Source organism: Heptranchias perlo, chromosome 5 (assembly GCF_035084215.1).
Source record: "Heptranchias perlo isolate sHepPer1 chromosome 5, sHepPer1.hap1, whole genome shotgun sequence".
NCBI classification, from domain to species: Eukaryota; Metazoa; Chordata; class Chondrichthyes; order Hexanchiformes; family Hexanchidae; genus Heptranchias; species Heptranchias perlo.
The window spans coordinates 35152837-35441194 of record NC_090329.1 but is presented as its reverse complement, the minus strand read 5'-3'; positions in this window follow the sequence as shown (position 1 = coordinate 35441194).

Here is a 288358-nt window from a genome sequence, read left to right as displayed (position 1 = left end):
ATGGGATTAGGCAGGTGCTTTGCTACTTTTAAAGAAATACTCCTCCTTTTCTCAGCTTAGAAAGTCTCATTTTAAAACCATCAAAGGCAGTCCCTGCACAAATATGTTTGTTTTTTTGGAGGTTTTTCTCCAAAGTGCCTTTCACGACCTCAGGATGTCCCAAAGCGTCTTACAGCCAATGAAGTACTTTTGAAGTGTAATCACTGTTGTAATGTAGGAAACAGGGCAGCCAATTGCGCACGGCAAGGTCCCACAAACAGCAATGTGATAAAGAGCAGATCATCTGTTTTAGTGATGTTAGTTGAGAGATAAATATTGGCCAGGACACCAGGGAGAACTCCCCTGTTCTTCTTTAAAATAGTGACACGGGATCTTTTATGTCCACCTGAAAGGGCAGTCCGGGCCTCAGTTTAACCTCTTATCTGATAGACAGCACCTCCGACAGTGCAGCACTCCCTCAGCACTGCACTGGAGTGTCAGCCTAGATTTTGTGCTTAAGTTTCTGGAGAGGAACTTGAACCCACAGCCTTCTGACTCAGAGGGGAGAGTGTTGCCAGTGAGCCGCATCTGACATCTGGATAGTTGCCTCGGATCCAGCGTCTCAGACCACCTCTGAAAGTCAGCCCCTCCCTCCCTATGGCCTGGAGTGCAGCCGCTGAGAGCCGAGAAGCAGCGAGTGCGGGAGGCTGTAAGGACCCCCCATCCCGTAAACTGGACATGAACTATTTCTGGAATCTGCTTGAGCCATGGTCCTGCCGCGCTCCAACACAACATCCAAAGGGGCTCCGCGCCCCGGCTAGTTCGGGGCCCCTGGTTACGCACGGTATCTCGTTACATTGCATGGAGCGTGGACGTCCTTTCACCGGATCTGTTCGGGGGGCCCTTGACTGGCTCGGGGCCCCATTCAATTGCACAGGTTGCATGGCCCTAATGCTGCCCATGCCAGGTAGGTCCCACTTTCACCACTCTAACAACCTGCACCCTGGCCGTCCAGATTTCTGGATGGTAGAGATCCTGAAACAGAGGAAATTCCGGGCGTGGCAACTTGCGTCCTCTCATCTTCACCCCCTCTGATGTCAGGGGCCATGTTTAGAGGGAATGGAAGTTCCACCCACCTCAGGACCCAGCATATATTAGAAGGCTGCAGTGTCCAAAGTGGGTGACCTCACACGCCCCCACATTTAACTCCATCTGCCACATCGTTGTCCAACTCTCCTAGTCTGTCTAAGTTCCTTTGTAATTTCCTGCTCCCATCCACACAACTTATTGTGCCTCCTAACCTAGTGTCATCTGCAAACTTGGATATATAGCTCTCTATTCCTTCATCCAAGTCATTAATATATATGTTGAAAAGTTAAGGCCCCAGTAAAAAGCCTAATTTTGGGCTTCACCGGGCCAGCTGCATCCCCATGAGATCTGCCAGTGGGGCTGAGGATTTTCGGCCCCATAGACCATGAATATTAACCTTCATGTGTCAGTTTGCTACCCATCATCCATGGAGTTTCTCTGGCCTCTCTCCGATGGCTTCGGACAGATCACCTAATTTTTACAAGACAAGCTAAGAAATTCTTTTCAAAAAATGATCGGGGTAAAGACAATTTAAATATGTGTCTCTTAAACTCACAAAAGAGCTGCAAAGATGAAAGTAAAGTCAGCTGCTAGAAAATAAAGCATTTGAGAAATGGTTAATTATCTGCAACATTGGCGAGGCAAAACTTAGCTTCAAATAATTCTTACATTATATACATATATAAAATAATGCCTAGTTGGAAGAGAATTGCAAAGTTGTAATTAAATCAAGGCATGCTGATGACATTATCAACCTGGAGAGTAAAGCTTTAGTGATTTATCAGCTGACCTTGAAATTTAATTACACCTTTTACCTCCCTGCCCATCATTGGTTATTTAATATAATATATACTGATATAATTTTTTAAAATAGAAATGTTAAATCATTACACTAACTGTTACTCTATAGAGCTCTTAAGAAGCTTCCAGATTTGCTGACAGTTCAAAATTACTTACTATGAAGTAGTCAGTGTTTGAGCACAGAGGTTGGGAAAGACAGAGGGTGAACCTCGAACGGAGTGAACCTCTAACAGAGTGAGAACATTCAACTGGGAATTTGGAGGGTGTGGGAATTAGGTGCAGAGGGGGAAGGAGATGCTAAGTGATTTAAACTAAAGCACTATAGACTAAGACTGAGCAGAGCATAAAGGGAGCTGCACGAGGAATCAGAATAAGGCAAGGAGGAGCGCCGAGGATAAGTCAGTAAGTATGTAGTTCGTTGATTAGTGGTTAATGTTTTAGTGTCAGATAAACAGTAAAGTGCCTTAAAGCTAAACAAAGTTTAAATAACTGTCAGCTAACATGACAGGACAGCTGGGGCCCATCACACGCACATCCTGTGCCATGTGGGAACTTCAGAACGTGTCAAGTGTCTTGGAAAGTCACATGTTCATTAAGTGCCGCCAACTGCTCGAGCTTGAGCTCAGAGTTTCATGGATAGCACGTTTAAGGAGGTGGTCACCCATCAGCTACGGAGAGTTCAGCCGGAGAGGGAGTGAGTGACCACCAGACAGACTAGAAGGAACAGGCAGGCAGTGCAGGAGTCCCCTGGGAGTGTGGCACTCACAAACTGGTATTCAGTGTTAAATGTCAGTGAGGGTGTTGACACGTTGGAGGAGTGCAATCAGGAGCAAATCCATGATGTGGAGATGCCGGTGATGGACTGGGGTTGACAATTGTAAACAATTTTGCAACACCAAGTTATAGTCCAGCAATTTTATTTTAAATTCACAAGCTTTCGGAGGCTTCCTCCTTCCTCAGGTGAACGTTGTTGGAAATGAAATCCTCGAAATGAAATCGCATTTATAATTCACAGAACAATGCTTGGTGAGTACAGACAGTTTTTTCAACTGCCCGTTGCCAAGGCAATCAGTGTGCAGACAGACAGGTGTTACCTGCAAGGTCTCCGAATATACAAATCACCAAAAAAAAACAAAAACAAAAAAAAACAGAGGTAGAGAGGTAGAAACATAGAAAAGACAGCAACTGACCCGTTATATTAAAAACAGATAACATTTGTTCGCTGGTGGGGTAACGTGTAGCGTAACATGAACCCAAGATCCCGGTTGAGGCCGTCCTCATGGGTGCGGATCCATGGAAATCCATGCAAATCCACGGCACCGTGGGAGACTCGGCTGCACAGGGAGGCAAAAGAAATGCAGTTGTTATAGGGGATTCGATAGTCAGGGGGATAGACAGGCGTTTCTGCAACCGGCGACATGAGTCCCGCATGGTGTGTTGCCTCCCTGGTGCCAGGGTAAAGGACATCACCGAGAGGATGCAGAACGTTTTGAGGGGGGAAGGGAACAGCCAGAAGTCGTGGTCCATGTGGGAACCAATTACATAGGAAAGAAAAGGGTCGAGGTCGTGCAGTCAGAGTTTCAGGAGCTAGGGAGGAAGTTAAAAAGCAGGACCTCAAGGGTGGTAATCTCTGGATTACTCCAAGTGCCACGCACTATTGAATATAGGAATAGTGGGATAAGACAGGTTAATGCGTTGCTGGAGAAATGGTGCAGGAGGGAGAGCTTCAGATTTCGAGGGCATTGGGAACAGTTCTGGGGCAGGAGGGATTTGTTCAAGATGGATGGGTTGATATCCGTAAGCAGCTGTGCTGTTGAGTGGCTTCTCACCAGAAGGGGGGCCCCGATATTGCGCGAGTGGCTGGCACCATGAAAAGGCAGCCTGTACCTCTTAAAGGCAACCTGTACCTCTTAAAGGCAGCCTGTACCTCTTATTTGCAAAATATAAGGTATGGGTCCTCACTGAGTCTGAACGGAGATCAGGCATCCCTAAAACACAGATGCAGCTCCCGTCCCTATGTTTACAAACTGATGATTTATGTTAAAACATTGACTAAAGGTTGCACATTACTAAACCCCACATCTTCCAATCTGGAAGATGATGCACTAGAGGCCTTAGTGCAAGAGATGGACAGAAGGAGGGGCATCCTATATCCGCAGGGGGGCAAGAGACCCTCCTGACATATGCTCAAGAGGCAGTGGGAGGCAGTTGGGGGTGAAGTCAATGCAGGAAGAAGTTCAATGCTTTGACACGAGTGGTCAAGGTGAGTGAGGTCAACTATCAAGTGGCGTCTCCTACCAATTGCACCACTAGCTGCATCCACTGCTCCACGCACGACACCCCACATCACCCACCTACCAACAGTCTCTTTCAATCAGTACTCAACTCTTCCAATCAGATGCTTCCTCTCACCCTCACACATTATCACTATTGCAAGCAGCACAACCGCAACTCACAGATCACACAAACTGGCAGCTATTCAACCATGACAGGCACATCACCCAAACATCTTGCGGGACACTCACAGACACACGCCCCACTTTTTTCCAGGAGAAGGTGACATATAATAGGAGGCAGCAAGTGGCAGTGACTCCATGGAACATGAACCTGCTGCCCTCTCTCAGGATGACAGCATTCCTGCCCCACCCCTGCCACTCTGCCAGTGCCCTTGCTGTTGCCTTTCAGCTAGCCAGCCCACTCCCTGTAGGGTATTGAAATTTTATTATAGGAACAGAGGAAGATAGGAACAGGAGTAGGCCATTTAGCCCCTTGAGCCTGTTCCACCATTCAATGAGATCATGGTTGATCTTTGACCTAACTCCATATACCAGCCGTAGCCCCATATCCCTTAATACCTTTGGTTAACAAAAATCTATCAATCTTAGATTTAAAATTAACAATTGAGCTAACATCAACTGCCATTTGCAGAAGAGCGTTCCAAACTTCTACCACCCTTTGCGTGTGGAAGCGTTTTCTAACTTCACTCCTGCAAGTCTGGCTCTACTTTTTAGTCTATGTCCCCTAGTCCCAGTATTCAAGTATAGGAGACCTCCAAAAACAGGTACAAATGCATCAGCAGCCAGAAGCAATAATCCAACAACTAACCTGTAAATCCTGTATGATCCCTTTAAATAGGGCTGGTGGGGGGTCTTCCATGCTGTTTACGACCTGTTCAGCTGTGCGAGGTTTAAACAGTGTGTTGGCTGGTGCGTGGAGTTCCAAAATCGCATCTGTCCCTTTAAATCAGCGTGGCACACTGATCTACCGCGTAGTCTCCCTACTTTACATGCTGTCAACATTCGTTATCTGCATGTGTACAAACACCTGTTCCAAGATGGCGTCTGGCACACATTACGCTAGAAGCATGTGCGCGCATTCCAGACACCATTTTGGATCCTTAGGAGGCCACTTAGTGCCTACAAAACAGGCACTACGCGGCTCAATTTATAGCCCAATAATCCGGGACAAAATAAATTGCCACTTTGGAAAATATGTGCTAATAAATGAAAGTCAGCACGGATTTGTAAAAGTAAAATCATATTTGACTAACTTGATTGAGTTCTTTGACAAAGTAACAGAGAGGGTTGATGAGGGTAGTGCAGTTGATGTGTGTATAGACTTTCAAAAGGCATTTAATAAAGTACCACATATTAGACTTGTCAGCAAAATTAAAGCCCATGGGATTAAAGGGACAGTGGTATTTATTGGACTTGGGTATAGAGGGTATAATTTCAACATTTGCAGATGAAACAAAACTCGTAAATGTAATGAGAGGATAGCAACAGAGTGGGACGGATTATAGTCGTGTGTCGTGCCCCGCACAACATGGCACAACAGAGAGGGGTGCCGCTTGAGGAGGCCCCATCCACATCTGCCACCCACATTGAGGAGGAGGAGAAGGAGGAGGCGGAGGAGGAGGAGGAGGAGGAACCCATGGACAGAACAGAGGCTCACCTGGCTGCTCGTGAGGCCAGGGAGCCACTGATATGTGAACGGTTCACCTAACATCAGGCATTGTGAAGACTCCAGTCCTCACCACCTGGATCGAGCAGCGGCCACACCAGCCTCCTCCCAGCACAAAACAGTCCTGCAACTACACGTACGGCCACTGTAGAGTGACCCAATGGATGGCATCAAGTGTGGGCGTTCATGGTGAACCTCATGAAAGGGCCTTATTACAGAAGCCAGTCAAGAATGGCCAAGACGTGGCAGTAGTGGTGACAATAATAATATTTAATGTGCATTTAACAAAAAGCAAATATAAATTAAAAAAAACATGACCAACCGTCAAACACCCTTGTGCATCCCCTTCGTGCTCATAAAACCTTCGCCTTTCACTTCCGACTACTTCGATGTGGTGCATCCCCTGTGGCTGCAGCAGAGGCAGTGGCAGATTGCTCTTGTTCATGTCCTGACCGATTAGATGCTTTGGGCCTACACCCTCCGGGTTTTAGTGCCTGTGAGGGCCCCTCCAAAGACTGCTCCACCTGCACCTGTGCAGGGGCAGACTCTGGAGAGGAGGCAGCTTTGTGGGTACTGGTTGAGAGGGGGGCAATGGGTGAGAAGTGGGGGCACTTTGAGTGGCGTCCCCACTTCCATGTCCCCTTTCGCCATCATCCCTCCCCTAGGCCAGGCCCACACCACTCCTACCACTCTGCTGGACGACAGTTTGGAGCAAATGTGTGAAGCCTTGTAAGGCGAGTGGTGGAGTATCTGCCTGCCTGTTTAAGGCGGCAGAATGTTATTCACCCTGACTCCGAAGGGCCGTTGTCAGGGCCTGAATGCACTCATTCATAGGGTACGGTAGCATAGTGGTTATGTTACTGGACTAGGAATCCAGTAGGCCTGGACTAAAATCTGGAGTCATGCGTTCAAATCCCGCCACAGCAGCTGGCGAATTTAAATTCAATTAATTAAATAAAAATCTGGAATTAAAATACTAGTATCAGTAATGGTGGCCATGAAAACTACCGGATTGTTGTAAAAACCCATCTGGTTCACTGATGTCCTTTAGGGAAGGAAACCTGCCGTCCTTACCCGGTCTGGCCGATATGTGACTCCAGACCCACAGCAATGTGGTTGATTCTTAATTGCCCTCTGAAATGGCCTAGCAAGCCACTCAGTTGTAAAATCTCGCTCACTGTGGGAGAACCTTCACCACGCGGACTGCAGCGGTTCAAGAAGGTGCTCACCACCACCTTCTCAAGGGCAATTAGGGATGGGCAATAAATGCCGACCTCGCCAGCGACGCCCACATCCCATGAACGAATAAATAAAAAAAAAATTCATGAGCCGTGCCTGAAGCTCGATGGAGGCTAGCCTTCCCTCCATCGCAGGCATTCCCGCACTTACCGGCGACACTATCTCAGAGATGCCCTCACGTCCCTGTGACAGTATCTCAGAGATTCCCTCCTGTACCTGTGCCACCATTCCACTCATGCATGAGTTGGACTCCTTTGCGTGACTGTGGAGAGTGCGCGTGGCACCTGTTCCAGCACCTCACAAATGTGCTGCTGTCCCTCGATCATTCTCCTTCTAAAGGATGACCCCCAGGGTTCAGCATCTGTGTCCAGCTGAGCAGAGCCTGGAGAAGAGTGCTCCCACCGACGCAGACTCTCCACAGCTGCCCCTGCCACCAGTGTTTGCTCGTGCTCACACGTGTGGTAACTCACCATGTGCAACCCCAACTAACTGAAGACGGGGACCCACCGAGGTGTGGGTATCTGCGCTGGTGGATGGCTCCGCTCAGATGTAATGGTGCCCCCTCAGAGACCGGCAGGTCCTCTGATGAATCGTTCTCCACCATCGCTGAAGGCCCTGTAAGAGAACAGAAGGCAATATTAAGCATGATCACAGATGGTGGGGCATGTTAACATCAATTCATATTGTGTGTGCTGAATGTTAAAGTTCTGTCACCAGCCGTTTGTCGGGTGCTAGTCTCGGCGTCCCCGACGGACAGGCACTCGAGGGTGCGGCTCAGCTCCAGCGCCTCCTGCTCTGTGTCTGTGAGTGCGACTACCTGTTGCAGGCCCCCCTCCGGTCCTCGTCCTCTCTCGTGCATTCTGGGCTCTCTTCTCCAATAAGGGGAGAAAGTACAGATGTGCGAGTGAGTGATGGTGACATGACCAAACGATGAATGCATTGGTTTGGGTGAGGCTGACTGTGAAAGAGATACATCAGTGGGTGAGTATGAGACAGAGCCATGACATTGTATGAGGATTGGGTCGAGTGGTAATGGTGGGGTGACTCATGGGGAGGTGAGGAAGTGGTGAGGAAGTGCAGGTAAGTTGAGGATGAGGTTTGAGTGGGTGTGAGGAGTGATGTGATAGAGTAGTGTTGGCAGTGCAGAATGAGTTGGGGGTGGGGGCGGTGATGTGGAAGACGGAATGTAGGAGAATGAGTAAGTGTACTCACTTTGGCTGACTTAGTTAGGTCATTGAAGTGCTTCCTGCACTGGATCCAGGTGCGGGAGATGTTGCTACTGCTGGTGACCTCCTCTGCCACCTCGAGCCAGGCCTTCTTGGTGGCAGAGGCAAGCCACTTCCTCCCGTCCGCCGGGTAGAAGACATCCCTCCTCCTCCTCACCCCATCCAGTAGCACTTGGAGTGGGGTATCACTGAATCTAGGAATAGCCTTGCCTCTGTGGTGCTCCAGTGTGCTGTGTGGTTGTTTCCTCCAGGAGCAGTCATTGGAGGACTGCCTCTTTAAATAGAGCTCCTCCAGCTGACAGCCTGTGATGCGGGTGCGCAGTCTGCCCGCTGCTCAGGTTTCGGATGCTAAATCCGGAAGCCACATTTAGTGGTTCCAATTTACCCACGATCGAGTGGGGAACGGATGGATTTCATTGGGCGGGTTACCCACGTGCCCAATCGCCCCCCCTGCTGCGATCCCGCCTCCCTGCTATTATCGGGGCCATCGAGTACAAAAGCAAGGAAGTTATGCTTAACCTTGACAAAACACTGGTTCGGCCTCAGCTGGTGTATTGTGTTCAATTCTGGGTGCCACACTTTAGGAAGGATGTCAAGGCCTGAGAGACAGTGCAGAAGAGATTTACTAGAATGGTGTCAGGGATGAGGAGAAGCTGGAGGTTGTTCTCCTTGGAACAGAGAAGGTTAAGGGGAGATTTGATAAGAGGTGTTCAAAATCATGAATGGTTTTGACAGAGTAAATAAGGAGAAACTGTTTCTAGTGGCAGAATGGTCAGTAGCCAGGGGACACAGATTTAAGGTGATTGGCAAAAGAGCCAGAGGCGACATGAGGAAGCATTTTTTTACACAGTTAGTTGTTATGACCTGGAATGCGCTGCCTGAAAGGGAGGTGGAAGCAGATTCAGTAATAACTTTCAAAAGGGAATAGGATAAATACTTGAAGGGAAAAAATTTATGGGGCTATGGGGAAAGAGCAGGGGAATGGGACTAATTGGATCGCCCTTTCAAAGACTCAGCACAGGCATGATGGGCCGAATGGCATCCTCCTGTGCTGTACCTACTACGACACTATGAAAATAATATAACTGCATGATTCATGAATGAGCAGAACCATATTACTTTCTCCAATAGATGATTGAAAGATTCACTGTCCAGTTCTGCAGGTGCTACCTGTCCTCTGGCCTAAGTGGCTATTCCTCATGTGTGCACCTATTTAGTGAGTTATAGTCCACACTTCCACTTCCACACTTCCACACCGCCTGAGGAAGGGGAAAGCCCCCGAAAGCTTGTGGGATTAAAAATAAAATCGTTGGACTATAATTTGGTGTTGTAAAATTGTTTACAATTGTTAACCCCAGTCCATCACCGGCATCTCCACATCATGGCTATTTCGTGAGTGCAGGCAGACTATTTGCCTGTGGTAGACCTCATAGCTGACATCGCCTGAGGTATCCAGCAAGAGACACTGGCTAACAATCAGAAGTAGGAACACTGGCTGTTATTTTTCTCCTACCTAGCCCAGGGCAAACTCACTTTGGAATAAAATATAGCCCATTATGTCTGCTCAGGTGCTTGAGGAAAAGGTCAGGCCATTCAATTCGAACACAATCAAATCGTGGAGCTGCATATATTAGCAGCTCTTTTACGAGTTTAAGAGACACATATTCTAATTTTTAAAAAAAACACTTTTATTTAACAGTAAGAATTGGCAACAGTCCCAAGACAGACCCAAGAAGATCTTTATCAAGAAGGAAAACAAACAGCTCATCCAACATCATTCACATACAATACATTGGTGTTGCTACACTTCAAGCAGAAATGTCAACCTAGTTCATTGGTCAATTTTGCAACAAATGGAGTCGGAGCAAGTGTTGAAAATGCCACATTATGTTGTGTAAGAATATAAGAGGGTCCATGGAGCCTCACAACCGGATACCTATGGGCAGATCTCGAGACACTCCTTTCTCATTACCAAGTTTTCATTCGCAAATCTTGACGTAGCTGGATAAAACAAACACAGTCTATCGGCCACAGAAAGCAGCTTATCAATCAGTACAGCCAAGCCACATAACATTCTGGAATCAGACTCAACAATACATGTTACAGCAGACTCCACACTACATACAGTTGACCAAGGTACTTTAAATCAAGTAAGTCATTCTGATTTGTGCAATATCCTAAGGTAGTGTCAGGAAAGCTGCTTTTCACACAACACTGATCCTGGAAACAGCACACATGAAGCTTGCTCTCTGACAATAGTTTGAGACATAGAAAAAGTGTGTGAGCAGCTCATGTGTGGAGTGGAAGACAGACAGAATTCCCAGGCCCAGTCAATTATATTAGATGGGTTGTCCTGCAATCAAACTCTATCAGGATGGTCCCTCATAACTAAAGCCACTGGTTTGTGGATGTCATGGGAAAATGGATGGAATCATGGAAAATGATCCTCAAAACAATGGTAAAAACCACAAATCCCATCTAATAAGAATTGTATTTGACTTTTGGTGACCATTCACCTAATTATAAACCGATGGAATCGCAGCATGCAATCCCTAGAACACCAATAAAAATCCTGGCATCCGCTGCGATAAAGTTGGAATTTGACATATTAGATTAGAAATTCCATTCGGCATACTTCACGTGATGTGCTTGCACTGCATTCCTGGCTGTGATATTTTTTGCAGGCATTAATCACAGGTGTAAAAATAGCACACATACAAATGTAGTGAGAGGGATTCGTACTTGAAGTTCACCGATCAGTACATGATTAAGTCACCATAAAACCAGTAGCCATACTCATAGCCCATTTCCCCAGTTCATCCCCATGGTATTGGGAGTGGGGAGATAATTTTTTAGTTTCATTGTAATTCTGCATACGGCAAATAGACTATTATTTTTTGGCATTTCTCCATTGGTAAATGGGCTATTAGTACCCTAGTACTTTTCTGGGGTTAATCGTTTATTCCCTTCCTCAGAGATTAATTTAAACACTTCTTTTTAAGTGCTCTATTTTAACATGGTATATTGTCTGTCCTTGCTGTACATACTTCTGGCTTTTACTCTTGGAGTACTGTGCACTGTTCTGGTCTCCATATTACAAAAAGGACAAAGAGGCATTGGAGAAGGTGCAAAAAAAGGTTTACAAGAATGATACCAGAACTGAGATGTTGGGGTAAATTTTAATTGTGAGCCGGGAAGGGAGCAGTGGGGGGGGGGGGGGGGGGGGGAAGATCTCCAGGTGCGAAACCTGGAAGGCAAGTGGGTGGGTCACGATCTGCAATCGCTACCTTAATGAGGTCCATCAATTGAACTTCCAGGTTTCGTGCTCGGCAGCCGGCCTGACTGACAGGCTGGCTGGCTGGTGGGCAGGAAGGCCTGGTGTAGCAGGCCGCAACCGGGGATCAGAGGGAGGGAGGGATCACGGACCGGGGAGAACATCGGGAGGGCTGGAAAGGAGTTCAGGGACCAACAAAGAGATTGGGGGGGGGGCGGTGCGAGGAAGGGATGGGGGGGCCAGGAAGAAGATCAGAGGTCGCTGGAGGTCGGTGAAGAGTCAGAGGGAGGTTGGAGCCCACCACGGTGGGGGGGTTTGGGGGGGAGGGCACCATCGGGGAGGGGGGCGCGGCCGAACACGGGGATCCTGATGGCCAGGTGAGCTTGTTGGGCCTGGATGAAGCACGCCTGCTCCTCCGGGCCCACAAGCAGTGCAATAAAGGGATTCACCTCATGGATCCGGCCCTTCCCGCCTGCTTTTACCTGAGGCGAATGGGAAGCAATGGGAAACCTAAACACGTAAGGTAAAATTTATTTCATTATTCCAATACACAAAATATTAAGTACCTCAAGTGTTTGAATGAGGCCCTTTTAAGTATTGGCCCGCCAGCTTTAAGTGGGGGCGGGACTTCTTGGTGTCTGCTCTCCACATGCAGACAAACCTGCCTGGGTTAAACCGTGTTGGAGCAGATATGTCGTCCTGCTCTGAAAACGAAGGATTTTTACTCCCCACCTGCCCCCACCCCACCCATTTGTGAGGGTTAAAATTTGCCCCATTATAACTATCTGGAAAGACTGAACAGGCAGGGGCTCTTTTCTCTAGAAAAGAGAAGGCTGAGGGGTGACCTAATAGAATCTTTAAAATGATTAAAGGGTTTGATAGGGTGGACATAGAGATTTTAACCCTCAGGATTGGCGGGGGGTGGGGGGGGTGGGGTCAGGCAGGGTGGAGGGGGGGGTTAAAAATAAAAAAATGTCAAACCCGACCCCAACTTCCAGTTTTAACAGAGGCGGGTTGGGGACAGTAGACTAACCTGCTCTCCAGAGGCGGAACCGTCCTTAAAATATTTTGAAGAGGCTGCATGCCTCAAATTTAACATCTGTTTTGTATTTAACACCTGGGGGCCGGGTGTTCCTCACTATAAGGGTACTTTTCCGACTTCATTTTCCTGACAGGAAGGTTCACTTGTCGAGAGAGTGTACCAGAATTTTGTGAAATTGTGTGCAGCATGGGCTCAATTTTGAAATGGTGGTGGGTTGGCAGTGGGGTGGGGGGAGATGAAGGTGCGCGTGACAAACCCAAATAAACAAAACTTGCCGTTTCTGACACGATCGCATCGTAATTGATGGTGATTAATGTCCTCCCTGGGTTTCGCACCCAGCAGCCAGCCTGATTGAAAGGTTGGCTGCCGTCAGGAGCTGCAATGCGAGGCTGGGGGGGGGGGGGGGGGAAGCCAGACGTCATCCCGGTGCTCGAACGGAAGACCGGATTGGGGGAGGGCGGGGGGGGGGGGGGGGGGGGGGGGAGAATGGAAGAGCCGGGAGGGGAGAGTGGAAGATCGTGGGGGGGGGTGGGGGGGGGGGAAGAGTGGAAGATCGTGGGGGGGGGGTGGGGGGGGAGAGTAGAAGATTGGGGAGGGTGGAAGACCGGGGCGGGGGGGGGAGGATGGAAGACCGGGGGGGGGGTGGAGGGTGGAAGACCGGGGGGGGGGAGGGAAGATCAGGGTGACATCAGGGGTTGAAGAGGGGAAGATCTGGGGGGGGTGAAGGGGGGAGGTCGGGGGGACATCGGGAGGGGTGAAGAGGGGGAGAACGGGGGGACATCGGGAGGGGTGAAGACGGGGAGAACGGGGGGGACATCGGGAGGGGTGAAGACGGGGAAGAACGGGGGGACATCGGGAGGGGTGAAGACGGGGAGAACGGGGGGACATCAGGTGTTAAAGAAGGGGAGATGGGGGGACATCGGGCGGGTGAAGAGGAGGAGATCGGGGGGGTGAAGAGGGGGAGATCGGGGGGGGGGGTGAAGAGGGGATGATTACGGGACATCGGGGGGGGGGGGGGGTGAAAAAGGAGAGATTGGAGAGGGAGACATCGAACATCAGAGCAGGATGGAAAGGTAGGTTGATTTTGTGTTTTAACTTCGTGCAATGGTTTTTTAATTTATTTATTTTGTTTCTTTTTGCCTGATCCGACCCTTCACATCTGGTTTCACCAGGCGTGAATCAGAAGCGGTGGGCAAGCCGCCCAGGAAAGTTAAAAATCATTCCAACTACCTAATATGTCACAAGAAAAGTGCCTTAAGTATCTCAATGAGGTACATTTGGCTCTTTAACCATCATCCTGCCGGCTTTAACTGCCGGCGGGACTTCCAGATTCGGGATGCCCGAGCGCACACAGGTGCGTCCGTGGGGAACTCGGAAGTCGGCAGGTTGAAGCCGGCTTTCAAACCCAAACGGGATTTCCCTGATTTTCAGAGCCCCCTGCCCCCAACTTACCCGCAATTTCCCGGGAAAATCGAGCCCCGTATGTCTGAATTTCTGGTGTGCACTGTCTGCAGCTGAGGCTCCCCAATGGGAGCACTAAGCTGAAAATTGCCCCTTGCAATTTGACATTATTTATTACTGTCATGTCTCTCTATTTTGGACTACAGGCGGATCTTGGTGCGATTTATGTTGAAGATGCTACTATTACATTAAATGTAGCTGTCAAGGGGTTAAATTTACAAATCACCAGAGCTGGGAAATGTAGATTAGGTTTCAGTTGAAGCATCTAAGCCTTTTAGACGTTGCAAGATTCCAGTAAACATTTATACCTGAGGTGGGAATGTTTTTATTCACATGAGCCCAACATGAGGGCCTCGAGGGACCAACCCCATGATGGGCGGGAGAGGGTTGGAGGCGGTGGGAATTACAAACTTAAATATGGGGAACGCATCCCCGTATGTTTCAGCTCCCCTTATGGGCCAGGAGGAGCAGGAGTACTCTCCCCGGCCCCTTAATGAAGCCTTTGGCCTCCACCCTGCCAATCAGGACCTCTCTTTCCCCCCTCCTGATTCTCAACAACCGCACCCCCACCCCCCACCAGCCCCGCTTGCTGACCAACCCCCACCCACCGGCCCCAATCGTGGGCCTCTCCGACCTCCCGATTGCCGGGGACCGTCCCCAAGGGTCCCGGACTGTGGCCTCCTGCCGCTGGTGTTTCTTCCTGACCGCCAGCCGTGCTGTCAATCTGGCCGGCTGCCGGGCGGGAAATGGAACAAAAAAATGATCATGAGGTTCTGCCGTTAGATTCAGCAGGACCTTGGGGTCTCTGGCCTAGCTGGGTTCTTCGGCCATTTTCTACCTTCCTTGCATCCTCCCCGTCTCCCTGTAAATATCACGGCCGAGGTGTCTGCTGAGACTATGGTGCTTGGGAGGAGTTAAAATCATCCGAGGCTGCATCGTTCCTGCCCGGCGACATTTTCTCTTCGCCCACTTTGACGTCGGCCGAGGCTCCCACTGCAGGCAGGCGGGGGCCTAATTCTAAATCTTAAAAGTCACAGCCCGATGACGTAATCGGTGCTGCATTAGCATTTTAACTTCCACAATTGGAAGACCCGCATGGGGCAAATCCCGCCATCTCATCATGGCGGAAATCCATGGGGTGGCCAGAAGAGGCCACGGGAAGTTTGGAAAAATAATTTTTATATGGAATCCTCGTGCTCCTGCGGGCCTTGCAAGGATACCATGGGCCTTGCATTCCCAATCCTCCTCCTTTCTCACTTACCTTGCTAGGGACCGTTTCCGTGGGCCTCCATGACTTTCCATTCATGCCCGCTGTCGCTGATGTCATTCCCGACAGCTTCAGGCTGAGTCACAAGAGTTAAACTCCGGGCGTCCAGATGGATCACCACCTGCTTTGGCCATCGCACCCCACCCGAAGTTAAAATTGACCCCTCTATTCTTGGGATGAATGTAGTCAATTTGGTTGACAGGTCTGCTGGCAAATCCCTGAACAGGGAAGGAGTTGGAGGCCCCAGCTTTCCATTTGCAGAGTTTAGGAGAAAAGAGACAGAGTCCGGTTTTAAAACAGGAGACAGTGGTGAGGTGTAGACCTGGAGCTCAAAACTGGTATCTAAAATGGAGCTCAGTCTTTGCAATAAGAAGTTGCCGAGAAAATAAAGTAATGCTAAAAACAAATAAGTCAGCCCACAAAATGGACAGGACATGTAGTTTATTATTTTTTTCTCATTTTTCAAGGAGGGAAGTGAGATTAAGTGAAGGAAGTGGGATTAGCTTTGATTGTCTGCCTGTTCACTTGCTGTCTGCGAAGAAAGCATTTTAATAACTCCCATCAAGCGTTCATCCCACTAAAGAGTTTCTTAGTCCACCTACTAAAAAATTGGAGAAACGCATACGAGAGCACGTGCAAATGACACAATATCCAGTTTAAATCACAAGGGAGTCCTGTTAACCCGTGCCCACTAAAAGTTGAGTTTAGACTAGTCAAACTCATTTACAGGGGAACTTCACCACCATCAGCGAGAGATGTTGATCCCTCACTCTGCTCCGAGCTGGAACTGCTCATCCCAGAGGTGAAAATACAATGTGATAGCCCATTATAACCGCCATTTTCTAGGTAAAAAATTTCAAATCCTACATAGAGTCCCGGCTATTTTAGAGCTCCAATATTGCTTCATAGTACTCATTTGTTCAGGTTTGAGGAGGAACACTCAATTCCATTCATAAATCACCTTGCATAAATATCTCCTGAGCCAAAATTTCATACTTGTCATCGTCGATGGACAAGTATTTGATTTGGAATGAGAAAGTCATGAAGTGATTTTCATATCTTTTTAAATTTATTTATTTTTATTGAATTTTTTTTTTTACGAGGGACATTACTGCTAGTGAATGGAACACTTTTTCACTTTTGCACTCACTGTCGACATCAAGTAGTCCTGGATAGTAGAGTTTAGATAGAAATTAAAGCTTTCTGAACTCTCCCAGTGATGTAGGTAAAGAAAGGTCTGCAAAATGAATTTAGGAAATTACAAAATAACCTTAGGAGCTGGAATAATGTGCACAGTTCTGGTCTCCATATTATAGAAAGGATATAGAGGCATTGGAGAAGGTACAAAAAAGATTCACAAGGATGATACCATAACTGAGCAGATATACTTATCAGACTGAACAGGTTGGGGCTCTTTTCACTAGAAAAGAGAAGACTGAAGGGTGACCTGATAGAGGTCTTTAAGATAATGGTAGACGTAGAGAAAATGTTTCCACTTGTGGGGTGTCCAAAACTAGAGGTCATAAATATAAGATAGTCACTAATAAATCCAATAGGGAATTCTGGAGAAACTTCTTTACCCAAAGAGTGGTAAGAATGTGGAACACGCTGCCACAAGGAGTAGTTGAGGCAAATAGTTTTGATGCATTTAAGGGGAAACTAGATAAACACATGAGGGAGAAAGGAGTAGAAGGATATGCTGATAGGGTTAGATGAATAGGGGTGGGAGGAGGCTTGTGTGGAGCATAAACACTGGCACAGACAAGTTGGGCCGAATGGCCTATTTCTGTGCTGTAGACTCGATGTAACTCAATGTGACTTCACAGATAAGTAATCTAAGGATTATTTCCCCCAACCATGCACTAGAATAGGGAAGGACAGGAATATTGTGGAAATCAATGCATGGCTAAAGGTGTCACAAAATTAGTCTGGCCCACTGCTGGCCCTTGCACACCCACGCCCCTCAGGGCTCACCTCCCCTTCCCTCCACATCCCCCACCCCCTGGATGAACTATTAGATGGATCTGTGTGTAAGGCAGGAAATCTCCCGCCCACCCCAGCCTGTGGGCTTCATTCAAGTACCTATTTGGTGTGTACAGATCGCCAGATTCATAAATTTGTTGATTAAAAATTGGTTGGGAGAAAACAGAGGGTAGAAGTTAAGGGCAATTTTCAGAGTGGTTGGAAGTGGATAGTGGTGTCCCACAGGATCCAGTTTTGGGGCCACTTCTGTTCACTGTGGATATCAATGAATTAGATTTAGGCCTCGAGGGAGCGGTGCCAAAACTTGCAGGTGATACCAAAATAGGAGATCTAGTTCATTCTTTAGAAGACGCAGGAAGCTGCAAAAAGAATGGGCTAAAAGGTAGCAGATGGAATTCAATGTCAGTACATGTGAGGTGATACATTTTGACAAAAAAATAAAAGCAGTAGTTATACTTTGAATGGAAGTAGGCTCGGTGCTATGGAAAAGCAGAGGGACTTGAGGGAACAGATTCACAGTCAATGGCCATGATTTTAGCATGGCGGAGGGAACTCACAGGGTGGGTAAACAGTCACGTGGGAAACCTGGAAATAATTTGAGCATGTTGGATTCAGTGATCGCCAACTCAATTGAAGGCATTTAATTTTACTTCCGGGTTTCGCGTCCACAAGCTGTGCAGCGGGCGTACCGCGCACTCGTATGGCGTGATGTGAACTGCACTATTTAAAGGGCCAATCCAGAAATGGATTTTGAAGGAGGAAGGAGGAAACATGGAGATTAAAGGGTGTAGAGGAACGGCAGCACCAGATTTTTCCATTGCATCCCTTAAGGTTCTACTGGCTGGTGTGTGAAGCAGCGGGGAGGTGCTGTACCCAGCTGATAGGAGGAAGAAACCTGCTTCTGCCACCAAGAAAGCGTGGCTTGAGCTGGCAGTGAAGGTGAGCAGCAGGAACACGGTGCCCAGGTCTTGGGTTCAGTGTAGGAAGTGTTTTAATGACCTAACCAGGTCAGGAAAAGTGAGTACATTTGCTGATTCACCCACATCCTGTGTTGTTCAACACCCCACCCTGTCAGTATGGTTTGGCATGTCTACTCTATCACATAACTCCTCACACCCACTTAGGTTTCAGCAGCAACCATACTTCTCTTTCTATGCACTTCTTCAATTGCCCATTCATTCACCCACCCCTGCCACCCACCCCAATCCTGATGCAATGTGATGTATCTGTCTGATAGTCACCCTCTGATGCATCACTTTCACGGTCATCCTCACCCAAAGCAATTCATTCATAGGGTGAATCTGTCACCTTCAGTCAGTCATGGATCTGTTGTTTGCCCTCTTCTAGGAGAAGAAAGCACAACACGCAAGGGAGAAGAGCAGAACTGGAGGTGGCCCACCACATAATGGAGTTGACAGATGCAGAGGAGGAGGCCAGGGAAATAAGTTGCACCATTGCATGTCTGTCCGTCGGAGATGGAGAGACTGGCAACCCGCAGATGGCTGGTGACAGAACTTTAACATCTTTCACACACGTGATGAATTGATTTTATCAATGATTGAACTGTTCCAGTCCTCAGTATGGTCAGTGGAAAGATTGTCACTTTTCCAGTGAATAATTAATATCGGTTCTCTTGTCTTCCAGAGCCTTCACTTCAAGAAGAATCTGCCGAAATGGAAGAAAGCGATTCCTCAGAGGATCTCATTTCTTCTGAGGGTGCAATGTCACATGACATGCAACCATGCACCAGCACTGATGCTTTGGTAGGTCACGTTAGACAGTTAGTTGGGTTGCCACCTGGTGATTCATAATTCACAAGTGAGCACGAGCAGATACTGGTGGCAGGGGCAGTTGTGGAGAGTCCGTGTCAGGGGACACACTCTTCCCCAATCTCTGCTCAGTTGGATGCAAATGCTGAACCCCGGGGCCATCGTTGAGAATGAGAATGATAGAGGTACAGCTGCACCTTTGCGAGGTAATGGAAAACGTGCCACGCACACTCTGCACAATAGCGGAGAGGATGGAGGAGTCCAACTCCATCGCTAGTGGACTGTTGACGAGAATGTCTGCGATGGAGAGAGTGACAGCCTCCATTGAGCTTCAAGCACGGATCTCAAATGAATCCATGCAGGCCTTGACAACGGCCGTGCAGACTCTGGATGTCAACATGTCTGCCGCCTAAAAGAGGCTGACAGAAACTTGATCCGTGGCCTTACAAGTCACATCTATTCACCAACGTGCTGTCCATCAGAGTGGTGGGAGTGATGTGGCCCTGGCCCGGGAGAGGGATGATGGCGAAAGGGGACATGGAAGTGGGGTCTCCACTCAAAGCGCTCCCACGTCTCACCCATTGCCGCCCCTCTCCCCCCCCCAACCAGTACCCACAATGCTGCCTCCTTTCCTGATGGCTGAGTCTGCCCCTGCACAGGTGCAGGTGGAGCAGTCTTTGGCGGGGCCTTCACAGGCTCCAAAACCCAGAAGTCGTAGGCCAAGAGCATCTCAGCAGTCAGGACAGGTATCTGAGCAGCCTGCCATTACCTTTGCTGAAGCCACAGGTGTTGTACCACGTAGAAGCGTTAGAAAGAGAAAGGCTAAGCAACTGTACTTCACCAAGGGTATGCACAAGGGTGCGTGATGAGATATCATGTTGTTCATTTGCATATTTCGTTTGTTGTGGCACATTAAATTTAATCCTTAACACCACTGCCATGTCTTGGCCATTATAGCGTCCCATGTGTAAATTTGCCTTTTCATTTGCTTCATCATGAATGCCAAGTCATGACAACACCCATTGGGCATGTGTGCAATGGGTTTACGTGTGGTTGAAGGACTGTTTTGTGCAAAGGGAGGTGAGGGGTTGGTGGTGGTGGTTGTTCAAGGTGGTCTGAGGAGTTCAAAGTCTTCAATTTACTCATCTCATTATGAGAATCTATAAGAAATGAGGGAATCTCTGGCTTCACAGGCAGTAATATGCGCAGCTGCTTTGTTGATGTGTTCCCCATCTTCATTTTCCTCCTTCTCCTCCTCATCCTCATCCTCTTCTTCAATGTGGCCGGCAAATGAGGGTGCTTAATGAGCGCATTCGAGCTCCTCCACCTGTAACCCTCTCTGCTGATCTATGTTGTGCAGGACGCAGCACACGACGATTATTCTGGACACTTCACTGGCGAGTACTGAAGGTCTCCCCCAGATGTATCCAGGCACCTGAAGCGCATCTTGAATATTTCTATGGCTTGTTCAATGATCGACCTGGTGGCGATGTGGCTCTGGTTATACCACTGCTGTGCCTTGTTGGTGGGGTTTCGACCATAAGACCATAAGAGATAGAAGCAGGAGTATGCCATTCGGTCCCTCGAGCCTGCTCCGCCATTTAATGAGATCATGACTGATCTGATTTTTACCTCAACTCCACTTTCCCGCCCTTTCCCCATATCCTTTGACTCCCTTGCTGATCAAAAATTTGTCTAACTCAGCCTTGAATGTATTCAATGACTCAGCCTCCACAGCTTTTTGGGGTAAAGAATTCCAAAGATTCATGACCCTCTGGGAGAAGAAATTCCTCCTCATTTCCATCTTAAACGGGCGACCTCTTATTCTGAGACTATGCCTAGTTTTAGATTCCCCCATGAGGGGTAACATCCTCTCAGCATCTACCTTATCGAGTCCCCTCAGAATCTTGTATGTTTCAATAAGATATCCTCTCATTCTTCAAAACTCCAATGAGTATAGACTCAACCTGTTCAATCTTTCCTCATAAGACAACACTTCCATACCTGGAATCAACCTAGTGAACCTTCCCTGAACTGCCTCCAATGCAAATATGTCCTTCCTTAAATAAGGGCACCAGAACTGTACGCAGTACTCCAGGTATGGTCTCACCAGCACCCAGTACAGTTGTAGCATGACTTCCCTGCTTTTATACTCCATCTCCCTAGAAATAAAGGCCAATATTCTGTTTGCCTTCCGGATTACCTGCTGCACCTGTATGTTGACTTTTTGCGTTTCATGTACAAGGACATCCAGATCCCTCTGTACCGCAGCATTTTGTAGTAATTCTCCATTCAAATAATATTTTGCGTTTTTATTTTTCCTCCCAAAGTGGATGACTTCACATTTTCCTACATTATATTCCATCTGCCAAATTTTTGCCCATTCGCTTAACCTGTTTCTCACAAGTGTCATGAGCCACGTCTGCAGGGGTTATCCCTTGTCTCCAAGCAGCCAGCCCTTAAGTCTGTCTTGTGTGTGGGAGAGGGCCGGGATGTTGGACTCGCGCAAAATGAATGAATCATGACAGCTGCCAGGAAATTTGGCACACACCCGCAAAAACCTCCTCCGGTGGTCGCACACCAGCTGTGCATTGATAGAGTGATATCCTTTTCAGTTTATGAACAGTCCTGGTTCATGTGGGTCCTTAAATTGCTACGTTTGTGCGATTGATTGTGCCTTGCAACCGTGGGAAGCCAGCCAGAGAGTTGAAACCCACTGCCCTTTCAGTCCGGCTGATGTCGTCACGGGGGAAGTTGACATAGTTGGATGACCTGGCAAACAAGCCATCCATGACCAGTCGTATACACTTATGTGGAGGCGACTGTCACACCCTGGAGATGTCACCAGTGGTGCCCTGGAAGGATCCTGAAGTGAAACAATTGAGGGCAGTGGTGACTTTAACTGCGATGGGCAATGTGTGGCCACCAGGACCAGCCGGGTGGAGCTCTTTATGAAGGAGTGGGCAGATGTCTGCAACCACCTGCTGACTCAATCTGACCCTGTGTAGGCGCAGCTCCTCAGAGAGGTCCAGGAAGCTCAGCCTCTGCCTGTACACCCTCTCACGCGGGTAGTGCCTCCTACGACCTCGGCCCCTTCGTTGGTCCCCTCTCTGCTCTTCTTCAGGTCCTTGTTGCGCACCTCTGTCTTGCGCACCTGCAGATCCCAGAACTGCACGCTGTCCTGCCATGGATGGTGATATGCCTCCTCCTCAGATGTACTGTGGAATAGATCCATTGCATCCCCATCCTGATGATGTCAGTTTGAGGGGCTCCAAAATGTTGGTAAATTTGTGTAAATACAAGAATTCTCAGTCTCAACGAAGAAATCTCAGTCTAAAAACAAAGAACTCCTAGCCAAATGTTTGCCTGAGAGAACGGAGCACCCAGCTGCAATACTTCACCTTTTATTGAGATGTGTCAATCACTGGTTCAAAGGTCCAAACGAGGGTTGGCTACAACTCACCTCTGTTTCAATGGCAAGTTTCAGAAGACATTGGAGATATGTTCAGGGGAAGTTAAATCTGCTTCTGTTTCAGAATACACAAAAAGTTAAGTATGTCAAGTGTTTAAAGTACCTAAATTGCCCCTTTAATATCAGGCCGTTGGTTTTAAGTGGGGACGGGACATCCAGGTTCCTGTTGCGCGCTCACATCCTAACCCACCTGGGCTAAACCCAGAAGTGGGCGTGTTGGAGCCGGGATGTAGTCCCGCTCCAAAAAGCAGCTATTTTCACTGTCCAACCGCCCCCTGCCCACCCATTCTTGGGGGTTAAAATTGCCCCCAATATCTCAGGTTGATAAGACCATAAAAAAATATAGAATTCTAGATTTTGCCACAAAAGGTATAGAATATAAATGTCAAGAGACAATGATGAGTCAATGTAGAACCTTAATAAGACCTCAGTTAAAGTACTGTGTGCACGTTGGGTTCCAAACTACAGAAGGGATGTTGAGGTGATGGAAAGGGTACAAAGCAGATTCATTAGAATGCTGCCTAGTGTGAGGAAAAATAATTATGAAGAAAGGCTTGAAAAATTGCGACTTTTTTCATTAGAACAACACAGATTACAGGGCAATATGACAGACGTGTTTAAAATTAAATGTAAAAGATTTAGAACAGAGAAAAGGAGAAACTTCTTTACACAAAGAGCTGTGTGAGTGTAGAACTCACTTTCAGGATTAGTGGTTAGGGCAGAAACTATGTCAACATTCAAGATTAGATTGGATAGGTGGATGAAGGAAAAGGGGATGAAGGGATATGGGAACAGGGCAGGTAAATGTGATTAGGGTTATTTGCTCGTATGGAGGGTAAAACGACAAGGTGGACAGATTGGGCCAAATGGCCTGTTTTAGTGTCGTAATACCAGATGGATTCCTGGGGTGGCAGGACTGACGTATGAGGAGAGATTGAGTCAACTAGGCCGATATTCACTCGAGTTTAGAAGAATGAGAGGTGATCTCATCGAAACATATAAAATTCTAACAGGACTAGACAGACTAGATGCAGGGAGGATGTTCCCGATGGCTGGGGAGTCCAGAACCAGGGGTCACAGTCTCAGGATACGGGGTATGCGCCATTTAGAAGCGAGATGAGGAGAAATTTCTTCACTCAGATGGTGGTGAACCTGTGGAATTCTCTACCACAGAGGGCAATGGAGGTCAAGTCATTAGATGTATTCGAGAAGGAGGTAGATATATTTCTTAATGCTAAAGGGATCAAGGGATATGGGGAAAAAGCGGGAACAGGTTACTGAGTTAGACGATCAGCCATGATCATTTTGAATGGCGGAGCAGGCCCGAAGGGCTGAATGGCCTACTCTTGCTCCTATTTTCTATGTAACTTCTATGTACCAGTCCTGGTGCTGCGTTCCAGTGTGCGGTGATTCCACCTTGAGTGCTTCTGAGAACTTATTTCTGCCAACAGATCATTTTTAAAGTGAAAATGCTAAGGAGGAAGATTTTGTGGCTGCATTAAAAATTCAGTGTGCAATCCATCACTGTGTCAATTAGGACATGGGTGATGGATTGCATGCTGTATTTTTCATGGCTCTCAATCTAGAACCTCCTGTAACTGGGCCGTGCAATGTCAAGTCTTGGAATGTTGATGGGGTGCCAGGTGAGCTGATTCCTGCCAGTTCTGTGGAGTGTATGGCATCTGCTTGCTGTGCCGTTCCTGTGAAGACATAAAGGAGGACAATCATAAGAGCAAATGCAGAATGAAGTTCAGGTACACTCATCCTCCTCTATCGTCACTTTAGTTTCCCAGCAGATTCGGCACAGCCTGCAACAATTACTCGGACTGGGAGAAGAGAGAGGTAAGAGAATGTCAAAGCTTCCTGTCACCTCTCTCTCTCTCTCTCGAGTTGCACTGTTGCAGCTCTATGACCGTTTCTGAAAATTGAGTCACTTCCTCGATTGTAGCAGGTCCTCCTCTGGTAGCAGTGGCCTGCCTTCTGTTAGAAGCTGTTGTCTCCTGCAGCGACTTTCATTATTAACGGCAGTATCAGGATATCCTCCAACATTAGCTGTGGCATCTCCCTCCATCTGACGAAGGAGATAATCTCCGAAAGCTTGTGATTTTAAAATAAATTTGTTGGACTATAACCTGGTGTTGTAAGATTCCTTACATTTGTCCACAAAATAAGAAATGGGTTACAGTGAATGTGAAGTTGCTGCTTTCATGTATTTGATAGTTCCAGGTACTTGTGTGGAGGGTGTGTATATTGTGACCAGGGATATGCCAAAGTCATCTTGAGACTCTGCAGGCTTATATTATGGAGTTTGAATCCGCACGTAAAGTGGATTGATAGGAAACAGTCGGTTGCTGGCAAGGAGCTTGAAGAGTTTTATCCATGTGTGAAGGGTCACACTTACAGTCCCCCTCCTGATGAGTCCATTAAATTACTTTCAGCATTACCATCCATGTCCTTTGGGCAGTGCTGCTGCTGTTGATTGCCTCACCCGCCTCTTGCCATGCTCTGTGAGCTGCAACCTTCAAAACAGTTCTTTCCATGGTGGGGAAGCAGGGTATCCCTCCTTCACTCGACTTCCTGTAAAAGCAGCTCAATGACTTCATCAAGGCAGCATGGGTTCATGCAGCCAGCTCCTCTGACTGACGTTCTGGTGGTGGATTACCCCCTGTACTTTTAATGCAGCCACAAAATCTTCCATCTTAGCAATTAATTATCTGACAGAAATAACTTCTCAGAAGGATCCAAAATGTTTGGCTATAAGTTGCAGGCTTTCAAAATGTTAAACTTTGTTGAGGTTCCAATGTTTCCTTCACAGTCAGTCCCAAGGTGCAGCAGCCCCTTTAAGCAGCTACGAGTCTGTAAGGCCTCGGCAGCACACCAATTTCCTGCGTCCGATCACATGTCTCAGCACCCACCCACAGAATACTTAGCACAGTGAAACGAACCCAGGCAGGAAATTGAGGCATCGCACTGTGACCTCAGTGGGCTGCCCACGTGTAACACTCACCGCCATCGGGCCCAGGAAAATCGGCCCCAAAGTATCAAGAGCAGGGGTGTCAAACGTGCGGTCCGTGTGCTGGATCCAGCCCCCGGAGCACTTGCCTCCGGCCCGCGGTCGCGGATCCTGACCGGAGTAACCGGAGCAGAGTGAGCGAGCGAGAGAGTGCGCCTGGGATTGCAGAGACCCCCTGAGGTCAAGCTGTCCAGCAAGTGGAGCACTGACCGTGTTCAGATCAATGACATTTCCCCTTGCAGGATTACGTCGCTGTCAAGGAGAAATATACCAAGCCCGTTATACATCTCTCCCAATTTTCATTTCCATTGACTTTTCTTGCTTTATTTTTGTTCAATTAGTCATGAATGCAAGGTCCCGATATTTACTCGGAGGGAGCGGCGGGGTGGGAGGTGCAGCAGCCGGGAAACCCGGAAATACAGATTTCCCGGAGGTCAGGCCAAATTTAACAGCAGGACCTGATTTAATGCTTTTGACTCCGTTTCCTGGCTGGCAGCCAGCCAGATGGAGAGGTTGGCTGGCTGTCAGGTGGGAAGGCCTGTGACACCAGGCCGTCGTCAGGGAGCGGAGAGAAAGGAGGGAGGGAGGGAGATATCGTGGTCCAGAGGGGACATTGACGGGGGCGGGCGGCGGGGGGGAGGTCCATAGATAGATCGGGTGGTGGGGGGGGAGCTGGCAAGATCGGGAGGGCTGTGGATAGATCTTGGGGGTGGGGGGTGGGGGCTGAAGAGATCGGGGTGGGGGGGGGCAGTGGATAGATGGGGGAGTGGCAGAGATATCAGGGGGCCTGGGATAGATTGGGAGCCCGTGGATCGAGTGGGGAGTTTGGAGAGATCGGGTAGTGCTGCGGAGAGATCAGAGAGTGCCAGAGAAGTCGGGAAGGCCGTGGATAGATGATGGGGCGGTGGGGGGGCACGGTCACGTGGAGTGGGAAACAGGTTTGCTTGAGGGGTCGGGGGGAAGCATTCCTGCTCCTCCTGACCCACAAGCAGTGCTGGAAAGGCACCTACCTGATAGATCCAGCCTTACTCGCCTCCCTTCAGCTGCCGGGTTTCCCGAGTCCTGGGAAACTGGGCCCACGGCAGTTAAACCTGAAAGTCTGTAAAAATCTGAGGCAAGCAGCCTGATTAAAATATTTAAATTACAGACCCGCCTCTGGACAGCAGGTTCGTTGCCCGGTCCCCCAATCCTCCTCCGTTAAAACCGACGCGTTGGAGGCGGGTTGGGGTTGGGTTTCTGGTTTATAAAATTTTAACCCTCCGCACCTCTCTCCCGCCCGTCCTGGGGGGGGGAGAGAGGTGTTAAAACTCCTCCCCATGTCTTTGTCTTTGGGACTGGAACAGCAGAAAAAAAACCCCATCATGATCACAGGTGGAAGTGGAGGAGGTCTGTTCCCCAACATAAGAAATCAGGTTTTATCAAAGAAGACTACAAAACAGAAGATGTGTAAAGAAGTCTTTGTGGGGAAGGTGCAGTTAGAATCATAGAATCACACAAAGGTTACAGCACGGAAGGAGGCCATTTGGCCCATCGAGTCCATGCCAGCTCTATGCAAGAGCAATCCAGCTCGTCCCACTCCCCCGCCCTATCCCCGTAGCCCTGCAATTTTTTTCCTTTCAAATACTTATCCAGTTCCCTTTTGAAAGCCACGATTGAATCTGCCTCCACCACCCCCCCCCACCCACTCCCACTGCCCCCAGCAGTGCATTCCAGATCCTAGCCACTCGCTATGTAAAAAAGTATTTCCTCATGTCACCTTTGGTTCTTTTGCCAATCACCTTAAATCTTTGTCCTCTGGTTCTTGACCTGCCTAAAGGATCAGTTTCTCTCTATCTCTTCTGATTGGACCCTTCATGATTTTGAATACCTCTATCAAATCTCCTCTCAACCATCTATGTTCCAAGGAGAACAATCCCAGCTTCTCCAGTCTATCTACGTAACTAAAGTCCCTCATCCCTGGAATCATTCCAATAAATCTTTTCTGCACCCTCTCTAAGGCCTTTACATCTTTCCTAAAGTGCGGTGCCCAAAACTGGACATAATACTCCAGTTGTGGTCGAACTAATGTTTTATGAAGGTTCATCATGACTTCCTTGCTTTTGTACTCTATGCCTCCATTTATAAAGCTTAGGATCCCGTATACTTTAACAGCTTTCAACGATTTTTGCACATATACCTCCAGATCTCGATGTTCCTGTACCTCTTTTAGAATTGTGCCCTCTTGTTTATATTGCCACTCCTTGTTCTTCCTACCAAAATGTATCACTTCACATTTTTCTGCGTTAAATTTCATCTGCCACATGCCCGCCCATTCCACCAGCCTGTCTATATCCTCTTGAAGTCTATGACTATCATCTTCATTGTTCACTACACTTCTAAGTTTTGTGTCATCTGCAAATTTGGAAATTGTGTCCTGTACGCCCAAGTCCAAGTCATTAATATATATCAAGAAAAGCAGTGGTACTAGTACCAACCCCTGGGGAGCACTATTGTATACCTCCCTCCAATACGAAAAACAACTGTTCACCACTACTCTCTGCTTCCTGTTACTTAGCCAATTCTGTATCCATGCTGCTACTGCCCCCTTTATTCCATGGGCTTCAATCTTGATGACAAGCCCATTTTGCGGCACTTTATCAAACGCCTTTTGAAAGTCTATATATGTACCACATCGACCGCATTGCCCTCATTGACCCTCTCTGTTACCTCATCAAAAAACTCTATCAGGTTAGTTAAACATGATTTGCCTTTAACAAATCCGTGCTGGCTTTCCTTAATCAATCCACACTTGTCCAGGTGACTGTTAATTCTGTTCCAGATTATCTTTTCTAAAAGTTTCCCCACCACTGAGGTTAAACTGACTGGCCTGTAGTTGCTGGGTTTATTGAATGAGCAATTAGATAGCAGGTGGCAATTCCTTAGATTCATGTAACATGTACAGGCTTATAGCAAATGAACTGTGACCAGCCTCATGTCTGGAGAGGTTTAGAACACCTCCCTGCTGACCACGATATATTCTACTCGTACTGTATAGTAACGGTTTCATTTTGACAATTTGGGGTAGAATAGTCCCTTTATCAACTAATCCTCCATAAGGTTGAAATCGGGTCCAGATACATGCTGTGAGAGACAGGAAGGCCCCCATTTTTAGAACATATGTTCTAAAAATGTTCTAAAAATGAGGGCCTTCCTGTCTCTCACAGCATGTATCTGGAGCTTTCCACCAAAATTTAGCTTCAGGTGGAGTAACGGTCTTTGCCGAAATTTAACTAAAAACCTAATTTTGACTCAAAACTCAATTTCCTGCCCGATTTCAACCTTATGGAGGATTAGTTGACAAAGGGACTATTCTACCCCAAATTGTCAAAATGAAACCGTTACTATACAGTACGAGTAGAATATATCGTGGTCAGCAGGGAGGTGGTCTAAACCTCTCCAGACATGAGGCTGGTCACAGTTCATTTGTGACCTTTGCATTCATCAATTTTCTAGTCATATCTTACCACAAGATATCCTCCAATCAACCTTGGACACTGGCCTTTTATTTAATTACTTGAAAAATAGAATTATAACAATACAAAATCGTGAATTATGAAATCCTTTCTGAGAATACTGCTTCAACGACATCACTAACCTGCCCAACACTGCAACAGTGGAAGCGTTGACCGTGTAATTTGTATAGTTGTCAGTGTAGCATTAGTTTATTTTTTCATCTGCTGGATGTCTTATAATCTTTTCTATCAAGCCAGGTTTTTTTTTGGCTCGGAAGAAAGACAAGTACGGTCAACTCTGTAAAAGATATATCCTTCGCTTTTTGGCAAAAGTTGACTCTTTGCAAATCCTCCTAGTTGCTTCATGTTGTTTCTCTGTTGTTCTTTTACTCTTCTCCACACTACAGAATGCCTTTGATGGACTCACTACTACGATTGATAGGAAGTTAGTGCAATGGCAGTCAGACGCCACCAAAGATCTGATACTGCTAAACAACATCATCAAGAACTAAAGAGACAATTCCCCCTCTGCTGGAATTTCAATATAGGCAGAATAAATGGATGGATCTTCTCATACTCAGCTACCAGGTAAAATGGTCAGATTTTCCACTATTAGACCACCAGATATGTGATACCCACAATCACTCCCACATCTAAACAGTCAAACAAACAGTCACACTAGACCACCAAGTTAGGAAAACAACATTCTTTGCTGCTCTGGCTCTAACCACAGATAACAGCCACTCACTATAGCAGGAAACAAAGACACCACATTTTCTCCATCAGAAGTTTTTCAGAAACACCCCTGAAGTTGTCTAGTTCAGGCATCACATCTGGAATTCAGGTCATAGCGATAGTCCTTAGTGGATACAAGATTTGGGGTAATTGTAGAGCGGTTCGCTAAACACAAACGTGGAGTCCTCCCCAAGCAGCAAGTCCTTAATCTGGATTGTTGTGTCAGGCACAGTGTGGGACCCAGGAAGGGGAAGGGACATACCAAAGCATCTCGACATCCAAATAGGAGTAAGTGCCCATGGATATAAGGTGAACCATCCAGCCCTCCTGGTTTGGTTAAAATGAGTGAATTCGAGTTCATTTGAATTAAAAATTTGAATGCTGAAGTGAATTTTTAAGAAAAGGGAAAAATTGCAAAAACTAATAAACACCATAACAGGAGATTGAGCACGGCAATGCTTGCAGTAAACATTGATTTAGGCATCTGCATGGAAACACATTTATGTGAAGGCTCTGGCATTGAGCCTGCATAAGACAACATTTGGTGGAAAGTGCATAAACGGGTCGAACTGCTGCGGCCATGTTTGAATTTAGTACAAACACTGCTCTGTGAGCAGTCAGGGCCTCACATCCTTAATATTTACATTTGGAAGCAAATGAGTCCTGATGGCATGTGGGCTTAAAATATACTGTTACTGGATACGTAAAGCTCTAGCAAATGCCAATAGCCTCTCACTCTCTTGAGCCATACCTTACTGACTGTATAGTGATGGACTGTGGTTAAGTAGAAACACATAGGACTTTTCTGAAGCTGACTTTGATAAGGATAGATATTTGGAAATACTTGAATTTTTCTTGAGAAAGTGGCGTACTGTACATCGAAGGACACTGACTCATCATTTTGATTCACAGAGTCTTTAACATTAAAATACATCTCTATGGTAATGTAAAACTTATTCAATAATTCCCTTGTTACCCCCCCCAAAAAATCACTCATCTTTCATATTCTTAAATTAAATTCATAAAATAGCATGAATGTTTATGCAGAAGCTGAACTGTTCCTGCTGAGAGAAGATTTTTGACAGTTATTAAGTGAATTTGTTTCATGCTCGCAGCCCTGTTTAAAATTTTCATGCAGAATTGACAGTCTGCTACTGGTGCAGTGTCAACAAAGTCAAGGCAATTTTATACACTGCTCTATTTAAAATAAAATTCAGCATAGTTATTTAAAGATAATCGCATGTAACTCAACATCTAGAAAATATTGTGGCAGGCAGATTAAAACAGGAGCTGCTTTTGTTCTATGCTGTTGATGTGTGTATATAAATAATTATGCATAATATTTTTTTGAGGAGTGGAGGGTTTTTTTTCTTGCAAAATGAAATATGGAGACTTGGTATTTTTACTCTCAATGTTTTTCTTTGAGAATGCAGCATATAAATTAATCTACTCTGAAAATACCAGTTGAAGCCAAAGCACATATTTGTAACCAATATTTGGTGGAATGCAGTGAAATTAATGAAAAATTCCAACATCTGATTTTAAAAAGATGTATTCATAATCTGAATGGCTTTGATAATTAAAGTGTTTATATATGGATCTAATCTTCCAATCATAAGGAATAAGACCACAAAACTGGGACGAATTTGATTGTGAAAAGACCTTTAAAATTCAAGTCGTCTAACGTTTTGTATAATAAATTAAATAGGGGAAAATATGTCTTATCTGCTGCCATAATCAAAATGATCTTAGTCATTAAAGTATTAGAAATCATTTTATTCCATATAAAATGAGGATTAAGATCACATACAACACTTTAATAATCACAGGCAATTAAATGCTTTTTAAAGTCTCTGAGTCAGAACCCCTATTCCAGGACTTGAGCACAAAATCTAAATTAACACTTCAGTGCAGTACCGAGGGAGTGCTGTATTTTCAGAGTTACTGCCTTTCAGAAGAGACATCTGAGGTCCCATCGGTCTGTTCAGGTGGACGTAAAACATCCCATAGCCTCATTCTAAGAAGAGTAGGGAATTCTCCCGGTGTCCTGGCCAATATTCATCCATCAACCAACACCACCAAAGAACAAATTAACTGGTGATTTATCTTATTTGCTGTTGCAAATTGACTGCTGTGTTTCCCTGCATAAGAACTTAAGAAATAGGAGCAGGAGTAGGCCATACGGCCTCTCGAGCCTGCCTCCCTATTCAATAAAATCATGGCTGATCTTCTACCTCAACTCCACTTTCCCGCCCGATCCCTGTATCCCTTGATTCCCCTAGAGTCCAAAAATCTATCTATCTCAGCCTTGAACATATTCAACGACTCAGCATTCCAAAGATTCACAATCCTGTGAGTGAAGAAATTCCTCCTCATCTCAGTAACATGAAAACAGTGACTGCATTTCAAAAAAGAACCCATTGGCTTTGGGCCATCCTGAGTACATGAAAGGTGCTACAGAAATGCAATTTTTCCTGCATTTTGGTATTTTTTCAATAGTTGGTTTAAGTTCCTTGGCAATTAACCCATTGTTACCTATTAATTCAGATTAACAGACTTTACTGTATGAATAAATATGGAACTGAGCTTCTGGACCTCCATCTTCCCATCAGTCTTTATATATATTTAATATACACACATGGTTTCCATCGCACTTCTGACGAAGTTACGATGGCAGTGCTGGACCAGCTCCAAGGGGATTTGCGGCCTTAATTTTATACTTTTCTTCATTTATATTTCCTGACCTTTTGTTGTTTCTCTTATTGGTTTACTTTTTATTTTCTCTCATTTCCCTTCCCTCCTTCAGTTTCTACCTTAAACATTAAAAATTCTGCAGTTTGGAAGATTTTATTTTTAATAATATATCCAGTATATAATATACTGGAGTCCCTGTGGATTGCGCCTGCATGACTGAGCGGTAGCACCTGGTCCATACCTCACTGTTCACACAGGCTACCCATTAGACATATCATGACAGAGAAACAGAGCAGAGGCCAACCACTTCCTCATGGGAAAGGAGGGAAGCAAAATCGGAGGGAGCCATCCAGAGATACACTTTTCATCTTAGTGCCCATTTATACAGCGACATTGGCAAAGACCTGGGAACAGATTGCCTGCCCTGGTATGTGGCATTGGGAGATCAAACAATGGGACGGAGAGAAAATAATTTTAAAAATAATAACAACTAGCATTTATATAGCACTTTAACATAGTAAAATGTCCCCAGGTGCTTCACAGGAGCCCAATCAGACAAAAATTACCATGCAGTGGCTGTCATCCCTATCATATCCCAGAACACCAGGTGAACTCCCCGCTCTTTGAACAGTTCTGGTTCTTCACTTACCAGAAAGATCTCAATACCTTCTGCTGCTGTACTGAAAGCAATGAGCAGCAGAAAATGCCAGAAGCTGAGCCCAAGGCTGCTGTAAACTCAGATTGCTATTTACAGTATTGATTTATAGCTGGTAACACCTTGCTTTTACTGTCTGGATGTGAATCAGACTCTCTAGCTGGGACAGAGCTTTGCCCATGTGTTATACACACTGGATGTCTTAAACTAGGCTTGACACCTAGTGACTGGAGTTGTACTCCTTGCTCCCCTCCGAAGACTCTGGAGTTGTGCTGTTACTTTTGCATCATGGTAAAGTGAAAATCACTTGGTGAAGACCAGGTATGTCACAGGTTTGATCCCAGTCTGTACTGAGAATGTGAATAGTCTGATTTTGTCTTCACCTATGGACATCCACACATATGGAAATCAACTAATCTTTAACTAACTCACTAACACGATCAAGGCTGACACTGAAGAATGGCCACCTTGTGAGGTATCAGAAGACTACAGCTGTCCATGAAATATACAACAGGAAGAGTCAATTAGCTCTTGATTTCCTTCTCCCAGCAAGAACTCGGCGAGAGGTGGACAAAGCAAAAGCAATGGGCCGCCTGGAAGAGTCGATGTTGGACCCGTCCCAGGTTTCCGGGTCATCCCTCATTCGCAAGTTTGAGGTCTGCTGCCTCGGTGAAACATGCTCTCCATAAACAGCTTGCCGATTAGGAGATGGGTAATCGGACGCTGCTGCAGGTTCTTAAGGACATGCAGCAGTTAAAGGGGAGGTGCTTTACTCATGGCCAAAACAAGGTAGTGACATAGTGGAGCTGCAGGAAGAGTTCCAGCAGGGCCCCGAGGTTCTCAGATACAGCCGTGGAGATGCTGATGAAACAAATTCACAGTAGAAAGGAGTTCCTCTTCCCCACAGATGGTCAACGGGTCCCAAGACAAATTGATGAATGGGCATGGCGAGAGGTGGCACACCATGTGAATTCCATCAGCATTTTCTCTAGGACCTGGCTACCAAGGTAAGTCTCCTCTTCACATCTCTCATACTTCCTACACAGCCCTGCAGGGCCCTCAGCACTTTCAATCCTTCCCTCCCCACTCGCCATGGCTGTCATAAGTCAGCAGGGAAGATTTCACTGCACTACTTTCCCGCTTGCACTCATATCCTTAAGAGTTGCTACTAGTCTCACAACTTCTCTCTTTCGGCCTCACTTGCTCCTTCTTTCTGTCATCATCCGCACTGTGGTAAACAGGCTCATACATTAGGAAGGTTGAAAGCCCTTGCCCGTGGCACGTATTAACCCACTCCCGCTCTCTTCTTGAGGGGAAGCTGGCACACAACAGGAGGGAGACAAACAGCGCCGGAGGAGGTCCCGCTATACTGCAAACACTCACCCCTAGGGATGAAGCCATCATGGACATCATAAGAAGACACACGGCAGTCAGCATTTAAGATGGAAAAGTTGGAGGCTTGGCACAGCAGTGTGTGTTGACATCCTTCTCCTTCTCTTTCTATTTAACTCTTTCAGCCACACGTTGATTATGATAACTTGATGCTGCACTGAGTTGCCACTGATTTTCGACCAACTTGTGTGGGGTTCTCACGCATGGCATCGATAGTAGGCAGTCACCTCAATGGCTGTTGCAGTTCACCCCCTCTGCAGGAATCTCTGACACCAGTTATAATATCTCTCAGGGATTCTCATACTGGGGCCATGCAGGCTTTTGGCTCAACCATCTTCTCTGGGCAGTCTGGGAGAGAAAATGGCCATGGGCTTCAGTTGGATCAAGGTTCTCCTAGATTCTGCTCTCCCACAGATCAGCATATGTGCTGAGCTGCAGGCCGGTAGCAGGAGCAGTCATGCAATGGAATGGAACGGAACATGATGCCGTCTCTCATGATGACTGACTCCCCCCCCACCCAACCCCGAACCAACTGTTGCCAAAAAGCCAGCTGGGCCAGACTGACCTGGCAGATGCCACATCACTACAGTCTGCAGCTGGGCCCTCTTAGGCTCAAACTCTTAGAGGTTGAACTGGAGCATCTCATGAGTGCTTAGGTAGGCCACAGCCTCCCGTGTTGCAGCCACTGGGGGAACACATCAGAGAGACACTAGAGTAGGTAAAAGAGCATTTCATACAGACACTAGAGGTGAGAAATAGTCTGTAAGCCTTTCCGTAGGCCAGTAAAACCAGAATGCTGTTTTGAAATTTTTGAACGCAGAGAGTGTTCCTGTAGTAGCGGGTGATCTTGCAATGTTAGTTAACATGAATATCAATTTTAGAATTTGGGCAGATGCTGTTTATTTGAGAGTGGAAAGATTGGAGGAGATGTTGGCCGTGCCTGTTAATGTAGGGGGAGCAGGGATTATTCAGCTGAAGTGCTCTTCAATGAGCTTCTGCCGAACAGCTCTGGCTGCAGGCACCCGTTGCAGCCCTCCTGCTTCCTCTGTCATCAGTGGCCTCTCCTTCATCATGCTGAAGGTTCATGTCCAATGGCGGCTCCATGTGTTGTGAAGAGCAGTAATACAGCATAAACCACAATCATACTGGATATTCTTTCTGAGCTGTATTGCAGGATGCCACCAGACCTGTCCAGGCATCTGAATCATTGAGGACTCCGATGGTCTGCTCAATGAGAGCTCTAGTTGACCCATGAATCTGATTTTAGCAGAGGTCCGCAGCCAAGCGTGGGTCCTTAAAAGGAGCCATAAGCCAGGTGTGCAGGGGTATCCCTTGTCTCCAAGCAGCCAGCATTTAACTTGCTTTGCAGGGCGAAACAGCGGTTGGATGGACGACTGACACAATATAAAGACATCATGGCAGTGCCCGGAAAGTGAGCGCATACCAGTCGCACATTAATACAGTGGAACCCCTTGCAATTCATGAAGGTAGGCGCATTATGTGAAGGAGCCCGCAGGGTGACATGAGCAAAGTCAAAGACACCATAGACTTGGGGAATCCTGCGAACTGCAGAGCCCTAACCTGGTGCTTCTGAATATCCATGGAGAAAATGATGAACGTGTTTGCTGTAGCAAACAGGGCATCAGACACCTGTTGAATACAAGTATGGATTGCAGACTAACTGAAATTGTTGATATCCCTGTGGCAGCTTGGAAGGAACCAGAGACAAATAAGTTCAGGGCTTCAGTCACCTTGACTACTACGAGTAATGCTGTGTTAGTGCAGCAATCTTCTTGCAGCATATGACACGACTCTGTCACTATCTTCCTTGAGAATCAAAGCATTCTTATACACCGTTTTTCTGAGCATTGCAGATATGTTGTCCTGTGCCTATAAACTGTTCAAAGGGTAAGGATTCCTCCCAGCACGTCTCCTTCTATTCGCTCACCTGCCAGCTGCAGTTCTGCTGGTTTCTTCCTCTTGGTCCTCCTCTTTCTCCTCCTCCTCCCAAAGCCTTAGAAGGGCCCCCATGAAGAAACAACAGCAATGCTAGAAGCCCCTTAACAGTCAGAATCTACAATAATAACTACAAGCACTTCCAAAACACCCACAAACTATTGTCGAAAAATGTCTCCAAAATCTCTGTATAGCTTTACCTGAGAACACCTGAAGATCTGTTAAATAGCATTAAAACTTGTACTGGCCATGGCTGGTGGGCAAGAGCGAAAGGTAAGGTCAGGAAATTGTGTCAGAGTTCAAATTTAACCCTGATTTGAATATATTCGAGGCTCCCACCTGTTTTTAACAAGAGCTCTGGCCACCAGGATTAATGTCCCCCAGAAAATTAAGCCAGCTATAAAAGCAATGGTAATCGGGCCGGGGGGAGAAGTTTTATTTTCCACCTGCTACTGTCCTAAAGTGCAAGAGATTAGAAACTGTGGAGGGGCAATGGGATTTGGGTGTCCAGGTACACAAATCACTAAAAGCTACTGCACAGGTACAAAAAGTAATCAAAAAGACGAGTGGAATGTTGGTCTTTATCTCAAGGTGGTTGGAATACAAAGGGGAGGAAGTGATGCTTCAGTTGTGCAGACCCTTGGTCAGTCCCTATCTGGAGTATTGCATTCAATTCTGGGCACTGCTCCTCAGGAAGGATATATTGGCCTTGGAGGAGGTACAATGCAGATGATACAGCGGCTTAAAGGGCTAAATTGTGAGGACAAGTTGCATACACCTGGGTTGTATTCCCTTGAGTTTAGAACATTGAGAGGTGATCTAATTGAGGTGTATAAAATGATAAAAGAATTCGATCGGTTAGTTATATAGAAACTATTTCCTCTACTGAGAGAATCCAGAACATTTGGGCACAATCTTAAAATTAGAGCTTGGCCATTCAGGAATGAAATCAGGAAGTTTTTTTTCACTCTAAAGGGTGGGGGAAATGTGGAATTCTCTTCCCCAAAAGGCTGTGAATGCTGGGTCAATTGAAACGTTCAAGACTGAGATTGATAGATATTTGTTAGGTAAGGGTATCGAGGGATATGGATCAAAGGTGGGTAAATGGAGTTGAGGTACAGATCAGCCATGATCTAATTAAATGGTGGAACAGGTTCAAGGGGCTGAATGGCCTACTTTTTTTCCTATGTTCCTATAAACGAGGCGGTAAGGAGATAAAAAAAATCACTCCAAATGTCTTAAGGAGAAGATAGGAGAAAATCTGGAAAAAATTGTATTTTAAAATTATAGGTGCAGAAGAAAAAGTATTTTAAAATTATTATAAAAAGAACATTCATCCTCATGCTTAATAGCAAATTATGTTTACACCTGAACCTTACAAGATTGATATATGAAGTCTAATAAGGGCAGCAAAACACTTTCTCTCCTTGGGAGCAGAAAATGAAACTAATCTTCTCAACAAAATCAGACCCAAATCTGGTTTAATAACAGGAATAAGCCTCTGAATGAAGAACGGTAGCTTATTTCCAATATTAAAGAGATCAGCTTTTATCTGCTGACAGGAACCACAGAGTAGTGTAAGACCAAAAGGGAGTTATCATTCCTCTCATTTCCTGTCTCAGACAAAAGAGCAGTGCCTGTTGGAGCTGATAGGTGTTTGATCAAAGAGTCAGTCGTTGTCAAGAGTCCAGGCAGACAGAGGAGCCTGATTGCTGCTGGACAAGTTAACTGCTTTGATCAGAGTGGAGTCTGACTGCAGGCTCTGTTTATGCACATGGCGAGGAGGGGAGGTGGAACAGTCAAAGAAGTGATTTTTTAAAAAGTACTATCATCCTCAGATAGGAGATAATTGATGTTTTATGGATCTAATAAATGGTAGAGAAATGGGACAAGGATGCTCAGGATTTCTTTTACATTTAAACAACACTCCAACTGCCTGCAATATTATTGAGCTGCTCAAACGTTTCTAATGTTGTGGTTTATTATGATTTTATCTATTATATAACCTTTAATCAATGCATTCCTTCTCCAGACAGAACTCAGTTCAATATTACTTGTTATATATTGTGTTTTAATTAAATACAATTTGGCAAAGAAATGTCATCATTTGAAATGTAATTGCTCTGATGTTGTTTATCATGAGAGAAAATTGCAGTTAAAATACGTGCAGTTTTGGAGAGATTAAAACTATTCATTTGTGACACACAGCATGTGGACACCATCATGCCGCACATAGGGGTCAGAGGTTGTTTGAGGATTGAAAAAGCTGCGGATGAACTGATGATATATTGTAAATCGGAACAGTGCTAAAAATATAGCGAAAACTCTTCAATCTTTTTCCGTTGCAATTTGAGAAAGAACACATTTTTTATATATATATATATATATATATATATATATATATAAGCCTTTTCTTTTTCTTCACTCCCCCGTGTCAAATTTCTCGATTGAGAGTGTAGACAAGAGACTTGTTCCCAAACCTCATCCGGATCCTCTCTGTAACTGACTGCTGGAGCAATCCTCCAGTTTTCGCTCGCTCCCTGTGGAGAGTCAGCTAACGCCTCAAAGTCTGGAGAATTTGGGACCTCTCTGTGGGCAAGTATGATCATATGGGACAAAAGAATAATGAATTTACAGCAGAATAATGGTTGAAAATCTGAGGACTTAACTTTGGATCCTCGTGAGAATGGCATCACTTTGAGGGGTAACAGCCGCTAGTTTGCTGGAATGAAAGCACATGTAAAAACTGGAATCGTGTTTTATTACATTTTGGAAAGTAATTTGTTTCATGCTTATCAACGTAAAGGTCGTTGGTGCTGGAGAATAGAATATTTTTTCCACTTTGGCCATCCAGTATCAGACATAGCATGGCCAGATGAAGTGTAAAGCTTTCTCGACACTGGTCAGATTGGCTCAGTTAGTAGCACTCTCAGCTCTGAGTAAGATGGTTGTGGGTTTAAGCTCCAGTCCAGGTCTTGAGCCCTGCCAGGGCAGCATTGCAGAGTGCTGCATTGTCGCAGGTGTCGAAATGAAATGTTAAAACACGGCCCCATCTATCTGCTCAGATCAAGACGATTGAGAGAACAACTAAGAGTTCTCCCGGTGTCTCTGCCAATATCCCTCTCTCAACCAATATCAACAAAAACAGATGAACTGGTCATTCATCAGTGGGATCTTGTTATGCACAAAATGACTGCTGCATTGGCAATCATTGCACTTTGAAGCACTTTGAAAGTTCCTTAGAGCTGAGATAAGGTTCTACACAAATTCACATCTTTCTTTCAGTGCCTCATCAAAGTCCATTAACAACCAAAATATGTGCTTTATAGTACCTTTAACGTAGCGAAATATCCCAATGCACTTGACAAAAGGGGACAGGAAATTGGCATTTAATAGGAATTAGAAGTGCTAGGAGAGGTGACTGAAGGTGTGGTCAAAGAGGTTGTTTTGAAGGCGGGAAGTGAAGTAACAAGGTAAAGGAGGTGAGGTTAGAATATGTTTTAGTTGTTGATGCACTTTGATGAGGCACTGAAAGAAACACCCTAATCCTTCCATCAAACATTCATACCATCAATTTGGGTTGGAATTTGAATCCAGGTTCCAGAGGTGAAAGGGCAATGTTCTCATTCACTGTGCTACTGGAGTGTGGGGGGATGATTTGTATTTTTTTCAATTAAAATTGTAGGGGCCACAAATATTTTTTTTAATTTATTCATTCATGGGATGTGGGCATCGCTGGCAAGGCCAGCATTTATTGCCCATCCCTAATTGCCCTCGAGAAGGTGATGGTGAGCCGCCTTCTTGAACTACTGCAGTCCATTTGATGAAGGTTCTCCCACAGTGCTGTTAGATAGGGAGTTCCAGGATTTTGACCCAGCGACGATGAGGGAACGGTGATATATTTCCAAGTCGGGATGGTGTGTGACTTGGAGGGGAACGTGCAGGTGATGTTGTTCCCATGTGCATGCTGCTCTTGTCCTTCTAGGTGGTAAAGGTCGTGGGTTTGGGAAGTGCTGTCGAAGAAGCCTTGGCGAGTTGCTGCTGTGCATCCTGAAGATGGTACACACTGCAGCCACGGTGCGCCGGTGGTGAAGGGAGTGCATGTTTAGGGTGGTGGATGGGGTGCCAATGAAGCGGGCTGCTTTGTCCTGGATGGTGTCGAGCTTCTTCAGTGTTGTTGGAGCTGCCAGGCAAGTGGAGAGTATTCCATCACACTCCTGACTTGTGCCTTGTAGATGGTAGAAAGGCTTTGGGGAGTCAGGAGGTGAGTCACTCGCCGCAGAATACCCAGCCTCTGACCTGCTCTTGCAGCCACAGTATTTATGTGGCTGGTCCAGTTAAGTTTCTAGTCAGTGGTGACCCCAGGATGTTGATGGTGGGGGATTTGGCGATGGTAATGTTGTTTAATGTCAAGGGGAGGTCTTTCAGCATACTCCTGCCATAACTCTGCTAGGAGTCCAGCAGAAGAGCCATAAATTCAGGCCGGGACCTGGATATACCAGGTCTTGGTTTTACACACCAGTTTCCAAGAGAGCTGCCCACTCCAAACAAGGTCAGCATGCAGGAAGGGGCATTCCTGGAATGATGCGGACTGGCCTGGCCCAGCCCGGCCCTCCAAGTGGTATAAGCGGGGCTCACCTGAGGGTTCAGGCCGGATTGAAAGAAAGAAGACATTTTCCAGATACATTTTGTCCCATTTGAAAACGCACCACTCCAGACATTTTGCAGCCCCCTGGAGCAGAATCTCCTGCCCGCTTTATTTTAATTAATTGATGACTACCAAATCCTGTGATCTTTGTCGGAGGTCGCAGGCGAGCTTACACCGGAATGTTGGGCCCGCATGATTTCAGGCCTGCAATATATTGTACTGAGCAGCATTGTACAGAGGAGGCGCATCAGGAACCGGGAAGAAAGTACTGATGGTGGAAAATCACATATAAAATGCAGTGGGAGTAGTGTCTGAATGGTTTCAAAGTGATTGCATTGCTCTCTGCCTCTTATCACCCAAACTGACAGTTCAACCTGTTCCCATGAGAGCCGTTATGTTTGATGCAGAAGGTACAGAACTGACTCCCCGCTATCTGCGGATACATACAAGGCAAAAAAAAAACATACAACCCTCAAGCAAATATGTCAATACTAATTAGAAATATGTAACAAATTGTATTGTCTAAGATATAATACAATTCAATTTGAAACAACAGTGAGACAGATTCAGGTTACATTTTGACATTTTCTTAAAGGTTAACATCCTTAGAGAGGAATATATGTCTTGTTTCTGTTCCTTTACATCACTCACTTCCATTAAATAAGTTCCATTCTTGCAAATGTAAATGGAATAATTTCAGTATCTAGTTGATTATCAATCCAAATTTTATACATTTTCCAGTAGCAGAATCTCAGGGGATGAAAATTGGTCTCGGGCGGTAATGCAAAATGTGCGTTAGCGAATCGACAGCCCATTTAACACACTGCCCAATTTTCTTTTCCGTTGAAGTCAATAAAAAATAAATTCTGGCTGACGATTCGCTATCGCTCGTTTTGCATTACCACCGACACCAATTTCACCCCTTCAGTCTTCAATCGGCTTTTAAGGCAGAAAACCCTTTGCAGCATAATTATAGGTAAACTAACAGATTTCCCTTGGCATTGTTTAAAGGGATTCTCCTATGTGAGTACAGTGGTGATGTTGAGCTGCTAACCTGCTCTGTGCCATTAAGGTCACTGTGGGAATCCAAGTAATCTGGCTGTTTCATTGGGTGAATCAGAGGTCATTAAATTACTTGTAGGTTTTAGGCTCTAGGTCAGAACCCAGGATGCAATGCCCGGCTTTTTGTAACAAACTGTGATGTACACAACGAGGGCCAATTTACCTGTCAGGTTAGGTCAGGAAACTCGTGTAACCCAGGCGGGCTCGTTCCCTGTCTCTGACAGCATATGCGCCCATCCAAACATAGGTGGCATTAACAACTCGCATTTATAAAGAACCTTTCATGTCATCAGAATGTCCCAAAGCATTTCACAGCCAATGAATTACTTTTGAGTGTAGTTGCTGTTGTTATCTAGGCAAATGCAGCAGCCAATTTGCACACAGCAAGGTCCCACAAACAGCAATGAGATAAATCACCACTTAATCTGTTTTCAGTGTTGGTGTTTGAGGAACTCCTGCTCTCCCCTTCTTCAAGTACTGCCACAGGATTGTTTTTACATCCACCTGAACAGGCAGACAGAGCTTTTGTTTTACATCTCATCTGAAAGACTGAGCCTCCAACAGCGCAGCAGTCCTTCAGCACTGCACTGAAGTGTCAGCCTAGATTATGTCTCGAAACCTGGAGCGTGACTTGAACTCTCAATCTTCTAACTCAGATGCAAAATCGCTAGCATATTATAATCACAGGCATTATAGGAGGATTCACAGAAAGCTTATTTCTCAGCTGATTTTTTTTTACATCATTGCCGACAACTGTTTCACTGGCCACCTTTGTGCCTTCTGCTGCTGGGCTCTTTAAATCTTCCCTCTTGCCTAACTCAAAATAGGCCACATGCATTTCCCATTGGAATATCCCTCTATCTTTGCTTTTTGGAGGAAAATGAGGAGCAACAATGTGAGCAAGGTGGTGTGCAGAAAAGTGCCAGTCAGTAGCAGAAATGAGAATGAACTGGAGACCGTACCGTGCAATACAGAGATTGGATTGAGGTGGCCTTGTACTTCCTTGCGATGCATCATGAAATGGCCCTGTAACTGGTTCTATATTCTAATTGCGATCTAATTGAGGTATTTAAGGTGATTAAAGGAATTGATAGTTTTTCTCTATCTACCCTATCTCCTCTGATGGGGGAGTCCAGAACAAGGGGTCACAACCTTAAAACTAGAGCTAAGCTGCTCAGAGGTGATGTCAGGAAGCACTTCTTCACAAAAAGGCTAGTGGAAATCTGGAACTTTCTCCCCCATAAAGCTGTTGAAAATTTCAAAATTGTGATTGATAGATTTTCCTTACGCAAGGGTAATAAGGGTTACAGAACCAAGGTGGATAGATGGAGTTAACATACATATCAGAGATGATCTAATTGAATGGCGGATCAGGCTCGAGGGACTGAATGGCCTACTCCTGTTCCTGTGTTCTGTATCCAACGCTGGATGGCTGGTCCTGCCCATCTTCTGTGTGCATCTGCTGTCATTTGATAAGTGAATGGTGGGGGGCGAGCTTGCTGGATGCCCTTGATGTGGTATCGTCCTGAGAAACAACAACCTCATTTGTGTCTACCCCAGCCACGCCCCTGCTGCTAGGCACTCCCTCACCATGTCTAGTGATCTGCACTGAAGCAGATATCTGGGCAGCAGTGAGGATTGCGAAGCTTTGCGTAATGGCTCTTTCGATCTGATCTCACAGCACGTTGAAGCCAGACAAGAAATCCTGATGTACATTTGAGCCTGAAGTCTCCACATTAACAGTAAGAACATTCATGAGAAATACTCCGACTGTGTGAGGACCTCATACAGTTTCCATCTTCTACCTGGGAGACTGCAGTTCCGATAAGCTGTCATACACAACTGCACAGATGTACTTAGTAGACTCCTCCACAGCCACTGCCAGATCTTGCAGGACATTTTCCAAATTTGGAGTGACTTCAGAAAATATTTGTGCTCCGATAGCAACGTTCTTATACATGGAGTGACTGTGAGGTCTGGGCTGCGCTGTTGAAGAAGGACATGAGTTCGCCTTCCAGCCAGCAGGTTCCTGTTCCTCCATTACCGCTACCACATGCTTCTTCTCACTCATGTTGGAGTGTGTCATAGGCACGGACTGTCTAATGTGCCTATAGCGCGTACGCAACAGGTCGAGTGGGTGATGCTGGGCACTGTGAGGTGTTAGTATCTTCCATTTCATTAAACAAACTGAAGAGGAATATTTGTTCTACTACTAGCTGCAAGGCATTCCTTCAAACAGCACCTACATGGCAATGTAGTGTGTGTTGTGGTCTAGTGCTTAATCGAGGTCTTTAAAATGATAAAGGAACTCCTCAATAGGGTAGAGAGAGAGAAACTATTTCCTCACCATCCAGAACAAGGGAGCATAATCTTAAAATTAGAGCCAGGCCATTTCGGAGTGAAATCAGGAAGCACTTTTTCACACAAAAGGTAGTAGAAATCTGGATCTCTTTCCCCCAAATAGCTGTGGATTTTGGATCAATTGAAATTTTTAAGACTGAGATCGATAGATTTTTGTTAGGTAAGGGTATCAAGGGATATGGAGCAAAGGCAGGTAAATGGAGTCAAGCTTTAGATCAGCCATGATCTAATAGAATGGCAGAACAGACCCGAGAGGCTTCATGACCTACTCCTGTTCCTATGTTCCATAGTCCTCACAAATCGTTTCAAAATGAACTGAGTCTAGAAAATGCTTCAGTTTTAAGTGCAGTTGTGATGTGCAAACATTTTAACTTAACTAATATAATTCAGTTGGCAAAACCGTAGAGGTACAGTTCTATAGATTACATTTGCCTACACAATGGCCCCATTCTCGTAGCAGCTCTTAGAAAACCCTATAATATAAATTGCACAAGGCACTGAATGCTCCAATTCTTGTTTAAATCAGTGATTGGGTATGTCAGTGAATCAGATTACAAACATGAACCTTATGGTGCAACAACCAATAACAAACTTCTATTTAGATCATGCTTTTCTCATCCTCAGGATGACCCAAAGTCTTCATAGCCAATGAATTGTATATAAATTTAGTAAATAAAATATATAAAATTAGTAAATGTATCAGTATAAATATAGTAAGCTGTTACTTTATAAGTATTAATCAAAATAACAAACATAGTGTACAACTGTACCATGTGACTTTGATTTTAATATCACTTCATTGAGACCCAACTGGCCTGAACAGGTTGGGTGATCATTCTCTTCCACTGAAGGACATTCGTGAACCAGATAGATTTTTACAACAATCCAAACAGCTTTCATAGTCGTGCAAGATCACAAATTACCCGATTTATTTCATTCAATTTCACAGTTGTAAGGGTGGGATTTGATCTCATTGGCCCCGATATTAGAATGGAGGCGGGATGGCAGCGGGGAGTGAACGGGCGCGCGGGTAACCCAACCAATAAAAAATGTCCATTTCCCATACGATCGCAATTCAATTGGTGCCACTTAACGCGACTTCTGGGTTTGCCATCTGAAAGCTGCACAGTGGGCGGACTGCACATCCGCATCACAGGCTGTCACCTGGAGGAGCTCTATTTAAAGGGCCATTGCTCCAATGGCTTTTCCTGGAGCAAAGTCCCACAGACCACAATGGAGCAGAACAGGGGCAAGGCTGCTCCAAGGTTGAATGATGCCTCGCTCCAGGTGCTACCCAGAGGGGGTGAGGAGGAGGAGGGATGTGTTTTACCCAACGGATGGGAGGAAGTGGCCTGCCTCTGCCACCAAGAAGGCCTGGCTCGAGGTGGCAGAGGAGGTCACCAGCAACAGCAACATCTCCCGTACCTGGACACAGTGCAGGAAGCGCTTCAATGAGCTAACCAGGTCAGCCAAAGTGAGTACACTTACTGATTCTCCTACATTCCGTGTTGCACATCACCGTTCCCCCCCCCCCCCCCAACTCATTCTGTACTGCCAACACTACTCTATCACATCACTCCTCACACCCACTGAAAGCTCATCCTCAATTTACCTGCACTTCCTGACCTCCCCATTAGTCACCCACCACCACCACTCAACCCAATCCTCCTACAATGTCATGGCTCTGTCTCATACTCACCCTCTGATGCATCTCTTTCACGGTCAGCCTCACCCAAATCAATGCATTCATTGGTTGGCCACTTCACCATCACTCACTCACCGTCTGCTCTTTCTCCCCTTCTGGGAGAAGAGAGCGCAAAATGCACGGGAGAGGGCGAGGACTGGAGGGGGGGCCACAACAAATAGTGGTCCTCACAGACACGGAGCAGGAGATGCTGGAGCTCAGCCGGACCCTCGATGCCTGTCTGTCGGGGATGGTGAGACTGACACCCGACAAACGTCTGGTGACACAAAGTTAACATTCATCACACACTATCAATTGATCTCAACATGCCTTGCCATCTTCAACACCTCAGTATGCTCATCGCATGATGACACATCTGTGGTGATCCTTAATATTGCCTTCTGTTCTCTTACAGGGCCTTCAGCGACTGCAGTGAAGTCAGAGGACCTGCCAGCTTCTGATGGTGCACCGTCACATCTTAGCGAGCCATCCACCGGCGCAGAAACTGACACCTCATTGGGTCCTCGTACTGGAGGTACTGGAACATTTGCGAGGTACTGGAACAGGTGCCACGCACACTCTCCACAATCGCGCAGAGGATGGAGGAGTCCAACTGCATGAGTGGAATGGTGGCAGAGGTACGGGAGGGAATCTCAGATAGTCTCACAGAGACATGAGCAACTTTCTGAGATAGGGTCGCAGGTAAGTGCGGGAATGTCTGCGATGGAGAGAAGGCTAGCCTCCGTTGAGCTTCAAGCATGGCTCACTAGTTAACCCATTTAGGCCCTGACAACGGCCGTTCAGATTCAGGGTGAACAACATTCTGCCGCCTTAAACAGGCTGACAGATACTTTAGAAATGGCCTTCCAACGCATCAACTGTCATCCAGCAGGGTGGTAGGAGTGATGTGGGCCTGGCCCAGGGGAGGGATGATGCCGAAAGGGGACATGGAAGTAGGGACTCCACTTAAAGTGCTCTCACATCTCACCCGTTGCCCCCCTCTCAACCAGTACCTGCAATGCTGCCTCCTCTCCAGATGGCCGAGTCAGTCCCTGCACAGGTGCAGATGGGGCAGTCTTTGGAGGGACCCTCACAGGCACCGAAACCCAGAGGGCGTAGGCCCAAAGCATCTAAGTAGTCAGGGCATGAACATGAGCAACCTCCATTACCTCTGCTGCAGCCACTGGGGATGCACCACGTAGAAGTCGTCAAAAGAGAAAGGCGAAGGTTTTGTGAGCACGAAGGGTATGCTCACGGGTGTTTGGCAGACTGTCATGTTTTTCATTTATATTTGCGTTTTGTTAAAGTCACATTAAATGTTATGATTGTCACCACTACTGCCACGTCTTGTCCATTCTCGACTGGCTTTTGTGATAGGGCCCTTTCATGAGGTTCACCATGAACGACGACACTTGAGGCCACCCATTGGGTCACTTTACAGGGGGTGTTTGTGTAGCTGCAGGGCTGTTTTGTGCAGGGAGGGGTTGGGGGGAGAGGGGCTGATGTTGGCGCTGCTTTTTCCAGGTGGTGTGACAACTGGACTCTTCACACTGTCTGATGTTAGGAGAACCGTTCACATATCAGTGAGTCCCTGGCCTCACGAGCAGCCAGGTGAGCCGTTGCTTTGTTCATGGGTTGCTCCTCCTCCTCCTCCTCAAAGTGGGTGGCAGATGTGGACGGGGCCTCCTTACGCGCCACCCCTCTCTGTTGTGCCATGTTGTGCAGGGCACAACACACTACTGTAATGCGTCTCAGTCTGTCTGGTGCGTTTTGAAGCGTTCCCCCAGAACAATCAAGGCACCTAAATCGCATCTTGAGCAGCCCTATACCATGCTCAATTGTAGACCTGGTGGCGATGTGGCTGTCATTACATCGACGCTGTTGCTCGGTGATGGGGTTCCTCAGAGACGTCATGAGCCACCTGTTCAGGCGGTGTCCCTTGTCCCCTGTCCCCGAGGAGCCAGCCCTTATGGGTGTTCAGTGCATGGAAGAGGCCTGGGGTGTTGGATTCCCTCAGGATGAAGGAATCGTGACAGCTGCCAGGGAATCTGGCGCACACGTGAAGGAATCTCTTGCGGTGGTCACAAACGAGCTGAGTGTTGATGGAGCGATAGCCCTTTCTGTTGATGAACAGCCCTGGCTCATGTGGAGGTGCTTGTGTTGCAATACGGGTGCAATCGATTACACCCTGCACCTGTGGGAAGCCAGCCACAGAGTGGAATTCCACTGCCCTCTCCGTCTGGCTGAGGTCGTCCACGGGGAAGTTGACGTACTGCGAGGCCCTGCGAAACAAGCCGTCGGTGACCTGCCTTATGCACTTGTGTGCAGACGACTGAGAGACCCCGGCGATGTCCTCGGTGGCACTGTGGAATGATCTGGAGGCAAAGAAGTTGAGGGCAGTGGTGACTTTGACAGTGACAGTTAAGGAGATGCTGCTCGGCCCAGCCGGGAGCAGCTCGGCATTAAGGAGGCTGCAGATGTCTGTGACTACCTGGCGACTCAGTCTGACTGAGAGGCTCGCTGGCTGTCGGGTGGGAAGATGAGGGAGGGAAGAAAAGATTGTGCGTCGGTGGGGGGGACATCGGTGGGGTGGGGGGGTTGGCACAGGGAGATGATCGCGGGCTATGGATGAAATCAGAGAGGGCGCAGAGAGGGCATCGCAGGCTGGGGGAAGATGGGGGGGGTGGGGGGGGTCCGATCGCGGGGGGTAGGTCAGCGAATCGAGGGGATGGAAGCAGGTTAGCTTGGGGGGCCGGGGGGGAAGCACCCCTGCTCCTCCCGGCCTACAAGCAGTGCTAGAAAAGTACTTAGCTGCTGGATCTGGCCGTTCTCACCTCTCTTCAGCTGCCACCTTTCCCGGGCCCTGGGAAACCCGGCCCACAGCCGGTAAATTTAAAACTGTCCTAAAATTTGAGGCATGCAGCCTCATTAAAATATTTAAATGACGGACCCGCCTCTGGAGAGCAGGTTAGTCGACTGCCCCCCAACCCACCACCGTTAGAACTGTTGGAGGCGGGTTTCCCATATTTTAATTTTTAAACTGCCCCTCTCCCGCCCATCCTGGGTGGTTGAAAGTCCCCCCATAATTCAGTTAAGGTATGGGCACTAAGACGTAAGTGACCTGTAACTTCTGAAATTACCTTAAACCAACTTTAAAAAGTTTCTAAAGTTTAAAAAAGAACTTTTAAAAATCTTTTTACATTGCAGTAGAGGGTAATTATCAGTGATTTACAAATATATGTTTCCATAGAAAATGTTTCAAGAAGGGAAGATGCCACAGAACTTTGTGGAGGAGACCTGCGCCCCCACCCGCTCCCCCCGGATGAAGTGGCGAGGAGACGCGAGCGGCTGTTGGGGACTGCGGGGGCTCCAAGATTGATCAGTATGGTGGCATGGAAGGAGGTGATGGAGACCCTCGCCGCACACTCAACAATACCACGCACAGCGGACCAGTGCATAAGAAATACAACGACCTGACCAGGCCAGACAAGGTAAACATTCGGAGCCTCAATTTTAAATCTCCAGTGTGTCTGCTTTTATACGGTGGGGAAGGTTATTTGGTTCACTAATTATTTGTTCAAGGCTGAAGCCAAAAGCAAGTAAGTCATAAAAGTCAGTTGCCTTGGGAGACAGCCTTTCCAAAGTGATGAAATTCACAGCTTTATTCCTGCTGAAGGGAGAGAAGATGTGAATGCATGAAAACAAGCCCCTCACACCAAGCAACCCATATGATGGTCTCTGTTTTCTCCAAACAGGGCAAGATGGCGCACAATGCAGGAACAGACGGGTCGGGATAGCCCCCTTCCTGAAAGATATTACTTCTCCTGAAGTATGAGTATCACATGCTCTTGATTTGTCTCCTGGCCAGGAGCCATCCAAAGATGAGGCAGAGAGAAGGGACATCTGAGATTTCTGAAATGCATGTGTTCCATGGGCTGCATGTTTAGAACCTCTTTCATGGCTGCAGGGTGGGAAAAGGAAGTTAGAGTGGGAGGATGTTCATGCAGCATGTGAGCACTGGCATAGACCGCTTGGGACAAATTGCCTTTTTTCTGAGTTGTGCATTGAATGTGAAGATAACAATGTGATTTGGCAAATGAACATGGTGTGCCAATGTAACATTTTATTCTTCCTTCCCACAGGTCCACAGCAACCTGAATAGGCGGGGCTGCAGAGGGCACTGAGGCGGTGACTGAGCAGAATGAGGAGGAATGGGTTGGGGGGGGGAACCAGGAGGAGGAAGAGGAGGCTGCACGTCCCTGGGGACGGGCAGGCAACGTGATGTCAGCACTCCTGTCCCCACGTTGCACCACGAGGGCGACGATGTGGCAGGAACACTTGACCGTGGCCAACTTCCCCGCAACTCCCCGGGAGCCCACCCCCCCCTCTCCTTTCTGGCTCTGTGAGAGACACACGCGCATCCCCTCTCACAGGCAGCCGCCAAGCTTCTGCCATTGGGACCGTGAAAGGGGACTGGCAGTCTGTGCCCGGCCTGTCGGGGGGATGAGGAACTGCTGGGAGATGGGGGAGATGCATCCCGGTCCCCTGTAAGATGGAGTAGACATTGAGCCCGGTGTGAGGATGACTGGGAGGAGGATGATAGGGGTGCAAAAGTGCGAAGGAAGTTCATTGAGGAGCATTGCAGATATCTGTGACCTCTTGGGTCCATTGACTGCAATATGACGCTCCTCAATCAGACGGTGGGGCAGAATCTGAACAACCTTTTCCAGCTTGTTGCATGGGCAGTTGACTTGTTTGCAGCAAGTACAACTGTACTGCAGCTGACGCCCGTCTCCCCCCTTGCAGAGCCAGCCGCTGCGGAGACAGTCCAGGGCCAGGAGGGATGCTTCAGACGGCCAGGAAGGCAGCAGTTCCCAGTGCTACTCCCTTCCACGCACCCCCTCCCCCCCCCCCCAGGCTTAGTGCCAAACGCACAGGCCTTGCAGGACCCGGCTGCTGAGGATGATGTTCTAGCGAGGCAGCCAGCGGCTCTCCCACCACAGGAGGCAGCTGACAGGATTCGCAGTCCCTGTCCCCTTGGAGCAACATCAGGAACCTAGCTACCAACTCCCAGACCCCGACTGACATGTTGGACTCAGAGGCTGTGCCTTTGGCACACGGGTTTGTGTAGGAGGGAATAGGGCGTCTATCTCGTAAATAGTCTACCTCCTCCTGCTCAGTCTCACTCATTGATCCTCAGGCATGCCTGTAAGGGCACAACTGTACAACTCTTGTAAATAGTTGCACCTTTCTATTATTGTTCTTTTTCGTACCTTTGTTGCTATTGTTGTTCTATTATTGGGGTTGTTTTATTTATTGTTATTTATTACTCTTGATATTACTTTTGTTGCTACAGTTAAATACTTCTGAGAAGTCGTTTGCAACTTTTTGAAATTTTGAACAAATTTACTTGAAAAAGTTTACACCTTTTGAACAAATCTACATTTACAACTGCTGTCAAAGGAGAAATCTAGCACTATTTTTAAAAGGACTCGCTACTTTTAAATTGACCACCTCAAACCAGCGATACGACTGCTGCTTAGTTCACAGGCAGTGATGTATACACATTCATTGTACAATGTGCGCTTGGCACTGTTAATAAAGTCCTAAAGATATGCACTACTTTATTGTCAATTCTTCCTATTGAGAATGCAGTTTTTCATTCTCATCTGCGATAACTTGTTGAATGTTGAATGTTGTTGTTAAAACCGTTGCATTAAAGTTCCACTGTTTCATTTTGGATGTTGCCTGTCCTTCTTTCTGTTCACGCCACGATGGGGAATCGTTCAACAAACACTTTCAGGAGTTCCTAATCCAAATCAATTCTGCTGGTCGAGTCTTGGGGGAGAGTGGGGAGGTATCTGGCAGCCACCATTGTTCGAATGACTGAACCACCAGCTGCTGTCGAGCCACCCTGCCAGCTGCAGCCATGCCTTGCTCAGTTGGGGGCAGGGGGGCCATGACCCATGGCCCAGCGATGTCCGGGTTTGGATCTCCCAGATCCACTGGCATCACGGCTGCCAGGTTAAGGGTCAGCCCTTCAGGCAGGGCAAAATTGTGCAGTGCGCAGTAGAACCAACACAATCTTCGCCAAATTTCTCCCAGCAGTAAGAGGTAGATGAGGACCAGTGCCTGTGTTGAACAAGAGGATGTGGATGAGGACCAGTGCCTGTCTAGAACAAGAGGAGGTGGATGACGACCAGTGCCTGTGTTGGACATGAGAAGGTGGAAGATCGCCAAATCTGGCTGGACCACATAAAACGCTATCGGGTCCTACTCTCCTCTGCCAAAACTGTTCAATATTCCAGGATCATCCTGGGTTGCAGAGATAGTCCCCGGCTTCTCTTCTCCGCTACACCCCGTCTTATTAAACTCCACTCCCCTGCCTCCTCCACCCTCACCTCCATCAATAAGTATGAGGAGCTCATGGACTTCTTGGTCACTAAGATAGAGACCATCCATTCAGCTGCCTCTGCTGCTTCCCTCACTTCCCCAAGCCCACCAAGCCAAACTTCCCCTGAGGTTCCCCCTGCCCTCGCCCTCAACTCTAGTTTCTCTCTTACCTCCCCTCATGCCCTCTCCGAGCTCACCTTGACCACAAGACCCTCTCCTGCTCCCTCGACCCGATTCCCATCAAACTGCTGACCACCCAAGATCCCTTCCTGGCTCCGCCTGTTAGCTGATATTGTCAACGGTTCTCTCTCCTCAGGTATTGTCCATGTTCCCTTCAAATCTGCCATCATCACCCTCCCCCTCAAAAAACCCACCTTTGACCCCTGTGCCCTTGCAACCTCCCCCCCAACCCCGCCATCTCCAACCCCCCTTTCCTCACCAAAGTCCTTGAACGTATTGTTACCTCTCAAATCCTTCTTTCCTGCAACTCCATTTTTGAATCCCTCCAACCAGGTTTCCGCCCCGGCCACAGTACTGAAATGGCCCTTATCAAAGTCACAAATCACATCCTATGTGACTGTGACTGTGGTAAACTAGCCCTCCTCATCCTTCTCGACCTGTCTGCATCCTTTGACACAGTTGACCACACCATCTTCCTCCAAAGCCTCGCCTCCCTCGTCCAGCTGGGTAGGACTGCGCTCACCTGGTTCCACTCTTATCTATCCACTCGCAGCCAGTGAGTTGCCTGGAATGGCTTCTCTTCCCACTCCCGCACCGTTACCTCTGGAGTCCCCCAAGGATCTGTCCTTGACCACCTCCTATTTCTCACCCACATGCTGCCCCTCGGTGACATCATCTAATAACACACCATCAAGTTCCACATGTACGCTGACGACATCCAGCTCAACCCCATCCAGCTCTACCCCACCTCGCTCGGCCCCTCCACTCTCTCATTTGTCACACTCTTGTCCAAAATCCAGTACTGGATGAGGAAAAATTTCCTCCAGTTAAATAATGGGACGATCAAAACCATTGTCTTTGGTCTCCGCCACAAACTCTGTTCCCTAGCCACCGACTTCATCACTCTCCCTGGCCACTGTCTGGAGACTGAACGAGACTATTCGCAATCTTGGTGTCCGATTTGATCCTGAGATGAACTTCCGATCACATATCCGCTCCATCACCAAGACCGCCTAATTCCATTTCTGTAACATCGTCCATCTCCGCCACTGCCTCAGCTCATCTGCTGCTGAAACCCTCAACCATGCCTTTGTTACCTCCAGACTGGACTATTCCAAAGGTCTCCTGGCTGACCTCCCATCTTCCACCCTCCATAAACTTGAGCCCATCCAAAATTCTGCTGCCCATATCCTAACTCGCACCAAGTCCTATTCACCCATCACCCCTGTGCTCATTGACCTACATTGGCTCCTAGTCCAGGAATGCGTCAGTTTTAAAATTCTCATCCTTAAATCCCTCCCTGGTCTTACCCCACCCTATCTCGGTAACCTCTTCCAGCCCTACAATCCACCAAGATCTCTGCTTTCCTCCAATTCTTGCCTCCTGCGCATCCTCGATTTTAATTGCTCCAATTTTGGCAGCCGTGCATTCAGCTGCCTAGGCCCTAAGCTCTGGAATTCCCTCCCTAAATCTCTCTGCCTCCCTACCTCTCTGTCCTCCTTTACGACACTCCTGAAACCTACTTCTTTTGGTCACCTATCCTAATATCTCCTCATGAGGTGGAGAAGGACCAGTGCCTGTGTAGAACAAGAGGAGGTGGATGAGGAACAGCGCCTGTGGTGAACTAGAGGAGGTGGATGACGACCAGTTCCTGTGTTGAACAAGAGGTGGAGCAGGACCAGTGCCTGTATTGAACAGGAGGAGCTAGATGATGACGATTGTCCTGGTGATGAACAAGAGGAGCTGGATGATGACCAATGCCTGTGATGAACAAGAGGAGCTGGATGATGACCAATGCCTGTGTTGAACAGGAGGAAGTTGATGAGGACCATTGCCTGTGATGAACAGGAGGAGGATGATGAGGACCATTGCCTGTGTTGAACAGGAGGAGGTTGATGACGACCAGTTCCTGTGTTGAACAGGAGGAGGTTGATGACGACCAGTTCCTGTGTTGAACAAGAGGTGGAGCAGGACCAGTGCCTGTATTGAACAGGAGGAGCTGGATGATGACAAATGCCTGTGTTGAACAGGAGGAAGTTGATGATGACCAATGCCTGTGTTGAACAGGAGGAAGTGGATGAGGACCATTGCCTGTGATGAACAGGAGGAGGATGATGAGGACCATTGCCTGTGTGGAAGAGGAGGAGGAGGTTGGTGAGGAACAGTGCCTGTTTTGAACAGGAAGAGGTGGAGGGGGACATTTCCTTTTGATGAACAACAGGAGGTTGAAGATGATCAGTGCCTGTATTGAACAATGGTGATGCAGGAAGAAAGGTGCCTGTGTTAAACAAGAGGAGGTTGATGAGGACCATTGCCTGTGTTGAACAGGAGGAGGTGGATGAGAAACAGTGCCTGTGTTGAACAGGAGGAGGTTGATGAGGACCATTGCCTGTGTTGAACAGGAGGAGGTTGATGAGGAACAGTTCCTGTGTTGAACAGGTGGAGGAGGATCAGGACCATTGCCTGTGTTGAACAGGAGGAGCTGGATGAGGACCATTGCCTGTGTTGAACAGGAGGAGCTGGATGATGACCAATGGCTGTGTTGAAGAGGAGGAAGTGGATGAGGAGTGCCTGTGTTGAACAGGAGAAAGTGGATGACGACCAGTTCCTGTGTTGAACAAGAGGTGGAGCAGGACCAGTGCCTGTATTGAACAGGAGGAGCTGGATGATGACAATTGTCCTGGTGTTGAACAAGAGGAGCTGGATGATGACCAATGCCTGTGTTGAACAGGAGGAAGTTGATGATGACCAATGCCTGTGTTGAACAGGAGGAAGTTGATGAGGACCATTGCCTGTGATGAACAGGAGGAGGATGATGAGGACCATTGACTGTGTGGAAGAGGAGGAGGTTGATGAGGAACAGTGCCTGTGTTGAACAGGAGGAGGTGGATGAGGAACAGTGCCTGTGTTGAACAGGAGGAGGTTGATGAGGAACAGTTCCTGTGTTGAATAGGAGGTGGAGGATCAGGACCATTGCCTGTGTTGAACAGGAGGAGCTGGATGATGACCAATGGCTGTGTTGAAGAGGAGGAAGTGGATGAGGACCATTGCCTGTGATGAACAGGAGGAGGATGATGAGGACCATTGCCTGTGTGGAAGAGGAGGAGGTTGATGAGGAACAGTGCCTGTTTTGAACAGGAGGAGGTGGAGGGGGACATTTCCTTTTGATGAACAACAGGAGGTTGAAGATGATCAGTGCCTGTATTGAACAATGGTGATGCAGGAAGAAAGGTGCCTGTGTTAAACAAGAGGAGGTTGATGAGGACCATTGCCTGTGTTGAACGGAGGAGGTTAATGAGGACCATTGCCTGTGTTGAACAGGAGGAAGTGGATGAGGGACAGAGCCTGTGTTGAACAGGAGGAGGTGGATGAGGACCATTGCCTGTGTTGAACAGGAGGAGGTGGATGAGGAACAGTGCCTGTGTTGAACAGGAAGTTGATGAGGACCATTGCCTGTGTTGAACAGGAGGGGGTTGATGAGGACCATTGCCTGTGTTGAAGAGGAGGAGGTCGCTGAGGACCATTGCCTGTGTTGAACAGGAGGGGGTTGATGAGGACCATTGCCTGTGTTGAACAGGAGGGGGTTGATGAGGAACAGTGCCTGTTTTGAACAGGAGGAGGTTGATGAGGACCATTGCCTGTGTTGAACAGGAGGAGGTGGATGAGGAACTGCGCCTGTGTTGAAGAGGAGGAGGTTGATGAGGACCATTGCCTGTGTTGAACAGGAGGGGGTTGATGAGGAACAGTTCCTGTGTTGAACAGGAGGTGGAGGATCAGGACCATTGCCTGTGTTAAACAAGAGGAGGTTGATGAGGACCATTGCCTGTGTTGAACAGGAGGAGGTGGATGAGGAACAGTGCCTGTGTTGAACAGGAGGAGGTTGATGAGGACCATTGCCTGTGTTGAACAGGAGGAGGTTGATGAGGAACAGTTCCTGTGTTGAACAGGAGGTGGAGGATCAGGACCATTGCCTGTGTTGAACAGGACGAGCTGGATGAGGACCATTGCCTGTGTTGAACAGGAGGAGCTGGATGATGACCAATGGCTGTGTTGAAGAGGAGGAAGTGGATGAGGAGTGCCTGTGTTGAACAGGAGAAAGTGGATAAGGAACAGTGCCTGTGTTGAACAGGAGGAGGTTGATGAGGAACAGTGCCTGTATTGAACAGGAGGAGGTGGATGAGGACCATTGCCTGAATGAAGAGGAGGAGGTTGATGAGGAACAGTGGCTGTGTTGAACAGGAGTTGAACAGTAGAAGGTTGATGAGCACTATTGTCTGTGTTGAACAGGAAGTGGTTAATGAGGGCCAGTGCCTGTGTTGAACAGGAGGAGCTGGATCAGGAACATTGCTTGTGTTGAACAAGAGGATCTGGATGATGACCAATGCCTGTGTTGAAGAGGAGGAGGTCGCTGAGGACCATTGCCTGTGTTGAAGAGGAGGAGGTTGATGAGGACCATTGCCTGTGTTGAACAGGAGGTGGATGAGGAACAGTGCCTGTGTTGAACAGGAAGTTGATGAGGACCATTGCCTGTGTTGAACAGGAGGGGGTTGATGAGGACCATTGCCTGTGTTGAACAGGAGGGGGTTGATGAGGAACAGTGCCTGTTTTGAACAGGAGGAGGTTGATGAGGACCATTGCCTGTGTTGAACAGGAGGAGGTGGATGAGGAACTGCGCCTGTGTTGAAGAGGAGGAGGTTGATGAGGACCATTGCCTGTGTTGAACAGGAGGAGGTGGATGAGGAACAGTGCCTGTGTTGAACAGGGGGAGGTTGATGAGGACCATTGCCTGTGTTGAACAGGAGGAGGTTGATGAGGAACAGTTCCTGTGTTGAACAGGAGGTGGAGGATCAGGACCATTGCCTGTGTTGAACAGGAGGAGCTGGATGAGGACCATTGCCTGTGTTGAACAGGAAGAGCTGGATGATGACCAATGGCTGTGTTGAAGAGGAGGAAGTGGATGAGGAGTGCCTGTGTTGAACAGGAGAAAGTGGATGACGACCAGTTCCTGTGTTGAACAAGAGGTGGAGCAGGACCAGTGCCTGTATTGAACAGGAGGAGCTGGATGATGACAATTGTCCTGGTGTTGAACAAGAGGAGCTGGATGATGACCAATGCCTGTGTTGAACAGGAGGAAGTTGATGATGACCAATGCCTGTGTTGAACAGGAGGAAGTTGATGAGGACCATTGCCTGTGTTGAACAGGAGGAGGTTGATGAGGAACAGTTCCTGTGTTGAACAGGAGGTGGAGGATCAGGACCATTGCCTGTGTTGAACAGGAGGAGCTGGATGAGGACCATTGCCTGTGTTGAACAGGAGGAGCTGGATGATGACCAATGGCTGTGTTGAAGAGGAGGAAGTGGATGAGGACCATTGCCTGTGATGAACAGGAGGAGGATGATGAGGACCACTGCCTGTGTGGAAGAGGAGGAGGTTGATGAGGAACAGTGCCTGTTTTGAACAGGAGGAGGTGGAGGGGGACATTTCCTTTTGATGAACAACAGGAGGTTGAAGATGATCAGTGCCTGTATTGAACAATGGTGATGCAGGAAGAAAGGTGCCTGTGTTAAACAAGAGGAGGTTGATGAGGACCATTGCCTGTGTTGAACGGAGAAGGTTAATGAGGACCATTGCATGTGTTGAACAGGAGGAAGTGGATGAGGGACAGAGCCTGTGTTGAACAGGAGGAGGTGGATGATGACCAATGCCTGTGTTGAAGAGGAGGAGGTCGCTGAGGACCATTGCCTGTGTTGAACAGGAGGGGGTTGATGAGGACCATTGCCTGTGTTGAACAGGAGGGGGTTGATGACGAACAGTGCCTGTTTTGAACAGGAGGAGGTTGATGAGGACCATTGCCTGTGTTGAACAGGAGGAGGTGGATGAGGAACTGCGCCTGTGTTGAAGAGGAGGAGGTTGATGAGGACCATTGCCTGTGTTGAACAGGAGGGGGTTGATGAGGAACAGTTCCTGTGTTGAGCAGGAGGTGGAGGATCAGGACCATTGCCTGTGTTAAACAAGAGGAGGTTGATGAGGACCATTGCCTGTGTTGAACAGGAGGAGGTGGATGAGGAACAGTGCCTGTGTTGAACAGGAGGAGGTTGATGAGGACCATTGCCTGTGTTGAACAGGAGGAGGTTGATGAGGAACAGTTCCTGTGTTGAACAGGAGGTGGAGGATCAGGACCATTGCCTGTGTTGAACAGGAGGAGCTGGATGAGGACCATTGCCTGTGTTGAACAGGAGGAGCTGGATGATGACCAATGGCTGTGTTGAAGAGGAGGAAGTGGATGAGGACTGCCTGTGTTGAACAGGAGAAAGTGGATGAGGAACAGTGCCTGTATTGAACAGGAGGAGGTGGATGAGGACCATTGCCTGAATGAAGAGGAGGAGGTTGATGAGGAACAGTGGCTGTGTTGAACAGGAGTTGAACAGTAGAAGGTTGATGAGCACTATTGTCTGTGTTGAACAGGAAGTGGTTAATGAGGGCCATTGCCTGTGTTGAACAGGAGGAGCTGGATCAGGAACATTGCTTGTGTTGAACAAGAGGATCTGGATGATGACCAATGCCTGTGTTGAAGAGGAGGAGGTCGCTGAGGACCATTGCCTGTGTTGAACAGGAGGAGGTGGATGAGGAACAGTGCCTGTGTTGAACAGGAGGAGGTGGATGAGGAACAGTGCCTGTGTTGAACAGGAGGAGGTTGATGAGGACCATTGCCTGTATTGAACAGGAGGAGGTGGATGAGGACCATTGCCTGAATGAAGAGGAGGAGGTTGATGATGAACAGTGGCTGTGTTGAACAGGAGTTGAACAGTAGAAGGTTGATGAGCACTATTGTCTGTGTTGAACAGGAGGAGGTTAATGAGGAACAGAGCCTGTGTTGAACAGGAGTTGAACAGTAGAAGGTTGATGAGCACTATTGTCTGTGTTGAACAGGAAGTGGTTAATGAGGGCCATTGCCTGTGTTGAACAGGAGGAGCTGGATCAGGAACATTGCTTGTGTTGAACAAGAGGATCTGGATGATGACCAATGCCTGTGTTGAAGAGGAGGAGGTCGCTGAGGACCATTGCCTGTGTTGAACAGGAGGAGGTGGATGAGGAACAGTGCCTGTGTTGAACAGGAAGTTGATGAGGACCATTGCCTGTGTTGAACAGGAGGGGGTTGATGAGGACCATTGCCTGTGTTGAACAGGAGGGGGTTGATGAGGAACAGTGCCTGTGTTGAACAGGAGGAGGTGGATGAGGAACAGTGCCTGTGTTGAACAGGAGGAGGATGATGAGGACCATTGCCTGTGTGGAAGAGGAGGAGGTTGATGAGGAACAGTGCCTGTGTTGAACAGGAGGAGATGGATGAGGAACAGTGCCTGTGTTGAACAGGAGGAGGTTGATGAGGACCATTGCCTGTGTTGAACAGGAGGAGGTTGATGAGGAACAGTTCCTGTGTTGAACAGGAGGTGGAGGATCAGGACCATTGCCTGTGTTGAACAGGAGGAGCTGGATGATGACCAATGGCTGTGTTGAAGAGGAGGAAGTGGATGAGGAGTGCCTGTGTTGAACAGGAGAAAGTGGATGACGACCAGTTCCTGTGTTGAACAAGAGGTGGAGCAGGACCAGTGCCTGTATTGAACAGGAGGAGCTGGATGATGACAATTGTCCTGGTGTTGAACAAGAGGAGCTGGATGACCACCAATGCCTGTGTTGAACAGGAGGAAGTTGATGATGACCAATGCCTGTGTTGAACAGGAGGAGCTGGATGATGACCAATGGCTGTGTTGAAGAGGAGGAAGTTGATGAGGACCATTGCCTGTGATGAACAGGAGGAGGATGATGAGGACCATTGCCTGTATGGAAGAGGAGGAGGTTGATGAGGAACAGTGCCTGTTTTTAACAGGAGGAGGTGGAGGGGGACATTTCCTTTTGATGAACAACAGGAGGTTGAAGATGATCAGTGCCTGTATTGAACAATGGTGATGCAGGAAGAAAGGTGCCTGTGTTAAACAAGCGGAGGTTGATGAGGACCATTGCATGTGTTGAACAGGAGGAGGTGGATGAGGAACAGTGCCTGTTTTGAACAGGAGGAGGTTGATGAGGACCATTGCCTGTGTTGAACAGGAGGAGGTTGATGAGGAACAGTTCCTGTGTTGAACAGGAGGTGGAGGATCAGGACCATTGCCTGTGTTGAACAGGAGGAGCTGGATGAGGACCATTGCCTGTGTTGAACAGGAGGAGCTGGATGGTGACCAATGGCTGTGTTGAAGAGGAGGAAGTGGATGAGGAGTGCCTGTGTTGAACAGGAGAAAGTGGATGAGGAACAGTGCCTGTGTTGAACAGGAGGAGGATGATGAGGAACAGTGCCTGTATTGAACAGGAGGAGGTGGATGAGGACCATTGCCTGAATGAAGAGGAGGAGGTTGATGAGGAACAGTGGCTGTGTTGAACAGGAGTTGAACAGTAGAAGGTTGATGAGCACTATTGTCTGTGTTGAACAGGAAGTGGTTAATGAGGGCCATTGCCTGTGTTGAACAGGAGGAGCTGGATCAGGAACATTGCTTGTGTTGAACAAGAGGATCTGGATGATGACCAATGCCTGTGTTGAAGAGGAGGAGGTCGCTGAGGACCATTGCCTGTGTTGAACAGGAGGAGGTGGATGAGGAACAGTGCCTGTGTTGAACAGGAAGTTGATGAGGACCATTGCCTGCGTGAAGAGGAGGAAGTTGATGAGGAACATTTCCTTTGTTGAACAGGAGGAGGTTGATGAGGAACTTTGCCTTTGTTGAACAGGAGGAGGTGGATGAGGAACAGAGCCTGTGTGAACAGGAGGAGGTTGAGGAGGAACAGTGCCTGTGTTGATCAGGAGGAGGTGGACGAGGACCATTTCCTGTGTTGAACAAGAGTAGCGATTGACGACCATTGCCTGTGTTGAACAAGAGGAGGTTGATGAGGAACAGTGCCTGTGTTGAAGAGGAGGAGTTGGATGAGGAACAGTGCCTGTGTTGAACAGGCGGAGGTGGATGAGGAACATTGCCTGTGTTGAACAGGAGGAGAGGGCTGAGGAACAGTGTCTGCGTTGAACAGGAGGAGGTGGATGAGGAACAGTGCCTGTGTTGAACAGGAAGAGGTGGATGAGGAACATTGCCTGTGTTGAAGAGGAGGAGTTGGATGAGGAACAGTGCCTCTGTTGAACAGGCGGAGGTGGATGAGGAACATTGCCTGTGTTGAACAGGAGGAGAGGGCATGAGGAACAGTGCCTGCGTTGAACAGGAGGAGGTGGATGAGGAACAGTGCCTGTGTTGAACAGGAGGAGGTTGATGAGGACCATTGCCTGTGTTGAACAGGAGGAGCTGGATCAGGGCCATTGCCTGTGTTGAAGAGAAGGAGCTGGATGACGACCATTGCCTGTGTTGAACAAGAGAATTTGGAGGAGGAAAGGTGCCTGAGTTGAACAGGAGGAGGAGAATGATGACACAGTGCCTCTATTGAACAAGAGGAGGTGGAGGAAGAAAGTTGCCTGTGTTGATCAGGAGGAGGTGTATGATGATCAGTGCCAGCTTTGAACAAGAGGAGATGGAAGACAACGACTAACTGTTCTCAACAACAGAAGGTGAATGAGGACAATTTCATTTGTTGAACAAGAGGAGGTGGAGGAGCACCCCCAGTGCCTTTGTTGAATAAAAGGAGCTGCATGATGACCACTGCCTGTTTTGAACAGGAGGTGGTGGAGGGGGACAATTCCTTTTGATGAATAACAAGAGGTTGAAGATGATCAGTGCCTGTATTGAACAATGGTGATGCAGGAAGACAGGTGCCTGTGTTGAACAAGAGGATGATGATGAGGAACAGTGCCTGTGTTGAACAGGAGCAGGTTGATGAGGATCAGAGCCTGTGTTAATATAAATACTGTGGCAACACGAGCAGGCCAGAGGCTGGGTATTCTGCGACGACTGACTCACCTCCTTACTCCCCAAAGCCTTTCCACCATCTCCAAGGCACAAATCAGGAGTGTGATGGAATACTCTCCACTTGCCTGGATGAGTGCAGCTCTAACAACACTCAAGAAGCTCAACACCAGCCAGGACAAAGCAGCCCGCTTGATTGGCACCCCATCCTCCACCCTAAACATTCACTCCACAGGATGCACTGCAGAAACTCGCCAAGGCTTCTTCGACAGCAACTCCCAAACCCGCGACCTCTACCACCTAGAAGGATATGAGCAGCAGGTACATGGGAACAACACCGCCCGCACGTTCCCCTCCAAGTCACACACCATCCCGACTTGGAAATATATCGCCATTCCTTCATCGTCGCTGGGTCAAAATCCTGGAACTCCCTGCCTAACAGCACTGTGGGAGAACCTTCACCACACGGACCACAGCGGTTCAAGAAGGCGGCTCACCACCAGCTTCTCATGGGCAATTAGGGATGGGCAATAAATGCCGGCCTCGCCATCGACGCCCACATCCCATAAATGAATTTTTAAAAAGTATAGGAGGAGGTGGATGAGGAACGTTGCAAGTGTTGAACAGGAGGAGGATGGTGAGGAACAGTGCCTTTGTTGAACAGGAGGAAGTTGATGAGGACCATTGCCTGTGTTGAACTGAAAGAGGTTGATGAGGAACATTGCCTGTGTTGAAAAAGGAGGTTGATGAGGAACAGCGCCTGTTTTGAACATGAGGAGGTTCATGAGGACCATTGCCTGTGTTGAACAGGAGGAGCTGGATCAGGGCCATTGCCTGTGTGGAACAGAAGGAGCTGGATCAGGACCATTGCCAGTGATGAACAGGAGGAGATGGATGAGGAACAGTGCCTGTGTGGAACAGAATGAGCTGGATCAGGACCATTGCCTGTGATGAACAGGAGGAGATGGATCAGGACCATTGCCTGTGTTGAACAAGAGGAGCTGGAGGATAACCAATGCCTGTGTTGAACAAGAGGAGCTGGAGGATAACCAATGCCTGTGTTGAACCAGAGGAGTTGGAGGAGTAAAGGTGCCTGTGTTGAACAAAAGGAGGTAGATGATGAACAGAGCCAGTTTTGAACAAGAGGAGATGGAAGACAACGACTGACTGTTTTCAACAAGAGATGGTGAATGAGGACAATTCCATATGTTGAACAAGAGGAGGTGGGAGAGGACCCCCAGTGCCTTTGTTGAATAAAAGGAGCTGCTGATGACAACTGCCTGTTTTTAACAGGAGGAGGTGGAGGGGGACAATTCCTTTTGATGAACAACAGGAGGTTGAAGAGAATCAGTGCCTGTATTGAACAATGGTGATGCAGGAAGACAGGTGCCTGTGTTAAACAAGAGGAGGTTGATGAGGACCATTGCCTGTGTTGAACAGGAGGAGGTGGATGAGGAACTGCGTCTGTGTTGAAGAGGAGGAGGTTGATGAGGACCATTGCCTGTGTTGAACAGGAGGGGGTTGATGAGGAACAGTGCCTGTTTTGAACAGGAGGAGGTTGATGAGGACCATTGCCTGTGTTGAACAGGAGGAGGTGGATGAGGAACTGCGCCTGTGTTGAAGAGGAGGAGGTTGATGAGGACCATTGCCTGTGTTGAACAGGAGGAGGTGGATGAGGAACAGCGCCTGTGTTGAACAGGAGGAGGTTGATGAGGAACAGTTCCTGTGTTGAACAGGAGGAGGTGGATGAGGAACAGTTCCTGTGTTGAACAGGAGGTGGAGGATCAGGACCATTGCCTGTGTTGAACAGGAGGAGCTGGATGATGACCAATGGCTGTGCTGAAGAGGAGGAAGTGGATGAGGAGTGCCTGTGTTGAACAGGAGAAAGTGGATGAGGAACAGTGCCTGTGTTGAACAGGAGGAAGTGGATGAGGAACAGTGCCTGTGTTGAACAGGAGGAGGTTGATGAGGAACAGTGCCTGAATGAAGAGGAGGAGGTTGATGAGGAACAGTGCCTGAATGAAGAGGAGGAGGTTGATGAGGAACAGTGGCTGTGTTGAACAGGAGTTGAACAGTAGAAGGTTGATGAGCACTATTGTCTGTGTTGAACAGGAGGAGGTTAATGAGGAACAGAGCCTGTGTTGAACCGGAGTTGAACAGTAGAAGGTTGATGAGCACTATTGTCTGTGTTGAACAGGAAGTGGTTAATGAGGGCCAGTGCCTGTGTTGAACAGGAGGAGCTGGATCAGGAACATTGCTTGTGTTGGACAAGAGGATCTGGATGATGACCAATGCCTGTTTTGAAGAGGAGGAGGTCGCTGAGGACCATTGCCTGTGTTGAACAGGAGGAGGTGGATGAGGAACAGTGCCTGTGTTGAACAGGAGAAGGTTGATGAGGACCATTGCCTGCATGAAGAGGAGGAGGTTGATGAGGAACATTTCCTTTGTTGAAGAGGAGGAGGTTGATGAGGAACATTTCCTTTGTTGAACAGGAGGAGGTTGATGAGGAACTTTGCCTTTGTTGAACAGGAGGAGGTGGATGAGGAACAGAGCCTGTGTTAACAGGAGGAGGTTGAGGAGGAACAGTGCCTGTGTTGATCAGGAGGAGGTGGACGAGGACCATTTCCTGTGTTGAACAAGAGTAGCGATTGACGACCATTGCCTGTGTTGAACAAGAGGAGCTGGATGATTACCAATGCCAGTGGTGAAGAGGAGGAGGTTGATGAGGACCATTGCCTCTGTTGAACAAGAGGAGGTTGATGAGGAACAGTGCCTGTGTTGAAGGAGGAGGAGTTGGATGAGGAACAGTGCCTGTGTTGAAGAGGAGGAGTTGGATGAGGAACAGTGCCTGTGTTGAACAGGTGGAGGTGGATGAGGAACATTGCCTGTGTTGAACAGGAGGAGAGGGCTGAGGAACAGTGTCTGCGTTGAACAGGATGAGGTGGATGAGGAACAGTGCCTGTGTTGAACAGGAGGAGAGGGCTGAGGAACAGTGTCTGCGTTGAACAGGAGGAGGTGGATGAGGAACAGTGCCTGTGTTGAACAGGAAGAGGTGGATGAGGAACATTGCCTGTGTTGAAGAGGAGGAGTTGGATGAGGAACAGTGCCTCTGTTGAACAGGCGGAGGTGGATGAGGAACATTGCCTGTGTTGAACAGGAGGAGAGGGCTGAGGAACAGTGCCTGCGTTGAACAGGAGGAGGTGGATGAGGACCATTGCCTGTGTTTGAACAGGAGGAGGTGGATGAGGAACAGCGCTGGTGTTGAAGAAGAGTACGTTGATGAGGAACAGTGCCTGTGTTGAAGAGGAGGAGGTCGATGAGGAACAGTGCTTGTGTTGAACAGGAGGAGGTTGATGGGGTCCATTGCCTGTGTTGAACAGGAGGAGGTTGATGAGGAACTGTCCCTGTGTTGAACAGGAGTAGCTATTGACAAGCATTGCCTGTGTTGAACAAGAGGAGCTGGATGATGACCAATGCCTGTGTTGAAGAGGAGGAGGTTGATGAGGACCATTGCCTGTGTTAAACTGGAGGAGGTGGATGAGGAACAGTGCCTGTGTTAAACTGGAGGAGAATGAAGACAACGACTGACTGTTTTCAAGAGGATGTGGTGAATGAGGACCGCCAGTGCCTTTGCTGAATAAAAGGAGCTGCATGATGACCACTGCCCATTTTGAACAGGAGGTGGTGGAGGGGGACAATTCCTTTTGTTGAACAACAGGAGGTTGAAGAGGATCAGTGCCTGTATGGAACAATGCAGATGCAGGAGGACAGGTGCCTGTGTTGAACAAGAGGAGTTTGATGAGGACCTTTGTCTGTGTTGAACAGGAGGAGGAGTTTGCTGAGGACCATTGCCTGTGTTGAACAGGAGGAGTTTGATGAGGAACAGTGCCTGTGTTGAACAGGAGGAGATTGATGAGGAACAGTGCCTGTGTTGAACAAGAGCAGCTGGATGAGGAGCATTGGCTGTGCTGAGCAGGAGGAGCTGGATAATGCCAAATGCCAGTGTTGAACAAGAGCAGCTGGATGAGGACCATTGGCTGTGTTGAGCAGGCGGAGCTGGATGATGACCAATGCCAGTGTTGAATAAGAGCAGGTGGAGGAAGAAAGGTGCCTGTGTTGAACAAAATGAGGTGGATGATGATCAGTGCCAGTTTTGAAAAAGTGAAGATGGAAGTCAATGACTGACTGTTTTCAAGAAAAGGAGGTGAATGAGGACAGTTCACTTTGTTGAACAAGAGGAGGTGGAGGAGCACCCCCAGTGCATTTGTTGAATAAAAGGAGCTGCATGATGACCACTGCCTGTTTTGAACAGGAGGAGGTGGAGGGGGACAATTCCTTTTGTTGATCAACAGAAGGTTGAAGAGGATCAGTGCCCGTATTGAACAATGCAGATGCAGGAGGACAAGTGCCTGTGTTGAACAGGAGGAGTTTGATGAGGAACAGTGCCTATGTTGAACAGGAGAAAGTGGATGAGGAACAGCGCCTGTGTTGAAGAGGAGGAGGTTGATGAGGACCATTGCCTGTGTTGAACAGGAGGAGATTGACGAGGAACAGTGCCTGTGTTGAACAGGAGGAGGTTGATGAGGACCATTGCCTGCATGAAGAGGAGGTGGTTGATGAGGAACAGTGCCTGTGTTGAACAGGAGGAGGTTTATGAGGAACTTTGCCTTTGTTGAACAGGAGGTGGTGGAACACAGGAACATAGGAACATGGGAACAGGAGTCGGCCATTCAGCCCCTCGTGCCTGCTCCGCCATTTGATAAGATCATGGCTGATCTGTGATCTAACTCCATATACCTGCCTTTGGCCCATATCCCTTCATACCTTTGGTTGCCAAAAAGCTATCTATCTCAGATTTAAATTTAGCAATTGAGCTGGTATCAATTGCCGTTTGTGGAAGAGAGTTCCAAACTTCTACCACCCTTTGTGTGTCGAAATGTTTTCTAATCTCACTCCTGAAAGGTCTGGCTCTAATTTTTAGACTGTGCCCCCTACTCCTGGAATCCCCAACCAGTGGATGTAGTTTCTCTCTATCCACCCTATCTGTTCTCCTGAATATCTTATAAACTTCGATCAGATCACCCCTTAACCTTCAAAACTCTAGAGAACACAACCCCAATTTGTGTAATCTCTCCTCGTAACTTAACCCTTGAAGTCCGGGTTTCATTCTAGTAAACCTACGCTGCACTCCCGCCAAGGTCAATTTGTCCTTTGGAAGGTGCGGTGCCCAGAACTACTCACAGTACTCCAGGTGCGGTCTAACCAGGGTTTTGTATAGCTGCAGCATAACGTCTGCCCCCTTATACTCCAGTCCTCCAGATATGAAGGCCAGCATTCCATTAGCCTTATTGATTATTTTCTGCACCTGTTCATGACACTTCAATGATCTATGTATGGAGCAATGGTGATGCAGAAGGACAGGTGCTGTGTTAAACAAAAGGAGGTTGATGAGGACCATTGCCTGTGTTGAACAGGAGGAGGTGGATGAGGAACAGTGCCTGTGTTGAACAGGAGGAGATTGATGAGGAAAAGAGCCTGTGTTGATCAGGAGGAGGTGGATGATGATCAGTGCCAGTTTTGAACAAGAGGAGATGGAAGACAACGACTAACTGTTCTCAACAAGAGGAGGTGAATGAGGACAAATCCCTTTGTTGAACAGGAGGAGGTGGAGGAGGATCCCAGTACCTTTGTTGAATAGAAGGAGCTGCATGGTGACCACTGCCTGTTTTGAACAGGAGGAGGTGGAGGGGGACAATTCCATTTGTTGAACAACAGGAGGTTGAAGATGATCAGTGCCTGTATGGAACAATGGTGATGCAGAAGGACAGGTGCTGTGTTAAACAAGAGGAGATTGATGAGGACCATTGCCTGTGTTGAACAGGAGGAGGTTGATGAGGAACAGAGCCTGTCTTGAACAAGAGGAGCTGGATGATGACTAAGGCCTGTGTTGAAGAGGAGGAGGTTGCTCAGGACAATTGCCTGTGTTGAACTGGAGGAGTTTGATGTGGACCATTGCCTGTGTTGAACAGGAGGAACTGGATCAGGACCATTGGCTGCGTTGAAGAGGAAGAGGTTGCTGAGGAGAATTGCCTGTGTTGAACAGGAGGAAATTGATGTGGACAATTGCCTGTGTTGAACAGGAGGAACTGGATCAGGACCATTGCCTGTGTTGAACAGGAGGAGCTAAAGATGACCATTGCCTGTGTTGAACAAGAGGAGATGGATGATGACTAAGGCCTGTGTTGAAGAGGAGGAGGTTGATGAGGAACAGAGCCTGTGTTGAACAGGAGGAGGTGGATGAGGACCAGAGCCTGTGTTGAACAGAAAGTGGTTCTTGAGGACCATTGCCTGTGTTGAACAAGAGGAGCTGGATGATGACTAAGGCCTGTGTTGAAGAGGAGGAGGTTGCTCAGGACAATTGCCTGTGTTGAACAGGAGGAGGTTGATGAGGACCATTGCCTGTGTTAAACAGGAGGTAGTGGATGAGGAACACTGCCAGTGTTGAACAGGAGAAAGTGGATGAGGAAGAGTGCCTGTTTTGAAGAGGAGGAGGTTGATTAGGATCATTGCCTTCATGAAGAGGAGGAGGTTGATGAGGACCATTGCCTGTGTTGAACAGGAGGAGGTTGATAAGGAACAGTGCCTGTGTTGATCAAGAGGAGCTGAAGATGACCATTGCCTGTGTTGAACAAGAGGAGCTGGATGATGACTAAGGCCTGTGGTGAAGAGGAGGAGGTTGCTGAGGAGAATTGCCTGTGTTGAACTGGAGGAGTTTGATGTGGACAATTGCCTGTGTTGAACAGGAGGAACTGGATCAGGACCATTGGCTGCGTTGAAGAGGCGGAGGTTGATGAGGACCATTGCCTGTGTTGAACTGGAGGAGTTTGATGAGGAACAGTGCCTGTGTTGAAGAGGAGGAGGTTGCTGAGGACAATTGCCTCTGTTGAACAGGAGGAGGTTGATTAGGACCATTGCCTGTGTTGAACAGGAGGAAGTGGATGAGGAACAGTGCCTGTGTTGAACAGGAGGAGGTTGATGAGGACCATTGCCTGTGTTGAACAGAAAGTGGTTAATGAGGACCATTGCCTGTATTGAACAGGAGGAGCTGGATCAGGAACATTGCCTGTGTTGAACAAGAGAATCTGGATGATGACCAATGCCTGTGTTGAAGAGGAGGAGATTGCAGAGGACCATTGCCTGTGTTTAATCGGAGGAGGTTTACGAGGAACAGTGCCTGTGTTGAACAGGAGGAAGTGGATGATGACCATTGCCTGTGTTGAACAGGAGGAGCTGGATCAGGACCATTGGCTGTGTTGAACAGGAGGAGTTTGATTAGGACCATTGCCTGTGTTGAACAGGAGGCAGTTGATGAGGAACAGTGCCTGTGTTGAACAGGAGGAGCTGGATCAGGACCATTGCCTGTGTTGAACAGGAGGAGTTTGATTAGGACCATTGCCTGTGTTGAACAGGAGGAAGCGGATGAGGACCAGTGCCTGTGTTGAATGGGAGGAGGTGGATGAGGAACAGTGCCTGTGTTGAAGAGGAGGAGGTGGATGAGGACCATTGCCTGCATGAAGAGGAGGAGGTTGATGAAGAACATTTCCTTTGTTGAACAGGAGGAGGTTGATGAGGAACTTTGCCTTTGTTGAATAGGAGGAGGTGGATGAGGAACAGTGCCTGTGTTAACAGGAGGAGATTGATGAGGAACAGTGCCTGTGTTGATCAGGAGGAGGTGGATGATGATCAGTGCCAGTTTTGAACAAGAGGAGATGGAAGACAACGACTAACTGTTCTCAACAAGAGGAGGTGAATGAGGACAAATCCCTTTCTTGAACAGGAAGAGGTGGAGGAGGATCCCAGTACCTTTTTTGAATAAATGGAGCTGCATGATGACCACTGCCTGTTTTGAACAGGAGGTGGTGGAGGGGGACACTTCCTTTTGTTGAACAGGAGGTTGAAGAGGATCAGTGCCTGTATGGATCAATGGTGATACAGGAAGACAGGTGCCTGTGTTAAACAGGAGGAGCTGGATCAGGACCATTGCCTGTGTTGAACAGGAGGAGGTTGATGAGGAACAGTGGCTGTGTTGAACAGGAGGAGGTGGATCTGGAACAGTGCCTATGTTGAACAGGAGGAGGTTGTTGAGGACCATTGCCTGTGTTGAACAGGAGGCGTTTAATGAGGAACAGTGCCTGTGTTGAACAGGAGGTGGATTAGACTGATCTGGATAGAGAGAAACTTTTCCCATTGGCAGAAGGGTCAAGAACAAGACGACACAGATTGAAGGTGATTGGCAAAAGAACCAAAGGCATCATGTGGAAAAACTTTTTTACGCAGCAAGTGGTTAAGATCTGGAATTCACTGCCTGTGGTTGTGGTGGAGGCAGATTCAATCATGGCTTTCAAAAGGGAATTGGACAAATACTTGAAGGGAAATAATTTGCAGGGCTATGGGGAAAGGGCGGGGAATGGGACTGGCTTGATTGCTCTTGCAGAAAGCAGACATGGGATCAACGGGCTGAATGGCCTCCTTCTGTGCTGTAACCACGCTATGATTCTATGATACTGGAAGGTTCAATGCCTGTATTGAACAAGAGGACGTGGATGAGGACCAATGCCTGTATTGAACAAGAGGAGGTGGATGAGGACCAATGCCTGTTTTTGACAAGAGGAGGTGGATGAGGACCAGTGCCTGTCTTGAACAAGAGGATAAGGTTGACGACCATTGCCTGCGTTGAACAACAGGGGCTCCATGACAATCAGACAAGAGGATGTGGATGAGGACCAGTGCCTGTGTTGAACAAGAGAACATGCATTCGGACCAGTGCCTGTTGTGCAAGAGAAGGTGGAGGAGGACCAGTGCCTGTGTTGAACAAAAGGAGGTGGATGGGGACCATTGCTTGTGTTGAACAAGAGGCGACATCTTTTTCAAGATCTTCGCCATTTACAATGTGGAAGGCGGCCTTGCTTGAAATCCTCCATCGTCAATAGGATAACTTCATTCATAAACCTGAAGCTCAACGCAACCAGGAGTTTGCACGCAGCTTCCTGGCTTTCAGCATGTGCCCCTGTTAACTTAGTCATCCACAGTGCTTGATATGTTCTGTTGTGAATATACATTTTTATCAGCAGCCATCTTTAAGAGGGCAATGCAGAATGATTTCACATTGCCATACAATTTAGGAATCTTTTAACAGCCTGAGACACAAAGGCAAAAACTCCTCACTTCAGTATTGCAGAGATCACTCTCATTAAGGATGGGTCCTCTTTGAATTCAAACCCTGAGCTGTCTGATATGCTCTGATATACCCGGTTCTTTTTTTGTTGGAATTTCTAACTACTCTTCAATCTGAAGAAACTTTTACTTGTTAATGATACACATGGCTAATTATAAATTTAGTAAGACAGGACATATAAATGGCTAATTATAAATTAAAGACTGTCTTTGTTCACTCACTCACAGTTTGAACTCTCCTTGGAAAACCTTGCCTCTTTACTCTCTGACGTAGTCCCTTTACACAGTATTTCTAACCCACTCTTCAGTGATCTTCTCAGATTGAGATGCGTTTGATGAGCTCAATTCTTTTTAAACTCTCTCCGTGTTTCTCTCATATGTAAAGATACACATTTTGTGCCACTTTGCTGTTTTATGCCCAACCTGTGGGTTGTCATGGTTTTCATTGTGAAGTCAGGTGAACTCATCCCTCATTTGTGATATGGGCCCTGGGGCATGTGCCCATATAAGTCCTGCCAGCTGTTTGTGGTAGTTTCAGGTGGCTGCGGGTTAATGTACAGCCCTGAGGTACAGAACATACTGACAAAGCAACAATTGCAACCTTTGGCAGCCAGATTGGATTGTGCAGCTGTCTGTCCCTATTTTCGACCCTCACAGTACCAAAGGTTTTCAAAGTACTTGTGCCAAAATATGTTGAAATAGGATTGTCGGATAGACCTTTCTAGTAAAATGCCTCAAAGTTGATATGTTCATTGAACAAATTTAGATTTAAATAACTTAAAAATAAAATATCTGACCTTTTGTACAGTTTAGAATCTTAAAAACATAATTTCCAGGCCCTGGCAAAGTAGGGTAACCATAAGTGCCCCTCATTCCAGTCGGATCGTCTCAAATAATATGTAATTCCATTTGTACGTTAGTAGAAAATGAGCAACACAATCACGTGGCTAAATTTCCGTCCTCACTGTCTATGTGTTATTTGGGTGGAGCGGATAGAACCTGCCCGATTTTATTCCATTGAAATCAATAGTATGGCAATCGGGGGGCAGGCTCTGGTGTGTGCGGGCAATCTAATGTGCCACATTACCACCCAGGCAGTGAAGACAAAAATCTAGCCCATGGTTTGTACCTACATCAGTCTTAACAAATGATTCCCACTGTTATTAATTTGTGAGCTGACTGGACATAAAGAACCATAGAATCATAAAAAGTTATGGCACAGAAGGAGGCCATTTGGCCCATTGTGTTCGTCCCAGCCAAAAAAGAGCAATCCAGCTTAACCCCACTTTCCAGCACTTGGTCCATAGCCCTGTAGGTTACGGCACTTCAAGTGCACATCCAAGCACTTTTTTAATTAGTTGAGGGTTTCTGCCTCTACCACCCTTTCAGGCAGTGAGTTCCAGACCCCCACCATCCTCAGGGTGAAAACATTTCTCCTCAACTCCCCTATAATCCTATGCCCCAGGTCAATGACCCCTCTGCTAAGGGAAATAGGTCCTTCCTATCCACTCTATCTCGGCCCCCCATTATTTTATATACCTCAATTAAATCACCCCTCAGCCTCCTCTGTTCCAATGAAAACAACCCCAGCCTATCCAATCTTTCCTCATAGCTAAAATTCTCCAGTCCAGGCAACATCCTCGTAAATCTCCTGTGCCCTTTCTAGGGTAATCACATCTTTCCTGTAATGTGGTGACCAGAACTGTACGCAGTACTCAAGCTGTGGCCTAATTAGTGTTTTATACAGTTCGAGCATAACCTCCCTGCTTTTATATTCTATGCCTCGGTTAATAAAGGAAAGTCTTCCTCATGCCTTTTTAACCACCTTATCTACCTGTCCTGCTACCTTCAGGGATCTGTGGACATGCACTCCAAGGTCCCTCACTTCTTCTATCTACCCCTCTCAGTTTCCTCCCATTTATTGTGTACTCCTTTGCCTTATTTGCCCTCCTCAAATGCTTTACCTCACACTTCTCCGGATTGAATTCCATTTGCTACTTTTCTGCCCATCTGACCAGTCCATTGATATCTTCCTGCAGTCTGCAGCTTTCCTTCTCACTATCAACCACACGGCCAATTTTTGTTTGGATTGGATTTTGAAAAGGATTGAAACCACTTCATGATGTCATGAGAAAGTTTCTGTGACATCAGACGAATGTTCTATTGTGTAAAATGGAATCTGGAGTTTTGTAACATAGAGGGTAATCCCCCGAGTAACTCCCCCTCCCCCCATCTGCAGTGTTTAGTGAGACAGGAATCAAAGGTTTCACTGAAAATCCTATTTAGTGACTCAGACTGAAGACATGTTCGTGACTTGGACTGTATTATTGTGGGTAACTAATAAAGCTCCTGTGGTATTATTCCGTGTTAGTTTGGGATCTGGAGTGACTTTCTGATGGTACTGCAGTCCTATCACGGTAAAACAGCAAATTTACTGAAGAATATGTCACAACTGATGCAAGGTACAAATATTTCACACCTGACTGATAGTAAAATACTAAGGGCCTCACAAATCGGTATTTAGAATACCGCTGACCTACCATTTCACAAAACTTGCTTATGGTGGAAGTAACATTATTCATTCCTCTCCAAAAGATCTCATCCCAGTTCTTTACATAATGAAATATATTTTGTTGCTCTGTCTCCAAGGAGGATTTACGGTAATTACTTAAAATACGCGGCCTCCAGAATATCCGGAGCCGTTCCAATGTACTCCCACCGTAACTTCTGCAGGGCCCCACTGAAAGCGCCCTAAACTAGGGTGGAACCTGGTTCTGCTGGGTTCCACAAGGTTCCAACCTTCACCCAGAGTTTTCCCTGTGACTGTTGGGGATGGAAATCCGCCCACCCCAAAGATGGTCATCATCATAAGGGGGCAGGGTCAGGGGTGAGGAAACCCTGGCTCGGGAGCTCACCCATCACGGGCTTTTTTTGGGACCCAGCATATGGTCCGTGAAGGTTTGTCAGTTCAGAGCAGGTGTACATCTCTGAAAAATGGCATTTGTGGAGAACCACAGGAGGTCCAGGCCACGATTGAGGCCAGGACCCCCAAAGAGGAGCACAAATGTTCGAAAAAGAAATAGGCCCCGAATTTCTTTGATGTTAGTTATGCTACTTTTAAACTTCTAGAGGAAGTTTCACGCAGGATTCCTGGGTATGCTTATTTGCATTTCACCAGGTGCAAGCTCTGGCTTAAGTCACATGTAGAAGCAGACTGAGCAACTCAGCCCTCAGGAAATCTGCATGCCCAAAGTGATGCAGCCTTTAAAACCTCGCTACAGACTCCAGTCTTCAGCTGAACACTTGTGAACAACAAAGGAATTCTGTATCAATTGCTCACGGCCTCTTCGGATCAAATCGCTTCAGGTCATCTCTCACCCTCATCTTCGGTCCATTTTGACTGCACCATGAATACATACAATATGTTGCAGAGCACACTGTCAGCTTGATGAAGAATTCCCAAACTGCACTTTACAGGTTGATAGATGGATTTCGAAGAGATCTAATGTGGCATATTTTGAGAGGAAAGTATTGTATTACTAGCACTGTTGCTCACCACTCCAGGATCACCCCGGAATGCAAAGATAACCCCCGGCTTCTCTTTTCCATTACCAACCACCTTCTTAAACCCTCTCCCATGCCCCTCCACCCTCACCTCCAACAACAGGTGCAAGGAGCTCGTTGACTTCTTTGTCACTAAGATTGAGACCATTCATTCTGCTGCCTCTGCCATTTGCTTCCCTTCCCCTAGCCCACCAAGCCAAACATCTCCCAAGGTTCCCCCCGACCTAGCCCTGAACTCGCAACTTTCTATAGTTTCCTATCTCCCTTCATGCCCTATCCAAGCTCATCTTGTCCACGAGTCCCACCTCCTGCTCCCGAGCTGCCGGCGTCATCCCTCTGCCTGGCCACTGTCTGAGGCTGAACTAGATTGTTTGCAATCTCGGCTTCCTATTTGACCCTGAGCAGAGCGTCTGACCACATATCCTCTCGACCACCAAGACCAAACTGTTGACCACCCAACTTCCCTTCCTGGCCCCCATGTTAGCTAATATTGTTAACGGTTCCCTCTCCTCAGGTATTGTCCCCATCCCTTTCAAATTTGTCATCATCACCCCCTCCTCAAAAAATTCATCCTTGACCCCTCTGACCTTGCAAACTACTGCCCCATCTCCAAACTCCCTTTCCTCACCAAAAGTTCTTGAACGTGTTGTCGCCTCTAGAATCCGTCCCCATCTTTCCTGCAACTCCATGTTTGAACCCCTCCATTCAGATTTCCACCCCTGCCACAGCAGTGAAACGGTCCTTATCAAAGTCACAAATGATATCCTATGTGACTGTGACCGTGATGAACTGTCCCTCCCCATCCTTCTCGATGTGTCTGCAGCCTTTGACACGATTGACCACACCATCCTCCTCCAATGCTTCTGTCCTCCGTTGTCCAGCTGGGAGGGACTGCCCTCGCCTGGTTTCAATCCTATCTATCAAGTTGTAGCCAGAGAATCTCCTGCAATGGCTTCTCTTCCCACTCCCGCACCGTTGCCTCTGGAGTCCCCCAAGGATCTATCTTTGGCCCACTCCTATTTCTCATCTACATGCTGCCCCTCTGTGACATCATCTAAAATCACAACGTCAGATTCCACATCTGCATTGACAACACCCAGCTCTACCTCACCACCATCTCGCTCAACCCCTCCACTGCCTCGAATTTGTCACACTGCCTTGTCCGACATCCACTATTGGATGAGCAGAAATTTCCTCTGGTTAAATATGGGGAAGGACGAAGCCATTGTCTTCGGTCCTCGCCACAAACTCCGTTCCCTAGCCGCCGGCGTCATCCCTCTGCCTGGCCACTGTCTGAGGCTGAACCAGATTGTTCACAATCTCAGCTTCCTATTTGACCCTGAGCAGAGCGTCTGACCACATATCCTCTCCACCACCAAGACCACCTTCCTTCCACCTCTGTAATACCGCCCGGCTCCGCCGCTGGCTGAGTTCATCTGCTGCTAAAACCCTCATCCATGCCTTTGTTCCCTCCAGACTTGACTATTTCAATGCTCTCCTGGCCAGCCTCCCATCTTCTGCCCTCCATAAACTTGAGCTCATCCAAAACCTTGCTGCCTGTATTCTAACCCCCACAAAATCCAGCTCACCCATCACACCTGTGCTCTCTGACCGACAATGGCTCCCAGTCCACCAATGCCACATATTTTAAATTCCTTCATAGTCTCACCCCTCCCTATCTTTGAAAGCTCCTCCAGCCCTACAACCCTCCAAGAACTCTGCATTCCTCCAACTCTAGCCTCTTATACATCCCACACTCCCTTTGCCTCACCATTGGTGGTCATGCCTTCAACCATTTAGGCCCAAAACTCTGGAATTCCCTCCCTATACCTCTCCCCCTCTCCCATCTCCTTTAAGACAACAACTTGCATTTATATAGCACCTTTAACACAGTAAAACATCCAAAAGCACTTCATAGGAACGTTATCAGACAAAATATGACACCGACCCACATAAGGAGATATCAGGACATGTGACCAAAAGCTTGGTCAAAGAGTTAGGTTTTAAGGAGTGTCTTAAAGGAGGAGAGAGAGGGAGAAGTTTAGGGAGGGAATTCCAGAACTTAGGGCCTAGACAGTTAAAGCCGCCAGTGGAGGGGCGAAGGAAATCGGGGATGCATAAGAGGCCAGAATTAAAAGAACATGGAGTTCTCAGAGGATTGTAGGGCTGGAGGAGGTTACAGAGATAGGGAGGGTCGAGTCCATGGAGTGAGTTGAATACAAGGATAAGAATTTTAAAATCGAGACTTTACGGACTGGAAGCTAATGTAGCCAACAACCTTCTGGAAAACCTACCTCTTTGGCCAAGCTTTTAGTCACCCCTCCGAATATCTCCTGCTTTGGCTCGGTGTCAATTCTTGACCGATTACACTTCTGTGAAGCACCATGTGACCTTTTCCTACGTACAAAGTCACATAAATGCAAGCTGTTGTTATTCTCCTTCTTGTTTTGAAACTGTTTATATCAGTCAACAGTGTACATTTTCAACCTTACTGCTACTGGCACGCAGCTTTGCATTCTGGGTACACACACCAGGGATTCAGGCCCTTGACTCATTACCTAATAGAGCTGATTCCCCGATTATGCTCTCCCAGGTAGTTACTTTATCTGCTGGTAAATTTCTTCAGAGCACTGGGACACAAGCGGGCAGATTGTCGAATACGGCAGCATCAGATGGTGGGTTACAGGCTGTAGCTGATAATCCAAATAATGAAACCTGAAATTTTAAAAAAATGCTTATAGCCTATGAATGTCTTTGGCCATAGCAACTTCATTACAAACTGTTTACACCATAACTTCTTATTCTAAAAATCCTAGTTCCTGGTCTTACTTAAGGCTTGTTAACTTTGAACCTGTGTAATTTCCTGTCCAATTCTTTAATAATTCCCTTGTCCTAATTAATGATTAACCTACTTGCTCAGTCTCCAGGAGGGACTGTTTTAATTTAAAGCAATATAGCTGCCATGTACTTTGATCAATGAGGACCTGTTTTCAAAATGCAGGGCGCTCTGCCCCGAGAGTAAGCTTTCAGGCAGGGTTGGAAAGAGAGAGAGATAGACAGATATTTTGGCAAAATATTAGTTTAACAAAGCCTCGATATTCATTGCTTGAACCTACCCAAAGTGTAAGACATATGTCAGCCTAGTGAAGCTGTAGGTCAACTGAAAACTGTTGCAGTTATGAGTCTGCAACAACTGAACTCAAGGCTATTTAAACTGAAACTAGCTCACTGTGCAAAGAGAGAAAAACAAACCAGTACAAACCATCAGCTAGGAAACCATAAATAAACCAAGTGGCTCCACATCAGTAAGCTGTTTCACTTGGGCTGCTTTTGTTAGTTTTTGTAGAACTTCATGACTTCCTTGTGACCTTGTAGGAACAGTGCCCCTCAAAATTGCCCAAAAGGGTTGCCTTCGAGATTCATAAGGGAATGCCCATCCAATATGGAGTTCAGCTGTTGAACTGAGTGCTGGGAAGTGAATAATTAATACAAGCTTCCAAACATTGAATACAAGCTTTTAAGCAATTAAGTCATAAAGTCATTATCCCTGGCTCAGGTCCAGGGAAGAAGCACTTAATGGGTGGTAAACAGGTCATGGCCCCTCATAATTGTGTGGATCCCTTTGTTAAAAGCAAGGCTGTGGGTGTGGTGGGGTGTGGGGGACGTAAAAGTGGAGCTGGCCAGTGTGGAGATCCATGCTTCAGCACCGACTTGTTGGGGATGATTGACACAAGAAGGGGTGAACCCTTCTGTCACGTGGGTCACTCAGATGCAGAGTTTTTCTTTGTGTTTGGTAGAAGTAACAATATTAGTCTCTGTGTTAATCAGAAGACTTTTATTTCCTCTATTCTTCTTCTGTAAGAACTTTAGCTTAGCAGGACAGAGTGTCAGAGGTTAGAAGCTAAATTATGGCTACACTAGCCTGTCACAGGCAAAGTTAAGAGTGCCATTTAATTGCAAGTAGTCTGAGATCGAGAAAGGTGAGAGGGAAACCAGCTCACAAAACGTCACTCGTGTGTAAGGTGGGTTCAGTGTGAACCAAGGCTCCAAGTGAACCAGATAACTCCAGGGTTCATCGACTCAACACTTCAGAAGCTAATCCTTGTGTCATAAGGAAGTAGATTGACCCAAACATGTCGATCATGAGGACGAGGTTGTGTAAGCTCTGAAGGTTAATCACTCACGTGGACTTGAGATATTTAACAGGCCAGCTATTCAAAGCTGTTAGCTTTTCAGCTATCTCAAGAATTACTCTCAAAGTAATCTCAACAATTTATAACCTAAGACTCTGGTCACTGCTATAGTTAATACTCAGTGTCCGTTATTGCTAATATACACTGAATTTCCAGTGTAACCATTGGTACTTGTTTTGTTAAGTAACTCTGTCCATTACTGATTTGCCACTCAATTTCTAGGTAATTGATTATATTTATGTTTGTCTATTAAACATTCATGCACCAACTTTAACTTTAAGCTGTGATTTGTAACCAGTAAATAGTATTTAGTGCATGACCTGTGGTCTGGCTTCTTCCTTGATGATTTGGCAAGAAAGTGTTAATTCACCCACCCAGCAGCATGAGGGTAACCTAATTAAGGAACCAATATAGGTCAGCGAGCACAGGGATGAACGGGACTTGGTGCGAGTTAGGATAAAGCAGCAGAGTTTTGGATGAGCTCAAGTTTACAGAGGGTGGGAGATGGGAGGCCGACCAGGAGAGCATTGGAATAGTCAAGTTCCAAAGCCTTTCCACCATCTATAAGGCACAAGTCAGGAGTGTGATGGAATACTCTCCACTTGCCTGGATGAGTGCAGCTCCAACAACACTCAAGAAGCTCGACACCATCCAGGACAAAGCAGCCCGCTTGATTGGCACCCCATCCACCACCCTAAACATTCACTCCCTTTACCACTGGAGCAACATGGCTGCAGTGTGTACCATCCACAGGATACACTGCAGCAACTCGGCAAGGCTTCTTTGACAGCACCTCCCAAACCCGCGACCTCTACCACCTAGAAGGACAAGGTCAGCAGGCACATGGGAACACCACCACCTGCACGTTCCCCTCCAAGTCACACACCATCCTGACTTGGAAATATATCACCGTTCCTTCATCGTCGCTGGGTCAAAATCCTGGAAGTCCCGACTGAACAGCACTGTGGGAGAACCTTCACCACACGGACTGCAGCGGTTCAAGAAGGCGGCTCACCACCACCTTCTCAAGGGCAATTAGGGATGGGCAATAAATGCTGGCCTTACCAGCAACACCAACATCCCATGATTGAATAAAGTAAAAAATCTGGAGGGAACAAATTCATGGATGAGGGTTTCAGCAGCAGATGGACTGAGGCAGATGTGAAGATGCGCAATGAGGTGGAGGTAGGCGGTCTTGGTGATGGAGTGGATATGGGGTCAGAAGCTCAGCTCAGGGTCAAATAGGATGCCAGGATTACAAACAGTTTGATTCAGCCTGAGACAGTGGCCAGGGATGGGTCTGGAACCAGTGGCGAGGGAACAGAGTTGTGGGGGGGGGGGAGCTGAAGACAATGCTTTGGTCTTCCCATTGTTTAATTGGAGGAAATTTCGGCTCACCCTGGACTGGATATCAGACAAGCAGTCTGACAACACAGAGGCAGTGGAGGAGTTGAACGAAGCGGTGGTGAGGTTAAGCTGGGTGTCATCAATGTGCATGTGGATCCTGACATCGTGCCTTCAAGTAATGTCGCCGAGGGGCAGCATATAGATGAGAAATAGGAGGGGGCCAAAGATAGATCCTTGCGGGGGGGGGGGGGGGGGGGGGGAGGGGGGGTGGTTGGACTTCAGAGGAAACGGTGTGTGAGTGGGAAGAGAAGATATTGCAGGAGATTCTCTGACTACGACTGGATAGATAGGAATGAAACCAGGCGAGTGCAGTCTCACTCAGGTGAACAACAGAGGAGGGGCATTGGAGGAGGATGGTGTGGTCAATCACGGCAAAGGCCGCAGACAGTTCGAGAAGGACGAGGAGGGACAGTGCACCACAGTGACAATCATATGGGATGTGACTTGATTAGGGCCATTTCAGTTCTGTGGCAGGAGCTGAAACCTGATTGGAGATGTTCAAACATGGAGTTGTGGGAAAGATGGGCATGGATTTGGGAGATGATAACATGTTCAAGGACTTTGGGTAGGAAAGGAACGTTGGAGAGGGTCTAGGGGGATTAAAATATCAGGAGCAAGCAACCCGATCCCACTTACGGCCACCGATTCAGGCCCTGGGCGAGGCTCCCGCTAAAATCAGACTGGAGCCTGCTTAATATGTAAAAGTTGCAGACTGATGATGTCATCAGTGCTGCGACTTACTTTGAACCTCACCACAGGGAGAGTGCCATGCTGTCTGTTGCCCGGCAGCAGCAACAGGACAGAAGGAGCCGGCTGGCCAGAAGATGCCCGGGTAAGGTTTAAAACCTTGCCTGTTTTTAATCTTTTTGTGAGGCAGGAAGAGCAGGAGTGCTCCCCCCCAAGCCTCACAACAAAGCCTTTGGTCTCCCCAGCCCCAATCGCAGCCCCAATATCTGAGGCTCTCCCCTACCCTCCGTGAGCCTTCCCCCTCTACTGACTGCAGGGGACCATTTCCATGGGATCCCAGCTGCAGCCTCCTGCTGCTAATTTCTGCACCCACCCGCCGGCCAGGCAATCAATCTGGCTGGCTGTTGGGCGAGAGTTTGCAGTGATTACTTTAAATGAGGCCCTGCCATTAAGATCAGCAGGGCCTCTACGTCCCTGGCCTTGCCTGGTACTTCACCCGCTACCGGGCTCTCGCGCATCTGTCCTGCCACCCCTTTAATATTGGAGCTGGGTTGTTAGTTTGTAATGACAGAGGGATCAGGTGTGGGTTTTTTGAAGAGTGGGGTGGAGACAGCCGTTTTGAAAAGGAGGGGGACAGTACCTGAGCAGAGGGAACCGTTTACAATATCAGCGAGCTTGGGGTCCATGAAGAGAAGTTGTGTGGTCAGCAGTTTGGTGGGAATAGGGTCGAGAAAGCAGGAGATGGTTCTAATAGTCAAGTTGAGCTCGGAGAGGGATTATGGGGAGATAGGAGCTCGGAGAGGGGGGGAAGATTCCAAAATCCGATGGTTGGCAATCTCACTCGATTAGCAAAAGACTGAAATATTCTTTGAGCATCACGTTCAGTCCTGAGGTGCAACATTTCACCGACTGGCTTGTGCTCCCAAAACCTCCTTTTCCTGATAATTAGTGCAAGTAAGTTTAGCTTTTTAAATTAAATTTTTATTGTTTCCAAACTTCTTTCTCAATTGAACCAAGGCTCTCTGGTTGTTGGAACACCAATTATCAGCATAGAGATAGACAGATCAGGAGGGTAAACACATGGCTGAAAGACGGGTGTGGGAAGGAGGGGTTCCATTTCACCAGTATTGGGACAGGATGGAGCTGTACCGTTGGGACAGGCTCCACCTGAACCGGAATGGGGCCAGTTACGAGTGCAAAGGATAAATAGGGCTGTCGATAAGACTTTAAATTAGTAAGATGGGGTTCGTGATCTGGTGACGATAACGTAAGTCTGAAGAAAAAAGAAATAGGAAATGAGAGTAAAGGTCAGACCAAGGTAAGGAATAAGGGTAACATAAACTGTCAGGGAATAAATACAGTTATAGAACATTAGTACAAAACGACTATTAAAAATAAAGTGAGGGGGACAATTAATAAAAACAAATTAAATTGCCTGTACAGCAATGTGCACAGCATCTGAAACAAAATGGGGGAACTGGAGACAATAATTCACAGTGAGGAGCCAGATGTGATAAGGGTAACTGAAACATGGGTATATAAGGAGCAGGACTGTCAATTAAACATTGCAGGATATAATGTACTTGGAAAAAAAAGGGAAGGGAGAAGGCAGGGTTGGGGGAGGGGGGCGGTGGGATAGCTGTACTAATTAGAGGCAACATGATGGCAATAGAAAAAAGGGACATGAGTAACATTAAGATCGAAACAGAATCTATTTCGATTGAGACAAAGGATAAGAAGGGATCGATCACTTTAATATGTATATTCCACAGATCACGTAATAGTGGAAGGGAAGTGGAGGATGAAATACGTAGACAAATCAATGAAGTGAGTAAAAAAACATTGAATAATAATCATGGGAGATTTTAACTACCCAAAATAAACTGGCAAGAAGAGATAGGTAAAGGGGATCGAGTTTTTACAGTGTGTACAGGACTCCTTTCTTCCCCAGTATGTGAGAAGCCCAACAAGAAAGGAATCACTGCCGGATCTAGTAATGGGGAATGAACCAGAGCAGATAAGAGCAGTAAGCATCAGGGAACATCTAGGCAATAGCGATCATAACATAAATAAGAAAAACATAAGTAAGACAAAGACCAAAGTAATAAATTGGAATAAAGCTAATTTTGAGGGGATGAGAATGGAACTAGGAAAAGTAAACTGGACAAAAATTCTAACAGACAGAGATAGAACAGCAGTGGGAAATATTTAAAACGGTGATCAATAGAGTTTGGGAGAAATATATTCCTCTAAAAGACAAGAACAAACTAGTCAATAATAAAACACTATGGATGAATAAAGAGAAAAGGGAAAAATTGAAACCAGAGAAAAAGGCATACTCTAAGTACATAGACAATAAAGGAAAGGATGCCAAAAGGAAAACAAAGGTTAGGAAAGAAGTCAAAAAAACAATTAGGAAAGCAAAGAGGAACTACGAAATTAAATTATCAAGGAATATAAAAAGAAATAGTAAAGTGTTCTACAGACACATAAATAACAAAAGAAAAATCAGGAAAGGGATAGGGCCACTAAGGAATACACAAGATAAACTCAGGAGGTAATGACAGCAGGATGGAAGAAATATTGAATTATTACTTTGCCTCAGTATTTACCAGGGAGACTAACAAGGTGGACATGACATTGGTAGAAGAGATCAAAAAATATATAAAGACATTTAAGATAGAAAGGGAGGAGATAATTGATAAACCAATCAAACTAAGAGAGGATAAAACCCCTGGTCCAGATGGATTGTATCCATGCATATTAAAAGAGGTTAGGGAAGAGATAGCAAAGGCACTTACATATATATAAAAATTCATTAGAAAAGGGAATAGTGCCAGAAGACTGGCAGACAGCTAAATGTTATTCCAATAATTAAAAAGGGAAATAGAACAAGCCCAGGGAACTATAGACCAGTAAGCTTAATGTCAGTGGGAGGAAAAGTAATAGAATCTTCACTCAAAGGTGTAATGGAAAACCATCTAGAAAATGAAAATATAATAAAGAATAGTCAGCATGGATTTCAGAAGGGAAAATCATGCTTGACCAACCTTATTGAATTCTATGAAGAAGTAACAGATAGAGTAGACAAGGTTAATGTAGTAGATGTAATATATTTGGGTTTTCAAAAGGCCTCGATAAGGTGCTGCGTTGTAGACTCATGAATAAGGTCAAAGCATGTGGAGTCAGGGGGCAGGTAGCAGAATGGACAGCAAATTGGCGACAAAACAGAAAACAGAGAGTAGGGGTTAGGGGTAGCTACTCAGACTGGCAAAAGGTGGGAAGTGGTGTATACCACAGGGATCGGTGCTGGGACCACTGTTGTTCACAATTTACATTAATGATTTGGATTCAGGAATCAGAAGTACAATTTCAAAATTTGTGGATTATGCCAAATTGTGGGAATAGTTAGTACAATGTGCCAAAAGCAACAGGACATTAATAAACTTGCAGAATGGGCATGTAATTGGTAAATGAGTTTCAATATAGTTAAGTGTGATGTGGTTCATTTTGGTAGGAAGAATAAGGAGGCCACATACTGCTTGGATATCAAGAGTCGAGAAACATAGTATCATAGAATGGTTACAGCAAGGAAGGAGGCCATTTGGCCCATCGAGCCCGTGCCAGCTCTTTGTAAGAGCAATCCAGTTAGTCCCATTCCCCCACTCTTTCCCCATAACCCTGCAATTATTTTCCCTTTAAGTATTCATCCAATTCCTTTTGAAAGCCACAATTGAATCTGCTTCCACCACCCTTTCAAGCAATGCATTCCAGATCATAACTACTCACTGTTTAAACAGGTTTTTCCTCATGTTGCCTTTAGTTCTTTTGCCAATAACCTTAAACCTGTGTCCGCTGGTTCTCAACCCTTCCGCCAATGGCAAGACGTTCTCTTTATTTACTTTATCTAAACCCTTCATGATTTTGAACACTCCTCTTAATTTGAAATTTCCTCTTAACTTTCACTGCTCTAAGGAGAATAACCCCAGCTTCTCCAGTCTATCCACATAACTGAAGTCCCTCATCCCTGGAACCATTCCAGTAAATCTTTTCTGCATCCTCTCTAAGGCCTTCACATCCTTCCTAAAGTGCGGTGCCCAGAATTGGACACAGTACTCCAGCTGTGGCCGGACATGGCCGAACCAGTATTTTATAAAGATTCAACGTAACTTCCTTGCTTTTGTACTCTATGCCTCTATTTATAAAGTCCAGGATCCCGTATGCCTGTTTAACCACTTTCTTAACCTGTCCTGCCACCTTTAAAGATTTGTGTACATATAGCCCCAAGTCTCTCTGTTCCTGCAACCCCTTTGGTATTGTATCATCTAGTTTATATTGCCTCTCTTCATTCTTCTAGCCAAAATGTATCACTTCTCACTACTCTGCATTAAATTTCATCTGCCATGTTTCCACCCATTCCACCAACCTGTCTATATCCTCTTGAAGTCTATCACTATCCTCCTCACTGTTCACTACACTTCCAAGTTTTCTGTCATCTGCAAATTTGGAAATTGTGCCCTGTACACCCAATTCCAAATCATTTATATATATCAAAAAAAGCAGTGGTCCGAGTACCGACCCCTGGGGAACATCCTGTATACCTTTCTCCAGTCTGAAAAATAACCGTTCACTACTCTCTGTTTCCTGCAACTTAGCCAATTTTGTATCCATAAATGGGAAAGAGGAGCAAAGGGATCTAGGGGTACAGATACACAAATCACTAAAAGTAGCAATGCAAGTTAATAAGGCCATAAAGAAGGTAAATCAAGCACTGGGATTCATTTCTAGAGGGATAGAATTGAAAAGCTTATATAGAACCAATTCTGTATCCATTGCTCCCTTTATTCCATGGGCCGCAATCTTAATAGCAAGCCTACCATGTGGCACTTTATCAAACGCTTTTTGAAAATCCATATACACCACATCAACTGCATTGCCCTCATTGACCATCTCTGTTACCTCATCAAAATATTCTATCAAGTTGGTTAAACATGATTTGCCTTAAACAAATCCATGCTGGCTTCCCCTAATCAATCCATACTCATCCAAGTGACTGTTAATTCTGTCCTGGATTATCATTTCCAAAAGTTTCCCCACCACCGAGATTAACTGGCCTATAGTTGCTGGGTTTATCTTTGCACCCTTTTTTGAACATGGGTGTAACATTTGCAATTCTCCAGTCCTCTGGCACCACCCCCGTATCTAAGGATGTCTGGAAGATTATGGCCAGTACCTCTGCAATGTCCCCCCTTACTTACCTCAGCATCCTATAGTGCATTCCATCCGGACCAGGTGACTTATCAATGAGAGGTTATACCTGTTAGGAAAGATTGAAGAGATTCGAGCTTTTTTCTCTGGAAAAGAGAAGACTGAGTGGTGACCTGATAGAGGTCTTTAAAATTATGAAAGGATTTGATAGGGTAGACGTAGAGAAGATGTTTCCACTTGTGGGGGAGACCAGAACTAGGGTCCATAAATGTAAGATAGTCACTAATAAACCCAATGGGGAATTCTGGAGAAACTTCTTTGCCCAGAGAATGGTTAGAATGTGGAACTCGCTACCACAAGGAGTAGTTGAGGCAACTAGTATAGATGCATTTAAGGGGCAGTTAGATAAACACATGAGGGAGAAAGGAATAGAAGGATATGTTGATGGAGTTAGATGAAGAAGGGTGAGAGGAGGCTTGTGTGGAGCATAAACACTGGCATGGATCTGTTGGGCCAAATGGCCTGTTTCTGTGCTGTACCTTCTATGTAATTCTATTGTATTAAAAGTTTCTTTGACAGCCTATTACTAGATAATAATAGATCCAGGTTATGTCTATCTATTTAAGTAAATGTCTTGCATCTAATGTATTCCCATAATGCATGGGAGAATGAATGTCACACTTCAAAATGTCATTTAGAAAACGCCATACATTTATCACAATTATTGCTAGATTCAAATAACTGCTATCTATTACTCTAATCATACTGATGTGCTCAAGTATAGACAGGCAGTAAAACCTACTAATCACAAAGCAGTCGACAGATAGGACAAGCTACCAATGATAAACAACCAAACCCACACAAAGAAGCCAATCCAATGACTCAATCTTTTCAAAGCCAGCAGTTGGAAACCAGCAACTGCAACAAAATGAGCCTTTGTTAAAAAATATTTGGTGTCAGGCTGTAGGCAACACTGGCAAGGCAGCATTTATTGCCCATCATTAGTTGCCCTCAGGGCATTAGGAGTCACCTGTATGATGTGGACTCAAATGTCGACCAGTCAATTGAATGTTGGCAGATTCCCGATCCTGAAGGACATTCGTGAGCCAGTTGAGTTTTTATTGAATCTGACAGCTTTCATGGTCATTTTTCTGGTGGCAGCCCACTAATTACCAGATTTATTAAATTCAATTTCATAGCTTGCTATGGTGGGATTTAACCTCATGACCTCTGGGCTGCTGGTCCACTACCATAATCGCTACATTACATTACATTACTTAGACAAATATTTCTAATTTTCTGGCCCACCATCTTGTTTCCTCAGCTAGTCAATTGTATGCAGGTAACATATAAAATTTCTCATGTAACAACCTAAATAATTTTCAAAATTAGTTAAACATGTCCCTAAAAATGTCCAAGTGATGTTGGCACCCTGGCCAATATGTTTTGCCTTGTACACTCATCCTTTTACTGCTCATGAATGAGAAGAAGATTTGAAAACAAGTGGACAAATAGACAGCACAATAAGTAAAGGGTGTGTGAGCCCTGTATTCAGAGAGGGACAGAATAGAAAACAAACAGAAAGACACAGGGAATGCCACATAAAGAGTAGGAAAGGAGTCACAATTACAGGAAGAGAAGAATGATTGTCTTTTCTTTCTTTTCTGTGAGCAAAGCAGAGGAGATCAACTGTATTATATAATGCTCCCAGTATAGCACACTTGTTATTATAAAATAGCGTATGATCTGACTCAGAAGGTATAGATTAGCAATTCAGCACTGGTGGGTGTGAGGGATGAAGGGGCCATATTGTGGAGTAAGAAGTAGACAGACTTGGTAATGGATTGGATGCAGGCTTTGAATCTGAGTGTAGGATTCAACAGAATATTGAAATTGCACAGTGTTGGGATAAGATTCAGTAAGCAGCTGGGGAACGGGGTTGGAATCAAAAACTACATTGCAAAGTTTCTGGTGAGACCCGAACAGCTGGCTTGCCAATGTTTAGTTCGAAGAATTGTTAGGCCATCCATCACACAGGTGGTTAGATAGTAGAGAAAAAGAATCTTCTTGTGGTATATATTAATAATTTGGATTTGAATGTGGGGAGCTTGATCAAGAAGTTTGCAGATGATACAAACATTGGCTGTATGGTTGATAATGAGGAGGAAAGCTGTAGACTGCAGGAAGATATCAATGGACTGGTCAGGTGAGCAGAAAAGTGGCAAATGGAATTCAATCCAGTGAGGTAATGCATTTGGGAAAGGCAAACAAGGCAAGGGAATACACAATAAATGGGAGGATACTGAGAGGTATAGAGGAACAAAGCGACCTTGAAGTCCATGTCCACAGATCCCTGAAGGTAGCAAGTAGATAAGGTGGTTAAAAAGGCATACAGGATACTTTCCTTTATTAGCTGAGGCATAGAATATAAGAGAAGGGAGGTTATGCTAGAACCATATAAAACATTGGTTAGGCCACAGCTTGAGTACTGCGTACAGTTCTGGTCACTGGAAAGATGTGATTGCACTAGAGAGGGTACAAAGGATACTTACGAGGATGTTGCCTGGACTGGAGAATTTCAGCTATGAGGAAAGATTAGATAGACTGGGGTTGTTTTTTTGGAACAAAGGAGACTGAGGGGAGATTTAATTGAGGTATATAAAATTATGACTGGACTAGATAGAGTGGATAGGGAAGACCTATTTCCCTTAGCAGAGGGGTCAGTAACCTGGGGGGCATAGATTTAAAGTAATTGGTAGAAGGATTGGAGGGGAGCTGAGGAGAATTTATTTCACCCAGAGGGTGGTGGGGGTCTGGAACTCACTGCCTGAAATGGGGTTAGAAGCAGAAACCCTCATCTCATTTAAAAAGTACTTGGACGTGCACTTGAAGTGCTGTAACCTACAGGGCTACGGACCAAGTGCTGGAAAGCGGGATTAAGCTGGATTGCTCTTTTTTGGCCGGCACAGACACGATGGGCCAAATGGCCTCCTTCTATGCCGTAACTTTCGATGACTTTATGATTCTAAGAATAGTAGTAGAGGTAAAGCTGGCTGTTATCACAATACATATGGAAGCTGACGCCAGGCTTATGGATACTATTTCTGAGAAGCAGCATATGAAGAATGGGAGGGGGCTGAGGTTGCAAACTTGCTCGTGTGGCCACAGATGGAGAAGTCATTGCAGGTGATATGCTAGCTACATTGGGACAGATAGGAATAGAAACAAAAAGGGTGGTGCTATGGAGATTGAAAATGGAGGTGAAGAGGAGGATGCAGTGGTTAACACAGTGACGTTGAGAAGAACAAAGAGGGATAAGACACCATAGTTGCAGTCACACAAGATATCACTGGTAACTTTGATCATGGAAGTCTCTGTGCTGTGCTGGGATGGAAGCCAGACTGAAGAGATTCAAACAGAGAGCAGATGAACACAGAATTGGTTACAATGATTGTCAATAATTGCCTCTGCGGACATCCCAGATAGACTTGTAACCAGGGTGTCCACCAATCTTCCACCGAAGTTATAGTGGCCAATTGGGAGAAACCTAGAGGAAATTCCCAGCTGCTGCATTTTGAGAAGGGTGTGATGATAGCAGTTTTGAAAGTAGAGGGAACTATGCCTTTGAAGAGGAAGCAGTTAGTAATATCTGAGCACTGGAACAAGGAAAAGGGTGTTCCAATAGTCAGGAGTTGGGTGCAGAGGTGGTTGAGAAAGCAAGTGATGAGACACATGTAGGAGCTGGGGTAAGGGAAGACCTGGGGAGTGGAGGGGAAAATGGGACGCTAAGAGGCTGAGGCATCTGAGTTGTCGTCTCAATTTTGGAGACAAAGAAATCCACCTTTCATATACTTTTATATTGTATGCAACATTTATCAATAACTTGTATATCTCCTGTGGCATTGCTCAGATCATACTTCACGGACGAACAGTAAACTGTTTAAAAGCACCGATGCGCTGTTCAGCTGTACGTTTTAGTTTTCTTCAAAGTCTGAAGATTTGGTTGTTTAAATAAATCATTCCAAGAAGGTCGGAATTTACCAAGAAATTAAATGAAATTAAATGTAATTTTCAATGGAAACTATGCCACAAAATATGCAGCAATTAAAAATACTTACAGCTTCATTTTTACTTCTCATTTCAAACTCAAATAAAACAAATGCTTTGCCTCTAATGCCCCAGTTTCAATCTAATCCATCCACTGGGAACAGGATGGGTTCGGGTCAAATGCCATCAGAAATAATGATCCAGAATTGCTGTAGGCGGGCAACGAAGGCGTCTGCTGTTAATTAGAATTGTCCTTGCCCGTTTAATGTTGATGATTTTTTGCGCCACAAGTTGCTGGAAGTACAAGCTGATAACGTTGCAGTGAGGGAAACTGGGCATCTTGGAACAAAGGAACATAGGAACAAGAGTAGGCCATTTAGCCCCTCCAGCCTGTTCCGCCATTCAATGAGATCATGGCTGATTTGTAACTGAACTCCATGTACCCGCCTTAGCCCCATATCGCTTAATAACCTTGGTTAACAAAAATCTATCAATCAGATTTAAAATTAACAATTGAGCAAGCATCAACTGCCATTTGCAGAAGAGAGTTCCAAACTTCTACCACCCTTTGCAAGTAGAAGAGTTTCCTAACTCCACGCTTGAAAGTCCTGGCTCTAATTTTTAGGGTATCCCCTGGTCCAAGACTCCAAAACCGGCAGAAATAGTTTCTCTCTATCAAACCCATCAGTTCCCCTTAATATCTTGAAAACTTCGATCAAATCACTCCGTAATTGTGTAAATTCCAGGGAATGCAACCCTAGTTTATGTAATCTCTCCTCGTATTTTAACCCTTGGAGTCCAAGTATCATTCTAGTAAATCTACCCTGCACTCCCTCCAAGGCCAATATATCCTTCCTAAGGTGCAGTGCCCAGAACTGAACACAGTACTCCAGGTGTGGTCCAACCAGGGCTTTGTACAGCTGTAGCATAACTTCTACCCCTTTGTATTCTAGTCCTCTAGATATAAAGGCTAGCATTCCTTTAGCCTTTTTGATTATTTTCTGCACCTGTCCATGGACCCCTAAGTCTCTTTGCACCTCCACTGTTTTGAGCTTTTCACCATTTAGAAAGTACTGAGTGAACAGGGCAAGCAACTGTGTATTTTTTTTTATTCGTTCATGGGATATGGGCGTTGCTGGCGAGGCCAGCATTTATTGCCCATCAGTAGTTGGCCTCAAGGTGGTGGTGGTGAGCCATCTTCTTGAACAACTGTAGTCCGTGTGGACAAAGTTCTCCCACAGTGCTGTTAGGAAGGGAGTTCCAGGATTTTGACCCAGCGACAACGAAGGAACGGTGATATATTTCCAAGTCGGGATGGTGTGTGACTTGGAGGGGAACGTGCAGGTGGTGTTGTTCCCATGTACCTGCTGCTCTTGTCCTTCTAGGTGGTAGAGGTCGCGGGTTTGGGAGGTGCTATCGAAGAAGCCTTGGCGAGTTGCTGCAGTGCATTCTGTGGATGGTAACACTGTAGCCACTGTGTACCGGTGGTGAAGGGAGTGAATGTTTAGGGTGGTGGATGGGGTGCCAATCAAGCTGGCTGCTTTGTCCTCGATGGTGTCGAGCTTCTTGAGTGTTGTTGGAGATGCACTCATCCAGGCAAGTGGAGAGTATTCCATCACACTCCTGACATGTGCTTGTAGATAGTGGAAAGGCTTTGGAGAGTCAGGAGGTGAGTCACTCGCCGCAGAATACCCAGCCTCTGACCTGCTCTTGTAGCCACAGTATTTATGTGGATGGTCCAGTTAAGTTTCTGGTCAATGGTGAGGGATTCGGCGATGGTAATGCTGTTGAATGTCAAGGGGAAGTGGTTAGACTCTCTCTTGTTGGAGATGGTCATTGCCTGGCACTTGTCTGGCGCAAATGTTACTTGCCACTTATCAGCCCAAGCCTGGATGTTGTCCAGGTCTTGCTGCATGCGGGCTCGGACTGCTTCATTATTTGAGGGGTTGCGAATGGAACTGAACACTGTGCAGTCATCAGCGAACATCCCCATTTCTGACCTTATGATGGAGGGAAGGTCATTGATGAAGCAGCTGAAGGTGGTTGGGCCTAGGACACTGCCCTGAGGAACTCCTGCAGCAATGTCCTGGGGCTGAGATGATTGGCCTCCAACAACCACTACCATCTTCCTTTGTGCTAGGTATGACTCCAGCTACTGGAGAGTTTTCCCTCTGATTCCCATTGACTTCAATTTTACCAGGGCTCCTTGGAGCCACAATCGGTCAAATTCTGCCTTGATGTCAAGGGCAGTCACTCTCACCTCACCTCTGGAATTCAGCTCTTTTGTCCATGTTTGGACCAAGGCTGTAATGAGGTCCGAAGCCGAGTGGTCCTGGCGGAACCCAAACTGAGCATCGGTGAGCAGGTTATTGGTGAGTAAGTGCCGCTTGATAGCACTGTCGACGACACCTTCCATCACTTTGCTGATGATTGAGAGTAGACTGAGGGGGCGGTAATTGGCTGGATTGGATTTGTCCTGCTTTATGTGGACAGGACATACCTGGGCAATTTTCCACATTGTCGGGTGGATGCCAGTGTTGTAGCTGTACTGGAACAGCTTGGCTCGAGGCGCGGCTAGCTCTGGAGCACAAGTCTTCAGCACTACATCCGGGATGTTGTCGGGGCCCATAGCCATTGCTGTATCCAGTGCACTCAGCAGTTTCTTGATGTCACGTGGGGTGAATCGAATTGACTGAAGACTGGCTTCTGTGATGGTGGGGATATTGGGAGGAGGCCGAGATGGATTATCCACTCGGCACTTCTGGCTGAAGATGGTTGCAAACGCTTCAGCCTTGTCTTTTGCACTCACGTGCTGAACTCCGCCATCATTGAGGATGGGGATGTTTGCAGAGCCTCCGCTTCCCGTTAGTTGTTTAATTGCCCACCACCATTCACGACTGGATGTGGCAGGACTGCAGAGCTTTGATCTGATGCTTGTGGAATTGCTTAGCTCTGTCTATAGCATGTTGCTTCCACTGTTTAGCATGCATGTAGTCCTGAGTTGTCGGTTCACCAGGTTGGCACCTCATTTTTAGGTACGCCTGATGCTGCTCCTGGCATGCTCTTCTACACTCCTCATTGAACCAGGGTTGATCCCCTGGCTTGTTGTTAATGGTAAAGTGAGGAATATGCCAGACCATGAAGTTACAGATTGTGCTAGAATACAATTCTGCTGCTGCTGATGGCCCACAGCGCCTCATGGATGTCCAGTTTTGAGCTGCTCGATCTGTTCTGAATCTATCCCATTTAGCAACGTGATAGTGCCACACAACACATTGGATGGTGTCCTCAGTGCGAAGACGGGACTTTGTCTCCGCAAGGACTGTGCAGTGGTCACTCCTACCAATACCGTCATGGACAGATGCATTTGCGACAGGTAGATTGGTGAGGACAAGGTCAAGTTAGTTTTTCCCTCGTGTTGGTTCTCTCACCACCTGCCACAGGCCCAGTTTAGCAGCTATGTCCTTCAAGACTCGGCCAGCTCGGTCAGTAGTGGTGCTACCGAGCCATTCTTGGTGATGGACATTGAAGTCCCCCACCCAGATTACATTTTGTGCCCTTGCTACCCTCAGTGCTTCCTCCAAGTGGTGTTCAACATGGAGGAGGACTGATTCATCAGCTGAGGGAGGGCAGTGGGTGGTAATCAGCAGGAGGTTTCCTTGCCCATGTTTGACCTGATGCCACGAGATTTCATGGGGTCCAGAGTCAATGTTGAGGACTCCCAGGGCCACTCCCTCCTGACTCTATATCACTGTACTGCCACCTCTGGTGGGTCAGGACATACCCAGGGATGGTGATGGAAGAGTCTGGGATGTTTGCTGAAAGGTATGGTTATGTCACGCTGTTGCTTGACTCATCTGTGGGACAGCTCTCCGAATTTTGGCACAAGTCCCCAGATGTTAGTGAGGAGGACTTTGCAGGGTCAACTGGGCTTGGTTTGCCTTTGTCGTGTCCGGTTTTATTCTTATTATGACTCTTTTTAAGCAAGATTTTACAACTGAGTGGCTTGCTAGGCCATTTCAGAGGGCAATTAAGAATCAACCACATTGCTGTGGGTCTGGAGTCACATTTAGGCCAGACTGGGTAAGGACAGCAGGTTTCCTTCCCTGAAGGGTATCAGTAAACCGTTTTTACGACAATCCGGTAGTTTCATGGCCACCATTACTGATACTAGTATTTTAATTCCAGATTTTTTATTTAATTAATTGGATTTAAATTCCCCATCTGCCGTGGCTGGATTTGCACTCATGACTCCGAATTATTAGTCCAGGCCTCTGGATTACTAGTCCAGTAATATAACCACTATGCTATCTCCTTAACTCGTTTGAAGGATTGTGAAATTAACAGTGCAAGGACTGAGAAGCAAGTGTAAATTAGAGCGGGTGAATTCAATGTCAAATCAGGTACAGAAAGAAAAATAAAGAAAGGGAAAGAAATATTTGATTAAGAAAGAGAGAGAAAAAAGACAGAAAGGAAAAGTAAAATAAAATTAATTTAAATTTTTTTAAAAACTCCAACAACAATTGGAACCTGAAGGAATGGGACTCCACATGTAATGGTTAATTTTCAGTGCCAGAGAGGTTGACTGGAAGTAATTAGAATCATAGAACCATAGAAAGGTTACAGCACGGAAGGAGGCCATTTGGCCCATCGAGTCTGCTCCGGCTCTATGCAAGAGCAATCCAGCTAGTCCCACTCCCCCGCCCTTTCCCCGTAGCCCTGCAATTTTTTTCCTTTCAAGTACTTATCCAGTTCCCTTTTGAAGGCCATGATTGAATCTGCCTCCACCACCCACTTGGGCAGTGCATTCCAGATCATAACCACTCACTGTGTAAAAAAGTTTTTGTTCATGTCACCTTTGGTTCTTTTGCCAATCACCTTAAATGTATGCCCTCTGGTTCTTGACCCTTCCGCCAATAGGAACAGTTTCTCTCTATCTACTCTGTCTGGACCCTTCATGATTTTGAATACCTCTATCAAATCTCCTCTCAACCTTCTCTGTTCCAAGGAGAACAATCCCAGATTCTCCAGTCTATCCACGTAACTAAAGTCCCTCATCCCTGGAAACATTCTAGTAAATCTCTTCTGCAACCTTTCTAAGGCCTTCACGTCTTTCCTAAAGTGTGGTGCCCAGAACTGGACACAATACTCCAGTTGTGGCCGAACCAGTGTTTTATAATTAACATTTATCATGTTGTTAAAAGGGTACTTAGACTTGAAATGACTTGACTTAACTTTCTGTGGTGAGTTTAGCTCATATCTACTGCACAAATACAGGAACTTCATGCCATTCAATGCATGCCAATGGTGAGGCAGACAGCGAGATGCCGTTTTTGTGAAGCTGATGGTGGAGCGGCGCAACTCGGACAGCAACTTTTGGATTTCCATGTTTAACCGTGCATCTGCCCCTGCCTGAAGTTGCTGTACCATTTGCTCATAAATAATGGCGAGCGCCATTAGCCTCACTGTTATTTTGACAGCAAATTCTGGGCCAGTGTAATACAGTACAACCTGTTCCATTCAGAATTGGAGCTCTTTTGGCTTCATGAAATGGCTTATTATGACATTTTTTTTTAGTAATGAGATATAGCTCTTAAAATCATTCATTTAATTGATAAAATGATCAGGTAAGCTTTACATTACTTGTCATATTGATTATCAACTCTAGTGAGCCCAAACAGCAGCGGGTCCTTGAAGCACATTTTTTTTTTCTCTTTCCCTCAAGGATTAAAATTGAACTCTGCTCTTTACATGGAAGTGCTCATATTTGGTCAGCAAAGGGGTATTGTTTTGTTCCACTTATCCATAAAGAGCTGGAAAACTTGAAGATTTTACTAAATTGCTTTTTAAGTGTTTACTGACTGGAGCTGTCAGATTACTATCAGGCCCCTGAGTCACGAGGCTAATGGAATTTTGACAGTTGGAGAACTCAGCACAAATGGCATAATTGTTATACCGTGCCAGACAGTCTTTTTAAAAAAAGGATTACAAAAGGTCTACCCAGGAGGAAGGAATGTCTATGGCAATATAGATAAGTTGTTAACTATATATATTTTTAAAATTACTCATAGATGAATTCATATATTCCATTATCCTGCTCATCATTTCTTGTGCGTGATCACTTTTAGGTCAGAGTATCTTATTTTCTGTTTCAGTGGATGTCAGTCACCGTGTTACACAACCAGCACCTTCCTGCACAAAGCCAACAGGGGAGAAAACTGAAGGCTGAGCACAATCAAGGCAAGACGTAATGGGGGCGAACTCAGTCTTGGGCAGTAGCCCATTAAAGGCAATGGAAAAGGAAATCAGGCCGAATGTAAAACAGACGGCTGATTCATTATCGCCCGTTTTACGTTACCGCAAAACTAATTTCACCCCCAAAAGGTTGAAAGAGAGGCATTCAGCCAAAAGTCCAGATCCAACCACATGCTTTGTATTGTTTTATACTGTACTTATGCTCACCCTTTGACTTGTGGTGTATCTAGGTTAGAATCTGTCGTAACTTTAGCAGTACTGGCTTAGCATAATGCTGCAGTGACATTCATATCACAAACGCAAGAGTATTCAGGGGGCCAATCTGTTGTTTGTAAATAAATGAATTGTCTATGTTTGTGCTTGCAAAAAAAGGCTTGATGAGGAGCAAGAGAATGTCTACAATGCAGCAATTACTCAATTATGTATTCAAATACTCGCTTCTACTGTTCATTACAGCTATAGTTCTGCCTATCATTTCTTCTCCATGCCCTTTAGTTTAGTTAAAACAATCTTGTTATTCCAGGACTGTTGCTCTATTTACTGCCTGGCAACATGATAATTTACAGCAATGAAACTGACAATGTGCTGGAGGGAATTATCAAGCAACAGTCTGCATCACACACTTTCCTTTTCAACTTCATTCATATTTAATGACAATTTGCTCTGTTTGCATCATAACAGGAAGTAAGAACAACCTCCAAGGGTCAACGGTAAAGGAATGCTAATGGTGTCATGAATACATTTTGATGTTACCCTTCTACCACCTTTAACTCTAACCTTCTAACTTTGAGCTCACTCTAATTGCCAGATTATGTCATCAATAGAATAAGTATCCATAACAACATAAACTAGACAACTGACACTACAATTATCACTCTGTCCTTGTGAAATCAATGAGGTTGTAATATAACATTCAAGGTTGGTATTTGATTATGTCACAGTGGATCAAATGTTATTACTTGATCCAGTGTGACATAATCAAATATCAACCTTGAATGTTATATTAGCAAATAATGTCATAATAGGTCAACCAATGATGCCAAAACAGTGCCATGCCATTGACTGGAGAAATATATCCTGAACAAAGTCCTTCTATCACAGATAGTGCATGCCATTCAACCAATCGGCTTACAAAAATGACTCCTACCTATCTTTTCTTTTCACAGTACAGCCTATGGTAAGAAAATCCATCTATGAATTTTGTTTTGACAGTTGTCTTAACGAGGGTTGGAGGGTGGGGGGTTGAATCCTCCTCTCTGATCCTGCCTGAAGTTGGGTGGGATCACGGTGCAAGATAATGGAAAATTCAGGTGGTGAGGTCTGCTGACACCTTACCAGCCCAACTGGGATTTTTTTCTTTTATTCGTTCATGGGATGTGGGTGTCGCTGGCGAGGCCAGCATTTATTGCCTATCCTATCCACTCTTTCCCTGCCTGCCACATTCCATTGATGTCCATGACATCACTGGAATGGCAAGAAGACAAGGGGACTAAACATGGTGTGTCTCTGTTCAAGTGAGAATTAAAATAAAAACTTTATTTGTTCATAAAAACGAACACATTCAGTTATTTTGTGAAGCCATCATACAGTTCAGTCACATGATATGTCCAGGAGGATACACTGGCACACTGAGGTTGTTATTACTATTGTGTACACACTGGGAATAATATACTGTTTGTAGATAAAATATTTTTTGAAAACTCTACCCATCCCTGGTAGATGAGACCTGGCAGAATGTGGCTATAAGGGCACGTTTCTGCACATATTCTGGTCCTGCCCCGCCCTCCAGCCCTTCTGGACAGAGGTGGTGGAAGCCACAGAAGCTGTGACAGACCAGGCCATTCCGCTGGATCCAAACCCATGCATACTTAGCCTACTGCCTGCTGGACAAGCAACCCCCATCACTTGTAAGCTCACACAGATCTCACTCCGGATAGCAAGAAGATGTAACCCCTGTTGTGGTGCAGCCCTAAACCCTCTACAACAAATAAGTAATTTAGGATATATGGAACATCTGCCAGTCAGGGAAAATAATGTACGGGCTACACATGGAGCTCAGGAAACAACAGGAGATACTGGGTTGCTTCCTGTGGGCCAGCCTCCCACCCAAAGTTTCCACAACCAGGCCAGTGTGAGGACTGGGTGCAGAGAAGAGACGCCCAGGTAGCCAGCATAATACATTCAAGGATTGCTTTCTGTTGTAGCCAGTTGAAGAACGTCACCCCTCTTCCTCAAATCCCCAACACCCCCTGACAAGGGATGACCCCAGCCTGGTCACTGAGCACCCCTCTCTCTAATGTATCAAACCACATAACAATGTATGGCCCTTACTGCATCCATCTGCAAGTACTGTGCAAGGTGCCCTGTAGAGTGTATGCTGGAAGAAATCATGTCTTGAAAGCATGTAAACATCTTGCATAACATAAAATTATATTAAAAAAATATACTGAACACCAGCTACACCTACTCTTTATTTTCCTATTATGATATTTTCTCTAGTTTTTTTAACTTGTGCTCCTGTGTTGTGCAGTATTCATGGTAAGGGAACAGGTGTGTTTGGCCTCTCTGCAACCAGCTACTAAGAGACCTGTAAGAAGAGCCCAGGAATTCCCGGTGTTCTGATTTTTCTCTCTTCCTTTCCCCCCCACCCCCTGTGGAGAAGTACCTGTCTCTGCTCAGTGATTGCAAACAGCAACACAGTAAGATCAAGAACACAGCGTGGAGATTTTGGTAGGCCATCCCACCAATCCATGCCCCAGAACTGCTTCCCACTTGACTTTTGTTGATGGGTGTGGCAAATTGAGGAAAGCAAGGTATGACAACAAACTCACACTAAAGCCATATTGCAGAGAGATAGTACGTCAAATGTATAAAATAATGGATCAAAGGAGAAGAGGTCATAGTCAGTTTCTGTATAAAACAGCCTCCAACTATTTGAAGCAGTTGAAATCAAAATAGTTGGGCTATAACAGTCCAAAAATGAACAGTTTCAAAAATAACTGGATGTTGAGAAATGGAGGAAGCAGCTCAATGAGTTTAAAAGGATGATGAAGATTGACTATAATAAAAGTATTGAGAGAAAATCATTGGCTGGAGATGCATTAGCAAAACAAAATGAATGCTTTGGAGCACAATGTGGCTTTTTAACTCCATGAAAGGGGAGACAACATTCAATGACTCCTCAGACACTAAAACCCCGATTTATCTCTGTAACCTCCTCCAGCCCTACAATCCTCTGAGAAATCTGCATTCCTCCAATTCTGGCCTCCTGTGCATTCCCGATTTCTTTCGCCCCACCATTGGTGGCTGTGCCTTCAGCTGTCTAAGAACTAAGCTCTGGAATTCTCTCCCTAAACTTCTCCACCTCTCGACCTCTCTCCCCTCCTTTAACACGCTCCTAAAAACCCACCTGGTCACCTGTCCAAATGCCTCTTTATGTGGCTCATTTTCAAATTATTTTCAGATAACGCTCCTGTGAAGCGACTTGGGATGTTTTATTACATTAAAGGCGCTATATAAATGCAAGTTGTTGTAGTGGGCAGAGGTCGAGGTGGACAGGAAACTGCCCAGCTTTCAACAGCATATGGCCCGGGAGACTTTTACACCTTTGTGAACACCTTATTAAATGCCTCCAAAAATCTACATACAATGCATCTACTGCATTCCCTTTATCGATCCAATCAATCAGTCACTTCTTCAAAAAGCTCTATTAAACTATCAAACTTGACTTGCCTCTAACAAATTCATACTGGCTGTCCTTGATTCATTTCTAAACGCTTATTAATTTTATCAAGAATTATGGATTCTTATGCCGGGGATTTCCTCGGGGGTTCTCCTGATTGGCCACCATAACTCGGCGAGAGACCGGCGGAAACCCAGTTTACATGTCTATCCGGGCTATCTGCTGATCTTCTGCTGAATTTACGATGGCCGATCAAAAGAACCCCCATGCAAATTCCCAACGCTACAGTTTTCCCACAACTGACGTAAGACTAACTGGTCTATATTTTCTCTCCCTTCTTGAACAAAGGTCTTACTTACATTAGCTACTCTCCAGTCACATGGCACAATTTGCATATTTAAGGAGGATTGAAAAGTTGTGGCCAGAAGTTGTGCTATTTCATTTCCGACTTCTTTCAACAGCCTTAGAGGGCAAACCACCAGGGCCCAGTGATTTATCCACCTTGAGTTCTGCTACTTTGTTTTACAGCCAATTCCTTTTCTACAGTTATCTCTAGCAATTGTTCTATATCTTCTTTTATTACATCTACATTATTACTTCCACCATCCTTTGTAAAAACAAATACAAAATATTTATTATAATCTTCATCCTCCACCATAAGATTCCCTCACTCATCCCTGAACGATCCTTTCCGCTCTGTAACTATTCTTTTACTTTATATATGCTTCAAAAGCTCTTACGATTTCCTTTTATACTGTTAGCCATTGTTCATATTCCATTTTAGCCCTTCTAATCTCTCGTCACCTCTGCTCTACATTTTCTATACTCCTCATGATAGTTGTTAGTATTGTTAGCCCTAACTTTCTCAAACGCCTCTCTTTTAAATTTCAGTTTAATTTTAATCTTTTTTCCTACAATTTTTTTATCCAGTCCCATCTTCAATCGACACTGATTTTAAGCGTAGGTAACTTTTGTCAAAGCCCTTACTCGAACCTAGTTACTCTACATTATAACGCCTTCTACAGTTCACTTCGGAGGTCACTTCCTCGAAAAGGGCCAGGAGGTTGATCAAGTAAGAGCTTGCCCATATGAATCCATGCTGGCTGCCATTTTACTAGGTTATTATCAGACAGGTAAGACTCAAGTCTACTCCTCATAGTTAATTCCATTACTTACATCGGTTCACATCGAAACTACTACACAGAAACAGGCCATTCGGCCCAACTGGTCTATGCCGGCGAGCCTCTTCCCTCCCTACTTCATTCAACCCCATCAGCGTACCCTTCTATTCCTTTCTCCCTCACGTGCTTATCTAGATTCCCCTTAACTGTATCTATGCTGTTTGCCTCAGCTACTCCTTAAGGTAGCAGGTTCCACATTCTTACTACTGTTTGGGTAAAGAAGTTTCTCCTGAATTCCCTCTTGGATTTATTAGCGACTATTTTATATTTGTGACCTCTAGTTTTGGACTTCCCCACAGATGGAAACACTTTCTCAACGTTTACTCTATCAAACCCTTTCATTAGCTATCAGGTCACCCCTCAGCCTTCTCTTTTCTGGAGAAAAGACCCCCAGCCTGTTCAACCTTTCCTGCTAAGTATATCCTCTCAGTTCTGGTATTATCCTTATGAATCTTTTTTGCACTCTCTCCAAAGCCTTTCTATAGTATGGAGACCAGAGCTGGGCATAATACTTCAAGTGTGGTCTAACCAAGATTCTATACAAGTTTAACATAACTTCTCTGCTTTTCAATTCTATCACTCTAGAAATGAATCCCAGTGCTTGATTTGCCTTTTTTTTGGCCTTATTAACCTGCATCACTACTTTTAGTGATTTGTGTATCTGTACCCCTAGATCCCTTTGCTCCTCTATCCTGTTTAGACTCTTATTATCCAAGCATTATCTGGTCTCCTTATTCTTCCGGCCAAAATGCACCACCTGACAATTATCTATATTGAAAGTATGGATTTAAGATTGGTGGGTCGGTAGTTGTCAGGGTTCCTTTGGTCACCTTTTCTGAAACTGGGTCCCATATTAGCTTGTTCTGTGCTCAGTATTTGCAAATCAAAGTAAAGAAAGGGCTGGTATAGTAATGATGTGCTGTTTCCAGCTGTCTTTCACATGCTTTAATTCATTATATTGTATTAATCAATGTGCTAATACCATTACTGGAAACTAGTTGTGTAATCAAATCTTGTGGCAGAACATCAATACCTCATCAACCTTTATTTTTATTATACTGACAGACTATCCAATCTAGGGGACCTTTGGTCCTTTCCATGCTGTCCAATTGGAATTTCAATCATCCGTTGAACACTTAGGGATAGAAATTAACCAGAGCACTATTTTTTAACACTTTGGTTAACACGCTCAGATAAAATTTCCTATGTGCACAAGGTTAGCACCTTTACTAAAATAGTGCTCATAGGAAATTTATCCGAACATGTTAACTATTTCATCAAAAATAGTATTCGACCCAATTTCTACTCTTTATAGAGCCAAAAAGCCTAGAAATCATTATTGCCAACATTCGCAGATATGTGCTTAACACATTTTTATGAAGTTCCTCCATTAACCTGTCTGCTATTTTAACACAGGCATTAATCCATTTAAAATAAGTGGGTTACACCTGCGCTAAAATAGCAGACAGAGGAATATCATATGACTTTGCATCGCTCACTAATATCACCAACATGAATTCCTAGGCTATGTCATATAAAGACATACAGCGAGATGATACACCTAAATAAACATTAATTATAGATGTAATGAATAAAAAAGACAAAGGAGGAATTTTAACACCTCCCATGACAGGTGGGACAGTGGCAGGGAATAGGTTAAAATTTCAAAAATCTGAAATCCGCTCTCAACCCACCTTGAACACACTCACTTTCAGTTTTAACAGAGGTGGGTTGGGGAGGCAGGCGAATAACCTGCTCGAGAGGCGGGTCAGTAACTTAAATATGTCAGCGAGGTGGTGTGCCTCAGATTTTAGCAGATTTTTTCATTTAACGGCTGCTGGCCGGGTTTTCCAGGGCTCGGGATACCCGGCACCTGAAGGGAGGTGAGAATGGCTGGATCCAGCAACTTTTCCAGCACTGCTTGTGGGCCAAGAGGAGCTGGAGTGCTTCCCGCTGGCCCTCCAAGTTAACCTTCTTCCCTCTCAGCGATCTCCACATCAGCCTCCCCGAGATCGTCACTTCAGCCACCCCTGTGATCTCCACTTCAGCCCCTCCCACCGCAATCTCCAATTCAGCCCCCACCCGTGATCTCCACTTCAGCTCCCCCCCCGCCGCGATCTCCACTTCAGCCCCCCCATGATCTCCATTTTAGCACCCCCCACCACCACCCCACCCCGTGATCTCCACTTCAGCCCCCCCATGATCTCCACTTCAGCCGCCCCTGCGATCTCCACTTCAGCCACCCCCTGGGATCTTCACTTCAGCCCCCACTGCGATCTCCAATTCAGCCTCCACGTGATCTCCAATTCAGCCCCCCCTCCGCAATTTCTCCCTCCCTCCCTCCTCTTCGCTCCCTGGCTGCGGCCTTCTGGCGCAGGCATTGCCGCCCGACAGCCAACCAGCCTCTCAATCTGGCTGGCTGCTGGCTGGGAAATAGAGAAAAAAATCCAAATGAGGTCCTGCCTTAAACTTGACAGGACCTCCTCGTTCCCCGCAGTTCTGGGTTTCCTGGCCGCTACAACCCCACCCCCCAGCTCCTCCCCGCCTCCCCGCAAACACCGGGGCCAAACTGCCTGACATTGGATTATTTATATTTTCAATGTGTGTATATGAATTCTTTCTCTGTGTTATATAATATATATATTTATATAGATACATCTAGATATATATATATATATATATATATATATCTAGATGTATGTGTTTTAAAAAATCTTTACTTTAGTGATTCTCTTTCACAAGATTACAAGATAGAAAGAGATGAGGCTATCCACTCAGTCCACTCAGCCCATCCATCCAGGAAGACCCTACAGTCCCAACATCACAGCATCCAACTGTTTCTTAAATGAAGGGAACACTAGCATTTAGGCTGCATGGTATCTTCGCTCAACTGAATATTTTGTGAAGACATCGCGTCAGAACTGGCCACTATATCAGTGTCATGTGGACACGGTTTAAATCTTCCATCTATCTTTTTCACAGTTGTCAGCTCAGTCTGCATCAGAAAAACTAACACATTGAATTCATTTGCTATGCCAATAAATAAGGAGAGGCTCCAAATATACTGTATGTATTTCATCAAATACTACAAAGAGTCATTTTTGTGTGGGCTTTAGTTTCTGACTTCTTTGTCATAAAAATTAAACCATTACAAATGTTTCTGTCATGCCTATTATGAACTGGCACAGAAATGGGCAGGCACTAAACTAAAGCATCACAAAATTGTTAAGAACAGTCTTGGAAAAATTTAGTCTGCAAAAATGACCCCATTTGCAGGAATACATACTTTGTCACTTAACTATTCCAAACCAGTCCTTCTAAGAAGTTATAAGGTTTTTAATGACCTTAAATGTTCCAGTATATGAAGGTTGCAGCTACAATGAATCCCTGTTACCCTAGGTTTGGTATGCATGAGGACCTGATTCGTTCAATTGTTTTCTAGATGCTTCTTGTTCAGTTTTATTTAGACTTGTGGCAGCCGCCCTGAACTGCTCACGATGTTAATCACCCAATTATCTACGTACTATTATAGTTAAATCTGACATTTAAGCAACTCTTTTACCATGCTAAAGAATCTTGCAAGACACATTATCATGTTAATACCATACATGCTAACCATCACCATTTTAAGCTGATAATCAGAATTTTAACCCGTGTGTCTGTTTGTGTTATGAAACAAAAAAAAATCAACTTTTTTAAAACTGGGATTTGAATTAATCAAATCAGTTGGAAAGTGGGACCAGAGACTCTCTGAACCAATCAGATTGGTTGGAGGATGGGACTGGAAACTAACAAAATCTATCAGATTCTATTTTCTCCCACGAATGATTAAACACAAATCTAATGCAGAAAAGTTTTAAAATGAGCTGATGACTGTCGAGAGTCGCGTTTACAGATGATCATTTAGATACTACATGTAAGAAATAAGTTACCAAAATGAAACTTTTAATTTTCCTCCAAGGGACCTTCTGGGCGTGTCCAGCTGTTACAGCTCTTTGAGACTAGGTAGAGCTGCATTTGTGCAAAAAGGAGGATTTTACTTTGTCTGAACACATCATACGAGAAATTTCCAGGTTTTGAAAGTAAAGTAGGAAATGGGGTTAGAATGGTAACGAGTTTTACCTAATTAAAAAAATAACCTTGAGATTCCCATGTTTCAGATTTTCCTACAATATACTATTATGATGTGCGAGTACAGCACTTGGCTAGTTTTGTAACTTTGAAAACTGCTTTCAATCTGGTTATGTACTCCTGGTGGAGGTGCCTTTGTTCAGGACAGTAACCAAGAAGAGAAAGCATGGATCATTCATATTAGCAGTCAACATCCGTAAGGAGAAGTGAGGATTCACATTCGTAATTAATAAGAGTATAATAGATTGCAAACCCCAGATAGGAGGAGGTCAGGTCGACCTCAGAGAACAAAATACAGCTCCCATTTCTGCTCTTGCAAACCATAGCCCCAAGTTTAACCCTGGACAGGGTTTGGGCAATTGGGTAGCAAGGTGAGTTTGAAACTAGCCCAGGAAATGAGCCCCGGGCTATTTTAATTTCTGGGCCTCATTTTAATCTTGCTGGCTGACTTCCCGCCCAGAACGGGTGGGATGTTGGCGGGAAGCGATGAACATTATGCTGCCCACCGACACAAGGTAGGTGGTGGATTCAGCTTCCAGTGTCACCTCATGGGGGGTCTCACATTCAGGAAGGGCAAGGAAGGCCTAAGCTTACTCACCTGAAGCTATGGAGGGAGCCTTTGGCTTAGTGGTAGCATTCCTGCCTCTCAGTGGGAAGGTACAGGGTTTGAATCCTGCTCCAGGCAGTCCTGGAGAGGGGAGACTGAATTCTGGGTTGACATCCAGCGGGATACTTGCATCTGGTCAGTGTCTGGTGGTGCCACCCCCCACCCCCCTCACTGTATGGGTTGTGGGAGCCCATAAAACCCTCCTGCTGAAAAGGGTTAACCACCCTATCAGCTGGTATATAGAAGGTTACAGCCATGGAAGGAGCATTCAATTTGTGACCTGTCAGACTGTTAATGAATCTGCGAATCCTTCCACTACTTCTTTCTCTTCTCCAAGGGAAAAGTGTAAAGATATGAAAACAACAACAAATAGCAATAATTTAAAATAGTTAAATTAGTATACCCCCCACCTGCCCTTTGGGATTCCATGCGTTCGAGGGCAGGCACAGATGCAATAGTGAACTAGTTTTTTTTGTGAATGGAGAATACCCATTCTGGGGATACTGTAGGTGTTTGTTGTAAAAGTTTACAGTTCACAAATTATCATGATGGGGTGGATTTTTGTCTTTACTGCCTGGGTGCTGAGCATTGCGGAGCACAGAGAGGAAAGTGGGACAAGGAGGACTGCACATCCATAATGGAATCTGCTTGATTTTCCTTCCATTTAAACTAATGAAAGGAAAATCAGGTGGGTTGTGTTCCAGGGATGAGATCGTCCCGGTCTGATTTTCCTCTCGCACTCCGTCCAGACAATATTTTACACCTAGGCAGTAAAGGCAAAAAAAAAACACCTTGATGTATCTGGAGATAGATTCCCAATGAAAGGAATCAGACCCTGTAAATTGAAATCCATTGAATTAATGTATTTACATATTTAAAATATCTGTAACATGTTCAGGAGAAATTATTTTTTGGCTTAAAAAGAACAGCAATGGCCGTCAAAATGGCAGAAAACATACCAAATAAAGTGTCAAAGTTTTATGAGACATACTCCCAGACCCCACTTGAAAATAAATCTTATAACCAGGAATTTCATTGCAGCTGTTCCCTCTACACTGGCATAACTTCGTCAGACATATGTAAATGGGGTAAAGAACATAAGAAATAGGAGCAGGAGTGGGCCATACGGCCCCTTGAGCCCGCTCCACCATTCAATAAGGTCATGGCTGATCTTCGACCTCAACTCCACTTTCCCGCCCGATCCCCAAAGTTTCTGCTGCACTTCCAGCAAAGTCACGGTGGTGGGGTGGGAGCAGCTCTGAAGAGATTCCTGGCCTACACTTTCAACATTCACGATCTCTGTTATTTTTAAATCCACCACTGCTGAAAATTGCACTTTTGTGTGATTTGTTTTATTTTCCATGGACAGGTATACCTGCAGCTTCAGTTACGACAAGGTCACGTCTCAGTGGACTTTCAGCCGAACTCCTTGCCTCCACCTGTCACCAGTCCTGCATTTAGGCCTGTTTTTGATTTGTCTGCATTTTGGATAATGTATCAGCTTCTGCTAGTATTCAAAGTGTTACACAGACTCAGACGCAATGACATAACTGGCGTTGCAGTCATTTCTGGCATTCCACATTTATCAGTTTTGATTAAAATCGGTCGACTATAACTTAAGATAAAAATATTATAACTGCATTGGAAAAGTTTGTGGTGAGCAGATACATATAGAGTGGGACTCAGTGCCATGACTAACATGGGGGGAGGTTTTCACTAAATTTGGACCTTCATAACTGTTCTGGAACCTGAGCACAGTCAAAAATTCCCTAAAACAATGTACAATTGTTTTGTTCTTTATTACCAGTCCAGAAGTGAAATACCTATATGTTCTTAACTGTCCTATTTACTCTTTTCAGACAATCAAATGGTTTGCAACATCAAAGATAATAACACCATTTAACATAGAACCCTGTGTCAACACTCACATTGACCCCAAGCATTGGCTCACACACAGCCATCTCATGAAGTACAGAAAATCGCCTTGAATTTCCACGCAGATCTCCCAATCTCCCACTGTAACTTTGGCAGAGATCCTGGATGGAAGGTGTAATGGCTGGGGGCTCTGCCAGTCTTCTGCCGAAGCTGTGGTGGGAGATTAAGAGAACCCCCACCGTGGAAATTCCAAGTGAATGAGTGGAACAAGTGACCACTGGTGACTCACTGGGCACGGGTGATGAAGAGGGTGATGATGAGGAGGCCCAGCATGATGTGTGTCTCTCACAAGTTACTCAGCCTTCACTGTTTTCTGCTTCTACATACCAGTGAAGGATGGGCCAGCCCTGGACCATGTTGAGAAGTATCTAGAGTACATGTCCACAGTTCAGGAAAGGATTTATGTAGTCTGCCATAGATGAGGGGAGGAGCACTAATGCCAAATGCAATGGTCACCACAGTAACGTAAAGTATAAAATACACAAGTGAAAGAATGGACAGAAAATCGCCGTAAGCCTGAATTCCCAACATGTGCTACCTGCGCGGAAAGCTCTGTGCTGGGAACACTAAACGTGTGAATTTATCCTGGAAGAAGCATAAGAGCACAGGTAGATGAGATGTAGCTTTAGGAAGCTGTCTGTAAGTCCACTTCTCATTAAGCAGCAAAGGAGCTGACCAGATGAACAAATGACAAGCAAAAAAAACCACAGGAATAGCGGCAAACACTGCGAGGGTGAAATTGGTTAACTCCCAAAAACGGGCGTGGGATGGGGGGTGCGCAATTAACCCGTTTGATGAAGAGAGAGAGAGAGGTGGAGCCTGCTGTCTGATCATTGAAATGATTGCTGCGTGCAGTCAGTGCCACATACACTGTTGATTAGCTGCACGCAGCAGCAGGGAGTGGCTAGCGCTACTTAAAGGCAGCCTGCACCTCTTAAAGGGGAGGTGCACAGTGGCTGCAGGAAGGGTTGGAATTCATTTGGCAACTAACTCTGTGCTGCAGGATCGTGAGGAATGACTGCGTCTGCGAGAGAACGTGCACCAAGGTTCTCGGATGATGCACTAGAGGCCTTGGTGGAAGAGGTGGATGCACTGAGGGGCATCCTTTATCCGCGGGGGGGGGGGGCAGGAAGCCCTCCAGATATATGCTGAAGAGGCAGTGGGAGGAAGTCGCACACAAGGTCAATGCCAGGAGCATCGCACCATGCACATGGATGCAGTGCAGGAAGAAGTTCAATGATTTGACACGAGTGCTCAAGGTGAGTGAGTTTAACTGTCATGTGGCATCCCCAACCAACTCCACCACTAGTCACATCCACTGCTCCACGCATTACACCCCCCATCACCCACCGACCAACAAACACTTGCAATCAGTACTCAACTCTTGGAATCAGATGCTTCATCTCACCCTCACACATTACCACTCTTACAAGCCACACACCCAAAACTCACAGGTCACACACACTGACAGCCACATCGCCCAAACATTTTGCAGGACACTCACTGACACACTTCCCTCATTCTTGCAGGAGAAGATGCCGCATAACAACAGGCAGCAGGAAAGTCCTGGGGGAGGACAGGCACGTCGCATGTCCTCATCCCCATGGAGGAGACAGTGCTGTCCATCATTGGGTGGGCCGTCGCTGAGGCCCTGTCCGCTGGCAGTGCTGGAGGGATCGATGATGAGGGTCTCTGCATATCTAATCCTACTTCTCGCTCCCCACTTCTCCCTCGGCCCACAATCTTTTCTGCCTCACGTGTTGCAGATGGTGTGAGCACTCACGTCTTACTTTCTCCTCTCCCCTCACCACAACTCAACCTGTGTTCCTTTGTCATTTCAGATACCCAAGAAATGGAATCTGTTCAGTCAGAGGAGGTAAAGGAAGACGACAGTGATGATGCAGACACACCGTCACTCGATCTTACACTCGCAACCACCAGCTCAGAGGCTGTACTTTAGAGGCTAGGATAGAGGAGAGATCTGAACGTGGTGAGACACCGGGCACAAGTGTGCAGGAGTCGGGGCGGGGGGAATGGATACTGCAGGTGCCAGCTTGCAGGAGGGTGAGGTCGCCCACCAGTTCTGCTGCAGAAGCGTCAGATGATGACTTCAATGGGCCAGGCTCCACAAGAAGGTTGATGGGCGTACACAACCAAATGCTTTGTGCACTGGAAAGCCTGCGCACAATGTCATGGGGCATGGAGGAGTCCAGCTCCAACTTGGCACAGGGCTTTGCGCAGAGCTTGGAGCCCATCCTTTCCCACATTGAATGGGTGGTCACCTCCATCAGCGCACCTGTGGAACCCACCATGATGCAGCGTTTGATGACTGATGTCACAACTTTCATTGCACAGACATCTGCCATCCAAGGTCTGACTGCTGCATTTGTAGCTCAGACTGCTGCTATCGTGGCTCTGGGTTCCACCTTGGAACAAGGCTTCCAGGAAGTCTCAGCAGTCTAGCAATCTGTTCTCCAGCAGATCACCAGGATTGCTGAGACACCACCCCGGGACAGTTGCAGTGGCACTTTGGAAGATGAATCTGCCTTTCTCAGGATGACAACATTCCTACTCCCACCCCTGCCACTCCCCCAGTGCCCTTGCCGTTGCCTGTCAGCCAGTCAGGCCAGACTGCTGCAGCCCAGACCGAGATTTTTTTTTTATTCGTTCATGGGATGTGGGCATCGCTGGCGAGGCCAGCATTTATTGCCCATCCCTAATTGCCCTTGAAAAGGTGGTGGTGAGCCGCCTTCTTGAACTGCTGCAGTCTGTGTGGTGAAGGTTCTCCCACAGTGCTGTTAGGAAGAGAGTTCCAGGATTTTGACCCAGCGACGATGAAGGAACGGCGATATATTTCCAAGTCGGGATAGTGTGAGACTTTGAGGGGAACGTGCAGGTGGTGTTGTTCCAATGTGCCTGCTGCCCTTGTCCTTCTAGGTGGTAGAGGTCGCAGGTTTGGGAGGTGCTGTCAAAGAAGCCTTGGCAAGCTGCTGCAGTGCATCTTGTAGATGGTACACACTGCAGCCACTGTGCGCCGATGGTGAAGGGAGTGAATGTTTAGGGTGGTGGATGCCAATCAAGTGGGCTGCTTTGTCCTGGATGGTATCGAGCTTCTTGAGTGTTGTTGGAGCTGCACTCAACCAGGCAAGTGGAGAATATTCCATCACATTCCTGACTTGAGCCTTGTAGATGGTGGAAAGGCTTTGGGGAGTCAGGAGGTGAGTCACTCACCACAGAATACCCAGCCTCTGACCTGCTTTTGTAGCCACTGTATTTATATGGCTGGTCCATTTAAGTTTCTGGTCAATGGTGACCCCCAGGATGTTGATGGTGGGGGATTCGGCGATGGTAATGCCGTTGAATGTCAAGGGGAGGTGGTTAGACGCTCTCTTGTTGGAGATGGTCGTTGTTTGGCACTTGTCTGGCATGAATGTTACTTGCCACATATCAGCCCAAGCCTGGATGCTGTCCAGGTCTTGCTGCATGCAGGCACGGACTGCTTCATTATCTGTGGGGTTGCGAATGGAACTGAACACTGTGCAATCGTCAGCGAACATCCCCATTTCTGACCTTATGTTGGAGGGAAGGTCATTGATGAAGCAGCTGAAGATGGTTGGGCCTAGGACACTGCCCTGAGGAACTCCTGCAGCAATGTCCTGGGGCTGAGATGATTGGCCTCCAACAACCACTACCATCTTCCTTTGTGCTAGGTATGACTCTAGCCACTGGAGAGTTTTCCCCGATTCCCACTGACTTCAATTTTACTAGGGCTCCTTGGTGCCACACTCGGTCAAATGCTGCCTGATGTCAAGGACAGTCACTCTCACCTCACCACTGGAATTCAGCTCTTTTGTCCATGTTTGGAGTAAAGCTGCAATGAGGTCTGGAGCCGAGTGGTCCTGGCGGAACCCAAACTGAGCATCGGTGAGCAGGTTATTGGTGAGTACGTGCCGTTTGATAGCACTGTCGACGACACCTTCCATCACTTTGCTGATGATTGAGAGTAGACTTATGGGGTGTTAATTGGCCCATCCGTCTACTCAGATGGTGCAGTCTGCAGCTGGTTCCTCTCCGCCCAGAGCTGCTCGAGATCGTCCTCCAAGACCATCTGCACGCTCCTCAATTGAAGATCAGCACCCTTCCACCACCCATGCTCCACCAACTGGGGATGCACCTCGTAGGAGCTCTAGGAAAGGTAAAGGCACAGGAGCAGCAGGCACTAAGGGAACGCACAAGGGTGAATAGTATCAGTTTGTTTCAATCATTTCAGGTGTAAATCTATATGTGGTTATGAATTTGTATTTAGTGTTGGTTTTCATTTCTGCGATGAGCTGTGGGAGGAAGCAATGTATAATCTTAAGGAGAATGATTTGATCGTCACATGGGAGAGGAAAGGTAAGGAGTGTGGGACTGTTGGTGAATGGGGAGGTGTCGTAGACTTTACTGGTATGGCTCATCAATCAGCTGATCACGCAGAGCCCTGGCTGGCAGGGGCTATCTACCTTGTTGCCTCCCTGCCTCCTCCTCCTCCACTTCCTCTTCTGCCTCTTCCTCCTCCTCATGCTTATGCTCAGGCTCTCGCAGGATAGGCAGTGGCTAGGGCTGTTCCCTCATAATGGCCAGGTTGTGCAGCAAGCAGCATACAACGACAAATCTTGACAGCTCAGCTGAGTACTGCAGGACTCCTCCAGAGCGGTCCAGGCAGCAGAAGCGTTAGTTGAGGATGCTCATGGTGTGCTCCATGAGGTTTCTTGTGGTTCTCGTTGCACTTGCCATGCTGGTTGAAATATAGATGGCACATTGGACTGCCACAGAATGAAGGAATCATGACTGCTGCCAGGATAGTGGGCATTGACCTCCATGATGTGCTGCGTGTGGTCGCACACCAGCTGCACATTGAGGGAGCGGAATCCCCTTTTTCTCATGAATATGGCCGAGTTCAGATGTGGAGCACGCATGGCAATATATGTGCAGTCAATGGCACCCTGCACCACGGGGAAGCCTGCAATGCGAGCAAACCCTCGTGCTCACTCATGCTGTTTGTCTCTATCAAGAGAGAGTGTGACGCTTCAGTTTCTGAGTGTACAGAGCTTCAGTAACCACCCTCATACAGCAGTGCACTGCAAACTGCGAGATGATGCTTATGTCTCCAGCAGCAACCTGAAAGGAGACAGAGCAGTAACAATTAAGCACCACAGTGACCTTGATAGCCACAGGCAATGCTGTCCTTGCCCTGCTCTGAGCTGCAGCAGTTAACAAATCTCGGTCACTACCTCTTTAGTGAGCCGCAGCCGTCGGATGCACTGGTCGTCGCTGAAGTTGAAGTAAGAGAAATGGTCCCTAAAGAAGTAGGAGAAGGAGGAGGTCCTCGTCCTCGTCCTCCTCCTCCAGCTTGTTCTCCTCTGCGTGGCCTCTCTGCATGCTCCCAGTCATGTCCAATTCCCAGAGGAAGCCCTAGCAGGCCACCCATGTCTGGAAGCCACCTTGTTCAGCACATTATTTTCAATGCTACTAACAGTACTGCCAGACCAGCCAGACCACTCTCTATAGAATATTGCAACTTTCTCCAAGTATAGGAAACTTCCACAAACACCCACAATTATACCAGCAACCAGAATAACTAATTCAGCAACTAACCTGTAACTCCTGCATCCTCCCTTTAAATAGCGCTGATTGGGGAGGGGGAGGGGGGGTGGGGTCCTTCATGCCCTTTAACTCCTTTTCAGTTGTACGAGTTTAGGACAGTGCATTGGCTGGAGCAGGGAGTTTGAAAATGCCGCTAGCTGCTTCAAATCAGCGCTGCTCACTGATTTACGTCATAATCTCCCGGCTCTACATACTTCCACCATTCGTTAGGTAAACGCCTTTACCATTACGGCATCCTGTGTCATCCTGCCGGAAGTGTGCGCGTGCATCTCGGAGGCCATTTTCGGGGCTTAAGTGACGGCATAGCACCTATGAAACGGGTGCTACACGGCCCAATTTAGCCCCCCTGATGTCTTATACTGTGAGAGTGAAACACAAGCAAGTTACCAAAGTCATCTGACCTCTGAGATGTATTGTCATGCAAAGCACCTAAATATAAATAGTAAGGAACAAATAATTAATAGTTGAAGAAATTCTGAAGCATAAGAGGTAGCTAGCGCTGAGTACTAAATTAACACAATGAAACAAAATTTATAGAGCTTGCATGTGACTCAGCAATATTGTACAATGTGACTGAAATATTATTGTGTCACAATTCAAAATAAAATGATATTGTACCACTTACCTCAAACTAAACTGATATTGTAATCACAGCACATAAACTGGAGTGATTTTATACCTAGTACCTCAGATTGAAGTGATTTTATGCTCAGAGAGTCAGTCTGGAGTGATTTTGTTTTGTGTAATTCGAAATGAAATATGCGGATTTGATATGACTTGTACCGTACATATCGTGGCATTTGTTGTTGAGTGCAGTTAATAACACCTGCAGAGCTTCAAAACGTATGGGGGCCGACTTTCCTGTCCCCTATCTGCCCCGATGCTGGACAGGCCTGCCCAGGGTGAACTGTATCTGCACTTGGCTAGCTGGGCCATTAACTTGGTCTGGTTGTATCCTCAATGCTGGAAAATGGGGCCAAACTGTGCAGCACAGCAGCAGGGCAGAGAGAACAGAGAGGAAGAGCTCAGGACCAAAGATCTGGTCACTGAAAGAAAATGACTGACCTACCGATCTAGGTCTCCTTCACCTTCTTGCTGACCCCCGCATGGACCCTTTGATCTGTGCAAAGCCCACTGCCACCCTTTTCGGGATACCCCTATATCTACACTCTCCTGGGCCGCAAGCACACAAAAAAATTGAGGCAGGTGGCTGGGAACACACTCTCCTACCTTGTTATCATTGGAACACGGCCTGTGCCTTTTGCAAGCACAAATGGAGGCCTTGTTCTTCCTCTCGACGAAAGCCCCGAAAACCTCAAGGCAATGTAAAGAGGGTGGAGAACCATTATAAAAGGTCAGCGACCCCTTTCTCCATGCATTTTGCACCTGGGGGATAAGCATGCCCCAGGTGAAAAGATCAGGAAAATCAGCCCCGTGACTCGTATTCATCAACCAGCATGCAGGCCAATCGTACAAACATTCTGGGCCAGAAGAAAGTCAGAGAACTTCCTGCACTTAACTATGGATAAAAAATTATACCAATATTGATATATAATGGTCGTTATTATCTATTCATGGACTAGCAACAGGCCCTTATGAAAAAAAGATGGATTATTTGCTGTGTTTGAAATAGTCTCAGGTTGTTTAACCTGGCGAGGCAAATCACTGTGCATTACATTCAGCTAGTGCTCGTAATAGGGAACTGAAAAATCTCAGAATGTGCCATATCTTTGGGAACAGGTCGGTTGCTATCTGCACCAAAATGCTCCATTGATATAGACACGCAAAAATACATAATAACAACACACAATGTAAAACGTATCAGGGTACATTGGTCTTGAAAGTTAGTATATTTTAACTGTTACTGATGGCTTTTAACTCCATTAGTTGTTGTACATGAGACGTTTAGGACGTTTTACAGTATATATGTACAGCTAAAGGAGACTGATCAATATTCATCTGTATTCCTTGGGATTCTGTACCAACAAGCTCCTGAGTCTCAGCAAGTATAGGAATCTGTTATTAGACACATGCCCTTAGGGCATTGTAACTGTAAAAAAGAAGTAAAGCAATAAAATGTTAATGACAAAAAAAAGAGATGTTTTGCTGAGCAGCGGATGGTGTCACACAGTGTGGTCTGTTTATTTTGTACGTCTAAGTGTTCTTACATTACAAGATAAAAAATCAACAGCACTCTGATTCCCAGAAAAGTAATGAAAATAGTTTCTGTGTCCTTGTAATATCACATAAGTACCAGGAATATATGTTTCTGAGGGGAGTTTAATTCTGTTCCAAATACAATTCTATAAAGTACAGCTGTCGGAAACATTTTAAATCATGAAATCACGCTAGCCAAACAGGAATGACATTTACACCAGTCAGGGGACACTTCCAACAATGAAAAATGGCTGCAAATACACTTCAATAATGATAACTCTTGCTCTATTCAACCTGGTGATTTTTCGATATGCACCAATGGTCGGTAAGGCTCCCCAGTACCGGTGCCTATTCGGAAAATTACCCCCAGTGTGTGTGTCCCGTTAAGGCCTTCAAGGCAAAGTCTCGTGTTTTCCTGCATCAAATCAAAGCAGTTCTTCGGGTTTTTTTTAAAATATGGTAGCCCAGGTTTCCTGTTTCCTCAGACTGGTGCACATCTCTGGCACAGCAAGACTTCCGCCCACTACAAAGATGTGCCCCTGAGCAGAGATGATTATCTGTCCTCAGGATCACTCAAGTATTTCTGGATTGCTCCCCAGACTCCCCCAGAATGGGAATGGAGATCTTACTGTGGCCAACAGCAGAGGTCTCTCCCAGCAGTGTTGTCGACACGCTTACAAGCTGTAGGTGCAAGTAGTCCTTTTTTTGTTATATTTTTATATGCGTTGCCCTGGTCAAGGCAATTGATCACTCTGCAATCAATGGTACAGTTCTTTTGAAGTTTAAAAGTTTAGCTCCCCCGTCCCCTCCTGTGCAGCTTGGACGTGCTGGACACCAGAGATAAGTGGGCCTTCCCTTGCGTCCAGCTTTGCTGTTGTGGAAATAATGGAAAATACATTAGACAATGTATTTCCATCATCTACATATTATTTCAATATGCCCACCTATAAATGGGTGGTCATACTGAATGCCACTCAGCCACCCCCCTCCCCTTCCCCAGCAGGCAATCAGAAGGATGTCAGAATGAGGAGGAATGTGGTCAAGTGAGTCCCAACCCCATTTCCCAGCACCGGCCATCCAAATTCTGTTGAAATATCAGTGGAGGGAGGGCAAGAAATCCCGGCCAGTATTTTATTTCTAAGTGTGACTGCTGAGCAGACCTGGCGGGAGGCAGGCGTGAAGGATCAGCACCTGCCTAACTGGATGAGCGCTAATCCCACATGAACTTCTGGCGTCAACTTCATTATAAACGGGTTGAGCTCCCAGCTAGCTCTGGGCCTGGCGCCAGGAGATCACCAGTACAGGATGGGAAAATCGTTTGTCCACAGCCCTTTTAATAGGAGAAGGACTCAGGAATCACCTTAAAAGGAAGCTGGTAAGACCTGATGGGAAAGTGTAAAGGGATACATCCACTTAAAGGCAAGAGGCTGTATGTGGGGTCAAAAAGTGTGTCAGCCTTTCAAAAGGTTGTATATTAAATGTATATTTGAGCTTTTCCAAAAACATTTGGGGCAAAAAAAAAGTGACTGGCAATACACAATGTGCTAGCACAATAAATGTGTCAGCTGAAAACAGAACATGTGAGTTAGTAAACCCTCTCTTTGATGGCTGGCAAAGTACAGGTGCCACAGAATGAAAAGGGCACAAGAGCTATTGCCCTGTCGACCCTAAGCTATGGCACTCTCCCCAGAAGACAGAGAAAAAACTGTAAAAACTTGGCTATTCATCCTTGAAAGAAGAAAACTAAGGGCAGGAACTTACAGGACATAGATAATAAACCATACAGCAAAAGCAAATCTGGAACACGACTTAAAACTAAAACGGCAACAGTAGGACAAGGAGACACAGGTTCAAACTAACAAAAGGCAAATTTAGGGCTGATGTGAGGAAGTAATTCTTCACAGTAAGATTGATAAACATACAGAATTAGGCTTCTAGGTAAGATAACGGAGGCCAAATCCCTGGAGCATTTTAAGAGGGGAGACTTGTAGGGTTTTTTTTCTGGAGGAATGAGCTAGGATGAGCTGAATGGCCTTCCTCGTCCCTATTTGTGATCTTGTGAAGTCCAGGTCAATGATCATAGAATCATAGAAATTTATGGGACAAAAGGAGGCCATTCGGCCCATCGTGTCTGTGCTGGCCAAAAAAGAGCTATCCAGCCTGATCCTACTTTCCAGCTCTTGGTCCGTAGCCTTGAAGGTTACGGCACTTCAAGTGCATATTCAAATACTTCTTAAATGCGATGCGGGTTTCTGTCTCCACCACCCTTTCAGGCAGCGAGTTCCAAATCCCCACAACCCTCTGGGTGAAAAAATTTCTCCTCAACTCCCCTCTAATCCTTCTCCCAATTACTTCAAATCTATGCCTACTTGTTACTGACCCCTCTGCTAAGGAAAATAGGCCCTTCATATCCACTCTATCTAGGCCCCTCAATTTTATAAACCTCAATTAATCTTCAGCTGCTTCATCAATGACCTTCCCTCCATCATAAGGTCAGAAATGGGGATGTTCGCTGATGACTGCACAGTGTTCAGTTCCATTCGCAACCCCTCAGATAATGAAGCAGTCCGAGCCTGCATGCAGCAAGACCTGGACAACATCCAGGCTTGGGCTGATAAGTGGCAAGTAACATTCGCGCCAGATAAGTGCCAAGCAATGACCATCTCCAACAAGAGAGAGTCTAACCACCTCCCCTTGACATTCAACGGCATTACCATCGCCGAATCCCCCACCATCAACATCCTGGGGGTCACCATTGACCAGAAACTTAACTGGACCAGCCATATAAATACTGTGGCTACGAGAGCAGGTCAGAGGCTGGGTATTCTGCGGCGAGTGACTCACCTCCTGACTCCCCAAAGCCTTTCCACCATCTACAAGGCACAAGTCAGGAGTGTGATGGAATACTCTCCACTTGCCTGGATGAGTGCAGCTCCAACAACACTCAAGAAGCTCGACACCATCCAAGATAAAGCAGCCCGCTTGATTGGCACCCCATCCACCACCCTAAACATTCACTCCCTTCACCACCGGCGCACTGTGGCTGCAGTGTGCACCATCCACAGGATGCACTGCAGCAACTCGCCAAGGCTTCTTCGACAGCACCTCCCAAACCCGCGACCTCTACCACCTAGAAGGACAAGGGCAGCAGGCGCATGGGAACAACACCACCTGCACGTTCCCCTCCAAGTCACACACCATCCCGACTTGGAAATATATCGCCGTTCCTTCATTGTCGCTGGGTCAAAATCCTGGAACTCCCTTCCTAACAGCACTGTGGGAGAACCGTCACCACACGGACTGCAGCGGTTCAAGAAGGCGGCTCACCACCACCTTCTCGATGGCAATTAGGGATGGGCAATAAATGCCGGCCTTGCCAGCGACGCCCACATCCCGTGAACGAATAAAAAATAAAAAAAAATCTCCCCTCAGCCTCCTTTGTTCCAAAAAAACAACCCCAGTCTATCTAATCTTTCCTCAAAGCGAAAATTCTCCAGTCCTGGCAACATCCTGTAAACCTCCTCTGTACCTTCTCTAGTGTAATCACATCTTTCCTGTAATGTGGTGACCAGAACTGTATGCAGTATTCTAGTTGTGGCCTAACTAGTGTTTTATACAGTTCTAGCATAACCTCCCTGCTCTTATATTCTATGCCTCAGCTAATAAAGGAAAGTATCCCGTATGCCTTTTTAACCACCTTATCTACCTGTCCTGCTATCTTCAGGGATCTGTGGACACTCACTCCAATGTCCCTCTGTTCCTCTATACCTCTCAGTAGCCTCCCATTTATTGTGTATTCCCTTGCCTTGTTTGCCCTCCCCAAATGCATGACCTCACACTTCTCCAGATTGAATTCCATTTGCTGCTTTTCTGCCCACCTGACCAGTCCATTGATATCTTCCTGCAGCCTACAGCTTTCTTCCTCACTACCAACCACAGTGCCAATTTTTGTATCATCTGCAAACTTCTTAATCATGCGCCCTACATTTATGTCTAAATCATTGATATATACCACAAAAAGCAAGGGACTTGGTACTGAGCCCTGCAGAATCCCACTGGAAACAGCCTTCCAGTCACAAAAATACCCGTCGACCATCACCCTTTGCTTCCTGCCACTGAGTCAATTTTGGACCCAACTTGTCACTTTCCCTTGGATCCCATGGGTGTTTACTTTTCTGACCAGTCTGCCATGTGGGACCTCGTCAAAAGTCTTGTTAAAATCCATGTAGACTACATCAAATGAACTACCCTTGACTCTTGTTACCTCCTCAAAAAAATCAATCAAGTTAGTCAGACACAACCTTCCCTTAACAAATCCATGCTGACTGTCCTTGATTAATCCATGCATTTCTAAATGACGATTAATACTGTCCCTCAGAATTTTTTTCAATAATTTGCCCACCGCCGAGGTTAGGCTGACTGGCCTGTAATTATTTGGTCTACCCCTTTCTCCCCTTTTAAACAATGGTACAACATTAGCAGTCCTCCAGTCCTCCAGCACCATGCCTGTAACCAGAGAGGATTCGAAAATGATGGTCAGAGTCTCCGTTATTTCCTCCCTTGCTTCCCTTAACGGCCTGGGATACATTTCATCCGGCCCTGGCAATTTATCTCCTTTCAAAGATGCTAAACCCCTTAATATTTCCTCTCTCACTATGTTTATCCCATCCAATATTTCACACTCCTCCTCCTTAACTACAATGTCAGCATTATCCCCATCTTTTGTGAACACCAAGTTATAGTCCAGCAATTTTATTTTAAATTCACAAGCTTTCGGAGGCTTCCCCCTTCGTCAGGTGAACGATGTGAAATGAAGTGGACTTCATTTCACATCGTTCACCTGACGAAGGGGGAAGCCTCCGAAAGCTTGTGAATTTAAAATAAAATTGCTGGACTATAACTTGGTGTTGTAAAATTGTTTACAATTGTCAACCCCAGTCCATCACCGGCATCTCCACATCTTTTGTGAAGACAGACGCAAAGTATTCATTAAGAACCATACCCACATCTTCCGCCTCCACACACAAGTTATCCTTTTGGTCTCTAATAGGCCCTAGTCTTTCTTTAGTTATCCTCTTGCTCTTTATGTATTTATAAAATATCTTCGAGTTTTCCTTGATTTTACTTGCCAATATTTTTTCATGCCTTCTCTTTACATTCCTAATTTCCTTTTTAATTTCACCCCTGCACGTTCTATATTCCTCTCGACTTTCTGCAGTATTGAGCAGCTGGTATCTGACATAAGCTTCCCTTTTTTTGCCTTATCCTACCCTTGATATCCAGGGGGCTCTAGATTTGGGAGTCCCACTCTTTGTCGTTGTGGGAACATATTTGCTCTGAACTAAATGATTGGCTGACTAAATACAGAATTCCAGTGCATCAAACAATTGCCTGTTCTAAACCACTGTGAAGAATCCCTGATTCATTTAACACTTAAAATACGTTATCCTGATCTAAACATGAGATGTACCCTTATTGTCCACTTTGAATAGTCCAGAGAGACATTCAACTAGGTGAAAATTGCGTTGTAGAGGTCTAATCATTATAGTGAGAGTTTCTCTTTTAATTCTGCATTTTCTTTTTTTACCAACTTAGATTAAATTACTGAGTAAATACTAAATGGATGTAAATATATGCAAATTGGCTGTTTTTTCCACAATGTAATATTTCTTGTCAATCTCGTGCACAAAATGCACACAACTCCTCAGGAACTTCTCCACCTTTTTTTTAATATTTCAAAATATACTTTATTTCATAAAATTTAAAGATACACAGTTCAAATAGAGGGCACAAAATGCAGCACAGCGGTTCAAAGCAATTCAGTACAGATCGTACACACTATGATCTTATTGTTACAATTTTTAAAAAACAGTGCATATTTTCTAATACATTCTGTACAATACAAGGTGGGGTGGCTTTATACGGTGACCTTTCCCCATACAGCCTTTCCATTGGTCGCACCTCGCTTCAGTGCATCCCATAGCATATACTCCTGGACCTTGGAGTGTGCCAGGTGGCAACACTCGGTCGTGGACAGTTCCTTCAGCTGGAAGACCAGCAGGTTTCGGGTGGGCCAAAGGGCCTCAACTCGGTGCAGGAACTTCTCCGCCTGGGATTTTTTTTTCTATTTCAAAATAAACTTCATTCATAAAATTTGTAAAAGGTACATACAACGCAATTCAAGTCATGCTTCAAACAATACAATACAGGTCATACAATTTGCAACACTACATACAATACAAATCAACGGTCCCGGTACAATCAATAGTTACGCACCATATATTGTAAATACAGTTCATGGCACCCTAGGGTGCCTCATTGCATTACAGTCATTACCGGTTACAGATACAGTACATTTTCATTAGGTTCATTTATCATTTTACATTCTGCCCGAGGGCGATTTTCCCCGATTCCAGCCCCTCAGTATACAATGGCGGGAGGGCTTTAAATGGTGGCCTTTCCCTATGGAGCCTTTGCGTAGGTTGCATCTTGCTTCAGTGCATCCCGCAGCACGTGCTCCTGCACTTTGAAGTATGCCAGGTGGAAACCCTCGGTCGTGGCAGCTCCTTCAGGTGGAAGATCAGCATGATTCGGGTAGACCAAAGGTGGACCACCTGAAGGAGCTGCCACGACCGAGGGTTTCCACCTGGCACACTTCAAGGTGCAGGAGCACGTGCTGCGGGATGCACTGAAGCAAGATGCAACCTACGCAAAGGCTCCATAGGGTGAGGCCACCATTTAGAGCCCTCCGCCATTGTACACTGAGGGGCTGGAATCAGGGAGAAATGATAAATGAACCTAATGAAAATGTACTGTATCTGTAACCGGTAATGACTGTAATGCAATGATATCTGTCTCGGTGTGCATCCCGGAGAACAGTCCGGAGAGCATAGGGGCGTGCATTACTGAGCTGTTTGGGATGAACCGGGATAGATACCAATGCATCTCTCTCCACACACTCTGCGCAAAAGGGCAGCCCATCAGAAGGTGGAAGACAGTCTCCTCTCTGCAACAGCGTCGAGGGCAGCTCACAGTGACACCGAGGTTCCATGCATGTTGGAAGGACCGCACTGGAAGGGCCTTTCTCATCACCATCCAGGTGACATCCTGGGTCAGTTCTGGCGATGAGACATTCTGCCAAATGGCCTCAACCATCTGGTCATGGAAGAAACCAATCAAGTCCACCTCTCAGTCCCTTGCAGGATCCTGAGAACGTTTCATGTTGACCACTATAGGAACTTCTCCACCTGGGACAGGTGTTGAATGTTAAAGATCCACAGTACTGTTCAAGGACAATCAAGGAGTTCTCCCAATGTCCTTATCAACATTCCTCTTTCAACTAAACCAGCAAAAAAAAACAGGTTAATTGGTGATTCATCTAATTGTTTTTTCTTAAAATAGGACTTTTTTTCTGTGCGTTTTGTGCACAAGATTGACAAGAAATATTACATAGATCACAATTTCAGTAAATTGTGAAAAAAATAACCAATTTGCATATATTTACATCCATTTAATATTTACTCAGTAATTTAATCTAAGTTGGTAAAAAAAGAAAATAGAGCTGGAAAAGAAAAATGTGAGGAGTGTTTATTTACCATTCACTGAAAGTTTCCAGTCTATATTTCCAGGCAAAAGAGCCAGAGATGAGATGAGATGAAACTTTTTTATCCAGCAAGTTATGATTTGGAATGCAGTACCTGAAAGGGAGGTGGAAGCAGATTCAACAGTAACTTTCGAAAAGGGAATTGGATAAATGCTTGAAGGGGAGAGAATTGCAGTGCTGTGGGGAAAGAGCAGAGGAGTGGGACTAATTGGATAGCTCTTTCAAAGAATCGGCACAGCACGATGGGCCAAATGGCCTCCTGCTGTGCTGTAAGATTCATGACTATATGCATCTATATGAGGGCTTATTCGTCAACCAGGCACTCCCGGCAAGGAGCAACGGACACAAGGGTCGCTGCATGGGAATTCGTGGGCCTGCAATTCCTGATTTTCCATCCATTAACTTAAATAGATGGAAATGAGGCACTTCTGGCTTGTGATTTCCCAGCCAGCACTCCCAGTGAGAGCTGCTTCTTGCTGTCATCAACAAGGCTGGTCTTATCCTTCAGACTCTCAGCCTATTTCAAACAAGTCATTTTGACCTCTTATAGATGATTTGAATACTGGGGAAAAGTCACGTTTGATCCACTCTCATTGGCTTGTTATGTGTTTTAATTAAGTGGAGGAATAACTGCAATTTTTTTTTACATGCCAGCAGTTAAATCCTGGTAAAGTTACACTGGGGGTGGGAAGGAGTGAAATCCATTTGTTTTATCATTGTGACTGTATACAGTACTGACTGTACCAACAATGAGGTGAGGCCACCTTCGTATATTGCAAACAGTCTTTGTTTCCCTCCTTTCAAAAGGACCTTGATGTGCTGGAAAGTGTTCAGAGTTAAAGAATCAAGGATCATTCCAGGGCTCAGGGCTTTAAATTATAAGACACCCGCAGAACTGAGTTTGGTTTTCACTAGAGAAAAGAAGATTCAGAGGAGGAATGAGCATAAACCATCCGAGTATGTGCTGGCGGTGAGGAATCCCTCCTGCTGCCAGCACATATCGGAAAATTGCAGGCAATAAACGGCTGTGATTTTCCCTGATGTGTTGGCAGCAAGGGAGGTTCCTCACCACCAGCACACGCTTGGAAAATTACCTCCGTGATCCAGGTTTTCAAAGTACTGAGAGGAACTGAAAATGTAAACGCAAACAGTTTATTTAACTTCGACAGAGTAGAATTGGAGAGCACAAGCAGAAGATTAATAAACCTGAACCAAGACGAAAGAAAGACTTGCATTAATATAGCGCCTTTCACAAAATCAGGACGTCCCAAAGTGCTTTACAGCCAATGAGGTACTTTTGAAGTGTGGTCAATGTTGTATTGTAGGGAAATGAATCCCTCACCATCCCCTCCTCCCTCACAACCCACCAATACAGTAGTGATATATAAGGGTTAACTTTCCGAGGCCCCGCATCACAGACAGGACTTTGCATGCAGTGGGCAGCTTATTGGAAAACTGCAGGCCACTGCTCACTGCTGTCCGTCCATGCACCACAACTCTCCAATAAGCTGCTTGTGTGAGGCCTTTCTGGTGGTCTTGGAAAATTTGCTCCAAAGAACAAACTCCCATAGATTGCAGGCTCCCAGCTAAAGTAGCTGGGAGTGGAAGAAATCTCAGCTCTCCATTTGTATGAAATGTGAAAATCAACTTGTAGCCTAGTATAAATTGACACAAGTGGAGCATAGAGAAGTGGTCTAAGATACAGTTACGTAGACCAATTGTGCCATTATTAAAAGAAAATGGGCTAAAGCTTGAGTAAAAGTCACACCAACATAAATGCACCCAGATTAGAGGTAACCAAACTGCCACTTTAAAGTCATGCAGCAACAGGGGCTGCAGAGTCATTTCATTTAAAACCACTTTGAACATGTCAAGCAAGAGCAAAGAGTAATAGCCTGCAGTTCATACTCTTTCTGTAGTGTATATTTAAATTTCATGCAACCATGGGATGGATTAAGGTCTTATTATGTGCATATTGTTAGTGTTTCTAGATATGGATGTTGCTTTTACTAATCATTGAATAGAACTAACATTCAGCGAGGATTAATGCTGTGAAATAGTTTCGTTTTTTAAAGTACTTTTCATTTGGTTAAAATTAAAATGAATTAAAATGATCTAATTAAGACCATCTCTTTAAATGTTCCTTTTTCACCAGTCCACACGTTGTAAGTGGAGTAACATTTTCTCCGCATAAGTATCCAATCAGTTAGTTATCTGGAAGGGTAATCTGTTAAATATAACGGGTAAAAACTATGCTGGAATGGATCTTCTACCCACTGCTCTGATCTGAAAGAAAGAAAGATTTGCATTTATATAGCACCTTTCACAATCTCAGGATGTCCCAAAGCTCTTTACAGCCACTGAAGTACTTTTGAAATGTCGTCTCATATTTCCCAATTTGCACACAGCAAGGTCCCACAAACACCAATGAGATAATGATAGGTTTTAGTGATGCTGGTTAAGAGATAAATATTGGCCAGGACACTGGGAGAATTGCCTCGCTCTCCTTTGAATAGTGCCATAGGATCTTTTATATCCACCTGAGAGGGCAGATTTTAGGGGCCTTGGTTTAATGACTCATCTGAAAGAGGGCACATTCGACAATGCAGCACTCCCTCAGTACCACAGTGGAGTGTCAACCTAGATTATGTGCTCAACTCTCTGGAGTGGGACTTGAACCCACAACCTTCTGACTCATAGGTGAGAGTGCTACCACTGAGCCAAGGTTGACTCTGTCCCAAATCCACGAATGAAGTCATTTAAATAATATAGGTGAGCGCCTGGGCCTGGAGCAGTGCAAGAGGGCACCCACCTGCTGGTCCATAAATCCATATATATAAGTCCATAAAAATCGGAGCAGCACCTCAGCGTTCCGAAGGTGAGTACGAAAGGTTGGGACAAAGAGTGGAAGTAGTTTAAGAATTTCTATAAAATGCTTCTGGGATCAATTTCCATTAAATTCCTCGATGCTGTGACCAACAGCATCTCACAAAAATGAGTCTTGAAACTCTTCCCATTCATAGTATTTATTACTTACCTTGACAATGATATTGTAAGTGGAACATCTCAGAAGACAGGAAGCTATGAGGGAAAGTAGTAAATTCTGAGATGGGGTATATCATTCAAGATTGTAGGCCTCCCAGAGCACGCAACCTTCAGCAGGAGCATGGAGTCTAATTTTCAGCATCTGCCACCTCCATCTCATGTGTGCAGCACAGTGCTGTATCCTGGGAGAGTGCACAGAATTTGGGCAGTGGCCAAACCAGGCATTCGTGGAAATCTTAATGCGACCTGACCTCCTTGAGCTAATTGGAGTATTTTTACATAACCCACACTGCCAGCAGGAAGCCTCATTGTTGGCAGCGCATATTGGAATTCAGAAAATCGTGGGCACGGCACACCCGAGTTGCCAAAATGAGTTGCCATCAGATAAGGCTCACCACTGGCAGCACAGACTTGTTCCAAACCACAGAAATTCTCAGCTAGCAATAATACCTGCTCCTTCCAGCATAAGGGATTCACTTAAGCAATGAACATAGGGTAGACTACAATACTTCTACATGCATTACAAGAAGAAGGTACAGAGGCATATCATGATAAACACCTTTGGCCTGAAATTCTGGGTCCAGGCCAAGGCACAAATGGGGTGGATCTCCAGCCAAAAGACTGGTAAAATGGGCTGGAACCATTTTGCGTCTGGATTCTGCCCTTTTTTTTAGCTCCACCCTTTTTCCAATAGAAGGAGCCATAGGCAGATCTTCCACCATCCCCCCAGGTGGTGTTCTCAGGCAACCCGGGGAATTCTGCTCTTTACGACAACAATTTGTATTTATATAGCACCTTTAACGTAGAAAAATATCCCAAAGAGCTCACAGAGGTGTAATCAATTAGTGGATACCGAACCAATGAAGGAGATTTTAGGAGGGCTGACCAAAAGTTTGGTCGTAGAGGTGGGGCAAAGCAGGTCTCCATGCCACTCACGTTTCTTTAACAATGTTCTCTCACCCCATAAAGGAAAAGGTGGTAGACAACCACCGACAGTGAACTACAACTGGGGGAGGATCACCAAGACTGAAAACAGGAGGGCACTCCAAGGCTGGAGGTAAGGTGCAACCAGAAGGTTGGTAAAGACAGGTCACGGCTCCCTATAAGTAGTGTCAGCTTTAAGTGCTTTATAAGTATTACAATCCCCTTACCCTCACCCACTATTTCTTCAAGGGCAAATGTCATAGTGTGCTAAACAAGCTCTTCTGTGCTTTACATTATCAGGTGTTGTGGAAGAAGACGCTGACAACTCTGATGACCACCCAGTCACTTCCAAAGGCACAACTGCTGTTATTTCCAAATCTTTAGTTCCTGCCACTTCATCACCATCACCGTCATGGCATCTTACAAGCACCAGCCTAGAGACCCACTTGGGAATAAATGGTCAGAGATTGAGAAGGGTTTTCACTGGGTGAAGCACTGAACGATAGTGAGAATGAGAACCTGGCAGTGGGAGTGAGGGATCGTGCAGTTCCTTCACGCAGGGTGGAGAAATGACAGCCCTCGGTTGAAGAGTCTAGGGAACCAGATCCCAGGGGCCTAATTTTCAAAACAGCTATGATTAGGGAGCATTGATCTTGTAGAGGCAGTGGAATTAATTTCCATGCCTTTGTTTGAGATGATAGAGAAGTGGGGCGAGTCCATCACCCACGTTGGTAACAAATTACAAGAAATTTCCCATGTCATGCAAAACACCTTGGAGAGAGTGACAGTCCAGGAAATTTCTGCAGCAACAAAGTGCCAGCAGGAGGTACTGGTGGCTTCCAGAGTGGCAGTTACCATTGCTTCAATAGGTGTTTTCACAGGCCTTTCAAGACCTGACTGGGACTATTCAGTCTATGACCAGGAGCATCTAGGAGCCTGTGCCTTGTACCAGTGGCTGAAAGCAATGATCACAGATATCACAGAGAGTAGCATGAGCCTATGTCCTTAAGGCTCTCTTCCAATGCCTGCACATGAGGGATCTTCAGACATGGGCCTGGCACCCCTTGGTACTCTAAGAGAAAGACTGCCAGAAACTGATCCCTCTAGGACAGCTGCTTCTTTGAGATCAGAGTCGCCTCAGGTCTCTGAAGCTCCAGGGGGAATCATCCCAGCCATGCAACACTCAACCTCATCGCACTCAGGGAGCAGATTAGGAACTCGAACAAATAAGGTGACTTGCACAAAGAGTAGATCCAGTGTTGAGAAGTAGTTGGAGACAGGATGAATGGATGTTCAGGCACATTTTGTGAATGTTGTTCCGTAAAGTAAACACAGCTTGATCACATGGAATTCTGAATGCATTTCTGGGGTCATTTTAACCTAACCGGCCTGGCAGGAAACTGACAGGATTAGATCGAGCACTCTTTTTGCACGCAGTCCGACTTTACTTTCCATTGATAAAATCGGGAGAAGTGTAAAACTGGTGCCTGATCCAATTGTCAGTTTTCCGCTGAGCAGGTTAGGTTAAAATTATCCCCTCTGTGTATACTTGCAACTTTTGGGAGTTGGTTGATGATAGTGGAATTGTAGACTTCTATCATGAAGGAAACAGGCAGTAGTCTTTGACAGTGAAAGACTTTAAGAGGATGTGCAGGGAGAATAGGCAGGCATGGAGTGGCTTCATTTGGAGTGTCAACTTTTATTCGTTTAAAGCACTGAGCTATAAGTTGTGTCCTTCTTTCTCTGGCTGTTGCCTGACTTGTTCCACATCCTCCCCTTCCTGTGCATTCTCTGTATGCTGAGGGGATAGAAGTGATTCCCCACCATCTTCATCATCATCCCCTTCAGTGTGCGGAAGTAGCAAAACTTTCTTTATTGCAATGTTATGTAGTATGCAGGATGCTACAATGATTCTGGAAGCCCTCATGGGGTTGTGTTGCACCAGATTTATCCAGGCATCTGCAATGAGACTTGATAATGACTGTAGTCTGCTCTGTGACAATTCCTGTACTGATATGGGCCTTATATCTGTTGTCTCCGTCTGTCTGTAGAAGCTTTACTGGTGTCATAAGCCATGACAGTAGGGGATAGCCTTGATCATTAATTAACCATCTTGATACCTGGCTCTGTGTTCTGAGGCCTGGTATGATAGAATATCACATGATGAAAGCATCATGACAGCTTCCATGAGGTGTTCACATGTGTTCACAAGATGACTGGAATCACTTGCTGCACCTTAATCAAGTGAAAGCCTTTCATGTTCATCAAATTAAGGGGAGGTTGTCCTATGGAACAATCAATTGCTGCTTGTACTCATGAGAACCCTGCCAATCTTTCTCTCTTTTTTTCTTTAGTTCCATTGACAAGGATATGACTTGTGTGGCCTTCCTGAATAGAACATCAGTGACCTTCTTGATGCAGGGTGAGCTGCTGCCAGACTAATATGGCAAAAATGAACAGATGCTGCCTGGAAGGATTCAACAGCAAAAACATTCAATACAGTGGTGACTTTAACAGGTGCCAACAAGGCTGTTTTCCTGGTGCAAATAGAATTCAGGTCTTCAGACAGCAGTTGACGTTTCTCCCCAATAGCCCCTGGGGGGAACCAGTGCCTTCTGAGGCATTGTCATTAAGTAAAGTCTAAGACCTTTTCGGTCTGTAAACCTGGGCGACTGGCTATCTGCAGGTAGGGAACAAACGTCTCTGTGATGTGTCGCTTCAAAGGGTGAATTTTAGCCCTGTTCCTAGTGGAAACCAAGCAAATGGCCAGTAAAAATGGCTGGTGTGACTTACATGCACTAATACCCCTGCCTTCCCGCGAGTTCCAATCACCTCTACTGAGCAGGCAAGATGGGACATCCGCTAGAAAGCAGTGGGGTCCTTCTTTCAACGTGCAGATCGGGCTCTGATGACATAATTAGGGCTCGAGTGCAATTTTAACCAAAGACCTGCGTGGGGAAGCAATCGTGTCAGTCAACCTGGTGGCAAGAGGAGCCAGAGCCAGAAGAGGCCCAAAAAGGTAAGGTTTTTATTTTATTTTTAGTTTCTTTGTGGGTCAGGAGGAGCAGGAGTGCTCCTTCAGGCCCCAGAAGGAAAGCTTGAGCCTCCCCAGCCCCAGACTTCCTTCAACATCTGCCGACCGCAATGCCCTCCTGACACCCCTCCTATCCACTTACCTGACTGGCAGAGATCATTCCTTCGGGTCCCTGGTGGTGGCTTCCTGCTGCCCAAAGTCCCCCTCCCTCCCGCCAGCCAGCAGTTAAAATTTCTCAAGCCTCACACTGCTGAGGGTTTGCCGTCTCGCTCACATGACTCCCAGTTAAAAAATCGGGGCTTGTGCCTCCGATCAAGCCTCTTCCATATCCTCATCTTCATAACACAAGATTAGAGGAATTCCCATTGGGAAATCCATGTTCCCAGTCCAAAACTGTACTGTTTACAGAACTGACTAAAAATAACAGCTAAAGTCCTGACAAAACCTTCAAAGTACCAAACAGTTTGAAATGTAGACAATCTTCAACTGCTGCAGCATCTGCACAGATACCTTAGCAGTGCTCTTACAGCTATTTATACAGTGACGGTAATAATTTAGGGTGGAAATTGTGGAAAATGGTTTGGATGGGTTATCCACATCCACTTAAATGCAACGGGACAGCATCCTGGCTGGCTTTAAAGTGGATTGGCTATTTTTTGAGAGGATCCTGTGTTCAGCACAGGAATTTGACGGGGTTAAAGGTTATATACTTCAACGCAAGGAGTATTACAAACAAAGCAGATGAGCGAAGGGCACAGATAGACACATGGCAGCATGATGTCATTGCTATAACGGAAACCTGGCTTAAAGAGGGGTATAATTGGCAGCTCAATATCCCTGGATATAGAGTTTTCAGGCAGGATAGAGTGGGTGATAAAAAAAAGAGGGGGTAGCATTATTGGTTAAAGAATCAATTACAGTTGTGAGAAGGGATGATATGCTCAATGGATCATCAATCGAGGCCGTATGGGTTGAGCTAAGGAATAAAAAAGGGTCAGTCACATTACTAGGAGTGTACTATAGACCCCCGAATAGCGAAAGGGAGATCGAAGAACAAATATGTTGGCAAATTTCTGAGTGCAAAAATAAGAGGGCAATAATAGTAGGGGACTTCAACTACCCTAACATCAACTGGGATTCAAACAGTGTGAGGGGCACAGAGGGTGCAAAATTCTTGATTGGTGTCCAGGAGAACTTTTTTAGCCAGTACGTGACAAGCCCAACAAGAGGGGATGCAATTCTAGATTTAGTCCTGGGAAATGAAGATAGGCAAATGGGTGAAGTGACAGTGGGTGACCATATTGGGGATAGTGACCACAATTCAGTTAGTTTTAGCATTATTATGGAAAAGGACAGAGTTAAATCAGGAGTAAACGTTTTAAATTGGGGGAAGGCAAATTTTACAGAACTAAGAGGTGATTTGGCAGAAGTGGACTGGACACAACTACTTGAGGAGAAATCAGTGGCAAGCCAGTGGGAGGCACTGAAAAGTGAAATTCTACGGGTACAATGCAGACACGTCCCCTCAAAGAAAAAGGGTGGCACTGCCAAATTTAGAGCCCACTGCCAAATTTAGAGCAGAAAAAGAAAGCTTATGACTCACAGAAAACTAAATATTGCAGAAAGCCGAGAGGAGTACAGAAAGTACAGGGATGACGTAAAAAAGGAAATAAGGAAAGCAAAGAGAGGGCATGAAAAACATTAGCTGGTAAGATTAAAGAAAACCCAAAGATGTTTTATCAGTACATTACGAAGAAGAGGATAGCTAAGGAAAAGGTGGGACCTAACAGGGATGATAAGGGTAACTTGTGTGTAGAAGCAGAGGATGTGGGTAGGGTTTTAAATGAATATTTTGTCTCTGTTTTCGCAAAGGGAAGGGATGATCCGGACATAGTAGTTGAAGAGGAGAGGTGTGAAATATTGGATAAGGTAAACATAACGAGAGGGGAAGTACTAGAGGAACTGGAATCCTTGAAAATTGGTAAGTCACCAGGGCCGGATGGATTGTTTCCCAGGCTACTGAAGGAAGCCAGGGAGGAAATAACAGATGCTCTGAGGATCATTTTCCAATCCTCACTAGATACAGGAGGGGTACCGGAGGACTGGAAGATTGCAAACGTAGTACCATTGTTTAAAAAGGGTACGAGGGAAAGGCCGAACAATTATAGGCCGATCAGTCTTACCTCGGTGGTGGGCAAACTATTAGAATCAATACTGAGAGATAGGATAAACTGTCACATAGAAAGGCATGGTTTAATCAGGGATAGCAGTGATAGCCAGCATGGATTTGTTCAGGGAAGGTCATGCCTTACAAATCTGATTGAATTCTTTGAAGAAGTGACAAGGAGGATTGATGACGGCAGTGCAGTGGATGTTGTCTACATGGATTTTAGTAAGGCATTTGACAAGGTCCCACATGGAAGACTGGTCAGAAAGGTAAAAGCCCATGGGATACAGGGAAATGTGACGAATTGGATCCAAAATTGGCTCAGAAACAGGAAACAAAGGCTAAAAGTCGATGGATGTCTTTGCTCAGTGTTGGGTCCCTTGCTGTTTGTGGTATATATTAATGATTGGACTTGAATGTAGGGGCCATGATCAGCAAATATGCAGACAACACAAAAATTGGCCGTGTGGTTGATAGTTAAGAGGATAGCTGTAGACTCCAAGCAGATATCAATGGGTTGGTGAAGTGGACGGAAAAGTGGCAAATGGAGTTCAACCCGGAGAAGTGTGAGGTAATGCACTTCGGGAGGGCAAACAGTAAAAGGGAATATGCAGTAAACGGGAATATATTGAGAGGGGTAGAGGAAGTGAGAGACCTTGGAGTGCATGTGCACAGGCCCCTGAAGGTGGCAGTACAGGTAGATACGGTTGTGAAGAAGGCATAAGGTTGTGTAACGGAATGCTCTCTGTTATTAGCCGAGGTATAGAATACAAAAGCAGGGATGTAATGATGGAACTGTATAAAACACTGGTAAGGCCACAGCTGGAGTATTGTGCGCAGTTCTGGTCACCACATTACAGGAAGGATGTAATTGCTCTGGAGAGAGTGCAGAGAAGATTTACAAGAATGTTACCAGGGTTTGAAAATTGCAGCTACGAGGAGAGATTGGATAGGCTGGGGTTGTTTTCCTTGGAGCAGAGGAGGCTGAGAGGAGACTTGACTGAGGTGTACAAAATTATGAGGGGCCTAGATAGAGTCGACAGGAAGTACCTATTTCCCCTAGCGGAGAGTTTAAGAACTCGAGGACATAGATTTAAGTTGATTGGCGGAAGGATTAGAGAGGACATGAGGAAAAACTTTTTTACCCAGAGGGTGGTGGGTGTATGGAATTCGCTGCCCGAATTGGTGGTAGAGGCAGGGACCTTCAACTCTTTTAAAAAGTACCTGGACCTGCACCTAAAGTGCTGTAAGCTGCAGGGCTACGGGCCGGGTGCTGGAAGGTGGGATTAGAATGGGCACCTACGATGGGCCGAATGGCCCCCTTCTGTGCTGTATCTTTTCTATGGTTCTATGATAATTCTGCTGCATTGTCAGATTGGCATTTTTGAGCTGGTCGGCATTATCGTTTTGTTCTGTTTACTGTCCCAAAGCCACCAGAAAATGGATGATAATTCAGAGAGAAATGCAGACCTAAGTACATTCCTGGATACTTCTCTGGTCAATATTTCTAGTGAAATAAACATGTTCAAGAAGAACATTTACAATTCTACTAGAAATAACAAAATAACGACGGGGCAAAATTCCTGAAGTCATTTAGAATGTAGCTATTTCAGCAGATTTTTTTTTAGATGGGCTGAGTGGCCATTTTCATTTATAACTTCTTTTGTTCCTGTTATTATATATAGTATAGTATATTATTGATATGTTCGACATTTCTGCTGATCTCTGCCATGTTTGAATGAGTGCTTAATAGAGTTGTACTGTCATATTCCATTCCAGAAGTAGTGTCAACCTTAAGTCTGTACTTATTGTAAAAGAAAGATCAAACTGCATTCCACCGCAGTGGAGTTCCTTAATACAAAATATCTTAACAGGATACCTCAAGGCCTAAGGGGATTTTGATCCAGCATTGTCTTTCATGACTGTATTGCAATCATCCATCAAAGGGATTATTCTACCTTCTAGCCATTGTATCTTTGTGGTCTGAATCCCAGACTGGGCTAAAGACTATGATCTTTTATGTTGCTTTGGTTTAAAAAAAAGCTTGAAACATCTACAAAGAGACCTCAAGAAGAACAGTTCTAATCCAGATCATGTTAAAAGCATTATGATCAGCAATGATATGTTACAAAAGTCGCCCATATGGAAGAAGGTCTCAAGTGCACAAGTAAAGTCAACACATTTAAAATTATGGGGAACTCTCTGCTTAAATAAAAGCTATAATCTGCAAGAGTTTGTTAGCAATGTGCCAGTAAATGAGGTGTATGCAGAGAAAACTTGTGTTAGTTTATTGCTTGTCATGTGCAGCACATGGTTCACCACCAAAAGTGGTCTATTGTAGCATTTAGGTACTATATCCAAAGATGCTTGGTTTTCTTGTGCTGGAGGTGATAATCACTAACTCTTTGAATGATAGGAGGTCCAAGGAATTCCAAGCACCCTGGTCGAGACATTTTTAGAACATTTTAAGCTCACACAATATGACCCTGAAACAAACACTAGGATCTATTATATAATAAATGGCGAGTTGCCTCCAGATTCTTAAAGTACTGCATCAGTAGATAGTGCTGTATCATAACATTATGTGACTCACTGAAATAAATAGGGTGCCTCCTAACATTACGTGACAGAGTTACCTTTACAACCAAGCAATTTTTAAAATAATCTGATAAAGTCATGGAAAAAAATGAAGAAACATAAAGACTATTAGAGGAAAGTTTGAATTGGAAAGGGTTCCATAACCAAAATGGTAGAGGCAAAGAGAACTGCCTATGCTTCGGGATGTGGCCGAGCATGATATCAGAAAGGATGCTCTTGATAAACTGGCAGCAAATTACAAACAAAATTCTCCATATCCATCTCGGAAATAGGGAAATAGAACAAGAATGAAACACTAATGAAATGTCACCCTCCACATAAACATACTGTGGCAGAAGAAGGAACGAGTGAAACCCGATATTAAACTTGATATCCTGTGTGGCCGCCCAAAAATGAGGAACGCCCCCTGATGATGCAGAAACCAACCAAGCCAACAGCCTCTAAGAAACCTCCCCCCAAATTATGAATTAGCACCCCCGCCCCCATCGAGACAAAAACCTGTTCCAAAAACCAACCCTCCGAGATGCAAATTGCCAGGGGAATCCTTCCCCCGCCCCCAGACTGCAATTGGCATCTGACACCCACTGTGGCACAAAATGACAACCGACACCCACCAAGGCACAAATAGGCAAATGCCATCTCTCCCTGTTGAGGAAGTCCACTCTCTCCTCCCATTATCCTGTCCACCCTCCATCTCCCTCCCTGCTTTCTCTCCCCTTTTCTTCCCGCTCCATTTCTCCCCTCTGCTCTTTCTCTCCCCTCCTTTTTTCCTCCTCCTTCTCTCAACGTCTCTTCCTCCTCAACGATTTTAAGGTCAGCTTGAGCGGGGAAACCTCCATGACTGTCCCACCAGGTGAAACCAGCATGAAGACGATCGGGGGACCCTCCAGGTAAATGTTTTACTTTCCTTTGTGGGGCCTGCCCTCTTTAGAAAGATTTCAATTCATCTTCCCGCATTCTCACCATATTTTTCAATCCCTTCTCCATCCAGAAATGTATCTCGTTCTCTCTTAGATCCATTGATATCACCCACTTCAACGGCCTTCCACAAGTAAATTATCTGTTGATTCAGATTATTTGATTATTTCCAATGACTTTCACACCTTGTCAGAGAATTTTGCAATTTTCCACTCTTTACACCTTATAATTGCAGTCCTTGAAATCTGAGATCTGATTATGTGTGTCAGCAGCTTCAATTTAATCATGTTGTTAACAGCTTGTTGGATTACTCTCTGAAGGTGAAGAGGCATAGTCAGATATTTTCTGAGGACAGTGTTGAAACCTAAAGATTTCTCCTGTTTTTAAAACAGGCCAGTGTTTTGTGAGACTATAATTTGTTGGAGAAAATTAAGTTTCAACATGCATCCTTTTATCTAGAATTAATATTTTACAGCCATTGTACTCTTCCTGTGTTTGTTTTCAAAGAATTACCGTGTTCGAAAATGATGTAAATTGATACGTGAGCTTGAGTGTGAGCCAACCCTAACTCCCTGAAAGTCTACACCAAGCCAATCTGGCTAGAAATGAAATCATATTACTTTTTAAGAAACAAACTTTCCTTTACCCTCTCCTGAAGGCACTGATTCTTGCTGGGATACTGTTCCAAGGGTGACGACCACCCTTCACAGTATCTATTGTTCAGGCGGTCCAGAACAGTGAATGCCAGCAGAGTATTCATTCGAGGTGGGCTTCAAAGCCAAGCATGTTGCATGTTAGCAGCGCCAGGAGGCTCTGGGTATGTTGTACTTGGTGCTCTGATGTTTAGGAGCACTAGGGTGAGGTGGAGGACTGGGGCTAGGGAGCAGTTCTGGGAGGCAGGGCAAACACAAGCCACCACCAACACAAGATAGTAACTGTGGCTGCCCGGAACCACAGATAACTTCCACACCAGAAGCAGATATAGCAGCAGTGGCCACAGCAAGAGGACATATAGCAGCCAAGGTTGCACCAAGATCCTGACCGCTCAATATTCCAAGGAGAAAGAAAAGAAAGTGGAAGGACCAATGCCGAGATACTGAGGTCAAGCATATGTGGATGACTGAGATGGCTTCATGTCCAAAGTTCCAAGAAGTATCCCAGCTTCAGGACCAGTGTAGAACCTAAAGCCCGGCCCCTTGGCAGAAAGTAGGCCTGAAAATAGAAATGATGTGGAGATGCCGGTGATGGACTGGGGTTGACAATTGTAAACAATTTTACAACACCAAGTTATAGTCCAGCAATTTTATTTTAAATTCACAAGCTTTCGGAGATTTTCTCCTTCCTCAGGCAAATGTTTCAAGATCTCCTTGAAGCCTACGCATTTATACATATTGAACAATACATGGTGTTTACAGACTGCCCCTGCAACTGCCCGTTGCCAAGGCAATCACCGTGTTCAGACAGAGAGGTGTTACCTGCAGAACCCCCGAATACACATTCAACAAAAAAACAAACAGGGAAAAAAAAAGAGAAAAAAAAACACAGAGAGAGGCAGAAACATCCGGAAGGCAGAGAGAGCCAGCAAATGACCCATTATATTAAAAACAGATAACATTTGTTCGCTGGTGGGGTAACGTGTAGCGTGACATGAACCCAAGATCCCGGTTGAGGCCGTCCTCATGGGTGCGGAACTTGGCTATCAATTTCTGCTCGACGATTTTGCGTTGTCGTGTGTCTCGAAGGCCGCCTTGGAGTACGCTTACCCGAAGGTCGGTGGATGAATGTCCATGACTGCTGAAGTGTTCCCCGACTGGGAGGGAACCCTCCTGTTTGGCGATTGTTGCGCGGTGTCCGTTCATCCATTGTCGCAGCGTCTGCATGGTCTCGCCAATGTACCATGCTCTGGGGCATCCTTTCCTGCAACGTATGAGGTAGACAACGTTGGCTGAGTCACAGGAGTATGAACCATGCACCTGGTGGGTGGTGTCATCTCGTGTGATGGTGGTATCTGTGTCGATGATCTGGCATGTCTTGCAGAGGTTACCGTGGCAGGGTTGTGTGGCGTCGTGGACGCTGTTCTCTTGAAAGCTAGGTAGTTTGCTGCGAACGATGGTCTGTTTGAGGTTGGGTGGCTGTTTAAAGGCGAGTAGTGGAGGTGTGGGGATGGCCATAGCGAGGTGTTTGTCCTCATTGATGACATGTTGAAGGCTGCGGAGAACATGGCGTAGTTTCTCCGCTCCGGGGAAGTACTGGACGACAAAGGGTACTCTGTTGGTTGCGTATGACGCTCGACTCATCGATCGACAGTTCCGACGGGCCACAGCAAAAAATCGCATAGACCTCCTCAGGAGACTAACACGGGACGCAACCAACAGAGTACCCTTTGTCGTCCAGTACTTCCCCGGAGCGGAGAAACTACGCCATGTTCTCCGCAGCCTTCAACATGTCATCAATGAGGACAAACACCTCGCTATGGCCATCCCCACACCTCCACTACTCGCCTTTAAACAGCCACCCAACCTCAAACAGACCATCGTTCGCAGCAAACTACCTAGCTTTCAAGAGAACAGCGTCCACGACGCCACACAACCCTGCCACGGTAACCTCTGCAAGACATGCCAGATCATCGACACAGATACCACCATCACACGAGATGACACCACCCACCAGGTGCATGGTTCATACTCCTGTGACTCAGCCAACGTTGTCTACCTCATACGTTGCAGGAAAGGATGCCCCAGAGCATGGTACATTGGCGAGACCATGCAGACGCTGCGACAACGGATGAACGGACACCGCGCAACAATCGCCAAACAGGAGGGTTCCCTCCCAGTCGGGGAACACTTCAGCAGTCATGGACATTCATCCACCGACCTTCGGGTAAGCGTACTCCAAGGCGGCCTTCGACAACGCAAAATCGTCGAGCAGAAATTGATAGCCAAGTTCCGCACCCATGAGGACGGCCTCAACCGGGATCTTGGGTTCATGTCACGCTACACGTTACCCCACCAGCGAACAAATGTTATCTGTTTTTAATATAATGGGTCATTTGCTGGCTCTCTCTGCCTTCCGGATGTTTCTGCCTCTCTCTGTGTTTTTTTTTTTCTCTGTTTTTTTTCCCTGTTTGTTTTTTTGTTGAATGTGTATTCGGGGGTTCTGCAGGTAACACCTCTCTGTCTGAACACGGTGATTGCCTTGGCAACGGGCAGTTGCAGGGGCAGTCTGTAAACACCATGTATTGTTCAATATGTATAAATGCGTAGGCTTCAAGGAGATCTTGAAACATTTGCCTGAGGAAGGAGAAAATCTCCGAAAGCTTGTGAATTTAAAATAAAATTGCTGGACTATAACTTGGTGTTGTAAAATTGTTTACAATTGAAAATAGAAAAATAGTTGCAAAGATTTATAACATTATTTTTAACTCTCATGGCCACTGAAAGCATCTGTAAAGAAAAAGGTTGATCAATTTGGTTGGTTTGTCTTGTGTTGGTTGCTAGTTCCAGATAGATAATTTGGACTGTGCTAATATGTTTAAGCACAAAACCATTCAGAATCAAAGCCCAGTTCTGGGAAATTCATAAAAACTACGGGGATCATTTTTACATTCAGTAGAAATAAAAATCGGGCGGGTTCGATAACAAGCAGGCGATCCGCTCGGCCAGATTATCACCCAAGCAGTGAAGGTGAAAATTACTCCCCATTGTCTCTTTCTTACCTGTTTGAGGACTGCAATACCACTTCTGCATCAAATTCCTAGCTATAAAATTCACAGCAGTTATTGAGAACATGAATTAAACATGTCCTTTCCTGTGCATTTCTCTCGTATGTCTATGAGTAGAAATGTACAGAAAGTCATTGTTAACTCTACCTGGATCAAATAATCACCTGTTCTGAGTAATTCATTGTTAAAGATTCAGAATGTTGTCACTCATTGCAAGGAAAACCAATAGAAATTAGGACAGTTTTGTCCAGTTTAGTTTGTTTTTTTATTTTGCTCACACTAGCTATCAACCAGCTGCTTACTTTGAGAAAAACTTTAGAAGCTGAGCACAAAGAGGGCTGAAGTAACATTCATCAATTTGATGCATCCTCAATCCATCGGCCCACCTTCCTCTCCCCACAGTGTATTGCAAATGCTGGCTCCTAAGCATTACAATGACAGATTGGCATACATACCACCTTAGTCTGTGGCAGTTTAAACCCTCCATTTGCTGCAGTACAGGACCCTCCAATTGTCAGCATTTGTGCCACTTTAATAAAATAAACATTTTCCCCACATCTTTATTCAAAATTTCCAAGTGCAGACTTAAGGGATAATTTCACAGCAGGAAGACACATTCATCTCCTCCATCCTCTGCCCCATAATCCGTTGGAACGTGACTCCTTGGTGGGGGCATGAAATTATCCCGATTGGTTCCATTCATAACAAGACTAAAATATCTTGGAGCAAGAATTCCTGTGATCATTACGTGTAGCGACATCGTAAATGTGTTTGTGACGATTTTCTTTTTAATTAATTTGTAACAGCTTTTCTAAAAATTTGATTTTTTAAAAAAAATGATTTACTGGAATACAGAACAGTGGAATTCTTCACAAATACATTTACAATATCACTACACATGTTGACCAGAGGAATTATTAATCTTGTGTAACATTTTAGTTTGATATTGTAAAAAGTATATTCGGTAAGCATTGTTAACATAGCCTATAGAAAAAGTGCATGCAGTTTTTACTTATTACTTTTTCTTAATCTGTGGTCATAGATCCAGCCAGTTCTACATTTCTAAAGAGCACACCCAAATTAACATGAAAGCAATAGTAGAAAATTGGTACACCATAACAGTACAATGTCTATAGTATTGAATTCCAGTACACTCCAACACAAAATAAACACATTGAAAATGGATTTTTAAAACAGTTTGTGGTTATGATTTACTCATTCAGCAGGTATATAAATGGGGCATTAGTGGGAGTTTGCATATTTATTCAGCTTCATGTTACTTTGGTGTAGCATTATGTCTGCACTATTGAAAGATTATCAAGAGGCTTAATTAAAGCAGAGAAATAAACAGGCACACATACTAACATTCTCCCCAGTGCAAATATGTCTCTTGTTGATTCTACTTGTCTGTTTGCATCTGTCTGGTAATGGTTTTTAATTCATCACCCATTCCTTAGTTTCATGTTATTGTCTCCAAGGATTATGGACTGATAGATATTGTTACCTAGTTTCTTTCCAATACATACTCATATAGGGCATACCTCACAGTTTGGCCTAAGTCCTTTTAGCTGTATAGAATAACTGATGGACAAAGAAGCATTGTACCTGGTCCAGATTTGTTTTAATTGGTTACATGTACACACACCTACTTTTTTCCCCTGATGATCCCTGTTGAGCCAATTGGTCTGGTTGCTGTCTGCTTCAAGTCCATGGCAATATCGAGGCTGGCAAGTGCTCATTTTCCGGATTGAAGTTTAGTCTCCAAACGTGATTTTACCTCTAAAGTGGCGTAGTAATTAAAGTTTTCTAATTGTGTTTATATTTATACATATATTTTGATTAATATTTATTGTATAGTGACTCAAGTCCCACGCCAAACACAATAATCTCGGCTGACACTCAGTGTTGTATTAAGGGAGCATTGTCGGAGCAGCCTGCCTTTCAGATAAGATGTTACTTTGAGGTCTTGTTTGCCCGTTCAGTTTGAAGTAAAAAACCCCCTGACTTCCTAAAGATGAGCAGGAAGCTCGCCCAGTGTCAGAGCCAAAATTCGTCCTCTAACCAACATCACCAAAACTGATCATCTTGTCATTCATCTCATCGTTGTTCGTGCAACTTGACTGTGTGCAAATTGGCTGCAATGTTTACCGATATAAATGTCAGGAACTACATTTCAAAGGTAATTCATTGGCTGTGAAGTGCTTTGGGACATCTTGAGGACTTGAAAAGGTGTTATATAAATGCAATTATATAAATAAATTTCTTTCTTGCTAACCCATAATCTGTCAAATATTTGCTTCAGATTAACATAATTTGAAGAATAATTTCTTTATAGCTGAGTCAGTAATCAATACACAAAAAATGTTCTGATTCAATCACATTTCACTAAGAATCATTTGCATTGAACAGTTTTTCTTATTGTAAGTTGCCCACAGTCAGAAAATTACTTCAGGATCCTTGCGGGGTTTTATTATGTGAGTTTGCAGATGGGTGGGGAAAATGAATTGATTGAGATTTTCCTCACCGCATTATCTTCAGTGTGGCGTTGCTTTTGCTCAGCCCAGGTGCTAACTCTGGACGATTTCCCAGGATTAGCCTTACGTAAATCATTTGGGCAAGCTCCCTGTGAGGTTGCTACCCTCAGTGGGGAGCCCACCTCAGGGAAAGATAGAAGATTCTAGTGTCCACAGTCTACATCAGTAAATGTGGCCTTCAGCCTCCGGGCCAGCCAAAGAAATCGTTTTTTCTTAATTTCCAAAAATCCCAGGCTAAACGTAATTGAGTATTCTACAATTAATTGCACTCTCCTGGGGGATGGGATTTAAATTTTAAATTCCTAGCATCCACTGGTATTATGGCATTAATATTCTTAACACATTATTTGACTATGCCCACCCATGATTGAGAGGAGATAATCAGCATTTCATCCAGTGTGATTTCAGAGGAAAATCAGCCAAATTATCTCCAATCTGATCCATTGAGTGCATCTCAAAAGGAAGACATTTAGGTACTGGGACAGTAGCTCATTAGGTGCCGGACATGCCTGTGGCCGAAGAGAGTGACCTCGACCAATTATCAGGTCAGCTTATTAACATAGTTTAATGGCGCTCCTAGTGTAAGGAATCTTACAACACCAGGTTATAGTCGCTATAACCTGGTGTTGTAAGATTCCTTACATTTGTCCACCCCAGTCCATCACCAGCATTTCCACATCATGGCTCCTCGTGTATACTGAGGTTGGGGCTGAGACCTCCTGTACCAACAGTTCTTAAAGGGCTGCTGGCTGCTCTTAAGGGTGTGCATTTTTTTAGATTGCAAAATGGTTGATGGCAAAATGGCCCCATTTAACAGCCAGGTTTCCGACGTGCTGCTGCAGGAAGTGCTGCTGCAGGAAGTCCTGCAACGAAAGGTGGTTTTACTTTGATACAGCGCCACGCTGTAATTAAGAATACAGCTAGAACAGCATGGATGGAGGTGTCCGAGCAGTCTCACCTGTGGCTCAAACCTGGAAACAGATGAAGAAACAAATTTCTGATCTATGCAAAGTTGCCATGGTAAGTGTGTAAATATGTGCTAACACCGTATTAGGTTGTCTTGCCATTCACTGGCACTGCTCAGTGCTCACTGCTTATCGCTGCTCACTGTAAAGTTGATACAGAGAGAGAATGCAGGGAACATTGCCAACTGATGATCTTTCTAAATGCACAGACATGCTCATTTTCATTCACTCCACTGTGTCATATTGCTGTATCACATTGCTGTTCATATCGCCTATTAAATGGGTCATGTATCAAGCGTCAATGACTACGCTAGCTCAAGATTCCTCACAGCTGTACACTTGCACAGAGTAGCTGTTGTCTGGTTGGTAGAACTCATCTTCTCTAAAAATTCTCTTTTTTACATACATCCCTGTCATATTTGCTTGGAGGAAGAGGCTGCATATAACAAAAGGCAGTGCTTGCAAACAGGTGGGGACTCCTTATGAAGAGAGCCATTGAGATTATGGGTGCAGAGGGAATAGGGAGAGGGTGAATCCAGAGGTCTCTTTCAAACTCACAGCTAGTATTCTTTGCTTTTCATTGCTTATCTCCTCATTCACCCATTCATTCCCTCATACACAATGTAATGTATTCAGATCGCTTACCACGTGCAATGTTTCAAGAGATTTCTTATTCAAAGTGTATTTTTCTCCTGTTTCTCCAGATGCTTAAGAGGAGGGAGCATCTGCACCAACTGAACAGCTTCAACCTTGCACCTCACAGCACCCTGCATCATCCCCTCCTACAGTGCCAAGCACCATCATAGATATATCTACTCCCAGATGAGATCAGTTAGCAAGTTGCAGAAAGGAGCACATGGTGACGCACTGGGCACAATTAATGAGGAGAAACTGTCGATGAACTTACAAGAGACACAACTTGCCAGCTGGAGGCACTCTTTCAACCCGCCGTGCCGAGGGATTTGGATTGGGAGCATCCATCGATGAGTCCACAACTCGCATCTGTACTGTGTTGCATAATTGCCTGACCAAGCTGTAGAACATTATGGAGAATGTGGCCATCCAAGACCTCCTGCAGTGGAGCCCCTTTTATCCGAGGCTCCAAGCTCAACCTTGGCTTCTTTCACAAATGCTTCAACTGCTGCTATGTAAACCTTGAGCTCCAATCTACAGCAGTCTTCCTCCAGATTTTCCATGTCGAGGATTCAGATTGAGACAGCCATTAAAGCAGGGCTTCAACTACCTCTCTGCTCCCACACAGATTCACGACCATGCTGTGTGAGTGTCCAGCAGCCAGTAAATGACAGGAGTTGGCACAGATGATGGAGATGTGTCTCAGGGCAAAACCACATCCCAGCATCCCCGTCACACCATTCAAATGACTACAGTTAAATTAGTGATCACACAGACCCAGCTAATCACCTCAGTACTAGCCATAGCAACTTCATTTGGAGGCCATCGTTGGATTTAACAGAAGGAGGGACTGGCCACCTCCATTCCAAGAGATAAGCGATGACTCCCATCTACCCTACTGGTGGAAGGTTAGACACTAGAAGACACATTCCATGTATTTTGACTAAGGAGGAGCACTGGAGTAAAACATACTGAACTAGTAGCATCATGCAGTGTAAGGGCTAATAAAAGTTTTGTTGACTAATACTAGAATGTGTCCTAACAGTTCTTTTGGTATGAGGCTAATTCAGGTTGTTGGGCTGAAATGAAGTAGCATGCATGGATGCTGAACACAGTGGAAGAAAAGCTTTATTTGATATGGTGATGAGGCACACATGGAGATGACTGTTGTGCATTGGCAGGAAAACAACAACAACAACAGCGTGCATTTATATGGAGACCATTAATAAAAGGTTTGGGCAATTAAATCCTGTCTGGTGACTGCAGCTAGTTCAGTAAGAAATTCTTCTCTCTTGCGATTGCTACTTTCCTCTTCTGGCTGCTCCAGAAAGCAACAAAAATCTTATAGGCCATAACTGTAAGACTTCCCCAGGCACTCCAAGCAATAGAATTGCTGGTTCAGGATTCTTTCCACTATAGCCCTAGTGGGCCACATTGTACCTGCCCTGAGCCCCTGTCCTTTGTTATGAGCTGTGGCTGCAGGATATATCTTTGGTCCATGTCTTTTTTGCTCTTCAAATAAAGCTGGCATCATTGACTGGAACAGAATGAATGAATCACAGCAGCTGCCAGGGAAACGTGTATTCACAAACATGGTTCTGTTCCTCTGGTCACAGACTGTCTGTTCATTGATGGAATGGTAGCCCTTTCTATTTATGAACATAGGAACAAATAACATAGGAACAGGAGTAGACCATTCAGCCCCTCGAGCCTGTTCCGCCATTCATTGAGATCATGGCTGATCGGCATCTTAACTCTATCTATCTGCCTTGGTTCCATAACCCCTTAATGCCCTTGCCTAACAAAATCTATGGGGCTATGTTCGGTCTAGGGGTACATATTGCCACATTAGGACAATTTGTGGTGCCTTCAACTTGTGGGAGTCTTGCAACATGGTAGAAGGGAAGGACTTTCCTCTTGCTGCTGGCTGCCATTCACAGCAAATCTCTGGCTATAGGAAATAATGATTCAATTATCTGCTTCATACAATAGTGGACTGGAGGCTCTGAGATGAGGCAGAGATCTTTCACATTTGTCTGCAAAGAGCCTGCCTCATAAAAGTCCAAAGCAACTGTAAGTTTGATGGCCATGAATAAAACCAGCCCTGTGCTGGAACTGGTCTCCAAGTGAAGCTGCAATAGTGTGCAGAGTCAGTGATGGCCCGGTATATGTGAGTGTCAGAGCAAGGGCATGCCTGAATGGAGCGTCTACGGTGTAATCTCACCTGTCTGGCATGCTCCCTCTGATCATTCCTTCTCCTACAGACCCTACAAATAAAGACACCTTAGCTGGATGGTAATGTATTCTCTAACAACCACAGCTGCATAAACAGTCACTGACAAAAGATGCAGCACAGCTTTAAGTAGCTATTAGGAAGGATCCATCAAGTGTCAATAACTTCTTTTGTCCAACAATGCCAAACAATGCAGAAACAATCACTTGTTAAGAGATCCAGCCAGGACAGCAATGTGCCTTTTACAACAAGGACCTACTGAAAGGAACAGGCCTTCCGAGCAACACCCATTTTGAACAAGCTATCAGCCCCATTGGATGCTGCTCATATCTCCTGATTACATTATGGGTAGGACCCCTAGTTTAAATAAAATTCCAGGTTGTAATGATCCACGTGTGCCAGCTGTATGTAGGTCCCAAGCACTCAAAGCATTTTAAGGTCAAATTTTGGCCCGTTGTGTACATTGAGCATCTAGTAGATCTCATGCCTCCATCGAGTACTCGCTATCACATTATTGACAACCTAAAAGGTCTCAAATGTGTTATGAGAGACTTCTTTTGAAAAAAAGGCACTGTCATTATTACTTGTCCTCAGTTCAGTGTTTGAGTTCAGGATTTAGCTTGCACTTTGTTTCAGTTTCTGCAATTGAAACTTGAAGCTGGAATTTAATCTGGGCAGACAGGAGTAATGGTGCCATACTGCCAGTTCCCTACCACCCAACACCATTTACCGAACTTTCCACCAGAAAGCAATGTTAGGTATATAATATGTCTTCCCAAATATGGGCTGGTACATTATAATGGGAGACAACTGATGGGATGATGTTACACAGTGTATTTCCAATCATTTGTGCCCTAGCAATGCTAGGCACAAAGGATGCTTGTGCAACCCTGGTGTCAGGCCTTGCTAAGGGCCGGGAAGGAGGAGGGGGATGGAGTTAAAATTGACATGACCAGTTTGCATGATGCAATTGTTCATAGAGAAATTGATTGCATTACACAAAGTGCCAATTCCAAAAAAAAATTAATTAAAAATACATCTTTGGCCAGAGCCACCATCCAACCTATGCTGTGGCAAAGCACCAAAGCAATTTCACTTCCCTTCACAGTGGTGGATGCTCCAATCATGCCTTCGTGCCCATTCTCGATATTGTAATGTCATAAGAGGGCCCATTTTAACGCCCAGCAGGAGGAGATGGCAACCCTGCCCAGGAGCTCGAGTGGGAAGCCTGGCAGATTTTAACTGCTGGACCTCATTTGAATGCAGCAGATCAGCTGCTCCTCCATTTGGAGCAGAACGTGGCAACTGGCCGATGGGCGACGAAGGTCAGGCCTTCCAGTGGCTACCTTCTGGCACCAAGAGAAGGCTGCTGGCAGCAGATGTCCCAAAGGTCTCACAGCTGGGGAGGGGGGGTCCAGGGTAGCAGAGGCCCAGAGGCAGCTGCGGTGAGGAGAGTTTGGGGGAGTTTTGTGGGTCAGGAAGGGTGGGGGAGTCCAAGGTGACAGTGGCCCAAACTTTCTTTCTGGGGCCCAGAGCCTCACTCCTGCTCCCCTTGGTCCCACAAAGATAACTGAAAGGTCCTCTCCTGGCATTGGGCAGGTTTAAATGAGCTGAACCTGGCGGAAACTCTGCTCGGTAGGTAGTCAAAATTACATTGGGGATCCGAATGACACCATCAGACCCCGATTTACATTTATTCACGAGGCCACCGCCTGAGTCTGGTGGGCACCTCAATCACCCCAGAAAACAGCAGCGTTTAAAGGACGGGTAAAGGACCACCACTTGACCTTTAACTCTTGCTTTACCCAGTTTCTGCCAGGTGGAGGGAGTTAAAATCGCCCCTTCAGTCTGCTTATAGAAACTGCCTCTTCGCTCTGAGCTCAAATTAAAAGTGTTGGGAGGACCCCCAAATCACAACACACATCAGATGCGCAGATATATACCATACACATAAACTGTTTGTAAGCAGAAGGGTGGCAGTGATAACCAATTTTGTCATCCACCAAACTCTTTTGTCAACGCAGCCTTGCCAAATGCAGCTGAAATCTCCCGTTGAAAAGCATTTTTCGTATGGACCACAGTCTTCATTACCTTTCGAAGTTGTCATGAGCTCTCAGTAACAAATGCGAGATTGCCCAATTACATCCAGAGGACACTGTTACATTGTTAAATTGCATCAACTGTGTTGTGATTTCCGCATGGTGAGACTTTGCTTCTTTTAAAACCCGATCCCTGAATGTCATCTTTTTCAACGACTCTTGTTGCAAGAAAAATGCTTTGAAGCTGCTCGCTGCAAGCAGAGTTCTCCATAACTTCTGACATTTAACTTTAGCTCCAAATTACCGTCTTGCCTGCCTGAAAAGAACATTAGCCCGGAGTCACATTCCCACCGCAGATTACGAGGAACTACAACACAGGCTTGTTCTTCTGGTGTCTAGTTCTAGTCAATCAGAAAGGGTTTGGTTCTAGCCCTGCCGCACAACATCCTGCTCATGTTACCAAATCGGTTTGGATCACGTGAGAGCTTGCCAGTGATTTGTTTCCCATGAGTTATGGGCTGCCATATTTACAAATCACTTATTCATAATACAGAGTCAAAGCCTGCAGTTAATGGCCGAACCCCATTTCTCTCTATCTCCTAGCATTTCACTTTAATAAAGCAGCAGATAAGCTGCAGAATTATTATTTGAGTCTCAAATCTGACAGTTGGAGCTTGATAATAATTAAATGTAACAATTGTATAATGGATACAAGACGTATTTATATCCCAGTACATCAATCGATTAGTGGCTTTTTTTGTTTTTAATAATCTAGTAATCATGCTTTAATCTTTTGACTAGAACTCCCTCAGTACAAAAACTCTGGTGTGTTGCTTATTAGAAAGGAATTTTTTGGAATAAGAAAAGGTCATTCGGTTCAGCAAGCTTGTCCCCTTTTGAGACCTCACATATCTAGTTTTCTGATCAATTCCTTTTCTCTCCAGAAATGATGCTTATACTATATGTTTCAACTGATTCTACAACATCATTACCTCCAGCGTATGAAATTAACGTAGAATTACATAGAATGTATGGCGCAGAAACAGGCCATTTGGCCCAATAGGTCCATGCTGGAGTTTATGCTCCACACGCCCTCCTCCCACCCGACTTCATCTAACCCCAAGAACATATCCTTCTATTCCTTTCTCCCTCATGTGTTTATCTAGCTTCCACTTAAATGCACCAATGCTACTCCTTGTGATAGTGAGTTCCACATTCCAGCCACTCTTTGGGTAAAGAAGTTTCTCGTGAATTCCCTATTGGATTTATTAGTGGCTATCTATATTTATGGCCCCTAGTTCTGGTCTTACCCCGCAAGTGGAAACATCTTCTCTTCGCCGACCCTATCAAACCCTTTCATAATCTTAAAGACCTCTATCAGGTCACCCCTGAGTCTTCTCTTTTCCAGAGAAAAGAGCCCCAGCTTGTTCAATCTTTCCTGATAGGTGTAACATCTCAATTCTGGTATAATCCGAATACATCTTTTTGCACCTTCTCCAGTGCCTCTATATCCTTTTTATAATATGGAGACCAGAACTGTGCGCAGTACTCCAAGTGTGGCCTAACCAAGGATCTATACAAGTTCAACATAACTTCCCTGCTTTTCAATTCTATCCCTCTAGAAATGAACCCCAGTGCTTTGTTTGTTTTTTTTCAATGGACTTATTAACCTGCATCGCTACTTTTAGTGATTGGTGTATCTGTACCCCCAGATCCCTTTGCTCCTCTATTCCATTTAGACCTTATTTTCCAAGCAGTACGTGGCCTCCTTATTCTTCCTACCAAAATGTACCACCTCACACTTATCTATATTGAAATTCATTTGCCAATTACACACCCATTCTGCAAGTTTATAAATATCTTCCTGTATTTTGAAATTGTACTTCTGATTCCCGAGTCCAACTCATTTATGTAAATGGTGAACAACAGTGGTCCTCGCACCGATCCTCGTGGAACTTCCCACCTGAGTAACTACCTTTAACCTCTACTCTCTGTTTTCTGTTTTGTAAACAATTTTACAACACCAAGTTATAGTCCAGCAATTTTATTTTAAATTCACAAGCTTTCGGAGATTTTCTCCTTCCTCAGGCATTCTGTTTTGTAGCCAGCTTGCTATCCAATCCGCTACTTGTCCCCAGACTCCACATGCTCTGACCTTAGTCATGAGTCTGCAATGCAGCACCTTATCGAAGGCCTTTTGAAAATTCAAATATATTCCATCTGTTGCATTCCCCTTGTCTACCCTTTCTGTTATTTCTTCAAAGAATTCAATAAGGTTGGTCAAGCATGACCTTCCATTTTGAAATCCATGCTGACTATTCTTTATTATATTTTCAGTTTCTAAATGTTTTTCTATTACATCTTTGAGGAAGGACTCCATTATCTTTCCTACAACTGACATGAAGCTTACTGGTCTATAGTTCCCTGGACTTGTTCTATCTCTCTTCTTAAACATAGGAATCACATTAGCTATCCACCAGTCCTCTGGCTCTATTCCCTTTTCTGATGATTTTTTGTATATATAATATAAATGTAATAGTGCCTCTGCTACCTCTTCCTAACCTCTTTTGATATGCATGGATGCAATTAATTCGGTCCAGGGGCTTTATCATTTCTAAATTTGATTAGTTTATCAATTAACTCCCCCTTTTCTATCTTAAATGTCTCCATATCTTTTTTGATCTCTTCTTCTAATGTCATGCCCATCATGTTCGTCTCCAGTTTATTTTCCCTAGTTCCATTCTCATCCCCTTAAAATCAACTTTTTCCAATTTATTACTTTGGTCTTTGTCCTACTTACGTCCTTCTCAATCTTTATCTTAAACCTTATTATGTCGTGATCGTTATTGCCGAGATGTTCCCCGAGGCTTACTTCTCTTATCTGTTCTGGTTCATTTCCCGTTACTAGATCCAGCAGTGCTTCTTCTCTTGTTGGGCTTTATACATACTGGGTAAGAAAGGAGTCCTGCACACAATGTAAAACTCCATTCCCTGTACCCCTTCACCTATCTCTTCTGGCCAGTTTATTTGGGGGTAGTTAAAATCTCCCATAGTTATTAATCTATGTCCTTTACTCATTTCACATATTTGCTTACATATTTCTTCCTTCTCCTCCTTTCCGTCTGTAGTATACTACTATTAGCATGATCGATCCCTTCTTATCTTTTATTTCAATCCATATGGATTCTCTTTCTATCCTTCTGTTAGTTAGGTCCCTTTTTTCTATTGCCATTATGTTATCTCTAATTAGTACAGCTGCTCCAAACCCCACCCCTTCTTCTTTCCCTTTCCTTTCTGATTATGTTATAACCTGCAATATTTAGTTGCCAGTCCTGTTCTTTATGTAGCCATGTTTCAGTTATTCCTACTATATCTGGTTCCTTGCTTGAGATTATTGCCTCCAGTTCCCCGTTTTATTTTGGATACTGTGTACATTGCTGTACAGGCAGTTTCATTCACCTTTAATTGTTGTTCCTTTTACTTTAACAGTCCTTTTATACTTCTGCATTATAAATATATTTGTTCTTTGACCATTTATGGTATCTTTATACCTTACCCTGGTCTGACCTTTACACGCATCTCCTGTTTCTTGTATCTTTAGGCTTTTGTTATTGCTACCAGATCCATCCCCCCATTTTGATAGTTTAAAGGCTTATGCACCGCCATATTTATCCCTTCCGCGAGGGCTCTGGTCCCATTCCGGTTCAGGTGGAGCCCGTCCCAGCAGTACAGCTTCTTCCTTTCCCAGTACTGGCGCCAGTGTTGCATGAAATGGAACCCTTCCTTCCCACCCCACTCTTTCAGCCACACATTTACCGTTCTGATCTGCCTAGCCCTATGCCAATTAGCACAAGGTTGGGGTAGTAAACCTAAGATTATCACCCACGAGGTCCTGCTTTTTAGTTTAGTTCCTAGCTTCTGAAATTCCCTTAGCAGGACATCCTCCTTGTTCTTCCTTATGTCATTGGTGCTAACATGGACCACGACAACTGGATCCTCCCCCTCCCTTTCTAGGTTCCTCTCCAGTTGCTCCGAGATGTCCTTGTACCAGGTAGGCAACGCACCCTCCTGGACTCTCGGTCGCAACCGCAGACAACACTACCTATTTCCCCTGATTATAGAATCCCCTATGACTACAACCTTTCTATTCTGTTCCTCCCCCCCACTACCTTGAACTGCCTCATGCTCCACGGTGCCATGGTTAGCATTCTGGGCATCCTCCCTGCATCCTTCACCCTTATCCTCACAGATATCAAGTACCTCATACCTGTTGGATAGGACCAGTGTCTGAGGGACCTCCCTCTCTACATTCCCCTCCCTTATGTGACGGAGTGTCTCCAACTCGCATTCCAGTTCAAAGACTCTGAGCCAGAGTGTCTCAAGCCAGAGACATTTACTGCAGGTGTAGCAATTCGGAGTAGTCTTGCTGTCCACAAACTCCCACAGATTACAAACCCGACACATCGCCTGCACTGCCATTTCTAGTTTTTTAAAATTTATTTGTCAGTATTTGTCTTTATTTCGAGGACTAATAGAATCACTTGCAATCTAGATTATATTTAGTAAATGGATTTAGCTTGATTTTGAAATAATTATGATGTGGAGATGCCGGTGATGGACTGGGGTTGACAATTGTAAACAATTTTACAACACCAAATTATAGTCCAACAAATTTATTTTAAATTTCACAAGCTTTCGGAGGCTTCCTCCTTCCTCAGGTGAATGTTGTGGAAAACTATAACTTGGTGTTGTAAAATTGTTTACAATTGAAATAATTAGTAATTATTTAGTCTTTTTTATTTTATGTATTTTCTTAAATGTAAGTTTTAAAAGTTGATAGATTGGTTTACAGTCCCTTGGTTTAAGTCACTTAGCACCTCCCTCTCCTCTGCATCTAATTCCCACACTCACCAAATTCCCAGTTGAAAGTCCTCACTCCGTTAGAAGTTCAATCGCTGTCCTTACCAACCTCTGTGCTCAAGCTCAGTCGAACTGACTGAACTTCTTATTCTAAACTTCCTCATGTTTAACTGGCATCTCTTGGTATTTTAAACTTTCACCCCTGTGAGCAATTTGCCTGGATAAATTTTGCTAATTTTCTTCATAATCTTGAACACTTTAATTAGATCACCTCAAAGTCTCTTCTTTCTCCCAAGAAAACAAATTAAGTTTCTTTAATCTTTCCTCATAACTTCAATTCTTGACACCTGGGGGGGGCTAATTTTGACTTTGGGCGATGGTGTAAAACAGACGATATCAGATCAGCCGTCCGACTTTCATTTCCATTGATGTCAATGGTATCATTGCTGCTCATGTCTCGAAGCTCTCCAAAGCAGCACTATTCTTCTTCTGATTAAGTGACCAGAAATGTACTCAGTATTCCAGGTGGGGTCCGTCCAATGCCTTATGCAGCAACAATCCAATCTTTCTTTGATTTGTAATTTATCCTTCTAGTAGGATAGCCCAGCCCCTGATTTGTCTCTTTTTTTACTGCAGCTAAGCACTCTGCTGATGGCTGAACAGGTTCACCCACGATAACCTTTGGATCGTTTTCCTGATCAGCGACATACTTGTTCCAGTTAACACATATGCTCTCTTTTGGTTCCCCTCCCTGTTACTATTTATTTCACATTTTATTCAAATTGAGCAGTACCTACCACATAATGATGCAGTTGCTGAGAGAGATCAAAATCCTTTGAATTGGATTGCATTATTCATTATTTGCCCTGCCTCCTATTTTGCTATCATCTTCCTACTTAAAGATTGATGTGGAGATGCCGGTGATGGACTGGGGTGGACAAATGTAAGGAATCGAAGGGGATAATCTCCGAAAGCTTGTGATTTTAAAATAAAATTGTTGGACTGTAACCTGGTGCTGTAAGATTCCTTATACTTAAAGATTGCTTACAATACACATGTCCAAGTCACTTAGTATCATCGTAATGGTTTCAGGCAAGTCAAGACTTCAGTCCATCTAGTTCACCTATCCTCAGTATTCTCTTGGTGCACTTCTAATAACCCCGAATCCCACTAGTTGACAAGACCCTGTCTAATTCCTTCTTGAAACGCATTAAGTTTTCTTGATCCACCACCCGTGTTGATACTTGAGGTGTCAGAACAAGAGGGTTCTTGGGGTTTCCGTGGACAGTTCACTAAAGCCATCATCAGCACAATGTTCCCAGGCTGTTAAAATAGCAAACAGAATGTTGCAATTCATAGAAAGGGAGTAACATATAAATCCAGAGAGGTAATTTTATTTATATATGTATGATAATACTAGGATCTAAATGATGTAACTTGTCCCCGATATGTAATTACCCATGAGCTTCCCATCTGTTTCAGGCAGGAGCTCTGACCACCAGAATGCAGGTCCACCCAAAAATCAGAATGGACGTCAGCTGAATGGTCGATGTTTCTATCAGCTGCTTAATTTTGGTTCTGTTACCATTGCATTTTTAAGTGCAAATGGGACGGTGGCAAATCGAAAATTGCCACCAGTATCTTGTCTCTCCTCATAACTATACATTTCCATACCTGCAATTATCCTGGTGAATTCTACAATAGGGTGCCCAACACTGCACAAAGTACTCTCACTGGAGCCTAGCCAATGTTTTTCTACAAATTTGTTCTTCACTCCTGTGCTCCATGCCCCTGTTTATAAAACTCAAAATGCTGTTGGCCATTTTTATAGCTTTATCTATCTGCAATGTTATTTTCAGAGAATTATGTATTTGAACATTTAAGTGTTTCTGTTCTTCCATACCCTTCAGCGTCTTTCCATTAAACTTACACTCCAAATTCCTGGACTTTCCTCCCACAGTGTATTAGCTTAAATTTATCCACAATAAACTGCATCTGCCACATGTCTGCCCATTCGACTAACCTGTCTGCATCTTCCTGAAGTCTTTTGCAGACTGCCTTGCTCTCCATGGCTGTACTGTCTCCTCGTTAAGATCTGTCATCCCTCTTCCGCAGCATTTGCACTTTAATCAACTATCAGTTCAACACTTCTATTCTTGTAGATAAGCTTGAAGAAGGATGATGCCTGAAATGTTAATCTTTCCCATTTAGGCGCTGGTGAATTTGCTATGTTTTTCACCCTTCTTGTTTTTATTTTGTATGTTTTAAAGATTTCAATTCTTCCTTCCTTTTTTTTTTAGTCACAAACAAATATGAGGAATTTAGTTTAAAATGACAATGTTCAGAATGTTAATAGTCACTGCTGTGTTTTATTGATCTGCTTGTCTGGTTTACAATTGTATTGACACATTGCACTGAGTGGATTATTGAATAAGAATAACAAATAACATGACAGTTGTTTGGCTGATAATGTGATGCATTTAAGTCAACCAAATACAACATTGCATTTTACTGGATGGTAAAACTAAGATTCAAAGCTGTGCTGGTTTAATAGACTAAACAATTCAGCAGACAACCTAGAATTCAAGATACAGGACACTATACACCTGAAGATCATTGGAGCAAAAATAAAGTGAAATTTGCACCTTCTCTATGGACACACCCATGAAGGCATTGTCAACAACAACAACAACTTGCATTTATATAGCACCTTTAACATAGTAAAACATCCCAAGGTGTGTCACAGGAGCATTATCAAATAAAATTTCACACTGAGCCAAATAAGGAGATATTAGGACAGGCGACCAAAAGCTTGGTCGGAGAGGTAGGTTTTAAGGAACGTCTTAAAGGAGGAGAGAGAGGTAAAGAGGCGGAGAGGGTTAGGGAGTGAATTCCAGAGCTTAGGACCTCGGCAGCCGATGGCACGGCCACCAATGGTGGAGCGATTAAAATCGGGGATGCGCAAGAGGCAAGAATTGGAAGAGTGCAGGGGTCTCAAAGGGTTGCAGGGCTGGAGGAGGTTACAGAGATAGGGAGGGGCGAGGCCACAGAGGGATTCGAAAACAAGGATGAGAATTTTAAAATCGAGGCGTTCCTGGACCGGGAGCCAATGCAGGTCAGCAAGCACAGGGGTGATGGGAGAACGGGACTCAGTGTGAGTTAGGATACGGGCAGCAGAGTTTTGGATGAACTCAGTTTATGGAACGTGGAAGATGGGAGGCCAGCCAGGAGATCATTGAAGTAGTCCAGTCTGGAGGTAACAAAAGCATGGATGGGGGTTTCAGCAGCAGATGAGCTGAAGCAGAGGTGGTGACCGGCGATGTTACGGTGGTGGAAGCAGGCAGTCTTGGTGATGGAGCGGATATGTGGTTGGAAGCAGATCTCAGGGTCAAATACGACGCCAAGGTTGCGAGTGGTCTGGTTCAGCTTCAGACAGTGGCCAGGGAGAGGGGTAAAGTCAGTGGCTGGGGAACGGGGTTTGCATCTGGGATCAAGGACACTATCCACTGGGCAACACAGCACTATCCACTGGGCAACACAGCACGATCCACTGGGCAACACAGCAATATCGACTGGATAACACAGCAATATCGACAGGATAACGCAGCAATATCGACAGGATAACGCAGCAATATCGACAGGATAACACAGCAATATCCACTTGGTAGCACAGCAATGTCTGTAGGATAACGCAGCAATATCTATTGCCAAACACAGCAATATCTATTGCCAAACACAGCAATATCTATAGACTAACACAGCAATATCCATAGCAGAACACAGCAATATCCATCGGATAACACAGCAATAGCTACAGGTTAACGCAGCATTATCTTTTGGTAAAACAAATCACTACCCACTTGGTAACACAGCAATATCTAGAGGATCACACAGCAATATCTAGAGGATCACACAGCAATATCTACAGCATAACACAGCAATATCTACAGCATAACACAGCAATATCTACAGCATAACACAGCAATATCTACATGATAAGACAGCATTATCAAGAGAAAAAAAAACTATCCACTTGATAACAGCAATATCTACGGCACAACACAGCAATATCTACGTGATAAGACAGCATTATCTATAGGAAAACATTGCACTATCCACATGGTCACGGCAATATCGGCAGGACAACACGGCAATATCGGCAGGACAACACGGCAATATCGGCAGGACAACACGGCAATATCGGCAGGACAACACGGCAATATCGGCAGGACAACACGGCAATATCGGCAGGACAACACGGCAATATCGGCAGGACAACACGGCAATATCGGCAGGACAACACGGCAATATCCGCAGGACAACACGGCAATATCCGCAGGACAACACGGCAATATCCGCAGGACAACACGGCAATATCCGCAGGACAACACGGCAATATCCGCAGGACAACACGGCAATATCCGCAGGACAACACGGCAATATCCACTTGGTAGCACAGCAATATCTGGAGGATAACACAGCAATATCTAGAGGATAACACAGCAATATCTAGAGGATAACACAGCAATATCTAGAGGATAACACAGCAATATCTAGAGGATAACACAGCAATATCTAGAGGATAACACAGCAATATCTAGAGGATAACACAGCAATGTCCAGAGGATAACACAGCAATGTCCAGAGGATAACACAGCAATATCTACGGGATAACACAGCAATATCTACAGGATAACACAGCAATATCGACAGGATAACACAGCAATATCGACAGGATAACACAGCAATATCGACAGGATAACACTGCAATATCCACTTGGGAGCACAGCAATGTCTATAGGATAACACAGCAATATCTATTGGATAACACAGCAATATCTAGAGGATAACACAGCAATATCCACAGGATAACACAGCAATATCTGGAGGGTAGCACAGCAATATCTACGGGATAACACAGCAATATCTACAGGATAACACAGCAATATCGACAGGATAACACAGCAATATCGACAGGATAACACAGCAATATCGACAGGATAACACTGCAATATCCACTTGGGAGCACAGCAATGTCTATAGGATAACACAGCAATATCTATTGGATAACACAGCAATATCTAGAGGATAACACAGCAATATCCACAGGATAACACAGCAATATCTGGAGGGTAGCACAGCAATATCTGGAGGATAACACAGCAATATCTAGAGAATAACACAGCAATATCGAGAGGATAACACAGGAATATCGACTTGGTAGCACAGCAATATCTATAGGATAACACATCACTATCCACTTGGTAGCACTGCAATATCGAGAGGATAACAGCATTACCTAGCGGAAAACATTGCACTATCCAATTGGTAACGCAGCAATATCTACGGGATAACGCAGCAATATCTACGGGATAACACAGCAATATATACGGGATAACACAGCAATATCGACAGGATAACACAGCAATATCAACAGGATAACACAGCAATATCGACAGGATAACACAGCAATATCTACAGGATAACACAGCAATATCTACAGGATAACACAGCAATATCTACAGGAATAACACAGCAATATCTGCAGGATAACACAGCAATATCTACAGGACAACACAGCAATATCGACAGGATAACACAGCAATATCGACAGGATAACATAGCAATATCTACAGGATAACACAGCAATATCTACAGGATAACACAGCAATATGTGCAGGATAACACAGCAATATGTACAGGATAACACAGCAATATGTGCAGGATAACACAGCAATATCTACAGAATAACACAGCAACATCTAAGGAATAACACAGCAATATCTACGGGATAACACAGCAATATCTACGGGATAACACAGCAATATCTACGCGAGAACACAGCAATATCCACGGGATAACACAGCAATATTTATAGGAAATCATAACACTATCCACTTGGTAACACAGCAATATCTGCAGGATAACAAATCAGTATCTACAGGAAACACAGCAATATCCACTTGGCAGCACAGCAATTTCGAAAGGACAACACAGCAATGTCTCCAGTATAACTTAGCAATGTCCAAAGGATAAAATAGCAACATCGATCGAATAACACAGCAATATCGACAGGATAACACGGCAATATCCACTTGGTAACACGGCAATATCCACTTGGTAACACAGCACTAACCACTTGGTAACACAGCAATTTCTCGACGATAACACAGCAATATCTAGAGGATAACACAGCAATATCGAGAAGATAACACAGCAATATCTACAGGATAACACAGCAATGTCCAGAGGATAACACAGCAATGTCCAGAGGATAACACAGCAATGTCCAGAGGATAACACAGCAATGTCCAGAGGATAACACAGCAATGTCCAGAGGATAACACAGCAATGTCCAGAGGATAACACAGCAATGTCCAGAGGATAACACAGCAATATCTACGGGATAACACAGCAATATCTACAGGATAACACAGCAATATCTACGGGATAACACAGCAATATCTACGGGATAACACAGCAATATCGATCGGAAAACATTGCACTATCCACTTGGTAGCACAGCAATATCTATAGGATAACACAGCATTATCAACAGGATAACACTGCAATATCCACTTGGGAGCACAGCAATGTCTATTGGATAACACAGCAATATCGAGAGGATAACACAGCAATATCGAGAGGATAACACAGCAATATCGAGAGGATAACACAGCAATATCTATTGGATAACACAGCAATATCTAGAGGATAACACAGCAATATCCAGAGGATAACACAGCAATATCCAGAGGATAACACAGCAATATCGAGAGGATAACACAGCAATATCGAGAGGATAACACAGCAATATCTAAAGGATAACACAGCAATATCTAGAGGATAACACAGCAATATCGAGAGGATAGCACAGCAATATCCACTTGGTAGCACAGCAATATCCACTTGGTAGCACAGCAATATCTATAGGATAACACATCACTATCCACTTGGTAGCACTGCAATATCGAGAGGATAACAGCATTACCGATCGGAAAACATTGCACTATCCAATTGGTAACACAGCAATATCCACAGGATAACGCAGCAATATCTACGGGATAACGCAGCAATATATACGGGATAACGCAGCAATATCTACGGGATAACACAGCATTATATGCAATAAAACATTGCACTATCCAATTGGTAACATGGCAGTATCTACAGCATAACACATCAATATCTATAGGATAACACAGAACTATCCACTTGGTAGCACAGCAACATCTAGAGGATAACACAGCAATATCTGGAGGATAACAGCAATATCTATTGGATAACACAGCAATATCTATTGGATAACACAGCAATAGCTACAGGTTAACACAGCATGATCTATAGGTAAACAAAGCACCACCCACTTGGTAGCACAGCAATATCTATAGGATAACACATCACTATCCACTTGGTGGCACAGCAATATCTACGGGATAACACAGCAATATCTACGGGATAACACAGCAATATCTACGGGATAACACAGCAATATCTACGGGATAACACAGCAATATCTACGGGATAACACAGCAATATCTACGTGATAACACAGCAATATCTACGGGATAACACAGCATCATCTACGGGATAACACAGCATCATCTATCGGAAAACATTGCACTATTCACTTGCTAACAGCACTATCCACTTGGTAGCACAGCAATATCAATAGGATAACACAGCAATATCGACAGGATAACACAGCAATATCCACTTGGTAGCACAGCAATGACGAAAGGATAACACAGCAATATCTATTGGATAACACAGCAATATCTACAGCCTAACACAGCAACAGCTGCAGGTTAACGCAGCATTATCTATAGGGAAACAAAGCACCACCCACTTGGTAGCACAGCAATATCTAGAGGATAACACAGCAATATCGAGAGGATAACACAGCAATATCGAGAGGATAACACAGCAATATCGAGAGGATAACACAGTAATATCGAGAGGATAACACAGCAATATCGAGAGGATAACACAGCAATATCTAGAGGATAACACAGCAATATCTAGAGGATAACACAGCAATATCTAGAGGATAACACAGCAATATCTAGAGGATAACACAGCAATATCTAGAGGATAACACAGCAATATCCACTTGGTAGCACAGCAATATCTATAGGATAACACAGCACTATCCACTTGGTAGCACAGCAATTTCTATAGGATAACAGCAATATCTTTAGGATAACACATCACTATCCACTTGGAAGCACAGCAATATCTATCGGATAACACAGCAAGATCCATAGGATAACACAGCACGATCCACTTGTTAGCACAGCAATATCTACGGGTTAGCACAGCAATATCTACGGGATAACACAGCAATATCTACGGGATAACACAGCAATATCCACTTGGTACCACTGCAATATCGAGAGAATAACAGCATTACCTATCGGAAAACATTGCACTATCCAATTGGTAACACAGCAATATCTACAGGATAACGCAGCAATATCTACGGGATAACGCAGCAATATCTACGGGATAACGCAGCAATATATGCGGGATAACGCAGCAATATCTATGGGATAACACAGCATTATCTACGGGATAACACAGCATTATCTGTAATAAAACATTGCACTATCCAATTGGTAACATGGCAGTATCTTCGGGATAACACAGCATTATCTACGGCATAACACAGCAATTTCGAGAGGATAACACAGCAATATCGAGAGGATAACACAGCAATATCGACAGGATAACACAGCAATATCGACAGGATAACACAGCAATATCGACAGGATAACACAGCAATATCGACAGGATAACACAGCAATATCGACAGGATAACACAGCAATATCTACAGGATATCACAGCAACATCTGGAGGATAACACAGCGATATCTATAGGATAACAGCAAAATCGATAGGAAAACACATCACTATCCACTTGGTAGCACTGCAATATCGAAAGGATAACAGCATTAACTATCGGAAAACATTGCACTATCCAATTGGTAACACAGCAATATCTACAGGATAACGCAGCAATATATACGGGATAACACAGCATTATCTACGGGATAACACAGCATTATCTGTAATAAAACATTGCACTATCCAATTGGTAACATGGCAGCATCTACAGGATAACACAGCAATATCTTCGGGATAACACAGCATTATCTACGGAATAACACAGCAATATCTACAGCATAACACAGCAATATCTACGGGATAACACAGCAATATCTCGAGGATAACACAGCAATATCGAGAGGATAACACAGCAATATCTAGAGGATAACACAGCAATATCCACTTGGTAGCACAGCAATATCTATAGGATAACACATCACTATCCACTTGGTAGCACAGCAAAATCTATAGGATAACACAGCACTATCCACTTGGTAGCACAGCAATATCAAAAGGATAACAGCAATATCTTTAGGATAACACATCACTATCCACTTGGAAGCACAGCAATATCTATAGGATAACACAGCAAGATCCATAGGATAACACAGCACGATCCACTTGTTAGCACAGCAATATCTACGGGATAACAGCAATATCTACGGGACAGCACAGCAATATCTACGGGACAACACAGCAATATCTACGGGATAACACAGCAATATCTACGGGATAACACAGCAATATCTACGGGATAACACAGCAATATCGACAGGATAACACAGCAATATCGACAGGATAACACAGCAATATGTGCAGAATAACACAGCAACATCTAAGGAATAACACAGCAATATCTACGGGATAACACAGCAATATCTACGGGATAACACAGCAATATCTACAGGAAACACAGCAATATCCACTTGGCAGCACAGCAATTTCGAAAGGACAACACAGCAATGTCTCCAGTATAACTTAGCAATGTCCACAGGATAACTCAGCAATATCTACAGGATAACACAGCAATATCTACAGGATAACACAGCAATATCTGCAGGATAACACAGCAATATCTGCAGCATAACACAGCAATGTCTCCAGGATAACATACAATGTATATAGGATAACACAGCAATATCGACAGGATAACACGGCAATATCCACTTGGTAACACAGCACTAACCACTTGGTAACACAGCAATTTCTCGACGATAACACAGCAATATCAACAGGACAAAACAGCAATATCCACAGGATAACACAGCAATATCTAGAGGATAACACAGCAATATCTAGAGGATAACACAGCAATATCTAGAGGATAACACAGCAATATCTAGAGGATAACACAGCAATATCCAGAGGATAACACAGCAATATCTAGAGGATAACACAGCAATATCTAGAGGATAACACAGCAATATCTAGAGGATAACACATCACTATCCACTTGGGACCACTGCAATATCGAGAGAATAACAGCATTACCTATCGGAAAACATTGCACTATCCAATTGGTAACACAGCAATATCTACAGGATAACGCAGCAATATCTACGGGATAACGCAGCAATATCTACGGGATAACGCAGCAATATCTACGGGATAACGCAGCAATATCTACGGGATAACGCAGCAATATCTACGGGATAACGCAGCAATATCTACGGGATAACACAGCATTATCTGTAATAAAACATTGCACTATCCAATTGGTAACATGGCAGTATCTTCGGGATAACACAGCAATATCGAGAGGATAACACAGCAATATAGAGAGGATAACACAGCAATATAGAGAGGATAACACAGCAATATCTACAGGATAACACAGCAATATCTACAGGATAACACAGCAATATCTACAGGATAACACAGCAATATCTACAGGATAACACAGCAATATCTACAGGATAACACAGCAACATCTGGAGGATAACACAGCAACATCTGGAGGATAACACAGCGATATCCATAGGATAACAGCAAAATCTATAGGAAAACACATCACTATCCTCTTGGTAGCACAGCAATATCTGTAGGATAACACATCACTATCCACTTGGTAGCACTGCAATATAGAGAGGATAACAGCATTACCTATCGGAAAACATTGCACTATCCAATTGGTAACACAGCAATATCTAGAGGATAACGCAGCATTATCTGGAATAAAACATTGCACTATCCAATTGGTAACATGGCAGTATCTGCAGGATAACACAGCAATATCTTCGGGATAACACAGCATTATCTACGGCATAACACAGCAATATCTACAGCATAACACAGCAATATCTACGGGATAACACAGCAATATCTCGAGGATAACACAGCAATATCGAGAGGATAACACAGCACTATCCACTTGGTAGCACAGCAATATCAAAAGGATAACAGCAATATCTTTAGGATAACACATCACCATCCACTTGTTAGCACAGCAATATCTATAGGATAACACAGCAATATCTACGGGATAACACAGCAATATCTACGGGATAACACAGCAATATCTACGGGATAACACAGCAATATCTACGGGATAACACAGCAATATCTACAGAATAACACAGCACTATCTACAGGATAACACAGCAATATCGACGGGATAACACAGCAATATCCACGGGATAACACAGCAATATCTACGGGACAACACAGCAATATCTACGGGACAACACAGCAATATTTATAGGAAATCATAACACTATCCACTTGGTAACACAGCAATATCTACAGGATAACAAATCAGTATCTACAGGAAACACAGCAATATCCACTTGGCAGCACAGCAATTTCGAAAGGACAACACAGCAATGTCTCCAGTATAACTTAGCAATGTCCATAGGATAAAATAGCAACATCTATCGAATAACACAGCAATATCTACGGGATAGCACAGCAATATCTACGGGATAACACAGCAATATCTACGGGATAACACAGCAATATCCACTTGGTAGCACAGCAATATCTACAGGATAACACATCACTATCCACTTGGTAGCACTGCAATATCGAGAGAATTACAGCATTACCTATCGGAAAACATTGCACTATCCAATTGGTAACACAGCAATATCTACGGGATAACGCAGCAATATCTACGGGATAACGCAGCAATATCTACGGCATAACGCAGCAATATATACGGGATAACGCAGCAATATATACGGGATAACGCAACAATATCTATGGGATAACACAGCATTATCTACGGGATAACACAGCATTATCTGTAATAAAACATTGCACTATCCAATTGGTAACATGGCAGTATCTAAAGGATAACACAGCAATATCTTCGGGATAACACAGCAATATCGAGAGGATAACACAGCAATATCTAAAGGATATCACAGCAACATCTGGAGGATAACACAGCGATATCTATAGGATAACAGCAATATCTATAGGATAACACAGAACTATCCACTTGGTAGCACATCAATCTCTACAGGATAACTCAGCAATATCTACAGGATAACACAGCAATATCTACAGGATAACACAGCAATATTTACAGGATATCACAGCAATATCGACAGGATATCACAGCAATGTCTCCAGGATAACATACAATGTATATAGGATAACACAGCAATATCCACAGGATAACACAGCAATATCCACGGGATAACACAGCAATATCCACGGGATAACACAGCAATATCCACGGGATAACACAGCAATATCTACGGGATAACACAGCAATATCTACGGGATAACACAGCAATATCTACGGGATAACACAGCAATATCTACGGGATAACACAGCAATATCTACGGGATAACACAGCAATATCTACGGGATAACACAGCAATATCTATTGGATAACACAGCAATATCAATTGGATAACACAGCAATATCTATCGCCTAACACAGCAATAGCTACAGGTTAACGCAGCATTATCGAGAGGTAAACAAAGCACCACCCACTTGGTAGCACAGCAATATCGAGAGGATAACACAGCAATATCTGGAGGATAACACAGCAATATCTAGTGGATAACACAGCAATATCTAGAGGATAACACAGCAATATCTAGAGGATAACACAGCAATATCCACTTGGGAGCACAGCAATATCTATAGGATGACACATCACTATCCACTTGGAAGCACAGCAATATCTATCGGATAACACAGCAAGATCCATAGGATAACACAGCACGATCCACTTGTTAGCACAGCAATATCTACAGGATAACACAGCAATATCCACAGGATAGCACAGCAATATCTAACGGACAACACAGCACTATCCACTAGGTAACACAGCAATATCTACAGGATAACTCAGCAATATCTGCAGGATAACTCAGCAATATCTGCAGGATAACTCAGCAATATCTGCAGGATAACTCAGCAATATCTGCAGGATAACACAGCAATATCTGCAGGATAACACAGCAATGTCTCCAGGATAACATACAATGTATACAGGATAACACAGCAATATCCACAGGATAACACAGCAATATCCACAGGATAACACAGCAATATCGACGGGATAACACAGCAATATCGACGGGATAACACAGCAATATCGACGGGATAACACAGCAATATCGACGGGATAACACAGCAATATCTACGGGATAACACAGCAATATCTACGGGATAACACAGCAATATCTACGGGATAACACAGCAATATGTATGGGATAACACAGCAATATCTATAGGATAACAGCAATATCTTCAGGAAAGCACAGCAATATCCACAGGATAGCACAGCAATATCGACCGGACAACAAAGCACCACCCACTTGGCAGCACAGCAATATCCAGAGGATAACTCAGCAATATCGACAGGATAACACAGCAATATCTACGGGATATCACAGCAATATCTACGGGATAACACAGCAATATCTATGGGATAACACAGCAATATCTACGGGATAACACAGCAATATCTACGGGATAACACAGCAATATCTATTGGATAACACAGCAATATCTATTGGATAACACAGCAATATCTATTGGATAACACAGCAATATCTATTGGATAACACAGCAATATCTATTGGATAACACAGCAATATCTATTGGATAACACAGCAATATCTAGAGGATAACACAGCAATATCTAGAGGATAACACATCACTGTCCACTTGGTAGCACAGCAATATCTATCGGATAACAGCAAAATCTACAGAATAATACAGCACTGTCCACTTGATAGCACAGCAATATCTATAGGATAACAGCAATATCTTTAGGATAACACATCACTATCCACTTGGAAGCACAGCAATATCGAGAGGATAACACAGCAATATCTAAAGGATAACACAGCAATATCTAGAGGATAACACAGCAATATCTAGAGGATAACACAGCAATATCGAGAGGATAGCACAGCAATATCCACTTGGTAGCACAGCAATATCCACTTGGGAGCACAGCAATATCTATAGGATAACACATCACTGTCCACTTGGTAGCACTGCAATATCGAGAGGATAACAGCATTACCGATCGGAAAACATTGCACTATCCATTTGGTAACACAGCAATATCGACAGGATAACGCAGCAATATCTACGGGATAACGCAGCAATATATACGGGATAACGCAGCAATATCTCTGGGATAACACAGCATTATCTACGGGATAACACAGCATTATATGCAATAAAACATTGCACTATCCAATTGGTAACATGGCAGCATCTACAGGATAACACAGCAATATCTACAGCATAACACATCAATATCTAGAGGATAACACAGAACTATCCACTTGGTAGCACAGCAATGTCTATAGGATAACACAGCAATATCTATTGGATAACACAGCAATATCTATTGGATAACACAGCAATATCTATTGGATAACACAGCAATATCTATTGGATAACACAGCAATAGCTACAGGTTAACACAGCATGATCTATAGGTAAACAAAGCACCACCCACTTGGCAGCACAGCAATATCTATAGGATAACACATCACTATCCACTTGGTGGCACAGCAATATCTACGGGATAACACAGCAATATCTACGGGATAACACAGCAATATCTACGGGATAACACAGCAATATCTACGGGATAACACAGCAATATCTACGGGATAACACAGCAATATCTACGGGATAACACAGCATTATCTACGGGATAACACAGCATTATCTATCGGAAAACATTGCACTATTCACTTGCTAACAGCACTATCCACTTGGTAGCACAGCAATGTCGATAGGATAACACAGCAATATCTACGGGATAACACAGCATTATCTATCGGAAAACATTGCACTATTCACTTGCTAACAGCACTATCCACTTGGTAGCACAGCAATATCGACAGGATAACACAGCAATATCCACTTGGTAGCACAGCAATGACGAAAGGATAACACAGCAATGACGAAAGGATAACACAGCAATATCTATTGGATAACACAGCAATATCTATTGGATAACACAGCAATATCTATTGGATAACACAGCAATATCTAGAGGATAACACAGCAATATCTGGAGGATAACACAGCAATATCTAGAGGATAACACAGCAATATCTAGAGGATAACACAGCAATATCTAGAGGATAACACAGCAATATCTAGAGGGTAGCACAGCAATATCTACAGGATAACACAGCACTATCCACTTGGTAGCACAGCAATATCTATAGGAGAACAGCAATATCTTTAGGATAACACATCACTATCCACTTGGAAGCACAGCAATTTCTATAGGATAACACAGCAAGATCCATAGGATAACACAGCACGATCCACTTGTTAGCACAGCAATATCTACGGGATAACACAGCAATATCTACGGGATAACACAGCAATATCTACAGGATAACACAGCAATATCTACGGGATAACACAGCAATATCTACGGGATAACACAGCAATATCTACGGGATAACACAGCAATATCTACGGGATAACACAGCAATATCTACGGGATAACACAGCAATATCTACGGGATAACACAGCAATATCTACGGGATAACACAGCAATATCTACGGGATAACACAGCAATATCCACTTGGTACCACTGCAATATCATCGGGATAACACTGCAATATCTACGGGATAACACAGCAATATCTACGGGATAACACATCACTATCCACTTGGTACCACTGCAATATCGAGAGAATAACAGCATTACCTATCGGAAAACATTGCACTATCCAATTGGTAACACAGCAATATCTACAGGATAACGCAGCAATATCTACGGGATAACGCAGCAATATCTACGGGATAACGCAGCAATATCTACGGGATAACGCAGCAATATCTATGGGATAACACAGCATTATCTACGGGATAACACAGCATTATCTGTAATAAAACATTGCACTATCCAATTGGTAACATGGCAGTATCTTCGGGATAACACAGCATTATCTATGGCATAATACAGCATTATCTACGGCATAACACAGCAATATCTACGGGATAACACAGCAATATCTCGAGGATAACACAGCAATATCTCGAGGATAACACAGCAATATCTCGAGGATAACACAGCAATATCTCGAGGATAACACAGCAATATCGACAGGATAACACAGCAATATCTAGAGGATAACACAGCAATATCTAGAGGATAACACAGCAATATCTAGAGGATAACACAGCAATATCCAGAGGATAACACAGCAATATCTAGAGGATAACACAGCAATATCTGGAGGATAACACAGCAATATCTACGGGATAACGCAGCAATATCTACGGGATAACGCAGCAATATCTACGGGATAACGTAGCAATATCTACGGGATAACACAGCATTATCTGTAATAAAACATTGCACTATCCAATTGGTAACATGGCAGTATCTTCGGGATAACACAGCATTATCTACGGCATAACACAGCAATATCGAGAGGATAACACAGCAATATAGAGAGGATAACACAGCAACATCTGGAGGATAACACAGCAATATCCATAGGATAACAGCAAAATCTATAGGAAAACACATCACTATCCTCTTGGTAGCACAGCAATATCTGTAGGATAACACATCACTATCCACTTGGTAGCACTGCAATATAGAGAGGATAACAGCATTACCTATCGGAAAACATTGCACTATCCAATTGGTAACACAGCAATATCTACAGCATAACGCAGCATTATCTGTAATAAAACATTGCACTATCCAATTGGTAACATGGCAGTATCTACAGCATAACACAGCAATATCTACGGGATAACACAGCAATATCTCGAGGATAACACAGCAATATCTCGAGGATAACACAGCAATATCTCGAGGATAACACAGCAATATCTAGAGGATAACACAGCAATATCTAGAGGATAACACAGCAATATCCACTTGGGAGCACAGCAATATCAAAAGGATAACAGCAATATCTTTAGGATAACACATCACCATCCACTTGGAAGCACAGCAATATCCACTTGTTAACACAGCAATATCCACTTGTTAACACAGCAATATCTACGGGATAAAACAGCAATATCTACGGGATAACACAGCAATATCTACGGGATAACACAGCAATATCTACGGGATAACACAGCAATATCTACGGGATAACACAGCAATATCTACGGGATAACACAGCAATATCTACGGGATAACACAGCAATATCTACGGGATAACACAGCAATATCGACAGGATAACACAGCAATATCTACAGGATAACACAGCAATATGTGCAGGATAACACAGCAATATCTACAGAATAACACAGCAACATCTAAGGAATAACACAGCAATATCTACGGGATAACACAGCAATATCTACGGGATAACACAGCAATATCTACGGGATAACACAGCAATATCTACGGGATAACACAGCAATATCCACGGGATAACACAGCAATATCTACGGGACAACACAGCAATATTTATAGGAAATCATAACACTATCCACTTGGTAACACAGCAATATCTACAGGATAACAAATCAGTATCTACAGGAAACACAGCAATATCCACTTGGCAGCACAGCAATTTCGAAAGGACAACACAGCAATGTCTCCAGTATAACTTAGCAATGTCCATAGGATAAAATAGCAACATCTATCGAATGACACAGCAATATCGACGGGATAGCACAGCAATATCTACGGGATAACGCAGCAATATCTACGGGATAACGCAGCAATATCTACGGGATAACGCAGCAATATCTACGGGATAACGCAGCAATATCTACGGGATAACGCAGCAATATCTACGGGATAACGCAGCAATATCTACGGGATAACGCAGCAATATCTACGGGATAACACAGCATTATCTACGGCATAACACAGCAATATCGAGAGGATAACACAGCAATATAGAGAGGATAACACAGCAATATCGAGAGGATAACACAGCAATATCGAGAGGATAACACAGCAATATCGAGAGGATAACACAGCAATATCGAGAGGATAACACAGCAACATCTGGAGGATAACACAGCGATATCTACGGGATAACGCAGCAATATCTACGGGATAACGCAGCATTATCTACGGGATAACACAGCATTATCTGTAATAAAACATTGCACGATCCAATTGGTAACATGGCAGTATCTTCGGGATAACACAGCATTATCTACGGCATAACACAGCAATATCGAGAGGATAACACAGCAATATCGAGAGGATAACACAGCAATATAGAGAGGATAACACAGCAATATAGAGAGGATAACACAGCAATATAGAGAGGATAACACAGCAATATCGAGAGGATAACACAGCAATATCGAGAGGATAACACAGCAATATCGAGAGGATAACACAGCAACATCTGGAGGATAACACAGCGATATCCATAGGATAACAGCAAAATCTATAGGAAAACACATCACTATCCTCTTGGTCGCACAGCAATATCTGTAGGATAACACATCACTATCCACTTGGTAGCACTGCAATATAGAGAGGATAACAGCATTACCTATCGGAAAACATTGCACTATCCAATTGGTAACACAGCAATATCTACAGCATAACGCAGCATTATCTGTAATAAAACATTGCACTATCCAATTGGTAACATGGCAGTATCGACAGGATAACACAGCAATATCTACAGCATAACACAGCAATATCTACGGGATAACACAGCAATATCTCGAGGATAACACAGCAATATCTAGAGGATAACACAGCAATATCTAGAGGATAACACAGCAATATCCACTTGGGAGCACAGCAATATCAAAAGGATAACAGCAATATCTTTAGGATAACACATCACCATCCACTTGGAAGCACAGCAATATCCACTTGTTAACACAGCAATATCCACTTGTTAACACAGCAATATCTACGGGATAAAACAGCAATATCTACGGGATAACACAGCAATATCTACGGGATAACACAGCAATATCGACGGGATAACACAGCAATATCGACGGGATAACACAGCAATATCGACGGGATAACACAGCAATATCGACGGGATAACACAGCAATATCGACGGGATAACACAGCAATATCGACGGGATAACACAGCAATATCGACAGGATAACACAGCAATATCTACAGGATAACACAGCAATATGTGCAGGATAACACAGCAATATCTACAGAATAACACAGCAACATCTAAGGGATAACACAGCAACATCTACGGGATAACACAGCAATATCTACGGGATAACACAGCAATATCTACGGGATAACACAGCAATATCTACGGGATAACACAGCAATATCTACGGGATAACACAGCAATATCTACGGGATAACACAGCAATATCTACGGGATAACACAGCAATATCCACGGGACAACACAGCAATATCTACGGGACAACACAGCAATATTTATAGGAAATCATAACACTATCCACTTGGTAACACAGCAATATCTACAGGATAACAAATCAGTATCTGCAGGAAACACAGCAATATCCACTTGGCAGCACAGCAATTTCGAAAGGACAACACAGCAATGTCTCCAGTATAACTTAGCAATGTCCATAGGATAAAATAGCAACATCTATCGAATAACACAGCAATATCTACGGGATAGCACAGCAATATCTACGGGATAACACAGCAATATCTACGGGATAACACAGCAATATCTACGGGATAACACAGCAATATCCACTTGGTAGCACAGCAATATCTACAGGATAACACATCACTATCCACTTGGTAGCACTGCAATATCGAGAGAATAACAGCATTACCTATCGGAAAACATTGCACTATCCAATTGGTAACACAGCAATATCTACAGGATAACGCAGCAATATCTACGGGATAACGCAGCAATATCTACGGCATAACGCAGCAATATCTACGGGATAACGCAGCAATATATACGGGATAACGCAGCAATATATACGGGATAACGCAACAATATCTATGGGATAACACAGCATTATCTACGGGATAACACAGCATTATCTGTAATAAAACATTGCACTATCCAATTGGTAACATGGCAGTATCTACAGGATAACACAGCAATATCTTCGGGATAACACAGCAATATCGAGAGGATAACACAGCAATATCTAAAGGATATCACAGCAACATCTGGAGGATAACACAGCGATATCTATAGGATAACAGCAATATCTATAGGATAACACAGAACTATCCACTTGGTAGCACATCAATCTCTATTGGATAACACAGCAAGATCTACAGGATAACTCAGCAATATCGACAGGATAACACAGCAATATCTACAGGATAACACAGCAATATCTACAGGATAACACAGCAATATCTACAGGATAACACAGCAATATCTACAGGATAACACAGCAATATCTACAGGATAACACAGCAATATCTACAGGATAACACAGCAATATCTACAGGATAACACAGCAATATCTACAGGATATCACAGCAATATTTACAGGATATCACAGCAATATCGACAGGATATCACAGCAATGTCTCCAGGATAACATACAATATATATAGGATAACACAGCAATATCCACAGGATAACACAGCAATATCTACGGGATAACACAGCAATATCTACGGGATAACACAGCAATATCTACGGGATAACACAGCATTATCTATCGGAAAACATTGCATTATTCACTTGCTAACAGCACTATCCACTTGGTAGCACAGCAATATCAATAGGATAACACAGCAATATCCATTTGGTAGCACAGCAATGTCTATAGGATAACACAGCAATATCTATAGGATAACACAGCAATATCTACAGGATATCACAGCAATGTCTCCAGGATTACATACAAGGTATATAGGATAACACAGCAATATCCACGGGATAACACAGCAATATCCACGGGATAACACAGCAATATCCACGGGATAACACAGCAATATCTACGGGATAACACAGCAATATCTACGGGATAACACAGCAATATCAATTGGATAACACAGCAATATCAATTGGATAACACAGCAATATCTATCGCCTAACACAGCAATAGCTACAGGTTAACGCAGCATTATCTATAGGTAAACAAAGCACCACCCACTTGGTAGCACAGCAATATCGAGAGGATAACACAGCAATATCTGGAGGATAACACAGCAATATCTAGAGGATAACACAGCAATATCGAGAGGATAACACAGCAATATCTAGAGGATAACACAGCAATATCTAGAGGATAACACAGCAATACCTAGAGGATAACACAGCAATACCTAGAGGATAACACAGCAATATCTAGAGGATAACACAGCAATATCTAGAGGATAACACAGCAATATCTAGAGGATAACACAGCAATATCAATCGGATAACACAGCAATATCTACAGGATAATACAGCAATATCCACAGGATAGCACAGCAATATCTATCGGACAACACAGCACTATCCACTAGGTAACACAGCAATATCTACAGGATAACTCAGCAATATCTACAGGATAACTCAGCAATATCTGCAGGATAACACAGCAATATCTGCAGGATAACACAGCAATATCTGCAGGATAACACAGCAATATCTGCAGGATAACACAGCAATATCTGCAGGATAACACAGCAATATCTGCAGGATAACACAGCAATATCTGCAGGATAACACAGCAATATCTGCAGGATAACACAGCAATATCTGCAGGATAACACAGCAATATCTGCAGGATAACACAGCAATATCTGCAGGATAACACAGCAATATCGACGGGATAACACAGCAATATCGACGGGATAACACAGCAATATCGACGGGATAACACAGCAATATCGACGGGATAACACAGCAATATCGACGGGATAACACAGCAATATCGACGGGATAACACAGCAATATCGACGGGATAACACAGCAATATCGACGGGATAACACAGCAATATCGACGGGATAACACAGCAATATCGACGGGATAACACAGCAATATCGACGGGATAACACAGCAATATCGACGGGATAACACAGCAATATCGACGGGATAACACAGCAATATCTACGGGATAACACAGCAATATCTATAGGATAACAGCAATATCTTCAGGATAGCACAGCAATATCCACAGGATAGCACAGCAATATCTACCGGACAACAAAGCACCACCCACTTGGTAGCACAGCAATATCTAGAGGATAACTCAGCAATATCGACAGGATAACACAGCAATATCGACGGGATAACACAGCAATATCTACGGGATATCACAGCAATATCTACGGGATAACACAGCAATATCTACGGGATAACACAGCAATATCTACGGGATAACACAGCAATATCTACGGGATAACACAGCAATATCTATTGGATAACACAGCAATATCTGTTGGATAACACAGCAATATCTGTTGGATAACACAGCAATATCTGTTGGATAACACAGCAATATCTGTTGGATAACACAGCAATATCTGTTGGATAACACAGCAATATCTATTGGATAACACAGCAATATCTATTGGATAACACAGCAATATCTAGAGGATAACACAGCAATATCTATAGGATAACACATCACTATCCACTTGGAAGTACAGCAATATCGATAGGATAACACAGCAAGATCCATCGGATAACACAGCACTATCCACTTGTTAGAACAGCAATATCTATAGGATAACAGCAATATCTACAGAATAATACAGCACTGTCCACTTGAGAGCACAGCAATATCTATAGGATAACAGCAATATCTTTAGGATAACACATCACTATCCACTTGGAAGTACAGCAATATCGATAGGATAACACAGCAAGATCCATCGGATAACACAGCACTATCCACTTGTTAGAACAGCAATATCTATAGGATAACAGCAATATCTACAGGATAACACAGCAATAGCCACAGGATAACACAGCAATATCTACGGGATAACACAGCATTATCTATCGGAAAACATTGCACTATTCACTTGCTAACAGCACTATCCACTTGGTAGCACAGCAATGTCGATAGGATAACACAGCAATATCTATTGGATAACACAGCAATATCCACTTGGTAGCACAGCAAGATCTATAGGATAACACATCACTATCCACTTGGTAGCACAGCAATATCTACGGGGTAGCACAGCAATATCTACGGGGTAGCACAGCAATATCTACGGGATAACACAGCAATATCTACGGGATAACACAGCAATATCTACGGGATAACACAGCAATATCTACGGGATAACACAGCAATATCTACGGGATAACACAGCAATATCTACGGGATAACACAGCAATATCTACGGGATAACACAGCAATATCTACGGGATAAAACAGCGATATCTACGGGATAACACAGCATTATCTATCGGAAAACATTGCACTATCCACTTGCTAACAGCACTTCCCACTTGGTAGCACAGCAATATCAATAGGATAACACAGCAATATCTATAGGATAACACAGCAATATCTATTGGATAACACAGCAATATCTATTGGATAACACAGCACTATCCACTTGGCAGCACAGCAATATCTATAGGATAACACAGCAATATCTATAGGATAACACAGCAATATCTATTGGATAACACAGCAATATCAATAGGATAACACAGCAATATCCACTTGGTAGCACAGCAATATCTATAGGATAACACAGCAATATCTAGAGGATAACACAGCAATATCTACAGGATAACACAGCAATATCTGCAGGATAACACAGCAATATCTACAGGACAACACAGCAATATCTGCAGGACAACACAGCAATATCTACAGGACAACACAGCAATATCTACAGGACAACACAACACAGCAATGTCTCCAGGATAACATACAATGTATATAGGATAACACAGCAATATCCACAGGATAACACAGCAATATCCACGGGATAACACAGCAATATCTACGGGATAACACAGCAATATCTACGGGATAACACAGCAATATCTACGGGATATCACAGCATTATCTATCGGAAAACATTGCACTATTCACTTGCTAACAGCACAATCCACTTGGCAACACAGCAATATCTATAGGATAACACAGCAATATCAATTGGATAACGCAGCAAGAGCTACAGGTTAACGCAGCAATATCTAGAGGATAACACAGCAATATCCACTTGGTAGCACAGCAATATCTATAGGATAACACAGCAATATCTAGAGGATTACACAGCAATATCTGGAGGATAACACAGCAATATCCACTTGGTAGCACAGCAATATCTAGAGGATAACACAGCAATATCGAGAGGATAACACAGCAATATCGAGAGGATAACACAGCAATATCAATAGCCTAACACAGCAATAGCTACAGGTTAATGCAGCATTATCTATAGGTAAACAAAGCACCACCCACTTGGTAGCACAGCAATATCTAGAGGATAACACAGCAATATCTAGAGGATAACACAGCAATATCTAGATGATAACACAGCAATATCTATATGATAACACAGCAATATCTTGAGGATAACACAGCAATATCCACTTGGTAGCACAGCAATATCTATCGGATAATAGCAAAATCTACAGAATAATACAGCACTGTCCACTTGATAGCACAGCAATATCTATAGGATAACAGCAATATCTTTAGGATAACACATCACTATCCACTTGGAAGCACAGCAATATCTATAGGCTAACAGCAATATCTACAGGACAACACAGCACTATCCACTTGGTAACACAGCACTATCCACTAGGTAACACAGCAATATCTGCAGGATAAAACAGCATTATCTATCGGAAAACGTTGCACTAACCACTTGCTCACAGCAATATCAATAGGATAACACAGCAATATCTAGAGGATAACACAGCAATATTTCAAGGATAACACAGCAATATCTCGAGGATAACACAGCAATATCTCGAGGATAACACAGCAATATCTCGAGGATAACACAGCAATATCTCGAGGATAACACAGCAATATCTCGAGGATAACACAGCAATATCTCGAGGATAACACAGCAATATCTCGAGGATAACACAGCAATATCTCGAGGATAACACAGCAATATCTCGAGGATAACACAGCAATATCTCGAGGACAACACAGCAATATCTACAGGATAACACAGCAATATTTACGGGATAACACAGCAATATCGACGGGATAACCCAGCAATATCTCCGGGATAACACAGCATTATCTATCGGAAAACATTGCACTATTCACTTGCTAACAGCACTATCCACTTGGCAGCACAGCAATGTCGATAGGATAACACAGCAATATCTATAGGATAACACAGCAATATCTAGAGGATAACACAGCAATATCCACTTGGAAGCACAGCAAGATCTATAGGATAACACATCACTATCCACTTGGTAGCACAGCAATATCTACGGGATAACACAGCAATATCTACGGGATAACACAGCAATATCTACGGGATAACACAGCAATATCTACGGGATAACACAGCAATATCTACGGGATAACACAGCAATATCTACGGGATAACACAGCAATATCTACGGGATAACACAGCAATATCTACGGGATAACACAGCAATATCTACGGGATAACACAGCAATATCTACGGGACAACACAGCGATATCTGCGGGACAACACAGCGATATCTGCGGGACAACACAGCAATATCTACAGGACAACACAGCAATATCTACGGGATAACACAGCAATATCTACGGGATAACACAGCAATATCGACAGGATAACACAGCAATATCGACAGGACAACACAGCAATATCTGCAGGACAACACAGCAATATCTGCAGGACAACACAGCAATATCTGCAGGACAACACAGCAATATCTACAGGACAACACAGCAATATCTACAGGACAACACAACACAGCAATGTCTCCAGGATAACATACAATGTATATAGGATAACACAGCAATATCCACAGGATAACACAGCAATATCTACGGGATAACACAGCAATATCTATGGGATAACACAGCAATATCTACGGGATAACACAGCATTATCTATCGGAAAACATTGCACTATTCACTTGCTAACAGCACTATCCACTTGGCAGCACAGCAATATCAATTGGATAACACAGCAATATCAATTGGATAACACAGCAATATCTATTGGATAACGCAGCAATATCCACTTGGTAGCACAGCAATATCTATAGGATAACACAGCAATATCTGGAGGATAACACAGCAATATCCACTTGGTAACACAGCAATATCCACTTGGTAGCACAGCAATATCTAGAGGATAACACAGCAATATCTAGAGGATAACACAGCAATATCGAGAGGATAACACAGCAATATCGAGAGGATAACACAGCAATATCGAGAGGATAACACAGCAATATCGAGAGGATAACACAGCAATATCGAGAGGATAACACAGCAATATCGAGAGGATAACACAGCAATATCGAGAGGATAACACAGCAATAGCTACAGGTTAACGCAGCATTATCTATAGGTAAACAAAGCACCACCCACTTGGTAGCACAGCAATATCTATCGGATAATAGCAAAATCTACAGAATAATACAGCACTGTCCACTTGATAGCACAGCAATATCTATAGGATAACAGCAATATCTTTAGGATAACACATCACTATCCACTTGGAAGCACAGCAATATCGATAGGATAACACAGCAATATCCACTTGTTAGCACAGCAATATCTATAGGATAACAGCAATATCTACAGGACAACACAGCACTATCCACTCGGTAACACAGCAATATCTCCAGGTTAACACAGCAATATCTCCAGGTTGACACAGCAATATCTGCAGGATAACACAGCATTATCTATCGGAAAACGTTGCACTATCCACTTGCTCACAGCAATATCAATAGGATAACACAGCAATATCTATTGGATAACACAGCAATATCTATTGGATAACACAGCAATGTCTATTGGATAACACAGCAATATCTATTGGATAACACAGCAATATCTATTGGATAACACAGCAATATCTATTGGATAACACAGCAATATCTCCAGGTTAACACAGCAATATCTATAGCCTAACACAGCAATAGCTACAGGTTAACGCAGCATTATCTGCAGGGAAACAGAGCACCACCCACTAGGTAGCACAGCAATATCGACAGGATAACACAGCAATATCTAGAGGATAACACAGCAATATCTCGAGGATAACACAGCAATATCTCAAGGATAACACAGCACTATCCACTTGGAAGCACAGCAATATCTATAGGATAACACAGCAATATCCACAGGATAGCACAGCAATATCTATCGGATAACACAGCACTATCCACTAGGTAACACAGCAATATCGACAGGATAACACAGCAATATCGACAGGATAACACAGCAATATCTGCAGGATAACACAGCAATATCTGCAGGATAACACAGCAATATCTGCAGGATAACACAGCAATATCTGCAGGATAACACAGCAATATCTGCAGGATAACACAGCAATATCTGCAGGATAACACAGCAATATCTGCAGGATAACACAGCAATATCTGCAGGATAACACAGCAATATCTGCAGGATAACACAGCAATATCTGCAGGATAACACAGCAATATCTGCAGGATAACACAGCAATATCTGCAGGATAACACAGCAATATCTGCAGGATAACACAGCAATATCTGCAGGATAACACAGCAATATCTGCAGGATAACACAGCAATATCTGCAGGATAACACAGCAATATCTGCAGGATAACATACAATTTATATAGGATAACACAGCAATATCCACAGGATAACACAGCAATATCCACAGGATAACACAGCACTCTCCACTTGGTAACACAGCAATATCTACGGGATAACACAGCAATATCAACGGGATAAAACAGCAATATCTATGGGATAACACAGCAATATCTACGGGATAACACAGCATTATCTATGGCATAACACAGCAATATCTACAGCATAACACAGCAATATCTGCAGGATAACACAGCAATATCTGCAGGATAACATCAATATCTACAGGATAACATCAATATCTACAGGATAACACAGCAAACTCTGGAGGATAACACAGCAATATCTACAGGATAACACAGCAATATCTACAGGATAACACAGCAAACTGTGGAGGATAACACAGCTAACTGTGGAGGATAACACAGCAATATCTACAGGATAACACAGCAATATCTACAGGATATCACAGCAATATCTACAGGATATCACAGCAATATCCACAGGATAACACAGCACTATCCACTTGGGAACACAGCAATATCTACGGGATAAAACAGCAATATCTACGGGATAACACAGCAATATCTATGGGATAACACAGCAATATCTAGAGGATAACACAGCAATATCTCGAGGATAACACAGCAATATCCACTTGGTAGCACTGCAATATCGAGACGATAACAGCATGACCTGTCGGAAAACATTGCACGATCCAATTGGTAACACAGCAACAGAGACAGGATAACGCAGCAATATCTACGGGATAACGCAGCAATATGTACGGGATAACGCAGCAATATCTATGGGATAACACAGCATTATCTGTAATAAAACATTGCACTATCCAATTGGTAACATGGCAGTATCTGCAGGATAACACAGCAATATCTTTGGGATAACACAGCATTATCTATCGGAAAACATTGCACTATTCACTTGCTAACAGCACTATCCACTTGGTAGCACAGCAATGTCTATAGGATAACACAGCAATATCTATTGGATAACATAGCAATATCCATTGGATAACACAGCAATAGCTACAGGTTAACGCAGCATTATCTATAGGCAAACAAAGCACCACCCACTTGGTAGCACAGCAATATCTAGAGGATAACACAGCAATATCTACGGGATAACACAGCAATATCTCGAGGATAACACAGCAAAATCTCGAGGATAACACAGCAATATCTCGAGGATAACACAGCAATATCTCGAGGATAACACAGCAATATCTACAGGATAACACAGCAATATTTACGGGATAACACAGCAATATTTACGGGATAACACAGCAATATCGACGGGATAACCCAGCAATATCTCCGGGATAACACAGCAATATCTAGAGGATAACACAGCAATATCCACTTGGTAGCACAGCAAGATCTATAGGATAACACATCACTATCCACTTGGTAGCACAGCAATATCTACGGGGTAGCACAGCAATATCTACAGGACAACACAGCAATATCTACAGGACAACACAGCAATATCTACGGGATAACACAGCAATATCTACGGGATAACACAGCAATATCTACGGGATAACACAGCAATATCTACGGGATAACACAGCAATATCTACGGGATAAAACAGCGATATCTACGGGATAACACAGCATTATCTATCGGAAAACATTGCACTATCCACTTGCTAACAGCACTTCCCACTTGGTAGCACAGCAATATCAATAGGATAACACAGCAATATCTATAGGATAACACAGCAATATCTATTGGATAACACAGCAATATCTATTGGATAACACAGCACTATCCACTTGGCAGCACAGCAATATCTATAGGATAACACAGCAATATCTATAGGATAACACAGCAATATCTATTGGATAACACAGCAATATCAATAGGATAACACAGCAATATCCACTTGGTAGCACAGCAATATCTATAGGATAACACAGCAATATCTAGAGGATAACACAGCAATATCTACAGGATAACACAGCAATATCTGCAGGATAACACAGCAATATCTACAGGACAACACAGCAATATCTGCAGGACAACACAGCAATATCTACAGGACAACACAGCAATATCTACAGGACAACACAACACAGCAATGTCTCCAGGATAACATACAATGTATATAGGATAACACAGCAATATCCACAGGATAACACAGCAATATCCACGGGATAACACAGCAATATCTACGGGATAACACAGCAATATCTACGGGATAACACAGCAATATCTACGGGATATCACAGCATTATCTATCGGAAAACATTGCACTATTCACTTGCTAACAGCACAATCCACTTGGCAACACAGCAATATCTATAGGATAACACAGCAATATCAATTGGATAACGCAGCAAGAGCTACAGGTTAACGCAGCAATATCTAGAGGATAACACAGCAATATCCACTTGGTAGCACAGCAATATCTATAGGATAACACAGCAATATCTAGAGGATTACACAGCAATATCTGGAGGATAACACAGCAATATCCACTTGGTAGCACAGCAATATCTAGAGGATAACACAGCAATATCGAGAGGATAACACAGCAATATCGAGAGGATAACACAGCAATATCAATAGCCTAACACAGCAATAGCTACAGGTTAATGCAGCATTATCTATAGGTAAACAAAGCACCACCCACTTGGTAGCACAGCAATATCTAGAGGATAACACAGCAATATCTAGAGGATAACACAGCAATATCTAGATGATAACACAGCAATATCTATATGATAACACAGCAATATCTTGAGGATAACACAGCAATATCCACTTGGTAGCACAGCAATATCTATCGGATAATAGCAAAATCTACAGAATAATACAGCACTGTCCACTTGATAGCACAGCAATATCTATAGGATAACAGCAATATCTTTAGGATAACACATCACTATCCACTTGGAAGCACAGCAATATCTATAGGCTAACAGCAATATCTACAGGACAACACAGCACTATCCACTTGGTAACACAGCACTATCCACTAGGTAACACAGCAATATCTGCAGGATAAAACAGCATTATCTATCGGAAAACGTTGCACTAACCACTTGCTCACAGCAATATCAATAGGATAACACAGCAATATCTAGAGGATAACACAGCAATATTTCAAGGATAACACAGCAATATCTCGAGGATAACACAGCAATATCTCGAGGATAACACAGCAATATCTCGAGGATAACACAGCAATATCTCGAGGATAACACAGCAATATCTCGAGGATAACACAGCAATATCTCGAGGATAACACAGCAATATCTCGAGGATAACACAGCAATATCTCGAGGATAACACAGCAATATCTCGAGGATAACACAGCAATATCTCGAGGACAACACAGCAATATCTACAGGATAACACAGCAATATTTACGGGATAACACAGCAATATCGACGGGATAACCCAGCAATATCTCCGGGATAACACAGCATTATCTATCGGAAAACATTGCACTATTCACTTGCTAACAGCACTATCCACTTGGCAGCACAGCAATGTCGATAGGATAACACAGCAATATCTATAGGATAACACAGCAATATCTAGAGGATAACACAGCAATATCCACTTGGAAGCACAGCAAGATCTATAGGATAACACATCACTATCCACTTGGTAGCACAGCAATATCTACGGGATAACACAGCAATATCTACGGGATAACACAGCAATATCTACGGGATAACACAGCAATATCTACGGGATAACACAGCAATATCTACGGGATAACACAGCAATATCTACGGGATAACACAGCAATATCTACGGGATAACACAGCAATATCTACGGGATAACACAGCAATATCTACGGGATAACACAGCAATATCTACGGGACAACACAGCGATATCTGCGGGACAACACAGCGATATCTGCGGGACAACACAGCAATATCTACAGGACAACACAGCAATATCTACGGGATAACACAGCAATATCTACGGGATAACACAGCAATATCGACAGGATAACACAGCAATATCGACAGGACAACACAGCAATATCTGCAGGACAACACAGCAATATCTGCAGGACAACACAGCAATATCTGCAGGACAACACAGCAATATCTACAGGACAACACAGCAATATCTACAGGACAACACAACACAGCAATGTCTCCAGGATAACATACAATGTATATAGGATAACACAGCAATATCCACAGGATAACACAGCAATATCTACGGGATAACACAGCAATATCTATGGGATAACACAGCAATATCTACGGGATAACACAGCATTATCTATCGGAAAACATTGCACTATTCACTTGCTAACAGCACTATCCACTTGGCAGCACAGCAATATCAATTGGATAACACAGCAATATCAATTGGATAACACAGCAATATCTATTGGATAACGCAGCAATATCCACTTGGTAGCACAGCAATATCTATAGGATAACACAGCAATATCTGGAGGATAACACAGCAATATCCACTTGGTAACACAGCAATATCCACTTGGTAGCACAGCAATATCTAGAGGATAACACAGCAATATCTAGAGGATAACACAGCAATATCGAGAGGATAACACAGCAATATCGAGAGGATAACACAGCAATATCGAGAGGATAACACAGCAATATCGAGAGGATAACACAGCAATATCGAGAGGATAACACAGCAATATCGAGAGGATAACACAGCAATATCGAGAGGATAACACAGCAATAGCTACAGGTTAACGCAGCATTATCTATAGGTAAACAAAGCACCACCCACTTGGTAGCACAGCAATATCTATCGGATAATAGCAAAATCTACAGAATAATACAGCACTGTCCACTTGATAGCACAGCAATATCTATAGGATAACAGCAATATCTTTAGGATAACACATCACTATCCACTTGGAAGCACAGCAATATCGATAGGATAACACAGCAATATCCACTTGTTAGCACAGCAATATCTATAGGATAACAGCAATATCTACAGGACAACACAGCACTATCCACTCGGTAACACAGCAATATCTCCAGGTTAACACAGCAATATCTCCAGGTTGACACAGCAATATCTGCAGGATAACACAGCATTATCTATCGGAAAACGTTGCACTATCCACTTGCTCACAGCAATATCAATAGGATAACACAGCAATATCTATTGGATAACACAGCAATATCTATTGGATAACACAGCAATGTCTATTGGATAACACAGCAATATCTATTGGATAACACAGCAATATCTATTGGATAACACAGCAATATCTATTGGATAACACAGCAATATCTCCAGGTTAACACAGCAATATCTATAGCCTAACACAGCAATAGCTACAGGTTAACGCAGCATTATCTGCAGGGAAACAGAGCACCACCCACTAGGTAGCACAGCAATATCGACAGGATAACACAGCAATATCTAGAGGATAACACAGCAATATCTCGAGGATAACACAGCAATATCTCAAGGATAACACAGCACTATCCACTTGGAAGCACAGCAATATCTATAGGATAACACAGCAATATCCACAGGATAGCACAGCAATATCTATCGGATAACACAGCACTATCCACTAGGTAACACAGCAATATCGACAGGATAACACAGCAATATCGACAGGATAACACAGCAATATCTGCAGGATAACACAGCAATATCTGCAGGATAACACAGCAATATCTGCAGGATAACACAGCAATATCTGCAGGATAACACAGCAATATCTGCAGGATAACACAGCAATATCTGCAGGATAACACAGCAATATCTGCAGGATAACACAGCAATATCTGCAGGATAACACAGCAATATCTGCAGGATAACACAGCAATATCTGCAGGATAACACAGCAATATCTGCAGGATAACACAGCAATATCTGCAGGATAACACAGCAATATCTGCAGGATAACACAGCAATATCTGCAGGATAACACAGCAATATCTGCAGGATAACACAGCAATATCTGCAGGATAACACAGCAATATCTGCAGGATAACATACAATTTATATAGGATAACACAGCAATATCCACAGGATAACACAGCAATATCCACAGGATAACACAGCACTCTCCACTTGGTAACACAGCAATATCTACGGGATAACACAGCAATATCAACGGGATAAAACAGCAATATCTATGGGATAACACAGCAATATCTACGGGATAACACAGCATTATCTATGGCATAACACAGCAATATCTACAGCATAACACAGCAATATCTGCAGGATAACACAGCAATATCTGCAGGATAACATCAATATCTACAGGATAACATCAATATCTACAGGATAACACAGCAAACTCTGGAGGATAACACAGCAATATCTACAGGATAACACAGCAATATCTACAGGATAACACAGCAAACTGTGGAGGATAACACAGCTAACTGTGGAGGATAACACAGCAATATCTACAGGATAACACAGCAATATCTACAGGATATCACAGCAATATCTACAGGATATCACAGCAATATCCACAGGATAACACAGCACTATCCACTTGGGAACACAGCAATATCTACGGGATAAAACAGCAATATCTACGGGATAACACAGCAATATCTATGGGATAACACAGCAATATCTAGAGGATAACACAGCAATATCTCGAGGATAACACAGCAATATCCACTTGGTAGCACTGCAATATCGAGACGATAACAGCATGACCTGTCGGAAAACATTGCACGATCCAATTGGTAACACAGCAACAGAGACAGGATAACGCAGCAATATCTACGGGATAACGCAGCAATATGTACGGGATAACGCAGCAATATCTATGGGATAACACAGCATTATCTGTAATAAAACATTGCACTATCCAATTGGTAACATGGCAGTATCTGCAGGATAACACAGCAATATCTTTGGGATAACACAGCATTATCTATCGGAAAACATTGCACTATTCACTTGCTAACAGCACTATCCACTTGGTAGCACAGCAATGTCTATAGGATAACACAGCAATATCTATTGGATAACATAGCAATATCCATTGGATAACACAGCAATAGCTACAGGTTAACGCAGCATTATCTATAGGCAAACAAAGCACCACCCACTTGGTAGCACAGCAATATCTAGAGGATAACACAGCAATATCTACGGGATAACACAGCAATATCTCGAGGATAACACAGCAAAATCTCGAGGATAACACAGCAATATCTCGAGGATAACACAGCAATATCTCGAGGATAACACAGCAATATCTACAGGATAACACAGCAATATTTACGGGATAACACAGCAATATTTACGGGATAACACAGCAATATCGACGGGATAACCCAGCAATATCTCCGGGATAACACAGCAATATCTAGAGGATAACACAGCAATATCCACTTGGTAGCACAGCAAGATCTATAGGATAACACATCACTATCCACTTGGTAGCACAGCAATATCTACGGGGTAGCACAGCAATATCTACAGGACAACACAGCAATATCTACAGGACAACACAGCAATATCTACGGGATAACACAGCAATATCTACGGGATAACACAGCAATATCTACGGGATAACACAGCAATATCGACAGGACAACACAGCAATATCTGCAGGACAACACAGCAATATCTGCAGGACAACACAGCAATATCTGCAGGACAACACAGCAATATCTACAGGACAACACAGCAATATCTACAGGACAACACAGCAATGTCTCCAGGATAACATACAATGTATATAGGATAACACAGCAATATCCACGGGATAACACAGCAATATCTACGGGATAACACAGCAATATCTACGGGATAACACAGCAATATCTACGGGATAACACAGCATTATCTATCGGAAAACATTGCACTATTCACTTGCTAACAGCACTATCCACTTGGCAGCACAGCAATATCAATAGGATAACACAGCAATCTCCACTTCGCAGCACAGCAATATCTATAGGATAACACAGCAATATCAATTGGATAACACAGCAATATCTATTGGATAACACAGCAATAGCTACAGGTTAATGCAGCAATATCTAGAGGATAACACAGCAATATCCACTTGGTAGCACAGCAATATCTATAGGATAACACAGCAATATCTATAGGATAACACAGCAATATCTGGAGGATAACACAGCAATATCCACTTGGTAGCACAGCAATATCGAGAGGATAACACAGCAATATCTCAAGGATAACACAGCACTATCCACTTGGAAGCACAGCAATATCTATAGGATAACACAGCAATATCCACAGGATAGCACAGCAATATCTATCGGATAACACAGCACTATCCACTAGGTAACACAGCAATATCGACAGGATAACACAGCAATATCGACAGGATAACACAGCAATATCTGCAGGATAACACAGCAATATCTGCAGGATAACACAGCAATATCTGCAGGATAACACAGCAATATCTGCAGGATAACACAGCAATATCTGCAGGATAACACAGCAATATCTGCAGGATAACACAGCAATATCTGCAGGATAACACAGCAATATCTGCAGGATAACACAGCAATATCTGCAGGATAACACAGCAATATCTGCAGGATAACACAGCAATATCTGCAGGATAACACAGCAATATCTGCAGGATAACACAGCAATATCTGCAGGATAACACAGCAATATCTGCAGGATAACATACAATTTATATAGGATATCACAGCAATATCCACAGGATAACACAGCAATATCCACAGGATAACACAGCACTCTCCACTTGGTAACACAGCAATATCTACGGGATAACACAGCAATATCAACGGGATAAAACAGCAATATCTATGGGATAACACAGCAATATCTACGGGATAACACAGCATTATCTATGGCATAACACAGCAATATCTACAGCATAACACAGCAATATCTGCAGGATAACACAGCAATATCTGCAGGATAACATCAATATCTACAGGATAACATCAATATCTACAGGATAACACAGCAAACTCTGGAGGATAACACAGCAATATCTACAGGATAACACAGCAATATCTACAGGATAACACAGCAAACTGTGGAGGATAACACAGCTAACTGTGGAGGATAACACAGCAATATCTACAGGATAACACAGCAATATCTACAGGATATCACAGCAATATCTACAGGATATCACAGCAATATCCACAGGATAACACAGCACTATCCACTTGGGAACACAGCAATATCTACGGGATAAAACAGCAATATCTACGGGATAACACAGCAATATCTATGGGATAACACAGCAATATCTAGAGGATAACACAGCAATATCTCGAGGATAACACAGCAATATCCACTTGGTAGCACTGCAATATCGAGACGATAACAGCATGACCTGTCGGAAAACATTGCACGATCCAATTGGTAACACAGCAACAGAGACAGGATAACGCAGCAATATCTACGGGATAACGCAGCAATATGTACGGGATAACGCAGCAATATCTATGGGATAACACAGCATTATCTGTAATAAAACATTGCACTATCCAATTGGTAACATGGCAGTATCTGCAGGATAACACAGCAATATCTTTGGGATAACACAGCATTATCTATCGGAAAACATTGCACTATTCACTTGCTAACAGCACTATCCACTTGGTAGCACAGCAATGTCTATAGGATAACACAGCAATATCTATTGGATAACATAGCAATATCCATTGGATAACACAGCAATAGCTACAGGTTAACGCAGCATTATCTATAGGCAAACAAAGCACCACCCACTTGGTAGCACAGCAATATCTAGAGGATAACACAGCAATATCTACGGGATAACACAGCAATATCTCGAGGATAACACAGCAAAATCTCGAGGATAACACAGCAATATCTCGAGGATAACACAGCAATATCTCGAGGATAACACAGCAATATCTACAGGATAACACAGCAATATTTACGGGATAACACAGCAATATTTACGGGATAACACAGCAATATCGACGGGATAACCCAGCAATATCTCCGGGATAACACAGCAATATCTAGAGGATAACACAGCAATATCCACTTGGTAGCACAGCAAGATCTATAGGATAACACATCACTATCCACTTGGTAGCACAGCAATATCTACGGGGTAGCACAGCAATATCTACAGGACAACACAGCAATATCTACAGGACAACACAGCAATATCTACGGGACAACACAGCAATATCTACGGGATAACACAGCAATATCTACGGGATAACACAGCAATATCGACAGGACAACACAGCAATATCTGCAGGACAACACAGCAATATCTGCAGGACAACACAGCAATATCTGCAGGACAACACAGCAATATCTACAGGACAACACAGCAATATCTACAGGACAACACAGCAATGTCTCCAGGATAACATACAATGTATATAGGATAACACAGCAATATCCACGGGATAACACAGCAATATCTACGGGATAACACAGCAATATCTACGGGATAACACAGCAATATCTACGGGATAACACAGCATTATCTATCGGAAAACATTGCACTATTCACTTGCTAACAGCACTATCCACTTGGCAGCACAGCAATATCAATAGGATAACACAGCAATCTCCACTTCGCAGCACAGCAATATCTATAGGATAACACAGCAATATCAATTGGATAACACAGCAATATCTATTGGATAACACAGCAATAGCTACAGGTTAATGCAGCAATATCTAGAGGATAACACAGCAATATCCACTTGGTAGCACAGCAATATCTATAGGATAACACAGCAATATCTATAGGATAACACAGCAATATCTGGAGGATAACACAGCAATATCTGGAGGATAACACAGCAATATCCACTTGGTAGCACAGCAATATCGAGAGGATAACACAGCAATATCTAGAGGATAACACATCACTATCCAATTGGTAGCACATCAATATCCACGGGATGACACAGCAATATCTACGGGATAACACAGCAATATCTACGGGATAACACAGCAATATCTACGGGATAACACAGCAATATCTATTGGATAACACAGCAATATCAATTGGATAACACAGCAATATCTATCGCCTAACACAGCAATAGCTACAGGTTAACGCAGCATTATCTATAGGTAAACAAAGCACCACCCACTTGGTAGCACAGCAATATCGAGAGGATAACACAGCAATATCTGGAGGATAACACAGCAATATCTCGTGGATGACACAGCAATATCTAGTGGATAACACAGCAATATCTAGAGGATAACACAGCAATATCTAGAGGATAACACAGCAATATCTAGAGGATAACACAGCAATATCTAGAGGATAACACAGCAATATCCACTTGGGAGCACAGCAATATCGATAGGATGACACATCACTATCCACTTGGAAGCACAGCAATATCTATCGGATAACACAGCAAGATCCATAGGATAACACAGCACGATCCACTTGTTAGCACAGCAATATCTATAGGATAACAGCAATATCTACAGGATAACACAGCAATATCCACAGGATAGCACAGCAATATCTAACGGACAACACAGCACTATCCACTAGGTAACACAGCAATATCTACAGGATAACTCAGCAATATCTACAGGATAACTCAGCAATATCTACAGGATAACACAGCAATATCTGCAGGATAACACAGCAATATCTGCAGGATAACACAGCAATATCTGCAGGATAACATACAATGTATATTGGATAACACAGCAATATCCACAGGATAACACAGCAATATCCACAGGATAACACAGCACTATCCACTTGGTAACACAGCAATATGTACGGGATAACACAGCAATATCGACGGGATAACACAGCAATATCGACGGGATAACACAGCAATATCTACGGGATAACACAGCAATATCTACGGGATAACACAGCAATATCTAAGGGATAACACAGCAATATCTACGGGATAACACAGCAATATCTATAGGATAACAGCAATATCTTCAGGAAAGCACAGCAATATCCACAGGATAGCACAGCAATATCTACCGGACAACAAAGCACCACCCACTTGGTAGCACAGCAATATCTATTGGATAACACAGCAATATCTATTGGATAACACAGCAATATCTATTGGATAACACAGCAATATCTATTGGATAACACAGCAATATCTATTGGATAACACAGCAATATCTGTTGGATAACACAGCAATATCTAGAGGATAACACAGCAATATCTAGAGGATAACACAGCAATATCTAGAGGATAACACATCACTGTCCACTTGGTAGCACAGCAATATCTATCGGATAACAGCAAAATCTACAGAATAATACAGCACTGTCCACTTGATAGCACAGCAATATCTATAGGATAACAGCAATATCTTTAGGATAACACATCACTATCCACTTGGAAGCACAGCAATATCTAAAGGATAACACAGCAATATCTAGAGGATAACACAGCAATATCTAGAGGATAACACAGCAATATTGAGAGGATAGCACAGCAATATCCACTTGGTAGCACAGCAATATCCACTTGGTAGCACAGCAATATCTATAGGATAACACATCACTGTCCACTTGGTAGCACTGCAATATCGAGAGGATAACAGCATTACCGATCGGAAAACATTGCACTATCCAATTGGTAACACAGCAATATCGACAGGATAACGCAGCAATATCTACGGGATAACGCAGCAATATATACGGGATAACGCAGCAATATATACGGGATAACGCAGCAATATCTCTGGGATAACACAGCATTATCTACGGGATAACACAGCATTATATGCAATAAAACATTGCACTATCCAATTGGTAACATGGCAGCATCTCCAGGATAACACAGCAATATCTACAGCATAACACATCAATATCTATAGGATAACACAGAACTATCCACTTGGTAGCACAGCAATATCTATTGGATAACACAGCAATATCAAAAGGATAACACAGCAATATCTGGAGGATAACACAGCAAAATCTATTGGATAACACAGCAATATCTATTGGATAACACAGCAATATCTATTGGATAACACAGCAATAGCTGCAGGTTAACACAGCATGATCTATAGGTAAACAAAGCACCACCCACTTGGTAGCACAGCAATATCTATAGGATAACACATCACTATCCACTTGGTGGCACAGCAATATCTACGGGATAACACAGCAATATCTACGGGATAACACAGCAATATCTACGGGATAACACAGCAATATCTACGGGATAACACAGCAATATCTACGGGATAACACAGCAATATCTACGGGATAACACAGCAATATCTACGGGATAACACAGCAATATCTACGGGATAACACAGCATTATCTACGGGATAACACAGTATTATCTATCGGAAAACATTGCACTATTCACTTGCTAACAGCACTATCCACTTGGTAGCACAGCAATATCGACAGGATAACACAGCAATATCCACTTGGTAGCACAGCAATGACGAAAGGATAACACAGCAATATCTATTGGATAACACAGCAATATCTATTGGATAACACAGCAATATCTATTGGATAACACAGCAATATCTAGAGGATAACACAGCAATATCTAGAGGATAACACAGCAATATCTAGAGGATAACACAGCAATATCTAGAGGATAACACAGCAATATCTAGAGGATAACACAGCAATATCTAGAGGATAACACAGCAATATCTAGAGGATAACACAGCAAGATCCATAGGATAACACAGCAATATCTACGGGATAACACAGCAATATCTACGGGATAACACAGCAATATCTACGGGATAACACAGCAATATCTACGGGATAACACAGCAATATCTACGGGATAACACAGCAATATCTACGGGATAACACAGCAATATCTACGGGATAACACAGCAATATCTACGGGATAACACAGCAATATCTACGGGATAACACAGCAATATCTACGGGATAACACAGCAATATATACGGGATAACACAGCAATATCCACTTGGTACCACTGCAATATCATCGGGATAACACTGCAATATCTACGGGATAACACAGCAATATCTACGGGATAACACATCACTATCCACTTGGTACCACTGCAATATCGAGAGAATAACAGCATTACCTATCGGAAAACATTGCACTATCCAATTGGTAACGCAGCAATATCTACGGGATAACGCAGCAATATCTACGGGATAACGCAGCAATATCTACGGGATAACGCAGCAATATCTACAGGATAACGCAGCAATATATGCGGGATAACGCAGCAATATCTATGGGATAACACAGCATTATCTACGGGATAACACAGCATTATCTGTAATAAAACATTGCACTATCCAATTGGTAACATGGCAGTATCTTCGGGATAACACAGCATTATCTACGGCATAACACAGCATTATCTACGGCATAACACAGCATTATCGAGAGGATAACACAGCAATATCGAGAGGATAACGCAGCAATATCTACGGGATAACGCAGCAATATCTACGGGATAACGCAGCAATATCTACGGGATAACGCAGCAATATCTACGGGATAACGCAGCAATATCTACGGGATAACGCAGCAATATCTACGGGATAACACAGCATTATCTGTAATAAAACATTGCACTATCCAATTGGTAACATGGCAGTATCTTCGGGATAACACAGCAATATCTACAGCATAACACAGCAATATCGAGAGGATAACACAGCAATATCTACGGGATAACACAGCAATATCTACGGGATAACACAGCAATATCTACGGGATAACACAGCAATATCTACGGGATAACACAGCAATATCTACGGGATAACACAGCAATATCTACGGGATAACACAGCATTATCTACGGGATAACACAGCATTATCTATCGGAAAACATTGCACTATTCACTTGCTAACAGTACTATCCACTTGGTAGCACAGCAATGTCGATAGGATAACACAGCATTATCTATCGGAAAAAATTGCACTATTCACTTGCTAACAGCACTATCCACTTGGTAGCACAGCAATATCGACAGGATAACACAGCAATATCCACTTGGTAGCACAGCAATGACGAAAGGATAACACAGCAATATCTATTGGATAACACAGCAATATCTATTGGATAACACAGCAATATCTATTGGATAACACAGCAATATCTAGAGGATAACACAGCAATATCTAGAGGATAACACAGCAATATCTAGAGGATAACACAGCAATATCTAGAGGATAACACAGCAATATCTAGAGGATAACACAGCAATATCTAGAGGATAACACAGCAAGATCCATAGGATAACACAGCACGATCCACTTGTTAGCACAGCAATATCTACGGGAAAACACAGCAATATCTACGGGATAACACAGCAATATCTACGGGATAACACAGCAATATCTACGGGATAACACAGCAATATCTACGGGATAACACAGCAATATCTACGGGATAACACAGCAATATCTACGGGATAACACAGCAATATCTACGGGATAACACAGCAATATCTACGGGATAACACAGCAATATCTACGGGATAACACAGCAATATCTACGGGATAACACAGCAATATATACGGGATAACACAGCAATATCCACTTGGTACCACTGCAATATCATCGGGATAACACTGCAATATCTACAGCATAACACAGCAATATCGAGAGGATAACACAGCAATATAGAGAGGATAACACAGCAATATAGAGAGGATAACACAGCAATATCGAGAGGATAACACAGCAATATAGAGAGGATAACACAGCAATATCGAGAGGATAACACAGCAATATCTAGAGGATAACACAGCAATATCGAGAGGATAACACAGCAATATAGAGAGGATAACACAGCAATATAGAGAGGATAACACAGCAATATAGAGAGGATAACACAGCAATATCGAGAGGATAACACAGCAATATAGAGAGGATAACACAGCAATATCGAGAGGATAACACAGCAATATCGAGAGGATAACACAGCAATATAGAGAGGATAACACAGCAATATAGAGAGGATAACACAGCAATATCGAGAGGATAACACAGCAATATCGAGAGGATAACACAGCAATATCGAGAGGATAACACAGCAATATAGAGAGGATAACACAGCAATATAGAGAGGATAACACAGCAATATCGAGAGGATAACACAGCAACATCTGGAGGATAACAGCAAAATCTATAGGAAAACACATCACTATCCTCTTGGTAGCACAGCAATATCTGTAGGATAACACATCACTATCCACTTGGTAGCACTGCAATATAGAGAGGATAACAGCATTACCTATCGGAAAACATTGCACTATCCAATTGGTAACACAGCAATATCTACAGCATAACGCAGCATTATCTGTAATAAAACATTGCACTATCCAATTGGTAACATGGCAGTATCGACAGGATAACACAGCAATATCTACAGCATAACACAGCAATATCGACGGGATAACACAGCAATATCTCGAGGATAACACAGCAATATCTAGAGGATAACACAGCAATATCTAGAGGATAACACAGCAATATCCACTTGGGAGCACAGCAATATCAAAAGGATAACAGCAATATCTTTAGGATAACACATCACCATCCACTTGGAAGCACAGCAATATCCACTTGTTAACACAGCAATATCCACGGGATAACACAGCAATATCCACGGGATAACACAGCAATATCCACGGGATAACACAGCAATATCTACGGGATAACACAGCAATATCGACGGGATAACACAGCAATATCGACGGGATAACACAGCAATATCGACAGGATAACACAGCAATATCTACAGGATAACACAGCAATATCGACGGGATAACACAGCAATATCGACAGAATAACACAGCAAAATCTAAGGAATAACACAGCAATATCTACGGGATAACACAGCAATATCTACGGGATAACATAGAAATATCGACAGGATAACACAGCACTATCTACAGGAATACACAGCAATATCTACGGGATAACACAGCAATATCCACGGGATAACACAGCAATATCTACGGGACAACACAGCAATATTTATAGGAAATCATAACACTATCCACTTGGTAACACAGCAATATCTACAGGATAACAAATCAGTATCTGCAGGAAACACAGCAATATCCATTTGGCAGCACAGCAATTTCGAAAGGACAACACAGCAATGTCTCCAGTATAACTTAGCAATGTCCATAGGATAAAATAGCAACATCTATCGAATAACACAGCAATATCTACGGGATAACACAGCAATATCTACGGGATAACACAGCAATATCTACGGGATAACACAGCAATATCTACGGGATAACACAGCAATATCCACTTGGTAGCACAGCAATATCTACAGGATAACACATCACTATCCACTTGGTAGCACTGCAATATCGAGAGAATAACAGCATTACCTATCGGAAAACATTGCACTATCCAATTGGTAACGCAGCAATATCTACGGCATAACGCAGCAATATCTACGGGATAACGCAGCAATATATACGGGATAACGCAACAATATCTATGGGATAACACAGCATTATCTACGGGATAACACAGCATTATCTGTAATAAAACATTGCACTATCCAATTGGTAACATGGCAGGATCTACAGGATAACACAGCAATATCTTCGGGATAACACAGCAATATCGAGAGGATAACACAGCAATATCTAAAGGATATCACAGCAACATCTGGAGGATAACACAGCGATATCCATAGGATAACACAGAACTATCCACTTGGTAGCACATCAATCTCTATTGGATAACACAGCAAGATCCATAGGATAACTCAGCAATATCTACAGGATAACTCAGCAATATCTACAGGATAACACAGCAATATCTACAGGATAACACAGCAATATCTACAGGATAACTCAGCAATATCTACAGGATAACTCAGCAATATCTACAGGATAACTCAGCAATATCTACAGGATAACTCAGCAATATCTACAGGATAACTCAGCAATATCTACAGGATAACACAGCAATATCTACAGGATAACACAGCAATATCTACAGGATAACACAGCAATATCTACAGGATATCACAGCAATATTTACAGGATATCACAGCATTATTTACAGGATATCACAGCAATATCGACAGGATATCACAGCAATGTCTCCAGGATAACATACAATGTATATAGGATAACACAGCAATATCCACAGGATAACACAGCAATATCCACGGGATAACACAGCAATATCTACGGGATAACACAGCAATATCTACGGGATAACACAGCATTATCTATCGGAAAACATTGCATTATTCACTTGCTAACAGCACTATCCACTTGGTAGCACAGCAATATCAATAGGATAACACAGCAATATCCATTTGGTAGCACAGCAATGTCTATAGGATAACACAGCAATATCTATAGGATAACACAGCAATATCTACAGGATATCACAGCAATGTCTCCAGGATAACATTCAAGGTATATAGGATAACACAGCAATATCCACAGGATAACACAGCAATATCCACGGGATAACACAGCAATATCTACGGGATAACACAGCAATATCTACGGGATAACACAGCAATATCTATTGGATAACACAGCAATATCAATTGGATAACACAGCAATATCTATCGCCTAACACAGCAATAGCTACAGGTTAACGCAGCATTATCTATCGGTAAACAAAGCACCACCCACTTGGTAGCACAGCAATATCGAGAGGATAACACAGCAATATCTGGAGGATAACACAGCAATATCTAGAGGATAACACAGCAATATCTAGAGGATAACACAGCAATATCTAGAGGATAACACAGCAATATCTAGAGGATAACACAGCAATACCTAGAGGATAACACAGCAATATCTAGAGGATAACACAGCAATATCTAGAGGATAACACAGCAATATCCACTTGGGAGCACAGCAATATCTATAGGATGACACATCACTATCCACTTGGAAGCACAGCAACATCTATCGGATAACAGCAAAATCCATGGGATAACACAGCACTATCCACTTGGAAGCACAGCAATATCTACAGGATAACACAGCAATATCCACAGGATAGCACAGCAATATCTATCAGACAACACAGCACTATCCACTAGGTAACACAGCAATATCTACAGGATAACTCAGCAATATCTACAGGATAACTGAGCAATATCTACAGGATAACACAGCAATATCTGCAGGATAACACAGCAATATCTGCAGGATAACACAGCAATATCTGCAGGATAACACAGCAATGTCTCCAGGATAACATACAATGTATATAGGATAACACAGCAATATCCACAGGATAACACAGCACTATCCACAGGATAACACAGCACTATCCACTTGGTAACACAGCAATATCGACGGGATAACACAGCAATATCGACGGGATAACACAGCAATATCGACGGGATAACACAGCAATATCGACGGGATAACACAGCAATATCGACGGGATAACACAGCAATATCGACGGGATAACACAGCAATATCGACGGGATAACACAGCAATATCTACGGGATAACTCAGCAATATCTACGGGATAACTCAGCAATATCTACGGGATAACTCAGCAATATCTACGGGATAACTCAGCAATATCTACGGGATAACTCAGCAATATCTACGGGATAACACAGCAATATCTGCAGGATAACACAGCAATATCTGCAGGATAACACAGCAATGTCTCCAGGATAACATACAATGTATAAAGGATAACACAGCAATATCCACAGGATAACACAGCAATATCCACAGGATAACACAGCACTATCCACTTGGTAACACAGCAATATCGACGGGATAACACAGCAATATCGACGGGATAACACAGCAATATCGACGGGATAACACAGCAATATCGACGGGATAACACAGCAATATCGACGGGATGACACAGCAATATCGACGGGATGACACAGCAATATCGACGGGATGACACAGCAATATCTACGGGATAACACAGCGATATCTACGGGATAACACAGCGATATCTACGGGATAACACAGCATTATCTATCGGAAAACATTTCACTATCCACTTGCTAACAGCACTTCCCACTTGGCAGCACAGCAATGTCGATAGGATAACACAGCAATATCTATAGGATAACACAGCAATATCTATTGGATAACACAGCAATATCTATAGGATACAAAAGGATCCAGAGGGGCAATTTTTTCACTCGAATGGTGGTGAGTGTCTGGAACGAGCTGCCAGAGGCAGTAGTAGAGGCGGGTACAATTTTGTCTTTTAAAAAGCATTTGGACAGTTACATGGGGAAGATGGGTATCGAGGGATATGGGCCAAGTGCAGGCAATTGGGACTAGCTTAGTGGTATAAACTGGGCGACATGGACATGTTGGGCCGAAGGGCCTGTTTCCATGTTGTAACTTCTATGATTCTATGATTCAATAACACAGCAATATCTATTGGATAACGCAGCAATATCTAGAGGATAACGCAGCAATATCTAGAGGATAACACAGCAATATCTAGAGGATAACACAGCAATATCTAGAGGATAACACAGCAATATCTCGAGGATAACACAGCAATATCTAGAGGATAACACAGCAATATCTCGAGGATAACACAGCAATATCTAGAGGATAACACAGCAATATCTACAGGACAACACAGCAATATCTACAGGACAACACAGCAATATCTACAGAACAACACAGCAATATCTACAGGACAACACAGCAATATCTACAGGACAACACAACACAGCAATATCTCCAGGATAACATACAATGTATATAGGATAACACAGCAATATCCACGGGATAACACAGCAATATCCACGGGATAACACAGCAATATCCACGGGATAACACAGCAATATCCACGGGATAACACAGCAATATCTACGGGATATCACAGCATTATCTATCGGAAAACATTGCACTATTCACTTGCTAACAGCACAATCCACTTGGCAACACAGCAATATCTATAGGATAACACAGCAATATCTATTGGATAACACAGCAATATCTATTGGATAACGCAGCAAGAGCTACAGGTTAACGCAGCAATATCGAGAGGATAACACAGCAATATCCACTTGGTAGCACAGCAATATCTATAGGATAACACAGCAATATCTAGAGGATTACACAGCAATATCTGGAGGATAACACAGCAATATCCACTTGGTAGCACAGCAATATCTAGAGGATAACACAGCAATATCGAGAGGATAACACAGCAATATCGAGAGGATAACACAGCAATATCAATAGCCTAACACAGCAATAGCTACAGGTTAACGCAGCATTATCTATAGGTAAACAAAGCACCACCCACTTGGTAGCACAGCAATATCTAGAGGATAACACAGCAATATCTAGAGGATAACACAGCAATATCTAGATGATAACACAGCAATATCTTGAGGATAACACAGCAATATCCACTTGGTAGCACAGCAATATCTATCGGATAATAGCAAAATCTACAGAATAATACAGCACTGTCCACTTGATAGCACAGCAATATCTATAGGATAACAGCAATATCTTTAGGATAACACATCACTATCCACTTGGAAGCACAGCAATATCGATAGGATAACACAGCAATATCCACTTGTTAGCACAGCAATATCTGCAGGATAAAACAGCATTATCTATCGGAAAACGTTGCACGATCCACTTGCTCACAGCAATATCAATAGGATAACACAGCAATATCTATTGGATAACACAGCAATGTCTATTGGATAACACAGCAATATCTATTGGATAACACAGCAATATCTATTGGATAACACAGCAATATCTATTGGATAACACAGCAATATCTATTGGATAACACAGCAATATCTATTGGATAACACAGCAATATCTATTGGATAACACAGCAATATCTATTGGATAACACAGCAATATCTATAGCCTAACACAGCAATAGCTACAGGTTAACACAGCATTATCTGCAGGGAAACAGAGCACCACCCACTTGGTAACACAGCAATATCTACGGGATAACACAGCGATATCTGCGGGACAACACAGCAATATCTACGGGATAACACAGCAATATCTACGGGATAACACAGCAATATCGACAGGATAACACAGCAATATCGACAGGACAACACAGCAATATCTGCAGGACAACACAGCAATATCTGCAGGACAACACAGCAATATCTGCAGGACAACACAGCAATATCTGCAGGACAACACAGCAATATCTGCAGGACAACACAGCAATATCTGCAGGACAACACAGCAATATCTGCAGGACAACACAGCAATATCTACAGGACAACACAGCAATATCTACAGGACAACACAACACAGCAATGTCTCCAGGATAACATACAATGTATATAGGATAACACAGCAATATCCACAGGATAACACAGCAATATCTACGGGATAACACAGCAATATCTACGGGATAACACAGCAATATCTACGGGATAACACAGCAATATCTACGGGATAACACAGCAATATCTACGGGATAACACAGCATTATCTATCGGAAAACATTGCACTATTCACTTGCTAACAGCACTATCCACTTGGCAGCACAGCAATATCAATAGGATAACACAGCAATATCCACTTGGCAGCACAGCAATATCTATAGGATAACACAGCAATATCAATTGGATAACACAGCAATATCAATTGGATAACACAGCAATATCAATTGGATAACACAGCAATATCAATTGGATAACACAGCAATATCAATTGGATAACACAGCAATATCTATTGGATAACGCAGCAATAGCTACAGGTTAACGCAGCAATATCTAGAGGATAACACAGCAATATCCACTTGGTAGCACAGCAATATCTATAGGATAACACAGCAATATCTGGAGGATAACACAGCAATATCTGGAGGATAACACAGCAATATCCACTTGGTAGCACAGCAATATCTAGAGGATAACACAGCAATATCGAGAGGATAACACAGCAATATCGAGAGGATAACACAGCAATATCGAGAGGATAACACAGCAATATCAATAGCCGAACACAGCAATAGCTACAGGTTAACGCAGCATTATCTATAGGTAAACAAAGCACCACCCACTTGGTAGCACAGCAATATCTATCGGATAATAGCAAAATCTACAGAATAATACAGCACTGTCCACTTGATAGCACAGCAATATCTATAGGATAACAGCAATATCTTTAGGATAACACATCACTATCCACTTGGAAGCACAGCAATATCGATAGGATAACACAGCAATATCCACTTGTTAGCACAGCAATATCTATAGGATAACAGCAATATCTACAGGACAACACAGCACTATCCACTCGGTAACACAGCAATATCTCCAGGTTAACACAGCAATATCTGCAGGATAACACAGCATTATCTATCGGAAAACGTTGCACTATCCACTTGCTCACAGCAATATCAATAGGATAACACAGCAATATCTATTGGATAACACAACAATGTCAATTGGATAACACAGCAATGTCTATTGGATAACACAGCAATATCTATTGGATAACACAGCAATATCTATTGGATAACACAGCAATATCTATTGGATAACACAGCAATATCTATTGGATAACACAGCAATATCTATTGGATAACACAGCAATATCTATTGGATAACACAGCAATATCTATTGGATAACACAGCAATATCTATAGCCTAACACAGCAATAGCTACAGGTTAACGCAGCATTATCTGCAGGGAAACAGAGCACCACCCACTTGGTAGCACAGCAATATCGACAGGATAACACAGCAATATCTGGAGGATAACACAGCAATATCTCGAGGATAACACAGCAATATCTCAAGGATAACACAGCACTATCCACTTGGAAGCACAGCAATATCTATAGGATAACACAGCAAGATCCATAGGATAACACAGCACTATCTACTTGGTAGCACAGCAATATCTATAGGATAACAGCAAAATAGACAGGATAACACAGCAATATCCACAGGATAGCACAGCAATATCTATCGGATAACACAGCACTATCCACTAGGTAACTCAGCAATATCGACAGGATAACACAGCAATATCTACAGGATAACACAGCAATATCTGCAGGATAACACAGCAATATCTGCAGGATAACACAGCAATATCTGCAGGATAACACAGCAATATCTGCAGGATAACACAGCAATATCTGCAGGATAACATACAATTTATATAGGATAACACAGCACTATCCACTTGGTAACACAGCAATATCTACGGGATAACACAGCAATATCAACGGGATAAAACAGCAATATCTATGGGATAACACAGCAATATCTTCGGGATAACACAGCATTATCTACGGCATAACACAGCATTATCTACAGCATAACACAGCAATATCTGCAGGATAACACAGCAATATCTGCAGGATAACATCAATATCTACAGGATAACACAGCAAACTCTGGAGGTTAACACAGCAATATCTACAGGATAACACAGCAATATCTACAGGATAACACAGCAAACTGTGGAGGATAACACAGCAAACTGTGGAGGATAACACAGCAAACTGTGGAGGATAACACAGCAATATCTACAGGATAACACAGCAATATCTACAGGATATCACAGCAATATCCGCAGGATAACACAGCAATATCCACAGGATAACACAGCAATATCCACAGGATAACACAGCAATATCCACAGGATAACACAGCAATATCCACAGGATAACACAGCACTGTCCACAGGATAACACAGCACTATCCACAGGATAACACAGCAATATCTATGGGATAACACAGCAATATCGAGAGGATAACACAGCAATATCTCGAGGATAACACAGCAATATCCACTTGGTAGCACTGCAATATCGAGACGATAACAGCATGACCTGTCGGAAAACATTGCACTATCCAATTGGTAACACAGCAACATCGACAGGATAACGCAGCAATATCTACGGGATAACGCAGCAATATGTACGGGATAACGCAGCAATATCTATGGGATAACACAGCATTATCTGTAATAAAACATTGCACTATCCAATTGGTAACATGGCAGTATCTGCAGGATAACACAGCAATATCTTCGGGATAACACAGCATTATCTATCGGAAAACATTGCACTATTCACTTGCTAACAGCACCATCCACTTGGTAGCACAGCAATGTCTATAGGATAACACAGCAATATCTATTGGATAACATAGCAATATCTATTGGATAACATAGCAATATCTATTGGATAACACAGCAATAGCTACAGGTTAACGCAGCATTATCTATAGGCAAACAAAGCACCACCCACTTGGTAGCACAGCAATATCTCGAGGATAACACAGCAATATCTACGGGATAACACAGCAATATCTCGAGGATAACACAGCAAAATCTCGAGGATAACACAGCAATATCTCGAGGATAACACAGCAATATCTCGAGGATAACACAGCAATATCTCGAGGATAACACAGCAATATCTCGAGGATAACACAGCAATATCTCGAGGATAACACAGCAATATCTACAGGATAACACAGCAATATCTACGGGATAACACAGCAATATTTGCGGGATAACACAGCAATATTTACGGGATAACACAGCAATATCGACGGGATAACCCAGCAATATCTCCGGGATAACACAGCATTATCTATCGGAAAACATTGCACTATTCACTTGCTAACAGCACTATGCACTTGGCAGCACAGCAATGTCGATAGGATAACACAGCAATATCTGTAGGATAACACAGCAATATCTAGAGGATAACACAGCAATATCCACTTGGTAGCACAGCAAGATCAAGAGGATAACACATCACTATCCACTTGGTAGCACAGCAATATCTACGGGGTAGCACAGCAATATCTACGGGATAACACAGCAATATCTACGGGATAACACAGCAATATCGACGGGATAACACAGCGATATCTGCGGGACAACACAGCAATATCTACAGGACAACACAGCAATATCTACGGGATAACACAGCAATATCTACGGGATAACACAGCAATATCTACGGGATAACACAGCAATATCGACAGGATAACACAGCAATATCGACAGGATAACACAGCAATATCGACAGGATAACACAGCAATATCGACAGGATAACACAGCAATATCTACAGGACAACACAGCAATATCTGCAGGACAACACAGCAATATCTGCAGGACAACACAGCAATATCTGCAGGACAACACAGCAATATCTACAGGACAACACAGCAATATCTACAGGACAACACAACACAGCAATGTCTCCAGGATAACATACAATGTATATCGGATAACACAGCAATATCCACGGGATAACACAGCAATATCTACGGGATAACACAGCAATATCTACGGGATAACACAGCATTATCTGTCGGAAAACATTGCACTATTCACTTGCTTATAGCACTATCCACTTGGCAGCACAGCAATATCAATTGGATAACACAGCAATATCAATTGGATAACACAGCAATATCTATTGGATAACACAGCAATAGCTACAGGTTAACGCAGCAACATCTAGAGGATAACACAGCAATATCCACTTGGTAGCACAGCAATATCTATAGGATAACACAGCAATATCGAGAGGATAACACAGCAATATCGAGAGGATAACACAGCAATATCTCAAGGATAACACAGCAATATCGAGAGGATAACACAGCAATGTCGAGAGGATAACACAGCAATATCAATAGCCTAACACAGCAATAGCTACAGGTAAACGCAGCATTATCTATAGGTAAACAAAGCACCACCCACTTGGTAGCACAGCAATATCTGGAGGATAACACAGCAATATCTAGATGATAACACAGCAATATCTGTTGGATAACACGGCAATATCTGTTGGATAACACGGCAATATCTGTTGGATAACACAGCAATATCTGTTGGATAACACAGCAATATCTGGAGGATAACACAGCACTATCGACAGGATAACACAGCAATATCGACAGGATAACACAGCAATATCGACAGGATAACACAGCAATATCGACAGGATAACACAGCAATATCGACAGGATAACACAGCAATATCTACAGGACAACACAGCAATATCTACAGGACAACACAGCAATATCTACAGGACAACACAGCAATATCTACAGGACAACACAGCAATATCTACAGGACAACACAGCAATATCTACAGGACAACACAGCAATATCTACAGGACAACACAGCAATATCTGCAGGACAACACAACACAGCAATGTCTCCAGGATAACATACAATGTATATAGGATAACACAGCAATATCCACAGGATAACACAGCAATATCCACGGGATAACACAGCAATATCCACGGGATAACACAGCATTATCTATCGGAAAACATTGCATTATTCACTTGCTAACAGCACTATCCACTTGGCAGCACAGCAATATCCACTTGGCAGCACAGCAATATCAATTGGATAACACAGCAATATCGATTGGATAACACAGCAATATCTATTGGATAACGCAGCAAGAGCTACAGGTTAACGCAGCAATATCTAGAGGATAACACAGCAATATCCACTTGGTAGCACAGCAATATCTATAGGATAACACAGCAATATCTAGAGGATAACACAGCAATATCTAGAGGATAACACAGCAATATCAAGAGGATAACACAGCAATATCGAGAGGATAACACAGCAATATCGAGAGGATAACACAGCAATATCGAGAGGATAACACAGCAATATCGAGAGGATAACACAGCAATATCGAGAGGATAACACAGCAATATCAATAGCATAACACAGCAATAGCTACAGGTTAACGCAGCATTATCTATAGGTAAACAAAGCACCACCCACTTGGTAGCACAGCAATATCTAGAGGATAACACAGCAATATCTAGAGGATAACACAGCAATATCTAGATGATAACACAGCAATATCCACTTGGGAGCACAGCAATATCTATCGGATAACAGCAAAATCTACAGAATAATACAGCACTGTCCACTTGATAGCACAGCAATATCTATAGGATAACAGCAATATCTTTAGGATAACACATCACTATCCACTTGGAAGCACAGCAATATCGATAGGACAACACAGCACTATCCACTTGGTAACACAGCACTATCTATCAGGTAACACAGCAATATCTCCAGGTTAACACAGCAATATCTGCAGGATAACACAGCATTATCTATCGGAAAACGTTGCACTATCCACTTGCTCACAGCAATATCAATAGGATAACACAGCAATATCTATTGGATAACACAGCAATGTCTATTGGATAACACAGCAATGTCTATTGGATAACACAGCAATGTCTATTGGATAACACAGCAATGTCTATTGGATAACACAGCAATGTCTATTGGATAACACAGCAATATCTATTGGATAACACAGCAATATCTATTGGATAACACAGCAATATCTATTGGATAACACAGCAATATCTATTGGATAACGCAGCAAGAGCTACAGGTTAACGCAGCAATATCTATTGGATAACACAGCAATATCCACTTGGTAGCACAGCAATATCTATAGGATAACACAGCAATATCTAGAGGATAACACAGCAATATCTAGAGGATAACACAGCAATATCTAGATGATAACACAGCAATATCCACTTGGGAGCACAGCAATATCTATCGGATAACAGCAAAATCTACAGAATAATACAGCACTGTCCACTTGATAGCACAGCAATATCTATAGGATAACAGCAATATCTTTAGGATAACACATCACTATCCACTTGGAAGCACAGCAATATCGATAGGACAACACAGCACTATCCACTTGGTAACACAGCACTATCTATCAGGTAACACAGCAATATCTCCAGGTTAACACAGCAATATCTGCAGGATAACACAGCATTATCTATCGGAAAACGTTGCACTATCCACTTGCTCACAGCAATATCAATAGGATAACACAGCAATATCTATTGGATAACACAGCAATGTCTATTGGATAACACAGCAATGTCTATTGGATAACACAGCAATGTCTATTGGATAACACAGCAATGTCTATTGGATAACACAGCAATGTCTATTGGATAACACAGCAATATCTATTGGATAACACAGCAATATCTATTGGATAACACAGCAATATCTATTGGATAACACAGCAATATCTATTGGATAACGCAGCAAGAGCTACAGGATAACACAGCAATATCCACTTGGTAGCACAGCAATATCTATAGGATAACACAGCAATATCTAGAGGATAACACAGCAATATCTAGAGGATAACACAGCAATATCTAGAGGATAACACAGCAATATCTAGAGGATAACACAGCAATATCTAGAGGATAACACAGCAATATCGAGAGGATAACACAGCAATATCGAGAGGATAACACAGCAATATCGAGAGGATAACACAGCAATATCGAGAGGATAACACAGCAATATCGAGAGGATAACACAGCAATATCGAGAGGATAACACAGCAATATCGAGAGGATAACACAGCAATATCGAGAGGATAACACAGCAATATCGAGAGGATAACACAGCAATATCGAGAGGATAACACAGCAATATCGAGAGGATAACACAGCAATATCGAGAGGATAACACAGCAATATCGAGAGGATAACACAGCAATATCAATAGCATAACACAGCAATAGCTACAGGTTAACGCAGCATTATCTATAGGTAAACAAAGCACCACCCACTTGGTAGCACAGCAATATCTGGAGGATAACACAGCAATATCTAGATGATAACACAGCAATATCCACTTGGGAGCACAGCAATATCTATCGGATAACAGCAAAATCTACAGAATAACACATCACTATCCACTTGGAAGCACAGCAATATCGATAGGACAACACAGCACTATCCACTTGGTAACACAGCACTATCTACCAGGTAACACAGCAATATCTCCAGGTTAACACAGCAATATCTGCAGGATAACACAGCATTATCTATCGGAAAACGTTGCACTATCCACTTGCTCACAGCAATATCAATAGGATAACACAGCAATATCTATTGGATAACACAGCAATGTCTATTGGATAACACAGCAATGTCTATTGGATAACACAGCAATGTCTATTGGATAACACAGCAATGTCTATTGGATAACACAGCAATGTCTATTGGATAACACAGCAATGTCTATTGGATAACACAGCAATGTCTATTGGATAACACAGCAATGTCTATTGGATAACACAGCAATGTCTATTGGATAACACAGCAATGTCTATTGGATAACACAGCAATGTCTATTGGATAACACAGCAATGTCTATTGGATAACACAGCAATGTCTATTGGATAACACAGCAATATCTATTGGATAACACAGCAATATCTATTGGATAACACAGCAATATCTATTGGATAACACAGCAATATCTATTGGATAACACAGCAATATCTATTGGATAACACAGCAATATCTATTGGATAACACAGCAATATCTATTGGATAACACAGCAATATCTATTGGATAACACAGCAATATCTATTGGATAACACAGCAATATCTATTGGATAACACAGCAATATCTATTGGATAACACAGCAATATCTGCAGGGAAACAGAGCACCACCCACTTGGTAACACAGCAATATCTAGAGGATAACACAGCAATATCTCAAGGATAACACAGCAATATCTCGAGGATAACACAGCAATATCTCGAGGATAACACAGCAATATCTCGAGGATAACACAGCAATATCTCGAGGATAACACAGCAATATCTCGAGGATAACACAGCAATATCTCGAGGATAACACAGCAATATCTCGAGGATAACACAGCAATATCTCGAGGATAACACAGCAATATCTACAGGATAACACAGCAATATCTACAGGATAACACAGCATTATTTACGGGATAACACAGCAATATCGACGGGATAACCCAGCAATATCTCCGGGATAACACAGCATTATCTATCGGAAAACATTGCACTATTCACTTGCTAACAGCACTATCCACTTGGCAGCACAGCAATGTCGATAGGATAACACAGCAATGTCGATAGGATAACACAGCAATGTCGATAGGATAACACAGCAATATCTATAGGATAACACAGCAATATCTAGAGGAGAACACAGCAATATCCACTTGGTAGCACAGTAAGATCGATAGGATAACACATCACTATCCACTTGGTAGCACAGCAATATCTACGGGGTAGCACAGCAATATCTACGGGGTAGCACAGCAATATCTACGGGGTAGCACAGCAATATCTACGGGGTAGCACAGCAATATCTACGGGGTAGCACAGCAATATCTACGGGATAACACAGCAATATCTACGGGATAACACAGCAATATCTACGGGATAACACAGCAATATCTACGGGATAACACAGCAATATCTACGGGATAACACAGCAATATCTACGGGATAACACAGCAATATCTACGGGATAACACAGCAATATCTACGGGATAACACAGCAATATCTACGGGATAACACAGCAATATCTACGGGATAACACAGCAATATCTACGGGATAACACAGCGATATCTACGGGATAACACAGCATTATCTATCGGAAAACATTGCACTATCCACTTGCTAACAGCACTACCCACTTGGTAGCACAGCAATATCAATCGGATAACAGCAATATCTATAGGCTAACACAGCAATATCTATTGGATAACACAGCAATATCAATAGGATAACACAGCACTATCCACTTGTTAGCACATCAATCTCTATAGGATAACACAGCAATATCCACTTGGCAGCACAGCAATATCTATAGGATAACACAGCAATATCTATAGGATAACACAGCAATATCTATTGGATAACACAGCAATATCAATAGGATAACACAGCACTATCCACTTGGTAGCACATCAATCTCTATAGGATAACACAGCAATATCAATTGGATAACACAGCAATATCAATTGGATAACACAGCAATATCTATTGGATAACGCAGCAATAGCTACAGGTTAACGCAGCAATATCTAGAGGATAACACAGCAATATCCACTTGGTAGCACAGCAATATCTATCGGATAACACAGCAATATCTATCGGATAACACAGCAATATCTAGAGGATAACACAGCAATATCTAGAGGATAACACAGCAATATCCACTTGGTAGCACAGCAATATCTACGGAGTAGCACAGCAATATCTACGGGATAACAGCAATTTCTGGAGGATAACAGCAATATCTGGAGGATAACACAGCAATATCTCGAGGATAACACAGCAATATCTCGAGGATAACACAGCAATGTCTCGAGGATAACACAGCAATATCTCGAGGATAACACAGCACTACCCACTTGGTAGCACAGCAATATCTACAGGACAACACAGCAAACTGTGGAGGATAACACAACAATATCTACAGGATATCACAGCAATATCCACAGGATCACACCGCAATATCCACAGGATAACACCGCAATATCCACAGGATAACACCGCAATATCCACAGGATAACACCGCAATATCCACAGGATAACACCGCAATATCCACAGGATAACACCGCAATATCCACAGGATAACACCGCAATATCCACTTGGTAGCACTGCAATATCGAGAGGATAACAGCATTACCTGTCGGAAAACATTGCACTATCCAATTGGTAACAGCAATATCTGCGGGATAACGCAGCAATATCTACGGGATAACGCAGCAATATCTACGGGATAACGCAGCAATATCTACGGGATAACGCAGCAATATCTACGGGATAACGCAGCAATATCTACGGGATAACCAGCATTATCTACGGCATAACACAGCAATATCTACAGCATAACACAGCAATATCTACAGCATAACACATCAATATCTAAAGGATATCACAGCAATATCTACAGGATAACACAGAACTATCCACTTGGTAGCACAGCAATATCTACAGGATAACACAGCAATAACTACAGGATAACACAGCAATAACTACAGGATAACACAGCAATAACTACAGGATAACACATCAATATCTAAAGGATAACACAGCAATATCTGTAGGATAACACAGCACTATCCACTTGGTAGCACAGCAACATCTATAGGATAACACAGCAATATCCACAGGATAGCACAGCAATATCTATCGGATAACACAGCACTATCCACTAGGTAACACAGCAATATCGACAGGATAACTCAGCAATATCTACGGGATTACACAGCATTATCTATCGGAAAACATTGCACTATTCACTTGCTAACAGCACTATCCACTTGGTAGCACAGCAATGTCTATTGGATAACACAGCAATATCTGTTGGATAACACAGCAATATCTATTGGACAACACAGCAATATCGATTGGACAACACAGCAAGAGCTACAGGTTAACGCAGCATTATCTATCGGCAAACAAAGCACCACCCACTTGGTAGCACAGCAATATCTATAGGATAACACAGCAATATCTATAGGATAACACAGCAATATCTGGAGGATAACACAGCAATATCTGGAGGATAACACAGCAATATCTGGAGGATAACACAGCAATATCTGGAGGATAACACAGCAATATCTATTGGATAACACAGCAATATCTATCGGAAAACATTGCACTATCCACTTGCGAACAGCACGATCCAATTGGTCACACAGCAATATCGACAGGATAACACAGCAATATCCACTTGGGAGCACAGCAATGTCTGTCGGATGACACAGCAATGTCTGTCGGATGACACAGCAATGTCTGTCGGATGACACAGCAATGTCTGTCGGATGACACAGCAATGTCTGTCGGATGACACAGCAATATCGACAGGATAACTCAGCAATATCTACGGGATTACACAGCATTATCTATCGGAAAACATTGCACTATTCACTTGCTAACAGCACTATCCACTTGGTAGCACAGCAATGTCTATTGGATAACACAGCAATGTCTGTTGGATAACACAGCAATATCTATTGGACAACACAGCAATATCTATTGGACAACACAGCAATATCGATTGGACAACACAGCAAGAGCTACAGGTTAACGCAGCATTATCTATCGGCAAACAAAGCACCACCCACTTGGTAGCACAGCAATATCTATAGGATAACACAGCAATATCTATAGGATAACACAGCAATATCTATAGGATAACACAGCAATATCTATAGGATAACACAGCAATATCTGGAGGATAACACAGCAATATCTGGAGGATAACACAGCAATATCTGGAGGATAACACAGCAATATCTGGAGGATAACACAGCAATATCTATCGGAAAACATTGCACTATCCACTTGCGAACAGCACGATCCAATTGGTCACACAGCAATATCGACAGGATAACACAGCAATATCGACAGGATAACACAGCAATATCCACTTGGGAGCACAGCAATGTCTGTCGGATGACACAGCAATGTCTGTCGGATGACACAGCAATGTCTGTCGGATGACACAGCAATGTCTGTCGGATGACACAGCAATGTCTGTCGGATGACACAGCAATGTCTGTCGGATGACACAGCAATGTCTGTCGGATGACACAGCAATGTCTGTCGGATGACACAGCAATGTCTGTCGGATGACACAGCAATGTCTGTCGGATGACACAGCAATGTCTGTCGGATGACACAGCAATGTCTGTCGGATGACACTGCAATATCTCGAGGATGACACTGCAATATCTCGAGGATGACACTGCAATATCTCGAGGATGACACTGCAATATCTCGAGGATGACACTGCAATATCTCGAGGATGACACTGCAATATCTCGAGGATGACACTGCAATATCTCGAGGATGACACTGCAATATCTCGAGGATGACACTGCAATATCTCGAGGATGACACTGCAATATCTCGAGGATGACACTGCAATATCTCGAGGATGACACTGCAATATCTCGAGGATGACACTGCAATATCTCGAGGATGACACTGCAATATCTCGAGGATGACACTGCAATATCTCGAGGATGACACTGCAATATCTCGAGGATGACACTGCAATATCTCGAGGATGACACTGCAATATCTCGAGGATGACACTGCAATATCTCGAGGATGACACTGCAATATCTCGAGGATGACACTGCAATATCTCGAGGATGACACTGCAATATCTCGAGGATGACACTGCAATATCTCGAGGATGACACTGCAATATCTCGAGGATGACACTGCAATATCTCGAGGATGACACTGCAATATCTCGAGGATGACACTGCAATATCTCGAGGATGACACTGCAATATCTCGAGGATGACACTGCAATATCTCGAGGATGACACTGCAATATCTCGAGGATGACACTGCAATATCTCGAGGATGACACTGCAATATCTCGAGGATGACACTGCAATATCTCGAGGATGACACTGCAATATCTCGAGGATGACACTGCAATATCTCGAGGATGACACTGCAATATCTCGAGGATGACACTGCAATATCTCGAGGATGACACTGCAATATCTCGAGGATGACACTGCAATATCTCGAGGATGACACTGCAATATCTCGAGGATGACACTGCAATATCTCGAGGATGACACTGCAATATCTCGAGGATGACACTGCAATATCTCGAGGATGACACTGCAATATCTCGAGGATGACACTGCAATATCTCGAGGATGACACTGCAATATCTCGAGGATGACACTGCAATATCTCGAGGATGACACTGCAATATCTCGAGGATGACACTGCAATATCTCGAGGATGACACTGCAATATCTCGAGGATGACACTGCAATATCTCGAGGATGACACTGCAATATCTCGAGGATGACACTGCAATATCTCGAGGATGACACTGCAATATCTCGAGGATGACACTGCAATATCTCGAGGATGACACTGCAATATCTCGAGGATGACACTGCAATATCTCGAGGATGACACTGCAATATCTCGAGGATGACACTGCAATATCTCGAGGATGACACTGCAATATCTCGAGGATGACACTGCAATATCTCGAGGATGACACTGCAATATCTCGAGGATGACACTGCAATATCTCGAGGATGACACTGCAATATCTCGAGGATGACACTGCAATATCTCGAGGATGACACTGCAATATCTCGAGGATGACACTGCAATATCTCGAGGATGACACTGCAATATCTCGAGGATGACACTGCAATATCTCGAGGATGACACTGCAATATCTCGAGGATGACACTGCAATATCTCGAGGATGACACTGCAATATCTCGAGGATGACACTGCAATATCTCGAGGATGACACTGCAATATCTCGAGGATGACACTGCAATATCTCGAGGATGACACTGCAATATCTCGAGGATGACACTGCAATATCTCGAGGATGACACTGCAATATCTCGAGGATGACACTGCAATATCTCGAGGATGACACTGCAATATCTCGAGGATGACACTGCAATATCTCGAGGATGACACTGCAATATCTCGAGGATGACACTGCAATATCTCGAGGATGACACTGCAATATCTCGAGGATGACACTGCAATATCTCGAGGATGACACTGCAATATCTCGAGGATGACACTGCAATATCTCGAGGATGACACTGCAATATCTCGAGGATGACACTGCAATATCTCGAGGATGACACTGCAATATCTCGAGGATGACACTGCAATATCTCGAGGATGACACTGCAATATCTCGAGGATGACACTGCAATATCTCGAGGATGACACTGCAATATCTCGAGGATGACACTGCAATATCTCGAGGATGACACTGCAATATCTCGAGGATGACACTGCAATATCTCGAGGATGACACTGCAATATCTCGAGGATGACACTGCAATATCTCGAGGATGACACTGCAATATCTCGAGGATGACACTGCAATATCTCGAGGATGACACTGCAATATCTCGAGGATGACACTGCAATATCTCGAGGATGACACTGCAATATCTCGAGGATGACACTGCAATATCTCGAGGATGACACTGCAATATCTCGAGGATGACACTGCAATATCTCGAGGATGACACTGCAATATCTCGAGGATGACACTGCAATATCTCGAGGATGACACTGCAATATCTCGAGGATGACACTGCAATATCTCGAGGATGACACTGCAATATCTCGAGGATGACACAGCAATATCTCGAGGATGACACAGCAATATCTCGAGGATGACACAGCAATATCTCGAGGATGACACAGCAATATCTCGAGGATGACACAGCAATATCTCGAGGATGACACAGCAATATCTCGAGGATGACACAGCAATATCTCGAGGATGACACAGCAATATCTCGAGGATGACACAGCAATATCTCGAGGATGACACAGCAATATCTCGAGGATGACACAGCAATATCTCGAGGATGACACAGCAATATCTCGAGGATGACACAGCAATATCTCGAGGATGACACAGCAATATCTCGAGGATGACACAGCAATATCTCGAGGATGACACAGCAATATCTCGAGGATGACACAGCAATATCTCGAGGATGACACAGCAATATCTCGAGGATGACACAGCAATATCTCGAGGATGACACAGCAATATCTCGAGGATGACACAGCAATATCTCGAGGATGACACAGCAATATCTCGAGGATGACACAGCAATATCTCGAGGATGACACAGCAATATCTCGAGGATGACACAGCAATATCTCGAGGATGACACAGCAATATCTCGAGGATGACACAGCAATATCTCGAGGATGACACAGCAATATCTCGAGGATGACACAGCAATATCTCGAGGATGACACAGCAATATCTCGAGGATGACACAGCAATATCTCGAGGATGACACAGCAATATCTCGAGGATGACACAGCAATATCTCGAGGATGACACAGCAATATCTCGAGGATGACACAGCAATATCTCGAGGATGACACAGCAATATCTCGAGGATGACACAGCAATATCTCGAGGATGACACAGCAATATCTCGAGGATGACACAGCAATATCTCGAGGATGACACAGCAATATCTCGAGGATGACACAGCAATATCTCGAGGATGACACAGCAATATCTCGAGGATGACACAGCAATATCTCGAGGATGACACAGCAATATCTCGAGGATGACACAGCAATATCTCGAGGATGACACAGCAATATCTCGAGGATGACACAGCAATATCTCGAGGATGACACAGCAATATCTCGAGGATGACACAGCAATATCTCGAGGATGACACAGCAATATCTCGAGGATGACACAGCAATATCTCGAGGATGACACAGCAATATCTCGAGGATGACACAGCAATATCTCGAGGATGACACAGCAATATCTCGAGGATGACACAGCAATATCTCGAGGATGACACAGCAATATCTCGAGGATGACACAGCAATATCTCGAGGATGACACAGCAATATCTCGAGGATGACACAGCAATATCTCGAGGATGACACAGCAATATCTCGAGGATGACACAGCAATATCTCGAGGATGACACAGCAATATCTCGAGGATGACACAGCAATATCTCGAGGATGACACAGCAATATCTCGAGGATGACACAGCAATATCTCGAGGATGACACAGCAATATCTCGAGGATGACACAGCAATATCTCGAGGATGACACAGCAATATCTCGAGGATGACACAGCAATATCTCGAGGATGACACAGCAATATCTCGAGGATGACACAGCAATATCTCGAGGATGACACAGCAATATCTCGAGGATGACACAGCAATATCTCGAGGATGACACAGCAATATCTCGAGGATGACACAGCAATATCTCGAGGATGACACAGCAATATCTCGAGGATGACACAGCAATATCTCGAGGATGACACAGCAATATCTCGAGGATGACACAGCAATATCTCGAGGATGACACAGCAATATCTCGAGGATGACACAGCAATATCTCGAGGATGACACAGCAATATCTCGAGGATGACACAGCAATATCTCGAGGATGACACAGCAATATCTCGAGGTTGACACAGCAATATCTCGAGGATAACACAGCAATATCTCGAGGATAACACAGCAATATCTCGAGGATAACACAGCAATATCTCGAGGATAACACAGCAATATCTCGAGGATAACACAGCAATATCTCGAGGATAACACAGCAATATCTCGAGGATAACACAGCAATATCTCGAGGATAACACAGCAATATCTCGAGGATAACACAGCAATATCTCGAGGATAACACAGCAATATCTCGAGGATAACACAGCAATATCTCGAGGATAACACAGCAATATCTCGAGGATAACACAGCAATATCTCGAGGATAACACAGCAATATCTCGAGGATAACACAGCAATATCTCGAGGATAACACAGCAATATCTCGAGGATAACACAGCAATATCTCGAGGATAACACAGCAATATCTCGAGGATAACACAGCAATATCTCGAGGATAACACAGCAATACCTGGAGGATAACACAGCAATATCCACTTGGTTGCACATCAATATCTGTAGGATAACAGCAATATCTATAGGATAACACATCACTATCCACTTGGTAGCACAGCAATATCTATAGGATAACAGCAAAATCTATAGGATAACACAGCACTATCCACTTGGTAGCACAGCAATATCTATAGGATAACAGCAAAATCTATTGGATAACACATCACTATCCACTTGGTAGCACAGCACAATCTATCGGATGAAACAGCAAGATCCATTGGATAACACAGCACTCTCCACTTGGTAGCACAGCAATATCTATAGGATAACAGCAATATCTGTCGGATAACACATCACTATCCACTTGGTAGCACAGCAATATCTATAGGGTAACACCGCAAGATCCATAGGATAACAGCACTATCCACTTGGTAGCACAGCAATATCTACACGATAACACTGCAAGATCCATAGGATAACACGGCAATATCCACTTGGTAGCACAGCAATGTCTATAGGATAACATTGCAATATCTACAGGGTAACGCAGCACTATCCATCGGATAACATAGCAGGAGCTACAGGATAACGCAGCATTATCTTTCGGAAAACAAAGCACTTCCCACTTGGCAGCACAGCAATATCTGTAAGATAACACAGCAATATCTGTAAGATAACACAGCAATATCTGTATTGGATAACACATCACTATCCACTCGGTTGCACCCCAATCGCGGCTGGATGACACCCCAATCGCGGCTGGATGACACCCCAATCGCGGCTGGATGACACCCCAATCGCGGCTGGATGACACCCCAATCGCGGCTGGATGACACCCCAATCGCGGCTGGATGACACCCCAATCGCGGCTGGATGACACCCCAATCGCGGCTGGATGACACCCCAATCGCGGCTGGATGACACCCCAATATCTACAAAACAACATAGCATTATCTACAGGATAACAGAAATCTCTGCAGGATAACAGAAATATCTACAGGACAACATAGCATTATCTATAGGATAGCACAGCAATATATACAGGAGAACAAAACATTATCTACTAGATCACAAAATATTGTCAACTGGATATCGTAACATTATCTACTGCAAAACATGATATTATCTTCTACTTTATTTATAAGATAACAAAACATTATTTAACAAATAATGTAACATTATCCAATGGATATTGGAGCATTAGTTACTAGCTAGCGCAATGTTATTTACCAGACAATGTAACATTTAATTCAACAAGACAGAAAATATTTCTGTTCGGTTAGGGTATTAAGGAAATGGAACTAAAGCAGTTCCCAACTGTCCTTGACCCTCCATTCACAATGACATTTCTGCAGCTGCTAATCTGCTCAATCATACCCTCACCTCCAGCTTTGATGCACTTGTCCCCATTAAAACCATTACTCTTTCTCACCCTGGTCATTCTCCCTGGTACGGCCCTCATCTCTGCTCCCTTAAGTCCAAGGGACGCAGATTTGAACGTTTCAGGCAGACAACTGGTTTCGCCAATCATCGCCAGATTTGGCTGGACAACATAAAACACTATCGGGTCCTGCTCTCCTGGCAAAACAGTTCACTATTCCAGGATCATCCTGGAATGCAAAGATAAACCCCGGCTTCTCTTCTCCACTACAAACCATCTTCTTAAACCTCTCTCCCCTGCCTCCTGCACCCTCACCTCCAACAAGTGCGAGGAGCTCATGGACGACTTTGTCATCAAGATTGAGACTATCCATTCAGCTGCCTCTACCACTTCCCTTCTTTTCCCGAGCCCACCAAGCCAAACTTCTCCTACGGTTCCCCTTTGCCCTAGCCCTGAACTTGCATCTTTCTCTAGTTTCTCTCCTATCTCCCCTCGTGCCCTCTCCAAGCTCATCTTGACCATGAGAACCATCACCTGCTCCCTCGACCCTATTCCCACCAAACTGCAGACCACCCAACTTCCCTTCCTGGCCCTCCACCGCCTCTCTCAACCGCTCCACTGTCTCTCATTTGTCACACTGCTTGTCCGGCATCCAGTACTGGATGAGCAAAAATTTCCTCCAAGTAAATATTGGGAAGACCAAAGCCATTGTCTTTGGTCCCTGCCACAAACTTCGTTCCCTTGCCACTGACACCATCCCTCTCCCTGGCCACTGACTGAGGCTGAACCAGACCTTTTGCAACTCTGGCAACCTATTTGACCCTGAGATATGCTTCTGACCAATAGTAGGGAAAATGCTAGAACCTCGTATTGAGGACATAGTAACAGGGCACTTGGAAAATCATGATATGATTGGGCAGAGTCAACACGGTTTCATGAAAGGGAAATCATGTTTGACAAATCTTTTACAGTTTTTTGAGGATGTAACTGGCAGGATAGATAAGGTGGAACCAATGGTTGTAGTATATTTGGATTTTCAAAAGACATTTGATAAGGTGTCACACAAGAGGCTGTTACACAAGATTACAGCTCAGGGGATAGGGGGTAATATGTTAGCATGGATTGAGAAATGGCTAATGGACAGAAAACAGAGAGTAGGAATAAATAGGTCATTTTCGGGTTGGCAAGTTGTCACTAGTGGGATGCTGCAGGGATCAGAGCTTGGGCCTCAACCCTTTACAATGTATATCAATGACTTAACTGAGGGGGCCAAGTGTAATGTATCCAAGTTTGCTGATGGTATAAAGCTTGGTGAGAAAGTAAGCTGTGAGGAGAATGCAAAGAAGCTGCAAAAGGATATAGACAGGTTAAGTGAGTGGGCAAGAAAGTGGCAGATGGAGTATAATGTGGGGAAATGTGAAATTATCCACTTTGGTAAGAAGAGCAGAAAAGCAGAATATTTTTTAAAAGGTGAGAGGCTAAGAAATGTTGGTAGTCAGAGGGATTTGGGTGTCCTTGTACACAAATTGCAGAAAGTTAACATGCAGGTACAACAAGCAATTAGGAAGGCAAATGATGTGTTCGCCTTTATTGCAAGGGGGTTGGAGTATAAGAGTAAGGAGGTTTTGCTGCAATTATATTGGGCTCTGGTGAGACCACACCTGGAGGACTGTGTCCAGTTTTGGTCTCTTCACCTAAGAGAGGATATTTGCCTTCGAGGGGGTGCAACAAAGGTTCACTAGATTGATTCCTGGGATGAGAGGGTTGTCCTATGAGGAGAGATTGAGTAGAATGGGATTATATTCACTGGAGTTTAGAAGAATGAGAAGTGATCTCATTGAAACTTATAAAATTCTTAGAGGGCTTGACAGAGTAGATGCTGAGAGGCTGTTTCCCCTCGCTGGAGAGTCTAGAACTAGGGTTCATAGTCTCAAGGTAAGGGGTCAGCCATTTAGGACCGAGATGTGGAAAAATGTCTTCACTCAGAAAATTGTGAATCTTTGGAATTCTCTACCCCAGAGGGCTGTGAATGCTCAGTCAATGAATATCTTCAAGACTGAGATCGATAGATTTTTGGATACTAAGGGAATCAAGGATTATGGGGATCGGGTGGGAAAGTGGAATTGAGGTAGAAGATCAGCCATGATCTTAATGGATCATGAATGGCGGAACAGGCTCGAGGGGCCATATGGCCCACTCCTGCTCCTATTTCTTACATTGTTATGACCCCATATTCACTCCACCACCAAGTCCGCCCCGCCTCAACTCATCTGCTGCTGAAATCCTCATCCATGCCTTTGTTACCTCTCGACTCGACTATTCCAATGCTCTCCTGGCCAGCCCTCTACTTTCCACCCTCCGTAAACTTGAGCTCATCCAAAACTCTGCTGCCCGTATCCTAACTCGCACCAAGACCCATTCACCCATTACCCCTGTGCTCGCTACATTGGCTCCCGGTCCGGAAAGGCCTCGATTTTAAAATTCTCATCCTTGCTTTCAAATCCCTTCATGGCCTTGGCCCTTTCTATTTCTCTATCCTCCTCCATCCCTACAACCCTCTGAGATCTCTGCCCACCTCCAATTCTTGCCTCTTGCGCATCCCTGATTTTAATCGCTCCACCATTGGCGGATGTGCCTTCAGCTGCCAAGGCCCTAAGCTCTGGAATTCCCTCCCTAAACCTCTCCACCTCTATACCTCGCTCTCTTCCTTTAAGATGCTCCTTAGTACCTACCACTTTGATCTCATTTTTGGTCACAAGTCCTAATATCTTATGTGGCTCAGTGTCAAATTTTGTTTGGTAACGATCCTGTGAAGCACCTTGGGATGTTTTACTACATTAAAGGCACTATATAAATGCAAGTTGTTGTTGTTAAGATGCAGATCAGCTGTGATCTAATTGAATGGTGAACAGGCTCGAGGGGCTGAATAGTCTGCACCTATTCCTATGTTTCTATGTTCCTAAATAATTAGAATAATCCGATTCATTTGGGCAACACAAAGAAGGAGCAAAAAGTGTTTTTTTAAAAAATTATTTCCTGTAATATATTTATTGATATTCCTGGGGCACGTCTGAACATTATGATCATTGATTATTGTTTCAAAAATGCACATCGGGTCTCGTCCTGATAATTCAAAGTTGTTTTTGGTCCAAAGCATTTTTAATTATCAAGGATTTGAACTAAGCAATTGCATTAAAATGGCATAGGAGGCTTCATTAGCACAATTTGAATTCAAATACTCCTATTAATTTGAATTAATCGACTTCAAATTAATAGGAATAGACTGTGGTATTTTGATGAAACCTGATGCCTTTACTCAAATGTAATGCCTGTAAATATTGCTATAATAAATTAATTAGGTAGGTAAAAATATTAAGAAGGAAAACCAGCAGTGAAGGCGTTAGTGATTAAATAGAACAGTGACAGAGAAAAAAAATAATGGTTTTATTCCAGGGCATAGTTGGACATGCAAACATAGAATAGCAACTTCTGTTTCTGACACAAATATTCACCATTCGAAATATATATCCTAGTCCAACCATTTTCAATATGTTATCGTCTGTTTTCCTACAATTTCTCCATTAAAATGGGTGAAGTGAGAGCTATTTTCTATTCAGTCGCTGTTTGGCTTGACGTCTATTGGTAACAGTGTGATTAATCTTATGAATACTAATAAGCCCCAAGGGTTTACGCTAACACTAATTATTTTTTATTTGGTTTCAAGAGCAACATCAAATATTTCAGGGGAAATCAATTCCTTAGCTAGTTCACCGTAACTGTGGGCAAGATAGGAAGTGATATACTTCAGTCTTAATCGTTTTGTATAAATTAGTCATTCAGAAATTTGACAGCAGGAATGTACAGTCCATCATGAAGGTAAATGTGACGGAAAAGGATTTCAAAAGAAAATGAACAGCTTTGTTTCCTAACTTTCAAACACAGTATCTAAAGCACTATACCAATAATATAACAGGAAAGTGTCTCAATCCGGATTTGAAGACTAATTAAATAATAACCTCAAGGCCTAGGGGGTACAGTATAAAGGTCTGAACTCAAAGTAATTAAATAAAGACTAAGATGAACTCGTGCTTGCTACCCTCTCGTCAGGGGCCTATGAGCTATTTTTTAATTGTATTCATTCATTATTTTACTATTTGTTTTTTTCTTGTTCATCAAGTTATTGCAATTCAAAGGATGGTCCAGCATGGTGATCAGCTGAGAGGCTGTAAAACAGAATGAGAGTGTGTGGGCTCATGACCTCAAATCACCCTCTGGTCGGCTCCTAATCTTGACCATATCATCAGGGGGGCCTGGTGAGTGGGTGCCAGAATGCTGCTTAAGAACCTGAGGTAAGATAGAGTCATAGAATGTTACGGCACTGAAACAGGCATTCAGCCCATCTACGAGAGCAGCATTGGGAGATATCTGATCGTTGGTTCCTCCCCCACCTCTTTGGATATGAATCAAGTGTGCCACAGGAAATCTAAATATGGGAGAACTTTCATTATTTTAAAAATACAGATTTTTTTTAAATGATTGCAATTAATAAAAGAATGTTTATGCCAATGATCCTTTGAACTTTAGAGTCAAGTTTAAGTTATTGAGTTACTTCCAGTTATTGCAAAAATCCAGCAGTGCTGTCTCTATGTTTGTCTTCTTGAGGCAGATGGTATTAATGCTCCTCCTGGCCCCACAAAAATCTTCCCGCTCGCTGCCAGTCCCTCCATGGTAACAAATCCCCCTTTCCCCAAGATTGCCTCTCGTGGGAGGGATTCGTTGATGCATTCAGGTTTCTTGACTGTGCTTTTGCTGGGAGCATTGTGAATCATGGGGTTGAGGCAGCTTGTTTGCTCTTGGAATCTGGGGATTAGTTAGACCTAGGGACAGTGGAAGAAGCTCCAACATACTGTTGCTCATGTTGGTTGGGGTCATTACCTTTCATTGACCAATGGGTGGGTTGCTGGGGGGCGTTAAGAGTTTATGCTGAGTCAGCTTCCAAAAACAGGCCTCAGACTGCTCTGTATTTCTGCAATTCCAGGCAGAGGCTGAACATCACTTGTTGTGAGTGCAATATGGTCCAAATACGTTTCAGCCATGTTTTATTTGGGAGGTGGGGGGGGGCTACACCTTCTTGCAGCTGGTAGCATGCGTTGTGAGCCTGCTCATTGCCATAAGCCCCTCCCCACCAGTGAGAAAGCCCAGCAAGCACTCAACTGGGTCCTCTGGGATTGCAAGATCAGTCATGGGTAGATGCAGAAGTATGATTAGAATATTTGCATGAGGGTGCCTGTGGAGTCACAGCCCTCCAGCAGTCATCTGGTATAGAGGGAGGAAATCTCTGAAGCTAGTATGAGGTGTGGAATGTGCAATGTGTGACCTTCAGTTGGCTTTCATGCATTCTGCTTAGATGGTAGTGTTTAGGATCTGTCTCCATACCTCTTGCCATTCCTCCACCCTTAACAGACTACCTCGGTCTCATTCCCAGCCTTCCCACAAAACTTCCTCTCTTATGTTTGCTGATCAAGGGGAGCATTGTGCAGAGAGTGGACATTTGATCACAGGAGGCTGTTGGGGTGTGGAGGAAGAGTTCCAAGGGCTTTGGCTCGTGGCGAAGTCTGCAAAGTATTGCAGTGTACTGGAGGTAGCAAGTCTGGTCATGTTGGAGAGGTATCGTTTGTTGGTGAGGTATCGTTTGTCGGTGGAAGGACAGAATCTGTCCCTCATGGTGGAGCTGGCCTGATCTGGTCACCCCTTTGACATGCCAAGCTCTGGAGCTGTATGAGTTGGGTCTTCCTGGGAGTTCCCCAGTGTAGCAGGTTAGAGACAGGCCTGATAGATCTGGCGGGATCTTCAGGGCGACACAAACCTCCAGGCTGACAGGATCAGACCAACAATGCAGTGTTTCAGGCTCTCCATTGACCTCTTCTGAAATTGAGCTGTGCAGGGTGGGCTGGAAAGGAAGTCCGGGTGTCTGACAGAAATGAATTGCTAAATGGATGATGAAAACCAATTGAAAAGCAATTACAGATGTATGTGAGCAATGGGTGCACTTCAAAGAGGTACAGACTAAACACATTCCCATGAGGGGAAAAGGAAGGTGAAGTTTCCTGGATGACTAAAGATATAGGGGGTTAAATTAGGGTGCTTAACACCCATTGTATAGGCGCTACGCAGACTCCTAAGCCTCGAAAATGGCGTCCGCGATGCGCGCTCATACTTCCGGCGTGACATGCGCAGGACGCCATCTTGGTCCTGCGCACACGCACTTAACGAACGCCGACAGCATGTAAAGTAGGAAGATTATGACGTATATCAGTGTGCAACACTGATTTGAAGCAGCTGGCACCATTTTCGAATGCCCAACTCCAGCCAACGCACTGTCCTAACCTCGCACAACTGAACAGGAGTTAAAGGGCATGAAGGGCTCCCCACCAGCGCTATTTGCAGGAGATACAGGTTAGTTGCTGGATTAGTTATTCCAGTTATGCTGGTACAATTGTGGGTGTTTGTGGAAGTTTCCTATACTTGGAGAAAGTTGCAATATTCTGCAGAGTGGTCTGGGTGTTCGTGCAATACTGTTGGCGGCATTTAAAATAGTGTGCTGACAACGTTGCTTCCAAACGTGGGTGGCCTGCTACGGCTTCCTCTGGGAATTGAACATGACTGGGGGCATGCAGAGAGGCCACACAGAGTAAGGACAAGCTGCTAAAAGAGGGAGGAGGAGGACGACGAAGAGACAGAGGAGGACGTGGAGGAGGAGGAGGATGTGCAGCAGAAAAAGGCAGGGAGGCAACAAGGTAGACAGGCCCTGTCTGCCAGGGCTCTGCATGATCAGATTATTAATGAGCACTATCAGTAACCTCAAGAACATCTCCCCATTCGCCAACAGTCCCACACTCCTTACCTTTCCGCTCCCACGTGACCATCAAATCGTCCTCCTTATGATTACACATTGCTTCCTCCCTCAGCTCATTGCAGAAATGAAAACTAACACCAAATACAAATCCAAATCCAAGTTTATCAATTAACATATGCATTAAAGCAAACAAAATGAGACTATTCACCCTTGTACATTCCCTTCGTGCCTGTCGTTCATGTGCCTTTACCTTTCCTAGTGCTCCTACAAGGTGCATCCCCAGTGGTTGGAGCATGGGTGGAGGAAGGCTGCTGACCTTCAATGGAGGAGTGAGCAGATGGCCTTGAAAGACGACATCGAGCAGCTCTGGGCCGGGAGGGCCCAACTGCAGACTGCACCATCGCAGCATGGACTGCAGCAGTCTGGCCTGACTGGCTGACAGGTAACATCAAGGGCACTGGCAGAGTAGCAGGAGTGGGAGCAGGAATGCAGTCATCCTGAAAGAGGACAGGAGGTTCGTCTTCCATGGCTCCACTGCCACTCATTTGGGGTGGGGCTTCAGCACTCGGTGATCTGCTGGAGAACAGATTCCTAAAGTGCTGTGACGCCCTGGAAACCCCGTTCCACAGTGGTACCCAGAGTCACGATAGCAGCAGTCTGTGTTTCCAAAGCAGCAGTCTGTGCTCCAAATAAAGCTTGCAGACCTTTGATGGCAGCTGTTTGTGCTGCAACGGAAGCAGCGATATCGGCTATCAGACACTGCATCGTGGTGGGTTTCACAGGTATGCTGATGGAGGTGACCACCCGTTCCATCTGGGAAAGGATGGGCTCCAAGCTCTGCACAAAGCCCCATGCCAAGTTGGAGCTGGACTCTTCAATGCCCCTTGATATTGTGCACAGGCTTTCTGGCAGGCTTTCCAGTGCACCAAGAATTTAGTTGTGTACGCCCATCAGCCGTCTTCTGTAACCTGGCCCATCAAAGTCATCATCTGACTCCTCGGAAACAGAACTAGTGTGCAACCACGCCCTCCGGCGAGCTGACACCTGCGGTATCCGTTCCCCCCGCCCCGGTTCCTGCGCACTTGTGCCTGGTGTCGCACCACGTGCAGATCCCTCTTCTAACCTCGCCTCTATATTACACGCAGTGTCAGTATCTGAGCTGGTGGCTGCGAGTGTAAGATCGAGTGACAGTGTGTCTGCACCATCACTGTCATCTTCGTCTGCCTCCTCTGACTGAACAGATTCCATTTCTTGGGTATCTGAAATGACAAAGGGACATGGGTTGAGTTATGGTGAGGTGAGAGGAGAAAATAAGACCTGCATGCTTACACCATCTGGAGCACGTGAATCAGATAAGATTGTGGGCTGAGGGAGAAGTGGGGAGCAAGAAGGAGGATTCGGTATGCAGAGACACTCATCAGCGATACCTCCAGCACCGCCAGTGGCCACGTCCGCAGCGATGGCCTGCCTAATGATCGCTAGCACGGTGTTCTCCATGGGGGTGAGGACGTGTAGACACACCTGTCCTCCTCCAGGTCTTTCCTGTTGCCTGTTGTTATGCGCCACCTTCACCTGCAAGAAGGAGTGAAGTGCGTCAGTGAGTGTCCTGCAAGATGTTTGTGTGATGTGCCTGTCGTGGTTGACTAGCTGCCATATGTGTGACCTGTGAATTGTGGGTGTGTGGCTTGCAAGAGTAGTAATGTGTGAGGGTGAGATGCAGCATCTGATTCACAGGGTTGCGTACTGATTGAAAGAGTTTATTGGTAGCTGGGTGATGGGGGGTTTAGTGTGTGGAGCAGTGGATGAGGCTAGTGGTGCAGTTTGTAGGAGATGCCACGTAACAGTTGAACTCGCTCACCTTGACCACTCGTGTCAAATCATTGAACTTCTTCCTGCACTGCATCCACGTGCGTGGAGTGATGCTCCTGGCGTTGACCTCGTCTCCCACTGCCTCTTGAGGATGTGTCTGGAAGGCCTCCTGTCCCCCTGCAGATATAGGATGGCACTCCGTCTGTCCACCTCTTCCACCAAGGCCTCCAGTTCACCGTCTGAGAACCTTTATGCATGCTCTCTCACAGGCACAGCCATTCCTCAGCCCAGGAATCACGTTACATCACTTCCTGCAGCCACATAGCACCTCCCCTTTAAGAAGTGCAGGCTGCCTTTAAGCAATGTTGGCCACTCCCGATAGCGGGGCCCCCTGCTGGTGTGTGCAGCCACTCACAGCACAAGTTGCGCTGGCTGTCTGCAGCAATCATGTAGATTAGGAGGCAGCACACATGATACATGGTGCCTGCATCTCAACAGAGATTAAAATGAAACAGAAAAGAAGGCATGTGATAAATATCAGGCTCATAATTCATAATTCAGTAGAGAATCAAGCTGAATACAAAAAGTACAGAGGAGAATTGATAAAGGAAATAAAAGGGGCTAACCAGGGGACACAGATTTAAGGTGATTGGCAAAAGAAAGAGGCGACATGAGGAAATTTTATTTTTACGCAGTGAGTTGTTCTGATCCGGAATGCACTGCCTGAAAGGGTGGTGTAAGCAGATTTAATAGTAACTTTCAAAATGGAATTGAATAAATACTTGAAGGGGAAAAAATTGCAGGGCTAAGGGAAAAGAGCAGGAGTATGGGGCTAACTGGATAGCTCTTTCAAAGAGCCAGCACAGGCACAATGGGCCGAATGGCTTCCTTTTATGCTGTATCATTCTATGATTCTATGATTAGAGGCTATTTCTAGGAGAGTTTTCCGCAATGTGCACAGGTTTAAAGCTCTGCTGTTCATTTTTAGCTTGGCGAACTCCACACAGCTTGTGTAAGACATTTGTAGAGACCTGGATGACAACATTCAAAGCCCATAAAAGTTCATGACTGTGTTTATTAGCATGGTTGAAAAGAAGAAGCGTAGGCTTTTTGTTTTGCTTTCATTTGCTAAAATGTAATATAGCAACTCTCGGATACACATCTAAAATACTTGATTACCACAGGTATATAGGATAGATGACGAGGAGTGCTGGTTTCCTGAAAAATAAATTACAGAGTGACAACAGACCACCTAACCCACAAACATGAGGGCGAAGTGTGTTATGCTAGTCCAATATAGAGGCGGTTTGCTTTCCATATAAAACATTGCTTTCTGGTGTTCGTCTTTTTTTTAGGTGTACTTTTGGGTGAAGAGGTTTAAAAGCAAATGTTGTTTTATTTCTAATGTTTGTTTTTTTTGTCAACAGTTTGTACTTTATTACTCCTCCAACTCAGGGAATGATGTCCCATCCATCTGTATCTGCGTGGGTTACTGTTGGACTTGACATCTGGCGGTGGTGATCTGAATCTAACTGGATGCTATTCTCAGATGCAATTGCAGTGCGATCTGAATGGTGATACAGCTCTGAGACTGTGGGAGCCGAGGTAACGATATTAGAGAAAGGCCCAGGGAGAGGAAGGGACAGGGTATGGGACATTGAGAAAGAGTTAGGACTTATGCAGGAGTTTGATTGAGAGGGAGAGAAAAAAGAAAGACAAAAAGCAATGGGTGACAGCGTGGAAGAGAAGGGACAGGCAGAAGAGCGTGGAGCCATGCTGATGAAATGCCGGTGAGGATTGATGAAAAGCAAGCTTGTGCTCACGCCAGCACAAATAAAATAGTCCTAACAGACACATAAACCATTGGAAATAAGCTGTCATTTCTCAAACCACATGTGTGGTATTTTGAAATCTATAAAACCACAAACATAGTTTTCTTAGCTCTGTGACTACAAAATAAGATTGATAGGATCATTGCAAAAGCTTCTTCAGTGACACTTTCCATTGAAATTCCTGACCAATTGCTTTGGTTTTCTCTCTTCCAAACTGTTTCTTTAATGTATACTATTATAACCAGCTAAATATTTGAAGAATTTACTGAAGATTTTATCTTTATCAGTGTCATCAAAAGGCAGCTAGTTTAAAAGCACAGTCCCAATTTTGCGATCTTGACATAATTGGAACTGTGTAGGCTTGTAGCGGGGGCAGAGAGAGGGGATGGGCTTGTCCCCTTATTTTAAAGGGTTACAGGCACAGGAAAAGCTTACCCAGGGAGCTCAGCCTGTAGCACACTTAGCTGGATAGGACAAAATCTGACCAGCAGCAGCTCATCAAGAGCTGCACCTCACTATAAAGTGGAAGTTGTGGTCGACACAGAATGTGGACTAATTGTTCACAATGGCACAACGGAGACCTGTGGACAAAGTGCTCACTCTGATACTGAAGAGGTGGACATCCTGCTGCAGGAGGTGCACCAAAAGAGGCTGACCCTATTTAAGGCTGAAGACCACCCTCCAGTAAAAGCACAAATGCCAGCTGTATGGAGGAAGGTTGCCAACCAAATCAACTCAGTGACCCAGCTATGTCGTACCTGACATGAAGAAATGTACTGTTAGCAAGAGCAAGGCAAAGGCTTGTGGGGCCTATCAAGCAGGTCACAAACTTAAGTTGGAAACTTCCACACCCACCAGGAAGTAACATTTAGAGCAGTGTGCACAAATGAAACCCTTTTGCACACAGTCTTTCAGTGAGCCCAAGCTGCAAGACTCCACCTATTTTGAAGGTGGTGGTGGCAGCTGAGGTAAAGCAAACAGATGTTGAGGTGTCCAGGCTGAGATACTCCTTGGCCATATGGGAAGGCAGGGGTTCGCAGTAGGGTAGGCAGCAATGGATAAAAATCACTTAATACTCTTATCGAACAAAAATCTATCAATCTCAGTCTTCAAAATTTCAATTGACCCAACATCCACAGCCTATATGGGGAGAGATTTCAATATTTCCACTACACTTTGTGTGAAAAAGTGCTTCCTGATTTCACTCCTAAATGGCCTACCTCCAATCTTAAGATTATGCCGCCTTGTTCTTGAGTCCGCCACAAGAGGAAATAGATTGACTGTATCTACCCTAGCGAATCCCTTTATCATTTTAAACGCCTCGATTAGATCAGGTTAGATTAAATTAGGGTAGTGACAGATATGGTCAAAATGCCTGAAGGGTCTTTGCTCCTACATTCGTTGGCCTCTCCTTCTCCTCCTCTCAGTTGAATAGCATATTCAGAGTCTTCAAAGAAAAACTCATCTCACCTCTTCCTAAGGTGCAACATCAAAGCCAGCAGAAACAAAGAATAAAGTACAAGAGCAGCGGTTAGAGAGAAAAAAAAACAAAAACGCAATAAGGGGAGAAATACCCACTGAAACCAATTAATTCATTGAACAAAATGCAGGAAAGGGTACAGGAAAAATCAACCCCAACCATCTCGAATAATAAATTTTAAAACTTTTTTTTATTCGTTCATGGGATGTGGGCGTCACTGGCGAGGCCAGCATTTATTGCCCATCCCTAATTGCCCTTGAGAAGGTGGTGATAAGCCACCTTCTTGAACCGCTGCAGTCCATGGTGGTGAAGGGAGTGAATGCTTAGGGTGGTGGATGGGGTGCCAATCAAATGGGCTGCTTTGTCCTGGATGGTGTCGAGCTTCTTGAGTGTTGTTGGAGATGCACTCATCCAGGCAAGTGGAGAGTATTCCATCACACTCCTGACTTGTGCCTTGTAGATGGTGGAAAAGCTTTGGGGAGTCAGGAGGTGAGTCACTCGCCGCAGAATACCCAGCCTCTGACCTGCTCTTGTAGCCACAGTATTTATGTGGCTGGTCCAGTTAAGTTTCTGGTCAATGGTGACCCCCAGGATGTTGATGGTGGGGGATTCGGTGATGGTAATGTCGTTGAATGTCATGGCGAGGTGGTTAGACTCTCTCTTGTTGGAGATGGTCATTGCCTGGCACTTGTCTGGCACGAATGTTACTTGCCGCTTATCAGCCCAACCCTGGATGGCACTCCGCCTGATTTTCTTTTCCATTGACTGCAGCCATGTGTGGATGTCAGGATCAGACTTAATCGGGATGTTGTTCACAACAACAACAACAACTTACATTTATGTAGTGCCTTTAACATTGTAAAATGCCTCAAGACGCTTCACAGGAACGTTATCAAACAAAATTCGACACCAAGCCATATAAGGAGATATTAGGACAGGTGGCCAAAAGCTTGGTCAAAGAGATAGGTTTTAGGAGCATGTTAAAGGAGCACAGAAAGGTAGCGAGGTGAAGAGGTTTAGGGAGGAAATTCCAGAGCTTAGGGCCCAGGCAACTGAAGGCATGGCCGTCAATGGTGGAGCAATTAAAATTGGGGTGGTCAAGAGGCAAGAATTGGAGGAGCGCAGAGATCTCGGAGAGTTGTAGGGCTGAATAGCCTGCCAACATTCATCGTTTAGTTTCCCACATAAAGAATGGCATCTTGGACGAGGTACAGGAGGGTGGCAGAACTCATGGACTTGTGCCCAGGGAGAGTCAGTGCCTTCAGGAAAGGAGTGGAGAAAAACCTCCGTGAAGGCTATCAAAGATAGTGCCTGATTGTTCTGTAAACCAGTCGACGATGCAGTGGTCAATGACAGTCAACAGCCGCACTCCAGATGGGCCTGCTTTAAGTGGGGTGTAAAACAGGCTACTGATTCGTTATCGCCTGGTTTGTGCTACTGCCCATGGCGAATTTCACCCCCAGACATTTTCCATCTGACACCACTTCAATGGTCAGCGCTGCCCGAGTTCCTGCCCCTTCCAATGGGCAAGCCAGGCTTGCTGACAGCCCACTCATTAGAGTCAAACGAGGTACAAACCCGAGTTTGGTTGGTGCCCCTCGCCCACTTCACGCCGATTTTGGGTGGAAGTAGAGTGTTTCCGCCATTAGTTCCATCAACCAGCATTCTCAGAATAAAGCTCAGCAAGTGTACATGAGGGACCAGCCTCACGCTGGGTGAGCTTCCTAATGGGCGCGTACCCGAAACAACCAGACAGATGCGTTACACAGCCCTCGCTGCATCTTAATCCCATAACAAGCTGTCAAGGCAATCAAAGTGCCAACAGCAGAATAGGATACCCCTGACTGGAAAAATATCAACACCAACTTCCAAAGAGGAAAAGACTCTTCATAGAGTCTACACCTCATGGAAGGAGGATATATTTTTACATTGACAACTCGAATAAGAGCAGTACCGGGGGTTTGTCAGAGACTGAATTAAAAATTATTAATGTTGAGCCATGAATGTGATGTGGGTGCCCTTATTAAATTAACAATTAACTTTTACCCTGCTACCGGCAACACTTCTGCTGATCTTAGTCTTTATTCGAACATCATACTGGATTTTACTAAGATAAAGTGGCATGTTTAGACTAACATGGCTTAATTCAATTATTGCAGTCCATGGTATAGAGAAAGCACAGACACATCAGATCTCATATTAGTATGGTCTGAAAATTATAACCTTGTTTTCTTTCTGAACATGGCACAGAAATAGTCATCCAATTCTGAAAGCATTATTGTGTTAATCAGGTTACTGTCATAAATACATATTTATTACTTGGGCTTTAGAATAGATTTTTATGACAACTCATTAAATGTTATAAATATTCAATAAACAATCTAACCTCAGAACCCATGAGCAGCCAAGTCACAAGTGGGTTGTAAAAGTAAGGTTGGATGCTGAATATTTATGTTACTTAATGAGTTTATGCTGGGCATTCTAGTTAAAATACATTTAAAACATATAATTATTCATGCACTTTTGTTTTAAACGTCGAGGCCATACTTTGTTACCCCAGTCCTTTATTAATGTCGCTTCTAAAAGTTTTATCCACCGTGCTCAAAGCAAGTTTATTCCAAGGGTTCCAATGTTTGTGTGTGAATGAATTCAACAGCAGGCTTTGCACTCCATGTACCGTGCCCAGCTAAGCCCATCGGATTGTCCTAAGTTAATATGCAGTACAATCTCCTGGTCTGGTCTTCACCTCTCACTGGGAACTCACTCAGTGGGAGTAGGAGGGTAGGATTTGCAGCATTGCTGCAGCTCTTAAACAGCTGCGACTGCCATTGAAAGGGGAGTTGTTTATTAGAAGCAGAAAACAGAGCAAAGAAAGCAGGTAATAACCCCATAGTTCACTCTTGCAACTTTGGAGCTACAGGTTGACAAAGTGGGCAAAAGGAGAGTTGTCCTGTTTAGCATTCTAGATCGTGATCCCAACAGGAGACAGGTCCAGACTTTGTGGAAGAAATCTGCAGAAAGGAGTAAATGCAGCGTCAAACATTCAAATGACCTGGGAACAATTAAGGAAGAGATTTTGCAGCCCTAAAATCTGCCAAAATAAGATAATCCAGCATTAACCCATACAAAGTATATGCGCAAACTGAGTGCACAAAGGCTTAGAAATTGCTATGCGTTGCGCCCATTTTTCAGGGGTAAAGCATAACAATTTAGCAGTGGGGCGGTGTGTATATAATCTGCGTAGGTGTTGGTCCCACTGCTAAATTCATGCAACCCACCTTCCAGGTGGCCTCGGTGCAATGCTGAATATATAAATTAGGAGCTTAACATCTGTTAAAGAATCTTTTTTTCAAAATTAATCAGCCCGACACCTGCCCGCTCAGGATTCTTCAGCCGCCAGCACCCCCCACCCCCCCCCCCCAATTTGGCCCCCAACTACAGGTAAATTTAAACATATTTTTTTAGAAAAAACCCTTCTTCGTGGAACTAGGAGAAGCAGGAGTGTTCCCCCGACTCCACAGGCATCACAATCGCCCCTCCCCCCCCCAGTTGCCCCATAGCTCCAAACCCCCTCCCTGTACTTACCTGAGGGTCGCAGTGGACCCAGATTGATGTCTGCTTCGTCGATGAGATGCCTGACAATTTGGCAGCAGGCGTCCGCAGCTCGCCAGTCTTATTTAAACTATTGATGTGGAGATGCCGGTGATGGACTGGGGTTGACAATTGTAAACAATTTTACAACACCAAGTTATAGTCCAGCAATTTTATTTTAAATTCACAAGCTTTCGGAGGCTTCCTCCTTCCTCAGGTTTCGTTCACCTGAGGAAGGAGGAAGCCTCCGAAAGCTTGTGAATTTAAAATAAAATTGCTGGACTATAACTTGGTGTTGTAAAATTGTTTACAATTAAACTATTGAAATTGGGCCTTGGGCCTACCTGTTGCGGTGCAGGGATTGTTCCCTGCATCCAGTTCACCGGCAAGCCAGCGCCATGCATTTTCTACTCCAAAGTATTTCTTTTTAGCATATTATTTCTTGAGTGATGCCACATACAAAGCAGTCAGACAACCTTACAGATCTCTCATAGCTTCACATAGAAGTAAAGGGAATTAGGGGTTACGGGGAGCGGGCAGGAAATTGGACATGAATTTAGATTTGAGGTTAGGATCAGATCAGCCATGATCTTATTGAATGGCGGAGCAGGCTCGAGGGGCCGATTGGCCTACTCCTGCTCCTATTTCTTATGTTCTTATGTTCTTATGTACAAACCACAACAGACCACACTTTCCAATTGCAACCTGAAACTAGGCACTTACATCTGTAAAGTTGTGCCCAGAAAGCAATCTTCCAACAAAACAGAGTTATATGATGCATGCTTATTTACTCATACACACTGGGATGCACTTGGGGATCACTGTATATCTTTAAACTTCCAACATCCCAACACTACTTCTCTGTTAGTATAACAAGGTGACTCATGACAGGGGGTGAGTGAGCAAACCTGCATGGGAGGGGGATCTTGAAACTTTAAAGCCTTTAGTCCATTTGTAGAGGCCACTCTCCAAATCGAGGGGACTGAGTAAGTGGGGAAAAGGGATGTTGAAGCTGGTGGTGTTCTTCCTGCTCCTCCAGCTTAGGCCTAGTTTCATTCTTCTGATGTTATTATTTCAGTTCCTGTAATTGCTCAATTATACACTCAAGCACAACATCACGACAGTATCTTACCATGCACGTACCATTTAAAGGGATGTTTTGCAGTCAGCATTCTAACCTATGCTTTTTTTTGTATAGAAGTCCCTCTGAACCCAGCCAGAGCTTTCAGTTGCACAGAAGAAGACAGCAGTTCATAACACCCAGTGTCATTCACTTTCCCTGTTGCAATAACCAGCACAGGTATATCCACCTCAGGGGACTTAGGCAGTCTGTTTGAGCAGAGGGCACCGGTTGAATTACACAGCATGAATGAACAGGAGTGGTGGCAGCGGAGAAGCAGGAGCCTGCTGGCTGAAGGACCAGCTCCTGTCCTTTCTTAGCTGCAAAGTTTTTGGATTTGGAACTCATGAGAGAAGGTTGCTTTCTGAGTCAAATTGTTATCTACAATCATTTGGGTTTATCCAAACTACCCTGCACGGAGATATACCATGGATTGTCAGCCTGTTTTGATGTCTCTTCTTCCTCCCTTGACCCCTTCACTTGCTCTTACTCATTTGTGAATACTGTCTATCTGGGTGCTTCATCCTCAACCTCACTAACTATCTGCTCCAGGAAACCAGTAGCTGGGCTGGTGGTAGCAGCAGGAGAACTGCTCAATGCAAGTTGTGTAGCTGTTTGGGAGACTGTGGTGTCATTCTGTCCTTGGATTTCATCTTGTGAAGAATGTACAGGAAGAGAAAGGGACAGCACTATACTGCACCCCCAAGACAATGCTGACAAATACAGGCACGAGTTCTCTGGTGTCTGAAATAGCTGCTTAGCAAGTGTAGGCCCAGGAGAGCAGGAAGAAGATAGGGAGTGTGGGAAAGATGCAAAAGAAAAGTGATGTTTGGTGATGGCACTCCTTCAAATTTGGCATTCCCAATGCCTTCCACAATTTTCCTGGAGAAAACAGCAGAGGGTCTTGTTGGGGGTTTGTCTGAGTCCTCTTCAGGTTATTGAGTGCAGTCTTGACCTACAAGTAGAAAACTGTGCAGAAAATCAGAGGGATGCATTCCAGCCCCAAACTGCTGCCCCATGCCTGCAACATCTCCTTCTCAGGGACGCCACTTTGCCAGTGGTCCGGCCTTGTGTTTGTGATGGCGCTACTAAGTTGCAGGAAAAATTACCTGTAAAAATGAAAAGGATTCGCATGCCCTGCACCTTGCATTGCAAGCAAGCTGTTGTACAAAGGTAACCATGTAGTCTTCATCCTGTATCCTGGCGGGAGGGGAAGCTCCTAATCCTGGGTGGCACAATTCCCAATGTGAACTACGCAGCATGCATGTTAAAGGGAGTCCATTTACCTCAGCATTTCCGCAGACTCCAGAAAGTTCTTGTTGATGGGGTTCGATGAAGAAGGGTGGGAGGAGGCTCATGTGGAGCATAAATACTGGCAAGGACCTGTTGGGCCAAATGGCCTGTTTCTGTATTGTACATTCTATGTAATTTTATGTAATTCTTCTGCATTCACTTCTCGGTCCATTGGACCAGGGAGGCCGTATTGGTTTGCACGGCCTCCTTCTTCCATGCAGCTTGAACAGAAAGGTGATTCTCTGTCCCAAACAGAGCCATCCTCCTTTGCTGCACCTCTTTATGACAAATTTAGAAGCTTTGTTGACTTAAATTGAACATTCACCATCAAAAGCCCAGTGGAAGAAAATGAATGCAAAATGCTGACGTAAAACAATACAGGGAGGCTCTGGGGGGGTGGAGGGGGGAAGAATTACTCTGGTGACATCAACTGCTTTTATACTGTGATTAGTTGGGTGCTAGGGCCATGGGCTATGTGAGACCAAGGTGTCAAGAACTGACGCCCCCACTAAATACAGTATAAAAGCAGCTAATGGGTGGCAACCTCTGAAAATTATTTTTTTGCAATATATTTACCATTCCGTTACACATAGCAGCCAAAGCAATTCTTCTCCCACATATTATGGGAATTCTGGGATGGTGTGGATGAATAGTTAGCATTAACAAATGTAAAACATGAGGCAGGAAGATTGAGTTGGATACACCTTAATAATCTCACTGAGAGTTGTTGAGATAACCTGGGAGATAATGGCGTAGAATTGGCAGCGGGTAGGCAGGGCGCCCGCTCCACCCGTCTGATACAGTTGGCGGGAGGCCCGATCAGCTTTCATACTTGGGCCTCCCACTTGGAAGCTTTAAAGGCTCAAAACATACAAGAGACTGCAGAAAAAATGAATGTCAGACCAGCCCTCAGCTTTCCTTGACGACAGCTAAAGACCCCTTTAAATGCGGCTGGAAATAGTCGCCTCTTGAAGTGTATTTCCCATGGCATTGGGGTCTTAACTGCATCATTTGACCCCTATTTATACGCACCTCGCCAGCAGGAGTGCTGGCCACCTCAGTTGAGGTCCGGCTGAAAATCGGATGAGGCATATCTCCAGCAGTAAGTCGGTGGGACTCTTTTTCTTCATTTGTTGCCCATTGCCGCCCCATTTACAGGCATGAATGTGGCAGGAGTGAGAGAAAAATTAACTCCGATACCTTTAAGCAACACATTGATCAATCATTAATGAGTTTATATTAGTGAGAGAGAGTTTTAATTTCAGTTACTAATGGAGTAATCTGTTAACATATCAGAGGATTTCCAAAAGGAGTTTGTCTCCCATATTAATGTAAGAAATTAATTAAAAAACGTATTAAAGAATAAGGTTTGCTTCTTGTCATAATCCTTTTGACAGCCCTTTGTTGTGAGAGATGCTGTTTTATTTCCGAGAAAATTATGTTTGATTGCTTGCTAAAACAAACAGTTCCATTTAACTGAGACATTGCCTTGTCTTTAATTGGCCATTTTCCACTCTATGGTCAGAGTGCTAAAAGTCACATTCAATTGCCTAGTTGAAGTGGCTAATTTCCATTTAGAGTGGTAAATTTGAATAATTTCAGCAAGATAACTTATTACCTGCAGTAAATTAAGCTGGAGTGGGTCAGAATATTCGGCCTTGCTGGCTTAGCATTAAATGTGGATGGTTAACACAGCATAACTTTCAAAAGTGTCTTTGCATCTGACAAGCCGAATTGCTGATCCCCAGATCACCGATACCCCAAACAGCATAAATTAACTCTTACAGAATATGTTTCTTCACAGTCGTGTGAAAAAACATCAAACGGCAAATTATGAAAATTAAAAGATCTGGAGTCAATATTCTGCTTTTAAATTGACAATTAAAAAAAAAGATTCGCAACAGCAGTAAAACCACATCTAGTGTAGGCAACAGTGATCTTGCAGCCCGAATTATACCATCTATATTTTTTAAAATGTCACTCCTCCGGTTCTTTGAATATGACAGTAACTGATGACACACTAATATCCACTCACCACAGTGAGAATTAGTGTGAAGCATTCTAAGTACAGCTGTGACCAGTTTTTACCGGGCTATTTCTTGCCTCCAGGAACAGAGGGAAAGTTATATTTTATTGCCAATAGCTGCAGCTCCCACTCGAGCAATTAGAGAGTGAAGTTTTGCAGGAGCCGCACCTTGCTGGAGGTTCAGAATGTTAATGCAGGAGTGTTTTGGACACAGCAGACCAACTGCTCTCTGGACAGCTATACCGAGTGTATAATGTATGTACACAACAAGAGACAGGGAACAATGAATTTCAAGGTAGTTACAAAATCAAAGGATCCAGATGAAAAGGCTTATAGCTCCCTCAATAGCTCAGCATGTTTAACCAGTTTGTAGCTATGCTATAAAAGACCAGGTAAGTCCCAATTCAATCCACGGTCTGTGATGAGTTAGCTGGGAAGGTTATAGGGGTGCAACAATCGGTCTCGGTGCCAGGGAGAGGAAAATTGGCCTCCTTGTCACAATCCAGACTTTGATCACTATAGAGTGACCGCCACCAGATTGGCTTGGTTTGATGACACCCCCCCCCCTGCCCCGGTTGAACAGCCTGTCAACACTCATTGTCAAGGCTCCCACATGAATAATGGCCACCTGGGAGAACTGGAACCTGTCGTTCAGGAGAGGACAGGGAGGGGGAAAAAAATTGCCTGAGAAAAATTGGCAGGAAAAAAAGAAAAAGTTGATTGCTTCAGTGGCTCGATGAGTTCACTGGACGAGTGGGTGAGTCACATAGAACAGGAAAGTCAATGGTTTTAGTAAGTTAGCTGGTCTCAGTCGGGGTGGTAGTAGGGGAGCTGCAATTGGCCTCAGCGTCTGAGGTAGGGAGGAAAGGAGAAAAATGGTCAGAGCTCCCATTCCTGACCGCTATCCAGCAATCCTGCAATCCTGCTGAAAGTGCACGCAGTGGATGACAAGTGAGGATGGGATCAGCCTCAGGTGTGGTGCTTCCATGGAATAATAGCCTGCTAACTCACCGCCAGAGGTTATGCATGCATAATACCAACTTGAGTGAGGTAGCAAACATGTCCAGCAGCCTCAAAGCCTATGTTGAAGACCTCTGATTTTAATTTAAACTTGATAATTAACCCCAAAAAATACACCACCCAAAAGTTATGCAACACCTTTGAGGTGGGGGAAGAAAACTGGCACAGAAACTGGCAAAAAAAATAAGAGAAAGGTAACAAAGTAATTTGAACCCTGATAAATGACTTGTAGCTCATCTGCTATGTTTTGAACACAATACATAGGATCTATATAAATACCCCATCGTCACCTGACCAATAAGATTATGGCCCAATTTTCAGGTTAGTTATTTATATCCTACCCCTCAAATATCTCTCCCTCCCCTCCATCCTAAAGCTGTGACTCATGAGCGGTATGGGGTACCATTTCATAGGTGCTAGCACCTCTCCTTAACCCAAGTTAACCTTCTTCACATGTACGCCCAGGTGGTGAGTACCAGCAGACCATTCAACCATTGGAAACATTACTGTGTTTGTCCTCAGCTAACATCTATTTGCACACTTTCCAGCATAGGCCACTGGACAGCAATCAGGGGCAGGAACCCTGGCTGAGTTTTTTTTGCTACCCTTGTGCAGCTAGCTCAGTATCAATCAGAGATTGAACCTGGCCCCTTCCTCATTTGCATTGGTGTGTACCACTCTTGTATTTTCCCACAGAGCCACACTCATCTATTAGTTAAGATTGACCTTGTAATGGCGGTCACCAGGTGAACCACTTTGCCTTTTGCCCCTGTAGCTGGTAGATGAGAAGGTACCAATGCAGGGGCAGAAAAAGGTAACCTTGCAGAGGTGGAGGGGCAAGCTAGCACAGTGACAACTTGGGACTTCATTTACCTTTTCACTGGAAATAAGGTTCATTGCAAGATAGCTCCAACTCATCACTGTGATTATTGTTTTAATGCTGGCTATTTAATACTGAATGGAGAGAAAATTGATGATGTGCTCCTTGCCCTTACCAGCAGAGTGATGGTTTGTATCACACCAGAACTGCACAACGCTGACATTGACATTTCTGGATTCAACCCTAATTTTATAATTCATTTTTTGGGGTTAATTATCAAGTTTAAATTAAAATCAGAGGTCTTCAACATAGGCTTTGAGGTGTTAAAGGAGTACGTATTAGTTTCCCTCCCCTAGCCTTGATGCCCCAGCCACTTTCCAGATCTGTTATCTTCATCTTTATGGACTGAAACAGACCCCTTATATTATTGATTACCTCAAATTAGACTTCTTTCACGTGGCTTAACCATTGACTCTGTGTATTTATTATAACTTCTATCCAGTTAACACACATGCTGATGACCCCTCATCCTAAGACTCACCGTTGCCGAGGAACCATCTCTCCTACAATCTGCTGTCCCTTATTCAGCTATTCTTTCAAAGAGCATTATCTCCTGTTCCACATGTTCAACCTGGAAGTCTACCTTCTTGCTAGGGGAAATGTATTGACATTACATGCAAGTGACATTTTGGTCTACCCTGCCAATTTTAAAATCTATCAATTGTCTGATGAGAGTCTTCTGGATTAATAAAAAGACTTGAAAGATTTGCATTTAAATCATGTTTATTATTTCCTTCGGATGTCCTAAACTGTTTCATATCCAATGAATTACTTCTGAAATGTAGTCACTTGTTGCAGCAGCTAAATTGCATACAGTAAGATCTCACAAACAGAAAATGATAAATGATGGTCCAAGGGTGGAACTTTTCATGCATTTTTTTGAATCATTTAAGCATATTTCTCCACTGAGTACTCACTTTCATAAAAGTAGACCTCAACAATGCCAGGTGATTGGGTCAAAGATACACGGTTAGTATAATCTGTCACTAGGCTCCAAATAGTCTGGATTGAACCAATGTTATGATATGTTGCTACACTCTCTGAGTAGTTCAACATGCTTGTCACATTAACAGGATATTATTCAACACTTTGTTGGGGCACTTGTGCGGCATAAATCTCCACTCTCAATGAACAGTAAAAATATTATGCAGTGCTTAGAAATACAAGTTTTTAATGATGCAATGTTCAATGGGCCTTGCATAATTATTGCTATTAAGTAGGGCTCTTTGAATTCATTACTAGAGTGATCTTTTCAAATTTTTATTACATTTCAGCCTTCCTAAAACCAATTTCTTACTGCAGAGTGAATTGTGCAGAGCAGAAGCCTGTATCTCTTTTAAATTCACAGAATCACATATAACAGTTTTTGCTGTGTTAGAAAGAATTGCTTTCAATAAACCCCTGCGGCTCACAGTGCAAGGATTTGATTTCTCGGTCTATTCACAACAGGTGCAGCGAGCTATTATTTTTCTGATTTATAACAGTACTGTGGATACTTATTATGTTTTTCACTGCCTTTGAAACATGCGGTTTTATGCCCTTGCTATGTTGCTTCTATGATTGCTTGAAGGAAATCTCAATGGAGAAATGAAAAACGCAGAAGAGTTTCACATGTTTAGCAAAAAACCAAGAAGGAAATACATCAAGAAACAAATGTGGCAATAGAATTTGGTCTGGTTACTGACTAATACATGTGTTCCTAACCGATTAGCTCAAAGGACCACTTAATGAACACCAATGACTAACTAGCTAACATTTGCTAACAACTACTGCCAGGGCAAATCTGAACCGCATCCAAAAATAACACAACGTTCAAATATTTTCACTTTTTCTCACACTGTGCTATGAATAGACAGGCTGCAATGTGTTCTACGCTTTATTTTGATTGTCTTCTGTAATAACATAAAATACTTAATTAACTGTTGTGTGTATTTTCAAAATATGTAAAACATTTCAGCAACTTCAGCCCCAATATTATTGTGGCAAAGGTATCTTAGGCAGTCCTTACTGGTTTTGGCTTCATCCATGACTAATATGGGAAACTGTACCACATATTAATCATTTTAAGTACAGTACTCCCTTGAGTTAATTAGAAGTCCAGTTTGACACCATTACCTTCCACTTGACCTAGGACAGAACCATTCTTACCTCACATGAACTGATTGAATACAGTGACAACATTTTGTGTATTCTTGAAGATAATTGTGAACCAGTTTTATTTTTACACAACTCTTTAAAATGTGAAGGGATTCACGACTTTCCAGAGACATAAGTTTAAATGTAAAAAATGAAAGTATTCAAATTGACTATTGAGGACACTGGGGTGAAATTGGTCTTCACCATTAACGCAGAAACATGTGATAGCGAATCGGCAGCCTGTTTTACACTGCACCCGATTTTATTTTCCATTGAAGTCAATAGAAATGAAAATGAGAGGCGGTGTAAAACGGGCTGCTGATTCACTATCACACATGTCCACTCTACTAGCAATTTCACTCTCAGTGTTTGTACCCTACTAAATTCATAGGAACAGGAGTAGGCCATTCAGCCCCTCAAGCCTGCTCTGCCATTCAATTAGATCATGGTTGACCTGTACCTCTGTGCAACGAAGGTTTACCAGACTGATTCCTGGGATGGCAGGACTGATGTATGAGGAGAGATTGGGTTGACTAGGCCTATATTCACTAGAGTTTAGAAGAATGAGAGGTGATCTCATCGAAACATATAAAATTCTAACAGGACTAGACAGACTAGATGCAGGGAGGATGTTCCCAATGGCTGGGGAGTCCCGAACCAGGGGTCACAGTCTCAGGATACGGGGTATGCCATTTAGAACCAAGATGAGGAGAAATTTCTTCACTCAGAGGGTGGTGAACCTGTGGAATTCTTTACCACTGAAGGCAGTGGAGGCCAAATCATTAGATGTGTTCAAGAAGGAGATAGATATATTTCTTAATGCTAAAGGGATCAAGGGATATGGGGAAAAAGCGGGAACCAGGTACTGAGTTAGACGATCAGCCATGATCATTTTGAATGGCGGAGCAGGCCCGAAGGGCCGAATGGCCTACTCTTGCTCCTATTTTCTATGTTTCTATGTTTCTATGTTACCTGCCATAGCTCTATATCATTTGATACTCTTACCTAACAAAAATTTATCCTTCTCAGTCTTCAAATTTCAATTCATCTGGCCTCAACAGCCTTTTCAAGGAGAGACTTCCAGATTTCCACTACACATTGTGTAAAAAAGTGCTTCCCGATTTCCTTCCTAACTGGCCTACCTCAAATTTTAAGATTATGCCCCCTGTTCTAGATTACCCCACCGGAAGAAATAATTTCTCTGTATCTACTCTATCGAATCCCTTTATCATTTTAAACAACTTGATTATATCACCCCTCAACCTTCTGACCTCCAGGGAATACTGGGCTCTAAATTGGGCCGAGTAGAGCCAATTGTGTAGGCGCTGCACAGACTCCTAAGGACCCAAAATGGCGTCTGGAATGCGCGCGCACACTTCTAGCTTGATGTGCGCAGGAAGCCATATTGGTAAAGGCGTTCGCGCACACAGAGATAACAAACGCTGGCAACATGTAAAGTAGGGAGATTATGCAGTATACATCAGTGTGCAACGCTGATTTGAAGAGACAGATGCCATTTTGGAACTCAACATTCCAGTCTTAACCTCGCACAGCTAAACAGGTCTAAAATAGCCTGGAGGACCCCCCCCCACCTGCACTATTTAAAGGGATCAAGCAGGAGTTGGTTGCTGGATTATTGCTTCTGGCTGCTGATGCATTTGTACCTGTTTTTGGAGGTCTCCTATACTTGAATACTAAGTCAAGGGGACATAGCCTAAAAAATAGAGCCAGGACTTTCAGGAGTGAAGCAAGGAAGCACTTCTACACTCAAAGGGTGGTAGATGTTTCGAACACTATTCCGCAAACGGCAGTTGATGCTAGCTCAATTGTTAATTTTAAATCTGAGATTGATAGATTTTTGTTAACCAAAGGTATTAAGGGATATGGGGCTAATGCGGGTATATGGAGTTAGGTCACAGATGAGCCATGATCACATTGAATGGCGGAACAGGCTGAAGGGGCTAAATGGCCTACTCCTGTTCCTATGAATACAAATCAAGTTTATGCAGCCTGTCCTCATAACTTAACCCTTTCAGTCTGGTATCATTCTGGTGAATCTGTGCTATATAGCGTAAGTTCCAACAGTCTAACCGAATTTAGGAATATGTGTTGGTATTGGGCATAAGTGCTTCATTTTAATACTTAAATGAGGCCTGCGCTCATTTCAGGTGACTTCCAGGGCCACCTAAAAGAAAGCCTCTGGCCAATTTAGCAATGACCCAATTTAAATTCGTAAACTGGTTACCGTTGCGCTCGTTTTATGTCTGTAAAATGTTGAGTTTATGCCCTTCCTGTGTGAAGCCTGAAGTGCGGGTGATTTGTCATTTTTAACAGATATGTCCCAGCAAGGGTCAGTCAGAAATAGAAACAGGAAAGTTTCAAGTTCCTGCAGGACCCAAATATTTCCATTTACAATGATAGTAAATCAATTGCTATGTTGGTAGAAATAGACAGTGCTGAGTTATGGATACTGCTCTTTTTTTACCTCTTAGTTAATATTTCTTTCTGACTTAGTCGACATACCTTTTGATAATGAATGCTGTTGTTTTTGAGTTATGTCTACTGAGTATTTTCCAAGAGTCAGAATCATTTTCACGTTGTCTTACAACCCCTTAATATTGTACCTTGGATAACTTTTTCTCACCCTCCTGCTACATCCACTTTTTAGCAATAGAATGATACATTTCCTTTCGAGGATCATCTTTGCACCAATAGTTCTACACTAGCCTCTTATTGCTTTACTCAGCCGACATGTCAGATATCTTGAAAAACGCAAGAAAACAATTATCTGCTGTATGATTATTTTTTCCACACCAGACGGATTCGGTCTGTATTTTGTTCACTACTCTGGCCCTGTTTGAACTCCTTGACTTCTTTACTACCAGCCTCCATGCTCACAGCAATTTCCGCCAATTTTTCAAAGCCTATTTAGAACAGGCACACATTTTGTTGAATTACATTTGAACTAAAAACACGAGCCGTTCTGTCTCTGAGCCCTTCTGCCTATCAAAACACTTTCCTCATCGCCAAACATTATACTTTCATACCTTCGTAGATCATAACCTAACTGCACAGTAACAAGATCTGATGAAAGGTCATCGACCTGAAACGTTAACTCTGTTTCTCTCTCCACAGATGCTGCTTGACCTGCTGAGTGTTTCCAGCATTTTCTGTTTGGACAGTAACAAGATTATTGCCTAGCTACACATATTCTGAATGTGTCTGCTTAAAGCTCCCTCACTGGTACTACCTGGAAATACACCGTAAGGCATACAAAAGGCATAACAGATATAGGGGGAAAAAATTGGATAAGGGCCGTTTTTGGGCGTAGGTAGCATGATGCGCTATTACCCCACACCCAATGACCCCTGCGCAGGCAGGACGCAAGTTTTGGCCAGCCCGAGGACTTACCTGCAATCAGCGTTCCCTTCCAGGCCTTGCATGTGGAATCAATGCAATTTACACTTTCCACCACCAGAGGGAGCTCAATCTCTTAAAGGGAGGCTGTTTCTTATCAATCTCTTAAAGGTAGCTGGTACCTGTTATTTACTGGAAATAACAGTCTATTGTCTGCACGGAGTCTGAACGGAGATCAGACATTGCACACATAAAACACAGATGCAGGTCCCATCCTTATGTTTACACACTGATGGGTTATGTTAAAACATTGAACAAAGATTGCGCACTACTAAATCCCACATCCTCCAATCTGCACGCCAGACCTCACCAATCTGCCGATCTGGGTTGGTACCAGGCCCGCGAGAGTGCATGTACCGAGGTTCTCTGTTGATGCACCAGAGACCTTGGTGCAAGAGGTGGAATGAAGGAGGGGACATCCTATAGAGGCAGTGGGGTGGGGGGGTGGGGGGGGGGGCGTGCAAGAGGCCCTCCAGACATATCCCCAAAAGGCATTGGGAGGCAGCGGGGGACAAAGTCAGTACCAGGCGCACAGCATCATGAACATGGATGCAGTGCAGGAAGAAGTTCAATGCTTTGACATGAGTGGTCAAGGTGAGTGAGGTCAACTGTCAAGTGGCATCTCCTACCAACTGCACCATGCACTGCACCTCTCTTCACCACATATCAACAAACTCTTTCCATCAGTACTCAACTCTTCCAACCAGATGCTTCCTCTCACCCTTACACATTACCAATGTTTCGAGCAGCCCACTCACAACTCACAGGCCACACACACTGACAGCTATTCAACCATGACAAGCACATCATCCAGACACATGTCCAGCTTTCCTGCAGGAGAAGGTGGCGCATATCGGGAGGCAGTAAGTGGCAGTGGCATTAGCTCCTCGAGCCTGTTCCACCATTCGATGAGATCATGGTGGACCTGTGACCTAACTCCATATACCTGCCTTAGCCCCATATTCCATAATACCCTTAGTTCACAGAAATCTATCAATCTCAGATTTAACATTCACAAGTGAGCTAGCATCATCTGCCATCTGCAGAAGAGCGTTCCAAACGTCTCCCACCCTTTGCATGTAGAAGCATTTCCTAACTTCACTCCTGCACATTCTGGCTCTAAATATTAGGCTATGTCCCTGCGTCCTAGTATTCAAGTCTAGGAGACCTCCAAAAACAGTTGCAAATGTCTTGTCAGCCAGAAGCAATAATCCAGCCACTAACCTGTAAATCCTGCATGGTCCCTTTAAATAGCACTGTTGGGGGATCCTCCACGCACTCTAAGACACGTTCAGATGGTCGGGGTTAATACTGTGCGTTGAGTTGAGCGTTACATTCCAAAATGGTGACTATCACTTTAAATCAGCGTTGCACACTGATTGAAGCCCATTTCCTCCCTACTTTACATGATTCCAGCATTTGTTATTGGGCGCTACATGGCCCAATTTAGTGCCCATAGCATCTGCTCAATCACATCTTTTTACCAGTGCCAAATATGGCAGTATTTGAATGGAATATTAGGAGCTTTGCTGGTAACTGAGTCTGAATGAAAACTCCCCGGAGCTGATAACAACCATTTACAAAAAGTATCAAATAGATCATGTGGTAAAAGTCTAATGTATTTACTACTTTAACAATTATTGGCAATTTTCAACGAGTGCCTGAGCACAAAATTAAGGAGTAATTTCTTACGTGTTGAATGTCCATATATATTAGGCTTGTCAACTCCAGTTCAACGTATTCCTTGGAGGTTTCATCACATGACCTCCTGCCTCCAACTGCCCTGCCCCACCCCGCCCCGCCACTGATTGTCCAACACGTCCATCCTCGCGATGCACGCCTTCCCACAACAATTGGAGTGTGAACAGACTCTTCGTTACCCAATTGGATGGTTCTTGACTGTCAGTCAAAGAGCCTTTTTCCCCGTCTCCAATATTTTTATAACTGATTAACAAAACTTCAAAGAAAATGAAAAAGCACACAATTTTTTTAATGTCCCTATGATTTTTCTCCTGAGTTGCTCGCAGCATATCCTGGAGATCCATCTTTAATTCCTGGAGACTCCAGAACAACCCTGTAGGGTTGGCAACCCTGGTATAGATGGCAATGCTGAAACAGTTCCAGAGAGATTATAGATACTGAAAATCCATGGGCCTTTGATCCCGGCCTAAGTGCTGGGATCGGCCTGCTGGCAACTTCCACTGCTGACCTTATTGGGGCATCCAGGGTTGGTGAGAGAGGATCCCTCAGATGGGTGCTTGCACCATTGTCAGATCAACCTTAAACCCAACTATAATTCTAGTTCAACCAATGTAAAAGTTACCAATTGGTATCAGGAAACTTATCGAAATAAATTGAGAAATATTGCAGTGTTAATATACACAATGCATTTATAGATTTTATTTTACAGTTTCATTGCACTTATCTGTATATTTTGAAAAGTTACAAGTTAGAAGAATCTTAGATTATCTAAAAACACTGCAGATTTCATTACTTACCTGTAGCATTATGTGTGAATCAAATATTATTTCATTATCTATCAGGCTCAATAAAAGAGCTTTTGCTCAGAGATGATGTCAATTCTAAGCATTCTTTCCTAGCCATTAAAATCTGACCTATTGAGCTTTGTGGTACTGTAAGCTTAAAAATAGTAGCTTAGAGATTTTTGTTGGAATTTCCCAGCATCAATCTATGTTTACATTACCTCATAGGGAGTCAGTGCATTACCTCACACTGACTTCTCAAAAGCCATGAGGAACAGCACCAGTGTCACAGTTGGATAGAAAAATGTAACATTCGCCCACTACAAGCAGTTAACCTTTTACTCATTGATTCACTGATCTTGCCAAGGCGTGAGCTGAAAAGACTGATGTGATCCTGACTAAAAGTTGTGTTCTTTTTTGGTGGGTTTTAGCCATTTTGGAAGTCCAGATCATCTTCCTATATGCCTATGCAATTAGAGATAGGTTGCTAACAGGAGAAACCTCAAATCAAGACAAAGTATTTTTTTATAAAATTGAGCCATAAAAAGTCTATGGTCGGGAATTTCCTCGGAGCTGCTCCCGCTCTGGTGCTGAACTTCACCGGAAGTGTGGCAGAAAACCCTTTTACACCAGCTCTGAGGAAATTCCCGGACTTTTCGGTTTTTGTTATTAGTTTCTTCAACATTCCACATCAACATTCCAAGGCAGAGCACTAAAATTACCAAGGTTGTAACATTATCCCATCGATAGAAGAGACTATATAAATGGCCCAGACTAAAAAAATCCAGGTGGGATGTTTGCAACTGTACCGATACTTAACTCCTTGAAGTTTGGTAGAAGACAATATTTGTCATTATTAGTTTGATGCTGTTTTTAGTGAAAAGCTCTGTGCACCTAGTAGAGCAGTTTGTAAATTGAAATGATAGAACGGAAGAATAAAGAATAAATGATCATACCTTGAGGTCTTACAGTAACTGAGACAGCTGAGGTTGTTTGAAAGGAGCAATTTTAATTTTCCCTTCACAGAAAATTTGTCTAAGCCTGCTCACATTGCTCCATTGTTGCAGTGATGATATCATCACACCAGGTGCTGCTTTAAAATGTTTCAGAGGGATCCTGGCAGGTGAGATATGCAGCTTTGTCTGATTTCTCAGTGGTGATCAGGTCATGAAGTCCTTTTCCCTGGTTTTAAACTTTTTCCCCAATTTTCTCCCCTCCCTCTTCTGATGGTATAGACCCATGTTAACGTCCAGTTCCACAGAGACAAGATGGCAAGATAGATACAGAGGAGAAAGGACATCTGGGCTATCCTGGCTCCTCTCAATCAGGGACTCCAGATTTGAAAATCTAATGTAAATTTGTTCCTTTTTGCATTGAACTCTTTACTGGGCTGCTTTACTTGGATGACATCTTTTCCAGATTCGCTCTTCCCTGAACTTAAATGACCTGAAGCAAAATCTGCTGACGTCACACTGCCACATGTGATTATTGAAACAGGTCTTTGTATTTTCTAGCATGTAAAAGTTATACAAGTACCAGACACGTACAAAGAGTGAAAGAAAGACATACAGAGAGGAAGGTGTGAGAGGGTAAGAAACATATAGCATAGGCGAAACAGAGGTCAGAGACTTACACAAAGGGAGAGAAATGTGGGGGGGAAAAGCAACCTAGACAAACATAAAGATACAGAGACAAGTAAACATGTGTGAGGCTTATGGAGGGAAGATAACATGAGCGTGACAGGAAGCGTGGAAAACAAACAGACAGATAAATTGACACAAAAAGACTTAGAGAGTCAGATACAATTATTGGAAATGATGAGCAATTTTTTTTAGCCCAGGAGAAGTATTAGTAATATTTTATTACTTTTAATCACTGGTCTGAGTGAAATGTAATCTTAAATTTGTCTATGTTAGAAGTCACTTTTCATTGTATGCACAGTGAAGTATTTCTGAAAGATGTGATAAGGGGGGATTTTCAATTAGTGGCCCAAACTGGGTGTGAGCATGTCCATGTGAGGCTTTAGTCTTTTTGAGGCCCGAGCCTCACTAGCATGCCACCTGCGAGCTGCAGGCATCAAGCAGGCACTTTGCTGGTTCAGGCAGGTTTGCAAGTCAGCCAGCACTCACGCTGACCTGGATGGCAGGTCGGGCCTTGGTTAGGAGGTGATCCCAGTGTGGGAGGGGCTTATTGGGGCCCAGGAGGAGCATAACCAAAGAAAAGGAAAGCTTCCTGAGCCATGTTTTGAGCGACCTCCAGAGTTCCTTTAAAGGACCACTGCTTAGGCCGCTCAACGCCTGGTACAACTGGATGGAGTGTGCACGGCTAGGGTTACCAACTCTGGTCGGACGTATTCCTGGAGATTTCATCACACGGCCTCCTGCCTCCAACTGCCCCGCCCCCACGTTTCCACCATTAGTGGCCCAACATGTCCATCCTCACGGTGCACCAATTGGGAAACAAACAGACTCTTCGTTATCCGATTGGATGGTTCTTGATTCTCATGAACACTAATGAAGGGTCCATACCCAAAAGGCCTTGTTGGTTCTCTCCACAGAGGTTGCCTGACCTGCTGTGTGTTTTCAGCAAAATCTCTTCTTGTTAAAGAAAGAAAAGGTTTGCAAAGATAGAGTGGGGACGATTTTCAACTTGCCAGCCGAGCGTTTCTTGCCTGAGAAACAGTCTGTCAGCAACTGAAAATAGAAGATGGGAGGGGTCACCTCGGCCATTCCATTGATGTCTAAGGCCCGCTTGATACAACTTTCAGGTGGTCCTGTAAATGAGTGAGCAGGCTGCCTGCCTGAAACAGGTGGAAGGCTGCCTATAAATGTACATCAGGATCCTATGCCAGTTGGTAAGACCCCCCAATTGCAATTTTCCATACAAATGGTTGGAGCGTGTGCCATGCATAGGGCTTCCAACTCTCCAGGATTGACCTGGTGACTCCAGGAATTGAAAATTAATGTTTTGGTATCCAAACAACAGTAAATGTATATATGGAACTGTGCAGAATCATCAGAAAGCTGAATGTAACTGAAATATTTATAAGAGGTCTTAAGCACCCCAACGACAATAGTTTATGGTTAAAGTGATACAAGATAAAAGATCAGTAGGCACCAGTGCTGGATTACCTGTACCTGGAATTATGCCAACAACCATATCTGCAGGTCCCAGAATACCTGCCTCACAATGGCTGACGATAACACTTTCCAGCATCTCCAAGTCAGCATGGTGCCAATTTGCACATCTGTATCCAAGCTACACCATAGAAATAATACTACCAGTGCAGTAAAGGTCACTATTAAATTTGCACCCTACTGGAGTACAGGTATGTATGGAAAGCAATGAAACAGCTGTAAGGTTGTGTAAGAACTTAGCATAAACCAACTATAAATGTGTAGAGGGTTGACCTACAACACTTTGCAACATGCATACATAAGCTGGTAAATGGTACTGCTGCATAGCCAAATCTTGGTTGTTTCCTTTATGGGCATGTCCTTCTAGGTTCAGCGGGAAGTGCAGGCAGTGTTGATCCAGGCCGATATCTCTTGCCCGACATTCTGGACTGCTATCCTCTAGGGAGGATACTCCAGAGTGCAAAAGAGGACACGCGTAGCAGGACGTTCACTTCGCCAGCCATCAGCAGGGGTTAGGGTATTGAGCCACTCCATCACTTGCCCATAGACTCTGTTTCCTGCCAGTACATTTGTTTTACCATTCACTGGATTTTGCCACACTCCCTGCTTGCTCCATACCTTTGGAATTGGAATAACTGATGCATTTAAGGGGAAGCTAAATAAAGACATGAGGGAGAAAGGAATAGGTGGTTATGCTGATAGGGTTAGATGGAGAGGGGTGGGAGGAGACTCATGTGGAGCATAAACGCATGGACCAGCTGGGCCGAATGGCTTGTTTCTGTGCTGTACATTCTATGTAATTCTATGCAATTCTATGTAATTATTTGTGTTGCAAAAGTTGCAAGATTTCAGCTGAGGGCATTTTCTTTTTAAATTCTGTCTCTGCACCGAAGCCTCTCAGAATTACACATCTTCCTCAACTGAGAACTTATAACAACTGCTGTGAAAGACATCCAATCCCAAGGTAGCCATCGTATCAGCATGCTGAATGAGACTGTATTTAACACTCTGTCAAATATGTAAATGTGACCCACTTAAAGTAAATTTTGATAATGAGATTTGAAAATATTTTTTGTTCATGAGGACAGAAGTTACATCATGAGACGTCTTCACGGTGTGAAATGAGATAACCTCACAGAAGACAAATATTCTGTTATTGTAATGATTTGGTAATAATCAGAGGATAATTGATGAGAATTGGATTCATCACTATTTGTCATGAGCAAAAAAGACATGAATGATGTAGCCTCATATCACAATTGTAATAAACAGGGTATGGACTTTCTTCCTGTCAAGTGTGCTGCCTGCACACCCAGGTTATTTTCTTTCTCTTCGGTGTTGTAGAATCACAAGATGTAGTCGTCCTTCAGGTTAAACTTTTCCATAGGAATTGGTCTTCAGAAGGTTTCACTGCGTAGGTCCGTCCCTTCATGCTTGTGACCTACTTTAGTATGTCTCATTATAAATTTTCTCCATAGAAAGGAAATAATATTTTACTTTTACAAGCAATTAAATAATTATATCCATACCTCATATAATAAAATAGTAATTCTGCATTACAAAATTAACCTGCCATTGTAATGAAATTATCTACTCAAGATTGAATGTTTTGTAGCAACTATAATAAAATAGCTTAAAATGTCACTGATTTAAAGGGTCCAACTTTACATTTTAATGCAATGCCTGGGTTTAGATTAGCAGTGATGTTTGCCAGTGACCCAGTTATCAGAAGTAATGTTCTCTGTATACTCTGTCATAGACTGCTGACAGTGCCTTATGGTTTTTCTCCAGTCACATACAGTGTAGAGTATTGTCTCCATCCGTGTTCGCTGCAGCTTTCTGTAATATTGTACTAACACACAAGATAAGCACAGCCCTCGATTAATGGGTTCTGTGTGGGAAAATGCTGTCGACCAAATGATTTTACAAACTGAAGGTATCTAGCGCAAACAACACTCACCTTGCAAGGGCTCAGGGGGTCAAACAGATAAAATATGAAACCTGAATTCAAAGTTTAACCTTTCCAGGAATACCTGTTTATTTGGGTGCCACTAAATATTAATTTCAGTAGTGTTGCATTAAAATGGTAAAGTGGTTATATGGCGAGAAGTCCAAGTTCTTCAGTTGTACCATGACAAGAGATTAAAGATAATTACTGAAACTGAGGTCCAAATTTTAACTGGGTTGAATTGAGCTAAAGTTCAAACTATTTGGAAATTTACCCCAATCAGTTTTCGAGGTCCCTGTCCCCTTAAAACAGGTAGTGCACAAAGCCAGAAGGGCACTTTCTCTCCAACCCCCTCCTCCGTGTGAAATGACATTTTCTGTGTTCAAAACTTTCTATTTATCTCTCTGGATGGTGTATGTGCACTTGGGAGGAAAAACCATAAGGCACTGTCAGCAGTCTATCACAGACTATACAGAGAACATTAATTATGACTACCCCAGATAATTATGTCATTTTTCAGCTGGTGATTGTAGCTGTGAGTGTTTCATTGTGGTTGTTTGGTGGTTGTTAATTTTCACTGGCAGTCCATTTGGATGGTGTCGCACCGAGCCTCCTAATGGTATATTACCCAATTTAGAAATGGCAGTCCAGGGACAGTGCATATATGCATAAATGTCCTTCTCTGCCTAACTCAGGAAAAAATGTGATCCTTGGCTGTCTTGTGAACGGATAGCATCTGATTCCTGGTTGCATAATGGAGTAGGACAGTATCTGACACCTGTCAGTCTACTGACAGCTCATTTGCTTTTATTCAACTCTTGTACATTGACCCCAGTATTTATGTGTAAGACAACACTAGCATGTAGAAATATACTCAGAAATCTTTGCATTCGGTTGAAGGTCGCTCCGTTCCGCCCATCAGCTTGGAACTTCTTCAGTTGTCAGCTGGGTCCCTAGCGACAGTGCCTTGCAATAGTGGAGCGTTACACCTCAGGAAAATAAAGGAAAACTGACATTAGCTAACAGGACTGTGTCATTGGAGAAAGGACTTCCTGCCTCAGTGTGAAGTAAACTTGGAGGTGGTCATGCAGAAATGCTTAGCCTGGACACCCAAGCAGAACCAGGACCAATATCCTCGCAGGGGCATTTGCTAGTTCTATTGGGGAGGGTTTAAACTAGTATGGCAGGGGGATGGGAACCAAAGGGAAGGTACAGATAGGACAAATTCAGACCAGGAAACGGGAAGTGGAAAAGCAGTTAGTGACATAGTTAGTGACTCAGAAAGGCAAAAGAAGCAAAGGTTAAATAGTGTTCAGCAGAGGAATTTGACAGGGTTAAAGGGTATATACTTCAATGCAAGGAGCTAAGGGCACAGATAGACACGCGGCAGCATGATATCATTGCCATAATGGAAATCTGGCTTAAAGAGGGGGATAATTGGCAGCTCAATATCCCTGGATATAGAGTTTTCAGGCAGGATAGAGTGGGTGATAAAAAAGGAGGAGGGGTAGCATTATTGGTTAAAGAATCAATTACAGTTGTGAGAAGGGATGATATGCTAAATGGATCATCAATCGAGGCCGTATGGGTTGAGCTAAGAAATAAAAAAGGGGCAGCCACATTACTAGGAGTGCACTAAGGAAAGGCTTCTTCGACAGCACCTCCCAAACCCGCGACCTCTACCACCTAGAAGGACAAGAGCAGCAGGCACATGGGAACAACACCACCTGCACATTCCCCTCCAAGTCACACACCATCCCGACTTGGAAATATATCGCCGTTCCTTCATCGTCGCTGGGTCAAAATCCTGGAACTCCCTTCCTAACAGCACTGTGGGAGAACCTTCACCACACGGACTGCAGCGGTTCAAGATGGCGGCTCACCACGACCTTCTCAAGGGCAATTAGGGATGGGCAATAAATGCTGGCCTCGCCAGCGACACCCACATCCCATGAACGAATTTTTAAAAAAACTATAGACCCCCGAATAGCAAAAGGGAGATAGAAGAACAAATATGTAGGCAAATTTCTGAGTGCAAAAATAAGAGGGCAATAATAGTAGGGGACTTCAACTATCCCAACATCAATTGTGATTCAAACAGTGTGAAGGGCACAGAGGGTGCAAAATTCTTGATCGGTGTCCAGGAGAACTTTTTTAGCTAGTACATGACAAGCCCAACAAGAGGGGATGCAATTCTAGATTTAGTCCTGGGAAATGAAGATGGGCAAATGGGTGAAGTGACAGTGGGTGACCATATTGGGGATAGTGACCACAATTAATTTGATTTCAGCATTATTTGGAAAAGGACAGAGTTAAATCAGGAGTAAACATTTTAAATTGGGGGAAGGCAAATTTTACAGAACTAAGAGGTGATTTGGCAGAAGTGGACTGGACACAACTACTTGAGGAGAAATCAGTGGCAAGCCAGTGGGAGGCACTGAAAAGTGAAATTCTACGGGTACAATGTGGGCACGTCCCCTCAAAGAAAAAGGGTGGCACTGCCAAATTTAGAGCCCCTGGTTGTCTAGAAGTATACGGGGCAAGATAAAGCAGAAAAAGAAAGCTTATGACTGTCACAGAAAACTGAATAGTGCAGAAAGCCTAGAGGAGTATAGAAAGTACAGGGATGACGTAAAAAAGGAAATAAGATAAGCAAAGAGAGGGCATGAAAAAACATTAGCTGGTAAGATTAAAGAAAACCCAAAGATGTTTTATCAATACATTAAGAACAAGAGGATAGTTAAGGAAAAGGTAGCACCTATCAGGGATGATAAGGGTAACTTGTGTGTAGAAGCAGAGGATGTGGGTAGCGTTTTAAATGAATATTTTGTCTCCGTATTCACAAAGGAAAGGGATGATTCGGACGTAGTAGTTGAAGAGGAGAAGTGTGAAATATTGGATAAGGTAAACATTACGAGAGAGGAAGTACTAGAGGGACTGGAATCCTTGAAAGTTGATAAGTCACCAGGGCCGGATGGATTGTTTCCTCGGCTATTGAAGGAAGCCAGGGAGGAAATAACGGATGCTCCGAGGATCATTTTCCAATCCTCACTAGATACAGGGGAGGTACCGGAGGACTGGAAGACTGCAAATGTAGTACCATTGTTTAAAAAGAGTACGAGGGAAAGGCCAAACAATTATAGGCCGGTCAGTCTTACCTCAGTGGTGAGCAAACTATTAGAATCAATACTGAGAGATAGGATAAACTGTCACTTGGAAAGGCATGGTTTAATCAGGGATAGTCAGCATGGATTTGTTCAGGGAAGGTCATGCCTTACAAATCTGATTAAATTCTTTGAGGAAGTGACAAGGAGGATTGATGAGGGCAGTGCAGTGGATGTTGTCTACATGGATTTTAGTAAGGCATTCAACTATGTCCCACATGGCAGACTGGTCAGAAAGGTAAAAGCCCATGGGATACAGGGAAATGTGGCGAATTGGATCCAAAATTGGCTCAGCAACAGGAAACAAAGGGTAAAAGTCGATGGATGTCTTTGCGAATGGAAATCCGTTTCCAGTGGTGTGCCACAGGGCTCAGTGTTGAGTCCCTTGCTGTTTGTGGGATATATTAATGATTTGGACTTGAATGTAGGGGGCATGATTGGCAAATTTGCAGACAACACAAAAATTGGCTGTAGACTCCAAGAAGATATCAATGGGTTGGTGGAGTGGGCGGAAAAGTGGCAAATGGAGTTCAACCAGGAAAATGTGAGGTAATGCACTTAGGGAGAGCGAACAGTAAAAGGGAATATATTGAGCGGGGTAGAGGAAGTGATAGACCTTGGAGTGCATGTGCACAAGTCCCTGAAGGTGGCAGTACAGGTAGATAAGGTTGTGAAGAAGGCATACGGATTGCTCTCTGTTATTAGCCGAGGTATAGAATACAAAAGCAGGGATGTAATGATGGAACTGTATAAAACGCTGGTAAGGCCACAGCTGGAGTATTGTGCGCAGTTCTGGTCGCCACATTACAGGAAGGATGTAAAGGGAATTAGGGGTTATGGGGAGCGGGCAGGAAATTGGACATGAAGCTGAGTTCGGATCGGTCAATGCCCTGTGGGTGGCGGAGAGGGCCCAGGGGCTATGTGGCCGGGTCCTGCTCCGACTTCTTGTGTTCTTTAGATTTGTGGTTGGGATCAGATCAGCCATGATCTTATTGAATGGCGGAGCAGGCTCGAGGGGCCGATTGGCCTACTCCTGCTCCAATTTCTTATGTTCTTATGTTCTTATGTAATTGCTCTGGAGAGAGTGCAGAGAAGATTTACAAGAATGTTACCAGGGCTTGAAAATTGCAGCTACGAGGAAAGATTGGATAGGCTGGGGTTGTTTTCCTTGGAGCAGAGGAGGCTGAGGGGAGACTTGATTGAGTTGTACAAAATTATGAGGGGCCCAGATAGAGTAGACAGGAAGTACCTGTTTCCCCTAGCGGAGAGTTCAAGAACTAAAGGACATAGATTTAAGCTGATTGGTGGAAGGATTAGAGGGGACATGAAAAACTTTTTTTACCCAGAGGGTGGTGGTGTATGGAATTCACTGCCTGAATTGGTGGTAGAGGCAGGGACCCTCAATTCTTTTAAAAAGTACCTGGACCTGCACCGAACGTGCTGTAAGCTGCAGGGCTACGGGCCGTGTGCTGGAAGGTGGGATTAGAATGGGCACCTGGTTGTTCTTCGAGCCGATGTGGACACTATGGGCCGAATGGCCCTCTTCTGTGCTGTATCTTTTCTAAGGTTCTATGGTTCTATGGACATCATGTGCAGCCAAAAAGGGACACATGAGGCTCGATGTTAGCAGGACTGCGGGTTCGCGGCAGGGGGGGCTATTGGGCGCATGGGTAATGCACCCCGTGAAATTAGTCAGCCCCCCCGTGCGATCGCAGCCTAATTGGATCCACTTACCTGCTTCTCTGGGTTCCCCACTGCTGATCTGCGCGTCGGGCGGGCTGCGCATGCGCAGTAAGGTCTGTCAGCTGGAGGAGCTCTATTTAAAGGGGCAGTCCTCCACTGACAGATGCTGCAACAAATAGCAAAAATTACAGCATGGAGCAGCCCGGGGGAAGGCTGCTCCCAGTTTAATGATGCCTCACTCCAGGTATCATTAGATGGAGTGAGGAGGAGGGGGAGGACAGAGATCTTCCCCCCGGTGGGCGGGAGGAAGCGGCCTGCCTCTGCCACCAGGAAGGCCTGGCTCGAGGTGGCAGAGGAGCTCACCAGCACCACCAACATATCGCCCACCTGCATACAGTGCAGGAGGCGCTCCAATGACCTCAGTAGGTCAGCCAAAGTGAGTACACTTACTCTTTCCCCTACACTTCATCTGCCACATCACTGCCCCCACCCCACATCTCCTTCTGCACTGCCAACACTACTCTGTCACATCACCCCTCATACCCACTCAAACCTCATCCTCATCTTACCTGCACTTACTCACCTCGCCAGTACTCATCCCGCCACTACCACTCAACCCAATCCTCATACAATCTCATAGCTCTATCTCATACTCACCCTCTCATGCATCTCTTTCACAGTCAGCCTCACTCAACCTGCCACTACCTGTGCTGCAGCCACAGGGCATGCATCACATATGTGCAGTAGGCAGCGTAAGGCAAACGTGTCGTGAGCATGAAGGGGATGCACAAGGGTGTTTGGGGGTTTGTCATGGTTTTTACTTATATTGAATTTCTGACCAACTCACATTACATATTATATTGGCACCACTACTGTCACGTCTTTACGAATCTTGTCTGGTTTGTGCAATAATGCCCTTTCCTGAGGATCACAATGAAGACCCACAACTGACGCCACCCATTGTGTCACTGCAGAGTGGGTGTAGGTGTATTTGCAGGGCTCTTTTGTGCAGACGACTGAGAGACGTCGGCGATGTCCCCGGTTTGCACCCTGGAAGGATGCGGAGGAGAAGTTGTTGAGGGCAGTGGTGACTTTGACAGCGACAGGTAAGAAGATGGTGCACGGGCCAGCCAGGAGCAGTTCGGCATGAAAGAGGCTGCAGATGTCCACGACTACATGTCGAGTGACTCTGAGCCTCCGTGTGCACTGCTGCTCAGAGAGGTCCAGGAGGCTGAGCCTCGATCTGTGGACCCTGTGGCGAGGGTCGTGCCCTCTGCGACGCATCTCTCTCTGCAGTTGCCCTCCCTCCTGCTGTACAGGTAGATGTGTCACAGCACTCTGTTGTGGAGCTCCACGTGTCAGAGGTGGACGGCGTGGCCGGCGAGGCTGGTGATGCTGTTCGCCCACCGAGGAGATCATGATTGCAGCTACGGCAGCCCCCATCCGGAAGATGTACATCTGAGGGGGTCTGCAAGGTAGGTACATGTCTCTGGACCCCGGGGTAAGTGTGCAAGCTGGTGAATGTTCTTGTCAGGAGGAGGGTGGTGGAGGCCAAACTTTGTCCCAAGTGACAGAGTGGCCTCCTGCAATGAGTGAGGGTCTCCACCCCCCACCTGTCAAATGGACCTTTGCAGCTGCCACAGGCTAACAGCTGCAACACGTCCATTTCAACTGGGAGTGTTTCCCCCAGTATGGAAAACAGTCCCAGTTGTCAATAAAATCCCACCCCTCCTCACATATTCACTTAATCAGGTCTGTTAATGACCTGAAAGACCAAGGTAAATACTGTTAAGTGGAACCCCACTGGCTTTAATTGCCTGCGGGATTCCCACCAGCGGGGGCTGCGCGCGCACGTCGGCACGTCTGTGGGGAACCCGGAAGTGGGCGGGTTGGAGCCGGGCTCCGAACCCGCTCCGGGATTCCCCGATTTTCGGAGCCCCCCCGCCAGGAATGCACCCGATAGCGGGTGCTAAAATGGAGCCCATAGGAGAGAACAAAGCAGCAAAAAAATAGTATTACTCAAATAGTTTTGATGCATATGTTTGTTTTGAATAATGAAAAAGGTGTCACTTGATTTCCATATGATCATACAGGTAAACCACGATCTTCAATGACTACAGACTGTGTATTTAGAACTAGCATTGGTGGGATACTAATGACATTTTTTTGCAAACTTAAAGGCTCAAAGATCTGATGCTGACTTAGTAACAATAAGGATAAATAGGGAAGGTTTGGTTGCTAAGTCATCAGAGGGAAAGTACCGAACAATACTTTCTCCACAGGGAGAGGCAAATTTGGAGACTGAGTCAACCTGGGCTGTGTCGTCAGTAGCATTAGCAAAGACATAGGCCCTGAATTGGCTCCAAAAATAATGGGGAACCGAACAGCGCTCATCGTTATTTAAGGACAAATGGAAGAGCAACTTCCAGAGAGCACACTGTGCACTGAAACGTGTAAATCTGGAAGTTGCTATACGAGATTCCTTGCTCGTTTGAAAGCTGCACTGGAAGAACAGTTTGCCGGTGAAATAAATGGACCAGCTCTAAGTTGCTGCACTGCCCAGCAGGAAACAAACTAATCGACACAGACAAAGGTACACTGGGTTTTTTAGGTCTAAACTAATTTTTAACAGCATGGTCAGTCTTAATGAATGCCAAACAACCTCTCTGAAACTGAAAATTAACTCTTGAAAATGTGGAGTCTTGTTCCTTCCGATTTTAATTGTAGCTGATTTTTATTTTTTTACTTTTTATTCCTGTCTCTTTTATTTCTGTCTTTTAATTCAAAATTTCTTATCCTCTCTTTTATTTTGCTTTCTCTAACTGATTTTACATTGAATGAACGGTTGTAGCTTTCACTTCTTGGTCTGACTCTGCGCGGCTTGTCATGGACGCTTCAATCTGATTGGTTGAGGGGACAGCGAGATCCTTTCCCTGTTCTCACAGATTCCCGGGAGAGGACACTGCACTTTTTGCAGCTCGCCATTCGAGGAAGTTCCCCCATTAAAGCCCGTGGATGGTTTGTGGGTAAATTTAAATCTAATGAGCAGCGAGCGTGGTTTGCCGCTCAGAGCAAATTCCTGATCAGGACATCTTGCTTCTCCTGCTCACTTCTTGCGATTAGGACTGGCCCAGAGTACAAAGAAGAAATAAAAATACTAAAACAAGAATGGCAAAGGAGAAGGGGTCAAAAGCCACCCAATAATAAATGGTTTTGTATACAACCTGCCATCACAGTGAAATAAAGTATCTTTTAACAGGTCCACAAAGGAGAGCTTCTTCAGTTCCCACTGATGTTTTTGGGAGGGAGAGGGGACAACACCAAATGACTATAGATCAATTCTTATAAACAACCAAAAGCCTCCTCATATCATTAAGTATTTCTATTGTCTGCTGCAAACATTGGGGAATATAAAAAAAAAGTGAAGCTTTAATTGAAAGTAAGGTATAAATCAACGTCTATTCAAGAACAAATGTTCTTTTATCTCCTTTCTCTTATTTTAAACAATGGTTGCAATTTGTAACAAAATCTGCTTTTTTCAATTAATTAAATGATCTTCGAACAGTAGCATTGCACAAGTACATCATCCTTGCAAAAGGTTAAATCTTACATTCATTGATTCTCAAAGGCAGACACCTTATTAATATTCAGATGAAGGGATGATGCCACAAGTGACACAAAAGCATGTTCTTTTTTTTACATCATTCCCACTACCACCAAGGACTTTGAAAATATTGCCAACCGAGGCAAGAATAGATCTTTTTCCTCCAAATCTTCTTGACCTGCAATTGGCTTCTGACCACTGGGGAGATTAAGTAAGTATGTTTTTAAAATGTAATTTTAAAATGTATTTTATTTCTTTGATGGATTTTCAAGTCATGCACCATTTCCTGCAGCGGTTTCAATGTGCTGTAAGGAAAATGGCACCAGAGAGATGACTGCAAATCCCTAAATGTTTCGAAATTTGTTTGATTTCATGCCCTTGTGCTGGTCATTTTTGTTTCTTTCTCTCCCAGCTACAGAGTGATGTAAGTGCCAGATAGACCCACAGCAAATGCATCAAAAGAGAAACAGAGAAATATCATGCAGTAGAACTATGGTCATAAAATGGATTTCACAGCTTCTCCCCTGACAGATCCTCTAACCAATGACTGAAGTATCATCTTTGAAATTAGCCTAAGCAGAGAATCTGCATTTTATTCTCCTCCATTGCAACGTTTCTCATCTCTTTTATTTTACTCAGTCTATTAAAGGCACTGCTGCTCTGAACTTGCCTCTCTTGTTCCTCCTAAGCTCTAAATGTACTATCTTACCATTCTCTTTCTCCTCCCTGCATCCTCACTGTGTTCCAACCTAGTCTCACTGCCACATCTTCAACTTTAATTCTTTCTCAAAGCTATGGAAGTCCTGACCTACCTCAGTCTTTTCTTTATCCCACAGTCTAGTGGTTTTAAAATCCAAAACTTGGCATCACCTAATCACCATACTTCTCTCCTATGCCTAGAAATTGCTATTGAGCAATACTAGAGAGCAGTAGGGTATTTGTTCACCACTCATTTCAACATGTTTCACCAGGCTGTCATTGAAATGGCTGGCCTTTGCCTCCACCCCCCCCCCCCCCCCCCCAACCATGATATGAAAGACAGAAGGGCTTTTTTTTTTATTATTCGTTCACGGGATGTGGGCGTCGCTGGCAAGGCCGGCATTTATTGCCCATCCCTAATTGCCCTCGAGAAGGTGGTGGTGAGCCGCCTTCTTGAACCGCTGCAGTCCGTGTGGTGACGGTTCTCCCACAGTGCTGTTAGGAAGGGAGTTCCAGGATTTTGACCCAGCGACAATGAAGGAACGGCGATATATTTCCAAGTCGGGATGGTGTGTGACTTGGAGGGGAACGTGCAGGTGGTGTTGTTCCCATGCGCCTGCTGCCCTTGTCCTTCTAGGTGGTAGAGGTCGCGGATTTGGGAGGTGCTGTCGAAGAAGCCTTGGCGAGTTGCTGCAGTGCATCCTGTAGATGGTGCACACTGCAGCCACAGTGCACCGGTGGTGAAGGGAGTGAATGTTTAGGGTGGTGGATGGGGTGCCAATCAAGCGGGCTGCTTTATCTTGGATGGTGTCGAGCTTCTTGAGTGTTGTTGGAGCTGCACTCATCCAGGCAAGTGGAGAGTATTCCATCACACTCCTGACTTGTGCCTTGAAGAAATAGCGGATGTGTGTAAGGGCATTGCAATACTTTGAGAAAGCACATGAAACTGAATAAGCATGATGAGACTTGCCCAACTATTACCAACATTCTATTGTCAGTTTGCCTACAACTTTGCCCTCTACTACAGGCTGCCCTATACATCTACCTACTAATCCTTCCTGCTAACTCAAGGTTTTCAGCTAATAGTGGCCGCACCCTAGTTATCTTTCTGTGGCACTGGCTGTGTACCATTTTTGAAATTTGAAAGGAGAGAAAACAATGTTACAGTGTTGTGACTGTCATGGAGATTTCCCCCATATGAGGCCATGATGATGAGAGGCGAAGGTGTCTTGTCCCTTTAGCTGACGTATCTTCAGAGACCGGCAGAACCCTATGTGGCAGGAAAAGTGAGGTGGAAGAATAATTTTGAGTAAAGAAGGTGTTGTGTGTTTGGCGAGGTTGCTCTTTGCAGGAGTGGGTTTCCCTGACACCCAGATGCTGAAAGAGAAATGGTATGATTGATATGGAGGTGATTCAAGCTGTAAGAGTGGCAAAGAATGTGTATTAGCATCAGAGCTTTGACTCACCTTGGCCACCCGTGTGGGGTCACCAAACCTCTTCCTGCACTGTGTGGCAGTTCTTGGGGTAGTGCTGGTTGCACTGACTGCCTCTGCCAACTCCTTCTAGATAGACTACAACACTCTCTTATGGGGCCTTCTGCCCTCAGTGCCCATCAGATGGTCCCTCCCGGCACTCATTTCTGACAGCAGTATTTCCACAGAAGCAATCAGAAAATCTGGGGCCTTCCAGCTGCTGGCACCCCCGAGGATGTTGCTTCTTCGACCATCTTGCTGAAAGATATTGCTGCCCTTTAACTGGCTGCAGCTTTTGAAAGGCTGCACCAGAACTGTATTCCCCCTGCCACCGCCCCCCCCATGACCCTCCAGCAACGGTAAGTCAATGGAGGGTATTTTTCTGGCCTTCAAACTGCCCTGGAAGGCTAATAAAGGTTCTGGGAGGAAATTGTGGTGGGTTGCCAGCGGTTTCACATTAGTGGGCATTAGGATCACCTCAACGCAAACCCATCAGTGGGAGGAGAATCCAGGCCCAAGAGTTCAAATCTACTAACTGCTTTCACAAAGTGGCACTAGATGCTTTATTCAGTCCTATGATCTAAGCATTGATATTACCAGGCTGGCTACAATTAACCCATTAATGACATAGAGTTTCCTGTGGGCCAGATATTAATTTATTGTTAGCACATAATTGCATATTTAGAAAGGTTAAAAAAATGTTTGCTTTTATGGAGCAAAATGGGTGTTAAATAAGGAAAACTAAAAGGGAAATCAAATTTTTTTAAAGTCTTGTAATGAAAAAAAAATCAATTCGAAATTATGAGAGGTTATGATTAAGTAAATTGGGAAAAACTATTTCCACTGTTAGGTCAGTCAGTAACTAAAGGGCATAAAAGTAAGGTCATTACGAAAAGAGCAAAGAGAGGGGTTAGGAGAATTTTTTTTACACAGTGGGTTCTGAGGAAATGGAATGTTCTACCAACAGTAGTGGTGGAAACAGAATCTATAATATCTTTAAATAGGGAAGTAGATAAATATTTGTAAAAGAAAAATTGAAAAGGATATATGGGGAAAGGCACGGGGATTACACTTAGTGGATAGCTCTTTCAGAGAGCCAGCATAGGCACAATGGTCCAAAGGACTTACATCCGTGCTGTAAAGTTTTATGGCGCAGATTTTTGTCTTCGCCGCTGGTCTTTAAACATTGGCTGGATGGAGTTCAGAAATGGGAAACTGCTGGGAAGGATTGCATACCCCTTACATAACCTGTTGGATTTTCCTTCCAGTAATTTCAATGGAAGGAAAGCCAGTGGGTTTCTACCCATCAAATTTCCTTTTCTGTACCCTGCCCAGGTAATGTTTGGCACCCAGGCTGTAAAGACAAGAATTTACCCCTATGATTCTATAATTCTATGATCATAGAAGGAGTCTATTCAGTCCATCGTGCCGGCTCTTTGAAAGAGCTACCCAATTAGTCCCACTCCCCTTTTCCCATCGTCCTGCAAATGTTTTCCCCTTCATGTATATATCCAATTCCCTTTAGAAAGTTACTTTGAATCTGCTTCCACCACCCTTTCAGGCAGTGCATTCCAGATCATAACAACTCACTGCATAAAAAACATGCTCATCTCCCCTCTTGCCATATGCCAATTATCTTTTTGCCAATTATCTTAAATCTGTGTCCTCTGGTTTCTGGCCCTCCTGCAGTGGAAACAGTTTCTCTGGAAAAATGTGTTGAGAAATAACTGCTGACGACCCAAAAATTCCATGGCTAGCACTTAAGAGATACCAAGGAACAATTTCAAAGGTATAATTCATGAGTTCAGATAACAACTATAGCTGCTAATCGGCAGAGCTTCATTCTTGCTGTTGTGAGGTCAACTGCTGCCTTCGATAAGATTGCTGCCTCCTAATTACTTGTTATATTCATTATTTTCTCTATATCTATCAGTCATTGATTTCCTGCTCATCATCAACTGCAGAATAAACATACAGTAATGATATCCCAGTCATTAGTATTTCAGTATGAATCTTATCACATGTCAAGGGCATGCATAACCGCACTATCGCAATCTGCTGTTGACGCACAATGAACCCAAACTGGAATAACATCCCACCAACATCAAATTAAAATAAATAAGCAAATCAAAAAAAAGTGATCCCTGTAAAGTAAGCTCATGATTCTGAACATGACCTGCCAAAACATCACTCCAGCAGATTATGACGTTCTGGTAGAATGTTGATTAGCTCCCTGCTTTGTAACTGTTAGTTTCGCATAGGTTCTTTTGCTGAGAAAGTTTATTGATCCTAGATTTTGAGCAGAGACCTACACAGAAAGAAGGAATGAACAAACAACTCTTTTACTTTGAAGCAACTTTATCTGTAATATTAGCTTTTAGCCATTTGGCAGGAATGTTCTCCAACAGCGATAGACCTATTTTACAGAAGTGATAAGGCTGAACCACAAAAAGCTTTGTCATACGATTTCACTGTCTTCCCTCTAATCGCTTACCAGAAAAATGAATAGGTGTCATACCCAACAGAAAGGAATATAGATATGAAAAGAAAAATCAATATATTAAACCTAAGTTGTTTTCATGTGGCCTCACTGACACTGTTTGATCACCGACAGAAAGACTGTCAGCAAAAAAAAACCATGGCTTGCAATATTTTGACAATATTAAACGTAGAGTAATGGATGGCAAGGTTGAGCTACAACTGTCCCTGATTGGCTTTGGAGCAATATTTGGACAAGTGAGCATGCCTTAGGTAACACAGGCAAACTCAGCAGATTTTAAAAATGTTTTAATTCATTCTCAGGATGCGGGCATCGCTAGCAAGGCCGGCATTTTTTGCCCATCCTTAGTTGCCCTGAGAAGGTGATGGTGAACCGCTGCAATACGTGTGATGAAGGTGCCCCCACAGTGCTATTAGTTAGGGAGTTCCAGGATTTTAACCCAGCGGCGATGAAGGAACAGCAATATATGTCCAAGTCAGGAAGGCGTGTGACTTGGAGGCGAACCTGGAGGTGATGGTGTTCCCATGAGCCTGCTGCCTTTTTCCTTCTAGGTGGTGGAAGTTGCGGGCTTGGGAAGTGAAGCTGAAGAAGCCTTGGTGACTTACTGCAGAGCATCCTGTAAATATCACACACTGTAGCCACGCTACATCTAGCGGATGGGGTGCCGATCAAGCTTTGTCCTGGATGGTGTCGAGCTTCTTGAGTGTTGTCGGAGCTGCATCCATCCAGGCAAGTGGAGAGTATTCCAGCACACTCCTGACTTGGGCCTTGTAGGTGGTGGAAAGGCTTTGGAGAGTCAGGAGGTGAGTCACTCGCCGCAGAATACTCAACCTCTGACCTGCTCTAGTAGCATGGCACTTATGTGGCTGGTCCAGTTGAGTTTCTGGTCAATGGAGACCCCCAGGATGATGATGGTGGGGGACTCTGGAGTCTACAGCTGTCACTTACAGTAAAATCAGGGAAGCTTTTTCTTCAGCACAGGCATTAACAGAGCATGTGGCAGCTTCATTGGAATTTGTAGCAGCTCCTCATCTCAGAAGCTGTGCAGGGCCAGTCAGTGACCTCACCTCCACAGAAGCACAGACAGCACCCTTCACAGATACTTTTCAGATGGCTTTCAGATACTTGGGGCTAGGATATAGGCAGCTGTCTTTCAGGACTTTCAGGATCCAATAGCAGCCATTATACCAGCCAGTCTGCTGATCAGTGGACACAAATCCAGGGCCCATTATAGAGACGAAGGCTGGTGGCTATGTTCATAGACATCAGCACATGCATTTTCCCCTTTGAGCATCATACAAGTGGCAAGTAGGAGATGATATCAGGCTACCAAGGCACAAGCCCCAGCAATGCAGCCAGCAGCAATTCCTTCCCAGCACCAAACTGCCTTGAGCCAGCCCTTTAAGCCTGTTCTGCTCAGTTCCATGAGCCTTTTGTATCACAGGAGCATCCAACCACGTCTCATGATACCAGCTGTCAGGTTGCACCTAGAATAGGAGAAAGACAGGCACATTTAGACACATTGGGGAAGCACAGTGTGACGATAGAGTAGGTTGTCTTGTGTTCACTTTTGAGTTGTTTGTAATAAAGGAGATTGTGCACTTATTTCGTGCTCAGCAATTCATGCAGATTATAGTCATATCTAGACTTGCATGGTTATACAAGAGGCCTGATGTGGAATGACGATATGGAATGGATACTGGTTTGAAGAATTTGTAATTCATGTGAAGATAGGGGATAAGGAGTAATGATAAAGAGAGCCTGTTAAACAGATGAGAACATTTGTTGAAGCAGGTGTCCCTTGAAGCCCCCATTGAGAAGTCCTCCAAGTGATGGTCCTCCTATTGCTCTACTCCACTTTCTTCTGCCTCCAAAAGGACACTTCCCAGGAATCTCCATGTCAGGCCTTTTTGGATGGTAAAACTGTTCAGGGCACAGCAACTTAGAACAATGCAAGATACATCTTCTGGAGCATATTGCAGAGGCTCTCGAGATCTACTAAGGCAGCATAAGTGCCCCTTCAGGATCCTTATGATCCTCTCAATGACTGATCAAGACATGTGACTTGTTGTAGCAAATCGTAATGAGGTCATTATCCATGGCAACAAATAAGTATGCCTTGTCACCCTCAAGCCATCCATTCTCTTGGCTATCCCCCTGGAAGAGCACAGGGAGGGCAGAATTCCTGAGGAGGAATGAATCATGGCAATTTCCAGCAAATTTGCAGTCACGTGGAGGATTCTTTGCACCTGGTTATACATAATCAGGGCTTTCAGCAAGTGGTACCCAGTTCTATTAAGAAAGTTGAGGGGGCTTATTGTAGGAGTGCAATAACACTGGATGGCCCTATTATGCTTCTGCTTGCTGTCAAGCCAAACTGGGTGAATTCCTCAGCTCTTCTAAAAATATGTGAGTGAACTGATCAATGCATGACCGGATGACACCCTGGATGATAATGACACAGAGTCCCTCATGGCTGCTTGAAATGAGGCTGTGGCATAAAAATTGTAGGTGGGTGATCGTGGCCGCAAGTCTTCATGCAGTAGCTGGCACACCTCCCCCATTGCCTATTTGATAAAACACATTCCTCTCATACAGAGCTCTCACAGAAATCTTCAAATGATCTCCATCTTTGGTTTGGGGTAATAACTTGTAGGGTGTATTCTCTTCAAATGGTGCCTCACTTTCCATCCTCCTCCCTGCGCTGCTCCTCCTCCATTAAAATTACAAGCAAAAGAACATCCATTGGGAATCCCATACCTGGTACTCAGAACCTCTTATTGTGGTTAGGGGCAAAGATTTCCTAATAGTCTCAGAGGTCTTCAGGCTGTCAGAGGCACGTCCAGCACTATCCAAGTTCAAAGCAAAAAAAAACACAGTTCTTTAAAATCTCGTTTGTAACTCCAGCAATCTCTATTGAAAGTTTCTTCAGGCTGCAGGCTTCAGAATAAGTCACTTCTGCCAGTCTCAGCCGACACTGACCACAGGCACACCTCTTTTATTTCATTCCAAGTTACCCTTGGTATATTGGGGGCAGAAGTCACTGGTTTTGAGAATTCCAACACTGGTCACTGTTTAAATGACCCTCCAGCAGTATGGTGTCAGCCATGGCTCAGTAGTAGCACACTTGCCTCTGGTGTCAGAGGGTTGTGGGCTCAGAATCCCACTCTAGAGACTTAAACACAAAATGTAGGCTGGTACTGCAGTACTGAGGGAGTGCTGCAATATTGGAGGTGCTGTCTTTTGGATGGGACGTTAAACCGGGGTCTTGTCTGCCCTCTCAGGTGGATGTAAAAGATCCCAAAGCACTATTTTGAAGAAGGGCAGGGGATTTCTCACATTATCACATTGTTGTTTGTGGGACCTTGCTGTGCGCGAATTGACTGCCGGCTTTCTTACATTACAACAGCGACTTCACTTCAAAAGCACTTTGGGATATCCTGAGGCCGTGAAAGGCGCTATACAAATGCAAATCTTTCTTTCATTGGTGCACGGATCATGGATCCAGACAGCAATGGAAACTGGACCCAGCCATTACAGGCAGAAAGCTGGTGGAAACGGCATCCCCCAGATTTGCAGGTCTCAAAAAAGAAAATTGCCACTGCAGCACCAAAGAACCACTGGAAATGGCATGAAATTTCTGGGCTAGGATCTGTACTATTGAACTACTACAGCAGTCAAAAGAAATCCAAGCCTTCCAAAATCCAGCAACTCTCTATATTACTATATTAGGCTGACTATAGTAGGCATGAGACAGGTGGACGGGAACTTTCTAGTCGTCATAACTACAATTTAATAAACATATTCACAAGAGTCACGAGTGTCGCCTTTATTTGACAACACTGCTGCTGATGGTATCTCCAACTCTAATGTAAATGAGATGCCGATCCTGCCATAGGACACGCTGAGGCCCACTTAAAACAGAGATGTTCAGGGTGCCGTCAATGGCTTCAGCTGGTCAACTCAGTGAGTAACTGAGGTCACTAGTTTGATCTATGGTCTGTGCTGAGTTAGCTGATCTCAGCCAGGTTGGTAACATGAGTGTGAAAATTGGCATCAATGCCCCTAGGGGGACGCGGTGGTTGGTTAGGAAGGGCAAATACAACATATTTTAAGTAAATCATATTTTTAGTGTCTTAATCCTGAATAAGTGCTACATCATTGCTGCATATTGGCATGCAGAAAAACCTTAGTCAAACAGCTCTGCATAAGTGATAGAAAAAAACAATATAATTAACGTTCTGATGAAAGGTCATTGATCTGGTTCGTTAACTCTGTTTCACTCTTCACAGATGCAGCCTGACCTGCTGAGTGTTTCCAGCATTTTCTGCTTTTATAATAAAATTAACCGATAGACTTTGGAAAATTGGAGTTTTTATGTTGTTCGTTATTATGATATTTCTTGGAATTTGAAATGTAGCCCTAATGTTTTAGGGAGCCACAAAATGTTCTTTTTATTGTTGTCCAATTGTGATGAACTATAGTTTCTGGACAATAGGCAGCTAATTTTAAATGTAATTAAAAATACTAAATGATTTATTATCAGACTTGGCTTCTCCAGTCACAATAGTGAAATTCCTGATGCCAAAATAGTAGCAAATCACAGTGAGGCAAGCAGTTTAGTCAAGCAATGACCCATGAGTACAGTAAGAGAATAATTAGATATTATTGCTGAACAAAGACGCAACTTTAGTTCGGTATGTACGATAATGGATGCTGCATTTAACAGGAAACTCAGCAAAACAAGATTACCATGGGAGAGCTTAATAGGGAGTCTGTCATGCAAGGGGAAACTTTTTTTTTGCATCAGTGGGTTGGGTATTTAACAGTAAATCAGGAGGATTTGACAAAATTGGGGAACAGCTCCGCTCGGAAGTTGAGGAATGGATTAACCCACCAGCAATGCCTTGCTGCTGAGCTGAAAGATTTACTCTCACCTCTGAGTAAGAAGGTTGTAGGTTCAAGTCCCACTCCAGAGATTTGAGCACGTAATCCCGGCTGACACTCCAGTGCCGTACTGAGGGAGTGCTGCACTGTCGGAGGTGCCATCTTTCGGATGAGATGTCTGCCCTCTCAGGTGGATGTAATAGATCCCACGGCACCATTCGAAGAAGAACAGGACAGTTCTCCCAGGGGTCCTGGCCAACATTTATCCCTCAACCAACACCTATAACAGATAATCTGGTCATTTATTTCATTGCTGATTGTGGGACCTTGCTGTGCACAAATTGGCAGCCACATTTCCTACATTACTGCAGTGACTACACTTCAAAAGTACTTTATTGACTGATTCCAGGGATGAGGGACTTTAGTTACATGCATAGACTGGAGAAGCTGGGGTTGTTCTCCTTGGAACATGGAAGATTGAGAGGAGTTTTGATAGAGGTATTCAAAATCATGAAGGGTCTAGACAGAATAGATAGAGAGAAACTGTTCCCATTGGCAGAAGGGTCAAGAACCAGAGGACATGGATTTAAGGTGATTGACAAAAGAACCAAAGGTGACATGAGGAAACTTTTTTATACAGCGAGTGATTAGGATCTGGAATGCACTCCAGAGGGGCTGGCTGAGGCAGATTCAATCGTGGCTTTCAAAAGGGAACTGGATAAGTATTTGAAAGGAAAACATTTGCAGAGCTACGGGGATAGGGCAGGGGAGTGGGACTAGCTGGATTGCACTTGCATTGAGCCGGCACAGCCTCGATGGGCTGAATGGCCTCCTTCCATGCTGTAACCTTTCTATGATTCTATGATTCTAAATGTTTTGGGTCATCCTGAGGTCATGAAAGGGGCTATATAAATGCCAGTTTGTTCTTTCTTTCTTTATTAGCGTTGGATAACATTGGATGCAAACGTTCGGGTTATTCCCAGTTCAAATATAAAAGTTTCCCAAGCTTTTGTCAGTTTATTTCCCTCTTCAGGGGAAAAAAAATGTCCAAAAGCGCTTTAAGTATTTAAGGAAGCTGCCCAATGTTGATTTTGTTTCCTAAAAAGGTCCGGGGAAATTGTCAAAAATCAGGAATTATTTTTCCTTTCTGTTGTAAGAGGCAAATCATTATTACTGTGATGCATGACCAAAAAAAAATCTTTATTTATTCTTATTGATTACAATTAAAAACCATTAAATGTTGGAAAATGACTTATCAGGGATTTCAAAGCTCATAGATTTGGATGCTGGCACTAGTTTTCAGGAAGATTCATTGAGAGTAGATAAAAATAAAGTTTTGGGGAGCGAGAGGCAGTAAATATAGGATGTTGTTTTAATTACTTGCAATTCCACGTTTCCACTCAGAGTTAATGACTGGCAGTAATGCTTATCGCCAGAGTTGTTAAGAGCCAATTGAGCTCATAATAAGGTGGCAAAACCCAGGGAATTAACATTCAGTTACTGTTTTCAATGAGTAAGTCCAATGTTAAATACAGACAAGCTGAACTTGGCCTTAATAATACCAGAGCACCGTAAGGGTGCTGTTAAAAGTGTATCTAGTTCAGGTTGCTCATGTGACAGGAGTTGCACACCAGCAGGATGATTTACCCAGCAGGAACCGATGAAGAACCAAATCATCCGCAGGCGATATAGGCAAATGGAAATGCCTTAGATTCTTCACCAATTAAAACTGAGGAGCTAAATTAGAAAATTAAGAGTGAGAAGGGAAGTCAAGCCTGCTTTTTCATCCAAAAGCTGATAGGCTTATGGAAAAAGGGAAAGTCATTTAAATAAACACTCTAAATGGCTTAAACTAGATATGTCTCTGCAGAGGAAAGAGATTAAGAGGTATGGTATGGAGGCAGGTAGGTGGGGTTGAGATTAATCAAGAAAGGAAGGACTTATTGAGCCTAATGGCATTTTCCTGTTTCTTAAAATGGTAATGTTTTTATGTTAGGTAATTAAAGATTTCTCACTCTTCTCATCAATTTCAAGAGCTGATGTGCCAAACCTATAAATAATACAAACAATATAAGAAGGAACGAGCGTTGAAGCAAAATTCCTGAAGGAACACTAAGTTAGTGCTGGGAGTTTTTAATGCAATTGTGAAAACTATAATTTAGCATTTCAATTAAACTTTCTGTAGAAACCATGGAGTTAATGGGTAACCATAACTAAGTAAACAGAAATCTTCAGATATTTAATTATAATATATAGAGAGACAAATAGTTCAATCACTCAGCACCTGCTCCAGTATAAAGAGTAAAATTGTTGGGAGGCACACTTGACTTGCATTCATGTACAAAAACAAACTAGCTTCCAAAAACATCTGTGAAGAAGATATGTGTATATTGGCACACGGAAAGTGTCTGTGATCAGTGATGCAACAGGCTAATTGTGCATATCGTGCTGATCATTGCAATTTGTGTTAAGGTCCTTTTTTTGTTTGAACCTCTCGCTCTCTCCCTCTCAATGGAAAGAACAGTCAATTCTTGGAGGTCAATATTTTCAGTAGTAAAGATGAATCTGGGTGAACCCTCAGTTTATCCACAACTGAGTTTTCTCACAGTGCTAAGAAACAGAAACCATCTGTGTGCAGACAAAGAGAGTAATCAGGGCCCTTTTGCCTAAAATTAAAGTGCAATTTTCTCATTACATGCACATGTAATGTATGATCTGCCCATGGGTGCATAAACAAAGCATGCACATGTAAAAAGGGAAAATATTTCTGCGGACCACTTAATTTCATCCATAAGTTTGGAAAATATAAATCTTTCTTTTACCTTAAGAAATGTAAAACCATGCCACATGTACAATTAATTTCCCTCCATTTCATTTTACATTTATTTTAGGTGTATGTTAAATCCTACTGAAAACAGTCAAAAAATACAATATTTTGCTTTATTTCAGCAAATAAATTGCTGGAGCAATAATGGTGTCTATTTCCACCTCCGTAACATCGCCCGTCTCTGCCCCTGCCTCAGCTCATGTGCTGCTGAAACCCTCATCCATGCCTTTGTTACCTCTAGACTCGACTATTCCAATGCTTTCCTGGCCGGCCTTCTACCTTGTAGCCTTCGTAAACTTGAGCTCATCCAAAACTCTGCTGCACATATCCTAACTCGCACCAAGTCCAGCTCACCCATTACCCCTGTGCTCGCTGATCTACACTGGCTCCCGGTCCAGCAAAACCTCGATTTTAAAATTCTCATCCTTGTTTTCAAATCCCTCCATGACCTCATATCTCCCTATTCCTGTAACTTCCTCCAGCCCTACAACCCTCCGAGATCTCTGAACTCCTCCAATTCTGGCTTCTTGAGCATCCTTGATCGCTCCACCATTGGCAGCCGTGCCTTCAGCTGCCTAGGCCCTAAGTTCTGGAATTCCCTCCCTAAACCTCTCCGATGCTCCAACTCTCTCTCCTCCTTTAAGACACTCCTTAAAACCTAACTCTTTGACCAAGCTTTTGGTCACCAGTCCTAATATATACTTACGTGGCTCGGTGTCAAATTGTGCTTGATAATCACTCCTGTGAAGTGCCTTGGGATATTTTTCTGCATTAAAGGCGCGATACAAATGCAAGTTGTTATTTTTGTTGCTCCTGAATGCATTTGTAGACAATCCTTTCTCTGCTATTTTAATGGAGGCATTAGCCCATTAAAAATAAAGAAAGAATTGCATTTATATCGTGCCTTTCACGACCTAAGGACATCCCAAAGCACTTCAGGCCGGAAAGAACCCCCCTGCTCTTCTTCAAATAGTGCCATGGGTTCTTTTATGTTCACCTGAGAAAGTAGACCAGGTTTAACGTCTCATTCAAAGGGCGGCACTCCCTCAGTACTGCACTGAAGTGCCAGCCTAGATGTTGTACTCAAGTCTCTTTAAATCACAACCTTCTGACTCAGAGGCGAGAGCACTACCAACTGAGCCAAGGCTGATACCACAATAAGCAGGTTAAAATAGGAGACAAAGAGATAGCATATGAACATGTTAAACATTTGTCCACTAATAATACCGACAGTCATTTCTAAGCGGAAAACTGCAAGGGCTTTGGAGCTAGTGAATTTAGATTAAACAAGCTTGGTAGTCCCTCAGGGAAAAATGAAGAAATTAATGATAATTATTACTGTTTAGAGCAGCTTCTTTCTAGCTTACAGCTTATATCAACTATCTAGTAATATCTAGTTTTAAGAATATTAACTGGTGCGATCTTTGTATGGTTTGCTGCAGGCAACTTATTTAAATTGGGAAGCTCTGGTGGCAGTGCCCTGTGAAAGTTTAACAGATTAATATTTGTAAATCTGAGAATTTAAATCTAATTAAGTGTGCAAAAACAGAGACTTATGTGAGAGATATCCTTACTACCACACTGTTCACAGGTCAAAGTTACATGGAAAAGTGGTGCAATTTAGGGTTTAAAAAAAAAACAATCCCCGATCTATGTTTAGGTATCTGATCTCAGCTGGGTTCAGTGGGTAGGAAAGGAATTCTGCTGGGGATTTGTGCTGGGATGTACACGTACGGGTTCTGGGTGAGGAAAGCATCGGACTCAGCCGTGTTGTCCCTGACAGTCAAATAGGTTAATGGCACTCATCGCAAAGGCTCAAGCATGAATAGTGGTCCCTTGGATGAGATACCAAATGGTGCTGGCAGCTATGGAACCACATGAGGCACTGTCTTCAGAAAAGGGGAGAAAAGGGGAGAAAATTGTGTGGGGCGGGGCGGGAAGCTTTGCTTTTAATGGGGTATATTTTGAAATGGAATGAGACAAAAGACTGCTCTGTAGATGTCGCAGATGTGCAGAGTAAGTCCTGCCGGTTATCAACCATTATATTGGTGGCGGGGGGGGGGGGGGCAGGGGGAAGGAGGGTGGAAAGGAGGGGTGGAATAACTGAGCTTATTGTCACTCAAGAATAGAATTGCCAATACACTAGCCAATAGGCAAGGCCAGTCTGAAGCAGGCGTGTACAGGGCTGCAGTGCTAAAGAGAGCCCCATGTGGCGCAAAATGAATGCCATTTTCCGCACAAAGGGGCTGCATGAACAGAATGGTTTCAATACTTCTTTCACGGATCCCCTGATAGCTCGAGCTGGCACTGCTTCACAGCTTGACAGGGGTTGAATCCGGCACAATATGACAGACTAGTAAAGGGTCTTCAAACATGCTGAACTCAATTCGTTTGGGCATACAACCGACAAGAGGTATTCTGATTATTGTTTAAACTGGAATAATTGAAGTGTTAGTACTCACACATTATTCCTAACCGCCTCTTAAAGATACGCATATGGGCCACTTATGACAGCTCTGATCAGATCAAATCCTACTTTAGTTTAAACAGAAACAATCCAACTACAAATTCATTTCTGCTCATTGTATTGTAAAATATTGCTGTGTGATTGTAAAACATTTTTGCCTTGGTGGATGAGTACACTATTTGTGCTGGGGTTAAAACATTTTCAGGCCTAGCATCTAGCAAACCAACACAAATGTACGCGTGATTACTATTTGCTCGGCAACTACTTTCCACCATTCCTATTCAAGCATGGCTACTGGAGCAGGTCAAAGACTGAGCTCTGTGAGGGTGTAATATTCACATATGTTGGGGTGGAAATTCGCCTGGGAACATCTCCCGGCCCTGAATCGATGCTGTGCAGGAAGTGCGTGTACCAACTGGGCCCGAAATTGGCCCTCGGGCCTCATTTCAATAAGTTTGGTGAGCTGCCGCACCAGTCATGCCTCCACTAGCAAAAAATTTCGAGCCGCAGCGCCCCTTAGGTGAGTGCCGGGAGGAGGGGGAAGGACGGTGGAAGTAGGGGGCAGATCGCAGCTGGCAGTGGCTGGCAAGAGTGTTATGGAGCTGGGAGGGGCATTCTCCCTCCGCCTGACTCTACATGTATTTTGAAGAAAATTTAAACTTACCTTTTTTTGGTAGTGGCCACTTGCCAGGCCACATCCACGCCAGGAACACCTGAACGGAGCAGCCTTGTTTTTGGCGTCTGCCCCGGATGCCTGCAAATCATCAGAGGCCAACATGGAGTTGGGCGTTTTTCAAGCATCCTTGGGGCGCAGGGCGTAGCCGTGCAAAATTAAACATTTTTGCCCCTGTTTTCCATCCCGAAAACTGGCACTACGATGACCAATTTCTACCCCATAGTGTGAGAAAGGAGACAAAAGTAGCTTTTGCTTCTCAGCTCGAATAGGACACATTTTGACTGAGACCAGCTCAAGATGAACAGTTAGAAAGACAGTTACTTAGGCAAGTAAAAGAGACTCCACTAAATTGTAACGCAATAATCACAAGCATTTAAACTACCCTGATAGCTCAGCAAGTTTATCCATTGATTAACTGAGGCCGTGCAAGATATAGAAGGAACTGTGCTGACTTAACTGATTCCATCTCATTGCTCTTAGGCTAGGTAGGGAAAAGATGGCCACAGCAGTTGCTATAATAGATTTAGTAGTCAGCAGTGCCCTTATGTGATTAGTAACCTTGGAAGCAGGTGAGCACTTAGATTCCAGTAATCACTGTATAATGATTTTGAAACTTAATTAAGCCAGTGGTTGAAAGTAATGCAGATGGCTAAGATTTCTAAAGAACAAATTTGGAGTAGGGAGGGGAGACCTGCCTTGGATTCCTGCTCTTGGTTAGAAGCAATGACCCCCTGCTATCTTCATCCAGTATCCACAGTAAAGGGAGATACTGGGGAGACATGATCAGATTTGGGTTGTGATGGCCCCCATGGCCAAACAATCTGGCAATAGTAAAGACTTAGACGTGAAAAATGATAACATAGGTGAAGTGACAGAGGGGCGCAGGTATCTGTGAAACTGTATCCCAACCCGAGATCACTTTTCAAGAGTCTGTGCCAGCGACGTAGAGCCCTGGTCACTGGCAGCGCATTGCGCAAATTCAGGCAGCGAAGACACTAGAATTGCCCCCATAAAGCCATGGGGGAGAAATTGGTCTAACGTCAGAAATCGGCGCTAAGTGGGCGGCGCGCCTGGAACCCACTGCCGAAGATGTCGGCCTGAGGCACGCTGCTAATTGGGCCTCGGGGTCATCTACATAAAACCGGTGAACAGTGGACAGCAATCGGACGTCTCGATGCAGCTCGCCGGTCGGGGCTTCGTAAAGTTTGTCCGGCTCTGACGTGGATTTGGCCATGGGGGCCATCACAACCCAAATCTGATCATGTCTCCCCAGTATCTCCCTTTACTGTGGATACTGGATGAAGATAGCAGGGGGTCATTGCTTCTAACCAAGAGCAGGAATCCAAGGCAGGTCTCCCCTCCCTACTCCAAATTTGTTCTTTAGAAATCTTAGCCATCTGCATTACTTTCAACCACTAGCTTAATTAAGTCCTTTGTGGGGAGGTGAACAGAGGGTGGGGGGTGGCGAGACCTTTCTGTTAACGGCCTGCAGCGGTCCCTTTAAGGACTGCTGGTTGGGCCGATGTAGACCCGGACAAAAACATGCTCTGCCTTGTTTATGCCAAATTCGACATCAGGGTTCCAAAACAGGCATTAGGCCCTTGATTAGCATGTTTAAGGATGTAACGCCTGTTTTAGGGGGGGTGTCCTGGGCACCAGGAAGTCACTGGCCGCTGCTCTTCTGCAAGAGACGCGCACAGAAAATGGTCCCCCAAACTCTAATTTTACGCATGAGAAACAGATGTGAAGGGGACCATTTTCTTCCCCATAGAGATTATTGCAAAAGAAGGAGCCCACTTGGCCATTTATCCTGTGCTGATGTTAGGTCCTTAACTGGAGCAATCTACTCTGATCTCATTACCCCTATCCTTTTATATTATTCTTTTTCAAATAGTTATCCAATTCCTTTTCATATGATATTTCTGCCTTCGCAGTCACTTTCGTGTACTTCATGTTCTAATAACACTGTCTGAAAGAAAAATATTCCAATTTCCCTCTTTACAGATAATCCTGAGTCTAACTGTCCTCGTTACACCAACCACTGGAATAATCTTTCACACTTACCCTCTCAAAACCTTCTGTAATTTTTAAAACCTGCATTAGATTCCCCATTTGCTTTTCGGTCCTTTATCTTTTTCAATGAAAGAAGCCCTTACCTCTCAACCTTTGTATCATTCCAATGAATCTTTGCTGAAACCTTTCCATGGCTCGAATGTTTTTCTTCCTATAATGGAGTGCCCAGGACTGTAAGAATACTCCAACGGTGCCTTAACCAATGTCTTGTACAAATTCAACATTGCACCCTTGCTGTGTATAAAACCCAGAATCATATTTGCCTTTTTATGTCCCTACTGCCTACAGTAAAGATCCTCAGGTAAAAATTGGTATGCATTGCGCCCTTTTTTCAAAAGTAAAATGGGCACAAAGTGCACCAATTTAGCAGTGGGACGGCCTGCACCCAATCTGTGTGGGCGTTGGTCCCACCGCCTAATTCGTGGGGCCCTTTCTTTAGGCATTCCAGGCGGATGGATAACTAGGTCTACGTGCGGCCTAACCAGCAGTCCTTAAAGGGACCACTGTAGGGTGACACCAAAAAGATAGGTTTCTTTAAAAATGCTTACCTGAATGTGGAGCCGGAGGATCAGGAGTGTTCCTCCTGGCTCCATAGCAGTCCCGAGGACTCTATTGCTGGACCCAGTTCAGCCCCCTGCAGATCGCCCCCCTTCTCCAATTGCCTCCCCCTCTTCAGATTGCCTCCCCCACTCCCTCCCAATTGCATCCCTCCTACCCTCCCAGAACTTATCCGAGGGCCACTACCAGCATCACAGCGGCCCAAAATTGATGCCCAGCGAGCTGCCTGGAGACGCGCAACAGGCGTCTGCAGCTCATCGGTCTAATTTAAATGAGGCCGAAGGCCCGATTGAAATAGGGCCTCAGGTCTACCTGTTCCAGCGCAGAGGTTGTTCCCTATGCCCAGATCACACTGGCAAGCCAGTACTATTCAATTTCTAACCCCCTCCTCACCACCCGTGTCTACATCCCGGGATCTCTCTGTTCCTCTACTCTTGTTAAGAGTCTTACCATTAAAGGTATACTTCCGTTCACTTTTCTGCTCCCCAAAATGATGGGGGCTAAATTGAGGCACGTAGTGCCCGTTGTGTAGGCGCTACATGGGCTCCTATGGACCCAAAATGGCATCCACGATGCACGCGCACACTTCTGGCATGACATACGCAGGACGCCATGTTGGTAAAGGCTTTTATGCACGCGCACTTAACAAACGCCGGCGGTATGTGAAGTAGGGAGAATATGTGGTAGATCAGTGTGCAACGTTGATTTAAAGGGACAGATATGATTTTGGAACTCCACGCTCCAACCAATGCACTGTCTTAATCTCGCACAGCTGAACAGGTCTTAAACAGCGTGGAAGCCCCCCCACCAACGCTATTTAAAGGGATCATGCAGGAGTTACAGGTTAGTTGCTGGATTATTGCTTCTGGCTGCTGATGCATTTGCACCTGTTTTTGGAAGTCTCCTATACTTGAACATTAAGACAAGGGGACATAATTTAAAAATTAGAGCCAGGACTTGCCGGAGTGAAGTTAGGAAACGCTTCTACACGCAAAAGTTGGTAGAAGTTTGGAACTCTCTTCCGCAAACAGCAGTTGATGCTAGCTCAATTGTTAATTTTAAATCTGAGATTGATAGATTTATTGATAATAACCAATGGTATTAAGGGATATGGGGCTAAGGCAGTATATGGAGTAAGGTCACAGATCAAACATGATCTCATTGAATGGCGGAACAGGCTCGAGGGGCTAAATGGCCTACTCCTGTTCCTATGTTCCTATAATAAAGTTTCAATACTCTACAGGGAGTGGGCTGGCGAGCTGAAAGGAAACAGCAAGGGCACTGGCAAAGTGGCAGAAGTGGGACAAGAATGCTGTCATCCTGAGAGAGGACAGCAGGTTCATGTTCCTGGAGTCACTGCCCACTTGCTGCCTCCTGTTATGCGCCACCTTCTCCTGCAAGAAAGCAGGAAGTGTGTCGGTGAGTGTCCTGAAAGATGTTTAGGTGATGTGGCTGTCATGGTTGAATAGCTGCCAGTGTGTGACCTGTGAGTTGTGCGTGTGCGGCTTGCAACAGTGGTAATGTGTGAGGGTGAGAGGAAGCATCTGATTGGAAGAGTTGAGTGCTGATTGAAAGAGTTTGTGGGTAGGTGGGTGATGGGGGGTATAGTGCTGAGCAACCTTTATTCAATGTTTTGAAGGAACTCAACAGTTTGTAAACATAAGACGGAACCTGCATCTATGTTTTACGTGTGCGATGTCTGATCTCTGTTCAGACTCCGTGCGGACACTTATCTTATATTTTGAAAATATCAGAGTCCCGCAAACGTTGAGCAGCCCAGTTGTTGCTCATTAAAATTTCCAGAGTTCCCATCATCACCATGCTTCACTATATTGCAGGTAGATTCATTTCAAAATTGACTTCCACCACTTCTTGAAGCCAAAGTGCACCTTCCCTTTAAGAGGTGCAAGCTACCTTTAAGTGATGCTGACCATTCCTGAGATCTGGGCCCCCTGCTGGTGAGCAGCCACTCAAAAGTGCAGGTAGGGCTGGCTGCACGCAGCAATCAGGTAAATAACCAGGCAGCACGAATGTGACGTACTGCCTGCATCTGAATGACCGGGCATGGGTTAATCGCGCACCGTGACCCCTGCGCGCGTTTTCGGTGGTTAACCAATTTAAACCCCCTACTACTTCAAACTTCCCTGCATTGAACTTGTAATATATAATTGATTTGAACAACTAAACACAAGGGACCCAAACTTCCTCAGTCCTGCACCACTGGAACAAGTGAAGTGGAGCGGATGCTGCTGACCTGCACTGCTGACCCTGCCAGAGTATCTAGGGTCAGAGTGAGGTCAACTATTCTGCATATATTCCACAGGCGCCTGCCCCAGTTTGGCAGATTTTGGCATCTTAGGTGTCTGCTATGGGGAGCGGGGGCTGGAAATGTGGAAAAGGGTGGTCACTTTGGGGGGCTTCTGGCATGCAAGAAGTGCAGTTAGAGATGGGCCAATCCAGGCAGGTAATTTAAGTATTTCTGGAGTCTTCCAGGCCTGGCGATCCCAGTGGGCCCCACGTCCACCCCTTTGCTGGCTTCATCACAGTGTTTAGGTAGCTGGCTGGTAAGGTGGCCAAGGCCAAGGAAATTCCTAATTTGGGTATTCACTCCCCTTGGCCCCACCCCTTTCACTATCATGATCCATGTTTTGGGGCCGGAGGTCCCACCTGCCCCAGGCCCTGTTGAAAATTAGCTGCCTGGACTGGGAACCATCCTATCTGGATCCTGCCCTATTCTCTACAGGCAAAACTGCACTCCTGGCTGACTTACACATGGAATGTGCCTCTTGCCCTGGGGAAATTCGGATTGAGACTATTTGACTGAGTTTCAAAATGATATCCGTTAATTGTCAGGGTTTTTAAAAATATGAAGTTGCCATAGTGATTTGCTGGCAGGTGTAAATTCTTTAACATGGTTCCTGCACCTTTCCAAAGTAAAAGCAGTTGCATTTTCATCACAATATTATCCAGTGTCTTCACCTGGTTTTGCACCTCTTATATTAATTAGATGCTCCACATACCTGAATGGACTTTATCAAATTGTTACATGCAGAAGCATTAACTCAGATGCTGGAGGCATCGAGATTGGGGCAACCCAGGGATTGGTTCTTGGTCTCCTGTTTGTATATTAATGAACAGCCTTATTCTTGTTCAAAGTTTCTAGTGTATGCTGAGAACACTGCCAATAACTAGCTGCATCTAGTGCTCTGCCTAATGTTACCAGCTGGTTGTTTTAATAAAAGAAAAACAAATCATCAAATGTTGTATGTATAAAACAACTACTATTACTAGGCAGCTAAATGGCACAATTCATTGGTACTCCAACACACTTTACCACAGACTGGGGCAATGTAGCATTGCTATGGCAGTTCCCAAAACTGTATCCTCAGGGAGTGGGTGAGCAGAGGCTCGGCATCTCACAGCAAGAGAGGGATAATTGGTAGGCACCTCACCCAGTCTGCACTCACATGCTACCTCGTGGCCAACTGAAGAATTGCATCAAAGGTTTCTGGGAGCAAGCCATTTGCTTATTGTTTTAGTGAAGCAAAGAAGCATGATATGTCTACAGTGAGATTTACAATGAAGGGACAGGGAAAATAGGACCTGTTTAAACTACTCGTGCTTTGGTTCTTAACATAAATGGAACAATAAGAAGCAAATCAGTAAAATAAGCTTAACTCTTTATTCTTTCACATTACAACTTGTGTATCTGACAAATTTACAGTTTTTGTGATATGTGTAGTTCAATAATTATTATTTTTTGATTATGAAAATTAAACCTTCCCAACCATTGTTATTTTTATCTTTATAATGGAGCTGACAGCATCCCATTCAAAAAGGCAACTTTTAGTTCTCAGTGTATTTACAAATTGGGGGTGAAATTCAACTTCAGCAGAGGCACAAAATGGGTGGTTAATGGGTGTGGAGGGTGGTATCCCCATGGAGATAATGATGCATCACCTTCATAATTCTATAAGTGTCCTACAGTACGAGCTACCCAATGTTTGAGTACTCTTTGTGGTGTGCTCAGGCTACACAACAGTACAATTATGAAGGACATCTATCTAGCCAACACAAAGAAACACATCCTTGCTATGACATGGAGATGAAGGAACTGCAATAGCTTATTCTTGGGAAAATATTCTTGCATTCGCAAACAGGAACAACTTCATTGAACAG